Raw genomic sequence first — 288,358 nt, forward strand, 5'->3', positions numbered from 1 at the left:
CAGAAGCCTCTTTAGAGTTTTGCCAAGGCAGAATTTGACCTTGTTAAATCAAACTCAGGAGCCACATCTGTTGAGATACATAAACCAGTTCATTTTAGAGCAAGAGGGGCGCATATCAGCCGAACAGCTTGTGCAACATGTCGCTCAGTATAGGGAAAGGCAATGACAAATAACAGTCATTTTGAGCACCTCTGTGCCAAGTGTCATCGCAGCCTTAACTTTGTATTGTGTTTTTTCTTTCTGATCTGGAGGATAATGAATTCCAAGAGGGAACCAAAGGTAGTCCAAGTCCCAGTGGATTGGATACCGCGGGCGTGAGATGAGTAGGTAAGGGGTTGATCAAGCAGTGGTCGTCCAGTAAGGAATTTTTATGTTTTGTTTCATGCCATAGTTTTAAGGGGTACTAGATCACATTCAAGGTTTCTAATAGTAAGGAAATATGCCATAGGTGCCAACCCAAACAAGTTAACGAGCTAGTTAAAGGTCGAACCGGGGACCGGGTCTTTCCGAAGAGGGGAATAATGTAGCAGCACCACCATTTAGGATAGGGAAAGTTAGTTTTGTGTTAGTTACAGCCAGGTGAGGGCCGGATTGCAGTGAGTTACGCATACCAACAGTTGTGAAGTAGAATAGAGGCCACAGGGCCGTCAAATTGCTGAAAGAGTATACGTAGCGGTTTTGCATGTCGCAAATCACAGGCAGAAGGGGCCCACTGGCCAACCTAGCGTGTTATGAGTACATGATGCGAAGAGATTCATTCAAGTGTGGCGGCTCTCCTGGACAGCGGGGCATGTCACACGAGCACAGCACCTCATAGCAACAGATGGAGCGCCAGCGTTCCAGTCCACAGCAGGTCGCTGGTTCGACCCTCCGAGGCCGACGCAGGGTCCGTAGCCAGGCAGCGGCAGGCCACGCCATGGCTCACTACCACGGGCAGTCGTCCTGGCTTCCAACACACGCCGGAGTCATCCCGAGGCGAGGGTCGCAGGTTCGGACGCCGGATTGCATGCGCTTCTTGTCACCACGATCTCAGCCACGCCGGCGAGAAGCGCGCAGCTGGCCGCCTGTGGCTCACACAGAATTGCGCTGAGTCGGCAGGGACGCCAACCGCTGAGTCAACTGCCGGCATTCTGACGACGATGCAACTCCGCTGACATACAAGGCCGACGCACAGTGCACGTACAGGTTGCTGAGGCAGCCCTTCCGCGCCAATCCGTTCAGCAGACAGCGAAGTGGTGTCCTCAGTATTGCAGGACTCTGTGATACAGCGGAACACAGCACTGTAGTTGGAAACAATAAATCATTTGGAAAGCTTGGACGAGTCTTCATACGGTGCCTTCTACCTCTTCCCACTCCATTTGGTCATCCTGATACATTCGGTGGCAGAATTCCCACTACATGCTCCTAGGCATATCTTCCACACTCGTTTTCCACATTTCAAGTCGGACACCCAGTTTTTCACTGTTGCATAAGACAGAGCACTGTTCTTAAGTGTATTCAACATGTCCTCCACAATTTCCTCCTGCGTCATTCCCTTCAAATTAAGATATTCAATCACAGTACAGTTCTTGTTTCTTTGATAGTCACCATTTTGCTTAAACTATGGTATACAACGCATCCTAGTGCCAAAACTAACGAAGCTGGAACTTGCATACCCACAATAAAAGTAGGTGGTGTTTGTGTGAGACATTACGGTAACTATCTCAGGCTAGAAACTTTTTGACCACCCCTTGTATATATATTTCACATTTCAATAATTGTACTTTAGTGACATTATCTTCCTTACATGTACATTAATGAAATCTGTGCTTTACATATATCACTGCAAACATCAGGAACTATTTAAGGCACAAGGTTTTTGTAAATTTCTCCATTTGCAGTGTGTAAATGCTATCTATTCTTTAGGCTATGTCGCTTGTCAGTAATTACCATTCAAAAAATGGAAACTCCAGGCAGGAATATCATCAATGTAAGAAAAGATAGATTGCTACTTACCACAAACAAGACACATCAAGTTGCAGACAGGCATAATCAAAAGACACTAATATAAAACTTCAGCCCACAGCCTTAATCAGTAAAAGAGAAACATACAACACACAAACACATACAAGCAAACACACCTCATACACACGACCGCAAACTTCAGCATCTCGGACTGAAATGCAGTCCGGCGTGAGATGCCAGGGTTGGCAGTCGTGTGTGCATGAGGTGTGCCCGTTTGTGTGTGAAAATGGTGCATGTCTATCTTTTACTGATGAAGACTGTGGCCAAAAGCTTTATGTGTCTTAATTGTGCATGTCAGTAATTAATGTTCTACTTTTAAATTTTCTCCTCAGCTCTAACAAGAAGCCAGCTTGAAGTGTCAACTAAAGTACTTGCAAGATAATAAAATAATTCTAAGGAAGGATGGAGCTGCAGTTCAGTGAAGCGCTGCACACCTGCATAGAAATTTGGACATCTATTAATACATTTTTCTTTTCCTGTTACATTTTGCTTGCTGAATCAAGAACAACACACCCACCATGCAAAATAGTCCTATGTCAATCTCAGAGTTTTATACCAGAACCGTAACCAGAATTCTATTGAGTCACACCTGTATGGCACTCAGTGAAAAAACATATAAGCTTACTTTACTGTGTTCTCTCCTGGTCCCTTCAGTGTATACAACTAGTCACAGATACAAGCAAACAACAGTGAATTGTCAGCACATGCTCATACATCCATATTTGCTTTCATACAATCTGGGATAAATGACACTTAAGAAGATCCATCTGACAAAGAGCAATGTTGTAATTAACGACAGATGCAGTGGGCATCAGAATGACTCGATGGCTCCATTCTGGACTTGACTGGAATGGATGGGATGACTAATGGGAACGTAATAAGTACCCCCGACACACTGGTACACAGTTAATAGCACTCTATTATTATGTTCTATTATTTACATTTTTAATACCATCAAATATTTTACCTTTTAAGTCAGATAACCTAACTCTGTCTACATCCACCTTATGCATCACCATATGGAAATTAATGCTATCTGTTCTTCGTTCTTCCATTTTCTGCTTCAGATGTTGAGGGTTTCTTTCCAGAACTGTCTCTCCTGCCCTCTGAAGCTGTTTTACTATGGTCCAATATCTCCTGCACTTTGCTCTGAAAACGATAAAACCATAAAAAAGTAGAGGCTTTCTGGCAGCACTCAGTCATTTATTATGATGCTATAGTACCAAAATGATGTGCAGCGGCTGCCTTTCAAGTTTTTTCAAAAACAACGAAAGAAAAACACCTTTTTGTAAAAATCATTTTACTGTCTCTCAAAACAGTTGCCTTTAAATTTATTCAATTCTGCACATATTTGAACCAATTCTGAAAAAAAAAAATTTCCACTCCAGTATTGGCACAAAATTGCTGTCCGAGTATTTTTTGTTTGACACAAGGGAACAAAACGGAATTATTTGGCAATAAATCAAGTGAATGTGGACAATGAGCCATTAATTTGATGGATTTTGCTCCAGTAGATAACTTATGTGATGTGTAAGAACTGACATTGAGTGATGAAGAATGATGTGATGTTTTCAGTTGTTTTTTACGCGATTCCATCAATGATTTGTGCCAAAGAAATTGTTGTGTACCATTCAGCATTAGCTGTTCTTCAATCCTTTTTTAGCAAAGGTTACAATGTGCTGAGTGTAACCAAAATTGAAAGCAAAATGCTTCCAGGACCCTCTTTTGGTTTTGGTTCACCTGAGGACACCCAAACAGATGACCACTTCTTTGTTTCCGATTCTTACAAATACAACCAGTTTTCGTCTCCTGCTATAATGTTATAAACAGATTTTGTTTTCCTCAGTTGAATTTCCTAAAGCATTTCTCACACAAAGTGACACAAGCCTGTTTTCAGACTTTGGCCAAATTGTGTGAAAGCCAGTGGGAACAGATCTTATTCACAGCTACTAAATGTTGACGCAAAATCAAATGTGCTACAGTCTCTAATATGCCTAAGGATGGCTCTACCTCATGGAAAGCCAATGCGGACCGCCTTCAATCGTGTTGCACACAGCACACATGTTTTTTGAAACAACTGATTTTGGTCAGCCTTCGAGAAATAAACCGGTAACAGAAGCACGGCCACAACCAGATTCTGCAAAGCAGTTGTGAGTAGTCTTTTCTGGAAGTGTCTCATTAGCAAAGGTGAACAAATCTATTTGAGGTACTGTTATCGAGTTAGACTTTCACGCAAATCTTAAGTCATTCGACGAAACCACTCAGATATAATCCATTTCCTGAGCACTGTTTCTTTAAACACTCCCTGCAGACAATATAGTTGGCCAGTTTCTGAACTGCAAATGTTTTAACTACACCAAAATGTTAATTTTCGAACAGTAGTAATGTTAAATCTCAATAGCACCATTCAGTGGCCAATTGCAGAAACTTAAACGGGTACGGAGACCCGGCAGGATGCCATTGGATTCTTGACATTTTCGACCTATGAGAGACCTTACAGTTCCTGTTGTCCAGAGACCAGACAGTCTGGATATATTTAGCAACTAATGAGAACAAAGAAGAGCTGACCTCTCTGAGGACATCCACACTTAAGCTGGTATCAGTGACAATGAGGCAGTTGTAGAGGCAATGCTTACAGAAGTAGAAAGGGCAACCCAAACAGATAGAAACATTTACATGCTCAGAAAAATTGTATTAAAAAAAGAAGACATTGTATTAGTACCTCTCTCTCTCTCTCTCTCTCTCTCTCTCTCTCTCTCTCTCTCTCTCTCTCTCTGTCTCTCGACCGACACACACGCACGCACACACACACACACACACACACACACACAAACACACACACACACACACACACACACACACACACACACTGTTCTAACACTTAGGCAACAAAACACATTTTCAAACATTAAAACAAATGAAGAAAATAGCATATTGGCCTCCCAATAAAATTGAGCATATTTTGCATTTGGCTGGATAACCAAACATCTCACAGAACCTTCAAGGGCCTAGAGATTTTTACACTTCCACGCCAACACATATATTCTTTAATTATCTCTCTCACTATTAACAAGACTGAATTTAGGATGAACTGTGCTATTCACCACCTTAATGACAGGCTACAACAATGCTTTCATGGCACCATACAGCATAATTATTTCTACATATACACACTAATTACCAGTGCCCCTGCAGAATATGAACTAAATGCTTAGTGAGAGGAAGTCTTCCTCAAAAGTAATCCTTTTGAGATGGAGCGCTGCGGAGACACATTAGACATTTGAAATGCTGGCAATGACAATACAGACAACACACTCTTGTCAGTATATGCAAGGAAGTGTGCACACCGTAACTGTCCATCCCATCTTGCTGACATTTCAGTGAACATTAACATTCACAAATTTAATTGAAAGCAACTGGAAAATGTTTAGTTGGGAGTGCAGAACCTGCATACAGGTAAATGATGGCAGGTTAAGCACTTCAGTCGTGTGCCTAGCAGTAATCCCATCTCCCATTTCCAATCTACCACTTAGCAGATAAATGAAAGTGAGCGTCTTAAATTCTATAATTAAGGACGACTACAATTTCAACCCTATCGAGCTTCAGCCCAGACTTGCACTTACCGTTACCGTATGAAACTAATCCACACTCGAATGTTTGAAAAAGAACTATTACATGAAACTTCTTGGGAGATTCAAACTGTGTTTTAAAAATCAACATAAGCAATTTCAACTGAAAAAAAAAGAAAAAAAAGAAAAAAAAAAGTTTATTTTGTGCAGCTAACATTTGTGGAGTTACAATGCCCACTCCAGTCAAATTCTCAAAAATTATTAAAACCATGTGCTGAACTAGGACTCAAACCAGGGACCTTTGCTTTTTGTGGACAAGTGCTCTACCAACTGAGCTATCAGAGAATGACACACAACCAGTCACCAGAGCCTTTCTTTCGCCAGTACATCTTCTACCTTTAAAACTTCACAGACATCCTCCTGTGAAAATTGTAGCACTAGCACTCCTGAAAAAACTGATATTGTGGAGACACAGCTCGGTCAAGAACAGAGGGATCATTCCAAAAACAAATTTGGGGTGTGTGCTGATAGTTTGAAAAGCAGGATGCAAGCTACTGGCCAAAGTAAGGCAGTGAGGATAGGTCACAAGTCATGGTCGGGTAGCTCAGTTTGTAGAGCACTTGCCTGCGACAGACAATGGTCCCGAATTTGCGTCACAGCTTGCAAACAATTTTAATCTGACACAAAGTTCCATATCAGTGCACACTCCACTGCTTCATGAAAACTTCATTCTAAGAACTACAAGCAATAGAATCCATTACACAGTAACTTGTCACAGACTAGCTGATCAGGCCAGGAGAGCCACTGAGTGTAAACATGTCTGCTCTCTGACTGTTATAACTGAAGACTACAGTTCACAATGTGATACTAAAAATTGCAAATATAAGAAAAAATAATTGGAAAACAAAACTGATTGAATTATGTGCCCTTCCCAAAACAAAAATTAGTAAAATAGTGGTGTAACTTCTCAGCATGCTGCACAGTGCACATATGTGTGGGTTTAATAATGCCCAACTAGAAATGTGATCCACAAGTGGCAAACTGGTAGCCAGTGGCTGCAAGTGTACACCACAGAACTCATCAATCTAGCTACAATTAGACATGTGCGAGCTGGTGGAAGTCAGTAAAATAACAATTTGCATATTTTCACTCACTGACATCCTATGGGATAATTTCTGGGGCAACTTCTCACTTAATCAAAAAGTATTCATCGCATTAAGAAAGTAATTAGAATTATGTTCGCCCATGTACATCTTGCAGGCATCTCACTAAGAAGCTGGGAATATTAATCAGTGCCTCACATTACATCTGTTCCCCTGTAAAAAAATTTGTCAACAATACAGCTGTGTTTGAGAGTAACACAGAGATTCACAAGTACAATGGTGGAAGGGAAAATGATCTGCATTACCCTTTAATGAAAAGGACTTTGGCACAGAAAGAAGTAGAAATCTGTGGAAATTGTACATGCCCCACAGATAATAGCAGTATTTTTCAAATGCAGATTAAAGATATTCCTCCTTAATAACTCCTCCTACACCACGGGCAAATTCTTGAATATAAATCATGTCAATTTCACAGAAAAACCTGCTGATGGCCAGAATACAGCCATTTATTTTTTTGTGTTCTTTGCTTGTCCTGTTAATACATTCCACATCTCTATGTTTATTGTTGAGAGGGTACCGAATGCAGCTGCATTAATTCCAGGAAGTGTCTCATAGGCATTAGACAAGCAAAATTTTCTGTACCCTCATTGTCTATACATGAGCAAGCATATGTACACCAAATTTTATTATAATTTTAATAATAATTAAATGAGAGGTGAGTAATCAAGAAAAGTATTTTTATAGGTAGATAATAACCTGTATAAGTTCAGATATTTGTTTTGTATTTTTATTATTTTCTGAGGTATTTTTCAGGTGACGTGTTGCACAGAGCTACCGACATCACAGTGTGTCAAGCAGGATCTCAGAGTACTCCATTCCTACATAATTCCATGTATGTGCTAGACAACAATGCTAATGAACAAGAAATAATCAACTTTTAATGTGAGAAACTGATTGAACACAATGTTTGTACTCACACATATGTCACAAAAGTTCATCAACATTTATTATACCCACGGATTTCACTACTGAAAATGTTGAAAGGCACAAAGCTGCATCAACCAGAGGACTAAAATAAGAGGAGTTGTCATTCAACGTTGGTAGACATTACCAAGTTGCTGGTTTTGAAAATTATGAAAGAAGATCAGGAATATTGAAAAGCAAATACTCATTCTTCTTTTGACTCTTATGTTCAGAACTGCCACCATTGTGAGTATAATCTAACCAACCAACCAACTGTACTTTCATGAGTCTGCATGTAATGTATTCAAGTGCATGTAGTTGGGTTAGAAGATACAGTGAAACCCCTGCTTTTACACTTTTCAAACTTCAAAAAAATGGTGTAAACCGCTGGAAAAAGTAAAATGTGGGAAATAACATTTTAAGCTGTAAAAGTTACGTATAGGATACCCACTTGCACTTTATGTGTGATATATGTACATAACAGGCATCAAAAGACTTGTCAGGGACTTTTTCACTATCTAATGAAAGATTATTACCTAATAAAAACCACTGATGTAACTGAAACTGATAACTGTCTGTGAAGTAAGAACATTTGACTCAATTTCATGTCACAATCAATGTTTTTGAAGGCCTGTACATGTCATTCTTTATTTAAATAATGAAATACTGCACTAGTTACATGTTTTTTCATGCTTACCATGACACGTTTTGAGAATTTTTTCTCGTTGTCAAGTGCAAATATGTATTTTGTATGGTGTCTGAATGTGTGTTATTCTGTGTCTCTTGCACTGCAGTTGTCGTTTTGAGGTTATGAGATACTGTGCCTCATCAGTTATGTAGGAAACCACACACACACACGCAAACTATCACTCTCATTGTTTGTTTGTGTAACATCACAAAAAAGTACATACATAAATACTGCACTTGACAACGAGAATAAATTCTCAATACACGTTTTGCTCAGCATGGATACAATACATAACCGTCGCTGTGTATACATTAAAACATTTGAGCAACGCAAAGTGAATGACTGCGTCAACTAGCGCTCCAAGTGGCCAAAAGCCAAAACACGCTAAATATGGTTCGAAAAAGCTGTCCCAATGATCACAACAATCACAAAGCTGCATTTGCGCAGTAGAAACAGTTTGAGAATGGTTGTGATTGGTCACGATATCTTCAATCGAATAAACCCAGTTACTCCATCAGCCACCACACCATTAGAGTTTGGCAACGGCGGGAGATACGGCACGAATTGAGACAACTTTTACTCATTTACCAGTTCAAATCCGCTGAGTAGAAGAGTGCCCTGGTGTCAAGAAACTTAAACACTTAATATTTGTAAACACTACTGGACAGCCAACATCATGCCAGCATCATATTTTGTCCACAAACATGTTTTCATATGGCGTAAATTGCTGGAAAGTTAAAAATATGTTGACGCAAAATCAAATTAACATCGTGGGCATAGGAAATTTGATGGGACCGATAAGAAATGTCGTAAACAGCAGGAAAACATTAATTCCGGAAACGTAAAAGCAGGGTTATACTGTATTAAGATTATAATTCAGTTTGCTGGTATAGAACTACCACCATTTTCTTTCCTTTTAAATGGACAACCTGATGACTTGCTGGAAATCAGAATCAGAAACGACACCTGAAAGTGTGATCCTCTAGGAGGAAAGGTACAACAGGAGAACTCTATAATCATGTGTGTACTGAAGACGCCAAAACCTGGGGGGGGGGGCATGTTTAATACAACCACTTAATGTGCTCCAGGACTATCACAAATACAGAATCATGACTACCCCACAAGTGTACACAAATTTATCAACTTTCACATTTGGTGAAGTATCTCTCATTCTTTTTATTATCACACAAATATTCTATCTAATTAGACTGTGGTCTAATTGTTTCCACTTTTCTTTTAATCATCAGTCTTCTGATTAATTCAATGGCGGGCTGCATTCCTCTCCTACATACTCAATTATGTGCTGGACGTATTCCAAATTCAGTCTTCCTCTACAGTTTTTGCCCTTTTCAGCTCCCTCTAGTACCGAATTCCTCTCCTACATACTCAATTATGTGCTGGATGTATTCCAAATTCAGTCTTCCTCTACAGTTTTTATCCTTTACAGCTCCCTCTAGTACAGAAGTGATTCCCTAACGTCTTAACAGATGTCCTATCATCCTGTCCTTTCTCCTTGTCAGTGTTTTCCATATTTCCCTTTCCTCTCCAATTCTGCACAGAATCTCCTCATTCTTCACCTTATCAACATTCATCTGTAGCATGACATCTCAAATGCTTCAATTCTCTTCTTTTCTGGTTTTACAGCAGTCCGTGTTTCATTACCATACAGCACTGCACTCCAAACGTACAATCGCAGAAATTTCATCCTCAAATTAAGGCCTATGTTTGATACTAGTAGACTTTTCTTGGCTAGTCTGCTTTTGATCTCCTCCTTGCTCCATCCATCATTGGTTATTTTGCTGATTAAGTAGCAGAATTCCTTAACTTCATCTACTTCATGACCGTCAATCCTGATATTCTCATATCTGCAACTTCTCATTACTTTCATCTTTCTTCGATTTACTCTCAATCCACATTCTGCATTCATTAAACTGTTCATTCCATTCAGCAGATCATGTAATTCTTCTTGAAACTTCTTGACTTTTGCTCAGGGTAGCAATGTCATCAGTGAATTGTATCCTCTCACCTTGAATTTTAATCCACCCCAGAACCTTTCTTTTATCTCATCATTGCTTCTTCAATGTACAGATTGAACAGTAAGGGCGAAAGACTACATCCCTGTCTTACACCCTTTTCCATCTGAGCACTTTGTTCTTGATCTTCCACTCTTATTGTTCCCTTTTGTGTGTATTGTGTATTACAGTCTTTCCTTACAAGTTCCGCCTATTTTTCTCAGAATTTCGAACAGCTTACACCATTTTTCATTGTCAAACACTTTTTCCAGGCTGAAAATTCCTATGAATGTGTCTTGATTGTCCTTTAGTCTTGCTTCCATTATCAAGCACAATGTCAGAATTGCCCCTCTAGTGCCTTTATCTTTCTTAAAGCCAACCTGGTCATCTCAACACGTCCTCAATTTTCTTTTCCATTCTTCGTACATTATTATTGTCAGTTGCTTGAACACATGAGCTGTTAGGCTGCATGTGCAATAATTCTCCCACTTTTCAGCACTTGCAGTCTTTGGAATAGGTGAATGATATTTTTCCAAAAGTCCCATGGTATGTTGCCGGACTCATACATTCTACACAACATGAATAGTCATTTTGTTGAAACTCCTCCCAATGATTTTAGAAATTTTGATGAAATGTTGTCTATCCCTTCTGCCTTATTTGGTCTTAAGTCCTACAAAACTCTACTAAATTTTGAGTCTAATCCTGGATGCCTATCTCTTATAAATCTTCTTCTTCTAACATATCAGACAAATCTTCCCCTTCATATAGGTTTCAGTGTACTCTTTCCACCTCTCTCCTCTGCATTTTACAGTGGAACTCCCATTGCAACCTCAATGTTACCACCCTTGCATTTAATTTCACTGAAGGTTGTTTTGACTTTCCTATATGCTGAGTCAGTCCTTCCAACAATAATTTCTCTTTCAATTTCTTCACATTTTTCATGCAGCCATTTCTACTTAGCTTTCCTGCATTTCCTATGTATTTCATTCCTCAGCTACTTTTATTTCTGTATTCCTGAATTTCCCTGAAGATTTTTGTACTTTCCTCCTTCATCGAACAACTGAAGTATACCTTCTGTTGCCCACAGTTTCTTCACAGTTAACTTCTTTGTACCTATGTTTTTCCTTCCAACTTCTGTGACTGCCCTTTTTAGCATTGTCCATTCCTTTTCAACAGTATTGCCTACTGTGCTATTGCTTATTGCTATGTCTATTGCCTTAGTGAACTTCAAACTTTTCTCGTCATTCCTTAGTACTTCTGTATCTCATCTTTTTGCATATTGATTCTTTATGCCTAATCATTCAAACTTCAGCCTACTATTCATCCCTACTACATTGTGATCTGAATCTGTATCTACTCCTTGGTACGCATTACAAACCAGTATCTGATTTCGGAAAGTCTGTCTGACCATGATGTAATCTAACTGAACTCTTTCTGTATCACCTGGCCTTTTCCAAGTATACTTCCTTGTGATGATTATTGTTCCGTGGGGTTGAGTACACCACAAAACAATCATTGTCATCCTGCGTGATCATCAGCACCTGTACAAAGTCCCAATTTCTACACAGTCCATTCTTTCCCACAATCCAATCTAGTCACTCTCACAAACGATGATGACGATGATGATGATGATGATGATGACAACACAAACACCCAGTCCCCGGGCAGAGAAAATCCCGAACCCGGCCAGGAATTAAACCCGGGACTCCATGATCCAGAGGCAGCAACGCTAGCCCCTAGGCCACAAGCTGTGCACTATACTTCCTCTTCTAGTGATTCTTGAACAGAGTATTCGCTATTACTAGCCGAAATTTATTACAGAACTCAATCAGCCTTTCTCCTCTCTCATTCCTTGTCCCAAGCCCAACTCCCCAATAATCGTTTCTTCTACTCCTTCCCCTAGCATTCCAGTCCCCCAATGACTATTAGATTTTCATCTCCCTTTACATACTGTATTACCCTTCCAATATTCTCATATACTTTCTCTCATCTCTTCAGCTTGTGACGTCGGCTTGTATACCTGAACTATTGTTGTCGGTGTTGGTTTGGTGTCAATTCTGACAAGAACAATCCTATCACTGAACTGTTCAGGGTAAAACACTCTCTGCCCCACTTTCCTATTCATAACAAATTCTACTGCAGTTATACAATTTTCTGCTACTGCTGATATTGCACTATACTCATCTGACTATCCTTGTCTCCATTCCATTTTACTTCACTGCCCCTACTCTATCTAGATTGAGCCTTTTCATTTCTCTTCTCAGGTTTTCTAGCTTCCCTAACACATTCAAGCTTCTAACATTCCACACTCCGACTTGTAGAACGTCATCCTTTCATTGGTTATTCAATGTTTTTCTCATGGTCACCCCCTAGGCAGTCTCTTCTGGGAGGCTATTTCGGAATCTTTTGTCAATGGAGAGATCATCATGACACTTTTTTCAATTACAGGCCACATGTCCTGTGGATACATGTTGTGTGTTTCTAATGAAGTGGTTTCCATTGCCTTCTGCATCCCCATACCATTGATCATTGCTGTTTCTTCCACCTTCAGGGGCAGTTTCCCACTCCAAGGACAAGAGAGTGCCCTGAACCTCTGCCTGCCCCTCTGCCCTCCTTGTCAAGGCTTGGCAGAATGAGGGTGACTTCTGTCTGAAGTCTCCGGCCACCAATGCTGATTATTAATCAAAATTTAAATGGTGACAGGTTTCAAACCTGTGACCGAATATGTTTTGATTACAAGTAAGACGTTTTGATTACAAGTCACAGACACTATCCCTTGACCACTTAAAATTTGTTAATTCAGGAGACAACAGGATCTGAAGACATTATAAAGACGGTACAATACAAAAATGTGTACTTCAAAATTGAAACCTAAAGAGAGAGAGAGAGAGAGAGAGAGAGGGAGAGAGAGAGAGGGAAGAAAAAAAAAAAAAAAAAAGAAAGTTAACACTGTAGACCCATTTTTCACAATCTCAAAAAGTGATTAGTTTAGCTTAAATGCCTGTAATTGAAAATCTATTAGTTAATTACAATACAATTTCAAGCAAATGACCACTGTTGCGCCTTGTAATATTTCAAAATTCTGTTGTGATAATACTGAAGTCCAAACCTTACCAAAGACAGTGATGTTCTTAGACTTCCTATACTTCGATTTTTAAAGGAAGTATCCAAAGCTTAAACTTTTGTTAAATTTGTTAAATAAATTATAAATGGCAACTCTCTTAGAAGATGGAGAATTTTATTGAATATGAAGGCTGGATAGTATAATGACATCAAAAAGTAGTGCCTTTTATCAATGGGTAAGTGAAGTAAATGATCCTCAACATCAGGGCTGGTTACTTTTATACTATATTTATTTTGTATCCTTAATTATTACAGCATTCTGTGCATGAATGTGTAACAGAACACTGAATTACTATTACAGTTCACGTATTTAGAAACTGTGTTAGTGTTTAGTATATAAGATTTATAAAGCCATGTTTTTCTCTCTCTCTCTCTCTCTCTCTTTCTCTCTCTCTCCCCCATTACACTCTCTACAATTTCAAACCCAAATGCACTTTCACTTGTGGTGTCTGGAATTTCCACACAGGAAATCTCCAGTTAGTTTTTGTAAAACTCTCCTGTGTTCCAGCACTGCCAAAATACATAATGTACCCTGATGAATGCCACTTGGAGAGGTTGCCAAAATGTTGGCTCAACATTTTCCAACATTTTGTAGTCTACAGATCGACACAATTTTATGGAAAGTGATTACAGCCAGAAAATATTATAAATATAAAGCCCCTAATAATGCCAAATACTTGCAGAATAAGTGGAGCACAACACTTAACATTGGTCCCTTCTACAAAAGAAAAGATGTTTGAAACAGTCACTTACATAAAATATAGGTACTTACAAAAATATTTCTGTACAGGTATACGGCCGTCATGTCAGTGTTTTCGGAATGGCCTTCTTTCATTTTAGAAGAGTGGGCTGACCTGCACATAGAACAAGAAAGCAAATGACTTACTTTCACTGAAACTGAAGTTCTATTTCTTCTTAAATTAAGGTGTAATGTATGCTGTGGACAGAGATGTAAAGAAATGTAACTAGTCGTTATTCTGGTATTTTGGCAGATTGGTTCACGAGAAGTATATGAAAACAACAATAAAGTTGGCCCAGATGGATCACTACGTTGGTTCACTATATAAATGATACACTAGTAACGGCTGGCAAATTATGTACATATCAATTCAATAAGCTATAATAATCTAAGGATATGGAAGGGGAGCAGTAGTTAAGAAGGGAATGAGATAGGGTACAACCCTGCCTCTGATGCTATTCCACCTCTACACTGAAGGAGGTCTGAAGGAAAGCAAGAAGAATTTAGTAAAAAGATTTATAGTTCAGACAAATTGTTATATTAAGAAATGAGACAAACTCATAGATAAATTTTGTATTTTGGCAGTAAAATATACTGATGATGGTCGAAGGATATAAAAGACAGACTGGAAAAAGGAAGAAAGACATTTCCGAAAAACATAAATTTGTTAACATTGAAGATAAATATGTTAGGAAATCTTTTCTGCGGGTATTTGTCTGGAATGCAACCTTGTACAGAAGTGAAAAGTGGACAATAAACAGTTCTGACAAGTGACTACAAGTTTTTGAAATGCAGTGCTGCAGAAGAATGCGCAAGATCAGATGTGTAGATCGAGTAACCAATGAGGTGGTACTGGATCAAATTCAGGAAAAAAGGAATTTACGGCACAACTTTATTAAAAGAAGGGATTGGTTGATATTACACATCCGGACGTGTAAAGGAGGAAACCGGGGAGGGAGGGGGGTAAAAATTGTAGGGGGAGAGACGATTACACCACCACCACCACCACCACCACCACCACCGACAAACTACATACTACTCAATCATATCATTGCAATTCACCATTATTTTGGAACTACATGGTGATATTACAGTAAACAAATACAATGCTGACTAAGGAAAACACATCGCACTGTCAATGCTTTAAAGTCAATTGTACACACACTACCAATGCCAATTACGCACTGACTGAAGATAAGCTCCCGCTCCCAGGTGCAATAATATTGTGGACAATTAATAACAAAAATATTGAAAAATCTTGGGTAGTGTACAAACAATACTATAGCAAAGATTTAGTACTTTGTGTAACAGGATGTGTGCTTTTTGCAGCAGTGGCATAGTTTCTGAAAAATAAACACAACTTTTGGATGTTGCGGAGATTGTACTGCAGGCAAATGAGTCAAATGCAGTTAAAGTTTATACAAACGTTCTTCAAAGGACAAGATAGTGATTATGACTTGTCACTAGTTTTTCTTCTACCACAGTGACGTTTGCCAAAACTCAAACAATGCCACAGCGTAGAATTTATACCAGATATGTTTTATTTTCTCAGAAAACTAAAGATGTGTGTTTTTCAAATATGTTTGGATTTACACAAATAATGAGTAGCAAACAGCACTTTTAAGTGAAAAAAAAAAATTGTAGTTTGCAAGAGTAGAACTTACACTATGCGATCAAAAGTATCCAGACACCTAGCTGAAAATGACTTACAAGTTCGTGGCAGCCTCCATCAGTAATGCTGGAATTCAATATGGTGTTGGCCCACTGTTAGCCTTGATGACAGCTTCCGTTCTCACAGGCATATGTTCAATCAGGTGCTGGATGGTTTCTTGGGCAATGGCAGCCCATTCTTCATGGAGTGCTGCACTGAGCAGAGGCCTGGTACAAAGTCGGCATTCCACAACATCCCAAAGGTGTTCTACAGGATTCACGTCAGGACTCTGTCCAGGCCAGTCCATTACAGGGATGTTATTGATGCGTAACCACTACACCACAGGCTGTGTATTACGAACATGTGCTCGATCACGTTGAAAGATGCAATCGCCATCCTTGAATTGCTCTTCAGCAGTGGGAAGCGAGAAGGTGCTTAAAACATCAATGTAGGCCTGTGCTGTGATAGTGCCAAACAAAACAACAAAGGGTGCAAGCTCCCTCCATGAAAAACATGACCACACCATAACATCATCGCCTCCGACTTTTAGTGTTGGCACTACACACGCTGGCAGATGACGTTCACCGGGCATACGCCATACCCACATCCTGCCATCACATCGCCACATTGTGTACCATGATTCGTCACTCCACACAACATCTCCACTGTTCAACTGTCAAATGTTTATGCTCCTCAGACCAAGCGAGGCGTCATTTGGCATGTACTGGTGTGATGTGTGGCTTATGAGCAGCCACTCGACCGTGAAATCGAAGTTTTCTCACCTCCTGCCTAACTGTCATAGTACTTGAAGTGGATCCTGATGCAGTTTGTAATTTCTGTGTGATGGTCTGACAGATGTCTGGCTATTTCACATTACGACCGACTTCAACTGTCGGCAGTCTCTGTCAGTCAACAGACGAGATCGGCCTGTACGCTTCTGTGCTGTACGTGTCCCTTCACGTTTCCACTTCACTATCACATCGGAAACAATGGACATAGGGATGTTTAGGAGTGTGGAAATTTTGCATACAGATGTGTGACACAAGTGACACCCTATCACCCGACCATGTTTGAAGTCTGTGAGTTCTGCAGAGTGCCCCATTCTGCTCTCTCACGACTACCAAGGTCACTGATATGGAGTACCTGGCAGTAGGTGGCAGCACAACTCACCTAATATGAAAAACATATGTTTTTTGTGGTGCCCGAATACTTTTGATCAAATGGTGTAGATTCTGAGTGCTACACACTCAATCGTTTTCTTTTAGAAGTTTACCTGATTTTGCCCTACAATGATTAAACTTATATGTATGGGGTGTTCAAAAAGTCTCTCTGCAGTGCCATATGATTGTTAGCCGCAGTGAATATACCGAAATGAAACTCAGTGAAATACAAATCATTAATTTATTGAATATTCATTTTTACTTACAAATTTTCACATTAAATGTTGAAAGTGTCCCCCTGTTGTTGAATACAAAACTCTATTCGTCTTATCATGTTTCCAAACACAAGCTTTAATAATTCTTCTGTAACAGAAGCAGTGAAAGTGGATATTGCAGTTTCAAATTCATCGATGGATTTTGACGGTTTTTATAGTCGGTTGCTTTCGCTGATGAAAAAGTTGGGTGGTGTTAGGTCAGGCGATCGTGGAGGCAAAAATCCCTGTGAAATTATGCGATCACCAGAAACATCAGTAAGCAGTGACATTGAAACACGAGCAGTATGTGTGGTTGCAACAAAAACAAAACAAATGAACAAAGAAACGAAACTTAAACGTTCACGTCAACACTAACAACACACACCAACGACACTACCGATGCTGGCTGAGATAAATGGAACAGTGGAATGTTGGGGGAGTCCACTTGAAGGGAAGTAACCCAGGCGCACGAACAATCATATGGCACTGCGGAGAGACTTTTTTGAACACCCTGTACAAAGGTTTACATATTGTTTTTATTTAAACAGCAAAATACAATCTGAGGAAAAAAGGGCACTATGAAGGAATTATCCAAATGGGACAGAAATCGATAGATGTGATGTACATGTACAGACAAACACACGATTACGATTTCAGAAAATTTTATGATTTATTCAAGAGAAAGAGCTTCAAAAACTGAGAAAGTCAATACTGCACTGGCACATCTTTGGCCCTTACGAAAGCAGCTATTCTGCTTGGCAGTGATTGATAGACTTGCTGTATGTCGTTCCTGAGGGATACTGTGCCAAATTCTGTCCAAGTGGCATGTTAGATAGTCAAAATCCTGTGCCGGTTGGAGGGACCTGTCCATATTGCTCCAAATGATCTCAATTGGGGAGAGCGGCCTTGTTGGTCAAGGTATGGTTTGGCAGTTTCTAGAATAAGTTAAAGATACAGATTACTTCGACCAACACATTTCTTATTCTTCATACTAGGCATTTTGTAGAATTACACCCCTTTCCCCTCAGGTGGATTTATGTCATTTAATAAGACCTGGAGGATTTGTATGTGAGATTGATTGTACTGAATTTGTGGCACTATCTTTCAGTGTTGTATCTCACATAAACAGGACTGGGAAAAAAGAATCCTGAGACCACAGATTTCTCAGAAGTCACCTTATTAATTGACATAAATTCAGTTGATGAGAGGTTATAGTTATCCGAAACAAATGTGTAGTGGGCAAAACAAGAAATGCGACTGCTTACAGTAATTTGTACTTTCAATTTATAATCATATGGAGGCCACAGCATACCGTATTTACTCGAATCTAAGCCGCACTTTTTTTCCGGTTTTTGTATTCCAAAAAACCGCCTGCGGCTTAGAATCGAGTGCAAAGTAAGCGGAAGTTCTGAAAAATGTTGGTAGGTGCCGCCACAATTAACTTCTGCCGTTGAACATATGTAGCGCTACACAGGCACGCTTTGCAGGCACAAAGATAAATACTGGTGCCAAAACCTCTGCATCAGTAAATAAATTTTAAAAAAAGTGTAAGAAGAGCTTTTTTCTCCGCCCCGAGTTTCGACCATTGCATTTTCATACATTATCCAACGAAGTAAATACAAATTCCGTGTTGTTCATCTTCGAATGTAGCAGCATTTCAATGTACTATGAAAATCCGACTGGCAAGACTATTTGGGATGTTTGTCAATATGGCCAACTCTACGTTCTGAATTTTTTCCTACCTGTGAGAAGAGATGGTTGCTAATAGGAACTTTTATGAATTGCAAATCATTCTCTTTAACATAAGAATAATACGAATATAAACATTTTGCCATGTATTCTTTCGTGTTTGCTGCTATCTCATTTAAATCCTGTCTGCCTAATAACCTACGAAACTAGTGTGAGACAGCAGCAAATGCTGAAGAATATACATATTATGTCATGTTTATATTCGTATTATTCTTATGCCTACTTGTGATACAATCAGAAATGAAGCACGGCAATTGACTAGATTTTTAAATCTAAGATGACTCTAATTTCTGTGCAGAATGTAATGTACAAAAGAGACGTGTGCAAAGATTTTCAAAAGCAAGCGCGCACAAAAGCAAGCCATGCCGCGAGCGGCGACAGGTCGTAAACACTTATTATTAGAATGCGACAAACAAAGCATGACACAGTGCAATAATGCATTTTCAGCCAAGAGTGACCTAAACACCTATAACAAAGAGAACGGCACTTATCAGATCAAAGAAAAATAAGCGACCGATTCAAACCAGACGAAGCACGCCTGACACATAGCAATGGCTACCTGGTAAAGCTTAACTGCTAAGCTTACGACTCGAACCAAACTACTGTAGCTGTATCGTCATTTATTCTACCTAAATTGTGTCTCATATTACAATAGACCAACTTTGTTTCGATTTGGAGGTGCGGCCTAAAACTTTTCTCCCCCCCCCCCCCCCTTGAATTTCGAGTCTCAAATTTCAGGTGTGGTTTAGATTTGGGAAAATTTTTTTCCCTTGATTTCGAGTCTCATTTTTCAGGTGCGGCTTAGATTCAAGTAAATACGGTAGCCTTATCATATTTGCTTTCTAGAATTAAAAAAAAAAAAAAAAAAAAAAAAAAAAAAAAAAAAAAAAAAAAAAAAATGGAGAAAAAGAAGGAATCAGAATACAGGTTGTTACACACTCACACTTCGGTCTCACTATCATCGCTCCCAATAGCGAGTGCATCCGAAGAGATTTCCAAGCCCCCCGAGTCAATCCGGAGCGACGGGTCAGGCGACAGCGACACGTTCTGAGGAACGAGGCTAAGGTCGCCAATTGTCAATGACTCGTTGCCCACCTCAGATGCCTCACCGTCTTCCGAGTCTGAAGAGTTCTCCGATACTTCGGCTACATCCTCCAACTTGGGCGCTTTTATGAACTCGTTGTTCTCATACCTGTGGACAACAGTGGCATCACACAACAAAGGCATGCAGTACACGCCAAAAATTTGGCAATTAGATGACAAATATGAAACATAATCTGGTAAACATTGAGCTAATTCGTACAGGGTGAGCTATAGAGGAAATGTGAACAGTAGCATGTCAATCTACGTGGTCACTCTCAAAAAAATTATGTTATCCTAGTGGTACCCATTTTCTTGCATTTTCAACACTGCTGGAAGTTAGTCATATCTAGGGCAAACAGGTATTGGTCAATCAAACCCACCTCTTCTTTAACAACAGCTTTCTACTCTGTTAAGCTTTGGGGTTTGTTGTATAGGAACACTTAGCAAATACCCAAGCAGCGCACAAGTTTGGTGGCATTTGTGGCCACAGCATATGACTGAAATAAGAAATGAGGTGACCAGCAACTGAACAGGACACATTCACTGTGATGAGATGTCACACCGCCATGCTGAAAATACAAACTCCTTGCGTTTCTCTGTCCTCTACACAATTCTGACAAGGAGAATGTATTCAGCATGCATACAAAATGTTTGGACTCTATTGTCACAATTATGCCGGCATCCTCGAGAAAATAAGGCCCAAGTACACTGACAGCAGCTAGGGCACACCACACCTGGGGAGTAGTGATGTGTTTCAAGTACTCCGCAAAGCTGTTCAGGGGCCCAGAAACAGTAGTTCTGTCTGTTAAATAACCCAAACATGCATCTGATTGGTTATCTACACTATTAAACAGCAAACTCACTTCATGGTGTATGGCCCCAGTTTCAGGTTGCTTATCTAATGGATTCCAGGGTCAGCAAAAATGTGATTTCCCGTATTCTACGTAATTATAACCCAAATTTAGAACTTTAAATGGTGTTACATTCCACTCATTAAGAGCTATATTCTTATATTAAAAAGTTTAAGAGGAAGACACATATTACAGTAAGAAACTGTGTGTGTGTGTGTGTGTGTGTGTGTGTGTGTGTGCGTGTGTGTGCGTGTGTGTCTTGAGGTACTGTGACTCAAGGTGCGAAAACTATCCACTATATTCATTCAGTATTTGAGAATAACTTCCAATGAAGTTTAACATGTTTTCAAACCTTTATGAAACTTTTTTTGGCTGACCCCCCCCTCCCCCCAAAAAAAATTGACTATAGGATAAAATTTCAACATTTATTACATTTTCAATTTTGAGACAGTAAAACTTCTGCATGAGGCATAACATTGTAATTTATTACGAACTCTATTCATACCACACTTTGTAGACAGTATGCACAATACCACTGAAAGTACCTGCAAAATTACATCACTGTATGACTCTTAGTTCACAAGATATGACCTCACAAGTATTGAGATGTGTATTGCTTCTGCCCACAGAATTCAAAGAAAAATGTTTTCCTTTCAAGCAACATACACAATACCCATTGCAAAACAAACAAAATAAACTGCATTGCACATGAGAACCAATACAGTTAAAGGAAACATTAGCTTCTAAGTACACTTTTTTCTTTTTTGAAAAAGTATAAAATGAAAGTGTCAGCAATTTTTTTTTCCACACTCTATGCAAATGGCAAGAGGAACAAGAGGAACTAATTTGCAGAATGCCTGTGATAGGGAAAGCAAAATGATATTTGTTACTGTTGTATAACAACAGTCTTTACAGAAGACTACCACTCAAATAAACATACAAGTCACTAATGGTTGGTTGGTTGTTTTGGGGAAGGAGACCAGACAGCGAGGTCATCGGTCTCATCGGATTAGGGAAGGACGGGGAAGGAAGTCGGCCGTGCCCTTTGATAGGAACCATCCCGGCATTTGTCTGGAGCGATTTAGGCAGATTGGCCGGACGCGGGATTGAACCGTCGTCCTCCCGAATGCGAGTCCAGTGTCTAACCACTGCGCCACCTCATTAATGATTAAGGAACACAGGCTCAAAGATTACAAAAATCATAACAGTATCAGCTCGTACATGTCTCACAATTCATTTTCCAATACTACTGCAATTTCAGTTACAAATCATCGAGTGGCATACTGGAATATCAAAGGTGCACATCATATGAACTGTATTAACTACGAAATAGATTTTCAAAACTGAGTGCACGAGACTCTGTTTTTGCATTCTACATCCCCATCTGCTGTAGTCTGCACACCACTGTGAGATGCATGGCAGAGGATATTTCAGATTTATCCCATTCCACTCACTTGTGGAGTGCAGGAGGAATGACTCCATAAATGCCTCTGTCCGTGTGTTGTGTTTAGTCTCGTCTTGTCTTATTGCACCTGTAGCATTAACTGTATGGGGCTGTAGTATATTCCGAGATTCACCACTTAGTACTGTTTGCAAGTAGGCTTCACAGGATAGTTTGTCTTCAGGCATCGGCCAGTTCTTGTTTTTCACTATTCCTGTGAGACACTTCCACTGGTCAAACAAAACTGTGATGATAATGTTTGGTTTTTGGAGCGCTCAACTGCACAGTTATCAGTGCCCGTACAAATTCCCAATCTTTACTCAATCCAATCTAGTCACTTTCATGAATGATGATGAAATGATGAGGATAACACAAACACTCCTTCTTTGTAAACTGCAACACTCCCTGTCAGAGCTATTTGCTCTGCGTCCTGCACACTTTAGCAATATTCCAGGAACGGTCACACAAGTGTTTTGTAAACTGTTCCTTTGCAGACTGACTACATTTCCCTTGTATTCTACCAATGAATCGCTATCTGCCACCTGATTTACTTACGAATGTGCCTATTTTATCATTCCATTTCATACTCCTACAAATTACACCTAATATAGTTGCAAAGGTGACCACTTCCAACTGTGACTCACTGATATTGCAGTCATGGGTTATTACATTTCATGAAGTGCACAAATTTACATTTCTATTCATCAAAGGAAACTGCCACTCTTTGCACCACTTTAAAACCTTATTTAGATATGACTGAATACTCGTGAAGATTTTTTCACACAGTACTGCATTACACGTAACTACTCGCTTTCGTAGCGTGATTAGCCCATTAGCTTGCGAAGGCAGGGAATGGACCAGATCCAGGCCAAATTCACACGGTGGACTGGTTCACTGGCTGGCCTGCATATGGTCTTTAGGGAGGTTCCCATAATTACTTAGGCAAATTATGGGCTGGTCCAAAACTACCATCCCAAAGAGTACAATACAAAAACAGCTGAATATGATAACACACAGAACAAAGATTACACAATTCCTGCTCAGATGGCACATAAGACTTCTCTTGCTCAGGTTACCTGGAGGACTGTGGCATCAGAAGGGCATCTGGCTATAGGATTAAATATTGTAATAAAAACTCACCAAATCCTGAAAATGCAGACTCCATGATAGATGCGACAAACACTAGGAGGAGGAGGAGGAGGAGGAGGAGGAGGAGGAGGAAGAAGAAGAAGAAGACTGTGGTGTAGCTAACTGCACTGTCTGCAAAAAGTTTTTGGTGGCCAGTAATATACACTCCTGGAAATGGAAAAAAGAACACATTGACACCGGTGTGTCAGACCCACCATACTTGCTCCGGACACTGCGAGAGGGCTGTACAAGCAATGATCACACGCACGGCACAGCGGACACACCAGGAACCGCAGTGTTGGCCGTCGAATGGCTTTCTCTTAAAGAGAAAGTGGTTCCCATACAAAACTGCACAGAGCACAAATTGCGAGATGTCTGCCATTTTGAAGTATAAGGCAGGCACATAGTTTCTACTTTGTGCTGTTTTACACAGAGATTTCTTCTGTCTTCAAGAGAGAATAGTAAAATTGGCATAAGTATTCGGCAGTCTGAAGGTAAACTTGTACACAAAACTGTGGGCTTTACAGGCCACCTTGGATAAAATAAATTATGATTTTCCTTCGTGTCATATACAGGGTCTAGTAACAACCAGTAGCCCCACTCTTTCAGGAATTAAACTCTCACTTATAAAACAGCTTCAAACATCCCATTACTTTACAATAGTTAATGTGTTAGACATTTGACGTTAAGCACATAAGTGGGGAAACATTTAGCAAATGTTTCAAATTATACTTAGTTTTTTGGAAGTCGCTAGGTGCTCTCAAATAAAATACAGTTTCAAACTGTAATATAGTCAATACTGTTTACAGTGTTTAATGTCCCTCATGTTGTCACCAGTGGAGAGTGAAATGAGATGTCACGAAGACAATAGATTTGATAAATTGATTACTTTATTCCAGCCCTCGGCCATAATACATCAGGAAAAACTTAGTGAGGCATCCAGCCACCTCTCATGCTGACGCCCAACATTGCTCACAGTGCAAGGAGTGGGGCCGAGTGTGGCGCCACTCGAATGCCACTGTCAGCAAAATCTCTGGCCACGATCGCGATGACAGTGCGACAGCACAGCTGACAATGGCCGTGAACTTCCTCCGGCGAGCGGTCAGCTCCCTCGTTACAGGTTGCCCTGTCTCATGCTCAAACAGCAGACCTGAACTGCATTCTGGGATGTCTCCCCGGGTGTCGCAGGATTGTAGTGTAGGCTGTGATACTGAGACGATAATCATTTAGTACAAGAACTGCTGAGTCTTATATGCTCGAGACTATGTTCATTTAGGGCATAAGGCACGTACTCTAAACACTTCCTTGGTGGCAAATGAGGAAACGCTTCCGTTCTTCTGTTAGCATATTGCAGTGTTGGCTGTCCTTATACCATGCCAAACTGGATCTGCTTCGCAACACCAGTCGGCCATGTTTTGCTTTGCAATGCATAACACTCTCGCACATCTGTGGCTGGCTCTGTTGCAACTCACTTCCGCTCTGGCATATTATTTGACCAAATATGGTCAATATGCTACAACGGCAACATCACTTTTAACGACCTATTGGTTATAACAGCTGAATCTACTAGTCTTGTCTAAATCCAATGAAAATGATATACTGTAAGCTCTCAATCTGCTTTGCAGATTATCTGCTTTGGTGATTAAGTTGCTGAAAATTTTCCTTTTACCTGGAAGTGGACGTCGGTGGAACGCCGGTGTCATATTACGACATGACTGTAGTACACAATGTGTTGCTCAAGCACGTCAAGTGCCAAATTATATTGTTGCGATCGATACTTTAGTCATTCCCCCCCTCTTCTTTTAGGGCTGAACATGGTCTGATGAGCAAAAACATTTTGCACTGACAATACAGCTGAAACTGGAAATAACACACAAACTCTAAGAATGCAGTATTGATTCGCGGAATCCGGCACTGATTTACTACATGTATGAACCGATAATCAGTGATATTTGGAAAAATAAAGACAAAATAATTCAATTTTCTAACAGATCTGACTCATCTATAGGTTTGCCAAAGTGGAAGACTATGAAAACGTCAATGTATGCAGAACTGGATAAAGCTGTGTTGGAATGGTTTCAGCAGAAAAGAGCAGAGGGCACACAAGAATCTGGATCAATATGTGCCAAATAGGCTCAGTTTTTCTTCGAAACCTTGGGGATTGAAGGAGATTTTAATGTATCTTCCGGCTGGCTAACAAGATTTCAACAGCATTACAGTATACGTGAAAGTGTCTTCCAAGGAGAAAGCTCCTTCTGAATTTTGTAGATTTCCAGGAATTTATTGCACCAGAAAATTTAGAGCTAGAGCCAATAAACAACACAGACGAAACTGGGCCATTTTGGAAATGTCTAACGACAAAGACAGAGTGTAGTGCACACGGTTATAAACTGTGTACTGTAAGGGCAAGATAACTCGGTTGTGTTGTGCTAAGGTTACAGGATCATACTCGTATAAAGTTGAGTGTGTTGAAATAGTTAAAGCTAAAAAATGACATTGTTTCAGAGCAAAAGAAATGCACAATTTACCTGTCCATTATTTTCACCAGAAAGGAGCCTGGATGGACCACACAATATTTCAGACATGGCTCCATAACTGCTTTGTGCCATGGAGCATTTAACACTGGAGGGTCAACCTGCAAGGACACTGCGCTACTGGACAGTGCAGCAGTGCATCTGAATGAAGAGGAAATCTGCTACGAAAGCTTACTGATGAGATCAGCAATCTTCAAACATTCTGGAAACAATTGACTGTGCTAGATGCAATTTATGAAGTGTGTGGTGTCACCGCCAGACACCACACTTGCTAGGTGGTAGCCTTTAAATTGGCCGCAGTCCGCTAGTATACGTCGGACCCGCGTCTCGCCACTGTCAGTGATAGCAGACCGAGCGCCGCCACACGGCAGGTCTACAGAGACTTCCTAGCACTCGCCTCAGTCAAACAGCCGACTTTGCTAGCGATGGTTCACTGACAAATTACGCTCTCAATTGCCGAGACCATAGTTAGCATAGCCTTCAGCTACATCATTTGCTACGACCTAGCAAGACGCCATTATCATTTGCTATTTATCTTGTGATGCATGTACCGTCAGACCGATGTTCACCAATTATGGATTAAAGTTAAGTATTCCAGAAGCTACGTACTATTTTTGCTACTATAAATACCTTGTCCTGTTCCCAGACCTCACGCCAGCATGCGTGAGCTTAAACGCGTGCCTCTCGGCTTCCCGTCCTAGTGGATTGGCTGTCTTGCCAGTCCACAACAGTTGGCGACGAGCCCAAATCGCATTCCTACCTATATTGCCCTGATTTACTTGTGTAATGGCTTCGCCACAATCTCCAGATGTACTGTCCAAATTTTATCGCCTGCAGAATCAGCAGACGCAGGCCTTACTGGATGCCCTTGGACAGCTCATCCAGGGTCAACGTGCAATGCAAAACGATGCGGCAGTCGCCACTCCACCGCTACCGCAGCCACAACACTCTGTTGCACCAACTTTTCGTCCTTTTGATGCGGCACTGGAAAGCTGGACGGAGTGGTCACGCCAATTTGGATTCCATCTCGCCGCCTACAGAATTCAAGGTAATGAGCGGCAGCCTTATCTCCTTTCATCCGTCGGCGTCCACACGTACCGTGTGATAGTCAAATTATTTCCTCGACGCGACGTAGCATGACTGTCCTACGACTAAATTTTGTCTGCATTAGATGCATATTTCAAAGAATCAGTCAATGTAGTTGCCAAACGGTATACGTTCTTTCGTACAAAACGTACGGCCGGTCATACTAATAGGGAGTGGGTTGCAACCTTGCAAGGCCTTACTAGGGATTGTGCTTTTGAGTGTCAATGTGGACTCCCTTATTCAGATACTATGGTGCATGATGCAATTGCACAGAACGTTTCTGATGTTCGTATACGGGAACGGATTTTGAAACTAGTCAATCCCTCCCTTCAACAAGTGATGGACATATTGGATTGACAGGACACACTTGACTTTGCTCAGAAATCATTTCAAATTTCACCGGCCGTGTGTCACGTTAACCAGCCCGACGGGCGCGCTGCATGGAACAGTAAACAGCGCTCGCGCCCGTCCGCACAGCTGCCGCCAAGCTCTCCGCCACATGTGCCGCGCAAGCAAGCAGATGCAGTGAAAACATGCCCGCGGTGTGCTACTAGACATTCGCGTGAGAATTGCCCGTCACGCCAAGCTATTTGCTTTTTCTGTAATAAAAAAGGACATGTTCAAAGTGTTTGCCAGAAAAAGCTCAGAACAGACACTCACAACCATTCTAGGCCTTTTGCTTCGCGCCAGAATCGAACCAAGAATACTCAGGCTCGTGAACCTTCGCCCGTGGAAATTCATGCAGTTCATTCCACTCCGCCCAGTGCCACTCTCTCTAACAGTGACCGTGTTCGTCCCACAAATAGTGTGCGTCAACATCGACGGAAATCCCCTCATGTCACAAGTGATTTTGTACCAGTGTCAGTTAATGTTGCACGTGACAGTCGCTCTTGTCGTCAACAGGACAATAAACTTTTTGTAGCTTTGGACATTAACGGCAAAGTGATACCGTTCCAGCTCGATACCGGAGCTGCAGTTTCACTGATCAATCACGACACGTACAAACAGCTGGGCACACCTCCGTTGTGTGCCACAAATGTCAAGTTAAATAGTTATTCAGGACAAGCTATCTCTGTGTTAGGACAGTGCAGCCTTCTTGCAACATACAAGGGACAAACAAAACTTGTGTCATTGTACGTCCTTCGTTCTTCTTCTGCAGTGAAATTGTTTGGTTTCGATTTATTTCAGTTGTTTAACTTGTCTATAGTCAATCAGGTCCTATCAGTGAACCAGACTGGGCCTTCAGACAGTGGTTCTCGTCTATGTGAAGAGTTTGCAGACATTTTTGCACCGGGCCTTGGTTGCGCTAAGAACTATAAAGCACATTTGGAACTGAAAGTAAACGCGCAACCGAAATTTTTCAGAGCGCGCAATGTTCCCCACGCATTGTGTGATGAGGTCGCAAAAACATTACACGATTTGGAATCACAAGGTGTGATTGAACGCGTGCAGGCTTCTCTCTGGGCATCACCCTTAGTAATTTTGCCAAAACCTTCCGGAAAATTGAGACTGTGTGGACTTCAAAGCTACCGTGAATCCACAACTAGTGATTGCAACATTTCCTTTACCCCCGCCTGGAAGATCTTTTTGACAAACTGTGCCCAGGTAAATATTTTTCGAAGTTGGACCTAGCAGATACGTACTTGCAAATACCGGTGGACGAAGAATCCCAGCGCATTTTGGTGGTTAACACGCATCTTGGTTTGTATCGATTCAAAAGACTGCCATTCGGGTGTGCATCCGCCCCTGCATTGTTTCAGCAATATCTGCAAACTGTTTGTGTGTCGGTCCCTACTGCAGCAAACTATCTGGACGATATTGTGATCTCCGGAAAGACGGAAGAAGAACATTTAGCCAATCTCAGAACATTATTTCAGGTCTTGCGACAAAATGGTCTTCGCTTGCGGAAAGACAAATGTGTGTTTTTTGCTCGTGACTTACACTACCTGCCCAAGGCATACATCCCAGTCCCGAGCATCTCCGTGCCATACAAGACTTGCCTTCGCCGCAGAATTTGAAGCAGCTACAGAGTGTGCTGGGAAAAATCAATTATTATCATCGCTATGTGCGCCACGCATCTTCCATTTCAGCTCCGCTTCATCGCTTACGCCGTAAAGGTGTTCCGTTCGTCTGGACGACGGAATGCGCCTTTCGCCAGTTGAAATCGGCGTTGCTTTCCAATACTTGCCTTACGCCATTCGATCCATAGAAACCCCTTTTGTTGATGGTGGATGCATCGGATTTCGGGATCGGTGCTGTGCTTGCGCACAAAGATGGATCGCATGATCGCCCTATTGCCTTTGCGTCCAAATTGCTCTCGTCTGCGCAAAGAAATTATTCACAGATCGAGAAAGAAGCATTGGCTCTCGTATTTGGTGTTACTAAATTTCATGATTTCTTGTATGGTCGTCACTTTACCATCATCACAGACCACAAACCTTTGACATCGCTTTTTCGTCCGAACAAGCCTGTACCTCCACGTACAGCGCAGAAATTCATTCGCTGGTCTATTTTCCTCTCGCAGTACCGCTACGATATCTTGTATCGGTCCCCTGCTAAGAACGGAAACGCCGATGCGTTGTCCCGTTTGCCTGTTGCTGAGGACAGAGCATTCGATTCCTCCGAACTTGCTTGTATGTTCATTGATGCGGAAACCGATGACGTGGTCGAATCGTTTCCGATTGATTTTCGTCGTGTAGCTACAGCCACAGCTGCTGACCCTGTCCTTGCTACCATTCTGCGTTTTGTTGCTACGCAATGGCCTTTGTCGAAGTCGCGGATCGAGGATCCGTTGGTTTGCCGATTTTTTGCTCACAAGGAGAGACTTTTTGTATGACGTGGTGTTTTGCTGTTGCGTTCAGATAATGATCAGTCCAGGGTCGTGGTACCACGTTCGTTACAGTCCTCTGTCTTACAGCTTCTCCACCAAGGACGTTGGGGTATAGTGCGAACGAAACAACTTGCTCGTCAGCACTGTACTTGGTTCGGAATCGATGCTGCGATTACGAATATGTGCTCTTCTTGCATGGTGATTACGAATATGTGCTCTTCTTGCATGGCGTGTGCCGAACAACAATCCGCACCACCGCGGAAATTCTTTGCATGGCCAAAAGCCACTTCCCCTTGGCAACGCTTGCACATCGATTTTGCTGGTCCATTCTGGAATGCTCGATGGTTGGTTGTGGTAGATTCATTCAGTAATTTTCCTTATGTTGTCAGGATGTCTTCCATGACGTCATCTGCCACCATCCAAGCGTTATCTGCTATCTTTTGCATTGAAGGTCTTCCACAGACTATTGTTTCCGACAATGGCCCACAATTCATGTCCGCAGAATTTCAGTCATTCTGCAAGGCCAATGGTATTCAACATCTGACGTCCGCACCGTTTTCGCCACAGTCAAACGGTGCCGCTGAACGATTGGTCCGGACTTTCAAGTCCCAGATGTTGAAGTTGAAAGAGTCGCATTCTCGGGAGGACGCGTTATTGCTCTTTTTGTCCTCTTATCGCTCTCAGCCCCGAGATGGTCGCTCGCCGGCTGAGTTGCTCCACGGTCGTCCTCATCGAACCTTGATGTCTTTGCTACATCCGCCGCATCAGGTTCCTGTGCAGCGGCAGACACCTGCTGTTGCTCCGGGCAACGTTGTCTACTATCGTAACCATCAAGGATCACAGCGTTGGCTCGAAGGGGCATTCTTCGCTGCCTCGGCCGTGCTATGTATTTGGTGTTGGGGGCCTCTGGTGAGGTGCGTCGGCATCTCAATCAGCTGCGCCTCTGTCTGTCTGCGTCACGGGTTCTGCCGCTCCCCGTCTGCTTTCAGCGACGGTGCCGTCCGGTCGGCGCCCTGGGTACCCATCTACTGGCTCGCCTCAGCCCCAGGTGTTACCGACGCTGCCTTCCATTTTGCCCCATGGCGACACACCGCCGCCGCCGCCTGTTCTCCCGCCGGCGACGCCCGCAGTGGACGCGTCGCTGCAACCGCCGGGCACCTCCCTGGGTCACGCGCTGCCGATCGCTTCCCGTGACCAGCTGTCCTCCACCATGGAACTCTTTCCCGCTCCGGACCATAGGACGTCTTTGCCCGTCGGGTGCCCCGACCCGATGGAGGTCGACCCTTCGGCCCCTCCTGTCTCTCTACGGGCGCATACACCGCATGTTGGCGTGCACTCTGGAGTAGGTTTTCAGGCGTTTCCTAGCTCCCCTCGGACCGAATGGCAGAGTGCGGGTGGCACAGCCTCGCCTGTTGTTAGGCTCCCCACCTCGTCGCATACGTCAACATGGGGTCCTCCCCACGGCGGGCTGAAGCCTTATAACACAACCGCACGCCGATTTGCGGGGGAGGAATGTGGTGTCACCGCCAGACACCACACTTGCTAGGTGGTAGCCTCTAAATCGGCCGCAGTCCGCTAGTATACGTCGGACCCGCGTGTCGCCACTGTCAGTGATTGCAGACCGAGCGCCGCCACACGGCAGGTCTAGAGAGACTTCCTAGCACTTGCCCCAGTTGTACAGCCGACTTTGCTAGCGATGGTTCACTGACAAATTACGCTCTCAATTGCCGAGACGATAGTTAGCATAGCCTTCAGCTACGTCATTTGCTACGACCTAGCAAGGCGCCATTATCATTTGCTATTTATCTTGTGATGCATGCACCGTCAGACCGATGTTCACCAATTATGGATTAAAGTTAAGTATTCCAGAAGCTACGCACTATTCTTGCTACTATAAATACCTTGTCCTGTTCCCAGACCTCACGCCAGCCTGCGTGAGCTTAAACGCGTGCCTCTCGGCTTCCCGTCCTAGTGGATTGGCTGTCTTGCCAGTCCACAACAAAGTGTCTCAGACAAAGCAATCAACCAGGATTGAACAATCAACCACGACCAAGTCATAGAAAAACACTAATCTCAAACTTGATAGAATCAGTTATTCTGGCGACAAATAAGACAGCTCATTAGCAACGTTAGCTGTTGTTTTGGAAAGTATTCCAGGGTGCGAAACTTTTAATGAAAAGAATATTTCTGAATGGTTTGATATGGCATGCACTGAGCCGGGTCATCGGAGCTCAAGTGTTGGCGCTATTGCTCAGAGAATACAAGGGAAATCCAAGAAGGTGAATGAGAGTGGAAGATAACAACATTCCTTTAATTCCAAAAATAATAATCGGTCATGCATCAGCATTTCAATGGGCCGAAGAGTTTCTGGACTACTTGGAACAGCAAGAAGATGCTTCCCTTTCTGACAAGTTGGTGTTGTGTAAAATTCCTAGTGCAATAAGTAAAAGACAAGCTACCTCTCTTGGACAGAAATCAATGTGAAATTGACTTGCACTTTATTCTTTGTAAGTAATGTTTAATGTCTAATGTTCTTAGTGTTCTCTCTCATGCATGTGCATTTACTCCATAATATTGTGTTAAGCGATTTAAAAATCTTGCAAGTGACTCACCTTGAGAATGGCTGAAATGTTGGCAAGCAAAATTTTGGAACAAGAACCCAAAATTTTGGAACAAGAACCCAAAATTTTGAAACAAGAACCCAAAATTTTGAAACAAGAACCCAAAATTTTGAAACAAGAACTACTATTATCCCAGATGCTAATCCAAAAATTGCAGAACATTTAGGAATGTCTGAAAGTGGCGAAATTGTATTTATGGGGTTCTGAAGGGAAACTTTGTCAGTTGGATACCAACTGCCAATGTAATGTGGGCACAGAACAGAGAACATACAGAAAGGAAAGCTGAGGGCGGCCCCTTTGTATTTGTATGAAGCCAAGCAATGCATCTCACGCCATACTGAAACCAAGTAAATGCAAAACAATAGCTGCTTACTACTATGGCTTGAAACGGACGTCCTTAAGAAAAGAACTAATCCAACAGACTAAATGAAAACTTTTATGGAAGGAAACACTAAAGAGACAAAGTGTGACACACCTTTAGTTAAACATTTATCACATGAATTTTGAAATTACTTTATGTTCTCATATAAAAGCTGTGGACTGCCACTGCTTTTAGCTTCAGATAGCAATGTAGCTACATTTTTTGCACAAATATCGGTTCTTGCCTTACAGCAATTTTATTTTACTCCATTAACTTTTCATTTCTGGGACTGTGAACTAATAAATCAAATTCACTTCCAACAGAAACAGCTGTTATTGAACACTCTGCAGGAGTTTCAGGGTATGCATCAGTCCTCGAATTTTCATTCATGTTTTCAATCAGAAACTGATGCATGGGCATTACTTTAAATGAAGGTGACTGAAACTTAATTTACACAAATGTTTTGAATTAGGCCCAGATCATTAAGTTCACTACCATTTTACATAATATGAAGCACATTCGTTTAATAAATGATGACAGATAAAGGTCATAAAGAAACTTATGTACAACTTTGTCCTAAATATGAGATGTGTTCAGCTTTTCTATTATGTAAGTGTTGGTGTAGAACGTCGTCGTCTTCATCGTTTTCTTCCAGCAATAAGTAGTACAATAAATCATCATCACCAGTTTGAGAAACATGCTTCTACTTCCAGGAACTGGTCATGACTTCCAGTAAATATGACCCAAGTAAGTGCAAGTCGTCAACTGTAAAATAATGAAAGCATCTAATTTTATATAAGACGTTCTTGTGGACAGCATACAATCACTTCTTGGAAAGAAACTTCCTGGCAGCTTAAAACTGTGTGCCGGACCGAGATTCAAACTCGGGACCCGGGTTCAAGTCTCGGTCCGGCACACAGTTTTAACCTACCAGGAAGTTTCGTATCAGCGCACACTCCGCTGCAGAGCGAAAATCTCATTCTGGCTTCCTGGAAAGTTATATGCAACCGCAAATTTTTGTTTGCCTTTCCTTTTCATACCCGTTATTAACATATTAATGAATAGAATGCATTAAACATTATTTCTATTTATTCTGCAGTGTAAGATAAGTAAAAACTGAAAATAGGAAAGATAAAATAGTGTTCACCATTGGACTCAAAGCCAAAACCCAAACCCTTGATTTATTATACCACACTCTTCCCATATGCCACACAAAGGTTACAAGTTGTACTACCATACATGCCTCATCCGTTACCTCAGCTGTGTCAGAAATGCTATTTTCTTTTAAGTGCCCAGCCATATGGAGTTCCCATTTCTTTCCCTTTTATTTCTTGCCAAGCCTTGCATATAACATAAATTTGAACAAAATCAATGATGACGAGTAAGTGCGGTTCCCCTGTGTGCTAAAGGCTACTTGTGTGTGGTGCACTCAGGCAGCCCACTCAAATAAAATGCTTTTAACTTCTCTTTTCTCCACAATGACTGAGGTTGGCTTTCCTTCCAGCTATAAAAACAGTTACGATATGTTACCTACATTTAGTATACAGCAATGTGCAGCTAAAATGAACCAAACGTAAAGCAGCCAGCAACCGCAGTTTTCACTGCAAACCCTTCAAATTTCATGCTACAGAGTACTTGGATATTAAGTATTACAGTAACTATGATCCATAATGAAAGAATAGACACTTCATCATCAAGTTATGACATGAAACTACAAGACATAAAAGAAAGCAGTTTTATGCGCCAATTATTTTCTTCAAGATCAAATGACAGGTATATACAGTAGCCAAGAAGACAAGCAAATGTGAAAGACATAGTTTTTATTTTTTTAAAAGCAAAGGAGAACCTCTACAGGAGTTTATGTAGCTTCGTTTACACAGTGTTTTCTACAGTTTAATGAGGTTCTACTATTCACAGCAAGAAATCGAAGAACTCATTTTTCTCACGTACTGCTATCAGCCACTTTGGGGAATCGCTCATTGCTCTCCTGTCTAGTCTTTTCTCTTACTACCACTCATTACAAGTTTTTAACTATTACAGTACGTCAAACAAATGTTCACATGTGCTAACAGCTAACATATCAATTAAGAAAACAAACAAAATGTATCAATTTGCTTTTGGCTTTAAACACAGCTGTTTACACAGTTTCGATGTGGCAGACTTCATGGATGCACCCTAAATTTTGTTGCATGAATTTCACTCGAGTTTCTATCCTGTATACTTTATTCTGTGATCTAGGTCTGTCACTAGAAACCACAGCAGCAATGTACTGTCTGAAAAGAGCTAGAAAAGGCTGAGAGTGTTGGTCAGAGACAAGGGCATCATCAGGAGTGTCCTACACATACAAATGATTTGAAAGGTGCGGTGAGCAGCAATCTGTGGCTGTTTCCAGATGATACTGTGGTGTACGGGAAGGTATCACTGTCGAGGGACTGCAGGGGGGATATGAGATGACTTACACTCCACTCACCAAAACAAGAGACGGCCCGAATACACACAAAGGTGAGAGACCATAGTGGTGCTATGGGGGAGGTGAACAACACAACAGGTGTTCGTCATTGTGACCACGCCTGTTGCAGGTGTAAGCTCATTAGTGTGTGTTGACACAAAACGGTGATTTTAGAATCTGATTGTAATATTCATCTTTTAAGATGTTCGAAAAACCAGTTGTTGATTATTAACATAAGTACCTGTGTGATCACACACAGCATTCACTGTTTCTGTGCCCATCCAATAGCAGCACATACAGGTAAGCCATTACTTCATCCACAGGAGAGTGAACGAGGTCAACATGTCAGCTTTGAGTCCACTCAGGAAGTGACCAGAAAAGAAATAATTAAGTTATTCAGAGAAACACGTCGTTCTTAGCTTGTATAAACTGGAGCTATTGCACGCAAAGTAGTCAATGACTGATATAGTTCTGAGAACAGCTGCATCTACAGGCGTTGGTCGTTCTTCACTGTATCGTGTGGTGAGTGAGTACTGGGCTATGCACTCTCTGAACTCTCCTAAGAAAGAAAAACCATGACAGAAGCTTTCAGAAAGCGTTGATAACTTTCAACAGAAATACGCTCATTCAATGAATTTATTTCACATCTAAAAATATTACTTCTGAAGATGGTATGTTGTTGAAAGAACTATTACATATCATTAAAAAGCACAGAGTAGTGATCAATGAACATGTAATGGGTAAAAAGGCTAAGAATGAAGGGAAAGCTGTTCTTCAGATTCCTCCACACCACTGCGAATTGAATGATAACGAATTAGTTACGCCCATAATCAAAGGCTGTGTTGCAGAAAAGAAAAAAAAACATACAAAATATAATACAGGCTTTCTCACAAGCTACACACATTTCACTGTCATGTCAGTCTGGTGGCCAAGTGCATAGCGTGCAAGGATGCAAGGATTTCCGACACAGCTAGGTACCATGTGAAAACTGAATGCTTTCACTGGAACAGGTACTGGTCAGTCACATAAAAGTATTTTGCTTCATCCCAGCTCTCGAGAATCGGCTATAGAGCAAATTTCTAGTAGATACAATGAATGACAGCTTGATCTAGATGTATTAGTAGTGTGCTGCTAGATGCAGTCACGTCACTTGAATACGAGGGTTGGAACTTTAGTGGCAATTATTTATTTACAGCTCGTACAAAATAGATACGTGATTCAAAGTTTTGCTGACCTTCAAAATTGTCACCAGCATTGTGTATAACCCGTTGCCAGCGATGTGGAAGTCATAGGATACTCTTAGCAGTGCCAGCTGTGTTGACAGTTCGAGTGGTGCAGTTTAATGCCTGACAAATTTGTAGCAGTTCTGAAGCGAATGCTGTGAAATGTTTCCTTCAGTTTAGAAATAGAGTTGAACTCACGAGGGCTTAAGTCAAGGGAATGCAGTAGGTGGTATAGCACTTAGCAGCCCCATCAGCCAAATAAATCAGTAAAAGCTTGCACTGTACGTACCTGAGGTTTGTCCTGCATATAAGCTGGTCATAGGTTGTGTTCCAAAAATGAACAGCATAGAGACAGAAGTGATAACACTCTCTGCAGGACGTGACCATAATTTTGCAGGACAATACTCAAGCACGTACAGTGCAAGCTGTTACTGATTTGTTTGACTGATGGGGCTGCTGAGTGCTATACCACCTACTACACTCCCCTCACTTAAGCCCTCGTGAGTTCAATTCGATTTCTAAACTGAAGGAATCACTTCACGGCATTCGCTTCAGAACTGCTACAAATTCGTTGGGCATTAGACCGCACCACTCGAACTGTCAACACAACTGGTACTGCTTAGAGCATCCTACGACTTCCACATTGCTGACAACGGGTTATACATAATTCTGGTGACTACTTTGAAGGTCAGTAAAACTTTGGAACACGTGTCTATTTTGTATGAGCTGTAAATAAATAGTTGCCACTATTAGAGTTCCAACCCTCGTATCTAGGTGTAATGTTGCAAAGCAGTATGAAATGGAACAAACTCGTAAGGACTGCAGTAGGGAAGGTAACTAGCAGATTTCGGTTTACTGGGAGAATTTTAAGAAAGTGTAGCTATCTATAAAGGAGACCACAAATAGGACATTAGCGCAATCCATTCTTGAGTACTGCTCAAGTATTTGGGATCCCCTCCAGGTTGAATTAAAGGAAGACATCAAAGCAATTTGCAGGTGGGCTGCTAAACTTGTTACTGGTAGGTCAATCCAAGAGCGAGTATTATGGACATACTTCCCGAATTCAAATGAGAATCCCTGAAGGGATTTTCACGAAACACTATCGAGGAAATTCAGAGAATCGGCATTTGAGGCTGACTGCAGAATGATTTTACTGCCACCAACATACATTTGGCATAAAGACCATGAAGGTAGAAGAAATTAGGGCTCACGCAGAGGCACATAGACAGTTGTTTCTCCCTCGCTCTCTAAGCAACTGGAACAAGAAAGGAAATGGCTAGTAATGGTACACGGTACACTACCCTGTGCAAGTGGATTGTGGAGTAAGAGTGTAGACGTGGAAGCAGCCAAGAGCCAAGCTCCCGCAGGAAATTTGATTACTGTTTTGTGATATAAAAGTACCACTGCTGATTCATTCCACTCCTTAAGGTCAAACAGAACATAGTGACAGATACTATGAAATCTGAAACCCAAAATCAAAATGAAGAGCAGAGGCAAATTTTTCAAATATGTCATTTAGCTTTACGATAATGACCACCCTCATACTGCTGAGAAAGGAACAAACTACACCTTCTGGAGCGCCCAGCATACAGCCCCGGCCTAGCTCCAAGTGAGTGTCACCATTCCAGTCTGACAAAGGAGCAACTGCATGAATCCGAGCTTCAGTCAGATGACGAGATTGTGGTGCAAAGTTTCTGCTGGGTCAGCATTCAGAAGCTCGTCAGATGGAATGAGACGTAATGGAACAGACCGAGATTTGCCACTCTAACACCACCACACACACAACCAATACACTTCAGGATACATAATTTCTTTACATAAACATATATGCACGATCATGATGTAGTCACCACTATTTAAGGCAAGTAACATATTACTTGTTTTTTTTTTTTATAACGAAATCTTACATACTGTAGTATTAACTGTTAAAAATATTCATCTTACAAAATTTGACATAAGGAAGTTCTGCCTTTAATGAAACAATTTGTTTAAAAGATGTCTTTGTTCTCTGCTAAACTGAATGTTACATGTGAAATTATTTATATTCATCTGTTTTTATGTGAATTTACATATATTATTAATTGTAATAACACCTAAAATTTACTGCACTGTCAAGATGATATATAAATGACTGTGGCTGTGACCACACAGGCAGACTCAGTTTAATTGGAACAGTACTGCACAAATGCTGAAAGGGCACTTAGAAAAACATCATCAAATTGTTAATGAATGACTTTTCATATTGTGCGTTTCGGGATACCCCTTCATCAGTATCAGATACACCAAGTTGTACAGATGACCAGAACTTTTATGTTACATACATAGCTGCCAGAGGCATTTGTGCAGTACAGTTCCAATTATATAATCTGATGACACTTTTCCTGTACAGCTTCTAGTCACATCACCTGTCTCACTTTTGTTGTGTCTCAGTTTTTGTCTCTCTCAATTGTCATATTTTGTATTGCATTGTGATGTCAAAGACTGTATGTAGATTTATCAGCAAAATGGAACCCACGACTGTAAAAAATTCTGAATTCATCAGTTACACTGGGAAGGAATAAATTAGAGGGTATATACCACCACTGGGCCTGCTTATTCAGCATGGAAGATAAGTATTTTTGTTTTGATGGTATCCAATTAATTTGGGGTGTGTAGTGATGTGTATTGGGTTCATGTACTGTGAAATCACCTGCCAAATGGCACTAAAATTTATATTTTTGCAAAAGTCTGTTAATTATAAGATAAAAAAATGGATATTTATGTTAGAGTGCTCACAGAGGACAAGGGAGATTAAGTAGAGAAATTATGTTACTGGCAAGGTTGTTTTTCGAAATAACAACTACTTTCTAGAGAATAGTGTTTATTAATTTTGACTTGCCCTCTTATACGCGCAAGGATCGAGAGAAGTTCTGTTTCCAAGTTACAGACGTTTATTGTACAATACACAAGTTACAGAAGCTGTTCAAAACAAGTCACTAGCTGCATTTAATGAACGATTTACACACAACCCCTGACACAAAGTGCTCACCGTTTTCCCAAAGCACAAACTTCAGATTTTTATGACACACAATTCTCAGACATTAATAACAAATCAGCAAATGAAAGATGAAAAGAACTAAGCATTCCAAACAGCTCGGGGCTCAGTAGATGGACTACCATGAGTGGAGTCCGCATTTACCACCGTTCCAAAATAAGATAACTCCAGTGGCCCAGGATCACACATCAACCTGTCTCTGCCAGTGAGGGAAGGAACCATCATAAACATGGGGAAAGAATTCAGAGTTTTCACGAAACCAACACCATTAAAGCTGTACAGTTGTCAGACCCAATGGCATCTTATCCGACACGCAGCATCTGACTGACACAGACGTCTTTTGTGCAGTGAAGCTTCCTCCACCATATCCAGGTGCCACTTTCTTGCAAACTGCAATTCCCATTGTGACACCTCATATTCTCAACATTGTTCTTGTTACAGATGATGTACAATTCAGTGTCTAGAGTATATGTTCAATTAAACTTTCACAAACGTTCAATTATTTATGCTCTATGACCTATATAAACTACCATCTATGTTCAGTGAGGCAAGATCTATAAAACTTATAAATAACAAATAATCTGTGCTGTACGACTGATAATTGTCATCTATGAGCTCCATAATATGAGTTTGTTGTGGTCTTCAGTCCAAAGACTGATTTGATGCAGCTCTCCATGCCACTCTATCCTGTGCAAGCCTCTTCATCTGCGAATAACTGCAGCAACCTCCATTCTTCTGAATCTGCTTACTGTATTCATCTCCTGATCTCCCTCTACAATTTTCACCCCACACACTTCCCTCCAATACCACATTGGTGATCCCTCGATGGCTCAGAATGTGTTCCATCAACCGATCCTTTCTTTTGGTCAAGTTGTGCCACAAATTTCTTGTTTCCCCAATTCTATTCAGTACATCCTCATTAGTTACATAATCGGCCCATCTAATCTTCAGCGTGTTTCTGTAGTACCACATTTCAAAAGCTTCTATTCTCTTTTTATCTAAACTGTTTATTGCCCACACTTCAGTCCCATACATGTCTACCTTCTAGACAGACACCATCAGGAAAGACTTCCTAACACTCAAATCTATACTCGCTGTTAACACATTCCTCTTCTTAAGAAATGCTTTTCTTGTTATTACCATTTATATCTTCCCTACTTCCCCCCATGAACCATGGACCTTGCCGTTGGAGGGGAAGCTTGCGTGCCTCAGCGATACAGATAGCCGTACCGTAGGTGCAACCACAACGGAGGGCTATCTGTTGAGAGGCCAGACAAACGTGTGGTTCCTGAAGAGGGGCAGCAGCCTTTTCAGTAGTTGCAGGGGGAACAGTCTGGATGATTGACTGATCTGGCCTTGTTACACTAACCAAAACGGCCTTGCTGTGCTGGTACTCCGAACGGCTGAAAGCAAGGGGAAACTACAGCCGTAATTTTTCCCGAGGGTATGCAGCATTACTGTATGGTGAAATGATGATGACGTCCTCTTGGGTAAAATATTCCGGAGGTAAAATAGTCCCCCATTCAGATCTCCGGGCGGAGACTAATCAAGAGGACTTCGTTACCAGGAGAAAGAAAACTAGCATTCTACGGATTGGAGCATGGAATGTCAGATCCCTTAATCGGGCAGGTAGGTTAGAAAATTTAAAAAGGGAAATGGATAGGTTAAAGTTAGATATAGTGGGAATTAGTGAAGTTGGGTGGCAGGAGGAACAAGACTTTTGGTCAGGTGAATACAGGGTTATAAATACAAAATCAAATAGGGGTAATGCAGGAGTAGGTTTAATAATGAATAAAAAAATTAGAATGCGGGTAAGCTACTACAAACACCATAGTGAACACATTATTATGGCCAAGATAGACACGAAGCCCATGCCTGCTACAGTAGTACAATTTTATATGCCAACTAGCTCTGCAGATGATGCAAGAAATTGATGAAATGTATGATGAGATAAAAGAAATTATTCAAGTAGTGAAGGGAGACGAAAATTTAATAGTCATGGGTGACTGGAATTCAAGAGTAGGAAATGGGAGAGAAGGAAACATAGTAGGTGAATAGGGATTGGGGGTAAGAAATGAAAGAGGAAGCCGTCTGGTAGAATTTTGTACAGGGCATAACTTAACCATAGCTAACACTTGGTTCAAGAATCATGAGAGAAGGTTGTATACATGGAAGAACCCTGGAGATACTAGAAGGTATCAGATAGATTATATAATGGTAAGACAGAGATCTAGGAACCAGGTTTTAAATTATAAGACATTTCCAGGGGCAGATGTGAACTCTGACCACAATCTATTGGTTATGAACTATAGATTAAAACTGAAGAAACTGCAAAAAGGTGGAATGGGACCTGGATAAACTGACTAAACCAGAGGTTGTACAGAGTTTCAGGGAGAGCATAAGAGAACAATTGACAGGAATGGGGGAAAGAAATACAGTAGAAGAAGAATGGGTAGCTCTGAGGGATGAAGTAGTGAAGGCAGCAGAGGATCAAGTAGGTAAAAAGACAAGGGCTAGTAGAAACCCTTGGGTAACAGAAGAAATATTGAATTTAATTGATGAAAGGAGAAAATATAAAAATGCAGTAAATGAAGCAGGCAAAAAGGAATACAAACGTCTCAAAAATGAGATCGACAGGTAGTGCAAAATGGATGAGCAAGGATGGATAGAGAACAAATGTAAGGATGTAGAGGCTTATCTCACAAGGGCTAGATAGATACTGCCTACAGGAAAATTAAAGAGACCTTTGGAGAAAAGAGAGCCACTTGTATGAATATCAAGAGCTCAGATGGAAACCCAGTTCTAAACAAAGAAGGGCAAGCAGAAAGGTGGAAGGAGTATACAGAGAGTCTATATAAGGGCGATGTACTTGAGGACAATATTATGGAAATGGAAGAGGATGTAGATGAAGATGAAATGCGAGATACGATACTGTGTGAAGAGTTTTACAGAGCACTGAAAGACCTGAGTCGAAACAAGGCCCCGGGAGTAGACAACATTCCATTAGAACTACTGACGGCCTTGGGAGAGCCACTCCTGACAAAACTCTTCCTTCTGGTGAGCAAGATACATGAGACAGGTTACATACCCTCAGACTTAAAGAAGAATATAATAATTCCAATCATAAAGAAAGCAGGTGTTGACAGATGTGAAAATTACCGAACTATCAGTTTAATAAACACAGCTGCAAAATACTAACGTGAATTCTTTACAGACGAATGGAAAAACTGGTAAAAGCTGACCTTGGGGAAGATCAGTTTGGATTCCGAAGAAATGTTGAAACACGTGAGGCAATACTGACCTTACGACTTATCTTAGAAGAAAGATTAAGGAAAGGCAAACCTACATTTCTAGCGTTTGTAGACTTAGAGAAAGCTTCTGACAATGTTGACTGGAATACTCTCTTTCAAATTCTGAAGGTGGCAGGGGTAAAATACAGGGAGCGAAAGGCTATTTACATTTGACCAGAAAGCAGATGGCAGTTATAAGTGTCGAGGGACACGAAAGGGAAGCAGTGGTTGGGAAGGGAGTGAGACGGGGTTGTAGGCTCTCCCCGATGCTATTCAATCTGTATATTGAACAAGCAGTAAAGGAAACAAAAGAAAAATTCGGAGTAGGTATTAAAATCCAGGGAGAAGAAATAAAAACTTGTCAGAGACAGCAAAGGACTTGGAAGAGCAGTTGAACGGAATGGACAGTGTCTTGAAAGGAGGGTATAAGATGAACATCAACAAAAGCAAAATGAGGATAATGGAATATAGTCGAATTAAGTCGGGTGATGCTGCGGGAATTAGATTAGGAAATGAGACACTTAAAGTAGAAAAGGAGTTTTGCTATTTGGGGAGCAAAATAACTGATGATGGTCGAAGTAGAGAGGATATAAAATGTAGACTGGCAATGGCAAGGAAAGCATTTCTGAAGAAGAGAAATTTGTTAACGTCGAGTATAGATTTAAGTGTCAGGAAGTCGTTTCTGAAAGTATTTGTATGGAGTGTAGATGTATGGAAGTGAAACATGGATGATAAATAGTTTGGACAAGAAGAGAATAGAAGCTTTTGAAATGTGGTGCTACAGAAGAATGCTGAAGATTAGATGGGTAGATCACGTAACTAATGAGGAGGTATTGAATAGGATTGGGGAGAAGAGGAGTTTGTGGCACAACTTGACAAGAAGAAGGGACCGGTTGGTAGGACATGTTCTGAGGCATCAAGGGATCACAAATTTAGCATTGGAGTGCAGCGTGGAGGGTAAAAATCGTAGAGGAAGAACAGGAGATCAATACACGAAGCAGATTCAGAAGGATGTAGGCTGCAGTAGGTACTGGGAGATGAAGAAGCTTGCACAGGATAGAGTAGCATGGAGAGCTGCATCAAACCAGTCTCAGGACTGAAGACCACAACAACAACAACAACAACAACTTCAAACATCATCAGTTATTTTGCTCCTCAAATAGCAAAGCTCATGTACTACATGAAGAATCTCATATCCTAATCTGAGTACCTTAGCACCACTTTATTTAATTTAACGACATTCTATTATCCTTGTTTTGTGTTTGTGTTCACCTTACATCCCACTTTCAAGACACTGTCCATTCCAATCAACTGCTCTTCCAAATCCTTTGCTGTCTCTGACAGAATTACAATGCCATCAACAAACCCCCGAGTTTTTACTTCATCTCCATGAACTTAAATTCGTGTTCCAAACTTTTATTTGGTTTCCTTACTGCTCGTTCAACGTACATATTGAACAACATTGAAGATCGGCTACAACCCTGTCTCACTCTTCTCAACCACTACTTCTCTTTCATGGCCCTCAACTCTTGTAAGTACAAGTTATAAATAATCTTTCGCTTCCTGTATTTTACCCCTGCTGCCTTCCGAATTTCAAAGAGAATATTCCAGTCAACACTGTCGAAAGCTTTCTCTAAGTCTACAAATGCTATAAATGTATGTTTGCCTTTCCTTAATATATCTTCTTAGATAAATCATAGGGTCAGTAGTGCCTCGCATGTTCCGACATTTCTCTGGAATCTGAACTGATCTTCCCTGAGGTCTATCAGTTTTTCCAATCCTCTTTAAAGAATTCGTGTTAGTATTTTGCAACCATGACTAATTAAACTGATAATTTAGTAATTTTCACTCCTGTCAGCAACTGCTTTCTTTGGAATGGGAATTACTACATTCTTATTGAAGTCTGCTGATATTTCCCTCGTCTCATATGTCTTGCACACCACATGGAAGAGTTTTGTCATTGCTGGCTCTCCCAAGGCTGTCTGCTCCTGGGGCCTTGTTTTGATTTACATCTTTTAGAGCTTTTTCAAATTCTTCTCGTGGCATCATATCTCCCCTCTCATCTTCTCAACATCCACTTCCCTTTTTATAATACTGCTTTCAAGGTCATCTCCCTTGTACAGACCTCTATACAATCCATCCACTTTTCAGCTTTTCCTTCTTTGCTTAGGACTGGTTTACCATCTAAACTCTTGATATTGCTACAGCTGCTTCTCTTTTTCCCAAAGACCTCCTAATTTTCCTGTAGGCTGTATTTGTCTTTCCCCTACTGAAATATGATTCTAAATCCTTAAATTTCTCCTCTAACCATTCCTACTTAGCAGTTTTGCTCTTCCTGTAAACTTAATCTTTTAAACATTTGTATTCCCTTTTGCCTGCTTCATTTGCCGCACTTTTAAATTTTCCCCTTTCAACAATTAAATTCAATATCTTTTGTTATCCAAGGGTTTCTGCTGGGTCTTGTCATTTTATCTACATGACCCTCTGGTGGCTATACTACTCCATCTCTTAAAGCTTCACTTTCAGCTTCTGTTCTAGTCAACTTTTGCCCAATGCTCCCTATGAATCTCTCAACAACCTCTGGTTCTTTCAACTTTTCCAGGGCCCATAATCAATAAATTTTGGTTGAGTCCACCTCTGCCCTGGAAATGTATTAGAATTTAACACTTGGTTCCTAAATCTCTGTCTAACCATTATATAACCAATCTGAAACCTTCCAGTGTCTCCAGGTCTCTTCCATGTCTACAATCTCCTTTTATGATTATTAAACAAAGTGTTAAGAGATGATTACACTGTGCTCTGTGCAAAATTCTACCTGCCAGCTTCCTCTTTCATTCCTTCCTCCCACCCCCCATTCACCTATTTCTCCTACTTTTCCTTTTCCAACGATTGGATTACAGTCTCCCCAATACAAATTTTCATCTGCTTTAACTATCTGAATAAGTTCTTTTATCTCATCATTCATTTCTGCAATCTCTCCATCATCTGCGGAGCTAGTTCGCATGTAAACTTTTACTATTGTGGTAGAGTTGCCTTCATGTCTATCTTGGCTACGATAATGTGCCCATGCTCACTATGCTGTTCACAGTAGCTTACCCACCACATTCCTATTTTCTTATTTATTATCAAACCCACTTCTCCATTACCCATATACCCATATTTGATTTATTATTTACAAACCTGTATTCACATGACCAGAAGTCCTGTTCTTCCTGCCTCCAAACTTCACTAGTTCTCTTCTCACCATACCTAATTTCAACCTCCCAGTTTCCTTTTCAAATTTTCTAACCCACCTACCTGATTAAGGCAGCTAACATTCCAAGCTCTGATCCAAAGAACGCCAGTTTTGTTTTCCTGATGAAGGCATCCTCCTGAGTAGTCCCCGCCCACCCGGAGATCCAAATGGAGGACTCTTTTACCTCTGGAATATTTCACCCAAGACAATGCCATCATCATATAACCATATGGTAGAGCTGCATGTCCTTGGGAAAAATTACGGCTGTAGTTTACTCTTGCTTTCAGTCATTCACAGTATCAGCACAGCAAGGCCATTTTGGCTGATGCTACAAGGCCAGATCAATCATCCAGACTCTTGATCCTGAAACTACTGAAAAGGCTTCTGCTCCTCAGCAGGAACCACGTTTTTCTGCTATTTCAACAGATACCCCTCCATTACGGTTGTACCTGTAGTGTGGCTGTCTGTATCGCTGAGGAACACAAGCCACCACACCAAGGGTTCATGGGGTGGGTACAATCATTACAATACAAGATCTATCATCTATATTGTGCTATTATATATCATTCCAGTAGAATCAAGTGTAACTCCAGCTGACAAATGGTGACTGATCATTCAAGTGTACAGCAATTTAATATCAAGCTTTATGGACGGTTTATTGTTTTACAAAGACATACTCTCCTGAGGGGCGGGGGCAGCAGGAGGGGGGGAGGGGGGCTGTGTAGCTTTCTACAGTCATAATCTCAGTTGAGAGTATTGTGTCATGCCAGCGAATAAATACACACTACTAAGAGAGTTCTTCAACAAGAGAAAACCAATATTTGAAAGCTAAAAGCTATCTACACTTCACAATAGCTGGACAAAGGAGTATACACTGAGCATAAATAAGAAATGAATAGATAAGAAATGTTTTTTTAACCATTCAGTGGTAGTGCCATTCAAAGTTTCACGAGCACGTGCCTTGCGGCTTTTACACAGCAATTAGTAATTCATTTTTAACCTTAGGAAAAATAAACTTTTTATAATCACTAGTTGCATTTGAATGGAGAAAACATAACTTCACATGGCTCTATAAAAACAATATTTTATTTATTTCTTGCCTTCACAATTGTCTATTGCTGTCACAGTAATTAATGTTGTTGTTGTTGTTGTGGTCTTCAGTCCTGAGACTGGTTTGATGCAGCTCTCCATGCTACTCTATCCTGTGCAAGCTTTTTCATCTCCCAGTACCTACTGCAACCTACATCCTTCTGAATCTGCTTAGTGTATTCATCTCTTGGTCTCCCTCTACGATTTTTACCCTCCACGCTGCCCTCCAATACTAAATTGGTGATCCCTTGATGCCTCAGAACATGTCCTACCATCCGATCCCTTCTTCTGGTCAAGTTGTGCCACAAACTTCTCTTCTCCCCAATCCTATTCAATACTTCCTCATTAGTTATGTGATCTACCCATCTAACCTTCAGCATTCTTCTGTAGCACCACATTTCGAAAGCTTCTATTCTCTTCTTGTCCAAACTATTTATCGTCCATGTTTCACTTCCATACATGGCTACACTCCATACGAATACTTTCAGAAATGACTTCCTGACACTTAAATCAATACAGTATGTTAACAAATTTCTCTTCTTCAGAAACGCTTTCCTTCCCATTGCCAGCCTACATTTTATATCCTCTCTACTTCGACCATCATCAGTTATTTTGCTCCCCAAATAGCAAAACTCCTTTACTACTTTAAGTGCCTCATTTCCTAATCTAATTCCCTCAGCATCACCCGACTTAATTAGACTACATTCCATTATCCTTGTTTTGCTTTTGTTGATGTTCATCTTATATCCTCCTTTCAAGACACTGTCCATTCCACTCAACTGCTCTTCCAAGTCCTTTGCTGTCTCTGACAGAATTACAATGTCATCGGCGAACCTCAAAGTTTTTATTTCTTCTCCATGAATTTTAATACCTACTCCTAATTTTTCTTTTGCTTCCTTTACTGCTTGCTCAATATACAGATTGAACAACATCGGGGAGAGGCTACAACCCTGTCTTACTCCCTTCCCAACCACTGCTTCCCTTTCATGCTCCTCGACTCTTATAACTGCCATCTGGTTTCTGTACAAATTGTAAATAGCCTTTCGCTCCCTGTATTTTACCCCTGCCACCTTTAGAATTTGAAAGAGAGTATTCCAGTCAACATTGTCAGAAGCTTTCTCTAAGTCTACAAATGCTAGAAACGTAGGTTTGCCTTTCCTTAATCTTTCTTCTAAGATAAGTCGTAATGCAGCATTGCCTCACGTGTTCCAGGGTTTCTACGGAATCCAAACTGATCTTCCCCGAGGTTGGCTTCTACTAGTTTTTCCATTCGTCTGTAAAGAATTCGCGGTAGTATTTTGCAGCTGTGTTTATTAAACTGATAGTTCGGTAATTTTCACATCTGTCAACACCTGCTTTCTTTGGGATTGGAATTATTATATTCTTCTTGAAGTCTGAGGGTATTTCGCCTGTTTCATACATCTTGCTCACCAGATGGTAGAGTTTTGTCAGGACTGGCTCTCCCACGGCCGTCAGTAGTTCCAATGGAATATTGTCTACTCCGGGGGCCTTGTTGACTCAGGTCTTTCAGTGCTCTGTCAAACTCTTCACGCAGTATCATATCTCCCATTTCATCTTCATCTACATCCTCTTCCATTTCCATAATATTGTCCTCAAGTACATCGCCCTTGTATAGACCCTCTATATACTCCTTCCACCTTTCTGCTTTCCCTTCTTTGCTTAGAACTGGGTTTCCATCTGAGCTCTTGATATTCATACAAGTCGTTCTCTTATCTCCAAAGGTCTCTTTAATTTTCATGTAGGCGGTATCTATCTTACCCCTAGTGAGATAGGCCTCTACATCCTTACATTTGTCCTCTAGCCATCCCTGCTTAGCCATTTTGCACTTCCTGTCGATCTCATTTTTGAGACGTTTGTATTCCTTTTTGTCTGTTTCACTTACTGCATTTTTATATTTTCTCCTTTCATCAATTAAATTCAATATTTCTTCTGTGACCCAAGGATTTCTACTAGCCCTCGTCCTTTTTACCTACTTGATCCTCTGCTGCCTTCACTACTTCATCCCTCAAAGCTACCCATTCTTCTTCTACTGTATTTATTTCCCCCATTCCTGTCAATTGCTCCCTTATGCTCTCCCTGAATCTCTGTACAACCTCTGGTTCTTTTAGTATATCCAGGTCCCATCTCCTTAAATTCCCACCTTTTTGCAGTTTCTTCAGTTTTAATCTACAGGTCATAACCAATAGATTGTGGTCAGAGTTCACATCTGCCCCTGGAAATGTCTTACAATTTAAAACCTGGTTCCTAAATCTCTGTCTTACCATTATATAATCTATCTGATACCTTTTAGTATCTCCTGGGTTCTTCCATGTATACAACCTTCTTTCATGATTCTTAAACCAAGTGTTAGTTATGATTATGTTGTGCTCTGTGCAAAATTCTACAAGGCGGCTTCCTCTTTCATTTCTGTCCCCCAATCTATATTCACCTACTATGTTTCCTTCTCTCCCTTTTCCTTCTACTGAATTCCAGTCACCCATGACTATTAAATTTTCGTCTCCCTTCACAATCTCAATAATTTCTTTTATTTCATCATACATTTCTTCAATTTCTTCGTCATCTGCAGAGCTTGTTGGCATATAAACTTGTACTACTGTAGTAGGTGTGGGCTCCGTATCTATCTTGGCCACAATAATGCGTTCACTATGCTGTTTGTAGTAGCTTACCCGCATTCCTATTTTCCTATTCATTATTAAACCTACTCCTGCATTACCCCTATTTGATTTTGTGTTTATAACCCTGTAGTCACCTGACCAGAAGTCTTTTTCCTCCTGCCACCGAACTTCACTAACTCCCACTATATCTAACTTCAACCTATCCATTTCCCTTTTTAAATTTTCTAACCTACCTGCCCGATTAAGGGATCTGACATTCCACGCTCCGATCCGTAGAACACCAGTTTTCTTTCTCCTGATAACGACATCCTCTTGAGTAGTCCCCACCCGGAGATCCGAATGGGGGACTATTTTACGTCCGGAATATTTTACCCAAGAGGACGCCATCATCATGTAATCATACAGTAAAGCTGCATGCCCTCGGGAAAAGTTACGGCTGTAGTTTCCCCTTGCTTTCAGCCGTTCGCAGTACCAGCACAGCAAGGCCGGTTTGGTTATTGTTACAAGACCAGATCAGTCAATCATCCAGACTGTTGCCCTTGCAACTACTGAAAAGACTGCTGCCCCTCTTCAGGAACCACACGTTTGTCTGGCCTCTCAACAGATACCCCTCCGTTGTGGTTGCACCTACGGTACGGCTATCTGTATCGCTGAGGCACGCAAGCCTCCCCACCAACGGCAAGGTCCATGGTTCATGGGGGGGGACAGTAATTAATAAGGTGCTAATATTCTTTGTTCCCTTCACTTTTTTAAAGTTGTATCACTTAACTGCACTGATTGGTGTGAAAAGAAAGTAACACGAGAACACATTATGAAATGGAGCACTCGTCAACTCCCACTCCTCTTTGTGACTGAATAAGTTAGTCAACTTCCATCTGCAGCTCCTTTCACAATGCACACACTTGGTGTCTGTGGCACTATGTTTCTTGCATACATTTTTCTTACATTTAACACATTCTGTTTTTGATCTGTTGTTTTTATGCCTGCCGCATATGTAACAAATTCCAGATTTTGCTGGTTCCTTGGTCTGCTTTTCTTCATGGCTGTACTTGGCCAAGAAGATGTGCACATCCTTGGGAAGTTTTTGATGGTTCAAATGGCTCTGAGCACTATGGGACTTAACATCTGAGGTCATCAGTCCCCTAGAACTTAGAACTACTTAAACCTAACTAACCTAAGGACATCACACACATCCATGCCCGAGGCAGGATTCGAACCTGCGACCGTAGCGGTCTCGCGGTTCCAGACTGTAGCGCACAGAACCGCACGGCCACTTCGGCCGGCGGGAAGTGTTTGATGTAACATTTCTTGATTTGAATGTTCTTCCATCAGGCTAACAGCAAGATGTTTAAAAAAAAATCCATATTCTCTTTTATTATCAGGATTGTTGAATTTGAAAATAATGTCTTCATTTATCCCAGCAGTATCTAGATGTCCGTAGAAAAGAGTGCCATTGGCCATCGTCGCATAATTCTGGAAATGCTGTAGGATGAGAACATCTGATCTACAGCACCTACTACTCCTTTGGTAGCATTGTACTCCACTCTCGATTTCGTAGTCTCTTGATCTATTATATTTGTGCTGTGAATTGCCGAAAAAAAAAAAAAGAAAAAAAATCACAGCTTTGTTCTTTTTAGAAATAACCGAGGCAAAAAAAAATTCTGGAGGAATTTCCTTCTCCCCCCCCCCCCTCTCCATGGTTTCCAAGAAAGTCAATTCTTTGCGGAGGAGATTTTCAGCCAGAGGGTAGCTATTGCAGTAATTGCCAGTCGAAAGATATCTGTTTTCTCAACTAGTGTCACTAATCTTCGTACAATGTTATCAGACTTGTTAGAGTCCTGGCATCTGCTTGCCACAGCAAATTTCAAAGTTCATGGTAAAAAAATGTTTTGGCATCATACCAGGCACGAACCTTGATCCCATATTTTGCAGCCTTGTTATGGATATACTATACGAATCTGCAGCATCCTCTGAAATGATGCAACATCTTGTCAACAGTTACAAACTCGCTAACATTGTACTGAACAAGACAATTGACAAATTCTTGATGGAAGTCCCTAATAGGTGCTAGTTTCTCTCTTTGTTTTCTCTCATTCCAGGTACCCAAGTCGTCAAGCCTATGAGCTCAAAACAGAAACCTAAAGTGTTTATAGCTGAAGAGAGCTTGTAAAATAATTGTTCTTGTGGCATCTGAATCCCACAGTTCACAGCAATTTGTGTCTCCTTTCTTTATACCTATTAGATATAATGCACCTAAAAGAGCCTGTATCTCTGGTTTTGTGGTGTCTGTAGTCTCGTTCTCTTGGATATTGAACCTCAGCTCTTTTACTATACTGGATGCATTATTTTGTATTTTCCACAATGTTGACAATCATCCCATAGTAATAAATAAATAAAATGTGTCAATTTCTTTTTCCATAATTATACCACTTGTTTTGGACCTGGCAAAACCTTTAGTATGTTCTTGCCCTTGGCTTTAGAAAAAGAAGAAGGAACTGGTTCACTTATCCAAATAGTTTCTTCATCTTTTCTTATTTAAAAAATGGTCATCATATGTTTATTGTCTCCCCTCTTCAATTATGTGGTCATATTTCGTGTGTGTGTGTGTGTGTGTGTGTGTGTGTGTGTGTGTGTGTGTGTGTGTGTGTGTGTGTGTGTGGCTTGCAGGTCCCCTTACACACATTAGAAGAAACAAATATGCAAAAAATTATAGAAATGTGATCATACATGCTAAGACAACAGGAAAGAATGAAAGATGCTATAAAGAAGACTAAAACACAAGTAAAATGACAAAGGAGGAAGGCACAGGAAAATGTCACAGGCTGACCACTTACATAAAATATGGGCAAGCCAGTCACTCTGAACATACTAAAACCATCTCCCCCAAATCTTGGTAAGAACATTAGACAATTCACAAAACTTTAAACCTCTAACCACATTTATTTGTTCATTACCTAAAATAGACTGCATATATGTCGGCAAATCAGCTGCGCTCCACTGATTGGAAAATAAAACACAGTCCAATAAAATGTGGTGCACAGTGACCTGCATGCCACAAGCACCACACATTTGAGGGTCCTCTTGCCGGAGCAGAAAGCCACGATTCATACGGCTGTGGCCTATGCAAAGACAAGTGAGGAGGATCTCGTCCCATCGACGTGTCTGGAAGGAGGTACGCCACAGCTGAGTTGTGGGTTTTACTGCACGGAGATTATTGCCAGTCACTTCAAGCCATCCATTCTCCCACTGACACAAGACTCTGGACTTCAACAGCAAGGTCATAGCATGGAGGGGGCTGGCACACTGAAATACCTTAGGATCAACTCACACCACCTTGGCTGCTAGAACCGTCCTTCTGTTCCCCACAATTTCCGTATGTCCTTGTACCCAGCAGAAAAAAATCTCTGTCCCCAGTCATTGTGTTTGGAGGAGGGCACCCTGGATAGTCTGGACTATGTTATCTGCTGGGTACAAACATTGGAGAGAGTGAAGGGCACTCAAAGAATCAGAAAAACAAGAAATTTAGCACTGGAAGAACATCTTGTTTTTCCGAAGCCCCAAAGATCAAATATAATTCTGCCAGGAGGACATTAAAGGCTTCAGGCATTCGGAACTTGAGAACAGGACCTGGGGAAACAACAGGGCTACTAACAGAAACTCCCCGTTTCGACCCATCTGTAAAAACAGCTACATAGTTGTGGTACTTTTTCAAGTAAGACAGTTTCATTCTGTGTAAAGGTAATTATTTAAAATTCTTTTTTAAAATACATAACTGCTTTTCTTGAAAGTACTTTGAGAATATTTTTTAGCAGGAAACGGACAAAAAAAGTTTACTAAGCTTCTTTTTGAGCTTATGTAATATGCCTTGTTTACAAAATTTCTAAATGTTTGTTAATCTGTAATTAAAAATTGTCAACGTTAAAATTATAATTAATATGGAAGATATTTGTGAGCTCTTAATATAGATAATTTGCCTTTTCATTAAGAACATCCTTTTTAGCATATCTATCTATATCCGAATCCCGCTCCAGCTACTGCCGGGTCTGGGTGCTCACGAGTCCTCTCCATTTGGCTCGGTCCTCCCACCACTTTTCTTCCTCCACTTGCTGCCATGTCACACCTCTCCTTTCAACAGATATTCTCACTCCCATTTTCCACCGGGTTCTTGGGCGCCCTCTAGGTCTTTTCCCATCCATCTTTAGTACTTCCATAATTTTGGGGAGTCTCTGCCCTCTTAACATGCCCATACCATCTTAATCTCTTTCTTTCAATTTCTTCTCTCATACTTTCTTGTTTGAGGTCCTTTAGCATATAGCTTTTTAATATGAGCAGAAATGGCATTTTTAACTACAGGTTTGAAAAACTTTGGGTCTTTCTTACAATTCGCGAAATTAATATAGGCTTTCATATAATTAGGGAACAGGCCACTTTTTTCACGTTGCTTATTAAAGTGAACAGCCATACTTGTACGTAACAGTTTCATCTTTATATCCTAATTTTTAGACGCAGCCTTGGATGCTTGGGCAGGCAGAAATCTTAAAGCTTTAAACATGGCTGTGAGGTCAGCGACCATTTACAAAGTAAAATTAAGTCTTTTGATCTGGTTTTGGCACAATTATGAGTGCCTTCATCAGAAGTGAAACATTCAAACTGGTCTATAAGGTAAGTACTAAAATTATGGGAAACATTTTTTATATAAGAGTAGTACTAACTAACACTACAAGAAAGAAACAGTACTTACAGGTGACACAAAGTAAATATCAAGCGATAAAGCTTCAGTCACAAAATTTGTTAAAAAAGAATACATGGGAGGTAAGCCATTATGGGCTGCTCACGCGTCAAGCCACAGGTAGCAACAGACTGACGCGCCCGCGTTAGCAACTCTCTTGGCGTGTGTGAGCAGCCCTTGGTGGCCTGCCTCCCATGCATTCTTTTTTAAAAAATTTTGAGACAGAGATTTATCGCTTGGTATTTATTTTATAAGTGAGAGGTAAGTACTGTTTCTTTCTTGTACTGTTAGTAAGTACTTAAAATTATATTAAAAAATTTCCCATAATTTTTTTACTTTTGTTATACGCCTGATTGAATGTTTCACTTCTGTTGAAGGCACTCATAGTAGTGCCAAAACCATGTCAAAAGACTTTTGTTTGCAACCAACGGCTGTTATTGCTTTAATTTTACTTTGTAAACAGTTGCTGACCATGCAGCCATAATTAAAGCTTTAGGATTTCTGCCTGCCCAGGCATCCAAGGCTGCCTCTAAATATAAGGATATTAAGAAGAAACTGCTAAGTACAAGTATGGCCATTCAATTTAATAAGCAAGGTGAAAAAAGTAGCCTATTCCCTAATTATATGAAAACCTATTTAATTTCGCAAATTGTAAGAAAGACCCCAAGTTTTTCAAACCTGCAGTTAAAAATGTCATTTCTGCTCATATTAAAAAGCTATATGCTAAAAAGGATGTTCTTAATGAAGAGGCATATTATCTATAATTAGAACTCACATATATCTTCTGTATTAACTATAATGTTACCATTGATGATTTTTGGGTACATATTAACAAACATTTAGAAATTTTGTAAACAAGGCATACTGCGTGAAAAAAAATGCTAGGTAAACTTTGTTTGTCTGTTTTCTGCTGACAAATATTCTCAAATTACTTTCAAGAAAAGCTGTTACGTATTTTATAAAAGAATTTTACACAGAATGAAACAGCCTTACTTGAAAAAGGCGTAAAGTACAATGTTATGTCCAACTTGGCAGACAAAAATGTAATAGAAAAGACGCTTGTCGATCTAAAAATTGGTCTTGACCGTAAAAACATGGATAATTAATATCAAAATACAATTGCCTTTGTAAAAACATAGCCTGTGTTCAAAATGTTACGCATAATGATAGTAAGTTACTTAAATCTATTAATAATAAACTTAAAGAAGCTGATGCTTAAATAACTAAGTCTGACAGAGGTTGCTCTTTGGTTATTGCCCACAATTCTGAACATGTTTCTAAAATTTCAATTTTTTTTAACGAAAATAATATTTCAGAACTGTACAGGTATCCAACTCCTGAATTACAAAAAGAAGTCAGGTCAGCTATCAACAATGCAAAATTTTTACTCAAACCTTTTCCAAGGACATGCTTATCAACATGAACCCTCAGCCCCCAAAACTTCATTCACAATTCAAAATTCACAAACCTAACCATCCAAAACACCCAATTTCTAATGGTATGAATAACGTGTGCCATGATTTAGCCAAATCTCTGCATAAAACTCTGAAAAAATTATTCATCTTTGAGAACAATTATTGCACCCCCAATAGTCATGCCTTAGTCCATAAAATGAAAGTTTTACAATCCAATCCAGATACCAAGTTGTTTTCCCTAGACATCAAAAATCTTCATACATACATTAATAATAAACTTAAAGAAGATGATGCTTAAATAACTAAGTCTGACAGAGTGTTTGTTTGTGTGTCTATCGACCTGCCAGCACTTTCGTTTGGTAAGTCACATCATCTTTGTTTTTAGATATTTTCTTCCCACGTGGAATGTTTTCCTCTATTATATTCATACATACATTCCCGTACAAGAAACACTTAGGATCGCAGAAAAGAAATTTACATCATTTCAAAAAGAACTCTCACAGAAACAAATCACTGACTTTAAGAATCTGATCATACTCATAGTCAAATACAACTATTTTGAATTTAATGAAAATTGTATGAGCAATCCGACAGTCTCGTTATGGGAAATCCGTTAGCTGGTATCCTTGCAGACATTTTCATTAACTCTCTAGAAGAAAAGTTTTTCAACTGGTTGTCAGCTACAGCACTAGGCATCTCCACTATTTCAGATATCCTGATGATATTTTAGTTCTCTACAAAGGACCTGCTGATGGCACTGACCATATTTTCTATCTCTTTAATGAACTTCACGAGAAAACATTCTTTACCTGTGAACTCTAAAACGAGGCCCGTCAGTTAAACTTTCTTAACTTGACCCTTACTGCCTACAGGAAAATTAAAGAGACCTTTGGAGAAAAGAGAACAACTTGTATGAATATCAAGAGCTCAGATGGAAACCCAGTTCTATGCAAAGAAGGGAAAGCAGAAAGGTGGAAGGTGTATATAGAGGGTCTATACAACGGCGATGTACTTGAGGACAATATTATGGAAACAGAAGAGGATGTAGATGAAGATGGAATGGGAGATACGATACTGCGTGAAGAGTTTGACAGAACAATGAAAGACACGAGTCGAAACAAGGCCTCGGGAGTAGACAACATTCCATTAGAACTACTGACGGCCTTGGGAGAGCCACTCCTGACAAAACTCTACCATCTGGTTAGCAAGATGTATGAGACAGGTGAAATACCCTCATACTTCAAGAAGAATATAATAATTCCAATCCCAAAGAAAGCAGGTGCTGACAGATGTGAAAATTACCGAACAATCAGTTTAATAAGTCACAGCTGCAAAATACTACCGCGAATTCTTTACAGACGAATGGAAAACTGGTAAAAGCTGACCTCAGGAAAGATCAGTTTGGATTCCGTAGAAATATTGAAACACGTGAGGCAATACTGACCCTACGATTTATCTTAGAAGCTAGATTAAGGAAAGGCAAACCTACATTTCTAGCATTTGTAGACTTAGAGAAAGCTTTTGGCAATGTTGACTGGAATACTCTCTTTCAAATTCTGAAGGTGGCAGGGGTAAAATACAGGGAGAGAAAGGCTATTTACAATTTGTACGGAAACCAGATGGCAGTTATAAGAGTCGAGGAGCATGAAAGGGAAGCAGTGGTTGGGGAGGGAGTGAGACAGGGTTGTAGCCTATCCCCGATGTTATTCAATCTGTATATTGAGCAAGTAGTGAAGGAAACAAAAGAAAAATTCAGAGTAGGTATTAAAATCCATGGAGAAGAAATAAAAACTTTGAGGTTCACCGATGACATTGTAATTCCGTCAGAGACAGCAAAGGACTTCGAAGAGCAGTTGAACGGAATGGACAGTGTCATGAAAGGAGGGTACAAGATGAACATCAACAAAAGCAAAACGAGGATAATGAAATGTAGTCGAATTAAGTCAGGTGATGCTGAGGGAATTAGATTAGGAAATGAGACACTTAAAGTAGTAAAGGAGTTTTGCTATTTGGGGAGTAAAATAACTGATGATGGCTGAAGTAGAGAGGATATAAAATGTAGACTGGCAATGGCAAGGAAGGCAAGAGAAATTTGTTAACATCGAGTATAGATTTAAGTGTCAGGAAGTCGTTTCTGAAAGTATTTGTATGGAGTGTAGCCATGAATGGAAGTGAAACGTGGACGATAAATAGTTTGGACAAGAAGAGAATAGAAGCTTTCAAAATGTGGTGCTACAGAAGAATGCTGAAGATTAGATGGGTAGATCACATAACTAATGAGAAGGTATTGAGTAGGATTGGGGAGAAGAGAAGTTTGTGGCACAACTTGACTAGAAGAAGGGATCGGTTAGTATGACATGTTCTGAGGCATCAAGGGATCACAAATTTAGTATTTGAGGGCAGCGTGGAGGGTAAAAATCGTAAAGGGAGACCAAGAGATGAATACAGTAAGCAGATTCAGAAGGATGTAGGATGCAGTAGGTACTGGGAGATGAAGACGCTTGCACAGGATAGAGTAGCATGGAGAGCTGCATCAAACCAGTCTCAGGACTGAAGACCACCACACCAACAACAACAACTTGACCCTTACAGACAAGAAAATAAAATCTCATTCAATATTTTTTGTACAGAAAAATACACCAATCAGATCGTACTTGCATGTTCCATGCATCCACACTCTCATAAAAATGCTTTCTTTCACTCTGCTATTCATAGCGCTACTTCTATTCCACTCTCAAGAGAAAAATTCAATGAAGAAATTAATTTAATCAAAACAATAGCAGTTAATAATGAATATGAACCTGGCACAGTAGATGACATCCTTAGAACGAAAACTGTTAAAATAGTTACTACTCTCAGCACTTCCATCACTGAATCCAACCTAAAAAAGTTTTTTTCTATTCCTTTCTTGAGGCCAACCTCCTATCAGATTCAACGCCTTCTTCGTAATAAAAACAATTGTAATGCCGTCTTTTCAACCAATAATAGTTGGAAAAAAAATTTATTCATAATTTAAAATTGACTCGTTCCCCTTTGGAAAACTGGCTTTCGTTAGATTTTCTGCGACATCTGCTCTTCTTACTGCATAGGACAAACAGGACTTGTCTTTACAAGTCTTTTAAGAAAAAATGGCACTACTGCCCAAAATTCGTCTTTTGCCAACCACCTTTTGATTACAGGTTACATGCCTAAAGGTGTTCACGACATCAACATTTTGCACACTGAGAAGAATGGGCATAGATTAAATATTCTTGAAGAATTAGAAATTTTTGAACATCTTTCTCAAAACGATGGCTTCATTCCTAAGAAGCAGCTATAATTACGTAATAAAAACGTCTTTTACGGTATAAAGTCATTACTTGATATTTGATTTTGTGTTTCTTCACGCAGTTACCGAAATGTTGTTTTTTATCAAGTGGAGTCATACTTTTTGTCTATTAAATGGTTTATATTGGTTGCTTTTCATGTCATATTGTTTTTCTACATGCTCTTATTCAGCCCCTTTCTAATTTTATAATGGCATTTTCAATCTTTAAACTGTATTTCTAAGCTCTAATGTATAACAAAATGTTAACCTGTCTGCTGCTGTCAAACAAAATATTGCCATTTACTTCATGTACATCATAATATTTGTCTGTCTATATATTGGATGTTAAGTATCCAGTTTGTATTTGTGGCTACTAGATGGCTATTTTGGTGTAATGTTCTCCTGCACACAGTTGTTAACGCGGGCACCTCAGTCTTTTGCTAGCTATGGCATGACGTGCGAGTAGCCCATAGTAGTTTGCCTCCCATGTGTTATTTCATAAAAGATTTTGTGACTAAGGCTTTAGCGCTTGATATTTAGTTTATACGTGACATGTAAGTACTATTTCTTTCCTGCACTGTTAGTTTTCCGCCTTTAAACAGCACTTCTAAACTCTTACAGAGACAAAAAGTTACTATGTATGCTGCTGTCAAATAAAACATTGCGTTTTACTTCATGTACTAAATAATGTTCATCATGAAACTTCCTGGCAGATTAAAACTGTGAGCCCGACCGAGACTCGAACTCGGGACCTTTGCCTTTCGCGGGCAAGTGCTCTACCAACTGAGCTACCGAAGCTGCAACACTGGAGGAGTAACAGAAAACAGCAAAAAAGTCCACAAATAAGGAACACTGTACAGGACTCCTTACTGTATACGTGCTACTGTTTATGGCTATGGCAAAGAGGGTAACATTTGAAACACTGCCCTGAGGGACACCATTCTCCTGTTCACAACGAGCTGCAGAGTCACCAACTAGGGTCCTAAAAAACCATTGAAACAGGGAAGATCCTATGAAGATGGGGAGGTGACCATGAAATCCCCAAGGATGCAGTTGTACAATAATACAGTTTCTCAAAGTAGTATCAAAGCCTTTCTGATATCGAAGAATATACCCACACAGTGATGGGTATGTAGGAAAGACTGCTGAACAGCCGCCTCTAGTACGGTCAGGTTGTCGATGGAGGGCCGAAATCTCCCCAATCCACAATTAGAGTGGCTAAGGCGTTGCCTGGTCTCTAACAGCCAGGCTAGACGACAGTTAACCATTCACTCCAGTCTTTCCTACACAGCTCGTTAAGGTGACATTCCTGTAACTACTGGGAGATGTGTACTCCTTTCCTGGTTTTAGGAGAAGTACCAGAATTGTCTCCCTCCATGAATTGCCTGTCTGCCAGATAAGATTAAAACATTTTAAGAGGATTTCCTTTCACAATATTGGCAAATGTCGAAGCATGCGGTACCAGAGTTGGTCGTGACCATATGTAGAGTCACGAGTATCAGACAGAGACGTTTCGAGCTCCCACATAGAGAGTTATAGGCCTCAAAACTGTTGGATCTGAAGTCCAACTTGCCCCTCTCTACAGCTGCACGGTAGCGAAAAAATGCTGGATCCTGACTTGCATCGGCTGTAGTTTTTGCAAAATGGTCAGCCAGCATCTGAACGGTGGCTCTGGGTGCTATTTGGAGACACCCCTTTTTCAGTACTGCTGCTATCAATAATCGACTATGTTTATTGGAAATCCTCCAGATGGCTTCCTGCACTTTTGTAGAACAAGTGGAACGGTTGATGGAGTCCAGGAACGTTTCCCACAACCTTTTTTCGCTCTCCATAATGACGAGTCAAGCCTCGGCACTCAACTCGAAAGGCTGTGAGGTTGTCTGCTGTCGAGAGCCATTTAAACTGTTGAAGGGCCGCATGCCTCTCCCAGGCGGCTGAACGGCACTTATCTGTTCACCAAGGTGCAAGTCACCCCCTAAGATGACCTAAAGACTGTGGTATGGATAGGTCAGTGGCATGACGGATCACACGTATGATGTGATCCACCTATTCCAGGATGCTGTCACGGTGTTCAAACACAGCCAACTGGCTGAACAGCACCCCGTTAGTCCTGCTGATCATCCATTTTGGTGGCTTCTGTTCCAGCAATCCTCCATCCGGTACGTGGATCCACTGTGGGAAGTGGTCACTGGAATGAAAGTAATCAGTTGCTTCCCACTGTGCTTAGTGTGCGCGGCCTGGAGAGCAAGACAGTTCGATGCCTGAAGATGACCCAGGAGTAGCTGAGAAATGCATGGGACATGTTGACAGTGCACAGCTCCTGAGACATCATGATGTTCTCCAACACTTGACCCCTGGGGCAAGTCAAGTGCAAGTCCCATAATACATTGCAGGCATTGAAATCAACCAGTAGGAGAAATGGGTAGGAAAGTTGTTCAATTAGGCTTGCGAGAGCCTCAGAGTGCATTGTTTCCTGTGAAGGCAAGTGCATAGAGCAGATAGTGATCATCGGACTTGCATGAACTGCAATGGCCACTGCTTCTAGATCAGTAACTAAGGGGAGAGCAGAGGAGTAGTGTGTGTTATTGACAAACACAGCAACATCTCCCTCAGCTCATTCCCCAATCAGGTCATTCTCACGGTGGAGGGTATAGCACGATAGCACAGGGGCATCATTAGCTTTGAAATGTGTTTCCTGTAAACACAAGCACAGGGGCTGTGCTTGCACCAAGAGTTTCAGTTCCTCCACAAGAGTCCTGAACCCATTCATGTTCCGCTGTAGTATGGGAGCCATTTATCATGGTGTTTGGACTTTCACCCTGTCTTTCCGCCTTTCCACTGGGGTGGGGAGCCGACAATGATTGGAGTTTCAGCTTTGGGGAAAGATGGTTGCCCCGGGCAGACTTCGCAGTCCGTAGGCTCTGAAGCAGAAGCAGCAGAGCCATCAAGTTGAATTACATTGTCTCGGTCTGACAGTCTATCACCTGTTTTTCACTGCGGTTCGAGTCCGTTTGCTTTCTTGACCTGGAAGGGCTTTCTGGGGACTACAACAGTGGCAGAGGCAGAGCTGGACTTTTACAAGACTCTGCCTTTTGAGGTACCACAAGCTCTGCAGTGGTGGTAACCGTGGCTTCCACTTGCGTTCTCGGAGGGGCTATGAGCTCTGAAACTACTTGACAAGTACAGTGACACATGCAGGTACTAGTGCTGACGCTAGCAATCTCCATTTGTGAAGAAGTGTTGGCTGTCAAACTATGCTTTTTAAGGGGAATACAAAAGATGTGAATGTGGAAGGCTGCTTGGCCTTATAGATGTTCTTGGCTTCTCCGTATGGGATGCATTTCAAAATCTTAATCTCCTGTATCTTTCGCTCTTCAAGGGAGACACTGCAATCCCTACTCCAGACAGGGTGATCCCCAGAGCAATTTACACACTCTGGAGGGGAGGAGCAGCCAATGCCATCAAGGCATTGGCTACATTTGCCACAGGTGTGTGACCAAAATACTGACATTTAAAACAGTGCAGTGGGTTAGGGACATACGGCCGTACGCTTAGATGAAGAAAACCTGTCTTGATATGCTCTGGGAGTTTCATGTAATTGAAGGAGTCAGATTTCACCAGATTCCCATCCACTCTTTTCAGCATATTCAGCAGATTGCTGATCCTTCTTGAGCCCACTCATCTTTCAATTTCTCCTTATGTATGTCTACCAGATCTCTACACAACACAACACGTTTGGTATAGCTCAAGGTATTGCGGAGCTCCATTTCGACGGCATATTCTACAAGGCCTTTATCTTTCCGGAGGCATATTGATTGTTGGGAGCTAGCAGTTTCAACCAACAGCATATCATTACACAATCGCTTGACGGATTTCATTGAACCAGTAATGCACTCCAAACCTCCTTGAGCATAAAAAGGCGAAACTTTTTCCAAACTGCCCTCTTTCTGTTTCACAATTATAAACACATTCTGACCTGCAGCATGCATTCCGTTACTATTCGTGCACAAATTCTGTGTAGCCCCCATGTCTGGAAGAGTGGCTACATGACCCCTCTTATTTGATTGGGTGTTAGTACCTACCAGCAGCCCACTCTTGCCATTGGGACAATAAGGAGAAATCTCCAAGGGTTCCATTTTTATCCCATGAGTAGCGGGGGAAATAAGGGTCCACTCAGACTGAGACCCACATGGCTGAGTAAGCATTATACAACTGAGGTGCGGCAGGGTCCCCCCAGGTTGTCCGTTAACGACTGTGACAAGTCAACTGCTATGCATCTCATCTGTGCGCAGCACACCTTGAGATTTACAGTTTCTTTCTTTCTTTTAATAGAAGTTTATTCCGTTATCATGACCTGGGTGTTCATGCCACGATTCCCATTCCCTGTCACACACATTGTTCCACTGCCACGGTGATCGGTGAAGCATGCATACAGTTTATGGTGACCAAACAGCGGTGCTTTCCAGTCCCGAGCTCAGGAATCCCAGGAGCAAATGAATGATCAGCTCCTACAGACTGTTTCCTCTGTTGATTGTTCGGAGTTACTGCTGTGGTTTTCTTTTTCAATAACTTCCTCTTCTAACTGTGATTCACATGATCTAATAATTCTTCTGACAATTTCTGTAATATTGTCTCCTAGTCTTTAGGACATAAAATTTGAGAGTGCCTGTGAAATGTCTTCTTTTTCCCCCATTTCCATACTTTTATGAGACCAAATGATACAAATGTTTAGAACAGTAAGATATTGTTGCAAGACAATATCAAAGATTTTAAAAAGTAACACAAGTTGTATATGGGAACTTTAATTCAATTCAAATATTCATTACATACTAAAATAATAGAAAGATTGCCTTGGGAAGTGAGAAAAACGTAAGTATAGAAAGTACTTACATTACAAGGTGCATAGCAGCAAACACACTGTAAACACAATATCCACTTTCCAAACAATAGCGACCAAATTGCTTTTAGCGTGAATTGCGCAAATGTAGTAAGTGGTGACAGCTGTAATGAATGACAAATATGTATTTGGACATGCCTCCAACTATAACTCTATCTGTGACACTAACAGAAAACTAAATCTTGCGGCTAACTGATGCAGACGTGCCCAAAGGGTTAGTGAAAATTATTTCAACAGTGAAAACGGCTATATCTGATACTCTGAAAGAAACTGAGACAGCAAGGATAAAGTAGAAATGCTCTGAGTACTGCCTTCTAAATACAGTTTGATATGTTTGTAGACATTTATTTACAGGAGCAACTAAAACAATGACATTTCAAAATGTTTGTACGACTTGTTTCCTATTCTCTGTAATCAGTAGTGTCGAGAAATTATCGTACACTTCTGTCGAAAACAGAGACTGTGAATTTTTCTTCAATCATTACTAAAGTCTGCACTCATTGCTCGTCAGAACCTCAGTCACAGCTCATGCGATCCCAAGGCTGGTGTGTAAATGCGATCCCATGGCTGGTGTGTAAATAAAAGTGCCCACTCGTGACAGTCGAGAGTCAACGCAGGCAGAATACAGTGGCAGTAGCCACGGCTGCCTCGCCCCCACTCACCTCAACACAGCACTCCGCATGGCTGCGACAAGGCCAGCCACCTCCACCTGCCTCGAGCGGTCACCACATTCCTCCTCTGCCTCGTCACTGCCGGTGCCCGCCTCCCCGGAGGGATGTCTCGTTTTCGATCCAGACTCCTCAACCCTGAAAACAAATTGCCCTAGCAGATTGTACGAATTTTCAGATACTGAGGAGAAAATATTCTGCATAGTGTACTACAATTTCATAGCCGACCATCGATTATTAGAGCAAAGTTAATCGACCGCTAGTGACACTCGCTGACCCTAGCCTAAACTGATATAACAAAATTCCATTTCTTCACACATAAGATATGTTTACAAAATAGCACTACTTTGATGATTCCAAAGGCGCTATATAATCCTGAATTGTACAGAGGGGTCCAGAAAAATGTAGACACTCTCCGATAGTTAATATCTTTGGAACAAAATGACATAGTGTTGCTATTTTGCATGGTGGCAAAGTATATTATTTTCTCAACAGATTTTGGCAAGTGTTTTCCAGCAGATGATAGTGCAGCACCGAATGAAGTAAAGATCGCCATTCGAGCAATGCAAGACCGTACTGAAGTGGTAGTGGAAGTATGAAAACATGTTGGAGGTACAACAACACTGGCAGAATGTGCACAGAACCCAGGCACAACATGTGCAACAATTTATCATATTCGGGATAAATGTGAAGCTGACGGTGCCGCGCAGGATGTGGGTAAGGAAAGGTCTGGCCGACCAAAAACATCAACAAGTTAAGATTCCAGCACTGCTGTTTGGCAACATTTTAATAAGCCACCTCAAAAATCTGTGAAGCAGGGTGCACATGAAAGCGGGCTAAGCCATTCAAGCGTACAACCATTTCCGACGGCCGCCAAACTGGGAAGTGTACATTCCGAGATCGCTGCTTATGAATGACGACGACAGGGATTGAAGGACGGAGTACTGCGAGTGGTTTGAAGGCACGCTTCGTGAGGATGAAAGTTTGCAGGGATGGTTATCTGATCAGTTTCTTATTTATTTAAATGATATGCCCTATAGTATTACAGGTAATTGCAAAATATTTCTGTTTGCTAATGACATTAGCTCGGTAGTAAAGGACGTCGTGAGCAACATTAGCTCTTCGTTTATTTTCATTCGCTTATGTCGTATGGTATTACATAACTCTTCCCATTCTAAATGGATATTTTTGGCTCAGAAACGGGAAATAAGTGGTGTGAGTTCATGAACCCCTTGTCAACCCCTGTTCACTAGCCTGGGTATTTTGACACTGGCCTCTTAATATAGATATTCTTTACTATCATTTCTTGTTACCAATATTACCTTATTCCCAAGAATAAGTAGCTTTTACCCAGTTAATACTCGGCAGAAATCCAACATTGGGATCGGACTTCCTTAATCCTTTAAATGCTCTGGATGTGTTAACACGTGTGCCTTTGTACCTGTCCCTGTGCGCTCTGAACGTGTTTATGCACGCCACCAGTCCTTCTACCTGGTACTCGTTCATCTCTGCCTTTTGTGCCTCTTGAAAACACGATATCTTGAAAGTGCCTCACCTGCATATGCTCACTTAATCATTGTCCACGTTTCACTACGGGTTTTCCCGAGCTTAACGCAGAACTTAATGTTCACTCTTTGCTCACCATAAGCACCCATCATGTCACAGTAATTGATGTGTCAAGAAACCAAACAATGAGTTGCTAAGCACAGCCGTGCAACCTAGTGAGTTTGCACAGCCAAGGTCATTTCAAGGCTGCAGGTAATATAACATTTGTTCCTTTATAGCATTGCAAACTCACAAAAAAAAACAACCTGTCCTGAAATTTTGCTGACATAAGGAGTACTTTTGTTATTTGAGCCTTCAAGTTCATTTAATTTCATCTGATGCTACGCTTTTGCTGTCCTAATTTTTCTGAACAAGATACCTTTCACTATCTGAATAAGCCACTAATAATGAAATTGAGTAAATTAGAGAAATTACAAACATGAGAATTTAACATGCAACCCAGGAATCCACCACATAAGAACACACAAATAGAAAAGCTTTAAAGTTAAACACACTGACTTCTACCTTTAATACTTTTCTAATAGTCTAAAATAAATTAAAACTACCATTGGGCTCAATTGGTTGACCCCATAAGTAAATTTGAATCTTACATAATCATGAAGTGAAATGTAATTACTGATGATGTTACTTATTCACATGCCTGTTTTTATACACCCCTTACTGAGTAGTCATTTGGCTGCTAGAATTCAATCTGTTAATACCTGTGTGTCAGTGTCCACTCTTAGGTGTAAAAAATTCATGCTTAGCTGTCACCCGGGTAGTATCTCCACAATGGAACTTAGATTAGCATCTAAGTATAAAAGTTGGCATCTAGTTAGCAGCCAGCATTAAGAAAGAGTGGCTATGAGTCACATGATATAAAGTCAGCATTCTCCAAGCAAAGGAAACGTGAAAATATTGAACAATCATATGATGATCAACTGGTTGATATGATGATCAACTGGTTGCATTCCTTCCCTTCTGCAGTGCTACATTCAGCAAAACAGGCAGAGTCCTGGGAAGATGACGTATCAGATCTATTGTTTGACCTCCTAAGAAGTCTCAGACTCAAGATTCCTGGGATTTATAACATCACTTGTAAGTGTGGATACAATTACATGAATCAGTCCATTTGCACCATTTCCGACTGCCGTGCAGAACTTGAATGGCATATTAAAAGTTGAGAACTGGAGAGATCTGCTGTTACTGAACAGAGCCCCACAAACAAACATAAAATATTGTTCAGGCTCCCACATAATTCGATTCTGTAATTAAAGGGGCCATGGAAATAAGAAAGTGTGAGACAACCTCGAATCTTGACAACAGGTGTAATCTTAGTGGTGCACAAAAGCAAGCTCTCGATGCAGAGAAGAGCCAGCAACATGCGTCGCAATTTTTATGCTACGGCAGGAGTGATGGAACCACCACTCTGGACAGTGACATCATCTGCGACAGCACGATGTAATTATCAAGCAATCAGAAGCTCTCTCTCTGCTATGTGTCACCACAGTAGTAGTTTTGACAGTCAGTTACTCCTGACTCAGGCAATGGAGGCAATCCTCAAAAGGGCAAGGTTCTATCCTGAATTTACGAGTTTTCATCCTGAATTGACATGGCAGGTTGAGTATACTTTAGACAATCTGTAGTGTTATATCAAAACAATTTAACCAAAACAAATATTGTGATACTTGTCAGTCAGAGCTAGTTCGTGAAAGTGCCCTGAAAAGCTGCTGTCACTGCCAAAAATTGTGAAGTGTGTATGTGCTAGCTTGTACTTTGTAAAATATAAACTAGCTTAATAACATTATAAGTATAGATGGAGACGTAGAAACCTCTCTCATTGTGCTGACCTGCAGACAGTACTGTTGGCATATTCCGCATACTTTCGGTCACTTCTGTCCTATGGCATTGCGGCTAACACCAAACAACTATTTATTTTACACAAGTGTGCAGTAAGAATATTCTGCGCATAAGGAAACCAAACACCTTGCCAAAGCCTCTTCAGGGGCCTAAGAACTCCTGCACTTACATGATAATAAATTTTTGTGATTAATAATAAGAGACAATTTGGAACCAACTCAGCAATTCACAACCGCAACACTACAAGTACGAACAATTTTTGTACAGGCCATACCTCGTTCTCTAATATTAAGAGTGGAGTTTTATATTCTGGTGCAAAAGTCTGTAACACTCTGCCAGTGGACCCCTAAACACTTAAAAACAAAATAAAAGAATAATGTAGTCATAATATTTGGAATCAAAAATGCGAAATTTCTCCAAATTCCATGTTTTATATAAAACAAAAATAAGCTCTGCCAGTATATAGGCAGCTGTTAGTGACTGGTTAGCTATTTGGATTGCACGTCACATCATAGTCAAAACCTCTTGCTACAATCTGGAATGAGGGAGTTTTACAATTATAGTACAATTTCTCAGTGAAAAACACAACACAATGACCAGTTACTAGATTCTAAACTATACATATATTTTTTTGGAAAGCTGGCTTTTTTCCAAATTTTTTTTTAAATCTGTATGAAATAATTCAGAAGTAATTTGCATAATTATGAGTGCGAGGAGGTTAGCACTAGTCATAATTTGTTGTCAGTATACTTTTCAGAAGTGGCTATCAGGGGTTATCTTTATTTGTTTCAGATATTTTTTATTCCACGTGGGAAAAATATATCTAAAAACAAAGATGATGTAACTTACCAAACGAAAGTGTTGGTATGTTGATAGAAACACTAACACACACACACACACACACACACACACACACACAGACACAAGCAGACACGTGTAAAGGCAAAGAGTGATATGTATATCTCTGATAGTGGGCTGGAATCATTTAAAGACCTCCTGGGCAACAGTAACGGAGCTTGCAATTTAGACAACTATTTTCAATGTTGTGGAAAGGTCCACAGTTTTCATGCCAGAAACGAAAGTATTCACAGTACGGGATCCAAGGATGGTTTTCTGCCAACTAGCAGGCTGAATGAGGGGTGAAGAAATATGGGTCCATTCTTACAAAACACATCACCTTGACAATCATCAGCCCTCATAAAGAACAAACATGAGAAACAAATTTTTTGTTGTTAAATGCATCAATTGGTCACAAAAAGATATTAATTGCTCTATTGATGTATATAATCCAGTATAAATTTTACTACCTACTCCTTTCCAAATTTTATTTAAATATGGCATGTCTTTCCATACACCTTTGATCCTTATTTTTCCTTACTGCAGAGTTTATGTATACGAGGCTGAGTACATGCACATTACTTGGCATACAGCTAGTATAAATACACACTAGCTTTGCACTCACACGCACAACAAACACAAACTTAAATAATCTGACTAGTGTTGCTGTATGCCGCATGTGCGTCTGACATATTCTCAGACTTTTGAAGGCTACAGAATGACTATCACTTGCACATAAATAATTACTTTCAGTTCTGACATTTGCCTTTAGCCTGTTATTTATTGATTTCTTTATCTGTAGTCAGATACCTCATTCAAGACATAAATTCAGATGTCCCTGGACCAAAAGTTGTTCAATTGTATGAACAGAAAGAACATGGATACTGCACAACTGACTTCATTTGTTGTAATACCTTATATTACTATTCACCAACATCACCATTACTACTATTATTATTATCATCATTATTATTAAATGATGTGGTATTCGTGTACTGAGCTTATTGGTGTCTGCAACTTCAACAGCCTTGGGCAATATTCTGCCAGCTGGCTCCAATAACGTCAACAGGCCTTTGTCCCATAAGTCTGGCGGTCCTCCTTGTGGTCTGTCTCTCGGATTCCATTCCAGCACAGTCTTCATCTATCAGTCATTATTCTTCCGGCAACACGCCAACCCACTGCCATTTCACAGTACCGTATTTACTCGAATCTAAGCCGCACCTGAAAAATGAGACTCGAAATCAAGGAAAAAAAAAAATTTCCCGAATCTAAGCCGCACCTGAAATTTGAGACTCGAAATTCAAGGGAAGAGAAAAGTTTTAGGCCGCACCTCCACATCGAAACAAAGTTGGTCCACAGTAATATGAGAAACAATTTAGGTCGAATGAATGACGATACAGCTACAGTAGTTTGGTTCGAGTCGTAAGCTTAGCAGTTAAGCTTTACCAGGTAGCCATTATGCGTCATTCGCTCCGTCCGTATTCATACGGGTTCCCTACCTTTTTCACGTGCTTCGTCTGGTTTGAATTGATTGCTTATTTTTCTTTGATCTGATAAGTGCCATTCTCTTTGTTATAGGTGTTTACGTCACTCCAAGCTGAAAATGCATTACTGTACTGTGTCATCCATTGTTTGTCTTATTCTGATATTGGGTGTTTACGACCTGTCGCCGCTCGCGGCATAGCTTGCTTTTGTGCACACTACCGCCGTTTACAATTTAAAAAAAAAAAGAGAGAGGAATTCTCTCATTAGTGAAACAATGGCAAGAGAACGCTATTTGTTGTTACTTACACTGCTGCTTTCTTTGATAATGATCAACAAGAACCAAATAATAGACTGCATATGATAGAAGATTTTCTGAACAAGAGTTTAGTGAAAATTTTTCGCCGTTTGACAATCTTTGCAGGCGCCTCTTTAGTATATTACATTCTGCACAGAAATTAGTCATCTTAGATTTAAAAATCTAGTCAATTGCCATGCTTCATTTCTGACTATATCACTATTAGGCATAAGAATAACACGAATATAAACGTGACATAATATGTATAGTCTTCCGCATTTGCTGTTGTCTCACTCTAGTTTCGTAGTTTATTAGGCAGACAGGATTTAAATGAGACAGCAGCAAACACAAAGGAATACATGGAAAAATGTTTATATTCGGATTATTCTTATGGTAAAGAGAATACTGCATGTGAGTCACAATTCATAAAAGTTCCTATTAGCAACCATCTCTTCTCACAGGTGGGAAAAAATTCAGAACATAGAATTGGCCATATTGACAAACATCCCAAACAGTCTTGCCAGTCGGATTTTCGTAGTACATTGAAATGCTGCTACATTCGAAGATGAAGAATACGGAATTTGCATTTACTTCGTTGGATAACGTATGAAAATGCAGTGGTCGAAACTCGGGGCGGAGAAAAAAAGCTCGACTTCCTCCTTTTTTAAAATTTATTTACTTACGCAGAGTTTTTGGCGCCAGTATTTATTTTTGTGCCTGCAAAGCGTGCCTGTGTAGTGCTACATATATTTGACGGCAGAAGTTAGTTGTGGCGGCACCTACCAACATTTTTCAGTACTTCCGCTTACTTTGCACTCGATTCTAAGCCGCAGGCGGTTTTTTGGATTACAAAAACCGGAAAAAAAGTGTGGCTTAGATTCGAGTAAATACGGTACCTATTATATCCAGGATGTATTTGATGTCAGTAATGTATCTGATGCCTTCTGTCCTCCTTTTTGTCCTTTCTTGTGATCCCAACCTTTCCATGCTTCATGGTGTATTTGTGAAGTCTCCAGACCTAGCAGCTGAAAGTCAACATGGGGAGGACATTCTGGACACAAACGATTTTTTCAGTTTTACTACCAAGTTTCACTTGAAGATACTTGAATGTCTTCCAAATGCTTGCCAGCATAGATCAATGTGTCGAAACATTTCAGATATTATGTCTCCAGTCGTATTTATGAGCTGGCCGGCATAGATGTAGTCGCTGGAAGTGTACAGTAGTGTATTTCTAAACTGTACATTTCTTACTATTCTCCACTTATTAGGCATAGCTTCTGTCTAGGAAAGGTCTAGTTCAGTCCAGCTGCCTCACATTCCGAGGCGAGATGCAATACCGACATCTGTAGTTCTTCAAAACTGTTTGCCAAGTGCCCAATGTCTACTGTTAAATCTCAGGTTGTTAATTATCTTCCTACTGAATAAAATTCATTTTTCTTTCCAGTTTAATTTCATCACAGCCATTTCCAGTATGACAGAACAGATTAGGAAAGATGAACTCACCTTATTTTACTCCTCTTTGATTGGAAAGTCCCAAGTAGGTTCTCTGACATTAATGAAAGATGTAGGTTTTGTATATGTGCTACAGGGCTTTACCATAAGCCACCTCTAACCCCTCACTCAGCTATGGCTTACACAACAACTCGATAGCTAATTCAGTCCAAGGCCTTTACAAAATTCACTAAATCTACCATAGAGGCATCCAGTATTTGTTTAATTTCTGCAGAAAAAACTATGTTGAAGTTTGCCAAATCTGCTATGGAAACTAGCTTGCTCAAGTATTATACGTCTATTATTGAATTAAAGCCCCCCCCCCCCTTCCCAAAATCATATTGTTCTGTCTGTTTGTGAAGATAACTCTCAAGAACTACTGTGGGGTTTTTTTATACAATTTTCACTAGCACAGACTAAATCATGACGAAGGTTTGTGTATATCATTTATTCTCATTATGGCAGGCAAGTTGTCTGGCTGTAGATACTTAATGCTACACTTGCAAAGCTGCCGGCATTGGTAGTTATTATTATTATTATTATCAGGTTGAGGCATAAGTTCATAGCATTTTTGTTTCGCATGTTTATATTCCAGTTGCTATGGTTTTATTTATTGACCGAATTAATGTTGCTATCTGAGTTTACATACATTTTGTCATTTCGACCAAATAAGTGAAGCTGTGGACGCTATTTTATAGAGTGCCAAATGAAGAAATCAGAATATTTCACACATATTCTTTTGTTTGAGTTCAACAAGGGATGACAGCAGTGGAAACAGCCAGAAACATTTGCACTGTGTATGGGGATAATGCCATTGGATAAAGCATGGGAAGAAAATGCTATTCTCATTTTGAGAAGGATCATTTTGACATCAGTGACTCTCCACATTCAGAAAGACCTTCAAGGTTTGACAAAGATTGTTTAAACGCATTAATTCACAATTATCCACACCAGTGCACTCGATAAATGGAAAATGTGATGAACTGTGATCACTGCAGCATCATGTGACATTTGCATGCAATGGGGAATGTTCAAAAACTGGGTGTACGGGTACCGAATGCTCTAAGTCAAAATCATAAAAATCAGTGGGTGGCCGTATGTTCATCTCTGCTTGCTCGTCATCATTTGGGTTGTGAACAACATCAACCATTCCTATCCCATATTGTCACTGGTGGTGAGAAATGGTTGAGCCCAAACAAAGTAGCAACTCCCCGTACAAAGACCTGCACGCTTCCAGAAAAGATAACGTTATGCTTCTGGTGGAACAGTGATGGTGTTGCACTACAAACTGCTTCCCTGAGATGTAACCATCACTGCTCACATTTATTGTCAACAACTGAGACATCTTGCACATGCAATCTGAGAACGATGACCAAGAACACTGTGAAAAGTGATGCTATGCCACAGTAATGCCCGTCCACATTCCTCTTGACTGACGAAAAACGCTATACAGGAGTTGGGTTGGGAAGTCATTCCGTAGCCACCTTATTCACCTGATGTCGCACCCTCAGATTTTCACCTTTTCTGCTCTCCATCGAACAAGCTTCAAAGATCTTCTTTTCTGGATGGGAATGCACTCTGAACGTGACTTAACGAGTTCTTTGCCTCAAAAACACATGAATCAAAAGCTGCAGAATCAGACAGTTAACCCAGTGTTAGCAAACTGTTGCAAGTAGTCATAGAGAATATATTATAAGACTAAAGTCTTTGTATAAACACAGCAGATACACAAAGACCCATGGAAAAGCACTACAAACTTATGCACCAACTCTATATATTACATGGGCGTGCACAAATAATTCAATTCAAGCTCATATTCTGTTTATACGGTTTCTGTAGTAGGGCTACCAACTAACGACACCCTCCACACCAACACTCGTTGTACCTGGCAGCGATGCTCCGCACGGCCCCTATAAGCCTCCACACAGCACCAGGATTTGCTGCCTTGCCAGAGTCCTTGCCTCCCCAGGTGGCACCTGAGCCTACCCTCGCTCTGACCTCTGTTGTCTCCAACCTGCAAGAGACATCTCTCGTCAGCTGTATACTGTCTTTATCATTTTTTATTTTACACAAACAGTCACACAACCATTTCTCAGTCTCGTGGCCGTGTTCCACAGACTTCCGGTAAGTAAAAAAAACAAGGAGGCAAAGGATTATTGCAGAACATATAAACTCAGTCAAGTAACTATCTATTTCTTGATAAATAAGAATATAGTTATACCTAAAGACACATGGTGCAACTGATGATTTAATATTCCCCACACATTGTCAATAATACTAATTGCTACGGATAAAATCACCTGAGAATGATAAACATTAATCACAAATAAGAAGTAAACTACCAAAGAAAGACAGCATGAATGACAACTGTACATGGTTACTTGGCAGCAATTACAGTTTCTGTGATGATTCTTGTCTCCACTTTTTATCTATCACAGTCTGAAGACAGACACTGTCTCGTCCCAATTCCTTACAAAACCGTGAAAAATTCATGTGATTCTTTTGAAAATAATTTTAAAAAATTAAACAACAAAATCGATCAATCACCCGGCACAGTACATAATTTTTACTATACATGTGACTCTCTAATAAATATCAAGAGACATGCACAGCTAAAGCAACCTAATCCACTTGAATCTGCTACTGTATTCAAACGTTGGTCACTCGCTACTTTACCCTCGTACTCCATCCATTACCAAACTGATGATTCCTAGATGCCCGAGGATGTGTCCTATTAATTTATCCGTTCCTTTAGTCAACTTCTGCCATAAATTTCTTTTCTCACTAATTCCCTTTGGCACATCTTCATTCGTCGTCCGATCTACCCATATTATCGTCAGCACCACGCTTCAGAAGCTTTTGTTCTCCCTAGTCTGACGTGCTTACTGTCGGTGTCAAACTTCTGTAGGAGCCTACACTGCAGACAGACACCTGCAGAACAAACTTTCTGATGAAAATTTATATTCCATGTTAGCAAATTTAACTATTTCAGAGTATCTGTGTCTGCATTTAATATCATCTCTACACTGGCCATCATCAGTCATTCTACTGGCCACATAGCAAAAGTCACTGACTACTTTTACTGTGTCATTTCATAATCTAATTGCCTCGGCAATGTCTCGTTTAATTTGACTGCATTCCATTATCTTAAATTTCACACTTCTGTGTATCGTCAAATTGGACTGTACACCATTGCTTCAAAAATCATTTAAATGGGCTTATTTCACATAGTTTTATGATGGCATAATTTTGATTAATAACATGATTAATCAAAACATATTTCCTTGTACCTCCCAGTAATTCAAACACTTTTTAAAACACTAATTACACAGGACCTGCTTTATTGGTGTGAAATTAAAGTAGTGTTCTTTGTTACATTGTTAAATAACAAATTAAATCTTTAAATTAAAATAGCACAAGAATTATTACATAAATTAGACAAAATAAAACACATTTCTATCCAGGAAACATTGTATTTTAAACCACCGCTTCGGTGAGAGTGTGCTCCAAACATTAAAGCAAATGAAGTCTTGACTGACAATGAGCAAAATGGTGTATGTATTCAACTGAATGGAGACTTCACAACAAATGACAAAGTGTGTATGGGATCTCTACCACAAAATGCAAAGATGAATACATTTAAAATTCATGCGATACCCAGTGACAACAGGAAAACATACCTATCACCGATGCAGGTTCCACTCTCGGCCAGATGTCCTGTCCCTTCACTCACAGCACACACTGCTCCACCGAGACCTTCACGTGTCTTGTGCGAGCCTCCGCTCTCAGTCTCAGTCACAGCCACGACCCCACTTTCCAGATGACCTGCCCTGTAACTGCTACCCTCCGTGCCTCCCGTACTGCCCGACTGCGTCCAGGCATCCGTCACAGCCACTGGTACCCGGTCGCCACCGTCACAGCTCGTCTGTGTGCACTTGTCGCAGTGCCTCCTCTGGACCCCGCCACTCCCCACAGGCACCTCGGCGGCAGTCCGGGTGCCACTGTCACAGAAGGCACTCTGCAGTTTCTGGAAGACGTCAAACATCCTCCTCTGCTTGTGAGCCACCTCACCCACATCTGCCGCCAGCTTTAGCAGCAGCTCTGTATGGCGGTTCTGCAGGTGGAACAGTGCCCTTATAAGAGGGTCCGACACTGGGACCCGCGACCCTCCGAGCCCCTCCGCAGTGCGTGCGTTTCCGAAGTCCGTGATGGGCAATCCCGCGGAGCTCCCCCTCTTTGCACGCCTGGGACTGTCGCGCATTTCAGAATTGCCGACTGTGAGGAGTTCTCTCTCCCTCACATTTATTCCAAGATTTTTGCATGGAACTGATCCCAGGTCACTTTCTTTCACCAGTTTGTTTTTCCTCTTCCGTCTGCGTCTTCCCAAACTGAGAGGAGAACCGTCACTTAGGCTGCAGTCTGACGAAATAAAACCTTTGTGTGGCCCTGTAGATTTTTCTCTTTCCTTCTGAAAGTCGAAAGCCTGGGGTACCCGCAGGCCACTTACATCCGAGGCGACGTACCCCGCCCCTCCGAGTGCGACCCGATCGGACGAATCGACGTAGCGAGCGACTCCTCCCTGTTGGTCCGAGTGACCCAGTGGAAAGCTGCCACGCTCCTCCTCCACACCCTGTATCTCTCCTCCAGATGCAGTGACTGTCGCCGAAACGGTACTGTCACACTGGACGCCTGTAATGTCAGGCAAATCCTGTGTGGGACGTCCCGTACAGTCCACAACATCCCCGAGACGCTTATGTGGCACTGCAGCAGTGCCTTCCTGCAGCTCAGCATAGTGCCGATCAGACATCTCAACACGAGTCTGAGAATTTGTCACTTTGCTCCTTTTGAGACCATATTGGTATTTTTTTGCAAACGGGTCTGTGTCAGAATCGAGGAAATTATCGGTGGTACTTTTTCCAAATGACTCACCTCTTTCTCTCATTTCCTGCACTGCAACCGAGTTCTTATACCCGAGTCGATCGGCTTTACGAGTTCCGTCCCCCGTCTTCTGTCCCACACACATATTCCCTGCCCCAACGGGCCCTGAACTGGTCCTTCCTGAAAAATTCTCAGCACTTCGCTCTCCAAACTCCTCGAAATCTGGTCTCCTCTCACTGAAGTCAGCTGATATGCGCTGGTGATCACTTTGCTCAAAGTTGCTGGGATCGACAACTGTATTTGTCTCCACTTTGTATGCCTTTATCCATGAAGGGACAGCTTTCTCTTGTATGCCATAGCGTAAAATATCTTCTGTGTTCGAAGTTTCGTGTGGAGTTTTCATCACTTTGGCAGATGCCTTTGGTGCTTCGAACAGCCCACATCCAAAAACTAGAGATGCGTCTGGCACACATGGCTCGAAGAGGATCTAAAAGAAACAAATGTTTGTAAGTGAACAAGGTACAGTTTATGCTCAACATGACTGAGTTTTTGTATGCTGAGCTGTAAAGACTGTCATAGATAGCAAGGTCACAATGAGGTAACAACATCACCTCTTCTCAATTCTTGTCAGAAAAATCACATTAAAATCTAAACAGAAAAAGGAGTGTAGGTCAAGTGAACAGAAAAGACAAGACAGCTTACATTGCTAGTAACACTCATAGAATTAATGGTGTACTTCTGGAAACTCAGCCCCGTCGTAGTTTCCCTCTTCACAATAGTCCCACTTTGTAAATCCTTGGAAGTAATCAATTGTTTCACATAACTTTTTAGGCATATTCTGACATCAACTTCTTTCCTTTATGCCACAAATTATTATTAACATACTGTTGGTGTTGCAGCAGTTAGCCCTTATGCCTGAAGTCACAAATCCATACATGGAACATTTTGAAGCAAAGGCACTAGAATCTGCACAGTTCAAACCAATGAATCTGTTCTTACATGCATGACATGTTTGTCATGTGACCGCATGGAAAGGAAAACCTTTAAGAGTGTTTGGAATATCTTAACTATATCCATTCTTATATAAAATTTATGACAGAGCTTAGAAAAAAGAGGCTGGCTATCTTTCCTTAATTTGTTGGTTAAGACAAAACTGGGCAAAATCCCTGGGTCACAGTGTACATAGTAAACATGCACACAATTTTTTATATCTCTACACCTCAAGCTGTCACCACTCCTCACAGACAAAATTGATGCTGAAGACTCTGGTCTATGAAGTTCTTTACACTAGCAGACAAGGAGTGGCTTATGAAAGTATTACACACCCTCGAACAGTCTCCCTAAGGGATGCAGACTCATTCAACAGGCTTTGCAGTCAACATCAAGATTGCAAAAGAAAGAGGTTGAGACACACAGAAAAAGAGAACTAAGAATCACTTAACTACCTCGCACTGGCCCAGTATCTGGAGTGACTGGGGACTCCTACAGAAATATGGATTTCAGTGTCTTTCACTATCGTCAACAAAGATAAAAAGTCTTCTTTGTAATGTTAAAGACGCTCTAGGTCTCTGAGAGCCAAGTGTGTACGGCATTCCACACAAATGTCTTACACGGTGCAAGCTATTAGAACAGTTGATGAGAGGTTCGAGGAACGTCACGGATACACCAGACTAAAACAACTGTACAAATCGATGGTTGCCAAGCACTGTCTCAAATACACTCATCACCAGACGAGTATCGTGGTGCAAACACCAAGCTTCTGAGGCAATGTAATTAAGGAGACTACTGAATCAAAGACGTCAGACAAACTAATAAATGGGTATGGATACCTTAATTTTAACAAGGTTTGGGGCTACACACTCAATTCAGTGAGATCTTGCTGGCTATCATCTATCATTTCTACGAAAAGCTGCAAGAATGTGAACTTAACCTAACAGCGCACAGTTTGAAAAACTCGGGAAAGTCAAAAGACACAGTGGGCATCAAGAGTCGACTCACAATCGGGTATGAATAGCGGCATGAGACCAAATACAGTTCATAGTGTGGTTGGAGCGCAGGCAGCAATTACACAAGGCGGCACAATTCGCAGCACCTGAAGAAGACAAGTGGGTCAGTCGTCAAAACATTGGGTATAAAATGGACAGAATTCAGCTGTGCCACCCAGAAGTACACTGCTATTCAGGAAGGCTGAGGAAACCTGTGAGGTCACAAAACACATCAAAAATAACTGGCAGGGAACGGACACACACACACACACACACACACACACACACACACACACACACAGACAGACAAAGAGAGAGAGAGAGAGAGAGAGAGAGAGAAGACAATAATGACTACAAATTGGAAAAAAAGTAGTGTCCTATAAACTTATACCTATGAACTAATACTCGTTGAGATACAGGCCATACTGCTTGTGTGGTGAGCAGTCAGCAATCAGTGGTGTAAGCTATGTTGGCTGGGTTCAACTCTGTTTCTGGCCCTCCGACTATGATATTCTTGTCAGACTTGGCACTTGCAACTGTCTCCAACAAGAGTCATTCCATATGCATCATTTCAAGTTGTGCAGGCCTGAGCAGAAGACCAATGTTGCTGCAGTTAGTGAAAAACGTAGATAGTAATATGGATTCCTACTGTTCCACACAATGATGGAAAACAATACAGCTTTAGAAGCACAGCACAATCCTGCATTGAGACAGTCATGGTGAACATTACAGCCATGAAAAGATGACAAGCTGTGTACCCAGTGTGTGTATACCAACTTCAAAAGGCCGTGCGCATGACAAGTGTTTTCATTTACGTATCCTGACACGTACAGCGTCATCTATTATCAATTTTCACAATATTTTTTTCTTCTTCTTCCATACGTTTTTCCCCTTCTCCGATAATATTCCACTGCAATCTGACGTCATTCTGACCAGTGGTCTTATTTCTAGTGTTTCGAAAGTTTAACTTTAATTATAATCACCCCGTATTATACTTCTCTCTGTGAATGGTACCTTGTTGTTGTTGTGGTCTTCAGTCCTGAGACTGGTTTGATGCATCTCTCCATGCTACTCTATCCTGGGCAAGCTTCTTCATTTCCCAGTACCTACTGCAACCTACATCCTTCTGAATCTGCTTAGTGTATTCATCTCTTGGTCTCCCTCTATGATTTTTACCCTCCAATACTAAATTGGTGATCCCTTGATGCCTCAGAACATGTCCTACCAACCGATCCCTTCTTCTAGTCAAGTTGTGCCACAAACTTCTCTTCTCCCCAATTCTATTCAATACCTCCTCATTAGTTATGTGATCTACCCATCTAATCTTCAGCATTCTTCTGTAGCACCACATTTCGAAAGCTTCTATTCTCTTCTTGTCCAAGCTATTTATCGCCCATGTTTCACTTCCACACATGGCTACTCTCCATACAAATACTTTCAGAAACGACTTCCTGACACTTAAATCTATACTCGATGTTAACAAATTTCTCTTCTTCAGAAACGCTGTCCTTGCCATTGCCAGTCTACATTTTATATCCTCTCTACTTCGACCATCTTCAGTTATTTTGCTCCCCAAATAGCAAAACTCCTTTACTACTTTAAGCGTCTCATTTCCTAATCTAATTCCCTCAGCATCATCCGACTTAATTCGACTACATTCCATTATCCTCGTTTTGCTTTTGTTGATGTTCATCTTATACCCTCCTTTCAAGACACTGTCCATTCCTTTCAGCTGCTCACCCAGGTCCTTTGCTGTCTCTGACAGAATTACAATGTCATCGGCGAACCTCGAAGTTTTCACTTCTTCTCCATGGGTTTTAATACCTACTCCAAATTTTTCTTCTGTTTCCTTTACTGCTTGCTCAGTATACAGATTGAACAACATCGGGGAGAGGCTACAACCCTGTCTCACTTCCTTCCCAACCACTGCTTCCCTTTCACACCCCTCGACTCTTATAACTGCCATCTGGTTTCTGTACAAATTGTAAATTGCCTTTTGCTCCCTGTATTTTACCCCTGCCACCTTCAGAATTTGAAAGAGAGTATTCCAGTCAACACTGTCAAAAGCTTTCTCTAAGTCTACAAATGCTAGAAACGTAGGTTTGCCTTTCTTTAATCTTTATTCTTAGATAAGTCGTAGGGTAATTATTGCCTCACGTGTTCCAACATTTCTACAGAATCCAAACTGATCTTCCCCGAGGTCGGCTTCTACCAGTTTTTCCATTCATCTGTAAAGAATACGAGTTAGTGTTTTGCAGCTGTGACTCATTAAATTGATAGTTCGGCAATTTTCACATCTGTCAACACCTGCTTTCTTTATGATTGGAATTATTATATTCTTCTTGAAGTCTGAGGGTATTTCGCCTGTCTCATACATCTTGCTCAACAGATGGTAGAGTTTTGTCAGGAGTGGCTCTCCCAAGGCTGTCAGTAGTTACAATGGAATGTTGTCTACTCCCGGGGCTTTGTTTCGACTCAGGTCTTTCAGTGTTCTGTCAAACTCTTCACGCAGTATCGTATCTCCCATTTCATCTTCATCTACATCCTCTTCCATTTCCATAATATTGTCCTCAAGAACATTGCCCTTGTATAGACCCTCTATATACTCCTTCCACCTTTCTGCTTTCCCTTCTTTGTTTAGAACTGGGTTTCCATCTGAGCTCTTGATATTCATACAAGTGGTTCTCTTTTCTCCAAAGGTCTCTTTAATTTTCCTATAGGCAGCATCTATCTTACCCCCAGTGAGATCAGCCTCTACATCCATACATTTGTCCTCTAGCCATCCCTGCTTAGCCATTTTGCACTTCCTGTCGATCTCATTTTTGAGACGTTTGTATTCATTTACTGCATTTTTATATTTTCTCCTTTCATCAATTAAATTCAATATTTCTTCTGTTACCCAAGGATTTCTACTAGCCCTCGTCTTTTTACCTACTTGATCCTCTGCTGCCTTCACTACTTCATCCGTCAGAGCTACCCATTCTTCTACTACCGTATTTCTTTCCCCCATTCCTGTCAATTGTTCTCCTATGCTCTTCCTGAAACTCTGTACAACCTCTGGTTTAGTCAGTTTATCCAGGTCCCATCTCCTTAAATTCCCACCTTTTTGCAGTTTCTTCAGTTTTAATCTACAGTTCATAACTAACAGATTGTGGTCAGAGTCCACATCTGCCTCTGGAAATGTCTTACAATTTAAAACCTGGTTTCTAAATCTCTGTCTTACCATTATATAATCTATCTGAAACCTGTCAGTATCTCCAGGCTTCTTCCATGTATACAACCTTTTTTCATGATTCTTGAACCAAGTGTTAGCTATGATTAAGTTGTGCTCTGTGCAAAATTCTACCAGGCGGCTTCCTCTTTCATTTCTTACCCCCCATCCATAGTCACCTACTACGTTTCCTTCTCTCCCTTTTCCTACTACCGAATTCCAGTCACCCATGACTATTAAACTTTTGTCACCCTTCACTATCTGAATAAGTTCTTTTATTTCATCATACATTTCATCAATTTCTTCACCATCTGCAGAGCTAGTTGGCACATAAACTTGTACTACTGTAGTAGGCATGGGCTTCGTGTCTATCTTGGCCACAATAACGCTTTCACTATGCTGTTTGTAGTAGCTTACCCGCATTCTTATTTTTTTATTCATTATTAAACCTACTCCTGCATTACCCCTATTTGATTTTGTATTTATAACCCTGTATTCACCTGACCAAAAGTCTTGTTCCTCCCACCACCGAACTTCACTAATTCCCACTATATCTAACTTTAACCTATGCATTCCCCTTTTTAAATTTTCTAACCTACCTGCCCGATTAAGGGATCTGACATTCCACGCTCCAATCCGTAGAACGCTAGTTTTCTTTCTCCTGATAACGAAGTCCTCTTGATTAGTCTCCGCCCGGAGATCCGAATGGGGGACTATTTTACCTCCGGAATGTTTTACCCAAAAGGATGCCATCATCATTTCACCATACAGTAAAGTTGCATGCCCTCGGGAAAAATTACGGCTGTAGTTTCCCCTTGCTTTCAACTGTTCACAGTACCAGCACAGCAAGGCTGTTTTGGTTAGTGTTACAAGGCCAGATCAATCACCAAGACTGTTGCCCCTGCAACTACTGAAAAGGCTGCTGCCCCTCTTCAGGAACCATACGTTTGTCTGGCCTCTCAACAGATACCCCTCCATTGCAGTTGCTCTTACGGTACGGCTATCTGTATCGCTGAGGCACGCAAGCCTCCCCACCAACGGCAATGTCCATGGTACCTTATCTGTAAATAAAATACGAGCTTTGAAGTGTACATCTTGTAAGGTGGCATGACGGCATTTTAGTCCGAGAGCTCGTGCACGCTGCAAGTGATATGGAGAGAGTGATTGCTCATGCAAGTGTGATCCCAGAAGACCATTGTCAATGCCTTTGGCAGCTTCAGTTCCATGCACATTTGTTTTGAGATGTAAAATGCTCTTCCAATAACTTACATCAATAATGAGATATCCACTATGTGGATGTTCGTCATCTTTTGATGAATTAAAATTTTTTCTACTTAGCTTATTCTTTCACTGGTCTCATTCCCTTTTCTCTGGGGTATTAGTTTTTCAATTAGTTTCATCAGTACAAAGAAATTGTACATCTTCCTCTGGGGGACTCTATGTTCAAGTTATAAAAAACATCTCTCTTTAACTCATGTGTCTTTTGAAACCACTCTTTAACAATGAAGCATAACAAATCTCTTCATTACAATTCAATTTCCAAGACTTTCTGCCTTTGTTTTACAACAATTAAAATATAATGTCTTCTTACACTAAGACACAACTTCTCCTTAAGACAACTAAAATGTGTCTGCTCTCTCTCTTCCCACATCGCGCAAGCAGGCTAAACAGAGATACCGTAATAATGTACATGTAGACCAAAGAGTTTAATCATTTGCAAAGATATTCAACAAAAGTGTTTATATCGTTCTTAAATAAATTGACACGAAAATATTACAAAAGTTTGCATAAACATGTATGCAGTTGACTTTACTCAAATAGGCATATTTATATCTTTGTTAATGTAACTGCACAGATGTTAAATTTGTGCCCAGTGTAACAGTAGTTCATAAGCTATAAAGATTGATTTTTTTACAAAGTTTTTTTTTTTTTTTTTTTTTTTTTTTTTTTTTTAATTTTTAATCCCCCCCCCTCCACATACACAAAGTTACTGATACACACCAGTATCAGAGATTTCATACTAAGTATTAGGCTCAATTACATGACAGGATTCAGTCTTCTATTTGTCACAGTATCCCCTCCCGCATATCTGGTGTATTAACTGTGTGACGTCTGTCATGATCCTTAGTCCTCGTGGCATGCTGTTCCATGTCTGGGAGTTGCCGAAATAACTTGCAGAAAACTTTTTTTCACCCAGAATGTGATGCTAAGGATCTTGTTCAGTGTACGTAATACCCGCCTGGTGAATACACCGTCAGCTAAACTGTAGCAGCACAAGATCCTCAGCATCACATTCTTACTGAAAAAAGTTTTCTGCAAGTTATTTCAGAAACTCCCAATCATGGAACGATATACCACGAGGACTAAGGATCGTGACAGACATAACACAGTTCATACACCAGATACGCAGGAGGGGATACTGTGACGAACAGAAGATTGAAACCTGTCTTGTAATCGAGCCTAATAAGTAGTATGAAATCTCTGATACTGGTGCGTACCAGTAACTTTGTGTGTGTGAAAAAAAATAAAAAAAATTAGAAAAAGAAAATAGAAACTTTGATTTTTATACAATCTTTATGTGAACTACCATTTCACTAGACACAAATTTAACATCTGTGCAGTTACATTAACAAAGATACAAATATGCCCATTTTAGTAAAGTCAACCGCATACATGTTGATGCTACCTTTTGTAATGTTTACGTGTCAATTTATGTAAGAACAATTTAAACACCTTTGTTGAATATCTTTGCAAATGACTAAACTCTTCAGCCTACATGTACATTATTACGGTATCTCTGTCTGGCCTGCTCATGCAATGTGGGAAGAGACAGAACAGTGACATTTTAGTTGTCTTAAGATAAGTTGTGTCTTAGCGTGTGAGAAGACATTATATTTTAATTGTTGTAAAACAAAGGCAGAAAGTCTTGGAAACTGAATTGTAATGAAGAGACATGTTATACTTCACTGTTAAAGAGTTGTTTCAAAAGACACACGAGTTAAAGTGAAATGATCTTTATAACTTGTACATACAGTCTCCCAGATGAAGTAGTACAATTTCTTTGTACTGATGAAACTCATTGAAAAATTGATATCCTGGAGAAAAGTGAATGAGATTAGTAAAAGACTAAGCTAAGAAGCAAAATTCTAAACTCATCAAAGTGGGTACGCCTTTCAACTTCACTCAAAAATGACGAACACCCACATAGTGGATATGTCATTATCGATGTAAGTTATTGGAAGAGCATTTTACACCTCGAAACAAATGTCAAATGTGCAGGGAACTGTAACAGTGGTCTTGTGGGGTCACACTTGCATGAGCAATCACTCTTTCCGTTCCACTTGCAGCGTGCACGAGTTCTCGGGCTACAATACCCTCATGCTACATTAGAAGAGCTACACTTCAAAACTCTCATTTTATTTACAGATAAGGTACCACTCACATAGAGAAGTATAATACAGGGTGATTGTAATTAAAGTTAAACTTTCAAAACACTGCACACATAACACCGTTGGTCAGAATGACGTCAAATTGCAACACAATATTATTGGAGAAGGGGGAAAATGTATGGCAGAAAAAAATAAATAATGTGAAAATTGATCAATAGATGGCACTGTATGTATCAGAATATGTAAATGAAAACACCTGTCATGCGCACGACCCATTGAAGTTGGTATAAACACACCAGGTACATGGCTTTTCCTCCTTTCGCGCCTGCAATGTTCGCCATGACTGTCTCAATGCAGGATTTTGCTCTGCTTGTAAAGCTGTATTACACAAATGATGACTGTGCATACCTTGTTCTGCAGAAGTTCCAGACACTGAAGGATTTGAAGAAAGGCGTTGGTCCGATGACTACCATGGGTCTGGAGAAAATTATTCGGAAATTCAAAAAGACAGGTTCTTTTGGTGTGAAACCGGGTAGATGGAGAAAACGAATTAATCTGACGTCAGTGGAAGCAGTGGCCACAGCAATGCAGGAGGAGACAAGTAGTGATGTGCAAACATGTAGTGCACAGAGAATTGCCTGAACATTGGACATACCTGTGAGCATGGCGCGTAAAATCCTACAAAACATCCTTCTTTGCGATCCATTAAAAATTACCCATGTGCACAAGTTGCTTCCTATTGACCTGTCAGCAAGACAGACCTTTGCTTCAGAATTTCTTGCTCGCATGGAGGTAGACAATGATTGGCCGTGAAAGATTTTGTGGGCAGACGAAGCCCACTTTCATCTAACAGGATATGTCAATACACAGAATTGTCGAATATGGGCAACAGAAAATCCATAGGCAAATCAACCAGTACCACTTCATCCTGAAAAGGTCACTGTGTGGTGCGGGTTTATGGCATCATTTATCATAGGGCCATATTATTTCGAAGAGATGTGTTTCCGGTCCTGTTACCTGTACCGTCACTGGTAAATGCTACGAGTGTCTTTCGCACAACCACGTCATTCCAGCTCTCCAACAGCATGGATGTGTGGATGGGATCATTTTAAGCAAGATGGTTCACCTCTGCACATTGCAAATCCAGTTAAGCTGCTGCTCAACCGCCATTTCAGAAATGCTAGAATTATCAGCCATCATTTCCCTACAGGCTGGCCATCCCAATCACCTGATCTTAATCCGTGTGACTTCTGGCTGTGGAGCTATCTGAAAGATGTTGTGTTCAATGTTCTGATTGAAGACTTAGTTGCATTGAAGGCACGCATTGCGCAACACATTCTGAACGTGACCCTGGAAACACTTCGATCAGTTATGGAACATGCTGTTTTTCGATTTCAACTTGTTACAGAAAACAGTGGACAGCATACTGAACATGTTTTGTTAAAGTCACACGGAAATTAATAATCCGATTTGATTTTGATTGCGGTTTTAGCCTCAGGACGGTTAAAAACTGATCTGAGTGATGCTTTTTATGAGGTTTTTGGCCTCCGGAAAATTAAAAACCGATTTTTACCATCCAATATGATATGACCTTGCCGTGGTGGCTGGGCTTATGTAACTAGCAGTATTACATCTGTACACCCATGCACACTGAGTAGTACAGTTTGTTTAACGTCAAAGTCACACCTTCGGCATTCTTGTACGATTCATTTATCATACTTTGCCAGACATATTAACAGCTGCCCTTTATCGCCAAACTGCAATAATAAATTACCCACAGCATTCTCACCAAAAGATGACGGACAGGATTTAAGCACTACAGGGCACCGCTGCACATTCTATGCCACGTGCAAAAGTACCTATCGTCGACATTTGGTAAGCAACAGATTGGTAGAGGTTCAACTGCCTTCAATCCTTTGAATTTCCAGCTGTGCGGACATTTAACATTTTGAGAACTGGGCACCTTTGGCGTCATTCAACAAACTCGTACTGTGCTTTTTCAAAGCCTTTTTAGAATTTTGTTTAGTAGATTCTACTGCGAAAAAATTATGTCAGGTTATTGCATTTGAAAGAAGATCTTTTCTCTGAGATACTGCAAAGAAACATAAGACCTACACAGTGATCATTTTTTATACTGAAATAAAAATAATGTGTTGTTTTAATAAAACAAAACATTTTTTTCATCTTTTCTTTCCTTATTGCAGACAGAATTAGAAACTGGTGGTACTAAAAATAAATCTTTTTGAAAATATAGTTTTTATTGAAAACTGCTTAGCATTAAAACTTTTGAAGGATTTTGGAAAGCAAAGTCCTACCTCACGTACTTCTCAACAGAACCTGGTACATTTTCTTGTCACTTTTCCAGATCATGCCTCGATTCATTCTGCACAAACGTAACATCTTCTCTGGGGCCTCTGTGACATTTCTGTAACCAGCTTCAGTATAAGAAAATATCTTCCATTGAGTCTGTTTACAAGTGAACTACCTTGTGGGAAAGCCTCCTTTGTGTATCAAAGCCACTTCAATTTAGTAATGAATTCAAGATGATGTCTACTAATAGGCAAATGAAGTTACAATTGTTATCATGAAAATGTGAAAAAAGCTTTATTCCACCACTTTATTTACTTCATCTCAAAAGGGTAGCAGCCCATTAGCTGGTCACTGCATTGTTTTTATTACAATGCAAAATACAGATTTTCTGTTATTCCTAATGTTGCTACCAGCTTTTGGACAACTGGACTGTTACCTAGCCCTTTTCCGTTTTCCAGTAGTGTACTATAAGATCATTTTGAAAATAAATACAAAGCTTTTAGCAGACTACAATTGATGCATTTTTCAATACATGTAATATCATGAGACACGGCGCGTTGCAACACGATGAACGTAAAAGCTGCAAAGCAAGTGATACACAATGTCTGGATTCCTCACCACTCAACACAAGTGACAGGTGCTGCCATCTATGTTTTTTCATTATAGTGCAGGCATCATAGGGTACCTTTATACACCCGACAGATGCAACACAAAATTTGGAATATATTAACAGAGCTGAGAAACAGCCAGCGGAGATATGTTGCTCGTCTTTTTCAAGCAAAATCTATGCGATGTACAAGCTACGTTGCTCTTCTTCAAAGTGTTAAAGATATTGGTGTATTCTGCAGCCATCAACAATGTGCACATGTGTAACACCAAATCTGAGCATGTGTCTACACAAATTTGTGACTCTGTGAGGAGGAGAGCTGAAGGGTGTGTGACAACAAATGGAAACCACAAGGAATGTTGGAAGTACAGGTGCCTGTCGTACGACAGCCTGGGGTGTAACTCGATTAATCTACATATACAACTATACTCTGCAAACCACTGCGAAGTGCATGGCAGGGGGTATGTTCCATAATAACAGTAATCAGGGTTTCTTTCTGTTCCACTTACGTATGAAGCACAGGAATAATTATAATTTTAATGTCTTTGTGCAGACTGTAATTGTTCTAATCTTATCCCCACAAGCCCTGTGTGAGCAATACACATTGCTAAGATCATTGTTTAAAACCAGTTCTTGAAACTTCGTTAGTAGACTTTCTTGGGTATTTTACGTCTATCTTCAAGGGTCTGCCAGTTCAGTTCCTTCAGTAGCTCTGTGACTCTATCCCACATGTCAAACAAACCTGTGACCATTCGTGTTGCCCTTCTGCGTATATATTCAACATTCCCATTTAGTCCTATTGGTAAGGGTTTCACACACGTCAGCAATATTCCAGAACTGGTTGTACGAGTGATTTGTAAGCAGTCTCCTTTGTAGACTGACTGCACTTCCCCAGTATTCTACCAATAAACCGAAATCTACTTCCTGTTTCACCCACGACTGATCCTATGTGATTATTTCATTTCATATCCCTACAGAGTGTCACACCCAGGTATTTGTACGAGTTGGCCGATTGCAGTAGTGACTCACTGACATAATAGTCATAGAATATTACATTTTTTTCACTATACGAAGTGTATAACTTTACATTTTTGAACATTTAAAGCAAGTCTCTATTGGTCCCTCATGGACAGGGGACATCAGCTGGTTAAGCAATTGTCAATATCAATGAAATACTCCAACAGCTGTGTAACTAAGATGATGATTTTTTTTAATTTAATTTTATTTTTTTTTATTTTGACAACAACCAGTTTCAGCATTCCACTATGCCATCTTCAAAGCCATCATCTTTAAAGCAAGTTGCCAACCTTTGCAGTACTTTGACATCTTATCAAGATCTGACTGATGTTTATTCAGTATCTTTCATGTAGCACTCCATTATAGAGAACTGCAAATATGCGACATGAACAGCAACGGTCCCCACACACCACCCTGGAGCATACCCAAAGTTATTTCTACATCTGACGATGACTCTACAACCAAGATAACAACCTGCATCCTATGTACCAAAAGTCTTCAATCCAGTCACAAATTTCACTTGATATCCTATATAATCGTACTTTTGACAATAAAAGTAGATGTGGTACTGAGTCAAATGCTTTTCAGAAATTAAGAGATACTGCATTACCTGCCTGCCTTGATCCAAAGCTTTCAGAATGTCATGTAACAGAAGTGTGACATGGGTTTCATGTGATCTGTGTGTGTTGCAGTCACGTTGATGGCAAAATTTTTGCTGTTTTGACTAGCAGTGCCCCCTGTAAAAATATGAGACGCTTTCTCCAATCAACCTGTACACAAATCAGAACAGATGAGATGGGCCGGTGCAGGACGACAGATGCTGAGAGGCGACCTTGGAGACTGCACTGGGTGAAGAAACCGGAAGGTGGTACTCACGACGGGCTGACCCCTCCACATAGTATGAGATTGGCTGGGCTACTGGTTACCCATATTTCAGGATCCTTATTGTTCTCTGGGTCCACAACCAGTTACACAATATCCAGAAGCTTTGTCCATCAGCAGTCTTTTTAAGCTGATCACTGCGCCATTTTAAGTGGAGTTCCATTTGATATGCCTACAAACTGTTACATCTAGGTATTCGAACAAGTTTACTGACTGAAATTGTGACTTGCTGGTATTTTAGTTGCAGTATACTATGTTTTTGCAAGTTATGAACTGCACAGTTTTACATTTCTGAACATTTAAAGCAAGATGCAAATCTTAGCTCCAATTTGAAACCTTATCAAGATATGACTGAATATGTCTGCGCCTATTTTTCAGATAGATAACTACATTGCCTGCAACAAGTGCGAGGTTATTAATTTTGTCTGCAAGGTCATTTATACACAATATGGATAGTAAGGATCCTTAAACATTTTGATGGGGCATACCTCAAGTTACATCTATATCTGTGGGCAAATCTATATCTACAACCATGTGCTCCATCCTCTCTACCGAAAAATCCTCAATACAGTTGATTAGTGACTACACAGAACATTATTTACAGATTTAATCTATTAGGTTATCTTTAATACACCAGAGACTCTGCTGTCACACACCTCTGCTTGTAAGTTTTTGGACAGACTTCTCATTAACTTGATGCCCAATCTTCTTTTGCCAGGTTCATTAGTCTGTACGGTAAATTAAGTAACTGGTTCTTCTTCAACTTGAAATGTTTGTGAAGGAAAATGGTGGCCACATGAGTGATATCATTTTCAAGTGATAGGCATTTTAAATTGCAAGCATTGTGAATCCATGCTGTATTTATTTTATATCTTTGTGAATAAATTTGTATCACTAGCAGAGGTTTCAAAACTGCCTGTTTCCCTGCCACGTCTGTTACACGAGATGCAAGGATGTCATAACAGACAACTAGGTCTATTAGCTGAAAACATGATGATGATGTACATCTGTTTGACCCTCAACAAAAAATAAAGTAATGTACTGTATCTAAACAGACAGATAGATCCATTATTGTATGACTGCATGATTACCGAGCAATTACACCCATTAAATACCTAAGAGAATGCGGATGGAGGAATACAAGTGAAATGACCACACAAAACTAACTGCAGGTAAGGCAGATGTCAGAATGAGATTCACTGGATGAATCCTCAGGATGTATGGGCCACCCAGAAGTGAAGTGCCTTACAAAACCTTCCTTCCACCAATACCCGAATACTGCTCATCTGTCTGTGATCCTTACACCTAAAATTGATAGTAAACAGAGAAGATGCAAAGAAGTGCATTTTTAGATTACACATATGCTCAACAAACTCCAGTAGTGGGGGCTGCAAGAGTGGTGCTGAATTTCACGGTGAGGTTTACAGATAAAGTTCTGAGGTTTGTATTGCTCATTCTGTAAATACATACTATACAAGACCATGTTGTCCACATTGCACAATTTAAGAATATTTGTTTGTTTTTGGATGGAGTAGACTATCTTTTACATAATTCTAAGTTCTGTGAGAATGAAAAATTATTTAAACGAAAATTCATTTCCCAACATAAGTAACCCTGTCCTTTTTCCGATTCAAAGCCACCTTCCTCGACGAGGGTGTGCGACATTACGATAATGCTGCCTCTCTCCACTCGAAGAAGTTACAAAATGTTTATTTCAATTTCTGACGGTTTGAGTTAGTCAATTAAGATGAGTTCGATTAAGAACAGTGATTGCAAATCATCAATAGCATGGTTTATTACCACAATTATTAATAATTTCAAACATTTTTTAAGATACTTGGCTTTAGTGCTATTGTGCATGTCACCGTACAACACTGATCATTTTACAATTCTCAAAGCAAACAAAATGCGGTACGAATAACAAAAGAAAATCAGCAAATACACCCGAGCAATGTCAGTGAGCACATTGTCTGAACTCAACTCAACTTATTCCCACTCACTATCACATAAATAATGCAGTGTGAATAATTACAGTGAATTCTTTCTTACGAAAGGGCATGTCTCACGTGAACACAGTTAGCAAGCACGTGCGACCCATGCTGACAAGAGCATCATCTCAATCCCACTGCTAAGCTCGGACTAACTGTTGCACCATGCCAAGCACTCGTGCCCAGCAACAAAAATCACACTCATAGTCAGCAGGAAGTGATTATTGTGGAATTCTTACCTCAGCTAAACAAGAGGTAGCTGGAACACACACTCTGCGATGAAGTAGATCGATACATTTATGAACAAACGTTACAAACAATGGCAAATACCTTGATGTGTGAGAATCTAAGATCGTCAAACCCCCGTTGCACTGAAGCCCTCATTCAAACCTTGTCCCCCAAAACCAAATGACAAGTAGCAACACCTACACTTTAAAAGTTATCACCATATCCACATCAAATGCCCCCCCCCCCCCCTCCCGACAGACTGGCAAGCTGTCCCACAACTACCCCTACAGGCATTATTCACAAACTAATGCCCTCCTGTCAGAAGCACCCTCATCACCTAGGATCTGATATGCCTCCACTGAACATACCACACACTCTCGGACTGAGCCCTGAAATTGGATACCCTCCCTTTTGTCTCCCACCTACTCCACCCAGTGTTGGCATCCATCGCTCTGGTCGCCTCTGTAACTTAACAGTCAGACTCTACAACAATGTCACATGATTATCCACACCTTGATGTTGCTACCCCGCAATATTGTCCTGTCCCAAACACCTGTTGTTAACTGTATGATTAGTTATGATAAAATGACTGGAAACATCACATTGGTGGTTAAAAAATTATTGTAGCTTGAATATTATTAAAGTATGCCAAGGCAATGGCACACTGAGAATCCACAATGTTCTTGGTACAATTTGTTACAATTGTCAGTTAATAACACACCTATGTTTAACACTTTCAGAAGTGCTCGTATAGCACAATGGGTAGCGTCACAGAATTCTCAGGTGTATGTCATTGTGTCACTGGTCTGCGCCTCCTTGGAGACAATTTTTTTTTTTTACTGACAGTGGCGTTTCTTAGCAGGTTCTGATACTTTCTTGTTAAATTAATAAAAGTATGTTCTCCAATATCCCATGTCATGCACTTTCTGGGAAGTCAGTTTGTTTGCTTGTTTGGTTTTAGCTACAGAACAGCATGCACTACTTACACGTTCTTGTTTTAAGTGTATTCCACATATTGTAGTAGTGATTCTTGCTGAAGAAACAGTGATCAAGTACGAATGGCCTTAGGATTTTACTAAACAGTAAGAATAACAAAATCATTTTTATCTTACATGGTGAATTATTGTAAATTTGCATCACACTACTTGTAATGGAACTTTTGTACGCCACTGTTATTACTGACTGAACATGGTACATTCCTTTTTGCCTTACAACATTTTCATGGATATTAAAGTTTTTATTTATATAATGGAAGGAAACATTCCACATGGGAAAAATTATATTAAAAACAAAGATGAGGTGACTTACCGAACAAAAGCGCTGGCAGGTCGATAGACACACAAACAAACACAAACATACACACAAAATTCAAGCTTTCGCAACAAACTGTTGCCTCATCAGGAAAGAGGTAAATAACTTACACTTACCTCTTTCCTGATGAGGCAACAGTTTGTTGCGAAAGCTTGAATTTTGTGTGTATGTTTGTGTTTGTTTGTGTGTCTATCGACCTGCCAGCGCTTTTGTTCGGTAAGTCACCTCATCTTTATATAAAGTTTTTATTTATGTATACTACAGACAAAACATGACTAGCCTATGGACAAGGGAGTAACTGTCCATTTTAACAGAGCTAACATAGCAAATCTATGCTCATCCCTTTAATAATCAATATGACGTGCGAGCGAGACGCAGCCAACAACAGCCACTGGAGCGCACTGCAATCGCATATACCACATCGAGGAACACATGCCATACGCACAAGTTACATTGTTTCTGAGTTTTCAGCAGCACGCTGAACTCGGAACACTCAGTGTTGACATTCGAAACCACAGTCTGTGTGTAACAGTTTTAAACGCTACTCCACTGGTAAGTATGGGACAATAATGATCCAAACTAATATCTCCATAAAGAGATATAAAAAATTAATAATTAAAAAAATATTACGACTTACTTACACTTGGAAACCTTGTCGGCTCTGGCACTTCTCTCGGAAGCAGTTTGTCATCCATATTAGTGCCTGTAAGGAAAGGGACACATTAGAGACAAAGGCCAGTAATTTTAATTACAATTCTAGAAACTGAATCAGTGCCAGGTAGGACATACAATTCTCCTGCACTTGTGTATGCATGCACCTCTCCCCCACAAATAAACAGTTCAATAACCGAGCGAGTTGCCTCATTTGGCACTATCAGTATATGCAGTAAAAATATACTGATACTTACTTAGAATATTGTAAAAAGTAAATTAAGAACTACAAAAAATGAAAACCATGACTAAAAGAACTTCAATGATCCTGGTCTCACCTTGAAATAAAACAACAATCTTATCCCACCAGTTTTAAGATATGAATGTGCAATGCAGAGATTAACAATTCCAGAACTGGCCTATGATGAATACTGACTTATTTAACTGCCTCTCACTATGGCTATCATAAACAGCTTTCCACAGATAAATCAATACGAGGCCTCAAAAGTGAAGAGCTGGCAGAGCTAAGCAAGAAAAATTAGGCTGTTGGTGCATACTGTGGCTCTCACAAAGCCTTGCAACTGGGGGAGGGAGGGGTGGGGGGTGGGGGCAGAACGGGAGGAGGGGGAGTGGTGGTGCAATACAGCTGAACAAAAGGATTTATTCCAAAAGCTAGCATGTTTTCCTTCATTTTTGGTTTGTCTGTCAATGACTCAAGGCCGTTGTTCTTCAGTGAGTTGTCTCCCTTACCCCTACAGAGATAAAATATTCTTAATATCTGCAGCCATTTTTTCTCAGTTGCTACTTCAGTTATGCTTCATTATACACGCTGTTACAAAAAGGCACGGCCAAACTTTCAGGAAACATTCCTCACACACAAAGAAAGAAAATATGTTATGTGGACATGTGTCCGGAAATGCTTACTTTCCATGTTACAGCTCATTTTATTACTTCTCTTTAAATCTCATTAATCATGGAATGGAAACACACAGCAAGAGAACGTACCAGCGTGACTTCAAACACTTTGTTACAGGAAATGTTCAAAATGTCCTCCGTTAGCGAGGATACGTGCATCCACCCTCCGTCGCACGGAAACCCTGATGTGCTGATGCAGCCCTCAAGAATGGCGTATTGTATCACAGCCGTCCACAATACGAGCACGAAGAGTCTCTACATTTGGTACCGAGGTTGCGTAGACAAGAGCTTTCAAATGCCCCCATAAATGAAAGTCAAGAGGGTTGAGGTCAGGAGAGCGTGGAGGCCACGGAATTGGTCCGCCTCTACCAATCCGTCGGTCACCGAATCTGTTGTTGAGAAGCGTACGAACACTTTAACTGAAATGTGCAGGAGCTCCATCGTGCACGAACCACAATTTGTGTCGTACTTGTAAAGGCACATGTTCTAGCAGCACAGGTAGAGTATCCCGTATGAAATCATGATAACGTGCTCCATTGAGCGTAGGTGGGAGAAGAAACTAAAATGAGCTCTAACATGGAAATTAAGCATTTCCGGACACAAGTCCACATAACATCTTTTCTTTATTTGTGTGTGAGGAATGTTTCCTGAAAGTCTGGCCGTACCTTTTTGTAACACCCTGTATACATATGAAAAATCACTCTTTTGCAACTGAATGTTTTATTTGTGTGTACTAAATAAGTAAGAGCATTTTCAGTGTGCCAAAGTATATATTATGGGCAGTGCAGTGTTTAAATGCAACCTAAAAATGGAAGAAATCTCTACTATGTGCACCTAGTACATGCAAAAGAATGTATGGATATGTGACAAGGACATAAAAATGAATACCATCGAGGACGCCCAGCATGAATAGGCAAAATATGTTTGATACATCTAAATAAGAATGATTTTTTTCTTGTCTACAAGATAAAGCACATGGAAATAAAATTTGTCAAAGTAAAATTTGCCAAACCCTGAAAAAGTGGACCCAATACTAGGCAGGCTAAATATTACAGGAAAGAAAAAAGAACACAGATAAACTAATTAAGCAGCTCAGTTCAAAGCGTTTCATCATTAGAAGCATCTCTCATCTCTCACTGTGTTGTTCTGAAGACAAGAGGGTTTTCTCATTTTCCCACTGTCACTACCTGTTGTCTTGTGGACTTACTATATACACTGGGGGAGTGCACCTACAGTAATTAAGCAAAATGTTTGTACAACAGCAAGTAGTATAACTACTGAATAAATTAGATAACTGTACATCTTACACAAGGCTTGACACTCAATTCCCAACACGTTTACTCCCAAACGGTTGTTGTTGCTGACAATAAAAATCAGATTTAGCTGAAATGTTTCTTACACAGTCACAATAAAGACACGACAACAATTTTCATCTAGACTTTGCCTGGTTGTGTACTCTGATGGAAGATATACAACAAATTCCAATCCAACATAAAGCAAGAAATTGCAAATCCCTGCCAATTCAAAAGAAAATTAAAAACATACCTCATTAACTACTCTTTCAACTATCTGAAGATCTAGGTTCAGTGATATGTTAGCCATATAGTAAATATTAGTGTTTGTGATAAAGCTGTATGACAAGTAATAATGTACTATAAATAACACTCAGTATTTATGGATGTAAAAATATTTTCTTTGAAAAATGCTTTGTAATAAAATGAATAGTAAGTTGCCGAAAGCCAAAGCTACATATTAAAAATTAGGAAGTAGCAGCTTCTTCCAAAATAGCAGCTTTCTTTCCAGTGCCTTGGATTAAAGTCAGGTGGAATTAATATGAACAGTGTTTAGTATAGGGATAGTTTATTGTTAGCAAAGTATACACATTAAGTTTCTTTGACTCACCTCCATTTTGGTAAAATTTACCGGTATGCCTCGACATGTTTCTGCCCTGAAGATTCTCTTTCTCGACAAGATCTGCAGAATGTGACCAACCAATGCAAACTTTTCATTTCGGATGCACCAGAAGCTTAGTTTCGAAAACCATATTTAGTTCAGTGAAAGCACAATAGAATATGTTCACTATTCCATTTACTTCTTTCACTGTCCAACTTTCATTAACTACAAAACATCACAGACAGAAAGTGTGACTTCATTTTGAATTTGTACCGCTAACTTCTCAATGTGTGGATCACACATTATTCCTGTCCCATTATTATTGACAAGCTTGGCGTGGTATTTATAAACCCAAAGAAATTTGTAAGTAACAAATGTCTGGGTGTAGATTGTGTACATCTAAATAGGCTATTCTCAGTGACTGAGTAAAATGTTTTTCGACATTTGCAAAATCACCAATTATCAGGGAAACTGACAGTGTGTGGAACGGATGTTAAAAACAAAAGAATCAACTGCAAATAAAAAATGTAGATATATTGGAAAATATGATTTACTTAAAAGCATTCAAAACAGTGATAAACATTTTCTAATGCATTCAAATATAAATGGTATAGCCTTAGATTTGTTGTAACCCAAGTTATTCTAAAACTGATGAACTTCCAAGTTTTACTTTCAGAATGTTCAAATTTAAAAATTGTATGTTTAAACAAACATTGGCTGACAAAGGCAGTACAGAAATTCTAAACAAAATTGAACATTTTACACTTGTCAGTAGTTTTTGTGGAGGTAAAAGGTCTCATGGGGGCTGCTGCATGCTTCTAAATGACTCAATAAATTTTAAAGACAGTGAGTTCGATTGTTTGAATGAGGAAGGTAATTTTGAAAGTTGTGCTGTGGAACGAATTGGTTTAAATACTGTATCTCTTTACAGAATTCCTGGAAATGCTGTAACAAAATTCTTTTTATCTAAATTTCAATGTCTATTAGAAAGACTTCCGAAAACCAGAAAGAAAAAAAAAATGTAATTGCAGCCAACTTTAATATAAATGTATTAAATAATAATAATGACATTGTAAATCTTTGTCACTTAATTCAGAAACATGCTTTTAATTTAAATTTCACTTAAAGTACTAGAAGAAATAGCCACTTTGAAACACATATTATCAGTTTCCAAAAATAGGAAAACCAAACCGTGTGAAAACATGTTTTGAAAGGAAAGAGAATGTAAATATATTTCCTAAAAAACTATAAACAGGCTTCTAGATAATAGTGTGTCAAGTGAAAAAAATTTCAAAACATTCCTAAATGGTTTCCTAGATTTTTCAACTAAACTTTCTCCCTCAAGCCTGGCAACAAAGAGTGGCCAACAAAATAAACTGGATTACACAAGGAATAAAAGTTTCTAGTGCCAGGAAAAGACAACTTCACAATGAGTTAAAACATGACAAAAATTCTTACTAAAGAGATATAAGAATACATTCAAAAAAGTTGTACAGGCAGCAAGAAAATTGGATAACAACCTGTTTATTAGTAAACATGAAAATAAATCAAGGGCTATTTCAGATGTTCTCAAATCTGTTAAAACATTCAAAAGAATTATCCCAAAAGATGTAGAAGATGCTGCAGTGCCTTTAAAAAACAAGAAATCAGCTGGGTGGGATGAAATTCCAACCACTGCAGTCAAGGCTGTTTATAACATCATTTCTTATCCATTGGCTGAAATTATTAATCAGACATTTGAGGTAGGATATTTCCCAGATGTGTTAAAATATGCTGAAATAAGACCATTGTTCAAGAAAGGTTCAACAGATGACATGGGAAACTGCTGCACTATTTCCCTGATGCCAGTTTCTGCTAAGGTGATAGAAAGGATTATTGCAAAACATCTTGAAAACTTTCTTATATAAAATGACGTTATACTTAAAAATCAATTTGGATTTCTAAAAGGAAAAAATACAATAAACACTATCAGGGAATTCACTGAAAAGACAAGCTCTGCTTTAGACAAGGGTAAAAAGGTCACAGGTATTTTTTGTGATTTGACCAAAGGTTTTGACTCTGTCAGTTACTTGCTACTTCTACACAAGTTAGAGAGAGATGGGACCGTGGACAGGGCATTACAGTGGTTCAAATCTTATTGGTCAGAAAAAAAACCAGGGACTTATGCTAAATTCAAACAGGAAAATATCATTCTCGGACTGGGTTAGGTTAGGTTAGTGTTGTTTAACGTCCCGTCGACAACGAGGTCATTAGAGACGGAGCGCTAGCTCGGGTTAGGGAAGGATGGGGAAGGAAATCGGCCGTGCCCTTTGAAAGGAACCATCCCAGCATTTGCCTGAAACGATTTAGGGAAATCACGGAAAACCTAAATCAGGATGGCTGGAGACGGGATTGAACAGTCGTCCTCCCGAATGCAAGTCCAGTGTGCTAACTACTGCGCCACCTCACTCGGTCTCGGACTGGAAAAAGATTTGTACAGTGGTCTCAAAGGCCTTAATTTTTGGGCCTTATCTTTTTCTGCTGTACATAAATGATTTACCTTTAAGCGTTGATGTTCACTCCGGTTTATTCACAGATGATATCTCAGTTTTAATTGAAAATAACAATTTTGAACAAATTCACGATACTGGGGATAAAATAATGGGAAACCTAGACCGATGGTTTCAGTAAAATGGATTAAAACTTAAGTCACAAAAACACAATCAGTGCAGTTCAGTGCTAAAACATCATCAGCATCTCCCATGAAAATAGTGCACGGCAATCAGGAAATGACTGAAGCAAGTTATGTAAAATTTCTAGGTCCAAATCTTGACAAAAATTTAAACTGGATAGCACATGCAGACTTCTTAGCAAACAAACTAAACAGCCTACCTAATGCGATGAACATTTTATCTGGTTCCACCCTTATGGATACCAGGAACATAGTCTACCACAGCAACTTTAAGAGTACGGATATAATTCGATACGGAACAATTTTCTGAGGAACTCTGCGAACAGCCCAAGATTAATTACACTTCAAAAGAGAATTATAAGAAACATGGGTTTAGTTCAAAAAAGAACATTGTATCACCCATTATTTAAAAAATTAAAAATATTCAACATTCCTTCTCTGTACATATACGAAATTTTTATTTTCATACATAAAAATCAAAACTCACTTGACAATTTTCATTTTAACCACAATTACAGTACTTGTCACAGACACAGTATCACCCTTCCCTCTCATAATTTAAAACTTTACACTCAAAGACCACTGTACATGGGCTTAAAAATTTACAATAAACTAAATAACACAAATCTGTTAAATATGGAGTTGGACCCACTAAAAAAATTGTTATTTAATACACTAATGGAAAAATGTTGTTATTCAATCGAAGAATTAATGCAGGACACTTTGGCAATTTGAAAATAAAAGAAACAATAAAGATTACGTATTGTATAATAAACTGTTAATATATTGTATTTATTGTATTGCAAGCTGCAAAATGACCATAAGTGTTATATATGTTCTTGTTAAAATGTTCATGTCTGAAAATTCAGAAATGTCTGCTTAAATATGATAATTATTATTATCTTTTTTTTAAGTAATTTGATGCGCCTCCAGTACAAAAATCTTTGATTTGTCACTACATTCTACATGTTTTCACATTTACAACAGAGGCAGAGAGTAGAATGTCACAGCTGGCAAAGAAATGGAAGCACCTACCAGCTGTCATGTGAGCAACAAATGGTATGCGGTGTCACCTATGGCAGTGACAGATGTAAACAAATTTAATGCAAACCCTTGACACTACACACACACACACACACACACACACACACACACACACACACACACACACACAGACAGAGGTTTTCAAGTATTAAAAAACCTACCAAAGCACATTAAATGTCGGGTCGATAAGGTGATTGAGTTTAAACTGATTTAAAGAAGTTTCTGTTGGGCAACTCCTTATACTCCACTGAAGATATTTGTCACAGAAAATACCGAATACAATATTTTTGATCATTCGAGAATTGGAATTGCAAAACTACAGTCATTTCTAATATAATGTCTTAACAAAATTTGGATTTAATTTAGATAATACATGCACCTTTGACTTCTTTCCACAGCTCTGAGACAGACACCTCTCTACAGGATCTGTGGTCTATGAGTAACACAAAGGATTACTCCGAAAGAGAATATAAGTGTGTTCTACTCCAGCAACCCACCCGAGATCAAAGTGCCTGAGATCTCTTGTCCCAACTCTGCTGAGCACAACTCTCACTCAGGCAGCCACTACAGGGATCAAAGGCTTCACAGCCAACATATTCCACTTAGGGCCTACAGTAGTAGCAGAAGTGCTGTCCAATCCTGAGCAGATCCATGTATCCTCATACCAGGAATTCTAAGACAGTCAGCACATTTTTTTAGACACATCTGGACACCTTAAAAGTGCAACTAGCCTATATTGTAATATCATTTACAAACATTGCACAAAAAAAATGCATAATGGCTTGAGTATGATAGTGCTCTGCCTCAAAACATTGGCTCTGATGACAGACAGGTCTGTCATATGGCCTGGGGTTTACGTTAGTTGGAAAATAACAGTCAGGTGGAAATATAAATAAATGCAGGCTGCCACTAGACAGAGTCCCCAACTTTCTTCTTTCTGGACTAATTCCTACTGATAAGTTACACAGATGAGAGAACCATGAAATTCTTTAGCCCAATACAATTTAAAAATGGGCAATGGCCATGGCACCAATATATTTTAATTCTCGATAACAAACCGTTTCTCCTTGATAACTCCTGCTACTGTGTAAAACTCTCTCTGCCAACATAACTTGTAAAGGGTGGTGGCTAGGAGTTAATAACTCAATCTCAATATATTAAAAAAAGACAAAAACAGCTCCACAAATTTTCAGCATATAGCCATCTTTAAAAATTAAGTTATGGTCCGCTTGTAAAATTAATCGTTCCACATCATTATGATTTATGGTACAAAGGAACCATGGAGCAGGAACCCAGCAAGCAAACAAATAACATGCATATATATTATAAAATAAACTTAAAATGCACATACACTTTTTGGCAGTACGGGTAGTTTTGGAGCAAACACCTATTTATGACTCCTTAGCAACAAATATCTCCTTGGTGTCATTTGGGAGGAGTGCTACGAGTAAGATTCAAATAACGGCAAAATTAAAGAGACTTTTCGTCCCATCTCACGTCGTTTTAACTAAGAAGAACAACACTGCAACATGCACCGAAAAACTTGTCAAATACTCAACAAGAAGAGTTCCCGAAATTTTCATTAATTGTTGTATAATATTATATACATGTAAACACAATTATCGAGCGCTGGGATAACTTTCCTGTCCGTACAGCTTAAAACAAAAGGAAAGAATATTTGCATCATTAAACAAATAACCCCCTGCACTCGAAGAGCTCGTGTGTATAACAAAGTAGTTACCAAAATTAATTTGGCAACATCACTACTTATTCTCTCAACATAAAAAATATGCAGCAATTTGAAATTATTACTGTCTTCCAACAGCTTCAAACAGTTATGGATATGCGAAATTTCATAGTTCCTCATTCTTACCTGGGGCTTCTTATAAATTTCAATAAAATTCCAACACTTATATATCTTCAGCGCACTTCTGAAACGATAGACGGATGTCGAACAACTGCACGTTACGTAACAATATATGTTCTTGCAGCACACCGATTACTTTATTATGATAACGAAAAACTTGTTCTATTACTGTTATTAAAGAGAGGTACGGTATTATTTGTTTTAATAACCAAATCCAATTCAAACACTTAAATTAACGCGCCAAACATGTTAACACTCCACAGTACACCACCATTCCATTGCCAACAAAGAAGCGTCTGAAAATGAAAAGTCCGTAAAATATTTTCAGTGTACACAATCACGTAATGATTATTATACAAAATAGTAGCTAGAGAAACTTATATCGGAGAAATTTAATTCATATGGAGAAAGACATTCACACATATGTCCCACCTAGTTAAAAATAATAATAACTTATCGTCATTATATTATAACATCAATTGATATTAACCGGATATAAAACTAGTTTATCACCTCAAACATCCAGAGTCCTAATTATTATTAGACGCCAATGTGGAAAATTCCATTTTATAGCGTCTCTGAAACTTTTTAATGTTTTGGTGTTGGCAGTTTACTATCATGCGAAACTGCCACTAGTTCAGTACTCATTTGTTTTTTGGCCGCAGCTGGAGTTGTCCACACTACTTTTAGGAACTAAATAAAGCTTTCGATTTAAACTTCGACTCTCGCCTATGTGATGAAAAACGGTGGAGACATTAGTTTGCAATTTATTATTACTATTAATGTTTATGATACACGATGTAAATAACATAATATTTTCCGAGAGTTTTGTTTTAGCTTTTCTTTGTTAATGCTGTTAATTTTCTGCATTAATGTTTTAATGGCTGTATTATAAAGTACTTCGCTTCTGGCACCCATCAACTTTATTGTTTCAATTTTATCCCTGCTGATACTTTCGTGAATGTTAGACTGCCTATTTAACATGGTTCGCTCCATTCTTTTAAAGAGTGTATGAAACGACGATCTACAATGAACGAGAGAGGTTAGAGAACTTGCATGTCTGTAAATCAGAAGCAATATATGCACGACAAAGGTAGTTTATTGTAAGCGTGTGAGAAGTGTTATAAATTTTTTGTAATAATGGCTTTGTTCTTTCACCAATTGGCCCCTACACTGGAAAGTTGTGAAGAGTTGAATTGGTTTCAGTATTAAATAATATTGGTTACTAATAAAGTCTCAAGTGTATTTCCTAAGCAGCCATAACGTACGATTCTAATTAATGGACAGATATGCAAGATTTATTTTGAAAATGTATCGTTTGGAATTACAGAAAAATGGTGGATAATGTAAAATGCGGGCTTTTGATGGCGAAGAAAACATCTGAGAATGCTTTATTCAAGGAAAATTAGATAAATCTTTAGCAAAAATATATGTTTTTTACGTACATTATTCAGCATAAATTCTTCGTTGAACTTCATGTAATGAGTCTGTAGTGTGTTATTTATTATACAACATGGGAAAAATACATAAATTATATGTAAATTACAGTCGCACGACTTAAATGTAGCTACCGATGTCTCCATAATTTTCTACCAGTGACAAACGACATACAAGATAGGCATGACAACACAATGTAGCAAGTATTGCCAGTTATTAACAATAAAGTGTACTTTGCACTCTGATGATTGTTTCATGACACTTAGGAAACAAAGTACACGTGCCCTTTTGGAACCACTTTCCAGTGTGGAGATTCTTTATGACGATCTATAACATCCAAAGAGTGAAATATTATCTACATCAATACTCAGCAAACCACTGTGAGATTGATGTGAGAGGGTATGCCCCATTATACCAATTACAAGGGTTTCTTCCAGTTCCATTCACATCTGAAGCACAGGAAGAATGATTGACTGAATGCCTCTATGCGTGCAGTAATTATTCTAACCTTATCTTCATGACATCTGTGTGAGCAATATGTAGGGGGTATAGGATATTCCTAGAGCAGTCATTTCAAACTAGTTATTGAAACAGTGTTAATAGACGTGGAATAGTTTACTTCAATCTTCAAGAGTCTTCCAGTTCAGTTCCTTCAGTACCTCTGTGACACACACCCATGGATTAAACAAATGCGTGATCATTCATGCTGCCTTCTCTGTATATGTTCAATAAACCCCCGTTAGGCCTATGTGGTATGGATCCCACACACTTGAGCATATTCTGGAACTGGCTGCATGAGTGATTTGTGAGTAATCTCCTTTGTAGATACACTTCACTTCCCCAGTATTCTTCCAATAAACTCTAGTATACCACTTGCTTTGCCCATGACTGAACCGATGTGATCATGCCATTTTATAATCTAAATATGCTAAAGAGTAGACTGAAGCAATTATTAATAGAGAAGTGTTGTTACTCTATAGAGGACTTTTAAGTTGTAGTGCCATCTTGGAAAACAGTGTATATAGACAATGTCCCCGATCTATCAGTGGTATAAAAGAATGTAATTATACACTGTATAATGTGTACTGTACTATCATAAATATAAGCTAAATTGTGTTACACTATAGAGGAGTCTACTTGTAGTGCCCTTTTGAAAAATAATGTGTACAGACATGTGTCTGATCCATATGTTGTTATGAAAGAATGTAAATATTTTACTGTATATGTGTAATGTAGTCTCAATTTCCCTGACAATGTCCAAAAACTTTTTGTTGTACGGACAGAATGTACCGAGTGAGGTGGCACTGTTATTAGCACACTGGACTCGCATTTGCGAGGATGGTGGTTCAAATTAGCATACAGCTATCCTGCTGTAGATTTACCTCATTTCCCCAAGTCACTTTAAACAAATGCCAGTATGGTTCCTTTGAAGGGGTGCAGGCGACTTCCTTCTCTAATCCTATAGGACCAAAGGCCTTGCTGTTTGGTCCACTCCCCCAAATCAACCAGGTATTTGTATGAGTTGGCTGCTTCCAACAGTGACTCATGGATATTATAGTCATAGGATATTAATTTTTTGAAGTGCAATGTCTTACATTGCTGAATATTTAAAGCAAGTTGCCAATCTCTGCACCACTTTGAAATCTTATCAAGATCTGACTGAATATTTATGCAGCTTCTTTTAGATAGTTCTTCATTATAGATAGGTGCACCATCTGTAAAACGTCTGCTGTCAGTATTAATGTCGTCTGCAAGGTCATTGATGTACAACATGAACAGCAATGGACCCAACACACTTTCCTGAGGTATACCTGAAGTTACTGCTACATCTGACCATGACTCTCCAACGAAGATAACATGTTGTGTCATCCCTACCAAAAAGTCATCAACCCAGTCACAAATTTCACTTGATACCCTTATGATCATAATGTTGACAATACGTGTGTGCATGGTACTGAGACAAATGTTTTTTGGAAATCAACTAATACAGGCTTTCAATATTTCGTGAGAAAAGTGCAAGTTGTGTTTCACATGATTGATGTTTCCAAAATTCATACTGGTTGGCATTTAGGGGGTCATTCTGTTCAAGATAATTCATTATGTTTGAGCTCAGAATATGTGCTAAGATTCTGCAACAAATTGATGTCAAGGATATTGGATGGCAGTTTTGTGGATCATTTCTTCTACCCTTGTTGTAAATGAGTGTGATCTGTGTCTTTTTCCAAGAATTGGGCACTGTTTTTTGTTCAAGGGGTCTATGATAGGTTAAGTAAGAAGAGGGTCTAACACAGTCACAAATTCAGTATAGAATCTGACAAATATTTTCAGGCCCAAGAGCTTTGTTCAGCTTTAATGATTTCAACTGTTTCTCAATACCATTGATACTGATACTTATTTCATTCATCTTTTGAGAGGTACAAGGATTAAATTGGGGCAGTTCTGGGTTTTCTGTTGTAAAGCAACATTTGAAAACAGAGTTACACATTTCAGCTTTTGCTTTCTACCCTCAGCTTCAGTTCCTGTCTCATTCACAAGGTACTGGACACTAGTCTTGGTGCCACTAACAGCATTTACATACAACCAGAATTCCTTTTAGTTCTGTGAAAGATCACCTGACAATATACTGCTATGGTACTCATTGAAAGAAACAGACATTGCTCTCTCAACAGCCAGCACTGGGTGTTTAAGAGCTTCAAGAAGAATGTTCGATAAGAGTCATCAGCTCTGGCCAGTGATGTACTGTTAATGGCTGCTGTCATGCCGCCTTTTGGTGTATGAATTCACACTTTTGCTGTTTGTTGGCAAAGCCAACTAATTTGGAAAAAAAGAAAAAGAACTGGTATTGGTGACACACTGATCTGTAGCTCGTGAGCAGGTGTTAATGAATGTGATAATAAAAATATGTGGCTGCGGTAACCGATTGATCTATAGCTGTGTCCAATATGTCAGTTGGGTTGGAAGATGAAAATTTGGTTGTGCATTGGCAAAGACAGTGATTGTGACACTAAAAAATCCTGATTGTAGTTTTTGAAAAAATGCCAATAACATCATGTTCTAGTCACCACATTGTTTATGGTGTTCATCGCATGCTTCTTATGTCACAGGTAAAAGGCAACGGACGACTCATCAAACATTCCTCTACATCTGTTTAAGAAACAGTTACTGCAACGATTTCACTACTTCTAACACAGTAAATCATGTGGACAGGTTTGTTACATATCTGACATGTCAAGATGTATATCTTAACATAGAGACATTGGGTCTCATGCTTGTGCCACATTCACAGTGTTTAGAGAGTGAAGGTATTAAGAGCATCTTCATTTATGGTACACTCTGCTTGGTGACTTGCTCGTGCAAACTTAAATGATAAAGTAAGATGAAGCATTTATGGCAACAAAAGAGGCTTACACAACCTTGTAGTACAGTATGAGAGCAAATGAACAAGGACTCCCTACTGACTGGTTCTCTCAGGTAATCTCCATACTTACAGGGTCTAGAGTTGAGTTCTTGAACACAAAATTCCTAAAGCAGTCAACAACCCCTCCCCCATCCCATCCCAAAAAAGACAATTTTGCAGATTTCTGAGTGCTGTTAAGCACAAAAAATACCTCCTCACGTGTATTAGTATCACAGTTTTTAATGCACACAAATAAACAATGAGAATAATTTGTAGAGTTGGCAGATGACTGCCACGCAGAGGCATCTGGACCAGGAAAAGTGTCTGATCATGCGGGCTGAGGTTTCCCACAGTTTCCTCAAGTGAGTTGGAGCAAACACCGAGACCACTCCCAAGCACAGCACATGGCAATTCTCCTTGTGCATTCAGAGTTTGCATTATGTCTCTAATGACTTCATTCTCTCCAAGGTGTTAAACCATAATCTACTTTCCTTCTTTGAGTAAAATTTGATTTCAAAGCACATCAGCAAGCTTAATTTATTTAACATAAGCAGCAAATGATAAAAATCAGTTTCAAATAATGCCAACAGCATCCTTTTCTAGGGACAGAGTCATGTTGTTCTCCTGGTTAACAAAATTGCCAATTTTTAATGACACTTACAAAATCTCTGAATTTTAGATTTCCAAGACTATTAGCACTGTGGAAAAACTCAAAAGTAGAGGATTTCTTTGCTGTCTTCACTGTTATAAGAGATCAAAGGCCGCAGGATCAATGTACAGGTAGTGAATGGGGGCATATTTTCACTGTGAAGTATAAACAATGATACAAATTGCCAGTGTTCTGAAGAAAAGGGAAAGTTGTAAAAATGGATCTTACATAAACCAGTGAACAGACGTAGGTAGCAACTCAAAGCAAAGGTGAAATAATGTTGCTACATGTCTGTGGAATTCTGATGTTTTCCTCCATCAGGTCCGGTCCAGAACAGTGTTACAGTAAGGAAACTCACTCAAATAACAAGTGGGAACTCCTTTAGGGGCACATGAATGATGCCCGGTACATCCTCACAAGCCCCCTGTGCAGGGAGGACTGAACAGAAACTAGACAATGTCTCCACAAAACACAGTTTGAGGTCAGGCTGTCATCAGGAGCAGCAATACTGTGGAGCTCCCAGCATGGTGACATGGAACCGTGCAGTCTACACTAAACATAGAAAATTAAACTCTGAGAGAATGGGACAATAATCATCTTGAGGGCATTAAATGAGGAAAGAATAAAAACAGTTGCACAGATTACTTCTAGGTCCAAGGCAGTGGGTGTACTATAAAAGATGACTCACTGAAACAGTCCAGCACCATGTTGAACGGATACATTTCTAATGGTACAAATATTACAATATGTACACATTCTTAATAACTTACCTGCAGTTTCACAGTTCAGTTGCACTATCATAAATTGGTTACAAAGAAAACAAATTTATTAGGTTAGGTTTGAATGATGATAACTCAGACTGACTGTTGAAAGAATGCTGATTTTGAGGTAAATATTGTGAAAGATGCAACATCAATGTAGGTACTTGAGATTGAAATGTATAGTGCACTTCAAATTAAGCAGGTGACGCTGAAGGAATAGTGAGAACTGACTGAAAATCTGTTACAGTTTGATGCCCCAACATTATGTCCTCAAAACCCCATCATGAGAGAGCACATTTAGCCATGTAGGTTGAGTCAGGTTATAGGTAGTCAGGCATACATCCACTGGAGGATTCTTCCACAAGGGTACCACAACCAAAGATTCAGTATCAGTCTTACATCACATGTGTTACTTACTGAAATTAACAGGAAACATAAAAATGAGGAGAGAAGAAATAGGACAGAGGACATCAGCCCACTGAAAGCTAATGAAAGTGAAATAGAGCCTCCTGAAATAGCAGACACCTTCAACATATATATTGTAACTGTAACAGATAAAATAAGACCACATATAACAGACGGAGAGAATACAGAGGGAAAAATTCTACCATTGCATTCATTACATTGCCACAGAGGTTTCAAACACAATAAACCAATTAAAAGCCAAACATTTTTCTGTCTTAGGTGGTGTTACACCATTTCTCATAAAGGAATGCAGGAAAGTTTACCAAAAGACTCAACATCTTTATTGAATGCTACAATAGAGAAAAGCATTTTTTCAGAATCAGTAAAATCAAGTAATTTAAGGAAATCAACAGAGGTGACTTAAGAAAATGCAGGCCAATATCATTTATTATCACTTCTACAAAACACTCTGAATTGATAACAAAGAATAGAATTGCCGGGCCTTAGTTCTGAGCTCCCTTGACAGCAATAGAATTTGTGTGGGATATTGAAGGACCTGTCAAAGGTGCCTGACTGCATGAATCATTATGACCTAATGGACGACACCTTATTACCATGGGAGTCAAAGGAAATGCTGTTATGTTATGCAGTTACACATGGTGAACAGAAAGTAATGCACATACATCAATCATACTAATGGGGAAAATATAATCAGTTACTTATCTTAGCAACAAACTGTGAAACATCTTGTGATGCTCTTGCTCTCAGCTAGCTGGAGTCCACAAGGAAAGAAGCAATAAATAAATAAACTAACAAAATTGAAAATTAATAAATGATCTCGGCCATCACGTCATTACTTTCAGATAATGAAGCTAAACTCTGGCTTCAGAAATAACACAAAACTGCAAGCCTGCAAAGGAATCTTCTCAGAACATATAAATACATACTATTTCATGGGTATTGGCAAACCAGGCTTGGATGAAGTGTATACAGGAAACAATAGTCTCCAACTTCTGCACACTGGTCAAGAAGCCATCTCAGCAGCTAAGGGATAATGGCAAGTATGACTTGTTCCACGATACAGTTTAACATCACAGTTCCTTACAAAAATACTACTTACCCAGATTACCTAAATTATTATGACAGTTTCCGAACAATATACTGATTGCTGCAATTAACCTCTTAACTTTAGAAATTGGTTGGTTGGTTGGTTTGGGGAAGGAGACCAGACAGCGTGGTCATTGGTCAACTTTCGAAATGTCAACAAATCTGTCTGCAGAGCATTTATTAACAACTGCGATTTTGGTTTATCGTAGTGTTCTCAAGTGAACAGTTGTAATGACCATTTCAACTTTAAAAAACATTCTTTCCTAAAAAAAACAGAATATTATTTAAAAAATTATAACACTTCACCACTTTGAAGTACTTATACCACGAATGTAATTAATAAGCACCTAACTATTTAGTGTAACAACGAAAATAATCAATTATTGATAACGTAATGTAAACGGATGGATAAAAAAATCTACTCACCAACTGGCTACAGGGGAAAAGTCACACAAAAGGGTTCAACTTTTACAAGCTTTCGGAGCCTGTGGCTCCATCTTCTTGCAGAAGAGTTGAAAGTGAAGGAAGAGGGGTGAAGGATGAGGACTGCAGAGGTTTAGGGGAAGGGGTGCAGTTCAGAAAATAACCCCGGGCCAGGGGAGACCTACCGGACAGGATGAGAAGGAAATACTCTCCCCCTACCACCCCTCCCAAATGATACCAAGCAGAAATTTGTTGATTAGGAATCATAAATAGGTATTTCCTCCAAAACTACCTGTACTGCCAAGAAATTTTTGCTAATAACTAAAACAGATGTGTATTTTAAGTTGATTTTATAATACACTACTGGCCATTAAAAATGCTACACCATGAAGATGACGTGCTACAGGTGTGAAATTTAACCGAGAGGAAGAAGATGCTGTGATATACAAATGATTAGCTTTTAAGAGCATTCACACAAGGTTGGCGCTGGTGGCAACACCTACAACGTGCTGACACGAGGAAAGTTTCCAACCGATTCCTCATACACAAACAGCAGTTGACTGGTGTTGCTTGGTGAAACGTTGTTGTGATGTCTCGTGCTAGGAGGAGAAGTGTGTAGCATCACATTTCCGACTTTGATAAAGGTCAAATTGTAGCCTATCACGATTTTGGTTTATCGTATCACGACATTGCTGCTCGTGTTGGTCGAGATCCGATGACTGTCAGCAGAATATGGAATCGGTGGGTTCAGGAAGGTAATACGGAATGCCGTGCTGGATCCTGACGACCTCGTATTACTAGCAGTCCAGATGACAGGTATCTTAACCGCATGGCTGTAACGGATTGTACAGCCACGTCTTGATCTCGAGTCAACAAATGGAAACATTTGCAAGACAACAACCATCTGCACGAACAGTTTGACGACTTCTGAAGCAGCACGGACTATCAGCTTGGAGACCGTGGCTGCTCTTACCCTTGACGCTGCATCACAGACAGGAGAGCCTGCGATGGTGTACTCCACAACTAACCTTGGTGCATGAATGGCAAAACGTAATTTTTTTGGATGAATCCAGGTTCTGTTTACAGCATTGTGATGGTCACATCCGTGTTTGGCGGCATCTTGGTGAACGCACATTGAAAGCGTGTAATCGTCTTCGCCATACTGGCGTATCACCCAGCGTGATGGTATGGGGTGCCATTGTTCACACGTCTTGGTCACCTTTTGTTTGCATTGACGGCACTTTGAACAGTGGACGTTAAATTTTGATGTGTTACGACACATGGCTCTACCCTTCATTCGATCCCTGCGAAACCCTACATTTCGGCAGGATAATGCACGACCGCATGTTGGAGGTCCTGTTCGCGCCTTTCTGGGTTCAGAAAATGTTCGACTGCTGCCCTGGCCAGCATATTCTCCAGATCTCTCACCAATTGAAAATGTCTGGTCAATGGTAGCCGAGCAACTGGCTCATCACAATACACCACTCAATACTCTTGATGAACTGTGGTATCATGTTGAAGCTGCACGGGCAGCTGTACCTGTACACACCATCCAAGCTCTGTTTGACTCAATGCCCAGGCGCATCATGGCCATTATTATGGCCAGAGGTGGTTGTTCTGGGTAGTGATTTCTGAGGATCTATGCACCCAAATTGTGCAAAAATGTAATCACATGTCAGTTCTAGTATAATATATTTGTCCAATCAGTACCCGTTTATCATCTGCATTTCTTCTTGGTGTAGCAGTTTTTATGGCCAGTAGTGTATATATGCAAATTATTTGTTTGTTGGGTTCTTGTTCCATGGATCATTTGCACTCCCTCAGGCCTGGATGCCTGCAGAGATACAGTTGGGAAGTGTGTCATACAGGTGTTTTATCCTCTCCTGAGGCATCATGACACACAAATATGGGAAACAGTACTCATTATCACGGATACTGGCACTGGGGTGGAGTTGATGTCCAAGCTGGTCCCATACATGTTCTTTCACAAACAGATCTCGGGATTTTGCTGTCCACAGAAGTACCTCAACATCGAGAAAACAGGTTACAGAGGCATGTGCCATGTGTGGGTGAACATATCCTGTTGATAAATGGCACTACTATACTGTTACATGAGAGATGACACATGTGGATGCAGGATGTCTGTTGTGCCATCAGAGTTCTGTCAGTCACTACTAGCCTCGGCCTGAAGTCAGAACCGATGGCTTCCCACTATATCATTCGAAGTGTAACACTGCTGTGGCTCAGCTAAATGCTGTGGCTCTCCTAAGCATTGGAGGAATGGGTTCTGTCTAGGTCCCACCATACTCAGCAATGGTGGTCACCCCTTTTAGTGCAAAACCAATTTTCATCACACGATGTGGCTGGGAGGTTTGGAGTGAAAGGGACTAAATTGCTAGACCATCACTCCTTTCATCAGTTAAGTGTTAAACAAGGTGAAATGCAAATCCTGGGAAGCGTTCGTGGAACTAGCTCAAAAAATAAATACATAAAAATAAAAATATAAAAGCCCAGAGAAAAACAGCATGGACAATTCATTAAATGATCAGTTAATACAAGGCATTAAAACCGAGAAATGAGAAATAATAAGGAGAAAAGAAAGGTGGGAAGGGTAAAGGCCAGCCTGGGCCACCAAGCAAGAACTCCCAGGGGACCTTGGGCGGAGAAGCAGGAGAGGGTTACCCCACCAATCCCTCAGGCAATCAATGAGGCCAAAAAGCCCCATCTTACAGGGATGAATAGAAACCACCTTCGCAGGGCAAATCGTAACACCAGGTCAGCTGCTTTGGTGTCATTTGCTAACACCAAAGCTAGTGTGTCAGGAAGATTAAGAGGCCATCTCAAAACAGCCAAATTAGGGCAGTCAATAAGTAAGTGGAATGTACCCACAGGTCAGCTAAGTGTGGCCAATGCGAAGTTAACAGAGGACGGTGGATTCCCTGCGAGAAGCGTGCAGGGGAAGACTGCCACATAGTCGTGACTTCTTAAGTGTCCTCAGTTTGTTTGGGGGGACCAAGGCAGACTATTCTGAGTTCCAGACTTTCAACAATTGATGGCATATAAATAAACAAAGGTCTGGTTCTGGGACTCTCTTTTTCCCGAAATCCTAACATGAATGGGAGTCCAAGTGAAAATGACTGACCATCCAGCTTGATGGAGGTCAGAGGTGACATGCTGGACAGCCATAAACAGTGGATGAGGAGAGTACCACTGGTCTATTAGCTGAAGGCTACTAAGGGAGTCACTGCAGATTAGGATACTTTTACCAGTTCAAGAACAAACATGGCTAAGGACTAGTTTAATGGCCATCAATTCATCAGTGAAGACACTGCAGCTGTTTGGCTGTGAGTGGAGTTCACTGCACCATGCATGTGTGTATGCAAAGCTTGTTCGCCCATCAGGTGTTGAGCCATTGGTGACTATCACTTCTGAACCTGGATACATCTCAAGGACAGCCAGGAACAGTTGGTGAAAAATCATGGGGTCAGCAGAATCTTTTGGACCAAAGGAGACTCTGAGACAAATTTTAGTTTGAGGCACAAGCTGTGGGGCAGATGCGGTGTCTCCCAGACTGCAGGTGACAGTGGAGGAAGTTCCAGTTCAAACAGAGACACTGGAGGCATGCAGCAGTTGTAAACTCAGTTCTCCTTGTTGTGGGAGGTGGAGGTTCTTTCCAGGGAAAAGGACTCAGTAGCTGAGATGTTAGGGGAAGCTGCAAATACATATAGTGTAATTCAGCAGCTGTTGTTGGCACCTGATGGGGAATGGAGGAACTCCAGCCTCGACTTATAAGCTGTCCCCAGGGCTAGTTTGGAAGGCTCGTGTCACAAGTCAGACTGCACAGTGACGAATGGGATCCAGTATTGGCAATGCTGAGGGTGATCCTGAATTATGTGCAAGACTGTAAGACTCCTACAGTCGAGACGGGACAGATTCGGGGCTTTGTAGAGCTGCAAAAGGATAGAGGTGTTGCTAGGACTTCCAATTAAGTTGCATGGGGAAGCCACATCAGCCAGTGATCAAAGACCAGTCCCAAAAAGCAATGCATCTCAGTTAGGCAGAGATCTGGGTGTGGGTGGACAGTGACAGGAGAGCATGACACAAGTCTTGGCAGTTGACCTATAAATGGTGCTCAGCAATACCCATACTAGAGGAGCAACAATAAAAAACAAAAATCATCAGTATATACAGCATATAAGGAGGGCAATACCAAAGATCACACAGACACTGCTAGAGCACTGATGGCCACCAGAAAGAGGGGGAGCTCAGGACAGAGGCCTGTATGACCCGTTTTCTTGGATATGGGGGGATACTGACTGAAGCACCTTCTGGAACCCAGAATGTACGTGACAACCACTTCTTGAGAAAAATTGAGAGTGGACCCTGGAGACACCACTCATGTAATGTAGTAAGGATGTGGTGATGCCATGTCATGTTATAAGCCTTCTGTAGGTCAAAAAAGACAGCAATGAGATACTGGTCACCTGCAAAGCCCATCTGGATAGTGATCTCCATAGGAACCAAATCGGCAGTGGGATGGCCTTTGCAAAAACTGCCCTGAGATCAACCAAAAGGCCCCAAGACTCACTGGGCTAACACAGCCATTTGCTCACCATTCATTCGAGGAACTTACAAAGAACGCCGGTAAGTCTCACTGGACAGTAAATATCCATTGTTAGGGGATTCTTACCCAGTTTCTCGTCACTGAGATGGGAACTCCTAATTGTTCCAGATCCAATTAATTGGACAGAATGGTTGCTATTGGTGTGAATGATATTCTGAGATAGTGTGAGGTAGTGAGCAGTGAATGCTGATTCGCAGTTCTTCGAGGGTAGTGCGGAGTTGAGTAACATTGGCTTCGTTCTTGCATTGTGTGGGCAGAGGGCTTTTAGGATCTGATCTTCATTGGAGTCAGACGTCCTTGAGACATAGTCGCACTTTTTTGGCAGAACTTAGAATTCTCGGACAGCGTTTGAGGCCAGGATTTGAAACAGAGTTGCTGCACAGCAGTAGTCAGTGCCTACATCATCAGAACACTGCATACCAATGACATGCTGCAGATTTCAGGACTGGTAAAGTATTTTGCTGCTCTGGCATTGTAGGACCTATCAATTTTATACTGAAGTCCTCAACAACACGTGCGCCTGATTTGATACAAGTCCACCTTGCTTGTTTCTCCATGTGATCCCATTTGAGCTCTCACTACTAATCACGATACCGCAACATAGTCGGGGAAGTAATATTTGATTCATTAGGACCTCTAGTCATTTTTGTCAATCTATTACATCACAGAGAGTAGGGGCCCTTTGTTCTCAAGCCAACTCTTATTCTCATAATAGTTCAGTATGACCTAACCTTTAGCGTACAGTTTGTATTGACAATCAAGTACCTTTGTGTTCTGATTTATAATAAATCACATTGTAATATTTAATCCACATACCATTTCATAGATAGATGTAGAAACCCATTTCCTGTCATCCGTTATGATAAAATTCCCATTTTCTTTACTGAGTAGATAATGATTTTTATTAAATTATTGTGAGTGTACACTTCTTACTTTACAAACTAGCAGGGTGCACTATCAGTTCCTTTCTTTACTGTTGTGCACATAATAGATTAGGTGGTAGGTAAGGAGGGGGTTGAGTGTGTGTCCAATTGTGATGCAAAATTCACCAGAATTAAAGAGGTACAAACTCTTCTTCACCCCCGCATGTCACAGAGGGAGAGGGAGATTTGATGAGGACAGAGTCTCTGCAGGGGATAAGCTGGGTGATGGCGGCACTGGGGATGTATTTATGGATTTCGAGGGTTTTGGAGGGGTCGATACAAAGGAAACACTGGTTGCACTATGTGGTGAAATCGTCAAGGTGTGCTTGGACGGTGCGTTGGGACCGTTAAAGGTTAAGATAGAGAGCCAGGAAGGCGATGTCATCAGCATATTGGAGGAGGTGGACAAGTTGGGCTGGCTTGGGTATATCTGCGGTGTAAGTTAGGAGTTTAAAGAGAATACTGGAATGCCATATGCAGTTTTTTAAAAATTTTTCGTTATTGTAATTTCAGTCCCTTGCCCCATATGGGCAGGAGAGGGCTGGCAGAGATACAGTCCACTGCTCTTCAGCCAAATGGCTTTACAATAAATGAAGACTCTTGCGTAAGAAGGGGGAGAAAAAGGGGGACATAAAAAAACACAGTAAATGGAGATGATGGGAAGTAAAATATACACTAATACAGGGACGTGTACTGGGGGAGAGTTAAAAAGCCAACATAAATTTAAAAGAACATAGGTGGAAATTCAAAGTGCACTTAAAAAACTCTGGAGGCAAACACAAGTTAAAAGTCGGCCACATGATTAAAATCACTTAGTGTATATAAATACAAAGATGAGGTGACTTACCGAACAAAAACGCTGGCAGGTCGATAGACCACAAACAAACACAAACATACACACAAAATTCAAGCTTTCGCAACAAATTGTTGCCTCATCAGGAAAGAGGGAAGGAGAGGGGAAGACGAAAGGAAGTGGGTTTTAAAGGAGAGGGTAAGGAGTCATTCCAATCCCGGGAGCGGAAAGACTTACCTTAGGGGGAAAAAAGGACAGGTATACACTCGCACACACGCACATATCCATCCACACATACAGACACAAGCAGACATATTTAAAGACAAAGAGTTTGGGCCAAACTCTTTGTCTTTAAATATGTCTGCTTGTGTCTGTATGTGTGGATGGATATGTGCGTGTGTGCGAGTGTATACCTGTCCTTTTTTCCCCCTAAGGTAAGTCTTTCCGCTCCCGGGATTGGAATGACTCCTTACCCTCTCCTTTAAAACCCACTTCCTTTCGTCTTCCCCTCTCCTTCCCTCTTTCCTGATGAGGCAACAATTTGTTGCGAAAGCTTGAATTTTGTGTGTATGTTTGTGTTTGTTTGTGGTCTATCGACCTGCCAGCGTTTTTGTTCGGTAAGTCACCTCATCTTTGTATTTATATATATATTATATTTATATATAATTTTTCCCACGTGGAATGTTTCCTTCCATTATATTGAAATCACTTAGTGTAGAACACATAAAGAACGATGGAGCACTTATGAAGAATAAAAACCGCTGGTAGAGACTGCCGAGGGACTAGAACCTGGAGAGGAGGGAAGAAGAGGGGAGGAATGTGTGGGGGGGCTGGGGCGGGGGCAGGAGGAAGAGGAAGAAAAGGGTGGGCAGGAGGTGCACCAAGAGGCAGGAGATGGGTGGTGTGGCAAATGAAGAGGGAAGATAATGCAGGAGGGAGCACAGAGACACAGAACGGGATGGAGGGGAGGGCATGGGAGAGGGAGGTGGTGGGGGAGGTGGAAAACTGCTCAGGGGAAGGGGAAGGGGGGGAGAGGGAGCCCTGAGGAATAGGGGAGGAAGGTTGGGCTAGAGTTGGTAGGTGGGGTAGATGTCAGTTCAAAGCTCATCATCTGGAAGGGGTAGGTGCTCAAAGTTGCATTCGGGTAGGAGATGGAGGGTGTGAAGATGAAGAGAGGGCGGGGCACAATAGTAAAGGTGCAGCAACAGGCTGGGGATGGAGAGGAAGGGGGACACCAGGGGTTGGGGGGCATCGAGTTGGCAAACGACATACAGGATGCGGATGTGTTCAAGGAAAAGGAGAAGTTGTGGGAAGGTGGTGAGGTCATAGAGTATTTGTGTGGGTGACAGAAGGTGGATATGGAAGGTGAGGAGGAGGAGACAGAGGAGAGGGGAAAGGATGGAGCCTTGTTGCACGCCAGGAGACGGATAGAAAGTATGGGAGTTGGAATTGTGGATAGTGACATAAGAGGGATGACGGGAGGAGAAGGAAGCAATGAAATGGACGAAATTGATGGGGAGATCATAGGTCTGGAGTTTGAAGGGGAGCCTAAGATGCCAGACACGGTCGTAAGTGTTCTGGAGGTCAATGAAAACAAAGATAGCAAAGTGGCGGGAGTAATGTTGGGTAGATGGGTAAGGTTAAGGAGCTGGATGAGCGTGGTGATGTGTGCGGTGATGGGAGTGTTGATGTCAGAGGGGATAATTGGTCCAAATACTGGAAACTAGGGGCAAGTGGCAGGACAGAGGTATGAGTGCTGTCAAGGGTGGAGGTGAGAGGGATTAATCAAAATGGGAATCGTCAAGAATGTAGAAGACCTTGGATAGGTGGGAAGCTAAATGGTTAGCTTTACTGAGGTTGTCAGGGAAGAGGTGGATGGACTTTGGAGAGGCAGGTGGGTGGGAGGCTGCAGGGGTCCATGGGCAGAGGAGAGGGTGAAAAGGACGGGGAGGTGGTCACTGCCAATAGGATCGAGAACATCCACCATGCTATGACCAAAGAGGTTGGGGGAAGTGAGGATAACATCCAGGGTAGGGTTACTTTCAGGACGCGTGTGTTGTGGGAGAGGAAGGAGAGCACCAGGAAGGATGGCAAGGTACTGATGGCACTGCTAAAGGGTGGCAGGGTCACGGCTGTGGATGTTGAGGTCAGTAGTGATCACATAGGTGGAGAAGGTACGGTCAACTTGGGAAATGAAGTCGTAGGGGAGAGGAGCTGCGGGATGAACATAGATAGTGGCACAGGTGATTGTGAGGGAGGGAAAAAAGAGGATGAGAAGTTCTTCAGTCAGGTCATTGAGGAGGGGATGTGGCCGGGAAGGGAAATACTTGAGGTGGCCAATAGCGACCCTGCCTCACGCGAGGCGTAGGGGATTGTCAGTGCAATGAAGTAGATAAGGAGAGGTGTGGACAACATGGTGAGGTTGGAGGACGGTTTCATTAAGGATGAAGGAGTCTACCTGGTGCTGGGATAGGGTACGCATGAAGAGGTATTTGTTGGCAGGGAGGGAGTGGATGTTTAGGTGGAGGAGACGATACAGTTGACATCCCAGGAGGTGGGAGTGGAGAAGGAAGTGGGACGAGGAGAGAGGGGCTTAAACGATGGTGTCTAGGTGGGTGAAGGCAAAGTGGGCCTGGTTGTGGCAGTAGGTGGCACAGGTATTTAAATGGAAAACAGAGCAGGCGGAAAGGGAAATCTGCTGGAGGGTGTGGGGGTGTTGGAAGGGGTGGAAGTTCTGCAGGACAATGGTCAGGAACCATACGATGTCTTCAGCCGTAAGGGGAGGACAGAGGGAATTGTTGGGTGGGTGTGCTGGTCAGTGGGGTGAATAGGAACAGTGAGCTCAGGGTTGGTTGGAGAGGATTTGGTTTTGCATTTGGGGGAGTAGGTGGGGTGGGGTTCATTGCAGGTGTTGCAGACAGGGAGAGAGGCGAGATTAGGACACTGTTTTAGGAAGTGGGAGGCTTCACAATGGGGGCAGGTGGGAGGCTTCTTGCAGTCTTGGGTGAGGTTGTTGTTGTACAGGAGATGGCACTCGCAGCAGTAGGATTGATGAGAGGAATGGGACTGGTCAACAGGGTGGCAGCGGTTGAAAATCAGGGCTCCCTTTACGAGGAGGTGATTGATGGAATAGGCGGACTCAGTAAAGATATGCATGAGGAAGGAAGGGCCAGAGGAGTTGGAAATATGGCGGGCCGATCGTATTGCCAGGCCAGGATGGGCATTCAGCTCTGCCAACACCTCCGCCTCAGTGATCACAGGGCTGAGTTTGGTGATCATGGTGGTGAGGGTTGGCGGTTGACGAGGGGGTTGGAGCTGATGAGAGGAGGGGAGCCAAGATGATACGGGGAAGGCGCCAGAGGAGATGAGTATGGAAAGAGGGAGAGGAGTACTTGATGAGAACAGAGTCTATGCCACGTGTAAGTTGGGTAATGGGGCACTGGGGATGTATTTTCGGATTTCAAGAGTGAGGGTGCGGTTATCTAGGAATTTCGGATCAGGGTTGGCAACGATGAAAGTGTACAGGGCTGGGGCTGGGGAAATGGGTGAAGGGTTAGTATCCATGGCGGGATCTGAGGGAAGTGGGGCAGGCAGTGTTCTTTTGGAGGAGGGGTTAGAGATGATGTCGCCATTAGGGCGCTTGGGAGTTTTATTGTTGGTGTGGCCTGGGAGGAGGGGTGAGGGACTGAGTGGATGAGGAGGTGGTGGGAGGCAGGCCACTCTTGGGAGGCGGCGGCACTGGGAATGGAAGTGGGGCTCTCTGTGTTGGCAACTGTGGCGTGGCAGGCATTGCCTCAGGCAGGTGAAGTAGGAAGAGTTATAGTGGGGCAGGTGGGAAGGGGGGAAAAGTCATCTTGTCGGGCGATTGTAGATGGGAGGCCAAAAGAAGGGACAGAAGCAGGAACAGGAATAGGAGCAGGGGAAGAAGTAGGGGAAGGAGCAACATAGAGGTGGGAATACAGGGTTGAGGAGGAGATGGAAGGGGAGGAGACTGTGAGGAGGGGAGGTGGAGTAGATGGGTTAAGCTCAGAGGAAGCACTCCATGAGGGCACAGTGAGTGAAAGGGAAGGGGAGGTGGAGATGACGGTGGTAGTTAGGGCGTCAATTATTGAATGTGGTGTCCACTGGTGACAGGAGTTGCCGAAGAGGGAAAGGAACTAAAGAAGGGGCTGACGGCAGTGAGCACTGGGAAGTGGCAAACACCGGGGGGGGGGGGGGTGTAGCATTGGCGGCAGTGGCTGCAGCGATGAGCAACGGCCGGTGATGCAGGCGGCGAGCATCAGGCAGCAGCAGCGAGCACCAGGTGGCGGTGGTGACAGCAGGCACTGGAAGGCGCTGCACTGGAAAGCACTGGATAGCATCGGTGACAACAGGCACTGGGTAGTGGTGGCAATATTGGGCACTGGATGGCAGCGGCGATGGCAGGCACTGGGTGGCGGTGGCGACAGCGAGCACCAGGCGGCGACGGCGATGGTGGTGGCAAGCACTGGGATGCAGTGAGCACCGGGAGGTGATCTTGGCGATGACCAGGTGGTGGTGGCGGTGGTGGTGGCAGTGGCGAGCACCAGGCGGTGAGCAGCAGCAACGGTGAGCAGACGAACAAAGGGATGACAATGGCAGGCAGACAGACAGATGGCAACGGCTGTGGGCTCTTCCAAAGTGACGATTACACCCTGAGTGTAGCCCAGGCAACATAATTCTTCGACTTGGACCTGAGGGGATCCACCCCTCGAATCTGGGCCATTCAGAGTTGAAAGGAAATGTGATAAGTAGTCGTATATATAGAAGACTCTATCACAAACATTGCTACTGCAAAGTATCATCGTCGTAAATAATTGGAAGATATATGTGTTTATAGCAGCAGACAAAAATAGTGGGAGCAAAGGAGGTGTTTATTACTTCCAACTGATTGCAAACTGAAATCGAATTGTTTAGTGTGAAGCCCCAGAACCAACAGATGGCAGCCTGACATGCTGGCTGAGGAAGTGTGGTGGCTCTCTCCTTCTCTTTGCTTACAGCACTTGGCAATTGGTAGTACCAGAATATTTGTAGCCACACGAGTCTTATAGTTTGCTGATTTAAAAATCGGAGCTTTGATGTATTTTGGTAAATTTCGTGTTCGCTAAACCAAAAGTGATGTGCTTTTGACACTATGTTCCTCAGCTCTCCTGAAGTGATAGATGCTGTAAGTAACAGTCTGCCCAACAGAAATACGGATTCTTGAGGATCGATCCCCTCGAGTCCGAGTGAGAAGATTATGCTGCCAGGACTTCACTCGTGGGGGAATCACGCATTTGGAAGAGCCCCTGCCCTGGTTGCTGCCGCTGTCTGTGTGCTGGCAGTTCCTGCTGCCCCCGCCATCCGTCTGTCAACCGCCACCACCCGGTGATTGCCGCCGACACCGGAACTGCGCCCCAGCCGAGGATACTGGGCTACCACTTTTGCCATTGTTGCCCAGCCGCTGTCTCGAGGGATTTGCTGGACCACCTTCACTGCCTGCTAGAGTCATCACAGACCCCCCCCCCCCCCCCCTTGTCACCCTTTTCACCACTGCCGCTGCTCCTGCCACCATTGCTGCAGTCCGTCGCCACCACCACTGTCCTTGCTGCCACTGCTGTTTCTCGTCCATACTGCCATTGCCGTCAGCACCTTCACCATATTCACCCCTCACTAGCAGACCACAACCATGTCTCAAACTCCATCATTTTCACCTCCCCCTAAGCAACTCCAACCACCATGACATGGAACCCATCCACAGACTCCATCACCGTCCTCCCTTCCCTCTGTCCCCCCCCCCCCCCCCCCCCACGACTCTCCCTCACCTTTAGCTGTCACCCCATCGCCAACTTCAGACTTCCCACCACTCACTGCATCACCTATGACAGGTTCCCAGCCTACACGGATTACCACCCACAGTGCCACAGTCTCTGCGACGCCTGTGCCATCGACCCCTGCATCATCTGCCGTCAGTGAGGACTTGTCCCCCGCCACCTTCCCCTGCAACTGATCCCTCAGCCCTCTTCCTACCCTGTCCTGTCCAAGAAACCTACTAAATGCCCTAATGTTGACCCTCTAGCCACCCTATCCACAAAGAGACCCCTGATCACTGGGACCCACCCACCCCCATGAGCGCGACTCTGGCCCCACCCCTGACAAACCTTTCCTTCCACACCATCGTCCTCTGCAATATTGATCCTCAATTCATCGACACCCACACCCACACCCTCACCCTTGCAATCTGTAAATACTTCCCAAATGCCCCCATCTCCATTCTCATGCCTTGAAAACACTCGATTCTTATTAAATCCCTCAATGCTTCCTTCCACACCAATCTCCTCTCCAAAATCCCATGTATCCAATTTGGCCCATGAGCAACCCTTACCCCCTGCCACACCCAGTTGTCTCCCGTCAGCCTCAAATTCCCCAACATCCACTGACCTTCACCGCCATAATCATGAAGCTTAGCCCCGTGATCATGGAGGCTGAGGGGTTGGCAGAACTAACTTCCCATCCCGACATTGAAATCCACTCAGCCTGTCACATCTTTCATGATCCCAGTCAGACTTACCTTATGCACCTATTTACAGAATCCTCCTCTATTGACCGCCTCCTTACAGAGGGAGCCCTCATCTACAATGTATGTCACAAAGTTGACCCTTCTCATTCCCTCTCCAATCCTACCTCTGCTAACACTGCCTTAAGTACAATGACCGTGTCGCTGCTGCCTGCAAAATCCCCTCTCCCTGTCCCCACTGCAAAGATTCCCACTACTCGAAGAACTCCAACCTCCCCTCTCTCCCCTCCTGTAACACCTGTAATGAACCCCATCCTACCTACACCTCTAAATGTAAAGTAAAACCTCCTCCCGTCATCTCAGAGCTCACCATCCCTGTCTGCCCCGTCGATGACCCCATCCACCCCAACAACTCGCTCCGCCCTCCTCCTACTGCAGAAGACATCATCCGCTTTGTCACCATTGTCTCCCAAAACATCCATGCCTTCCAGCGCCCCCACACCCTTTCCCAAATCACCCTCGCTGCCATTCTGTCTTCCACCTCACCACCTATGGCACCTACTCTCACAACCAGTCCCACTTCACCATCACCTCTCTGACTACCCTCATCTAAATCTCCCCTACCATTGCGTGACAACATTACAGTATCGTTTACCATAATATCCGCCACCTGACCACACATAAGCTCCTCTTCCTCCACACCCTCAATCGACGCAATGTGCATCACTTCATCCTAAATGAAACCTTCCTCACCTCAAGCACTTCCCTGTTTGGCTCCAAACTCTTCTCAGCTGAGTATCTCACCCACCATTACCGTCACATTTGCCACCATCTACATTCGCCCTCATACCACCATCCCATATAATATCCTGGCCCACAATGACTACACCTTCTCCACCTGTGTGATTGTCGCAGACCTCAATGTCTACAGTCGTGCTCCTGCTGAACCCCAGCAGTGGCATTGGTTTATCACCACCCTCCATGCAGACTAGGTTCCCCACCCCCAACACCCCCCTCCTCTACCTCCTGTACACAGTAGATATGCCCCAACCCACCACTCCAGTCCACCTCATGCATATGCCGATAACACCGCCTTCCTTGCCCTCCCTTCTACCCTGCAATGGAATGAATGCCTTCTCCAGAATCACCTTGACCTTTTTGTCACATGGTGTAACCAGTGGGTCCTCAGAATCAATTCTTCCAAGACCCAGGCAATCATCGTAGATTGTACCACTAGCTCCTTCTGGCTCCTTCATTTTTCTCTTAGCATCTGCGCCCATCTTGTTTGCCTCTCCCCCACACTCACCTACCATGGACTCACCATTGACCATCACCTCACCTTGATCCCTCATCTCTGCTTTATCCAATCCAGAGCCCACAATCGTCTCCATCTCCTTAAACTCCTCTCTGGCCAGACGTTGGGGTTGCCTCTCTCTACCATTTTACACACCTACAAATCCTTGTTCTGGCCCATTCTCTGTTATGCCAGTCCCACCTGGATATCTGCGCCCCCCCCCCCCCAAATTTTATATGTCCCTCCGGATCCTTGAGTGCCATGCAGTCCATTTTGCCTTTCGTATATACCTCCTTTACCCCAGTAGATCGTCTATGACCTGACACCTATCTCCAATCAGTTCCTTTTCCTCCTGCATATCTGAGTCCTCTAAACCTCTGGCCGACTTGATCCCCCCACCCCCCTCCCCCACCTCCCTCACTGCTCCTCTCCTTTCTGATGCCTGCTCGCTGGCTTGCCTTCACTGTTGTGTCCCTCTTACCCTCCACCTCTACACCCTTCATCTACTTTCCCAAGGTGGCTTGTCAACCTTGCCTCCCAGATGATGCCATCTCTCCCTCCATTTATCCCTGTCAACTCTGATCCTCACTTCCTCATCCCTCCCTCTGTCCTTTTCCCGAGCTCCCACTCCCCCCTTCTATCCTGTTTATTTTCTCCCACCCACTCTCTTTTTGATTCCTTTTCTCGCCCCTCAAACCCTTTTGCTTTTCCCTCCACTGCCTTCCCCACTCCTTTTCGCCTTCACCTGCCCCCATTTTTTCTGCGTCCTCTTCCTCCATCGGCTCCCCCCTTTTGCCTTTCCTTTCCTCTCCCCCTTTACCCACTCTGCTGGTTGCCTGCCCCCCCCCCCCCCACTCCACCATCTGCTTTCTTGTCTACTTCATAGTGCGGTGTTTCAGTGATGTGACAGCATTGTGCATCCTGTTTTTACGTGTTGTGAACAGACCCCATCCTGTCACTGGGTGTGTTTTTGCGAACAGAAACCAAACTGTCGCCATGTTTCTTTAATTGTGCCTGTCTAATTACTATGTATATTAATCAGCATTGCCGACCCTTTGGTTTTTTATTTTATTTTTATTTTAAGTTACGCAACTTTACGCCCTATTACGGTTTTAACCCGTCACCGTTTTAGCTCCTGGTTATATCGTTTATTCTTCACTCATTATGTTTTTAAACTATTTTGTAGGCTGCAGAGCGGCATATTACGCTGCTGTCGGCCCGCCTCCCCCTCTGAGGGGAATCAAATCTTGATAAAAACAGGAATTTGGGGAACAGAGAAAAGAAGCCACATCACATACAGTATTTTAGCTTTAACTAATATGCAATGAATCGTCACATTTGATCGCGAAAACTTGTTGGAATGATACTAAAATGTAAGGTATATTACTGAACCAACAAAACAGACTTTCTCTATCTATAGTAAGATATCTAGTTCAAGCAATACGCTTTCATTATTTGTTTACTTGCGTGCGTTGTATTGTTACACGACACGTGGAATTGTAACAAGACATGAAAGCTATAACAGATATGCAAATATAATACGAACAATATAAACGATTTTGTTAATTTCTCGGCATTTTATAGCTGTTTTTATGCTACAGTAAAATGTGTCAAATGCAAATAGTAGTACAACACGGGTGTAAAATGTTCATAAAACTTATCAAAATGCATCACATCTCCCATTTTAAACAAGCAATGTTTAAGACTGGTGTGGCTACAAATATGCGGTAACTGCTGATTGCTGAATGCAGTTAGCAAAGCGAGTGAGAGACCCGCAACACTTTGTCACTCAGCGTATTTGGGTGCCATCTGTCGGTAACATCTAGCAACACTGCGGTTCGGAGCTTCACTTCAAACGATGTGAATTCTTCATATTTCATTTCAGTTTGCAATTATAGGTTCTGCAGGCAGATGATGCATGTAATAAAGAAGTCCCTCGCTGTAATTGTTGTTATTCTGCTGCTATAAATACATGTATATTCCAATTAATTATGAAGTGAATACTTCCTACCTAGCGATATTTGTGGTACAATGTTCTACATATTCAATCACTTTTGGTTACAGGTCATCATATTACGCAGTTAATATTAAGACGTATTCAATTTTTGCAAGGCATGTCTGATGATGATCATGCTTATAATTTAATAAACGTAATACATACGATCGTCATATCGTTATAATCGTAATTTTAAGGTTGTCGACGCTTGATGTTCAGTTGTTAGGTACATGTGCTAGCTCACAGACTAAATTCAGTTTCAACGACACAATCAGCATGAAGTTCGGTTTACCTACGTTCTTCAATGGGCTTTAGTTTAAATTAATGGAACAAGTGTGAAAGTATTGATAGTGCGATATTGAGAATCATATCGCAAATTACCAAACAGTACTATAGGAGCTCAAATTTTGAATACGGGTTCTAACCACGTTGTTGCGCCTTCACAAGTATCTGAACTACATTCACTGTAAGTCACTTGATTTATCGATAATTCATAATGCCAGTGACAGCAAAACTGGAAAAGTTGCCACAGCGTCTTTACATCGTCTTTGTCAGAAGTGAGGTTAGTTTCTATGTTCGTAAATGAATCTGGGGGCATCGTTTGTGCAAAGTGTGAAACCTCCCCCCACTCAAGTGCTTCCATTACCAGAGGTATTAGCAGTTGTATAATGTGAATTATATTGCTAGTAATTAGTAGCAATATAAAATTTTAATAATCCTCGTGATTTTGTCAGGCGCGACTACTGGATGCTCTATGTACCCATCCACATTTAGAAGAGATAGTCATGAAGATTCAAAATGACTCTTGAAGAATTCGCACAGTAAAGGAGCCATAGTTGATTATAAAGTGTGCAAAATGAGTATTGGTACAGTGCGTAACTGAAGTTATTATGTGATTAGAAAGGAATGATAAATAGATGTGAACCATACTGAGACTGAATAACGAAAATTCCATTCACATTCCATTCCCCCACATTTTCTGCCACGTATTTAATGATAACGACTTGCTAGAGTGTCATACCGATCCGTTTATCCTTGAATGTTGATTGTGATGACGGACTGACCTGTAGCGTAGCCCAATCTCTAGGTTAGGACAGAAGGTTGCGTGTTTTCAGATTGATAATGTGCACGTCAAAACATTGGAAAGCACTGATCTTACAGATACAAGTCGAAATTGGGAATATTAGTAATGCAATATTTTAAAATACAGACAAAGGTATAGCTGTGTATTGTACCGTTGGAAATAATATCAGTCTTGTGAATACAGCTGTTTAATGTTTGGTAAAAGTTACCTAGTAGACACCAGATTGAATTTTTTGTAGTTTATTTACTATATATGCGTGTAATATGCATCAAAATACTCATCAGAGACTTAGCCATTATCTGGTTTTAAAATCACCATGCAATTTTAACTTCTTTTTCTTTTATTGAGTTTCGATTCCCTCTCGAAGGGGTTGGGCTGGCAGCAGCTTCGTATTTTTATTTATTTATTTATCTCTTGTTCCGGTGATCCATGTTGTGACACTATCACAGGATATGGAACGTGTCAATTTTACAAGCTTTTGGCCAGAATTTATGGTAATACATAAAACAAAACAAAAAGCAGTAAACAGTAACTTAGGTCCCAATAAAAAAGTACATTTTAGAGATAGATAAAGATTACAAGACAATAAGTGTTACAGAGAAATAAATAGTGCAAAATACGTGTTTACAATAAAAATATTCCGTTTTACAAATACAAATTTGGGCATACATTTGCAATTTACAATACAAGAAATGTTAAAACTGTAGTTCAGGAACTCTCCTTATGTATAAAATGATCCTTGCAATAGGAACTGCCTTCAGGTTTTTTTAAATAGGAGATCATCATCTACCAAACACTTAATTCTTGAAGGGAGGGCATTAAAAATCTTACAGCCACTGAAATGGACTCCTTTCTGCACCATACTTAGATTTGGCTGTTCATAGTGGATATCATGTTTCCTTCTAGTATTGTGATTGTGATATGTACTATTCAGCTTAAAGATGGATTTTTCTTGCCTTATGAAGCACATCAACGAGAATATATATTGCGCAGTGGATGTAAGTATTTCAAGCTTCTTAAAAAGGTGCCTGCATGTGGCTCTAGGATGGACTCCACACATCATGCTTATGGCTCTTTTTTGTACACATAGCACTTTTTTAGCCAGTGGTTGATTTCCCCAAAATTTAATTCCATATGCCGTATTTGCATGAGAGTAACCATAATACGCTGACTTCATGGTTTCCATATTTCTATAAGAAGAAACAATGCGCAATGCGTATGTTGCTGAACTTAGTCTTTTGCACAGATCCACGATGTGGTTTGACCAATTCAGTTTGCTATCAATATGCAAGCCTAGGTATTTTGAGGAATCTACCCTGGTTATTGTCTGCTCACCTATCTTTACAAACATTTCCTCATCTTTGGATGTTTTGTGGAACTGAATGTAGTTTGTTTTACAGTAATTTAAAATAAGACCATTAATGTTGAACCAGTTCACCGTTTCATTTAAAGCCTTATTTGCCGTTACCTCAAGTTTATCTACTGAATTATCAATAAGTAGTGTAGTGTCATCCGCGAAAATGGTGAATCTACAATATTCCGTAGAGAGAAGAAGATCATTTGGGACACCATCTTGACTATCTACTACAACTTTTTGTTTCCTGTTTGACAGATATGAGTTGAGCCATTTCCCTGCTGCACCACTTATACCGAGATGTGCAGCTTTTTGTGAAAGAATTTGGTGATTTACACAGTCAAATGCTTTTGTTAGGTCACAAAATATGCCAATCACTTTGTTTTTTGTTGATAGATTCCAAGAGTTTGCCAGTAAATGCAAATATTGCATCTACCACTGACAAACCTTTCTGAAAGCCAAACTGACTTTTGCTGAAGCTATTTTGTTCACTGAGATGCTTAACTCTCCTGGCATGCATTAGTTTCTCTAAAACATTTGAAAAGCTTGTCAGTAGTGATATTGGCCTATAGTTAGCAGTATCCATCTTATCCCCCTTCTTATACAGCGGTTATACAACTGCATACTTAAGCCTCTTAGGAACTATTCCTTGCTTAAGTGACGCGTCAAAAATGTGGCAGAGGACTTTACTTACATGGCTGGAGCGGTATGCCGCTCTTCAGCCTACAGAACTTTTAAAACATAATAATAAGTAATAAAAGCAGGCAATAAAAATGGTGGCTTTTAAATTGTAAAATGGCGGAAAGTTGCGGAAGTTAAAATATAAAACACTGCGCTAAAAAGTTGGCATGGAAATGACACACCACAGCATAGGTTTGAGGGGGGGGGGGGTGAGGGGGAAAGAGGGGAGGTGTGGAAAAAGCAAAGTAAGAGAGAGGAGCCAATGGATGAAGAGGACTCATAAGGGGGGGGGGGGGGGCAGGGTGGACAAGAGAGGGTGTGGGGAAAGGCATAGAACGGAAAGCAAAAGTACTCAGGGGAGAGAAGGGACTCAAAAGAGTGTAGCCGGGAAAGAGGGAAAAACAGGATGGGCTGGGAGAGGGAAGGGGAGCCTGGGAAATAGACAGCAGTAGGGAGGGGGAGGTGAGGATCAAAGTTGAAAGGAGGGATAAATGGAGGGAGAGAGGGCATCATTTGGGAGTGGGAGTTGATGGAAGCCACCTTGGGAAAGGAGATGAAGGGTGTAGAGGTGCAGGGTAGGTGGGGCACAATGATGAAGGCACGGCTGTAGGTGTGGGTTCAAAAGGAGAGGGACATCCAGGGAATGGGGGGATCAAGTCTGTGGGAGGTGTACAAGATGCAGATATGTTCGAGGAAGAAGAGCACATGGAAAGGAACCAGGTCATATAGGATCCCCATGGGGTGTGGGAGGTGTATACGGAAGGCTACCACAACCTTTATTTGGCTTTCACATTACTCAGCTGCCCCAATTCTCAACTGAGTATAAAATTTTTCTCAGAGAAAATCAGCTTCTTCGTTCATTTTTTCGACCATAGGCACGTAATACACCCATATTGAGAAACACAATAACAAACAAAGTACGGATGGAGGATAACAGATCGCATACGGCATCTAATGTTAACTGCTGATTTTAGTTGCTACTTGCGACTTCTACTTGCAATTGTCACTGAAATCGCAACTAGACAAGAGGTTGAGAGAAATCTTGAGGGTCAGACTCCCTCATTTCCACACCCCAGGATTACGCCACAGCCACTGCCACCCACTGCTCGCTGTTGCTGCCCGGTGCTCACCACCACCGCCCTGGTGTGGCTCTGCCCCACACCAGTTCCTGCCCTCGCCGCCGTCCTTGTTGCCCTCATCATTCAACTGCTGCCCAGAGTAAGTCACTGGACCACCGGCACTGCCTGCAGAGGGCTGCTGCCCCACCCTGGTGGAGTTCTGCTGCCCCCCACGTCGTCGAGGGCTATCTCGTCACTGCTGCTACTGCCACTATTGCCGAGTTCTTCGCCGACGCCACCGTTTCTCGTTGCTTCTGCTGTGACCACTGCTGTCGCCGTTACCACTGTCACCATCTTCATCCCCCATTTGCTCACCACCACCATGGCCCTCCCTACCACCTCCATCATTTTCACCTCCTCTTCCACTGCTTCCGACCACCATCACACGGAGTTCTTCAGCTGATCCCATCACCATTACCCCTGCCCTCCCTGTTCATCCTACTCCTGTGCAGTTTACACCCATCACTTCCCCGACTCTCGCTCACCTGTAGCTGCCACCCCATCGTCATCTCCGGACTTCCCACCACTCTCTGCGCCACCTTCATCAGGCTCCCAGCCAGCACAAATCTCAGTATGCCGTGCCACAATCTCTGCCACACCCACATCCCCACCCTCTCCGTCACCTGACACTTAGGGAGGAACTTTCCACCGACACCTAACCCTCAAACCCACCCCACAGTGTCCTTCTCAACCTGTCCTATCCAAGAAACCTACCAAATGCCCTAATATTGACCCTGCCCCCACCCTATCCACAAAGAAAACCACTGATCCCCGTGACCCACCCATCCCCGTGGACACAACCCCATCCCTCACTCCTACACCTCCTTTGCCCCACTCCTGCATCCTCTCAAATCCTGACCCTCAACTCCCTGACACCTGCAGGCTCACCCTTGTCATCTGTTAATACCCCCCCAATGCCCCTATCTCCCTTCCCATTCTTCGCAAGGACTCCACCCCCATGCATCCTTCCACATTGATTTCCTCTCACAAATCCTATGCGTCTAGTTTGGCCCATGAGCCACCCTTACTGCCTACCACACCCTCTCCTCTCCCCAACAGCTTCAGCCTCCCCGATATCTGCCGACCTTCACCTCTGTGATCATGAAGCTTAGCCCCGTGGTCATGGAGGCTGAGGTGTTGGTGGAACTCAATTCCCACACTGACTTTGAAATATGCTTGGCCTGTCGCACCTTTAATGATGCCGAGGCGACATGCCTTATAATAATCTTCACTGAATCCTTCTTTTCCATTGACCGTCTCCTTACAGAGGGAGCCCTCATCTTTAACAGATGCCTTAAAGTTGACCCCTCCTGTTTCCCCCTTTAATCCTACCACTGCCAATGATGTCTTAAATATAATGTGCATGTCATTGCCGATTGTAAGAGCCCCCAACCTGTCCCCATTCCAAAGATTCACACTTCCTCAAAAACTTCCCCCACCTTGCCACTTCCCCCTCTTGTAATACGAGTACCTGTAACAAATCACATTCTACCTACTCATATAAATGTAAAGCAGAGCCTCCTCCCAACACCCCAGACCTCACCATCCCCGTCCATCCACTAGGTCATCACATCCATCCCAACAACTCCCTCTGCCGTCCTCCTACTGCAGAGGACATCATCCACTTTATCACCACAGTCCTACAAAATACACCCTTTCCAATGCCCCCACGCCATTTCCCAAACCGCCCTCGCTGCCTGTTCTATCTTTCATCTCCCCATCTATGCCACCTACTCCCACAAACAGGCCCACTTCTCCTTCACCTCCCTCACCACCCTCTTCTAAATCTCCCCCACAGTGGCACAACAACATTACAGTATCATTTACGAGAATACTCCTGCACACCCTAAATCAACACCGTGTGGATGCCTTCACACTCAATGAAACTTTCCTCCAACCTCGCGTTTCCATCTCCACAGACCAACTTGTAGTAGGGTTGCCACCTTAAACACCTCCCTCTTTGGCTCAACCTCTTCTCAACAATCTCTCTGAGAATCTCACCCTCAGCCTCTTCTCCCCACCCTTACCATCACATGTGACACCATCTACATCTGCCCTTGCACCCGCTTCCCGTACGATTTCCTGGCCCACATCTAACGCACCTTCTTCACATATGAGATTGCTGCAGACGTCAGTATCCACAGCTGTCCTCCTGCTGACCTCCAGTGGTGGCATTGGTTTATCACCAGCCTCCAGGGAGACCAGGTTTCCCCCACACAACACACCTGACCTGAATCCAATACCACTCCTCACACGATTTTGGCGTCTCCCAACCTCCTCGGGCAATCACCGCCGAAAGCCTTGACATCATTGGTAGCGACCACACATCCATCCTTCTCAGCATCTTTGACGGTCGCTATCCCCGCCACTTTCCTCATCCTGATGTTCCTCCTAAACTTGTCCATGATTACTCCCACGCCAACCGGAATGCCTAACGATACTCGATATACACCCAGGCCAAATGCCCAACCCTACCCTCCAATGCCGTAGCTGCCCATATCGATACAAAAGCCGTACACCATCACCACCCAGCCATCGCCCGCATACCGTCCTTCTCATTCGTGTATCCTGTCAACTATACTAATCCGTCTTCCACACCCATGACTAAGACACACTCACTCACCACCGGCAATCACAATGACACGTCAGGAACGAGCTTAGTCCAAAGGAATGTTGAGCCTGGAGACAGACATGCACACAACTCAATGCTACTCTCCCAATAATCTCTTCAAAGTACTGGTCTGCTTTCCACTGCCTTTCTGGAAACTGTCCTATCACACAATACCCTCTCCTCATTGAAGACCGTCGCTTTCCTGGTAACCTCAGTAAGGCCAACAACTTTGCCTCCCATCTATCCAAAGACTTCCAGATGATCCCCAATTTGCTTATTCCCTCCTCCCCAACGTCATCAAATGTATGGCTTCCAGTACTTAGGCCACAGACTGCCATTGGAGCTCAACACTCCCCTCAGTGCACAGAACATCATCCTCACACTCTGCAGTAAACGTAACACTGTTCCCAGCCATGACCGCATTACCTACTGTCACCTCAAACATTGCCCTCCCTCCTTTCTTGCAGTCCTTGTGTGGCTTTCGACCTTCCTTCTCTGCCAACAACCAACCCCTATGCCTCACCCATCTCCTCTCCCTCCAGCTTAACTCCTGCTGCTCTATCATTTTTGTCTCCCTAGACATGGAAAAGGCCTACAATCACGTATGGTATCCCTCGCTCCTACTGTTCAACGATCCAAATGCCTTCTCGCAAATCACCTTGATCTTTTTGCCACATGGTGCAACCAGTGGCTCCTGAAAAGCAATCCTTCCAAGGACAAGGCAATCATCGTAGCTCGTATCATCCACTCCTTCCATCTCCTTGATTTTTCCCTTACCATCTGCTCCCGTCCTGTTCATCTCTTCCCCCATGCTCACCTACCTCGGACTCACCATTTACCATCACCTTACCTGGACCATTCATCTGCGCTCTATCCAATCCGAAGTCCACAACTGCCTCCGTCTTCTTAAACTCGTCTCCGACCATCCTCCACAACTACAAACCCTTGATCCTTTCCATCATCTGCTTCACTAGTCTCGCCTGGATTTCCGCCATCCCCCCCCCCCCTCCTCCCGAAATTCCTTGAGAGCCACACACTCCACCTCACCTTCCACATAGACCTCCAATGCCACACACAGATCCTCTATGACCTGATTCTTTTCCTTCATCTGCTCCTTTTCCTCAAATATATCCATGTCCTCTACACCTCCCCCCATTCCCTGGTTGCACCTCTCCTCTCCAACCCCCATCCATTGCCATGCCTTCACCATCGTGTCCCACCTCTACACCATTCATCTCCTTTCACAGGGTGGCTTTCGACAGCTCCCTCTCCCAGATAATGCCCCCTCTTCCTCCATTTATCCCTCTTATCAACTATGATCCTCACCTCCCCGTCCCTACTTTTGTTCTTTCCCCAGGCTCCCTCTTGCCCCCTCCTACCATCCTGTTTTTCCCACTTCCCCACCTACCCTCCCTTTCACACTCTTCCCTCCGCTGAATACTTTTGCATTCCCCTTCTCTGCCTTTACCCACTGACTCTCGCGTCTGCCCTGGCCTCTGTTATGACTCCTTTCTCTCCGATGGTTCTTTCCCTCCCTTTGGTTTTTCCTCTCCTCCACTCTTTTTTCCCCTTATATATCTGGGTACCCCCCCCCCCCCCCCCCCACACACACACATTTGTTTTAGGCTGTGGTGTGTCATCTCCATGCCAACTTTTTACAGAAACCATACTGTCGCTGTGTGTGATTTTTTTATCTCTTGCGAACAGAAACCAGACTCTCGCCGTGTTTCTTAATTGTCTGTCTACTATTGTACCTGTCTGCTTACGTGTGTTATACTTAGCATCGCCAACTCTTGTTTCATATTTGAACTTCTACAATTTTCCGCCATTTTACACTTTAGAAGTCACCATTCTTATCACCTGCTTTTATTACTTATTATCTTATTATTATCTTTTAAAAATTCTGTAGGCTGAACAGCGGAATACTAAACTACTGCCAGCCTGCCTACTTCATGTGGAATTGAAACTCAATAAAGGAAAAAAAAAGACAGAGAGAGAGAGTTTGAGACTAAGAAGTACGAAAGTCAGCCAACAGATGCCACACGGCGCTGAATGCTAATGAGACACCCACTAAACCCACAGGGCAGAACAGGTGATTAGGATTGTGGAAAGGGCGAAATAAGGTGTCGATAGAGTTCACTCAAAATTGTAATTTATTGTAATTTAATAGCACCATTAAACCAAAACAGCACTTAGCCGAATCTTTAGAACTATGAGTTTCAAAAGGGTAATTATTTCATGGCTGAGGGCCTCCAAACAAGAAATCTTAAAAGTCAATAAAATGAAAATGCAGTTAAAATAGCAAATGAAATAATTAAAATATATATGGTATCACAGTAAAGCTGGAAAGCTTCAAGGCAAAAGTAGATACAACAAACATATGCAAGGTGCAATACAAGTGGGTAAGAGCCACAATTAAATTTGAAATTTTTAAAATATATTACCATAATCCTTTAAGGCAGAAAAGGCCGCAATGTTTTTGCTTAAAGTGTAATCTCAAGAATAATGGTTTAAATGGCTTAAAGCCCACAATTGGTTTTCAAAATTCAAAAATACATTAAGTCCAGTAAAAACAAGAATTTTTGAATCATTGGCTATGAAAGATTGTAAATGGACAGTTAATCACTGGTGAGAAGGACAATAAAGAAAACGGCACTGAGAAGCCTCCAGGGAGGTCGGTCTGCCCTTGTTCACTTAGGTGAGACAGGTGGTGAGCCCAACTACACTTGATCCGATGGAACTCAACCAGGGGACAGCCTCGGACTGACCGACACAACGAATTCCTAGCCACCAATCAGTACATGAGAACTCAAACACAAAAGGTTACGAATGTGATTATCCACAATGAAATATGTATTAGCTGTCAAAACTACACACCATGTTGGACAGCAACAACAGATGAGGAAAGGACACTGCCTGAAATTATGTTAGTGGCCAGGACAGGTAACCGGAACACTAAGGGCCACAAGGCAGAAAATTTTGCTGGTACACTTGAATTTGAAATACGGTAATGTAGTTAACTTCACCCAAAAGGAACACTGTGTGAATTTACGTCAGTGGACAGGGCAAGTAACCAGAATACTAATGGCCACAAGGCAGTAAATTCTGGTGGTGCCCTCGAATTGTAGTCAACCAATATACTTAATTGGACCACATGGTGACTAAATTTCACCAATAGAAACTCTTGGTGTTGCTCACAGGGAAACCTCCCCAACAGCGAACCACCGAAATGAACCACACAACATGAATGGATGTGGCTTGGATAGTTGAAACCCCCACTCAACTTTGACATCCTCGGTCAGTGAACCACGAAGCTTGTAGCGATGGGACAGCTCCACACACACTTCGACACTGCTCAGGGATGCGCAGCAGATCCAACCGATTGCACCACTCGGAGATAACTTCCCTAGTCCTCAGCAACCGACCGACTCCTCTCAGAATGCCGACAACATCTAAAATAGTTGTCAGTGGAAATAACGCCAACTACACACACAACCTGACAAACACTTGCACGAAGACCTGAACGATACCCAACAGTAAGTAAGCACACACGATGACAAATCGGGAGTCAAAGCGCACACACACACACAGCTGACTCACGAACAATCGGCGAGCCAAAACGCGTCGTCTGTTAGGATGACTGACCGACGATCCACCGAGACCATGGCCTGGCTCAAGTGATGCGAGGCAGCAGTGGTCAGGCAAGCCGTGTCAACGCAGACCTCACCTCTGCTCCAACCCTACTGCACCAGTGCCACATCGCAACTCTCAACTGACAGGTCCGAACTGCGCTCCAGACACGGTCCAACTGACTGCTGGCCTGAACTCGCGACCGGAACTCACTCACGACAGACAACGCCCGGGAAGTAATAGCAGTCGAGCAAAGATACTACAAGACGGGATATATGGAAATGTGCTGCTAGTGCCAGTCACGGTCAGCAAAGCAGCAACTTAGTGACAGTAGTAATTTAAATTAATGTAGTGAGGTGGAAGTACATTATCTCGCTACTTGCGACTTATGCTAGCTACTTGTCTCTGGAATCACAACTAGAGAAGAGGTTCACAGGACATGGTTACTGTGAAGGAATGCTTTTCCTGGTGATAGACACGCACACAACTCAACGCCACACTCCCAATAAATTCTTCCAAGTTATTGGTCTGCTTTCCAAAGCCTTTTCTGGAAACCATCCTACCCTGCAAAACCCTCTCCTCCTCGATGACCGGCCCTTCCCAGACAACTTCAGTAAGGCCAACCACTTCACCTTCCACCTATCCAAAGTCTTTTCCATTCCAGATGATCCACAATTTGATTATTCCCTCTTCCCCGACGTTGTCAAATGTCTGGATACCACCGCTCCTCCCCTTGCTCCTAACTTCCAGTACTTGGGCCACACACCACCATGAGAACTTAAGACTCCCATCAGTACACAGGACATCAGCCTCACACTCTGCACTAAATGCAACACTGCTCCCACCCGTGACCACATTTCCTGCCGCCATCTCAAACACTTCCCTCCCTCCTTTCTTGCAGCCCTTACCACCCTCTATAACGTAATTTTTGCCAATGTAATCCTTGCCACCAGCTTCTTCTTTGTCCTGTGGTAAACCTGCCATATCCTGATGTTCCCCAAACCTAACAAGCCTCTGTCTGATGCATCTCCCTATTGCCCTATATGTCTCACTTCAGTGTTCAGCAAGCTCTTAGAATACATCCTTACCTGGCACATCCATCACCACCTCCACTGACACCACCTCCTCCCCAACACCCAATGTGGCTTTCGACCTTCCTTCTCTGCCAACAATCAACTCCTATACCTCACCCATCTCCTCTCCCTCCAACTTAAGTCCAGCCGCTCCACCATTTTTGTCACCCTTGATGTGGAAAAGGCGTACGACCGCATATGGCATCCCAGTGTCCAGTTGAAACTCCAGATTTACGCTCTTCCTATCACCTATGTCCGTCTGATGGCCTCCTTCCTCTCCACCACCCCTCCTATGTCAGCGTTCGTTACACCGATTCCTGCATCTTCTAGCCCTCTTTGGGTTGCCCCGGACTCTGTCCCCTACCCTCTCCTCTACCTCCTGTACACAGCAGATATGCCCCAAACCCCTCCCTCCAGTCCACTTCCTGCAGTATGCTGATAACAACGCCTCCCTTGCCCTCGCCCCTACCCTTCTACGGAACCAATGCCTTCTCCAGAATCACCTTGACCTGTTTGCCACATGGTGTAACCAGTGGCTCCTCAAAAACAATCCTTCCACGACCCAGGCAATCATCGTAAGTTGTACCACTCCCTCCTTCCGGCTCCTTGATTTTTCCCTTAGCATCTGTGCCCATCCTGTCTGCCTCTCCCCCATCCTCACCTACCTTAGACTTAACATTGTCCGTCACCTTACCTGGACCCCTCATCTCCGCCCTATCAAACCCAAAGCCCACAACCACCTCCGTCTCCTAAAACTCTTCTCTGGCTGGACGTAAGGGTTGAACCTCTCTACCATCCTCCACACCTATATATCCTTGATCCATCCCATCCTCTGCTATGCCAGTCCCGCCTGGATCTCCGCCGCCCCAAATTCTATAAATCCCTCCAGATTCTCTAGCACCTTGCACTTCGCCCTCCCTTCTGTATACGCCTCCCATCCCCCATGTGGAAATTCTATGACCTGATTCCTTTCCCCCATCTGCTCCTTTTCCTTGAATATATCAGAGTCCTATACACCATCTGCAGACTTGATGCCCCCATCCCCTGGTTGCTCCTCTCCTCTCCACCCCCGCCCTCTGCTGCGCCTTCACCATTGTGCCCCCCCCCCCCCCCCCAACCACTACCTCTACACACTTCATCTCCTTTCCCAAGGAGCCTTCTGTCAACTCTCCCTCTCTGAAGATGCCCTTTCTCCCTCCATTTATTCCTCCTATCAACTTTGATCCTCACCTCCCCCTTCCTACCTCTGTCTTTTTCCTAGGCTTCTTCTGGCCCCAACCCTCTTCATGTTTTCATTCTTCCTGCATACTCTGTCATTGACTCCTTTCTCCCCTGAGTACTTTTGCATCTCCCTCCTCTGCCTTTACACACTCCCTCTCATGTCCACCCTGCCCTCCCTTATGAGTCCTCACCCTTCATCGGCCCCTCAACCCCACTGTTAGTGTATTCCTCACCTCCTCCCTTTTTCCCCCTCATCTGTTCATGTCTCCCCCCCCCCCCCTCCCCTGAACCATTCTGCCCTAGGCTGTGGTGTGTCATCTCCATGCCATCTTTTTAGTGCAGTGTTTTAAGTGAGTGTTAAAGTGTTCTGTGTCTTTTCTGAAGTGTAGTGAACAGAAACCATACTGTTGCTAGGTGTGAGTTTTTATCTGTTGTGAACAGAGACCATACTGTTGCCGTATTTCTTAATTGTCTGTCTACTATTGCACCTGTCTGTTTACTGAATGTTTTACTTTGCATTGCCAACTCTTGTTTTATATTTTAAATTCCACAATTTCCCACCTTTTTACAATTTAAGAGTCACCATTTTTAATGACTTCTTTTACTGTTTATTATCTTCTTAATATGTTTTTAAAACTTCTGTAGCCTGAAGAGTGGTGCACTAAGCTACTAAGAGCCCTTCGAAGAAGAACAAGAAGAAGAATCAGAAGAAGAAGAAGTAGAAGAACATGAAAAAAAGAGGTTCACAGGAAGAAGTACAAAATTCAGCAAGATGGCACATAGCTTGAATGTTAAAGGCTACTCGCAACTCCTAGTTACGGCTCAAATTGCAGCCAGATTGTATAAAGTTGTTATTGTGACATGTCTAACTTCTCAGTCACTGTGATTTATAATAGATACACAATTTCTTGCCCACCGCCAATAAATATTTAATTGGTAGCTGAATCTAACTGTTCATGTATATCACTAACAAATACCAAGAGACTAAGTGTGTTATCTCTGTGTATTTATTTTAAATTTTTTGTACTCTCTGTGGATTCATTTTTAAGTGCTCTTACTACATCTCCGAATAGTGGCAGTGAGGATTTTCCTCGGTCGAATGACCATACAATCTGCTTGGCTTTGTGTCATGCCTGAATACAATAAATTCCAACTATAGCCACAATTATATCTGCAACTCCAGTTTGCGCCCTAATCCTATGTGTATTTTCCTGTATACCCACAGAAACTTCCAACACACATTTTCAGCATTGCTGTTGGAAGATACCTCAGCTTTTGAATAGTTTTCATTCTGAAATGAAGTACACGGGAAACCTTGTTACTAAAACTCAAAGCTGGTAAACCTCATATTTCCAAACTTCCCCTTTTGGACAGTTAGGAAGTTCAATGTTACAAACCCCACTGAGTTTACAGAAAAGTAGCCTAGACTATTTTTACTCTTCTGTTTATTTACTTCCCTGACCACCCAAATATTGTCTTCAATGTCCATAAATATAAAAACTCATTATAGCTTCTATGATATTTATCAATTTGTTGCTTGTGAATTTCTTTAGTCTTGTTGTATATTGAATCTTATGCGTAGTTTCAGACTTAATTTTTCATGGTATTTCATATCTCCATGAATTGGCCAAATCTCCTTGTGGAGAATGATGAAGTACATTTTATTAGTAACTGAGGTAGAGTCTGTGCAGGATAAAGTGTCCAATGTGCAGTGACCAGTTTTTCACCTTCTGGCTGGCAGGCGATGATACCATCAAGACGTACGTGCTGCAGTATTTCTTAAGATGATTTTACAGAAACTATTTGGTAAAAAAAATTGATTTCTGCATTACTTAGTCAGTCTCATGATGATATGCACACCATTTCTTTAATGGTCATAGTTATTGTGATATTTACACAGAAGTAATACATGGCGTAAAATTCCAAAAAGTTTGCAATGACAAACAGGGGTTGACATAATTTTGTGTTTGGGACATATTACATAATATGTTACTGCATATGAAATTTATCAAAGATACTGAATTTTTCATTAGACTTGGGTGAAGGTCTATCCAGCACCAATCTCGAGAAAATGTAGCACTCTCATTTGTGATCATATTGCACCAGCGATAAAGCCAGAGTGAAATATCCAAAATATTCTTCACATTTCATAAACAGGAGGAACATAGGGCTGGACAGCGATGCTAGAGGGTGGCAGCAGCTGCTGCACAATTGTAGTATGCAGCGTCGAAGACAGAGGGCAGGGAAAGCTACAGAGCAGGCTGCGTGCAGACTCCTGAGAGTACGAAAGTTATAAGAGTGCATTTTATTTTGTTTCTTTCCTTTCAAGTACACAAAATAAAAAAAAGAAAATGTTCACATTGAAGGCTAGTATCATCTGAATCAAAAGCATTACTATATTGGAAAAAATTTCTCTGATACTAGTTAATGCAGGCCCTATGTAGGTTAAATCTGGGATTGTATGAATGTATGGTGTGTTTTCTGACGTGTCCGAAAGAGCAGAAACCTTGCTTACCAAAAAATGTTTTTGTTGGAGTGAAGACACTGAAGTGAGGGGTCAGTGATGCTGTTATTGCTTTTAATGATGGCAACACTGGTAGGGTGAGAGTGCTACAGCATATGGGAATTAATCCTGGAGCAAACCGCATCAAAGAACTTAAGCAGAAGGTCAAGGTTCACATTGATAAAGCAGAGTATGCAGTACAGTTGGCCACTAAGAAGTCCAGAAAGCAGAAAAGAAGAAAACACTTGGAAAAAGATCAGGCTGCTTCTGAGTGACTAAAAATAAAAAATTAAGCATATATTAAGTGAGTTACAGTCTTTTGAAACTTCAGAAGCCAAGCCTGAAAACTTCCATTTTCTGTTGCGTTTTTCTCTAAGTCTCAGAAACCACTTCGAGTAGAGTACTCAAATTTTCAGTGAGTAATTTCATACATATCCTGAGTCTACTGAACTGAAAGGAGAACATAATGTTATGTATAATTAAAATTATTTTTAATCTACTAAAAAGTACACAAAATTGTAATTGTGTGATTAAAAAATTGTATTTCCAAAAGCAGTGGCTGAAATGCAATTATTTTAGTTCAGTAGACTCAGAACATACAGTATAATGTACTGTAAAACTTTCATGTCAATGGCTACAGTGCTGCCTGAAATACAGGGAAGCCGAGTCTCTAAATTTGGCGTTGTTGGGATAGTGCGTTCCAACTCCCATTAACGTTCTAAGTATCAAATAAAGGAACAGAGTAAAAAAAATTGCAGTATTAACTTCTGTTTTGTTTCAAAGTGTAGCCACTCACCCAGGCTTACTAAATGGCTGTATCGATGTCACCCATTATTTGTTCAACTATTGTAATACTTGCACAATTACAATTGGACATAGTCTCATAACAGCTACAGTTGCCACAGTGCCTGTTGCTTTGGACATGCACGGATGTCCAGAGAAACCCTACATCATAATTTGGAATAACGCAGGCACTGCAATATCGTATATATCCACCACCAACAACAACTTACTTAGAAGTCAAATGTCTCGCCTGTACGGGAATATATATAAATGATGTACAAGTGCATGTTGTAGACACACTGTTGACAAAACATATGGAAGTTTGGGTCTGGTTGTGAGTCATGCTCTGATAGCCTAATGGTTAGGCGACCGCTCACGGTAGATGGGAAATCTGGGTTTGAGTCCCAGTCTGCCACAAATTTTAATAGTTGTCATTCCATTATACATTTGATTTTTGTCCACATTCACAGCTCTAAATTTATTTTATGTATTGACTACCACCAAGTTATTAGTTAGGACGAATGATTATGGATGAAAGGTGTGTATAGGCAACACATAACATCATGTTGCAGAGTGTGTTCCACGACATGACAGTCGTGACCTAGGTGCCTGTTTCACCACACGTACCATTTGGAATCTTACCCCAAAACACCAGTTTCTTGGAACCTCACAGGTAGGAACTGGCATAACAACATGGCCTTGACTCTTGTCACCACCTGGCCTCAATTTACGTTAATTTCTTTGGCCTCAGGATTTTTTCACAGTAACTATTACTTTCTTCACTCCCTTTTGGTTTCCAACATCTTTCATTTTCTGACCCGTCTATTTTTTGACATCCCCCTCCCACCTCTTCCACAAACAATGCACTTAGCATGCTTCTCTTATTAACTCATGCACAATGTTTTAGCAGTAATCTCTGTCTTGTATATTATCTTTCACCTTTAAACTCTCGGGTTTTAAAATCTTGCCTGCTACTGTCCCCAACAATCAATCTTTTGTTCTCACCAAGTCTGGCAAACCTGCCCTGACCCGGGGACCTGTGTGACTTTTCCAAATTCTACCCTTTCCCATAAACCTCACCAGTACTGTTCCCTCACCCTTCTTCCTTCACCTTCAACCCTTTTACGAGAAGAAGGAGGTACTGGCCCTGAAAGCTAGAAAATTGTAATACCTTTTATAAATGTGTTCTCTTGCTGCATCCTGTTGAGTGGATTTTTTTTACCTATCCAGTTAGCTTTTATGAATAAAGTTATGTGACAAGCATTCCATTTTATTGATGACAAATACTGAAAGAAAAAATTATTTTTCATTCTGCATTATAGTGCTTTTGAATCTTTTTATTTGTGTTTGCGTCATTCTCTTACTTGTTCAGCAATATGTTGACAGAACAGCATACAATATGCTTGTGCAAAAAGCTTATACAATTGTTCACATTTCATTTGACACGGTCTACAGGCTGTGCTGCACCAGGATGCGTCTTTCATTATCTTGTTACAGAAAAGGAATGAGTGTGAGCTACACATTCAGCATCAGTGGGAGAATAACGTCAGTCACCCAGTCAGTGGCACCTATAAATTTGCATTTAGCTCTCTTGATATAATTATATTTTACCAGACAATAGATAACACTCACATTAAAATAGACAATCCACCAAACATAACAGACATGGAAAACTTCTGGAGCAACATATGGTCAAACCCAGTACAACATAACAGACACACACAGTAGATACAAGCAGAAACAGACTCATACAAGATGATACCACAAATGCCTGAAGTGATAATTTTTCAACATTAAGTCACCCGAGCAATTAATTCTATGCACAATTGGAAAGCCCCTGGAAATGATAAAATAGCAAATTTCTAGCTAAAGAAGTTCACCTCAACACATTCACATCTAACTAAATTATTTAACAATTACATTGCAGTCCCATACACAGTCCCTGATACACTTACACAAGGAATAATTTATCTGAAACCTAAAGATCAAGCAGACACAGCAAACCCAGCAAAATATCGCCCCATAACATGCCTACCAACAATATACAAAATATTAACTTCAGTCATTACACAGAAATTAGTGACACATACAACACAGAACAAAATTATAAATGAAGAACAAAAATGCTGCAGCAAAGGAGCATGAGGATGTAAAGAGCAACTGATAATAGATGCAGAGGTGACATATCAAGCTAAAACTAAACAAAGGTCGCTACACTAAACATACATTGATTACCAAAAAGCTTTTGATAGTGTACTCCACTCATGGTTACTACCGATATTGTAAATATACAAAGTAGATCCTTAAATTAATACAGTTCCTAAACATAGTAATGAAAAATGGGAAAACCACACTTAATATCCAAACAAATTCAAAAAATATCACATCACAGCCAATACAGATTAAGCGTGGAATATACCAAGGAGACTCATTAAGTCCTTTCTGGTTCTGCCTTGCCCTGAACCCACTATCCAACATACTAAATAATACAAATTATGGATATAATATTACTGGAACATACCCACACAAAATAATACTTTTGCTATACATGGATGATCTAAAACTACTGGCAGCAACAACTCAACCAATTACTAAAGATAACAGAAGTATTCAGCAATGATATAAATATGACTTTTGGAACAGACAAATGTAAGAAAAATAGCATAGTCAAGGGAAAACACACTAAACAAGAAGATTACATATTGGATAACCACAGCGACTGCATAGAAGCGATGGAAAAAATGGATGCCTATAAATGTGTAAAACAGATTTTGTAACAGGAATTTCTTTAGCTGAAATTTAAGCTTCATTGTGGATAGGGCCATAACTTTACTGGGCAGTGCATTGAGTAACTTTAAACCTTAATATTGTGGACCCTTTTCATAGAGTGCTGTTCTGTGGCTGCTGATGTAAATTTTTTTATTCATTTCTCATATTGTACTGATGCAAATTGGAACAAATGTTGGGCTGCAGTCTTTTAACAAGTAATATGGCTTTTAGAATGTATATGTTTACTACAGTTAGTACACCGGTTTTTGGAAACAAGCCACAGCATGATTGCTTATATTTTGCTCCGCAGATGATTCTTATAGCCATTTTCTGAAGTAGCAATAGGTTTTATTTTATTTTATTTTATTTAGTCCTTCAAATCCTATTTGTATAGAATATATACAAGGATATTGGACATGGTTAGGTATTTACAAGATAAAATACAGTTTGTATTGCAATCCTAAGGACTAGATATTGAAGTAATTTAGCACAGATTCATAAATACAACAAACATTACAGGCAACATGCAAAGTAGAATATTAATAATGCATCTTTATTTTTGTTGTTTGGCTTTTATATATTCTGTCAGACTGTAAAAGCAATGATCAATTAAATATGCCTTTACTTCAGCCTTAAAACTACAGAGTTTGCCTATTGATTTAATATGTTTAGGTAGATTATTGAAAATCCTTATCCCAGTGTGTAGTGTGCCTTTTTGGCACAATGATGTTCTCACCTGTTTCACATGAAGGTCAGATTTTTGCCTTGTATTGTGTGCATGTATATCTTCATTTTTTAATAAGATATCTGGGTGTCTGTCGATATGTTGTTTGATGAAAACTGATGTTTCATAGAAAAAAATGCAAGGAAGAGGAAGAACTGCAAGTTTTTTGAATATAGGTCGGCACGATTTCGTATTGTTTACCCCTTCAATAATTCTTAGTATTCTCTTTTGCATCTTGAAAAGTTTAATATTTGTTGTTGTATTGCCCCAGAAGATTATGCCATATTTAATTACAGAATGCACATAGGAGTAGTATACATTTAACAGGCTGGCTTTGCTGCAACATGTTTTTAAGATCCATATCATGTAACAGGTTTTGCTTAGTTTTCTTTGCAAATATTCAATATGTACCGCCCATTTTGTGTTGTTCTGGAGCCAGAGTCCCAGAAATTTAGTGCTGTCAACACTTTCAAGAACTCTGTCCCTAAGTTCTATTTCTATGTTTGGGTGGTGTCTTCCTTTTACATTATAGAAATTCAGTGTTACTGTCTTTTCTTTGTTTATAATTAGCTTGTTGTAGCTGAACCACTGTTCTACACTGTTCATTGTTTGGATAGCGGAGTCTTTAAGTTTTTGTTCTGTTTTACCACTAATAAGGAAGCTTGTATCATCTGCAAATTGGAGGGTAGTTTGGCAATACTTGTTGTACATAAGATCATTGACATAGAGGAGAAACAGAATGGGTCCTAATACTGATCCTTGAGGGACACCATATTTCACATTTTCATATCCTGAATAGTAGTAGCTGATTTTGTTATGGTCAGTATATTGCACTTCAACCACCTGTTTGCGACCACATAGGTATATCTTGAGCCAGTCATTGGATATACCTCTAATTCCTAACTGGTCAAGCTTCTGCAGTAGGGCACTATGTCAATGACGTCAAAAGCTTTAGATAAATCAAGACATATGCCTGTCACAAACTCACCTGCATCCAGTTTAGTATAGATTTCATTAAGAAATTCAAATATTGCACTTTCAGTTGAATAGCCTTCCCTGAAGCTATGCTGTGAAGGAGAGAGAATCTTATTTTTATTTAGGAAATCAGACAATCTCTTATAAAAAACTTTTTCTAAAATTTTAGAAAATACAGGCAGTAGGGCTATTGGTCTATAATTTGAAACACATTCTGGATTTCCTTTTTTGAACAGTTGTTTCAGCTTTGCTGTTTTTAAGCATGAAGGGAAGGTTCCTGATGCCAGTGAGCTGTTGCACAAATGTGTCAAGGGTTCAGCTAAGGCAAGACAGCATTTTTTAATAATTGCATCTGGTATTCCATCAATTCCACATGAGTAGCCTGTTTTCAAGGTTTTTATAACTGATAAAATTTCTTCAGAGTTTGTGGGTGAAAGGAACAAAGATGTAGACACATTTCTTACACTATTTAGATTTGCTTAGGTTGTTGCTCTGCATATTCTATTCCATGATGTAGGTGAGAGGAAAATAGGGCATGAAATGCAGTCTTTAGGAAAACAGTGTCTCTGAAGAACTTGCTAATTATATTAATTGTAAATGTAATCTTAGACAACTTATATGCTAGAGTGTCAACATGTGTGTTCCAATTTAGATTGCTTTGAATTGTTAAATCAAAGAATTTTACACTAAAGAATTTTTTTACTAATTCATTGCCTATGTATATTTTACTTTCATTATTAAAACTACTGTTGTTAATCTCCATGAGTCATGCTTTGCTACTGCTTACATTTAAGTGGTTTTCATTGAAGTACTGTGCAATATCATTTGTCACGTTATTACACTGGGTCTCTAGTTCATTAAATGATTTCTTTTTACACACAATGGATGTATCATCTGCATACAGAACAATTTTGGAATTCTGAGAGCAATATCTTATGTCATTTACATAAATTAAAAACAAATGAGGACCTAATACTGAGGCCTGTGAACACCACTTTCAGCTTTAAGTAGTACAAACTGTTTTTGGTTACTCATGTAAGATTTTATTAGGTTATGAGTAGTGCCTCTGATTCCAATATTCCACACTTTTCTAACAGTATTGTGGCAGTCACACAGTTGAAAGCTTTCTCCAGGCAGAGGTATACACCTGCAACATGTTACTTGTTCTCGGTGCTGCTTGTTATCTCTTCAATTAATTGAGCAGGTACTCTGCTGGTTGATTTACATATTAAGAAACCATTTTTATTTTCAAACATTGGGTAGTGCAATGGGAGAGAGCTTATAATTCTGGTGTATATGACTTTTTCAACTATTCTGGAAAAGACTGGAAGTGTTGTGGTGGGTATGTAGTTCTGAATTTTGAGTATGTCCCCGTTTTTAAAGATTGGTGCTACATGAGCTATTTCTGGTCTGTCTGGGAAGGTGCCTGATTCTATTACATTATTTACTGCTACAGACAGAGGTACAGACACACTTTGTCTGCACACATTTAATACATTAATACTGAGGCCACAATGCCTGTGAAACAGGAAGATTTTAGAGAGCTAATGATGTTAATTATTTCTTTGCAGTTCATGGGGGTTAAATGTATGTTATGCTGAGAAGGACTGCCTTTAAAATTATACTGCATGTTATTATGTTTGTCATTGATAGCTTCTCCTACTGAAGAAGTATATTCATTGAATATGTTAGCAATTTCAAGTTCATCTTTTGCTACCATCCCATTGTGGTCAATATTAAAGTCTATGCAGCTTTTGCCCTGCCTGTTATAAAATAGTTACTCGCTCCCAAGACACCAGTAGTAACACTGTGTGAAGCCTGAAGCTTGTTTGCAACATAGCTGCTCCTGGTCTGTATCAATAAATCTTTATAGTATTCTTGATAAGTTTTGAAAACCTCCTTTAGCTTGAAAGATAGTCTGTTATTCAACATTGCACTATGGAATAATTCTAATTTTTCCCTTGCTTCAAAGACATCATTATTTATCCAGATACTTCTATTTATATTTTTAGTTTGTTCAACTTTCTTAGCGGCAACTTTCTTAGATCTATTGCAGCAAATTCTGTGATTCCTTTTGCACAGAATGTACAGGGTGACACAGAAAAATGGGCACATTTCCACATTCCAATAAAACAAGAAGTGATGAAGGAAAGAAATCGCATTCATAGTAATTGAAACCTCACAACTTTGCCATTTACGAAACATTGATCGCATTTACCATTTCTTTTTTTTTTTTTTTATTATATCCTTTAGATGGCATCATTCTGTATGAAAACATTCGTGAAATCTGCCATTGAGATTACTCATTGACCACTGCAATATCACAGCTGGGATGCTGTGAATTGCATCCCAAATACTCTGTTTTAACTCATCCAGGGTTCTTAATCGAGTCGTGTAGACTTTACTCTTGAGGTAGCCTCACAAGAAAAAAATCACAAAAGGGTAAATCTGGCCATCTAGGTGGCCAGGGAATGTTACCAAATTGTGAGATCACACAGTTGTCAAACAATTCTCGCACATATGCCATTGATTGGGGTGCAGTGTGTGATGTCGCTCCGTCCTGTCGAAATCAGGCTTCTTGAACATTTGGAAAGTAGTTCAGTGCTGGTATAAGGAAAGTTTGTGATATTCCACGTAATGGTAATGAAATCAGGGGCCAGATAAACCACCAAAACATGCATTATTGACTGTTGACATTCCCTGTTGGCTTCCTGAGGTGGAACATCATCATCCATGGAGTCACTACCATTGACAATGTTACTCATTTCAGGTAATTCTAGACGAGTAAGATTTACTCTAAACTTTTTACTTGTCTTCTTTTCTCATGCAGTTTGCTCCAGTTCTTCAGGTCTAGGGTTCTGATACTTGACACTGACATTTTCACATTTTAGGTTCTCATGGTTCCAGTTTATGTAAATAATTATGAAAAATGACTGCACAGAATTTTGTTTCTTTTTGGAATTTATTTGTTTCCCAATTTACTATATCGCACTGTCTTTTGAATTTTAACATTAACAAAGCTGAAATTAAGTTGTTGCTCCAAAATACAGAAACACGTCTGATCACATTAGAGGCATGCCCACTACTACCTCCTCACTCTGCAGTAATAACAATATTCCAAATGGTTTATAAATTTTCTTGACGAATGAATTTCTATAAATTTATATATATGAATCCAGAAGTAAACGTAATAAACAGTACCAAATTGCATAATTAACAATAGAAATTTTAACTGTGCCAAATATTTCACAATTTCAAATGTTTCTAAAAAAATAATTTTAACTCTAAACAAAGAGGTAGTACATATTGATTGTAACAATGAACAGAATTTTGCATGGAGAAAACTCAACATTCTCAGAAATAAAGTAGGGCTGCTCTACTGTTTTTTTTGACAGATGGTACACTGAGGTTAGAATATGGCTTACTTTTGTGTGATCAACAAAATCTTTCCAAGCTTGTTATGTAAACTGTGAACTATTATCAGATAAAATTGTTTTAGGAATACCCAACTGATGAAAACATGTGTTTTCAAACTGAGAGATTATTTGCTCACTGGTAGCTTTCTTAAGAGGAAATGGCTGCATGAACTTTGAAAATACATCAACCGCCACAAAGACATAACAAAATCCATTTTTAGATTTAGACAAACGTCCATAAATGCCCACAGACATGAGATCTAGGTTATTATAAGACAGTATGTTTTCCATTTGACCTCTACTTGTTTGGCCACTTACCTTCACTCTCTGACATCTGTCACAGCTGGCAATCTACTTCTTGACTCTCCTTCACATAATACAAAAATAGATGTTTTTCTGAATCTTTTGTGTATATGCTGGCCGCGGTGGTCTAGCGGTTCTAGGTGCTCAGTGCTCAGGTATAAGTAGTTCTAAGTTCTAGGGGACTGATGACCACAGATGTTAAGTCCCATAGTGCTCAGAGCCATTTGAGCCATTTTTTTGTGTATATTTGGTTGATCCACAATGACCAAAACTCTCATGTGCATAAGTAATTAAAGTATCAATGAACTGTTATGGCCAACATAGTTTCCAGACATCTGAGTCAGTTGTATGTCTCCTGAATAAAATACCCTTGTGTCCCTTATAATATTGTTCCATGTTTTCTCCTCCTTTCTTACCCAACATGCTCTTAACCAATTTCCAATTTTGATCATGATTTTGATACCTGCGGATGTCATTGCAAATTTTCAGGATCTTTTTTTCCTCTTTCACACCTCTCAAGCACATAATTTTAAATTCTTTCTCTCCTCCTCCAAAATTGTTAGATAATTTACTCCCTAAAGGTAGCCTAGACAAAGCATCAGCAACTACATTGTCTGTGCCCTTAATGTATCTGATTTTATAATTGAACTGCTGTAAAAATAAGGCCCAATTAGTAATTCTGTTATGGTTCAGCTTACACACCTGGAGACAACATAATGCTTTGTGATCAGTATAGATGATGATTTTGTGACCTAGTAGATAATTTTTAAACTTGTTGAACACCCAATGTACCAATGTACACCAAAAAGTTCTTTCTTATTTACAGTGCATGTCTTTTCATTCTTATGCAATACTCTACTATCAAATGCAAGCTCTGTGTTCACTAAAACCATCAACTTCAACATCCTGAAATAAATGAGCACCCAAATCAACATCACTGTTGTCTGTCATAATACGAAAAGGAAGAGAGAAATCTGGTCTGAACAATATCTGACTTTGACACAACTTGAAATCTGGAGGTCATGTCCAAACCACTCACGTATTTTACATAATCAAATTTCTGTACCAGCTCATCCATGTTCTCAGGATGGTCATTATCTCTGATAGGGAACTTATTAAGATGTCTAAAATCCAAAACAATTCCCACTCTACCATTTCTGTTACTTATCACAACTACAGGATTAATGTAAACACTCCTACTTCTCTCAATTACCCACCATGTTTCCATTTTCTGAATTTCTAACTCAACATCTATCCTTTTTGAAAATAGTACATTATATAGCTTGAGAAAGAAAAATTGATGATCTCTAAGGTAAAGCATGCACCGATAGCCTTTCACTTTCCCTGGTATATCATCAGCACATTTCTAAACTCCAATAACAGACTCCAAAGTTGTTCCTTTTGTTGATCATTAAGAATTGTAGCTTCCCTTACTTTAGAATCTACTACACTTTCAAAATCCTGAGCTTCAATCATCAGTCATCATCATCAAACACATTGAACTCACCTTGGTTCACAATGTTTTGCCAACAGTTAAAACATTTACCACAGTTTAAAATACAGATATTAGTTTTCACATAAGTATTACTTTTAGGTTCCAAAATAAACAATTCTTTAGCATTCCCTCCAAAAAAGGCTCAACTCTCACTATCCAATCCATACCAAGAATTATATTTTTTTCCAGACTAGGGATCACTAAGCATCCATGTTCAAAGATTTTGTCTGCTATACTAAAAGTTAAAACTACCTAAGATTTTACCAGTTTGCTTTGCTTAACTGTATCTCCTCTTACCATTACACCTACAATAGTTGTTTCCACAAAATTCTTACTATACTTGATCTCGTCTTTAATTTGTTCAGATATACCACAAATCGGACTACCTGTATCATTCCAAAAGTTACTTTCCCACTGATCAATCTTAACTTTAATGTAAGGACACCCAAAATCTGAATCATCTTCTCTGTTGTCATACACATCATGCGAAAGGTCATTTTGAATTTTATCAAATGGTATGTCACACTGCTTTCACAGGGTTTTATCAACTTAACAGGTATCATAGCATTACTTTGGTTGCTCATGTTGTCATCTGTATTATTTCTAGAGATTGTATTTGATTATTCGTTGTTGAATAAATATTATTGTTATTATTATTATTTGCCTTATCTGTATTGTCAACGTCATTCACAAATAACTCAGAAACTTCATTATTCTTAAATTCCGCAAATACCTGATACTCATCATCATTATCATCATCATCATCATATTCCTCCAAAATTGGTTCAGTAACAATGTCACTAACAATAAAAGTCTCATCTCCATCAGAGTCATGTACCTCACCTACATTCATTTGCAGTAAGCCACCAGCGTCAGACGTAACCTCAGTTACTTCACACCTCTCATTCACATGTACATAAAAACACCACTTAGTTCAGATGCAGTACAGTCATCACCTGATTTACATACATCAATAACATCATTAGTACGTACTACATCAAAATTCTCACTACTCTCACATTCTGGTTTGTGATTAGTACCTAGATCACCATAATTCCAAAACTTTTGATCAAAACATAAATGAGAAATCTGATATTCCTTCTGTTCAATTTCAGATACATGTGCCACATTATTAACACTGTTATTATTGTCTAATCGCAAGTGTAACTTCGTGATCCTTTGCTTTTTGTGTTCGCTCACTCCAGAATTGTGGATCTTCATTGAGGCAAACTTCTGTTTTCTGAGTAGTTACTTCTATGATTGTTTCCTATTAAAAACCCCATGATTATGCCCAATATTTGCATTCTGCTGATGCTCAAAATTTCTCTCCCTATTGACACTTTAATCCTGATAGAAGTTACCATTATCTCTGTTTCTGTGATTACTGACATTGTGTTTTCTATAACTCCGATTATTGTGGTACATACTTCTTTCTACTGCTCGGTCCAGCCTGTCAACATATTGTAAAAATTGTTCAAGACAATCATCAGTTCCCTGTACTAAATTCCAAGGCAACCTCCCTGGTAATCTGCTTTTAAGTGCATCAATCAAGGGCATTTTGTTAAAGGGTTTGTCAAGGTGTGTTAATTTTTTAAGTTGGTTCTTCCAAAACTCTTTTTAATTACTGTCCCTATTCCTATAATTAGGACCATTCAAAATTCACTTTTGGTTCTCCCCTGTCCAGCTTCTGACCAAATTTTATTTAAAAAACTTTTCTTGAATCTTTGATATTTTCCCCACTGACTTAAATTTAAATTTACCCATGACAGAGTTTCGCAATCAAGATGTCTTTTAACTAATTTAATTTCTTGATTGTAATTCATGCCCGATGCAAAAGTATCTCTACAGTGATGCAGAAAATCCACTGGATTTAATAGTCTGATGGAAAACCATTGTTTGCACACAGATTTTGGATAATATAACTTTCCTGAACTGTTGAAATTTTTTGATCTAAAACAGTTACATTAGTTTGCATATTTTTTTCAACATTTAAAATTATTTGGTTTAAATTGGCAATGTTTTGTTCCATCTTTTGCACTACACCCTTCTTTCCACTTTGCCAACATCAACATTCTTTGATTGTCTCGCTGACTCAACTATCAATTCATTCTCCAAAACCATAAATTTATTTTCTGAAACATCATCTTTTTCATTCATACTTTGTAACCCCTCTGACAACTCATTTTTTAGCAGTGAAACTGCATTACTTGGTTGGTCCATTTGGTCTTGTACTTCGTCTAATGTACTATTATCTGTCTTCATTTCCTCAATTTTTGCTAAAATTAACTGTAGAATGTCAGTTATTACAGTTTCTTTGCTATCTGCGATTTCACTCTGCTCAAACATTTCCTGACTGGATCCTACAGCTTTCACTTCTGCCTCAGTCCTACCCTCAAGTCTCTTCATTTTGTTAACAAACACACAAGTCCACAAACAAATTAACTTCACAAATAGTTTGTACTTATCTTTCCTTTTCGATGTCCCTTTTTGTAGTTGCAAAGTCTGCTTTATTTGATCTGGTATGTCATTGTTGTGAGTACATTGTCGCTATTGATGTGATTTGCTTTGTTGGGCAGCCCTTGGTCTTCTTTCTTTGTGTCTTTGGAAGTTCATTCATACATAAATTGTATATGCAATAAAATACTTTCTTTTCTGCAACAGAGAAAACTTCATTAATAGTCAACTGATCTCAGTTGACACTGCCACTTATAATCTCCCTGTCCCAAAATTTTTTGTTGTCATTACTATTGTCAACTGTAAAGTATTGTTTTTCCAAAAATTACAAGATCATTAATATATACAATAAACTCTTTACTTACCTACCTTTCTCACTCAGTTGGTTCCAGTTCTTCATGTCGCAGGGCTCTGATTCTTGAAGCTGAAATTTTTCCAATTGACGTAAATAAATTTGAAAAAATTGCATGCACAGAATTTTTGTTTCTTTTTTTACATTTGTTTGTTTCATATTTTACTATACCACACTGTCTTTTGAATTTTCACGTAAATAAAACCGAAATTACATTGTTCTTACAAAATACAAAAAAAACATGCAATCACATCAGAGGCGTGCTTACTACTACCTCCTCTCTCTGCGGCAATAACAAAATTTTCTTGACAAATGAATTTCTATTATTTTGTAAGTGAATCCAGAATTAAACATACTAAACAGTACCAAAATGTGTAATTAATAATAGAAATTTTAAGTATGCCAAATATTTCGTTATTTCAAACGTTTCGGGTGAGGGGGGGGGGGAGACCTGTAATACATAGCTAGGACATGCAACAACGAAAATAAAGTAATTCAATTTATAGTTTTTAACTTGAAATATAGCATATTGTATATAAAATTATATGAAATTTTTCAGATACATGATTGAGATAATATTGACCTGTCCAAAATTCGAAAATATTTCTGGAATCAACTACTTCTGTTGAGGAAAAGTAACGCCAAAGGAGGTTGCTGCTCTACAACTTGCACAGGTGGTGTAGCCTCCTAATGAGATCCCCTTCCGTGAATGCTAGAAGTAGTTCCTCTACAAATTAAGAGGAACCTGTGGTATCAACATGATGGCTGTCCAGCCAATAGTGCACAAAGTACTACAGCATGTCATCATGAACTGTTTCCAAATCATTGGATTGGTCACAGAGGATCTGCACCTTGGCTGGCCTATTCAATGGATTTGATGCCTATAATTCTTTTTTTCTGTGGGGAAAGTTGAAAGACACACTCTGCCAGGTCATACCAACTACATTCAATGATATGCAGTGACATTTGGACATCTCTGCCAAAATGCTAGGTTGTGTGCAGCTGTCACTCCATACCATACTGGAAGCATGTATTGCTCCTACTGATTGTCATTTTGAGTATGACCTGTGATGGTTAATTGTCTCGTTACTGGTCAGAATTGACAGGCACTTGTGTTCTCTTTAGTGTGTGCTGCCACAGGTATTATGCAAGTGTTGGTATGAGGACTTTTCAAAATACTGGTGCTGGTAATGTTGTCTCATGTGAGTACAAGGCAGTTCCACATCCTCCACAGTGATTCTCTCGACATCTCTTTCCAGGCCTGGTAACAACGCTGAACACGAACAACACTAATGCAGTTAGTGGCTCTTCTGTCTGTCACAGATAATTACAATTGTAATCTTTTGTGTACCTAATGATGGCATGTACACACAGAAAGTTGCATCGACATCAGACCATGTCTTCCAAGTTCTTCACTTTTTTTTTTGTTAGGTGGATGCTAAATGTACTATGCATTCTGAGACAATATTTTGGTTTTACATATTTGTTAGTTGTCTTTGCCAACTCACAACCAGATTATTACATTCCAATCCAGCCTGCAGTTCAACTGTGCTATATTTCAGTCTGTTACCACAACCTTCTGAGAACCTCCCAGAAATGATCAGTACCCAATAAACAATAACCTGCTAGTGATGGGATTGAACTGGCAACCCCCACCACTGCAGCCAGTGACACTAACTGGTACGCCACACTGCATGTGCTGTAGCTCGTGGAAATAATTACAACAGTCATATTGCATTGTCTTTCATAATACATTTCATCATTTGCTACAGTGGTGCAGTCAATTAACATACGGATAACCCGCACTTACATTTAAACAAATACAACAAAATCCCACTAATATTTCAACATTAATTTTGTATTCGTCATCAGTAAATCAGAGAGACTTTAGAAACTTCACAATCAGTATAACATTGCAGGCTTTCAAGGGGAAAAAATGATGATGTGGTGGCCCTCAACTACATACCCTCCGACACAGAGTTGAAATATTAAATCTTTTGGCTGGTTTCATTGTCTAGTGGCTTTAATACATAGTAGACACATTACAAGCCAAATACTGCAGAGTCTACTGTATACAATATGAATATACACATAAATATAAATATTTATAAGCATGGTGCTACCGTTTTTTTCGTTAACTGTGGAGTACATATGGCCTGACGGGATCGATAGTAATCGGGCACTTTGACGTCCAATAACTTGTGTACTATTCAAGGTACATGCCTGTAATTCATACCTATTTAGGTTTACAGTATTAGCTTTCTAAAGACTTGTCGATTGACAAAATTGGATGAATCATTTAGATTTTGGAAATTCATTGCTGGGTGTTACTTGTGTAATTTACAGTCAGATAATAAAATTTAATCTAACATCGATTTTGAAAATCTGATCACACCATCAGAATCGTTGTGCAAATAGTGGTAATGTACATGTTTCTCTTTGTGGTACCATGATTCCTCTGGCTATTATTAATTTCTCCCCGAGCTTTGGAATGCCTCCCGTAATGGTTTCACAATGGTTGGCACTTCCGGCATACACATCTCCTTCATTGACACAAAGCACCGTCCTCAACACTGCGTCAACGTGGAATTCCCAGCCACGCGGTCTGCCTGGACCACGTGCCGGGGCTGCCCCTGTCGCTACAGCAAATGTCCGGCACCGTGCGGCAACCCGGGGCCCGCCGAGAGGCCCCTGCGTGGCCACGCCAACTGCGAACTTAGAATATTTTCAGGGCGCCAGAGCTTGCCCGTTACCTCACAACATTGTTGCAATAGCGAGATCAATGTTATGAGTATTACTGTAATTTATAACTCCAATATTGCCTTAGAATGTTAGTGGAATAGAACCATGAAAAAGTGGATCACAGAGTCCTCAAGAAGTACTGATTCAAAAATCAGGGAGAGTGTTGTCCCTTGGAAAACTTTTCAGAATTTTATGCCTAGCCAGCCTTGTAATAAAAATTTATTATATTTTCTTATTCTCTTTTTGAATGATGGCATTCACTGTTTGTGTGTTGCTGTCTTTTTCTGATATGATTACTCTGGAAAATTTTTCCAAATTTGAAAAAGTATTCCAAGGTACAACGAGGTCATGCACTTGGGATAGAATCGTCTATTGAAGTTTAAAAGTATTGCACTTGAGAAAATCTAATCAATGCTCTGTTAATAGTCTGCGCTATTATTCTACTACAGTCATAATTATAATGAACGTGGTATCTGAAGCTATACGAGTCTTGATCTTTCTTAATGCTAGAGCAGCGCTCGAGCAGTGTCACCTGCTGTCAAGCAGTGGTTTAGATATCTGAGCTGTGTTGTCACACAGTCGGTTTGAAGCTTGTTGTGAGTACAGTTCTGCAGAATGCCTTTCATCAATTGAACAGAGAATTTGTATTGTATGGATGCAAATCATTTAAAATGTTGAATGGGAAGAAGTTCTCATTAAACTATACAGAGACAGCTGCTTCCACAAAAAGAGTAGTGCAGAAATTGATCTTCAAATTTAGAGCAATAGTTTCAGCTGCTAATACCAAATACAACCATGTAAAGAAAGTTTATTCACTGGAAAATATTGAATATGTTCACGAGACTAGAGTAAGAACTTCACGGATGTCCACTAGACCTCTATTCTCCCTACTATATGTCACGTGAACATAAGGCCATAACATGTGGAAGCTATTACATACGCGAACATACTAAGTAAGAGTGATGCAAGTATTAAAACCTGTGGATTATGCACAACAACACTATTGCTGATGGTTACTCACACAAGTTGCTGAAGGATATCTGGATAAAGAAAATTACTTCAACTCACACAAAGCACGGTTTCATCTTAGTGGGTTTTTGAACTCTCAAGACACACACTATTGCTCAACAGACAATCTCATAGAACTCTCTGAGATGTCTTTGCACAATCTGAAAGTAAGCTGCTGTTAGCAGTTTCAGGCCGACAGGTTTTAGATCTCATTTTCTTCAACACCACCATGAACTCTCAATCTATGTAACAGAACTGTTGCAACCATTCATGCCGCAGCTGATGGAGGAAGAACGGATGTATGCGGTTTTCCAGCAAGATGGCACTATGATGTGTACGTCACGGTTTTCAGTGTCATACGTTCGTGAAGCTTTCAAGAAGACTATACAGTTTATGCTGGTTTATGGTCTCACGCTTCTCCTGATATGTGTACCTGTGATTTTTATCTGTGAGGTAACTGAAAGGGCAAAGTCTACAGTAATGACCTGTTGAAATTGGAGAGTTGAAGACAAACATTTCCATTGCGATATCGGAAATCACACCAAATGAATTTGACTTGTGTCTGTATGAGACCAGTTGTTTTTTGTGCCATAAAACAAAACAAAACAAAACAAATACCAAATGAATAGACAAAAGTTGCCGGAAACATGAGACATGCTTAGTTGTGTCTCTGAGTTTATGGTGAATATTTTCAGGACCTTCTGTGCACTTCTGACCTTCTCCATGTTCATTAAACTGTTTTTCATAATAATAATTTACTTCTTTGTACTTAACAATAAATGAGTGACTTGTCTGTAGGTTGTTTATAAGAAGTAGGGCCTCTTGTTTTGGTCAGCCTGTATTATAGGAGACCATTTACAAGCTAAATATTTGAAATAGAAGGTACCAAAAAGTAACGCAAGTCTGTATTTTCGAGGTGGCTAAAATTGTTAATACGTTAAAGGTACTCAATTTGTATCACATGTTCCACTGTAGAGGAACTACTTCCATTTCATGGTACAAGATGGTGCTTGACTGACGAAATATAGTTTAACCAGCTATACCTTCAACAGTGTGTCTCAAAATGAATATCACGGTTTTGAAACTTTGTAAAATTTATTACATTCAGCATCCAGTTAAATGTAATACTATAAATGAAAGAGCAATTGAAACAGTTTTGTTTGTATACTCATATGTATACATGGGCACTATCTGCTGCAGGCTCCATAAGAAAGCACAAGCAGCAAAGGTGGCCTCTAGTGAAGGGAGAACTTTCTGTGTTTAACAGTGTTCAAGGGCTGAATCTGTTGTTACAGTGCAGCTTGCATTTCATGTTACACTGTGTGATCAAAAGTATCCTGAAAACATACATTTTTCACATTAGGTGCATCGCGCTGCCACCCACTGCCAGGTACTCCATATCAGCGATCTCAGTAGTCATTAGACATTGTGACAGAACAGATGGGGCGCTCCAAGGAACTCGTGGACTTCGAATGTGGTAACGTGATTGAGTGTCACTTGTGTCATACGTCTGTACCCGAGATGTCAACACTCCTAAACATCCCTAGGTCCACAGTTTCTGATGTGATAGCGAAGTGGAAATGTGAAGGGGCATGTACAGCACAAAAGCAAACAGCCCAACCTTGTCTGTTGACTGACAGAGACCACCGATGATTGAAGAGGGTCATAATGTGTAATAGGGAGACATCTATCCAGACAATCACACAGGAATTTCAGACTGCATCAGGATTTGCTGCAAGTACTATGATAGTTAGGCAGGTGGTGAGAAAAATTAGATTTCATGGTCTTGCGGCTGCTCATAAGCCACACATCACACCGGTAAATGCCAAACGATGCCTCGATTGGTGTAAGGAGCATAAACATTGGACAATTGAACAGTGGAAAAATTCTTTGGAGTGATGTATCACAGTACACAATGTGGGGATCTGATGGGAGGGAGTGGGTATGGTGAATGCCCGGTGAACATCATCTGCTAGTGTGTGTAGTGCCAAAAGTAAAATACATAGGTGGTGGTGTTGTGGTGTGGTCGAGTTTTTGATATAGGGGCTTGCACCCCTCGTTTTGCATGACACTATCACAGCACAGGGCTACACTCATGTTTTAAGCACCTTCTTGATTCCCGCTGTCGAAGAGCGGTTTGGTGACGGCGATTGTATCTTTCAACACTGTCGAGCACCTGGTCATAATGCACGGTCTGTGGTTGAGTGGTTACATGATAATAACATCCCTGTAATGGACTGGCCTGCAGGGTCCTGACTTGAATCCTATAGAACAGCTTTGGGATGTTTTGGAACACTGACTTTGTGCCATGTCTCACAGACCGACATCTGTACCTCTCCTCAATGCAGCACTCTGTGAAAAATCGGCTGGCGTAGATGGCATTAGTTTGAAGACAGCAAATGTCTTTGCAAAGTGAAAGATATGAGACAATGAAGAGTAAGTGCAAAACATTTTGAATGAGTGAGAGAGACTTCCATGCATAGCCCCAAAAAGTCAGTTTGGAAGGCTAGTGTGGAATCAGCAATTCCAATTAAGTCAGTGTGGAAACTTTTAACAAGATACTTACATTTATAGCCTTATCATTTGCAGTTGTTTCAAGCTGTATAATTCTCAGACTGGGGTTTATGTGCAAACTTTGCAAATGAAATGTCATCGCAGGAAGGTGAGGATTTTCTTGGTAGAAATTTGAACTCACAGAAGGTGTGCATCTGGTGGGGTCAGTTGTATGTGCACAAGATGGTGCAGCACCATCAAGACTCCCTTAAATTGAATGTGACTCTTGCCAGGACAGTAACTCTTGAGAGAACAGTAATTCTGGTTAGGACAGTTACATATATAGCTTTGTACATTCTCCATTTGTTGATACTTGTGTTGTGGTTACTTCTTAGAACACATGGTTTACATAAAATTGTTAAGGGTTTTGCTAGCATAAGCAAAAATACTCAGTCACTGATTTCATAATTACAAAGGTTGACTCCAGTGGATAGAGGTTCCTGAAAAATGGATTGAATCTGTCGGACTACAGTTCATAGAATTTAATTATAAGTTATGCTGTGAAGGTAGATACTCACAAATGTGTGTCTCAGCAGACAGTAGCATCTCTATCAGAGAGTTTTTGAAGAAAAAACTGGAGAATGAAATTTGGCCAGAATTGTATGTGTCTGATAATATAAATGATAAATATAATATTTTACCAGGTACATACTTAAAAGATATAGAAGACAGCCTACTGAGTAAAACAAAGATAATAAAGAAAAAGTGAAGGGATGAGTCACAGTTGATTAAGGGTTTACTACTGTCCTGCAAAAAACTAAAACATCTTTATGGTATTAGCACAGATCCACACAGGCCTGACCATTTAATACTATAAAGGTTATAAGAAGATAAAATAAGAAACTAAAAGCTGCAAAAATGTGGGAAACCAGATTACTATCATCGAACAACGTCAGGAGTAGGTGAAATATAATTAACCCTCACACTGCACACTTGTTTGAATTACCCTGCACCTCACACTGGGGTCCACTGGACCCCAGTAAAATGTTAGAATAGAATAGAATCTTTATTTGCCATTCAGTATTTTTTCCATACAATTGGCATCGTCATTGTGTTCAATACATTTTTTAAAAATTATGATAATTATTATTGTACATAATTGTGCCTGTACAGGGCAAGCAGATACGCATTCTAAAGTGATATTGATAATACAACAATTATGTATTCACAATAGTAATTATAATATATCATAACAGTTAAATATACAATAGTATCAAGATATATTTATGGTACATCTTACGTATCCATGTAAAAAGTCTTAGTTTGTACATTACTGTCACAAACATATAGGTATAATTCATGTGGCAGTTTTTTGTTTCATGTAGCATATCTCTTTTGTGTCACTGTTTAGAAACTCATCATGTGAGTAATGTGGCGTACATTTGAGCCACACTTGTATTGTTTGCTTAAAGTTATTCATCGGTAGTTCGCTCATAGCCTTTGAGAGTTTGTTATAAAATTTCAAGCTAAGGTGTTTATGGCTCTTTTGTGTTAATGTCAGCCTTGTGTATGGTAGGTCCATGTTACTATTATTTCGGGTATTATGAACATGCACTTCAGATCTTAAATTAAAGTTCTTTATGTTCTCTTTAGCATATATTAAACAATTATAAATGTATACAATAGGTAGTGTCATTATCTTTAATTCTTTAAAATGATTTTTGAAACTTTGTATTGGTGCTAGTTCTAAAATGCACCTAACTGCTTTCTTCTGCCACTTGAAGATGGTACTTGAACCCACTGAGTTACCCCAAAGGAATACCCCATATTGCAGTTGTGAATGGAACAGAGCAAAGTATGTGGAGATTAGCAGATTTTTACTGATAACATGTCTCAGCTTGTGTAATAGAAAGAGAGTTCGAGCAAGTTTGCAACATAGATAATTTGTGTGTCTGTCCCGTGTAAGTTTTTGATCTGTATGTAAACCTAGTAACTTGACATTTTTTGTATTCTGTTCAATTGGTTTCAGGGTGAAGTAAATTTCTTCAGTTTTCAATGTGTTTATTGATTAAAGGTTGACTCTGCACCAGTCACTGCTCATTTCAACTACTACTTTGTTGTATTCTATGACTTCTTGCAGATGTTCTCCATCTGTTACTAGTGTCATGTCATTAGCATACAGTACATTGTTGCATCGCACATGATTTGAGAAGTCATCGATGTAAACAATGAACAGGAAAGAGGCAAGCACTCAGCCTTGTGGAATTCCTCTCTTTACTTTCATGGGTGTTGACTTTTGATAGTTTCTTTGTACCCTGTTGCTTAAGTATGACTGAAAAAAAATGTAGTGGTTTATCTACAATACCATAATGATCTAGTTTTTTATCATTATTTCATGTGTGACTGAGTTGAAGACTTTTGTTAAATCTAACAGTGTAGCACAAGTGAGTTTCTTGTTTTCATATCCTTCATATACATTACTAAGGAGGGATTCAACTGCTTTGGTTGTCTATAGTTCAGATTGAAAGCCAAACTGGTTCTTACTCAATAATTTATTACTTTCAAAATAATTGTAAATTTGGATATGTTTGCAGGTTCCTATTACTTTTGATATAATGGGAACTATTGATATAGGTCTATAATTGTTTGGCATTTTTCTGTCACCTTTCTTATAGATTGGGAGTGTAAGTGTCATTTTCAGACATTCATCTAGTCTGCATATCGTATACCATGCATTCAAAGCTCATTAATATATATATTGGACTGTCTTATGTATATGGGACATTGTAAATGATTATGTAGTTACTTTTAGTGATTTTTTTATTATTACAACAATGAGTAACACAAGATGTCTATAAATTGTTCGTAGTATTATTGATAAATAATATTTTGTATTTCTTTATGGTTAACTTTCTCATAAATGAATCTCTATAATGCAACAGAGTGACTTACCTGACTTTATTTAGTTAGTTGCCTTTTACAATCCTGGCAACATTTTTGTTTTCCTGTCCCTTTTCTTTGAAAGTACTGAACATCTCAGTTTGCTGGACAGAGGTTCTGGTTTGTCTGGTGCCACAGTATCTATTCTCAGTATTTCTTCTAGAGTTCTCTTCACATTCCTTCATTGTTTAGGAATATTCAATGTATCAGTTAAGTTCCATGCCAATTCATGCAGAAATTTCCTTCGTGGCTTCTTTACGTCAGTGCTGGAAAGGGTAAAGAGAATCGTGCCATTTCTCCCACTTTGATTGAGAATGACACAGGAAACCCTCATAGGCCATCTTCTTGTTGCATGTGCAGTGGTGTAAGTTTTGCATAGCTGATCAAAAGTGTCAGTACCACCTTTTGTTTTATTGTATGAAATTATCATTTCAGGTTTTCCTGTTGTTTTGTCGATGTTGTTTGAGTAGAGCATGGTAGACAGCAACAGTACAACTTTATTCTTCCTTGGGACATATGACAGTAGCATCTTATTCACATCAGAGGCAAATTGAGTATTTCTTACATTTTGAAAAAAAATGAGTGATTGTGATATTTCAGGTTCATTTTTTCTTACAGTTCCCAACATTGTCAAACCAAAGTTTTCAATCATTGTGTGATTAAGAGGAACTGACAAAAACCAGTTGTCAACAGATAGGTTCCTATTAGTGTTATGAATCGGTTCTGATAACTGGGACAGCTTCATTTTTTTCTGTTACTTCCTTGACAATGCAGGGAATAGCATTTAGTATGTACTAAGACATGCAATCATTAAACATCAAAATCTTAATTCCTTATTTGTCTGGTTTCAAAGACATGTTTATACTGAATGGATATCTGTCACATAAGCCCATTGGCTACTCATCTGTTATGCAGTAATAAAAAGGGGTTTATAGGGACTTTCAGTTGTCAATAAATTTAGTCCAGATGTCCCAAATGGGTGAAAGTGCTTGTGTAAGTGACAAACTTGTCCAGTATTTCATCTATAACCACTAATAACTACCATGCTTCAATTGGACTAGAAATAGACCTTGTTTGACCCTTTGGTCTTGTGAAATGAGTAACTAAATTTCTGAATTTAATTCTTCCTGTCTTGGATGGTACAGGTGAAGACCACTTAAAGCCATTCTTACCTAGAAGGATGGAAGGATGTTTGCATTGGAAGAACTACCATAGATATCATCATCATCTTCTCCACCCTCTTCTGTACCTAATAGTTCCTGTATTTCAACGAAATCAGGATCTTCAGCAGAATCTAGGCCTCCAAATGGATTGTTTTCCCGGTCCAGCTCATCCATAAGTGTATTATGTATATCGTCATCTGTTATGAGTCGATTACTCATTGTCACTGAAAAATAAATGATAATATAGGGCAACACTGAAAGGAAACAGTTATAAGTTATGCACAATATACATTTCAGTATTGTATATTTACCAAGTTGTTATCTTCAGTATGCATAAAAGAGCTACACAAAATGCGCACTGGGGTAATCATGACCCTACGGACGTTCAACAATCTTTACAGCTTTACGCTACTGCAACAACAATGCAAATGTTTGAGTTAACATCGCATATGTGTAGGCAGTGTTACCAACTTAATATACACTATGTTTCGATAAACTGTTGCCAACATACTCTTTGTAATACACAATAAATATTACGCTATGCTCCAGAGGATCCCAGTGTGCAGTGTGAGGGTTAACAAAGAAATGGGAAATTTGTCAGACACCAATAGCACACAACTAAAGCTAAAAGTAATCAACAGATTATCATAAGGTCTCATGGCTGTTACTAGCATTGTCAATAAATATTTTATGAACATATGACAGATTTAGACAACACGACAAAACTGATCCCCTGCAGGAACTAAAGCACTCCTCAGTGAACTCGTGATCTCTATCTTACAACAGATCAAGTCACAGTAAAAACAACAAAGAAATTACATAATTAAACATCCACTGACTTAAATGGACTCTAATTTAAAAATTTAATGTTAACAACAATTGAAATGGCCAAAGAAATTTGCCACATAGTTTATTCATCTCTGACAAAAGGCAGTTTTCCAGATAGAATGATAATAGCCATAGACATACCACTATACAAAAATGGAGATCCAATGTGCTGTGTCAACTGCAAACCATTTTTCTCATTTTCTCAAAGTTCCTGAGAAAATAAAGTACTTCATATTTATTCCATATTTTGAAGAGGAAAAGATTGGTGTCATAAATAACAGACGATTTGGACTGCACAAAGGAAAATCAATAGTTTCAGCATATTTGAATGAGTAAATATCTTTCACGGGTATTAGATCAATGGCAAAATCCTTATGGTATATTTTGTGACTACTGTGTGACTTATCGAAAGCTTTTGACCTAGTTGATCATTACATTTCAATAAGGTGACTTCATTAGTATGGGGTTGGAAGAGCAGCTCTTAGTACAATTAAGACGTACCTGCAAAATAGAAAACAGTAGAAACACAACTAGAACAATAACAATAATTACTTGGATTTTGACAAATTAGTCATTCTGTACCACAAGGCAGCATATTAGGATACCCAATGTTTCTGAGATAAATTTGCAGAGATAAACATACTTAGCTTTTAATACTGAAAGTGACATAATTCTTTCTGCAGGCATTACCACTAGCATAACCAGTGCTACAAATTTAGTTGATGCCATAACATAAAGCAAAATGATATTTGACTCAATCACTGAATGGCTTGGAATCAATAGATTTACTCTCAGTAGAGAGAAAACTAAAACAATACTGTTTGGGAACAACAGAAGAACACTACAGGAGTAATCTCAGTAACAGGTATGAATAGTACACATATGCTTCAAAAAGCACAATTCTTACGCCTCACCACGGATAACAGTTCACTGTGGAAAGACCGAATTGGTATCACAACACAAATGGAGTTCAGCTATATTTGTTCTCGAGAACATTAAAAAGCTAGTAACAGATGGTGCTATGTGAATGCTGTATTTTTCATATCTTGGTGCCATCATGACGTATGGAATTGAAATATGAGGTCAGTCAAGTGATGCAAAAGAAATATTCAAACTGAAAAATGTAACCATTAGAACAACGACTAATGCAAGATGATCAAACAGCTGTAGGCCAGTTAAAAAAATTAAAATTTTAACTTTCTGCAATATTTATGTACTCAAAATACTATTGTTTCCAGAGGAACATAAAAACAAGTTCAATAAAAGTGAAGTTGTACATAACCATTCTAGCAGAAACTGTATAAATTTAAGGGTTCTTTCACATAACATGGCTTTGCTTCAAAAGAAGCCAATAAAACTGTACAGTTCATTTCATGTTCCCAATACCAGCTTGGGAGCAATGTGTAAGCAAAATAAAACTGTTGCTTGTAAGAATACCTTTCTATTTTGTCAATGAATACATACCATATGCAAAAAAAAAAAAAAAATTGGAAATTGGCACACACTGTAGTATGAAACAGAACAGCTATGGCGTCACTGCTTCTTTAAGTTTTGTTACCAGCAGTTTCTGTCACATTAATTAATAGAACAGCTAATAGCAAGTCAACAACAATCCTAAGGATCACCAAATGTGGGCAATATCAGTAATGCTACACTTTGGAAAATGGGACCATGATGTAAAGCTATAGAATATATTCCTTATACCTCAAGTGACAGTGTTTATTTTATTTCTTTATTGTGTGGCATACATTAGTATTCTTAAACAATTTAATTACAAATTGACAAACATTGAATATCATCGTCAGCCTCCTCTGTTGCAGCAAGGAAGTCAATGAAGGTTCCCTTGTGAGCTCGAACTGGCCATTCTTCCACTATGTGCTGGGTTGTTGTATTCACATATCTATTTTCATTGTGAATGAGACTACTCTGCAACAAAATTAATATGTTATGTAATAACATTTTATTTTACAATTTATTCAGCATTATTTAATGTACAAAATTTATTGTAATTCTTTAATTTTCTGTTTTTCACTGTTGTGTTGTTGTAGCAAAGTGTACATAAGACCCTTGAGGAATCACTGTTGTACTCCCAATTTTGCTTGAAGTATCGATGTGGCATCCATGCCATTCAGTTTAGTAAATGAATTCTAAAAGGCACACATTGTGCCAACTTTGAACAGTTTACCTGGAAATAAGTAAGACAGAAACTCAAGACTGTGTGTGGCATGAATTAATTTGGGCATTACTATCTACTTGTCAGTATTTGTAACACCAGAACTTCTGTTTATTCTTGTTTTCTACAGCAACAGGCAAGATCAACTCTTTGAAGCAGATGACACATGTTAAGTACTAGATCCCAACCAAAAAAAATTCACTTTCTATTCAAATGGTACATTTCTCAGTATGGGTTCTTTGACAAAAGTCTATCTACTTGTCCCCTCCACAGCACCTAGAAGTACACTCCTGGAAATTGAAATAAGAACACTGTGAATTCATTGTCCCAGGAAGGGGAAACTTTATTGACACATTCCTGGGGTCAGATACATCACATGATCACACTGCCAGAACCACAGGCACATAGACACAGGCAACAGAGCATGCACAATGTCGGCACTAGTACAGTGTATATCCACCTTTCGCAGCAATGCAGGCTGTTATTCTCCCATGGAGACGATCGTAGAGATGCTGGATGTAGTCCTGTGGAACGGCTTGCCATGCCATTTCCACCTGGCGCCTCAGTTGGACCAGCGTTCGTGCTGGACGTGCAGACTGCGTGAGACGACGCTTCATCCAGTCCCAAACATGCTCAATGGGGGACAGATCCGGAGATCTTGCTGGCTAGGGTAGTTGACGTACACCTTCTAGAGCACGTTGGGTGGCACGGGATACATGCGGACGTGCATTGTCCTGTTGGAACAGCAAGTTCCCTTGCCGGTCTAGGAATGGTAGAACGATGGGCTCGATGACGGTTTGGATGTACCGTGCACTATTCAGTGTCCCCTCGACGATCACCAGTGGTGTACGGCCAGTGTAGGAGATCGCTCCCCACACCATGATGCCGGGTGTTGGCCCTGTGTGCCTCGGTCGTATGCAGTCCTGATTGTGGCGCTCACCTGCACGGCGCCAAACACGCATACGACCATCATTGGCACCAAGGCAGAAGCAACTCTCATCGCTGAAGACGACACGTCTCCATTCGTCCCTCCATTCACGCCTGTAGCGACACCACTGGAGGCGGGCTGCATGATGTTGGGGCGTGAGCGGAAGACGGCCCAATGGTGTGCGGGACCGTAGCCCAGCTTCATGGAGATGGTTGCGAATGGTCCTCGCCGATACCCCAGGAGCAACAGTGTCCCTAATTTGCTGGGAAGTGGCGGTGCGGTCCCCTACGGCACTGCGTAGGATCCTACGGTCTTGGTGTGCATCCGTGCGTCACTGCGGTCCGGTCCCAGGTCGACGGGCACGTGCACCTTCCGCCGACCACTGGCGACAACATCGATGTACTGTGGAGACCTCACGCCCCGCGTGTTGAGCAATTCGGCGATACGTCCACCCGGACTCCCACATACCCACTATACGCCCTCGCTCAAAGTCCGTCAACTGCACATACAGTTCACGTCCACACTGTCGCGGCATGCTACCAGTGTTAAAGACTGCGCTGGAGCTCTGTATGCCATGGCAAACTGGCTGACACTGACGGCGGCGGTGCACAAATGCTGCGCAGCTAGCGCCATTCGACGGCCAACACCGCGGTTGCTGGTGTGTCCGCTGTGCCGTGCGTGTGATCATTGCTTGTACAGCCCTCTCGCAGTGTCCGGAGCAAGTATGGTGGGTCTGACACACCGGTGTCAATGTGTTCTTTTTTCCATTTCCAGGAGTGTATATAACATGAGTTGTGAAACACACACTATAGAGACTATTTACCTTATCTATTGAGGCTACTCTTTCTAAATACCCAATAATGCCAAAAATGACAACAGTTTTTTTTCCTTCAGTAGGCGTGAATTTTTCACTGATAAAAGCTCTCACACAGTCATTTTTATTATTCAATACTTATATTGACCACCTGAGAGTGGTTTTAACACTTTAACATCAGCTCCTGCTCAGTATACTTCAGAGTATATTGTTCCATGTAAAGGCGATACTGTGTAACACACAGCAACTCCTGCTGGGTCTTGGTGATGGGCAGACATGCAGACGACCAATACAACATCACCATGTGAATGAATACTTCAGCGAAGAAAGATGATAGCAATCGTCTGCTCAAGTGCATTCAGGGCAGTAGTTTGATTAATGTCGAGAACAAGCTGAGGTGGTCCAGAGGCAGCATGACTATACCAAATCAAGTGCCCAGGCACCAACCACATCACACAACATTTCGAGGCCTTTTTGGGAGTTTGTGTGATCATGGGTCCTTTCAGACAGATTAACATACAGGGAGGCAGTGGAATGTGTGTACAGCAGATTGGGATGTCTGGGTTCTACGGGATACTGAGACAAACCGTAATACAAGCTCCAGGCAAGTGGCCCACCAACACAATTTAAATCAAAGTACAATTATGTGTATCCTGCATGACAACTGCTATTATCCTTAACACCTGCAGTGAGTGCAAGGATTGTCTACAGTGGATTTCCCTCTATGGGAAGGATTTGGTTGATGGTTGTTGCATCAGATCACCAAAATTATGAGATTTCCTTGAGCAGTCCTCTTTACTGAAGTAGCAGCCTTTAAAAGAAGTGGCATCATTAATTAATCTACATAGTCACCATGTGTGGCCTACAGAAAATTCTCGGTGAATTGTTGAAGTGGTTCAACAGCAATGGTTCTATCTCTGTATTTTGTTTTAACTGGCCTAACACAGTAGCAGATACAGTACCCCATAATTTTGAACCTTTGTCTTAGCGAGATATGTCTACCTCTCAAGGCAATTGACTAAAATTTTTGAATCCAATTGGCATTCTGAGCTGTGTTCCCCTGCTTGCAGAAAAATAAGGAATCAATTATTGGTTTGCCTTTTTGCATCTACACAATACTATACATACTTGCAAAAACGTGGACCCATCATTAACTCATTATTGTATGTACTGTAGTGTGTAATTTTAATATTTAATTCCCACATGTAGAGAGTGTGATGTGTTTTTCCTTATGATTATGTTGCAGACTGTGGGTATATATTCATTTGATTCTTATGATATTGCCACCAAGTAAACATCCTTGTTTGCATTGTCCCTGTCAGTCTACACCCACTCATCATTTCACTCGTCTATGTCTCTTTGTTAATGTGTTGACACATCAGCTTTTACCTTTTGACTCATGCAAATCTCTGTCTGCCTTTTATATTTTGCAAAACATTCATTTGCCACTTCCTCTGTGACAATATTTTAATTAATCAACAAATCAGCCTTTTGTATTTTAACTTATGCAACGGCCACTGTGACAGAGAGGTTCTAGGCGCTTCAGTCTGGAACCACGTGACTGCTACAGTCACAGGTTCAAATTCTGCCTCAGGCATGGAAGTGTGTGATGTCCTTAGGTTAGTTAGGTTCAAGTAGTTCCAAGTTCTAGGGGACAGATGACCTCAGATGTGAAGTCCCATAGTGGTCAGAGCCATTTCAACCATTAGTCTTTTCACTTCCATTTTGTCTTTTTGACAACCTCCAAGTGTAATTTTATAGTATGTTTTAAAATTTTTACCCTCATATGGCTGAAGAGTGGCGACTTGTATCCACTGACAGGACATGCTCCACCCATATGGGGCTAGGGGTATGAAATGACAATAGAGAAAGAAAAATGGTACTGACGTGCACCAACTGACTAGAGGTCTCTAGCACTAGTTCATTTGTTGTTGCTACTTTGTAATGCTTTGCGTCCATATCTGTACATCCATGTAGTTTGCTTGTGTCATTGAGACAGTCTTTTGTGTGTGTATTCATCGTCATCATCATTATCATCTCCTTGACCCCACAGTGGACACACCACCCTCTCCTCTGCTCCCACTTCACTATGTGGAGCACTTTCTCTGGCCCACCACGTTATTTCCACACTCCCCTTCTAATAGTCTCACCCCACCCATAGTCACTTCCTTTGCCTACCCTGCCCTTCCTATCCCTTCCCACAACCTCTTCCACATCATCTACCACATCATTTACCTATCCCCCATTTCCAACTTTTCCCAAACCAAGCACTTCCTCAGCAACTCCAGCCAAACTAATAACTAGTCAAGCTACTGTTGCAATGCCTGAAACCACATTACAATCAACAAGTAACCAAATCACCTCGACCCTTCTCCAAGGACCTGCACAACGTCAAATCCCACCTTTTCCAATTCCCCAACCCCCACCCCAACACACAACCACCAGAAACCCATAGAAGTACTCTAAAGCAGACCCCATTTCCAGTACCGTACTCAAAAAGCCACAAACAACTCCTGACCCTATCAAACACAGCGCACCCCACCCACTGTTCACCTTCTGTCATAGCTGTTTCCACTTTCATTCTCTCCCTTGCTGACCCCAAATTCCTAAATGCAGAATCCATCACTCTAGAAGTAAGGAAATACGTCTCTCACATTTCCATCACTCAAATCATCCCCCACAAAGATTCTGACCACATCAAATCCACAAACGCAAACTTCCATTCCAACCACCTCTACAAAATCCCATGCACTACCTTCGGCATCATGCCTCCCTCACTCCATTCAGTACCACATCTAAACAACTCCAGCCTCCTCACCGTCCCCCTGCTTTCACTGCCATAACAACAATGATTGGCCCCGAGATCACGACAGAGGAGGTGGCTGCAAAATAAGTTCCAGTCCTGCTTTAGAAATATGTACCTGTTATGACTCACAAAGAGACGTCTACACTGGTGGGATTGACTTTTTGAACCTTCTATATGGGGGTGTAGCCCTCATTTGCAAGTAATTGATGAAAATATGCTGGAATTTTATGTGATGCTCAACAGCATTGAAAGAGAAGTATTGTGTAGACTTGCTCTATGGTGTAATGTGCTGAAGGTCACAGGCTGAAATCTCGTTGCGTGCTTCAATTTTTTTTATTTTTAATTTTTATTTTTTTATTTTATTTTTTTTTTCTTTTTATTTTTTTTTCTAACAAGCATCACGTTACATTCTAGTTTTTAATTTTTTTTAATCTTTTTTTTTCCTTAACTCACAAACAAAAACCTACCAAGGTGAATTGCTGCAGGATGTGATAGCTGGGATCTTACCTTACATCACCCTATAGATGGTTTCATAAAGTGAATCCCACCACTGTGGACCGCTCCTTGTCAGGTTCCACATTCCTTATGCAGGTCTTCACAGAGTCTGTGAGGAGAGATCCCTGATGTACAATGGCCGGTATTAAGTTGAACCTTCCAAATCCCTTCCACAGTGCTACCACTGCCAAAAATTTCACATTTACAATGACAATTCATTCCTGAACGTAAAGATCCTCCCACCCATTCTCACTCTAAAGTCTCTCACTTCCTCAAACAATGTTCCAACCTCGCCTCCCCTCCCACCTGCAATTACGTCTACCCTACTTACTCTAAGTGCAAGACCATCTCCCCAATCAACAAACCAGATTTAATAGTACCTGCCTTGTTTAGATTAGATTTACTTTCATTCCAATTGCTCCATAGTGAGGAGGTCCTCTAGGGTGTAGAACATGTCAGAAAAACAATAATACATGACAAATATTTACAACTGAAAGAAATAAGCTATTTTACCTTGTGTGTGTGTGTGTTTGTGTGTGTGTGTGTGTGTGTGTGTGTGTGTGTGTGTACACACAAATCTGTTGGTTCTACTAAGAAATTCATCAATGGAGTAGAAGGAGTTGGCCACCAATAAATCCTTTCGGCCTCTCTTAAACTGAGTTTCATTGGTTGTTAACCTTTTTACGGCTGCTGGCAAGTTATTGAAAATGTGTGTTCCTGAATAATGCACATCTTTTTGTACAAATCCTAGTGAAGGTTATTCTTATTTCTAGTACTGATTCCATGAAATTGAGCTGTGATATATTTTTAATGACAAATTTCATTAAGGAATAAATATATTGGGAAGCACTAGTTCGTATCCCTAGTTCCTTAAGCAGGCTTCTGCAGGATGTTCTTGAGTTCACACCACACATAACTCTTATGCACGTTTTTGTGCCCGGAAAACTTTAGCTTAGCTTGATGAATTACCCCACAAAATAATCCCATATGACATTATGGAATGAAAGTAAACATAGTATTCCAGATTTTTCATTTGTGTATCGCCCATGTCTGACACAATTCGCATTGCAAATGAGATTTGTTAAGATGCTTCAGCAGTTCTGTGGTGTGGTCCTCCCAGTTGAATTTATTATCAAACTGTAATCCCAAGAATTTAACACTGTCCACTTCTTCTATCTGCTTGTCATCGTATGTTAGGCATATACTCGTGGGACACCCCTTACAAGTTCCGAACTGCATTTAGTGTGTTTTTTCAAAGTTAATTGACATTAATTGGTTAGGAACCAGTGATTAATGTCCACAAATATTTTATTAGCTGATCTTTCTAAGACTACACTTGATTTGCTATGTATTGCAATGTTTTGCATCATTGGCAAACAAAACAAGCTTGGCATCTGATTATGTTACTGATGAAAGATCATTGATATACACAAGAAAATGTAAGGGCCCTAAAATGGAACCTTGTCCCATTGATCATTCAATCCATCCCAATACCTCACTTTGACCAACTCCCACTGGCGAAAATATCAGATTCCTCTCCGTCGCCCGCCAAAATATTCACTCCTTCCAATGACTGCATACCATGAAACAAATTTCCCCAGCTGCCCACTTCATCTTCCATCTCAGTACCCAAGCTGCCTACTCCCAAAACCAAGTCCACTTTGTCTTTACTTGTCTTGACACCTCATTTAAACCTCTCCACCCCCTCACCCACACAACCCTCTCCCCAGATTTTCATCATGGGGTGACAGCAATACAGCATCCTATACCACAACATTCGCACCCTACCCACTGCAAACTCCTTGTAATGCATACCCTCTGCCAACACAATGCTGATACCTTCCCCCATAATGAGATGTCTCTCCCTGTATCCTTCTCTGTGCAGATAGTCCGCAGCTCGTGGTCTTGCGGTGGCGTTCTCGCTTCCTGCGCACGGGGTCCCGGGTTTGATTCCCGACGGGGTCAGAGATTTTCGGTGACTCGTGATGACTGGGTGTTGTGTGTTCATCATCATTTCATCATCATCGACTCGCAAGTCGCCAAAGTGGCATCGACTAAAAAGGACTTGCAATACGGGGGCCGACCGTCTCCGCATGGGGCCTCCCAGCCAACGATGCCATACGATCATTTCATTTTTGCACAGATAGTCCCCTTCTCTTGGCCAGAGGTGGAGTTGCAATCAGCCACCACAAGAACATCTCCATTTTCTTATGCTTAGCCCCTTCTTCAAAGCCCTGACTGTCAACTGTGCTACTATCTATGTCTGGTCTAATAATCCCCTGCCCTAGAATTTCCTCACCCATGTTATCCACACCATCAACTATATCATTGCTGCTGGCCTAAAAATCCATAATAGATGACCAGCATAAATCCAGCAGTGATGTCTGTTTACATACTTCCTCCAAGGTGGCATTGTCCCCATCCCACAGCACACCTGGCCTGAAAGCAACACCACCCTAGACATTTTCCTAGCACCTCCCAACCACCTACCTGTACTCCTAACCATCTCCTATGCACAACCTCATCCCTGTGCACACCATCACCAGCTCCATACGAGAGTTATCCAAGACTACTCTAGCACCAACTGGAATGTGTACTGGGAATCCGCAGACATCCAGTTAGGAAGCCATCCCCTCATCTTCCAGCAACCTCACGATATCCCTGATGCCACACTCTTCCTGCAGTAGACTTCGTCAGACACTGTATTCACACACATTCCTACAGAGTCCATATATCCTCACCATCCCACACTCCCCCCACAAACCCCACTCTTCCTCTGAGAATCCGATCACATGTACTATTTCTTCCTGCAAACTTGCGACAGGGATACACAACATGCCGCCGGCAAATTCGGTGACACGTGAGGAATTTGGGATTCTGGGACTGGCACCAGACATGCATCAGACTCAACACTCTCCATAAACTCTTCCAAGTACTGAAAAGCATTCCATTGACTCATGAGTAATGACCTGCTCCTCCACAACCATCATCCCTTACCTGACAGCTGGAGCAAAATAGACCACATCTCATCCCATCTCTCCGACATCATCTCCATCCCCGATGACCCTTGTTTTTATTACTCCGTTTTCTACTATCCATGAACATACTAATACTGCTGCCCCACTCTTCGCTCCCAGCACTTGGACTATATACCACAAACAGAATAAACACACCTATCATAACACATGACATAGAAAAAGTACTTTGCAGAAAAAACACCACATTCCCTGTTGCTGACCACATCATGTATCAGCACCAAAAAGACTGTCCCCTATCCTTTCTAGTTACCCTTGCAACCTTTTGTACCACTATTCTCTCGACAGGTTACTATCCTGAACCTCCAAACTCCTACTTTTCCACTAACTCCCTTCTGATACCTCCCTGCTACCACCCCATCAGCCTCACCTCAATGATTAGCAAGGTCTTCAAATCTGTCCTCTCCCAACACATCCATCAACACTTGAAGCAACTCCACCTGTGACATTTGCCTGCTTTATATCTTCGTTGATAGTCGTCAGTGTTGACATACTGCATTTTTATACTGTCTGAGAAATGGAGATTCAACAATGATTATTGTAAACGATGTAGCTTGCAGTTGCACAGTTGCTTTTCACAGTTCTTTACTTTCATTGTTCACAACCCCACAATATTACACAGTTATATGGCCAGTTCCCTAGTGGTAAACTTTGTGTAAGCCTCATTAAGGCCGTTGCAGCATCCCTGAATATGGAAGTTAATAGGAATATAAAAAAAGGGAGGAAGGTTTATCTGTTTAGCAAGAGTAATAGAAGGCAGATTTCAGACTACCTAACAGATCAAAACGAAAATTTCTGTTCCGACACTGACAATGTTGAGTGTTTATGGAAAAAGTTCAAGGCAATCGTAAAATGTGTTTTAGACAGGTACGTGCCGAGTAAAACTGTGAGGGACGGGAAAAACCCACCGTGGTACAACAACAAAGTTAGGAAACTACTGCGAAAGCAAAGAGAGCTCCACTCCAAGTTTAAACGCAGCCAAAACCTCTCAGACAAACAGAAGCTAAACGATGTCAAAGTTAGCGTAAGGAGGGCTATGCGTGAAGCGTTCATTGAATTCGAAAGTAAAATTCTATGTACCGACTTGACAGAAAATCCTAGGAAGTTCTGGTCTTACGTTAAATCAGTAAGTGGCTCGAAACAGCATATCCAGACACTACGGGATGATGATGGCATTGAAACAGAGGATGACACGCGTAAAGCTGAAATACTAAACACCTTTTTCCAAAGCTGTTTCACAGAGGAAGACCGCACTGCAGTTCCTTCTCTAAATCCTCGCACAAACGAAAAAATGGCTGACATCAGAATAAGTGTCCAAGGAATAGAAAAGCAACTGGAATCACTCAATAGAGGAAAGTCCACTGGACCTGACGGGATACCAATTCGATTCTACACAGAGTACGCGAAAGAACTTGCCCCCCTTCTAACAGCCGTGTACCGCAAGTCTCTAGAGGAACGGAGGGTTCCAAATGATTGGAAAAGAGCACAGATAGTCCCAGTCTTCAAGAAGGGTCGTCGAGCAGATGCGCAAAACTATAGACCTATATCTCTTACGTCGATCTCTTGTAGAATTTTAGAACATGTTTTTTGCTCGTGTATCATGTCATTTCTGGAAACCCAGAATCTACTATGTAGGAATCAACATGGATTCCGGAAACAGCGATCGTGTGAGACCCAACTCGCCTTATTTGTTCATGAGACCCAGAAAATATTAGATACAGGCTCCCAGGTAGATGCTATTTTTCTTGACTTCCGGAAGGCGTTCGATACAGTTCCGCACTGTCGCCTGATAAACAAAGTAAGAGCCTACAGAATATCAGACCAGCTGTGTGGCTGGATTGAAGAGTTTTTAGCAAACAGAACACAGCATGTTGTTATCAATGGAGAGACGTCTACAGACGTTAAAGTAACCTCTGTCGTGCCACAGGGGAGTGTTATGGGACCATTGCTTTTCACAATATATATAAATGACTTAGTAGATAGTGTCGGAAGTCCCATGCGGCTTTTCGCGGATGATGCTGTAGTATACAGAGAAGTTGCTGCATTAGAAAATTGTAGCGAAATACAGGAAGATCTGCAGCGGATAGGCACTTGGTGCAGGGAGTGGCAACTGACCCTTAACATAGACAAATGTAATGTATTGCGAATACATAGAAAGAAGGATCCTTTATTGTATGATTATATGATAGCGGAACAAACACTGGTAGCAGTTACTTCTGTAAAATATCTGGGAGTATGCGTACGGAACGATTTGAAGTGGAATGATCATATAAAACTAATTGTTGGTAAGGCGGGTACCAGGTTGAGATTCATTGGGAGAGTGCTTAGAAAATGTAGTCCATCAACAAAGGAGGTGGCTTACAAAACACTCGTTCGACCTATACTTGAGTATTGCTCATCAGTGTGGGATCCGTACCAGGTCGGGTTGACGGAGGAGATAGAGAAGATCCAAAGAAGAGCGGCGCGTTTCGTCACTGGGTTATTTGGTAACCGTGATAGCGTTACGGAGATGTTTAATAAACTCAAGTGGCAGACTCTGCAAGAGAGGCGCTCTGCATCGCGGTGTAGCTTGCTCGCCAGGTTTCGAGAGGGTGCGTTTCTGGATGAGGTATCGAATACATTGCTTCCCCCTACTTATACTTCCCGAGGAGATCACGAATGTAAAATTAGAGAGATTAGAGCGCGCACGGAGGCTTTCAGACAGTCGTTCTTCCCGCGAACCATACGCAACTGGAACAGGAAAGGGAGGTAATGACAGTGGCACGTAACGTGCCCTCCGCCACACACCGTTGGGTGGCTTGCGGAGTATCAATGTAGATGTAGATGTAGATTAATAGTTTGCAGGCAAATGTCAGCATACTGCTACAACAGGTTACCATTGAACATCTATCAGGGGTAAAAACCTAACCACACAATTCTTGCAGAATAATGAGGTATGTGTGACACTAATGAACAGACACTGTCATTGTTTTAAAGTACGATCTATTTGTGTTACACTTATTTCACAGTTAAATTGACGCATTGTTGAAGATCTAATCAATACAGGTTTTTTCATCTGAAAATTGGCCATGGATTAACTGTCTCAGGACCAAAAATAGGGCCTCTGTATATCCTCACAATAATAAGTACTGAAATTGTAATTAAAACATAACTCATTCAATTAACTGTGTTTATAGAAAAATTCCTTCTTTTTAACAGTTTCTGCTACTACGAGGGTTAGCCTGAATTATTTGTTTAAATGATGAAATTAATAGGTATAGTTATACAGACAATACTTTTGACAAACCTGGTAATTATTTTAGAATTATTTACGGGCTGGCTTTGGTAACATGTTTTTGAATAGAGCCAAATAAATACTTTAAGAATGTAGTGGTTCTTCTTCCAAATGTTTATAATGAGTACAGAATTTGTATTTGTTTATAAGTCAACAGTAGAATCTAAGTCACAGAACAGTTACTGATTTCACCCTATAACAAAGGAAAGTGATGGTCAAAATAAATTAGGAAATTGGACACACATAAAACTGAGCACAAAAATATTCTTGGTGCTATATTTCTTAAGAGTGAGGACCAAACTTTCTCTTTTATGAAAATGCAGGTTATACTCATGTATGTTGACAATAATTAGTCAAAAATGAATATAAGGAGGCAGATGGCTAAACAAGAAAGGAAGTAAAGAGATCCCAGCTTGCTTCATCACGTTATCCCCTCATTAGATTGACCAGATAGATATTACAAGGAGCTAACTGGGCAGTTCAATGACCACAGCTGGCCTCAAAAAGTGGGTTTAACCATCTACACACAAAAGAATATTACATCAGAAATCTTCTTATAATTTTTTTTTCAAATTTCTACTTGTATGAACTGGCCATATTTTTCTGAAACAGGGAGGTCTGGCATGGGATTCTGTCATCCCTCATGAGGTCAAATGATGAACCAGTCAAAGAAAGAAGTATATCTGGGCTCAACTACTGGCAATAATGGCAAGAGGGATTGGCGACAAGCCGATCACACATCCCACAATTATAGATCACTCCTTGTATTGCGTTGCAGACAGTTGACCATTCAGGCTAGGCCTAAGGCTGAATGCCTGAGCTGAGTTTATGTTTGTGAAGAACATGTGTGTTAATTATTTACACTGAATCTGAAGATAAATATATCCCACCTCCGACAGTAGTGTCAAATGAGAGACATGCGAAACTGTCACTAGTTAAGTACTCATTTGTTTTTTGGCCGCAGTTGGAGTTGTCCACACTACTTTTAGCAACTAAATAAAGCTTTCGATTTTAACTTCTACTCTCACCTACCTGTTGAAAAACTGTGGAGGTGTTAGTTTGCAATTTATTATTACTATTATTATTTATGATACACATGCTTGGGCCACACGATGTAAATAAGATAATATTTTGCGAGAGATTTGTTTTAGCTTTTCTTTGCTTAATGCTGTTAATTTTCTGCATTAATGTTTTTCTTGCTGTTTTATAAAGTACTTCACTTCTGACACCCATCAACTCTATTGTTTCAATTTTAGCCCTGCTGATACTTGCATAAAGGTTAGACCGCCTAGTTAACATGGTTTGCTCCATTCTTTTAAAAAGTGTATGAAACGACAATCTACAACGAATGAGAGAGGTTAGAGAACTTGCACATCTGTAAATCGGAAGCAATATATGCAGGACAAAGGTAGTTTATTGTAAGCGTGCGAGAAGTGCTATAAAATTTTTGTAATAATGGCTATGTTCTTTCACCAATTGGCCCCTACACTGGAAAGTTGTGAAGAGTTGAATTGGTTTCAGTATTAAATAAATAATATTGGTTACTAATAAAGTCTCAAGTGTATTTCCTAAGCAGCCATAACGTACAATTCTAATTAATGGACAGATATGCAAAATTTAGTCTGAAAATTTATCGTTTGGATTACAGAAAAATGTTGGATAATGCAAAATGCACTAATTAATGGACAGATATGCAAGATTTAGTCTGAAAATGTATCATTTGGAATTACAGAAAAATGTTGGATAATGCAAAATGCGGCCTTTTGATGGGAAGAAAACATCTGAGAATGCTTTATTCAAGGAAAATTAGATAAATCCTTAGCAAAAATTATTCAGCATAAATACTTCATTGAACTTCATGTAATAAGTCTGTAGTTTGTTATTTATTATACAACATGGGAAAAATATATCAATTATTTGTAAATTACAGTCGCACATCTTAAATGTAGCTACCGATCCCTCCATAATTTCTACCAGTGACAAACGACATACAAGCTAGGCATGAAAATTATTTTAGCCTACATCGCAACACAATGTAGCAAGTGTTGCCAGTTATTAACTATCAAGTGTACTTTGCACTCTTATGATCTTATCTTTCCAAGACTAGAAGAACAATGTAGGATTGTTTCATGACACTTAGGAAACAAAGTACACATGCCCTTTTGGAACCACTTTCCAGTGTGGAGATTCTTTATGATGAATGATAACATCCAAATAGTGAAGTATTATCTACATCAATACTCAGCAAACCACTGTGAGATTCATGTGAGAGGTTATGTCCCATTATACCAATTACAAGGGTTTCTTCCAGTTCCATTCACATCTGAAGCACAGGAAGAATAATTGATTGAATGCCTCTATGTTGTTGTTGTTGTGGTCTTCAGTCCTGAGACTGGTTTGATGCAGCTCTCCATGCTACTCTATCCTGTGCAAGCTTCTTCATCTCCCAGTACCTACTGCAACCTACATCCTTCTGAATCTGCTTAGTGTATTCATCTCTTGGTCTCCCTCTACGATTTTTACCCTCCACGCTGCCCTCCAATGCTAAATTTGTGATCCCTTGATGCCTCAAAACATGTCCTACCAACCGATCCCTTCTTCTAGTCAAGTTGTGCCACAAACTTCTCTTCTCCCCAATCCTATTCAATACCTCCTCATTAGTTATGTGATCTACCCACCTTATCTTCAGCAAGTGTACTTTGCCTCTATGCGTGCAGTAATTATTCTAACTTTATCTTCATGACATCTGTGTGAGGAATACGTAGGGGGTATAGGATATTCCTAGAGCAGTCATTTAAAACTAGTTATTGAAACATTGTTAATAGACTTCAATCTTCAAGAGTCTTCCAGTTCAGTTCCTTCAGTATCTCTGTGACACACACCCATGGATTAAACAAATGCGTGATCATTCATGCTGCTTTCTCTGTATACGTTCAATAAACCCTCGGTAGGCCTATGTGGTACGGGTCCCACACACTTGAGCATGTTCTGGAACTGGCTGCATGAGTGATTTGTGAGCAATCTCCTTTGTAGATAGACTGTACTTCCCCAGTATTCTTCCAATAAACTCTAGTATACCACCTGCTTCGTCCATGACTGAACCGATGTGATCATGCCATTTTATAATCTAAATATGCTAAAGAGTAGACTGAAGCAATTATTAATAGAGAAGTGTTGTTACTCTATAGAGGACTTTAAATTGTAGTGCCATCTTGGAAAACAGTGTATATAGACAATGTCTCCGATCTATCAGGGGTATGAAAGAATGTAATTATACACTGTATAATGTGTACTGTACTATCATAAATATAAGCTAAATTGTGTTACACTATAGAGGAATCTACTTGTAGTGCCCTTTTGAAAAATATTGTGTACAGACATGTGTCTGATCCATATGTTGTTATGAAAGAATGTAAATATTTTACTGTGTATATGTAATGTAGTCTAAATTTCCCTGACAATGTCTGAAAACTTTTTGTTATATGGACAGAAGATAAATAAATAAATATCCCTACAAAGTGTATTTGTACTGAGTGAGGTGGCGCAGTGATTAGCACACTGGACTCGCATTTGGGAGGATGGTGGTTCAAATTAGCATACAGCTATCCTGCTATAGATTTTACCTCATTCCCCCAAGTCACTATAGAGAAATGCTGGTATGGTTCCTTTGAAAGGGCACAGGCGACTTCCTTCTCTAATCCTATAGGACCAAAGGCCTTGCTGTTTGGTCCACTCCCCCAAATCAACCAGGTATTTGTATGAGTTGGCTGCTTCCAACAGTGACTCATGGATATTATAGTCATAGGATATTAATTTTTTGAAGTGCAACGTCTTACATTGCTGAACATTTAAAGCAAGTTGCCAATCTCTGCACCACTTTGAAATCTTATCAAGATCTGACTGAATATTTATGCAGCTTCTTTCAGATAGTTCTTCATTATAGATAGGTGCACCATCTGTAAAACGTCTGCTGTCAGTACTAATGTCGTCTGCAAGGTCATTGATGTACAACATGAACAGCAATGGACCCAACACACTTTCCTGAGGTATACCTGAAGTTACTGCTACATCTGACCATGACTCTCCAACGAAGATAACATGTTGTGTCATCCCTACCAAAAAGTCATCAACCCAGTCACAAATTTCACTTGATACCCTTATGATCATACTGTTGACAATAAGCGTGTGCATGGTACTGAGTCAAATGTTTTTTGGAAATCAACTAATACAGGCTTTCAATATTTCGTGAGAAAAGTGCAAGCTGGATTTCACATGATTGATGTTTCCAAAATTCATACTGGTTTGCATTTAGGGGGTCATTCTGTTCAAGATAATTCATTATGTTTGAGCTCAGAATATGTGCTAAGATTCTGCAACAAATTGATGTCAAGGATATTGGATGGCAGTTTCGTGGATCATTTCTTCTACCCTTATTGTAAATGAGTGTGATCTGTGTCTTTTTCCAAGAATTGGGCACTGTTTTTTGTTCAAGGGGTCTGTGAAAGGTTGTAGTAAGAAGAGGGTCTAACACAGTCACAAATTCAGTATAGAATCTGACAGAAATACTTTCAGGCCCTAGAGCTTTGTTCAGCTTTAATGATTTCAACTGTTTCTCAATACCATTGATACTGATACTTATTTCATTCATCTTTTGAGTGGTACAAGGATTAAACTGGGGCAGTTCTGGGTTTTCTCTTGTAAAGCAACATTTGAAAACAGAGTTACACATTTCAGCTTTTGCTTTCTACCCTCAGCTTCAGTTCCTGTCTCATTCACTAGGTACTGGACACTAGTCTTGGTGCCACTAACAGCATTTACATACAACCAGAATTCCTTTTAGTTCTGTGAAAGATCACCTGACAATATACTGCTATGGTACTCATTGAAAGAAACAGACATTGCTCTCTCAACAGCCAGCACTGGGTGTTTAAGAGCATCAAGAAGAATGTTCGATATGAGTCATCAGCTCTGGCCAGTGATGTACTGTTAATGGCTGCTGTCATGCCGCCTTTTGGTGTATGAATTCACACTTTTGCTGTTTGTTGGCAAAGCCAACTAATTTGGAAAAAAAGAAAAAGAACTGGTATTGGTGACACACTGATCTGTAGCTTGTGAGCAGGTGAAGTTAATGAATGTGATAATAAAAATATGTGGCTATGGTGACAGATTGATCTATAGCTGTGTCCAATGTGTCAGTTGGGTTTGGGTTGGAAGGTGAAAATTTGGTTGTGCATTGGCAAAGACAGTGAATGTGACAATAAAAAATCCTGAATGTAGTTTTTGAAAAAATTGCCAATAACATCATGTTATAGTCACCACATTGTTTATGGTGTTCATCACATGCTTCTTATATCACAGGTCAAAGGCGATGACTCATCAAACATTCCTCTACATCTGTTTAAGAAACAGTTACTGCAACAATTTCACTACCTCTAACACAGTAAATCATGTGGACAGGTTTGTTAGGTATCTGACATGTCAAGATGTATATCTTAACATAGAGACATTGGGTCTCATGCTTGTGCCACATTCACAGTGTTTAGAGAGTGAAGGTATTAAGAGCATCTTCATTTATGGTACACTCTGCTTGGTGACTTGCTCGTGCAAACTTAAATGATAAAGTAAGATGAAGCATTTATGGCAACAAAAGAGGCTTACACAACCTTGTAGTACAGTATGAGAGCAACTGGACAAGGACTCCCTACTGACTGGTTCTCTCAGGGAATCTCCATACTTACAGGGTCTAGAGTTGAGTTCTTGAACACAAAATTCCTAAAGCAGTCAACAACCCCTCCCCCATCCCATCCCAAAAAAGACAATTTTGCAGATTTCTGAGTGCTGTTAAGTACAAAAAATACCTCCTCACATGTATTAGTATCACAGTTTTTAATGCACACAAATAAACAATGAGAATAATTTGTAGAGTTGGCAGACAACTGCCACGCAGAGGCATCTGGACCAGAAAAAGTGTCTGATCATGCGGGCTGAGGTTTCCCACAGTTTCCTCAAGTGAGTTGGAGCAAACACCAAGACCACTCGCAAGTACAGCACATGGAAATTCTCCTTGTGCAGAAAGTTTGCATTATGTCTCTAATGACTTCATTCTCTCCAAGGTGTTAAACCATAATCTTCTTTCCTTCTTTGAGTAAAATTTGATTTCAGCGCACAACAGCAAGCTTAATTTATTAAACATAAACAGCAAATGATACAAATCAGTTTGAAATAATGCCAACTGCATCCTTTTCTAGGGACAGAGTCATGTTGTTCTACTGGTTAACAAAATTGCCCATTTTTAATGACACTTACAAAATCTCTGAATTTTAGATTTCCAAGACTATTAGCACTTTGGATAAACTCAAAACTAGAGGATTTCTTTGCTGTCTCCACTGTTGTAAGAGATCAAAAGCCACAGGATCAATGTACTGGTAGTGACTGGGGGCATAGTTTCACTGTGAAGTCTAAACAATGATACAAATTGTCAGTGTTCTGAAAAAAAGGGAAAGTTGTAAAAATGGATCTTACATCAACCAGTTAACAGACGTAGGTAGCAACTCAAAGCAAAGGTGAAATAATGTTGCTACATGTCTGTGGAATTCTGATGCTTTCCTCCATCAGGTCCAGTCCAGAACAGTGTTACAGTAAGGAAACTCACTCAAGTAACAAGTGGGAACTCCTTGAGGGGCACATGAATGATGCCCGGTACATCCTCACAAGCTCCCTGTGCAGGGAGGACTGAACAGAAACTAGACAATGTCTCCACAAATCACAGTTTGAGGTCAGGCTGTCATCAGGAGCAGCAATACTGTGGAGCTCCCAGCATGGTGACATGGAACCGTGCAGTCTACACTAAACATAGAAAATTAAACTCTGAGAGAATGGGACAATAATCATCTTGAGGGCATTAAATGAGGAAAGAATAAAAACAGTTGCACAGATTACTTCTAGGTCCAAGACAGTAGGTGTACTATAAAAGGTGACTCACTGAAACAGTCCAGCACCATGTTGAACGAATACATTTCTAATGGTACAAATATTACAATATGTACACATTCTTAATTAACTTACCTGCAGTTTCACAGTTCAGTTGCGCTATCATAAATTGGTTACAAAGAAAACAAATTTGTTAGGTTAGGTTCGAATGACGATAACTCAGACTGACTGTTGAAAGAATGCAGATTTTGAGGTAAATATTGTGAAAGATGCAACACCAATGTAGGTACTTGAGATTGAAATGAATAGTGCACTTCAAATTAAGCATGTGACACTGAAGGAATAGTGAGAACTGACTGAAAATCTGTTACAGTTTGATGCCCCACACATTATGTCCTCCGAACCCCATCATGAGAGAGCACATTTAAGCATGTAGGTTGAGTCAGGTTATAGGTAGTCAGGCATACATCCACTGGAGGATTCTTCCACAAGGGTACCACAACCAAAGATTCAGTATCAGTCTTACATCACATGTGTTACTTACTGAAATTAACAGAAACATAAAAATGAGGTGAGAAGAAATAGGACAGAGGACATCGGCCCACTGAAAGGTAATGAAAGTGAAATAGAGCCTCCTGAAATAGCAGACACCTTCAACATATATATTGTAACTGTAACAGATAAAATAAGACCACATATAACAGACGGAGAGAATACAGAGGCAAAAATTCTACCATTGCATTCATTACATTGACACAGAGGTTTCAAACACAATAAACCAACTAAAAGCCAAACATTTTTCTGTCTTAGGTGGTGTTACAACATTTCTCATAAAGGAATGCAGGAAAGTTTACCAAAAGACTCAACATCTTTATTGAATGCTACGATAGAGAATAGCATTTTTTCAGAATCAGTAAAATCAAGTCATTTAATAAAATCAACAGAGGTGACTTAAGAAAATGCAGGCCAATATCATTTACTATCACTTCTACAAAACACTCTGAATTGATAACGAAGAATAGAATTGCCAGGCCTTAGTTCTGAGCCCCCTTGACAGCAATAGAATTTGTGTGGGATATTGAAGGACCTGTCAAAGGTGCCTGACTGCATGAATCATTATGTCCTAATGGAAGACACCTTATTACCATGGGAGTCAAAGGAAATGCTGTTATGTTATGCAGTTACACATGGTGAATAGAAAGTAATGCACATACATCAAACATACTAATGGGGAAAATATAATGAGTTACTTATCTTAGCAACAAACTGTGAAACATCTTGTGATGCCCTTACTCTCAGCTAGCTGGAGTCCACAAGGAAAGAAGCAATAAATAAAGAAACTAATGAAATTGAAAATTAATAAATGATCTCGGCCATCACGTCATTACTTTCAGATAATGAAGCTAAACTCTGGCTTCAGAAACAACACAAAACTGCAAGCCTGCAAAGGAATCTTCTCAAAACATATAAATACATACTATTTCATGGGTATTGGCAAACCAGACTTGGATGAAGTGTATACAGGAAACAATAGTCTCCAACTTCTGCACACTGGTCAAGAAGCCATCTCAGCAGCTAAGGGATAATGGCAAGTATGACTTGTTCCACAATACAGTTTAACATCACACTTCCTTACGGAAATACTACTTACCCAGATTACCTAAATTATTGTCACAGTTTCCGAACAATATACTGATTGCTGCAATTAACCTCTTAACTTTAGAAATTGGTTGGTCGGTTTGTTTGGGGAAGGAGACCAGACAGCGTGGTCATCGGTCAACTTTAGAAATGTCAACAATTCTGTCTGCATAGCATTTGATTTAACAACTGCGATTTTGGTTTATCGTAGTGTTCTCAAGTGAACAGTTGTAATGACCATTTCAACTTTAAAAAACATTTTTTCCTAAAAAAAAACAGAATATTATTTAAAAAATTATAACACTTCACCACTTTGAAGTACTTCTATTGCAAATGTAATTAAAAAGCACCTAACTATTTAGATCTGTAGGACAGGTAGTTGGCTGTGCAAAGACAGTAGCACTTGGCCTCATCTAAACCAAAAAATTGTAATACAGGATACTACTCTTAGAGTGACTAAAACACTCATGGAGTCATTTGATGGAGGTTGAAACAAGGATAGCAGATCAATCAATGTGATCGATTGCTTGGAACTGCTCTCTGTAGGAGAGGAGATAATCACAACAAACTGCAGTCCAGCAGCACCCAGCATGGAACTGCTTTGGGCATGCAGTCCAGCCTATTATAGTGAGTTATGCAAACTCGTGGAGGAACTGTAAATGGCATCCGTCATAAGTGCAGCTCAAGAGCTCTTCTCTCTGACACTTCGTGCTGCCATTATTAGAGCACGCCTTCATCCTCCGGCACCTCTTCTGCATTGGAATCCCCATTTCTGCATCACTGCTGAGCAGTGCCATGCTGTCTCCTCAGCCAGCCGCTAACAGCTTCGTCCATCTCGGTGGCATTCCAAGGGTTGTGTCGTCCTCAGCTGATCCAGAGCTGTCCACCAGCTGTGCTGCCGCCTTACTTTCACTGCACTGAACAGGTAGGCGGCACACACCTCTGAGTCCTCTGGTGTTGGGGGGATGTTTTGTGACTGACAATTGCCTCCCTCAGGCTTATTCCTGCTGCTCAGGCCCATTTACTCCACACCGACCTCCCTGTAGCATCAGTTCTCGTCCAGCAGTCACTGGCTGTTCCCAGCACCTGCACGATTAATCAGATCTGGAACAATTAGGAGTTCCCATTTCAGTGACGAGAAACTGGGTAAGAATCCCCTAACAGCGGACATTTACTGTCCAGTGAGACTTACTGGCGTTCTTTCTAAGTTCCTTGAATGAATGGTGAGCAAATGGCTGTGTTAGCCCATTGAGTCTTGGGGCCTTTTGGTTGATCTCAGGGCAGTTTTCGCAAAGGCCATCCCACTGCTGATTTGGTTCCTATGGAGATCACTATCCAGATGGGCATTGCAGGTGACCAGTATCTCATTGCTGTCTTTGTTGACCTACAGAAGGCTTATAACATGACATGGCATCACCACATCCTTACTACGTTACATGAGTGGTGTCTCCAGGGTCCACTCTCAATTTTTCTCAAGAACTTGTTGTCACGTACATTCTGGGTTCCAGAAGGTGCTTCAGTCAGTATCCCCCCATATCCAAGAAAACAGGGTCATACAGGACTCTGTCCTGAGCTCCCCCTCTTTCTGGTGGCCATCAGTGCTCTAGCAGTGGCTGTGGGATCTTTGGTATTGCCCTCCTTATATGCTGTATGTACTGATGTTTTTTGTTTTTTATTGTTGCTGCTCTAGTATGGGTATTGCTGTCAAGACTTGTGTCATGCTCTCCTGTCACTGTCCACCCACACCCAGATCCGTGCCTGGTTCTGAGAAACATTAGATTGGTGGCCCACACCACTAGTCGACTAGTTGCACTCCCGCCAGCAGGCGCCCCTTTCTCCACGCCAGGAACCACCCCCTCGCTCCACAGATGAGTGCGGCAATGTGGCAATGTCCGTGTGTTGAGTGTTTCATTGCATGAAGGATGTTTTGGTCAACTGGTTTCCCCCCCACCCGCTCAGACAAGAGTGTCAACACAGTAAAATTCATGCCCCTAGTGAAAGCATTGATTTTTTTCCCTTCATTTCAGAGACTAAAAACTGGAAATACAAGGTCAGCTACATGTATATTCGTTTGTTTTACAGCTTCCAGTCTTCTTTTTTATATATATATATATATGCATGTCCATATTCAAGATATCCTGGTTCTCTATCATTAAGTTAGTTTAGAACAAGCTCTTTTTGTGATGCACACTACGTTACACAATTTTTGATCAAACAGGTATACTTACAAAATTTCTGTCTTTTTTTTTGTACACTGTATCTCTCTGTCTCACTTGCATTTATGCCTGTCAGGTGTCACTACGTGTGCAAATTTCATGTGTATGTGCCAGTAGTTACAAAATGCCACAGTTACACGAGAATATTTTTGTTTGTTATGTGTGTGTGTGAGTGGGATATCTGCAGTTACAATTCTGGTTAGTGGTGAATGGACCATCATCACTCAGTCAATCACCATGCAAAATTATCATCCTTTCTGTTCAGGGAAACAGTGTAAGTGAGGTTAAATGTTTCAGCCATGAAGGATAGAAATATTGTTTGTCTTTTTGGCCTCATGCAGAAGTGTGTTTGAGTTAGGCACCAGTAGCTAATTCCTAAATATTTCCTTAATGAGGAGCTTGCAGATCCAGTAGGTCAACATTTTACTGCAGCTTCAAACTTGGCCTTTTGCCATGTGTTCAACATTTGTATGACTGTGTGAGTATGTCTATGAATAACAATGGGTTCCCTGAGGGTGAATCTGTGTTGGGTGTGACTTATTCATCAATGTGAGTAAGATGTTGGTAAAGTCATAAGAAAAATTCCACCTTTAATTTTTTCATCAATTTCCATTTTCATTGCCAATTTGTTGTGACATTTTGGAAACTGTTTGGACAGATTCTTTTTGAGTGATCAACACACTACCTCTGTCAAATGAGGCAACCACTACTAAAAACAATGTAAAGTGACCAGAGGGTAATGAGAGGTTCCATGCCCTTCTTGCATGTCGCCTCTCATTTTCATCAATTTTATTAATATTTTAGGGCATTTGCATGGAGGTAACAGGCCGAATAAAGTTATTCTAATGAGAGTATTTGTACTGAGAGCTCAAAGTTTTTTTCACTTGATTGCTATGCATGTTGGGAACTGTATATGGTCTTGCTTTTAGTTTCCTCTGTTACTTCCCTGGATGGCCCGTTGCGAGGCGAGGAGTGGAGGACGTGGCACACTGCATTTCCAGTGAGAGATTGCACTTCCACAAATACTGCGAGGGTAATACATCAATGGGTTTGACTACCTGGTGGGACGACTGACCTCGGTCGCGTTTCACCTGTTGTATGCAGGGCAAAACGACACGAGTGCCTTCCGAGTGTTGCCACAGTTTAAGGGTTTACCATTCCAGGACATTTGGAATGAAGACTGCTCGTGCTGACTGACTGCATTGTCCTCATGATTCTGAGAATACTTGTGGACTGTGCCCTGCTGGGTGCAACTGTCTGGCATTGGATCGCTGGTGGTCTACGCATGTTGTTTTCATAGCCGGTCAAATGGCAAGTTCAGGGCCCTGAGCTAAATAGCAGGGGCATGATTGGTCAACTTAAACTGAGGCCAGGTGATGTCATAAAGCCCTGTTCGAAATTGGACGGAATGGTTGCTATTGGTGTGAATGATATTCTGAGATAGTGTGAGATGCTTCGCTCTTGCATTGTGTGGGCAGAGGGCTTTTAGGATCTGATCTTCTTTGGAGTCAGATGGCCTTGCGACATAGTCACACATTTTTGGCAGAACTTAGAATTCTCGGACAGCGTTTGAGGCCAGGATTTGAAACAGAGTTGCTGCACAGCAGAAGTCAGTGCCTACATCATCAGAACACTGCATACCAATGACATGCTGCAGATTTCAGGACTGGTAAAGTATTTTGCTGCTCTGGCATTGTAGGACCTATCAATTTTATACTGAAGTCCTCAACAGCACGTGCGCCTGATTTGCTACAAGTCCACCTTGCTTGTTTCCCCATGTGATCCCATTTGAGCTCTCACTACTAATCGCGATACTGCAACATAGTCGGGGAAGTAATATTTGATTCATTAGGACCTCTAGTCATTATTGTCAATATATTACATCACAGAGAGTAGGGGCCCTTTGTTCTCGAGCCAACTGTTATTCTCATAATAGTTCAGTATGACCTAACCTTTAGCATACAGTTTGTATTGACAATCAAGTACCTTTGTGTTCTGATTTATAATAAATCACATTATAATAGTTAATCCACATACCATTTCATAGATGGATGTAGAAACCCATTTCTTGTCACCCGTTATGATAAAATTCCCATTTCCTTTACTGAGTAGATAATTATTTTTATTAAATTATTGTGAGTGTACACTTCTTACTTTACCAACTAGCAGGGTCCACTATCAGTTCCTTTTTTTACTGTTGTGCACATAATCGATTAGGTGGTAGGTAAGGAGGGGGTTGAGTGTGTGTCCAGTTCTGATGCAAAATTCGCTAGAATTAAAGAGGTACAAACTCTTCTTCACCCCGGCATGTCACAGAGGGAGAGGGAGATTTGATGAGGACAGAGTCTCTGCAGGGGATAAGCTGGTTGATAGTGGCACTGGGGATGTATTTATGGATTTTGAGGGTTTTGGAGGGGTCGATACAAAGGAAACACTGGTTGCACTACGTTGTGAAATCGTCAAGGTGCGCTTGGACGGTGCGTTGGGACCGTTAAAGGTTAAGATAGAGAGCCAGGAAGGCGATGTCATCAGCATATTGGAGGAGGTGGACAAGTTGGGCTGGCTTGGGTATATCTGCGGTGTAAGTTAGGAGTTTAAAGAGAATACTGGAATGCAATATGCAGTTTTTTTAAAATTTTTCTTTATTGTAATTTCAGTCCCTTGCCCCATATGGGCAGGAGAGGGCTGGCAGTGGTACAGTCCACTGCTCTTCAGCCAAATGGCTTTACAATAAATGAAGACTCTTGCGTAAGAAGGGGGAGAAAAAGGGGGACATAAAAAAACACAGTAAATGGAGATGATGGGAAGTAAAATATACACTAATACAGGGACGTGTACTGGGGGAGAGTTAAAAAGCCAACATAAATTTAAAAGAACATAGGTGGAAATTCAAAGTGCACTTAAAAAACTCTGGAGGCAAACACAAGTTAAAAGTCGGCCACATGATTAAAGTCACTTAGTGTAGAACACATAAAGAACGATGGAGCACTTATGAAGAATAAAAACCGCTGGTAGAGACTGCCGAGGGACTAGAACCTGGAGAGGAGGGAAGAAGAGGGGAGGAATGTGTGGGGGGGCTGGGGCGGGGGCAGGAGGAAGAGGAAGAAAAGGGTGGGCAGGAGGTGCACCAAGAGGCAGGAGATGGGTGGTGTGGCAAATGAAGAGGGAAGATAATGCAGGAGGGAGCACAGAGACACAGAACGGGATGGAGGGGAGGGCATGGGAGAGGGAGGTGGTGGGGGAGGTGGAAAACTGCTCAGGGGAAGGGGAAGGGGGGGAGAGGGAGCCCTGAGGAATAGGGGAGGAAGGTTGGGCTAGAGTTGGTAGGTGGGGTAGATGTCAGTTCAAAGCTCATTATCTGGGTGGGGTAGGTGCTCGAAGTTGCATTGGGGTAGGAGATGGAGGGTGTGAAGATGAAGAGAGGGCGGGGCACAATAGTAAAGGTGCAGCAACAGTCTGGGGATGGAGAGGAAGGGGGACACTAGGGGGTGGGGGGGTATCGAGTTGGCAAACGATATACAGCATGCGGATGTGTTCAAGGAAAAGGAGAAGGTGTGGGAAGGTGGTGAGGTCATAGAGTGTGTGTGTGGGTGACAGAAGGTGGATATGGAAGGCGAGAAGGAGGAGACAGAGGAGAGGGGAAAGGATGGAGCCTTGGGGCACGCCAGCAGAGGGATAGAAAGTATGAGAGTTAGAATTGTGGATAGTGACTTAAGAGGGATGATGGGAGGAGAAGGAGGCAATGAAATGGACGAAATTGATGGGGAGATCATAGGTCTGGAGTTTGGAGGGGAGCCTAAGATGCCAGACACAGTCGTAAGCGTTCTGGAGGTCAATGAAAACATAGATAGCAAAGTGGCGGGAGTAACGTTGGGTTGATGGGTAAGGTTAAGGTGCTGGATGAGTGTGGTGATGCGTGCAGTAATGGGAGTGTTGATGTCAGAGTGGGTAATTGATCCAAATACTGGAAACTAGGGGTAAGTGGCAGGACAGAGATATGAGTGCTGTCAAGGATGGTGTGGAGAGGGATTAATCAAAATGGGGATCGTCAAGAATGTAGAAGACCTTGGATAGGTGGGAAGCTAAATGGTTAACTTTACTGAGGTTGTGAGGGAAGAGGTGGATGGACTTTGGAGGGGCAGGTGCACGGGAGGCTGCAGGGGTCCATGGGCAGAGGAGAGGGTGAGAAGGATGGGGAGGTGGTCACTGCCAATAGGATCGAGGACATCCACCATGCTATGACCAAAGAGGTTGGGGAAAGCGGGGATAACATCCAGGGTAGGGTTACTTTCAGGATGTGTGTGTTGTGGGAGAGGAACGAGATCACCAGGAAGGATGGCAAGGTACTGATGCCACTGCTAAAGGGTGGCAGGGTAATGGCTGTGGATGTTGAGGTCAGTAGGGATCACATAGGTGGAGAAGGTACGGTCAACTTGGGAAATGAAGTTGCAGGGGAGAGGAGCTGCGGGATGAACATAGATAGTGGCACAGGTGATTGTGAGGGAGGGAAAAAGATGATGAGAAGGTCTTCAGCCAGGTCATTGAGGAGGGGATGTGGATGGGAAGGGAAATGCTTGAGGTGGTCAATAGCGACCCTGCCTCAGGTGAGGGGTAGGAGATTGTCAGTGCAATGAAGGAGATAGGGAGAGGTGTAGACAACATGGTGAGGTTGGAGGAAGGTTTCATTAAGGATGAAGGAGTCGACCTGTTGCTGGGATAGGGTATGCATGAAGAGGCATTTGTTGGCAGGGAGGGAGTGGATGTTTAGGTAGAGGAGACGATACAGTTGGCATCCCAGGAGGTGGGAGTGGGGAAGGAAGTGGGATGAGGAGAGAGGGGCTTAAACGATGGTGTCTAAGTGGGTGAAGGTAAAGTCGGCCTGGTTGTGGCAGTAGGTGGTACAGGTATTTAAGTGGAAAACAGAGCAGGCGGAAAGGGAAATCTGCTGGAGGGCGTGGGGGTGTTGAAAGGGGTGGAAGTTCTGCAGGACAATGGTCAGGAACCATATGATGTCTGCAGCCATATGGGGAGGACAGAGGGAATTGTTGGGTGGGTGAGCTGGCCAGTGGGGTGAATGGGGACAGTGGGTGGAAGTTCTGCAGGACAATGGTCAGGAACCATATGATGTCTGCAGCCATAAGGGGAGGACAGAGGGAATTGTTGGGTGGGTGTGCTGGTCATTGGGGTGAATGGGGCAGTGAGCTCAGGGTTGGTTGGAGAGGATTTGGCTTTACATTTGGAGGAGCAGGTGGGGTGGGGTTCATTGCAGGTGTTGCAGACAGGGAGTGAGGCGAGATTAGGGCACTGTTTAAGGAAGCGGGAGGCTTTACAATGGGGGCAGGTGGGAGGCTTCTTACAGTTTTGGGTAAGGTTGTTGTTGTACAGGAGACGGAACTCGCAGCAGTAGGATTGATGAGAGGAATGGGACTGGTCAACAGGGTGGCAGCAGTTGAAAATCAGGGCTCCCTGTACGAGGAGGTAATTGATGGAGGAGGCGGACTCAGTAAAGATATGCATGAGAAAGGAAGGGCCAGAGGAGTTGGAAATATGGCGGGCCGAGCTGATTTCCAGGCCAGGATGAGCATTCAGCTCCGCCAACACCTCCACCTCCGTGATCACAGGGCTGAGTTTGGTGATGACGGTGGTGAGGGTTGGCGGACAATGAGGGGTTGGAGCTGACGAGGAGAGGAGGATGTAAGGAGAGGGATGAGAGATGCATGAGGAGCCAAGATGATACGGGGAAGGCGCCAGAGGAGATGAGTATGCAGAGAGGGAGAGGAGTACTTGATGAGAACAGAATCTATGCCAGGGGTAAGTTGGGTAATGGGGCATTGGGGATGTATTTTCGGATTTCAAGAGTGAGGGTGCGGACATCTAGGAATTTTGGATCAGGGTTGGCAACGATGAAAGTGTACAGGGTTGGGGCTGGGGAAATGGGTGAAGGGGTAGTATCCATGGCGGGATCAGAGGGAAGTGGGGCAGGTAGTGTTATTTTCGAGGAGGGGTTAGAGATGATGTCGCCATTAGGGCGCTTGGGAGTTTTTTTGTGGGTGTGGCCTGGAAGGAGGGGTGAGGGAGTGAGTGGGTGAGGAGATGGTGGGAGGCAGGCCCCTCTTGGGAGGTGGCGGCGCTAGGAATGGAAGTGGGGCTCTCTGTGTTGGCAACTGTGGCATGGCAGGCATTGCCTCAGGTGGGTGAAGTAGGAAGAGTTGTAGTGGGGCAGGTGGGAAGGGGGGAAAAGTTATCTTGTCGGGCGATTGTAGTTGGGGGGCCAAGAGAAGGGACAGGAGCAGGAACAGGAATAGGAGCAGGGTAAGAAGTAGGGGGAGGAGCAACATAGCAGTGGGAATACAGAGATGAGGAGGAGGTTTGATTGTATTTTTGGTGGGAAATGTTATTGTATTATTTATATGTATCTTCGTGTTTGTTGCCATGTGTATGTAGTAACGCCATAGACACACTTAAAATAACTATTTCCGGCGTATTGATGACGGGTGGAATCAGACACTTCTGTATCAAATAGTCTTTCAAACACACTGTAAACCGTGCTTTATCTGAAACCAAGTTTTTAATGGTTGCTGACTTGCTGGCAGTTTATTGAAAATGCATGTTCCTGAATATTGGACCCCATTTGGACCAAGGTAAGTGATTTTAGGTCTTTATGTAGATTGCTGTTCCCATTTCTAGTACTGATATTATGTATTAAGCTATTGGTTGGAAATACTTGTAACAAATTTCATTAAGGAATAAATATACTAGGAAGCAGTAGTTAGAATACAAAGTTCCTTGAACAGGTTTCTACATGACGTTCTTGAATTGATATCACAAACGATTTTTATTACATACGAAAAACTTTTGCTACGTTTGATAAGTTACCACAGAATATGCTCCCTTATGAAATAATACAATGAAAAAATGTGGTATGCCCTTCCCAACTGAATTTATTATCGAGTTGTAGTCCCATAAATGTAACACTGTCAACCTTTTCGATCTGCATGTCTTCATATATTATAAACATGCTGTAGCTGGAGAAATCGTGCAGTTTCCAAATCTGACATAAAACTTGGATTAGCGTACTCACACTTTCCCCAATAGCACTAGCTTTTACAGCACAAGAGTAAACGAATCTGTCACATTACGCATATTTTTTGTTGTATTACAAGGCTGTACACTTTATTATGTGAGCAGCACAAGAAATTAAGCTTCGAATTTAACCTACAGTACTCAGTTTACATATTACTTCATGCTTAAAAACGCACGTTGTTAACATTTTACTTAAACAGTGCTTTGGCGAAGTTCCGCGTACTTTCTGTCGCAGCTGCGAAGATAATATTTGTAGTAGCGACCGATAACCTACAAACATATAATCTGAAACACTAATAATCGTTCTAACATCAACTAAAATGTACCCGGAGTTAATAAGCTGAGGTTATGACACGATTCATATGACATTCCTGCTATTTCACACTACTGGCAGTTATACTGATAACTAAACTGATGGATTCCAACTATGTCGTTATTTAACTGTCGGAGTTATCGGTATTCGCTAGCGAAAAATAACATGGCAGTTACTAATAACCGTTAACGATAACGGTTATCAAAGAATAACTGGAACTGTGATAACGGTTACTCCAGAATAACCGTTCGGCCCACCTCTACTCCGTCATCCCAATCAACATACTAGGATAAACGGATCAGTATTACACTCTAGCAAGTCGTTATCATTAAATACGTGGCAGAAAATGTGGGGGAAGGGAATGTGAATGGAATTTTCGTTATTCAGTCTCAGTATGGTTCACATCTATTTATCATTCCTTTCTAATCACCTAATAACTTCAGTTACGCACTGTACCAATACTCATTTTGCACACTTTATTATCAACTATGGCTCCTTTACGGTGCGAATTCTTCAAGAGTCATTTTGAATCTCCATGACTATCTCTTCTAAATGTGGATGGGTAAATAGAGCATCCAGTAGTCGCGCCTGACAAAATCACGAGGATTATTAAAATTTTATATTGCTACTAATTACTAGCAATATAATTCACATTATACAACTGCTAATACTACTGGTAATGAAAGCACTTGAGTGGGGGGAGGTTTCACACTTTGCACAAACGATGCCCCCAGATTCATTTACAAACATAGAACTAACCTTACTTCTGACAAAGACGATGTAAAGACGCTGTGGCAACTTTTCCAGTTTTGCTGTCACTGGCATTATGAATTATCGATAAATCAAGTGACATACAATGAATGTAGTTCAGATACTTGTGAAGGCGCAACAACGTGGTTAGAACCCGTATTCAAAATATGAGCTCCTATGGTACTGTGTGGTAATTTGCGATATGACTCTCAATATCGCACTATCAATACTTTCACACTTGTTCCATTAATTTAAACTAAAGCCAATTGAAGAACGTAGGTAAACCGAACTTCATGCTGATTGTGTCATTGAAACGAAATTTAGTCTGTGAGCTAGCACACTATACGTTACAAGTTAACATAAAGCGTCAACAACATTAACATTACATTTATTTAACTTGTAGGCATGATCATCATCAGCCATGCCTTGCAAAAATTGTAATTTGTCATGAATGCTAATCCCTACATCATAGAATGAATGAATATGTAGAACATAGTACCACAAATATTGCTAGGTATGAAGTTTTCACTTCATGATTAATTGGAATATACATGCATTTATAGCAGCAAAATAAAAACAATTACAGCGAGGGACTTCTTTATTACATGCATCATCTGCCTGCAGTACCTATAATTGCAAACTGAAATGAAATATGAAGAATTTACATCGTTCGGAGTGAAGCTCCGAACCGCAGTGTTGCTAGATGTTACCGACAGATGGCACCCTAATACGCTGGCTGAGAAATTGTGGCGGCTCTCTCATTCGCTTTGCTAACTCCACTCAGCAATCGGCAGTTACCGAATATTTGTAGCCACACCAGTCTTATAAATTGCTTGTTTAAAATGGGAGATGTGATGCATTTTGATAAGTTTTATGAACATTTTACACTCGTGTTGTACTACTATTTGCATTTGACATATTTTACTGTAGTATAAAAACAGCTGCGTCATGCACTCCGCCTCGCCTTCCGTATCCGCCTCCCGTCCCCCACGCGGATCCTCTATGATCTCATTCCTTTCCCCCATCTGCTCCTCTTCCTCGAACATATCCGCATCCTCTACACCTCCCGCCGTCTTGAACCCCTCACCCCCTGGTTGCTCCACTCCTCTCCCATCCTTGCCCCCTGCCACGTCTTCACCGTTGTGTCCCCCCTACCCTCCATCTCTACACCCTCCATCTCCTTTCCCAAGGTGGCTTCCGTCAGCTCCCCCTCCCGGATGATGCCCTCTCTCCCTCCATTTATCCTTCCTATCAACTCTGATCCTCCCTCCCCCTCCTTTCCTCTGTCCTTTCCCTGGGCTCCCTCTTCCCCCCCCCCCCTTCCGTCCTGTTTCCTCCCCACTACGGCTCTCCCTACCTCCCTTCTCCCCCCCCAGTCCTTTTGTATTCCCCTCCTCTACCTACCCCCCTCCCTGTCGCGTCTGCCCCCTACCCCTCTTATGGGTCCTCATCCTCCATCAGCTCCTTTCCCGGTTCCCCCCCCCCCCCCCCCTTCGCTTTTACTCTCCTTTCCCCCCTTTTGTTTTCCCATCTCCTGTCCAGTTTCCCCCCACCTGCTCTCGACTGTGGTGTCACCTTTACCGACTTTTTCGTGCTGTGTTCTAGTGCCTATTCAGTGTTGTGTTGCGAACAGAAACCATGCTGTCGCTGGGTGTGAATTTTATATACTTTGCGAACAGAATCCAGACTGTCGCCGTGTTTTTTTAACTGTCTATTGTTTTCCCTGTCTGCTCCGTATGTATTTTTATTCGCTTCATCATCCCTCTGTTGCTTGTTTTAATTTCCCCATTTTCTTTTCACCTTGTTACTCACTAAGTCCCCGATTTTATCGCCTGTTTTTTATTATTATTTATTCTCCTGCTCTTTGTCAGAAAATCTGTGCAGAGCGGCGTCCTAAGCTGCTGCCAGCCCGCCCCCTTTGGGGGGAATTGAAATTCAATAAAGAAAGAAAGAAAAAAAAAAAAAAAAAAAAAAAAAAAAAAAAAAAAAAAAAAACCAGCTATAAAATGCCGAAAATTACGCTTTTCAGCATTATTAAACAATCACATTCTTTCTCAATTATAAAGCATAGTTAATCAATTTTTGAAAGGCATGGAGTTGACCATGCCCACAATTTACATGAACGTAGCAGATACTATCTCAACTCCGTTCCCTCTCTCCCTCCATTTATCCTTCCTATCAACTCTGATCCTCAATCCCCCTCCTTTCCTCTGTCCTTTCCCTGGGCTCCCTCTTCCCCCCTCCCTTCCGTCCTGTTTTCTCCCCACTCAACCTCTCCCTACCTCCCTTCTCCCCCCCAGTCCTTTTGTCTTCCCCTCCTCTGCCTACCCCACTCCCTGTCGCGTCTGCCCCCCACCCCTCTTATGGGTCCTCATCCTCCTTCAGCTCCTTTCCCGGCTCCCCCCTTCGCTTTTCCTCTCCTTTCCCCCCTTTTTTGTTTTCCCCTCTTCTGTCCAGTTTCCCCCCACCTGCTCTCGACTGTGGTGTCACATTTGCCCACTTTTTAGTGCAGTGTTCCAGTGACTATTCAGTGTTGTTTGTCTTTCTCGTGTTGCGAACAGAAACCATGCTGTCGCTAGGTGTGAATTTTATGTCCTTTGCGAACAGAATCCAGACTGTCGCCGTGTTTTTTTTAATTGTCTATTATTTTCCCTGTCTGCTTCGTATGTATTTTTCTTAGCATCATCATCCCTCTGTTGTTGTTTTAAGTTCCACGATTTCTTTTCGCCTTGTTACTCTCTAAGTCTCCGATTTTATCGCCTGTTTTTTTTATTATTTGTTCTCTTGATCTTAGTCACAAAATCTGTCGGCGGAAGAGCGGCATACTAAGCTGCTGCCAGCCCGCCCCCTTCGGGGGGAGTTGAAATTCAATAAATGAAAAAAAAAAGCCGAAAATTAAAAAAATCGTTTGTATTATTCGTATTACATTTGCATATCTGTTATAGCTTTCATGTCTTGTTACAATTCCACGTGTCCTGTAACAATACAGCGCACGCAAGTAAACAAATAATGAAAGCGTATTGCTTGAACTAGTTATCTCACTATAGATGGAGACAGTCTGTTTTGTTGGTTCAGTAATATGTCTTACATTTTAGTATCATTCCAACAAGTTTTCGCGATCAAATGTGACGATTTATCGCATATTAGTTCAAGCTAAAATACTGTATGTGATGTGGCTTCTTTTCTCTGTTCCCCAAATTCCTGTTTTTATCAAGATTTGATTCCCCTCAGAGGGGGAGGCGGGCCGACAGCAGCGTAATATGCCGCTCTGCAGCCTACAAAATAGTTTAAAAACATAATGAGTGAAGAATAAACGATATAACCAGGAGCTAAAACGGTGACGGGTTAAAACCGTAATAGGGCGTAAAGTTGCGTAACTTAAAATAAAAATAAAATAAAATACCAAAGGGTTGGTGATGCAGATTAAAATACATAGTAATTAGACAGGCACAATTAAAGAAACATGGCGACAGTTTGGTTTCTGTTCGCAAAAACACACCCAGTGACAGGATGGGGTCTGTTCACAATACGTAAAAACAGGATGCACAATGCTGTCACATCACTGAAACACTGCACTATGAAGTAGACAAGAAAGCAGATGGTGGAATGGGAGGGGGGGGGGGGGCAGGCAGACAGCAGAGTGGGTAAAGGGGGAGAGGAGAGGAAAAGCAAAAGGGGGGAGCCGATGGAGGAAGAGGACACAGAAAAAATGGAGGCAGGGCGAAGGCGACAAGGAGTGGGAAAGGCAGTGGAGGGAAAAGCAAAAGGGTTTGAGGGCCGAGAAAAGGAATCAAAAAGAGAGTGGGTGGGAGAGTATAAACAGGATAGAAGGGGGGAGTGGGAGCTCGGGAAAAGGACAGAGGGAGGGATGGGGAAGTGAGGATCAGAGTTGACTGGGAAAATTGGAGGGAGAGAGGGCATCATCTGGGAGGCAAGGTTGACAAGCCACCTTGGGAAAGTAGATGAAGGGTGTAGAGGTGGAGGATAAGAGGGACACAACAGTGAAGGCAAGGCAGCGAGCGGGCACCAGAAAAGAGAGGAGCAGTGAGGGAGGTGGGGGGGGGGGGGGAATCAAGTCGGCCAGAGGTTTAGAGGACTTAGTTATGCTCGAGGAAAAGGAACTGATTGGGGATAGGAATCAGGTCATAGAGGATCTACTGGGGTAAAGGAGGTATATACGAAAGGCAAGGTGGACTGCATGGCACACAAGGATCCGGAGGGACATATAAAATTTGGGGGGGGGGGGGGGCGCAGATATCCAGTTGGGACTGGCATAACAGAGAATGGGCCAGAACAAGGATTTTTAGGTGTGTAAAATGGTAGAGAGAGGAAACCCCAACGTCTGGCCAGAGAGGAGTTTAAGGAGATGGAGACGATTGTGGGCTCTGGATTGGATAAAGCAGAGATGAGGGATCAAGGTGAGGTGATGGTCAACGGTGAGTCCATGGTAGGTGAGTGTGGGGGAGAGGCAAACAAGATGGGCGCAGATGCTAAGAGAAAAATGAAGGAGCCAAAAGGAGCTAGTGGTACAATCTACGATGATTGCCTGGGTCTTAGGAGAATTGATTCTGAGGATACACTGGTTACACCATGTGGCGAAAAGGTCAAGGTGATTCTGGAGAAGGCATTCATTCCATTGCAGGGTAGAAGGGAGGGCAAGGAAGGCGGTGTTATCGGCATATGCACGAGGTGGACTGGAGGGGTGGGTTGGGGCATATCTACTGTGTACAGGAGGTAGAGGAGGGGGGTGTTCGGGGAGGGGAACCTAGTCTGCATGGAGGGTGGTGATAAACCAATGCCACGGCTGTAGACATTGAGGTCTGCGACAATCACACAGGTGGAGAAGGTGTAGTCATTGTTGGCCAGGATATTATATGGGATGGGGGTATGAGGGCGGATGTAGATGGTGGCAAATGTGACGGTAGTGGTGGGTGAGATGCTCAGCTGAGAAGAGTTTGGAGCCAAACAGGGAAGTGCTGGAGGTGAGGAAGGTTTCATTTAGGATGAAGTGATGCACATTGCGCCGATTGAGGGTGTGGAGGAAGAGGAGTTTATGTGTGGTCAGGGGGCAGATATTATGGTAAACAATACTGTAATGTTGTCACGCAATGGTAGGGGAGATTTAGATGAGGGTAGTCAGAGAGGTGATGGTGAAGTGGGACTGGTTGTGAGCGTAGGTGCCATAGGTGGTGAGGTGGAAGACAGAATGGGCAGCGAGGGTGATTTGGGAAAGGGTGTGGGGGCACTGGAAGGCATGGATGTTTTGGGAGACAATGGTGACAAAGCAGATGATGTCTTCTGCAGTAGGAGGAGGTCGGAGCGAGTTGTTGGGGTGGATGGGGTCGTCGACGGGACAGACAGGGATGGTGAGCTCTGAGATGACGGGAGGAGGTTTTACTTTACATTTAGAGGAGTAGGTAGGATGGGGTTCATTACAGGTGTTACAGGAGGGGAGAGAGGGGAGGTTGGAGTTCTTCGAGTAGTGGGAATCTTTGCAGTAGGGACAGGGAGAGGGGATTTTGCAGGCAGCAGCGACATGGTCATTGTACTTGAGGCAGTGTTAGCAGAGGTAGGATTGAAGAGGGAATGGGTAGAGTTCAACTTTGTGACATATATTGTAGATGAGGGCTCCCTCTGTAAGGAGGTGGTCAATAGAGGAGGATTCTGTAAATAGGTGCATAAGGTAAGTCTGACAGGGATCATGAAAAATGTGACAGGCTGAGTGGATTTCAATATCGGGATGGGAAGTTAGTTCTGCCAACACCTCAGCCTCCATGATCACGGGGCTAAGCTTCATGATTATGGTGGTGAAGGTCAGTGGATGTTGGGGAGTTTGAGGCTGATGGGAGACAACTGGGTGTGGCAGGGGGTAAGGGTTGCTCATGGGCCAAATTGGATACATGGGATTTTGGAGAGGAGATTGGTGTGGAAGGAAGCATTGGAGGATTTAATAAGAATCGAGTGTTTTCAAGGAATGAGAATGGAGATGGGGGCATTTGGGAAGTATTTACAGATTGCAAGGGTGAGGGTGTGGGTGTGGGTGTCGAGGAATTGAGGATCAAGATTGCAGAGGACGATAGTGTCGAAGGAAAGGTTTGTCAGGGGTGGGGCCAGAGTCACGTGCATGGGGGTGCGTGGGTCGCAGTGATCAGGGGTTTTCTTTGTGGATAGGGTGGCTACAGGGCCAACATTAGGGCATTTAGTAGGTTTCTTGGACAGGACAGGGTAGGAAGAGGGCTGAGGGATCAGTTGCAGGGGAAGGTGGTGGGAGACAAGTCCTCACTGAGGGCAGATGATGCAGGGATCGATGGCACAGGCGTCGCAGAGACTGTGGCACTGTGGGTGGTAATCCGTGCAGGCTGGGAACCTGTCATAGGTGATGCAGTGAGTGGTGGGAAGTCTGAAGTTGGCGATGGGGCGACAGCTAAAGGTGAGGGAGAGTCGTGGGGGGGTACGGAGGGAAGGGAGGACGGTGATGGAGTCTGTGGATGGGTTCCATGTCATGGTGGTTGGAGTTGCTTAGGGGGAGGTGAAAATGATGGAGTTTGAGACATGGTTGTGGTCTGCTAGTGGGGGGTGAAGATGGTGACGGTGCTGACGGCGATGGCAGCAGGGACGAGAAACAGCAGTGGCAGCAAGGACAGTGGTGATGGCGAAGGACTGCAGCAATGGTGGCAGGAGCAGCGGCAGTGGTGACAACGGTGACAAGGGGGTGGGGGCTGTGATGACTCTAACAGGCAGTGAAGGTTGTCCAGCAAATCCCTCAAGACAGCGGCTGGGCAACAATGGCAAAAGTGGTAGCCCAGTATCCTCGGCTGGGGTGCAGTGCCGGTGTCGGCGGCAATCACCGGGTGGTGGCGGTTGACAGACGGACAGATGGACGGCGGCGGCAGCAGGAACGGCTGGCACACGGACAGTGGCAGCAACCAGGGCAGGGGGCTCTTCCAAATGCGTGATTCCCTCACGAGCGTAGCCCTGGCAGCATAATCTTCTCACTCGGACTCGAGGGGATCGATCCTCAAGAATCCGTATTTCTGTTGGGCAGACTGTTACTTACAGCATCTATCACTTCAGGAGAGCTGAGGAACATAGTGTCAAAAGCACATCACTTTTGGTTTAGCGAACACGAAATTTACCAAAATACATCAAAGCTCCTATTTTTAAATCAGCAAAGTATAAGACTCATATGGCTACAAATATTCTGGTACTACCAATTGCCAAGTGCTGTAAGCAAAGAGAAGGAGAGAGCCACCACACTTCCTCAGCCAGCATGTCAGGCTGCCATCTGTTGGTTCTGGGGCTTCACACTAAACAATTCGATTTCAGTTTGATATCAGTTGGAAATAATAAACACCTCCTTTGCTCTCACTAATTTTTGTCTGCTGCTATAAACGCATATATCTTCCAATTATTTACGACGATGATACTTCGCAGTAGCAATGTTTGTGATAGAGTCTTCTATATATACGACTACTTATCACATTTCCTTTCAACTCCGAATGGCCCAGATTCGAGGGGTGGATCCCCTCAAGTCCAAGTCGAAGAATTATGTTCCCTGGGCTACACTCAGGGTGTAATCGTCACTTTAAAGAGCCCTGAGCCGTTGCCATCTGTCTGTCTGCCTGCCATTGTCATCCCTTTGTTCATCTGCTCACCGTTGCTGCTGCACACCGCCTGGTGCTCGCCACTGCCACCACCACTGCCACCACCACCTGGTCGTCGCCAAGATCACTTCCCGGTGCTCACTGCATCGCAGTGCTTGCCACCACCATCACCGTCGCCGCCTGGTGCTCGCTGTCGCCACTGCCACCCAGTGCCTGCCATCGCCGCTGCCATCCAGTGCCCAACATTGCCACCACTACCCAGTGCCTGTTGTCACCGATGCTATCCAGTGCTTTCCAGTGCTGCGCCTTCCAGTGCCTGCTGTCACCACCGCCACCTGGTGCTCGCTGCTGCCGCCTGATGCTCGCCACCTGCATCACCGGCCGTTGCTCATCGCTGCAGCCACTGCCGCCAATGCTGCCCCCCGGTGTTCGCCACTTCCCAGTGCTCGCTGCCGTCGGCCCCTGCTTTAGTTCCTTTCCCTCTTCGGCAACTCCTGTCACCAGTGGACACCACATTCAATAATTGACGCCCTAACTACCACCGTCATCTCCACCTCCCCTTCCCTTTCACTCACTGTGCCCTGATGGAGTGCTTCCTCTGAGCTTAACCCATCTACTCCACCTCCCCTCCTCACAGTCTCCTCCCCTTCCATCTCCTCCACAACCCTATATTCCCACCTCTATGTTGCTCCTTCCCCTACTTCTTCCCCTGCTCCTATTCCTGTTCCTGCTTCTGTCCCTTCTTTTGGCCTCCCATCTACAATCGCCCGACAAGATGACTTTTCCCCCCTTCCCACCTGCCCCACTATAACTCTTCCTACTTCACCTGCCTGAGGCAATGCCTGCCACGCCACAGTTGCCAACACAGAGAGCCCCACTTCCATTCCCAGTGCCGCCGCCTCCCAAGAGTGGCCTGCCTCCCACCACCTCCTCATCCACTCAGTCCGTAACCCCTCCTCCCAGGCCACACCAACAATAAAACTCACAAGCGCCCTAATGGTGACATCATCTCTAACCCCTCCTCCAAAAGAACACTGCCTGCCTCTTTTCCCTCTGATCCCGCCATGGATACTAACCCTTCACCCATTTCCCCAGGCCCAGCCCTGTACACTTTCATCGATGCCAACCCTGATCTGAAATTCCTAGATGTCCGCACCCTCACTCTTGAAATCCGAAAATACATCTCCAGTGCCCCATTACCCAACTTACCCGTGGCATAGACTCTGTTCTCATCAAGTACTCCTCTCCCTCTTTCCATACTCATCTCCTCTGGCGCCTTCCCCGTATCATCTTGGCTCCCCTCCTCTCCTCATCAGCTCCAACCCCCTCGTCGTCCGCCAACCCTCGCCACCATGATCACCAAACTCACCCTGTGATCACGGAGGCGGAGGTGTTGGCGGAGCTGAATGCCTGGCAATACGATCGGCCCGCCATATTTCCAACTCCTCTGGCCCTTCCTTCCTCATGCATATCATTACTGAGTCCGCCTATTCCATTAATCACCTCCTCATACAGGGAGCCCTGATTTTCAACCGCTGCCACCCCTGTTGACCAGTCCCATTCCTCTCATCAATCCTACTGCTGCAAGTGCCCTCTCCTGTACAACAACAACCTCACCCAAGACTGCAAGAAGCCTCCCACCTGCCCCCATTGTGAAGCCTCCCACTTCCTTAAACAGTGTCCTAACCTCGCCTCTCTCCCTGTCTGCAACAGCTGCAATGAACCCCACCCCACCTACTCCTCCAAATGCAAAGCCAAATCCTCTCCAACCAACCCTGAGCTCACTGTTCCTATTCACCCCACTGACCAGCACACCCACCTAACAATTCCCTCTGTCCTCCCCTTACGGCTGAAGACATCATATGGTTCCCTGACCATTGTCCTGCAGAACTTTTTCCCTCCTCTCCAGCTTCTAGTCCCATAGCAGTCCCTACCAGCGGTTTTTATTCTTCATAAGTGCTCCATCGTTTCCAGTGGTTTTTTTATGTGTTCTACACTAAGTGATTTTAATCATGCGGCCGACTTTTAACCTGTGTTTGCCTCCAGAGGCCCCTACTCTCTGTGATGGTAATAGATTGACAATAATGACTAGTGGTCCTAATGAATCAAATATTACCTCCCCGTCTAGGTTGCAGTATCGCGATTAGTAGTGAGAGCTCAAATGGGATCACATGGAGAAACAAGCAAGGTGGACTTGTATCAAATCAGGCGCACGTGTTGTTTGAGGACTTCAGTATAAAATTTGATAGGTCCTACAATGCCAGAGCAGCAAAATACATTACCAGTCCTGAAATCTGCAGCATGTCATTGGTATGCAGTGTTCTGATGATGTAGGCACTGACTACTGCTGTGCAGCAACTCTGTTTCAAATCCTGGCCTCAAACGCTGTCCGAGAATTCTAAGTTGTGCCGAAAAAGTGTGGCTATGTCGCAAGGCTGTCTGACTCCAATGAAGATCAGATCCTAAAAGCCCGGTGCCCACACAATGCAAGAGTGAAGCCAATGTTACTCAACTCCGCACTACCCTCGAAGAACTGCAAATCACCATTCACTGCTCACTACCTCACACTATCTCAGAAAATCATTCACACCAATAGCAACCATTCTGTCCCAATTAATTGGATCTGGAACAATTAGGAGTTCCCATCTCAGTGACGAGAAACTGGGTAAGAATCCCCTAACAATGGATATTTACTGTCCAGTGAGACTTACCCGGCGTTCTTTGTAAGTTCCTCGAATGAATGGTGAGCAATGGCTGTGTTAGCCCATTGAGTCTTGGGGCCTTTTGGTTGATCTCAGGGCAGTTTTTGCAAAGGCCATCCACTGCCGATTTGGTTCCTATGGAGATCACTATCCAGATGGGCTTTGCAGGTGACCAGTATCTCATTGCTGTCTTTTTTGACCTACAGAAGGCTTATAACATGACATGGCATCACCACATCCCTTACTACATTACATGAGTGGTGGTCTCCAGGGTCCACTCTCAATTTTTCTCAAGAAGTGGTTGTCACGTACATTCTGGGTTCCAGAAGGTGCTTCAGTCAGTATCCCCCCATATCCAAGAAAACAGGCCTCTGTCCTGAGCTCCCCCTCTTTCAGGTGGCCATCAGTGCTCTAGCAGTGGCTGTGGGATCTTTGGTATTGCCCTCCTTATATGCTGCATATACTGATGATTTTTGTTTTTTATTGTTGCTCTTCTAGTATGGGTATTGCTGAGCACCATTTATAGGTCAACTGCCAAGACTTGTGTCATGCTCTCCTGTCACTGTCCACCCACACCCAGATCCATAACTGGTTCTGAGAAACATTAGACTGGTGGCCCACACCACTAGTCGACTAGTTGCACTCCCGCCAGCAGGCGCCCCTTTCTCCACGCCAGGAGCCACCACCTCACTCCACAGATGAGTGCGGCACAATGTGGCAATGTCCGTGTGTTGAGTGTTTCATTGCATGAAGGATGTTTTGGTCAACTGGTTCCCCCCCCCCCCCCCCCCCCCCCCCGCACCCCACCTGCTCAGAAAAGAGTGTCAACACAGTAAAATTCGTGCCCCTAGTGAAAGCATTGATTTTTTTCCTTTATTTAAGAGACTAAAAACTGGAAATACAAGGTCAGCTACATGTACAGTGGTTAGTTTTACAGCTTCCAGTCTTCTTTTTTTATGTATACTTGTCCATGTTCAAGATATCCTGGTTCCCTATCATTATGTCAGTTTAGAACAAATTCTTTTGTCATGCACACTACATTACTTAATTTTTGATCAAACAGGTATACTTACAAAATTTCTGCCTTTTTTTTGTACACTATATCTCTCTGTCTCACTTGCATTGATGCCTGTCAGGTGTGCAAATTTCATGTGTATGTGCCAGTAGTTACAAAATGCCACAGTTACACGAGAATATTTTTGTTTGTTATGTGTGTGTGTGAGCGGGATATCTGCAGTTACAATTCTGGTTAGTGGTGAATGGACCATCATCAGTCAGTCAATCACCGTGCAAAATTATCATCCTTTCTGTTCAGGGAAACAGTGTAAGTGAGGTTAAATGTTTCAGCCATGAAGGATAGAAATATTGTTTGTCTTTTTGGCCTCATGCAGAAGTGTGTTTGAGTTAGGCACCAGTAGCTAATTCCTAAATATTTCCTTAATGAGGAGCTTCCAGATCCAGTAGGTCAACATTTTACTGCAGCTTCAAACTTGGCCTTTTGCCATGTGTTCAACATTTGTATGACTGTGTGAGTATGTCTATGAATAACAATGGGTTCCCTGAGGGTGAATCTGTGTTGGGTGTGACTTGTTCGTCAATGTGAGTAAGATGTTGGTAAAGTCATAAGAAAAATTCCACCTTTAATTTTTTCATCAATTTCCAGTTTCACTGCCAATTTGTTGTGACATTTTGGAAACTGTTTAGACAGATTCTTTTTGAGCGATCAACACACTACCTCTGTCAAATGAGTCAACCACTACTAAAAACAATGTACAGTGACCAGAGGGTAATGAGAGGTTCCATGCCATTTTTGCATGTCGACTCTCATTTTCATCAATTTTATTAATATTTTAGGTCATTGCATGGAGGTAACAGGCCGAATAAAGTTATTCTAATGAGAGTATTTGTACTGAGAGCTCAAAGTTTTTTTCACTTGATTGCTACGCATGTTGGGAACTGTATATGGTCTTGCTTTTAGTTTCCTCTGTTACTTCCCTGGATGGCCCGTTGCGAGGCGAGGAGTGGAGGACGTGGCACACTGCATTTCCAGTGAGAGGCTGCACTTCCACAAATACTGCGAGGGTAATACATCAATGGGCTTGACCACCTGGTGGGATGACTGACCTCAGTCGAGTTTCACCTGTAGTATGCAGGGCAGAATGACATGAGTGCCTTCTGAGTGTTGCCACGGTTTATGGGTTTACCGTTTCAGGACATTTGGAATGAAGACTGCTGGCGCTGACTGACTGCATTGTCCTCATGATTCTGAGAATACTTGTGGACTGTGCCCTGCTGGGGGCAACTGTCTGGCATCGGATCGCTGGTGGTCTACGCATGTTGTTTTCATAGCTGGTCAAAGGGCAATTTCAGTGCCCCGAGCTAAATAGCAGGGGCATGATTGGTCAACTTAAACTGAGGCCAGGTGATGATATAAAGCCCTGCTTGAAATTGGATGGAATGGTTGCTATTGGTGTGAATGATATTCTGAGATAGTGTGAGATAGTGAGCAGTGAATGGTGATTTGCAGTTCTTCGAGGGTAGTGGGGAGTTGAGTAACATTGGCTTCACTCTTGCATTGTGTGGGCACTGGGCTTTTAGGATCTGATCTTCATTGGAGTCAGACAGCCTTGCGACATAGCCACACTTTTTCGGCACAACTTAGAATTCTCGGACAGCGTTTGAGGCCAGAATTTGAAACAGAGTTGCTGCACAGCAGTAGTCAGTGCCTACATCATCAGAACACTGCATACCAATGACATGCTGCAGATTTCAGGACTGGTAAAGTATTTTGCTGCTCTGGCATTGTAGGACCTATCAATTTTATACTGAAGTCCTCAACAACACATGCGCCTGATTTGATACAAGTCCACCTTGCTTGTTTCTCCATGTGATCCCATTTGAGCTCTCACTACTAATCGCGATACTGCAACATAGTCGGGGAAGTAATATTTGATTCATTAGGACCTCTAGTCATTATTGTCAATCTATTACATCACAGAGAGTAGGGGCCCTTTGTTCTCGAGCCAACTCTTATTCTCATAATAGTTCAGTATGACCTAACCTTTAGCGTACAATTTGTATTGACAATCAAGTACCTTTGTGTTCTGATTTATAATAAATCACATTGCAATATTTAATCCACATACCACTTCATAGATAGATGTAGAATCCCATTTTCTGTCATCTGTTATGATAAATTTCCCATTTTCTTTACTGAGTAGATAATGATTTTTATTAAATTATTGTGAGTGTACACTTCTTACTTTACAAACTAGCAGGGTCCACTATCAGTTCCTTTCTTTACTGTTGTGCACATAATCGATTAGGTGGTAGGTAAGGAGGGGGTTGAGTGTGTGTCCAGTTCTGATGCAAAATTCACCAGAATTAAAGAGGTACAAACTCTTCTTCACCCCCGCATGTCACAGAGGGAGAGGGAGATTTGATGAGGACAGAGTCTCTGCAGGGGATAAGCTGGGTGATGGCGGCACTGGGGATGTATTTATGGATTTTGAGGGTTTTGGAGGGGTCGATACAAAGGAAACACTGGTTGCACTATGTGGTGAAATCGTCAAGGTGCGCTTGGATGGTGCGTTGGGACCGTTAAAGGTTAAGATAGAGAGCCAGGAAGGCGATGTCATCAGCATATTGGAGGAGGTGGACAAGTTGGGCTGGCTTGGGTATATCTGCGGTGTAAGTTAGGAGTTTAAAGAGAATACTGGAATGCCATATGCAGTTTTTTAAAAATTTTTCGTTATTGTAATTTCAGTCCCTTGCCCCATATGGGCAGGAGAGGGCTGGCAGTGATACAGTCCACTGCTCTTCTGCCAAATGGCTTTACAATAAATTCGGAAATGAAGACTCGTGCGTAAGAAGGGGGAGAAAAAGGGGGACATAAAAAGCACAGTAAATGGAGATGATGGGAGGTAAAATATACACTAATACAGCGATGTGTACTGGGGGACAGTTAAAAAGCCAACATAAACTTAAAAGAACATAGGTGGAAATTGAAAGTGCACTTAAAAAACTCTGGAGGCAAACACAAGTTAAAAGTCGGCCACATGATTAAAATCACTTAGTGTAGAACACATAAAAAAAAAAAAAACCACTGGAAACGACGGAGCACTTATGAAGAATAAAAACCGCTGGTAGGAACTGCCGAGGGACTAGAAACTGGAGAGGAGGGAAAAAGAGGGGAGGAAGGTGTGGGGGGTGGGGGCTGGGGGGGCAGGAGGAAGAGGAAGAAAAGGGTGGGCAGGAGGTGCACAAAGAGGCAGGAGATGGGTGGTGTGGCAAATGAAGAGGGAAGATAATGCAGGAGGGAGCACAGAGACACAGAAGGGTGTGGGGGGAAGGGCATGTGAGAGGGAGGTGTTGGGGGAGGTGGAAAATTGCTCAGGGGAAGGGGAAGGGGAAGGGGGGGAGAGGGAACCCTGAGGAATAGGGGAGGAAGGTTGGGCTAGAGTTGGTAGGTGGGGTAGATGTCAGTTCAAAGCTCATCATCTGGGAGGGGTAGGTGCTCGAAGTTGCATTCGGGTAGGAGATGAAGGGTGTGAAGATGAAGAGAGGGCGGGGCACAATAGTAAAGGTGCAGCAACAGGCTGGGGATGGAGAGGAAGGGGGACACCTGGGGTTGGGGGGCATCGAGTTGGCAAACGACGTACAGGATGCGGATGTGTTCAAGGAAAAGGAGAAGTTGTGGGAAGGTGGTGAGGTCATAGAGTATGTGTGTGGGTGACAGAAGGTGGATATGGAAGGTGAGGAGGAGGCGACAGAGGAGAGGGGAAAGGATGGAGCCTTGGGGCACGCCAGCAGACGGATAGTGACATAAGAGGGATGACGGGAGGAGAAGGAAGTAATAAAATGGACGAAATTGATGGGGAGGTCATAGGTCTGGAGTTTGAAGGGGAACCTAAGATGCCAGACACGGTCGTAAGTGTTCTGGAGGTCAATGAAAACAAAGATAGCAAAGTGGCGGGAGTAATGTTGGGTAGATGGGTAAGGTTAAGGAGCTGGATAAGCCTGGTGATGTGTGCGGTGATGGGAGTGTTGATGTCAGAGGGGATAATTGATCCAAATAATGGAAACTAGGGGCAAGTGGCAGGACAGAGGTATGAGTGCTGTCAGGGATGGAGGTGAGAGGGATTAATCAAAATGGGAATCATCAAGAATGTAGAAGACCTTGGATAGGTGGGAAGCTAAATTGTTAGCTTTACTGAGGTTGTCAGGGAAGAGGTGGATGGACTTTGGAGAGGCAGGTGGATGGGAGGCTGCAGGGGTCCATGGGCAGAGGAGAGGGTGAGAAGGACAGGGAGGTGGTCACTGCCAATAGGATCGAGAACATCCGCCATGATATGACCAAAGAGGTTGGGGGAAGCGAGGATAACATCCTGGGTAGGGTTACTTTCAGGACGCGTGTGTTGTGGGAGAGGTACGAGATCACCAGGAAGGATGGCAAGGTACTGATGCCACTGCTAAAGGGTGGCAGGGTCACAGCTGTGGATGTTGAGGTCCGTAGTGATCACATAGGTGGAGAAGGTACGGTCAACTTGGGAAATGAAGTCGTAGGGGAGAGGAGCTGCGGGATGAACATAGATAGTGGCACAGGTGATTGTGAGGGAGGGAAAAAAGATGATGAGAAGGTCTTCAGTCAGGTCATTGAGGAGGGGATGTGGCCGGGAAGGGAAATGCTTGAGGTGGCCAATAGCGACCCTGCCTCACGCGAGGCGTAGGGGATTGTCAGTGCAATGAAGTAGATAAGGAGAGGTGTGGACAACATGGTGAGGCTGGAGGACGGTTTCATTAAGGATGAAGGAGTCTACCTGGTGCTGGGATAGGGTACGCATGAAGAGGTATTTGTTGGCAGGGAGGGAGTGGATGTTTAGGTAGAGGAGACGATACAGTTGACATCCCAGGAGGTGGGAGTGGGGAAGGAAGTGGGACGAGGAGAGAGGGGCTTAAACGATGGTGTCTAGGTGGGTGAAGGCAAAGTGGGCCTGCTTGTGGCAGTAGGTGGCAGAGGTATTTAAATGGAAAACAGAGCAGGCGGAAAGGGAAATCTGCTGGAGGGTGTGGGGGTGTTGGAAGGGGTGGAAGTTCTGCAGGACAATGGTGAGGAACCATATGATGTCTTCAGCCATAAGGGGAGGACAGAGGGAATTGTTGGGTGGGTGTGCTGGTCAGTGGGGTGAATAGGAACAGTGAGCTCAGGGTTGGTTGGAGAGGATTTGGTTTTGCATTTGGGGGAGTAGGTGGGGTGGGGTTCATTGCAGGTGTTGCAGACAGGGAGAGAGGTGAGATTAGGACACTGTTTAAGGAAGTGGGAGGCTTTACAATGGGGGCAGGTTGGAGGCTTCTTGCTGTTTTGGGTGAGGTTCTTGTTGTACAGGAGACGGCACTCGCAGCAGTAGGATTGATGAGAGGAATGGGACTGGTCAAAAGGGTGGCAGCAGTCGAAAATCAGGGCTCCCTGTACGAGGAGGTAATTGATGGAGGAGGTGGACTCAGTAATGATATGCATGAGGTATTAAGGGCCAGAGGAGTTGGAAATATGGCGGGACGAGCTGATTTCCATGCCAGGATGGGCATTCAGCTCCGCCAACACCTCCACCTCCGTGATCACAGGGCTGAGTTTGGTGATCATGGTGGTGAGGGTTGGCGGATGACGAGGGGGTTGGAGCTGATGAGGAGAGGAGGGGAGCCAAGATGATATGGGGAAGGCGCCAGAGGAGATGAGTATGGAAAGAGGGAGAGGAGTACTTGATGAGAACAGAGTCTATGCCATGGGTAAGTTGGGTAATGGGGCACTGGGGATGTATTTTCGGATTTCAAGAGTGAGGGTGCGGTTATCTAGGAATTTCGGATCAGGGTTGGCAACGATGAAAGTGTACAGGGCTGGGCCTGGAGAAATGGGTGAAGGGTTAGTATCCATGGCGGGATCTGAGGGAAGTGGGGCAGGCAGTGTTCTTTTGGAGGAGGGGTTAGAGATGATGTCGCCATTAGGGCGCTTGGGAGTTTTATTGTTGGTGTGGCCTGGGAGGAGGGGTGAGGGACTGAGTGGATGAGGAGGTGGTGGGAGGCAGGCCACTCTTGGGAGGCGGCGGCACTGGGAATGGAAGTGGGGCTCTCTGTGTTGGCAACTGTGGCGTGGCAGGCATTGCCTCAGGCAGGTGAAGTAGGAAGAGTTATAGTGGGGCAGGTGGGAAGGGGGGAAAAGTCATCTTGTCGGGCGATTGTAGATGGGAGGCCAAGAGAAGGGACAGGAGCAGGAACAGGAATAGGAGCAGGGGAAGAAGTAGGGGAAGGAGCAACATAGAGATGGGAATACAGGGATGAGGAGGAGATGGAAGGGGAGGAGACTGTGAGGAGGGGAGGTGGAATAGACGGGTTAAGCTCAGAGGAAGCACTCCACGAGGGCACAGTGAGTGCAAGGGAAGGGGAGGTGTTGATGACGGTGGCAGTCAGGGCATCAATTATTGAATGCGGTGTCCACTGGTGACAGGAGTTGCCGAAGAGGGAAAGGAACTAAAGCAGGGGCCGACGGCAGCGAGCACTGGGAAGTGGCGAACACCGGGGGGCAGCATTGGCGGCAGTGGCTGCAGCGATGAGCAATGGGCGGTGATGCACGTGGCGAGCATCAGGCGGCAGCAGCGAGCACCAGGTGGCGGTGGTGACAGCGGGCACTGGGAGGTGCGGTGCTGGAAAGCACTGGATAGCATCGGTGACAACAGGCACTGGGTAGTGGTGGCAATGTTGGGCACTGGATGGCAGCGGCGATGGCAGGCACTGGGTGGTGGTGGCGACAGCGAGCACCAGGTGGCAACGGCGATGGTGGTGGCAAGCACTGGGATGCAGTGAGCACCGGGAGGTGATCTTGGCGACGACCAGGTGGTGGTGGCGGTGGTGGTGGCAGTGGCGAGCACCAGGCGGTGAGCAGCAGCAACGGTGAGCAGACGAACACAGGGATGACAATGGCAGGCAGACAGACAGATGGCAACGGCTGTGGGCTCTTCCAAAGTGACGATTACACCCTGAGTGTAGCCCAGGCAACATAATTCTTCGACTTGGACCTGAGGGGATCCAACCCTTGAATCTGGGCCATTCGGAGTTGAAAGGAAATGTGATAAGTAGTCGTATATATAGAAGACTACCACAAACATTGCTAGCTGTGAAGTATTATCGTCATAAATAATTGTAAGATATATGCGTTTATAGCAGCAGAGAAAAAATAGTTGGAGCAAAGGAGGTGTTTATTACTTCCAACTACTTGCAAACTGAAATCGAATTGTTTAGTGTGAAGCCCCAGAACCAACAGATGGCAGCCTGAGATGCTAGCTGAGGAAGTGTGGTGGCTCTCTCCTTCTCTTTGGTTACAGTACTTGGCAATTGGTAGTACCAGAATATTTGTAGCCACACGAGTCTTATACTTTGCTCATTTGAAAATCGGAGCTGTGATGTATTTTGGAAAATTTCGTGTTCCCTAAACCAAAAGTGATGTGCTTTTGACACTATGTTCCTCATCTCTCCCAAAGTGATAGATGCTGTAAGTAACAGTCTGCCCAACAGAAATACGGATTCTTGAGGATCGATCCCCTCGAGTCCGAGTGAGAAGATTATGCTGCCAGGGCTACACTCGTGGGGGAAAAGCATTTGGAAGAGCCCCTTGCCCCGGCTGCTGCTGTTGTCCGTGTGCTGGCAGTTACTGCTGCCGCCGCCATCCGTCTGTCCGTCTGTCAACCGCCACCACCCGGTGATTGCCGCCAACACCGGCACTGCGCCCCAGCTGAGGATACTGGGCTACAACTTTTGGCATTGTTGTCCAGCCGCTGCCTGGAGGGATTTGCTGGACCACCTTCACTGCCTGTTAGATTATTCATCACTGCCCCCCCCCCCCTTGTCACTCTTGTCACCACGCCGCTGCTCCTGCCACCACTGCTGCAGTCCTTCGCCACCACCACTGTCCTTGTTGCCACTGCTGTTTCTCGTCCCTGCTGCCATCGCCGTCAGCACCGTCACCATCTTCATCCCTATGGCTCAAACTCCATCATTTTCACCTCCCCCTAAGCTGCTCCAACCACCATCACATGGAACTCATCCACAGACTCCATCACTGTCCTCCCCTCCCTCCGTCCCCCCAACTCCTGTGCCGTTTTTGGCTGTCACTTCCCACGACTCTCCCTCACCTTTAGCTGTCGCCCCGTCGCCAGCTTCAGACTTCCCACCACTCACTGCATCACCTATGACAGGTTCCCAGCCAGCACGGATTTCCACCCACAGTACCGCAGCCTCTGCGACGCCTGTGCCATCGACCCCTGCATCACCTGCCCCTCAGTGAGGACTTGCCCCCCGCCACCTTCCCCTGCAACTGATCCCTCAGTTCCCTTCCTACCCTGTCCTGTCTAAGAAACCTACTAAATGCCCTAATGTTGACCCTTTACCCACCCAATCCACAAAGAAAACCCCTGATCACTGCGACCCACGCACCCCCATGTACGCGACTCTGGCCCCACCCCTGACAAACCTTTCCATCCACACTTTTGTCCTCTGCAATCTTGATCCTCAGTTCCTCGACACTCACACCCTCACCCTTGCAATCTGTAAATATTTCCCAAATGCCCCCATCTCCATTCTCATTCCTTGAAAACACTCGATTCTTCCTAAATCCCCCAGTGCTTCCTTCCACACCGATCTCCTCTCCAAAATCCCATGTATCCAATTTGGCCCATGAGCAACCCTTACCCCCTGCCACACCCAGTTGTCTCCCATCAGCCTCAAACTCCCCAACATCCACTGACCTTCACCACCATAATCATGAAGCTTAGCCCCGTGATCATGGAGGCTGAGGTGTTGGCAGAACTAAATTCCCATCCTGACATTGAAATCCACTCAGCCTGTCACAACTTTCATGATCCCTGTCAGACTTACCTTATGCACCTATTTACAGAATTCCCCTCTATTGACCGCCTCCTTACAGAGGGAGCCCTCACCTACAATACATGTCACAAAGTTCACCCCTCCCATTCCCTCTCCAATCCTACCTCTGCTAACGCTGCCTCAACTACAATGACCATGTCGCTCTTGCCTGCAAAATCCCCTCTCCCTGTCCCCACTGCAAAGATTCCCACTACTCGAAGAACTCCAACATCCCCTCTCTCCCCTCCTGTAACACCTGTAATGAACCCCATCCTACATACTCCTCTAAATGTAAAGCAAAACCTCCTCCCGTTATCTCAGAGCTCACCATCCCTGTCTTCCCCATCGACGACCCCATCCACCCCAACAACTCGCTCCGCCCTCCTCCTACTGCAGATGACATCATCCGCTTTGATACCATTGTCTCCCAAAACATCCATGCCTTCCAGCATGATTGTAGCAGGCCTCAATGTCTACAGCCATGCTCTTGCTGAACCCCAGCAGTGGTATTAGTTTATCACCACCCTCCACGCAGACTAGGTTCCCCTCCCCCAACACCCTCCTCCTCAACCTCCTGTACACAGTAGATGTGCCCCAACCCACCCCTCCAGTCCACCTCGTGCATATGCCGATAACACCGCCTTCCTTGCCTTCCCTCCTACCCTGCAATGGAATGAATGCCTTCACCAGAATCACATTGACCTTTTTGCCACATGGTGTAACCAGTGGGTCCTCAGAATCAATTCTTCCAAGACCCAGGCAATCATCGTAGATTGTACCACTAGCTCCTTCTGGCTCCTTGATTTTTCTCTTAGCATTTGTGCCCGTCTTGTTTGCCTCTCTCCCACACTCACCTACCATGGACTCACCATTGACCATCACCTCACCTTGATCCCTCATCTCTGCTTTATCCAATCCAGTGCCCATGACCGCCTCAACCTCCATAAACTCCTCTCCGGCCAGACGTTGGGGTTGCCTCTCTCTACCATTTTACACACTTACAAATCCTCGTTCTGACCCATTCTCTGTTATGTCAGTCCCACCTGGATATCTGCGCCCCCCCCCCCCAAAAAAAATTTATATGTCCCTCCTGATCCTTGAGTGCCATGCAGTCTACCTTGCCTTACGTTTATTCCTCCTTTACCCCAGTAGATCCTCTATGACCTGATTCCTATCCCCAATCTGCTCCTTTTCCTTGAGCATATCTGAGTCCTCTAAACCTCCAGCCGACTCGATGCCCCCCCCCCCTCCTCACCCTCCCTCCCTCCTCCTCTCATTTCTGATGCCCGCTCGCTGCCTTGCCTCCACTGTCGTGTCCCTCTTACCCTCCACCTCTACACCCTTCATCTACTTTCCCAAGGTGGCTTGTCAACCTTGCCTCCCAGATGCTGCCGTCTCTCCCTCCATTTATCCCTGTCAACTCTGATCCTCACTTCCTCATCCCTCCCTCTGTCCTTTTCCCGAGCTCCCACTCCCCCCTTCTATCCTGTTTATTTTCTCCCACCCACTCTCTTTTTGATTCCTTTTCTCGCCCCTCAAACCCTTTTGCTTTTCCCTCCACTGCCTTCCCCACTCCTTTTCGCCTTCACCTGCCCCCATTTTTTCTGTGTCCTCTTCCTCCATCGGCTCCCCCCTTTTGCCTTTCCTCTCCTCTCCCCCTTTACCCACTCTGCTGTCTGCCTGCCCCCCCCCCCCCCCCATTCCACCATCTGCTTTCTTGTCTACTTCATAGTGCGGTGTTTCAGTGATGTGACAGCATTGTGCATCCTGTTTTTACGTGTTGTGAACAGACCCCATCCTGTCACTGGGTGTGTTTTTGCGAACAGACACCAAACTGTCGCCATGTTTCTTTAATTGTGCCTGTCTAATTACTATGTATATTAATCAGCATTGCCGACCCTTTGGTTTTTTATTTTATTTTTATTTTAAGTTACGCAACTTTACGCCCTATTACGGTTTTAACCCGTCACCGTTTTAGCTCCTGGTTATATCGTTTATTCTTCACTCATTATGTTTTTAAACTATTTTGTAGGCTGCAGAGCGGCATATTACGCTGCTGTCGGCCCGCCTCCCCCTCTGAGGGGAATCAAATCTTGATAAAAACAGGAATTTGGGGAACAGAGAAAAGAAGCCACATCACATACAGTATTTTAGCTTTAACTAATATGCAATGAATCGTCACATTTGATCGCGAAAACTTGTTGGAATGATACTAAAATGTAAGGTATATTACTGAACCAACAAAACAGACTTTCTCTATCTATAGTAAGATATCTAGTTCAAGCAATACGCTTTCATTATTTGTTTACTTGCGTGCGTTGTATTGTTACACGACACGTGGAATTGTAACAAGACATGAAAGCTATAACAGATATGCAAATATAATACGAACAATATAAACGATGTTGTTAATTTCTCGGCATTTTATAGCTGTTTCTATACTACAGTAAAATGTGTCAAATACAAATAGTAGTACAACACGAGTGTAAAATGTTCATAAAACTTATCAATGTGCATCACATCTCCCATTTTAAACAAGCAATGTATAAGACTGGTGTGGTTACAAATATTCGGTAACTGCCGATTGCTGAGTGCTGTTAGCAAAGCGAATGAGAGAGCCGCCACAATTTCTCACTCAGCGTATTAGGGTTCCATCTGTCGGTAACACCTAGCAACACTGCGGTTCGGAGCTTCACTCCAAACGATTTAAATTCTTCATATTTCATTTCAGTTTGCAATTATAAGTTCTGCAGGCAGATGATGGATGTAATGAAGAATTCCCTCGCTTTAACTGTTTTCACTCTGTTGCTATAATCACGTGTATATTCCAATTAATTATGAAGTGAATAGTTCATACCTAACAATATTTGTGGTACAATGTTCTACATATTCATTCATTAAATTAGAATTGGGGATCTCCGGCGGTACACCGCAAGGTTACCGCCCTTCGATAGTGCCATTTTCGCGCTAATCGAAGTGCTAGGAGTTTCAGGAGCCAGCCAGCCAGCCAGCCAGCCCGCCCGCCCGCCAGTGGCAGCAGCAGTCCAGCCAGCCAGCAGCAGCAGCAGCAGCAGCAGCAGCAGCCGCCGCCGCAGCCCCCCCCCCCCCCCCCCCCGTCCGCGGCAGCAGCGTCCCTGCCTGTCGCCGTCGCCGTCGCCGTCGCCGTCCGTCGTCTCCCAGTGTGTGTCCTATCCCTTTAGTGCTGTGTTTTTTCTTTCTTCTTCTTGTCATCATGTCCGCCCCCACCACCACCGTCACTACTACCACCACCGCCATCGTGTATACGTCCCCTTCTGCCGCCTCCACCACTATCACTTGGTGTGCCCAGTCCCACCCCCCTCCTTCCATCCCTCCCCTCCTCTCTATCCCTTCGCCCTCGCTCTTTGTCGTCCCCTCTCCCGCATCTTCCTCTCGTTCTGATCCTTTCCCCCCACTCCCCCAGCCTGTCACTGCAGCTCCGGCTAGGGTGGTGGCCCGTCGGGCCACTGCCCACGCCCAGCTCTCCCCGTCGCCACCGCCACCGCCACCGCCACCGCCACCGCCACCGCCACCGCCACCACCGTCATCATCGTCACCATCACCATCACTGCCACATTCGCCTGCACCGTCACAGTCACTATCTCCGGCGCCGACTGCTGCGTCCGTGCCGGGACCTGTCCCTTCCCACCACCTCCCCATCGTTCCCGTCCCTCCTGTCACCACTCGCCCATCTGCCGCTGTCAAACGCCCTAGTGGCGCCTCCACTTCCTCTGCTCCTAAAAAGGCTCCACCCCGCCCCCCGTCCCCACCCCAAAATGCCATGGACGTCTCCCCACCAGGCCCCGCTCCCTCCTCCTCCCCACCCGGTCTCTACAAATATCTCCTGTCCCGTCCCGATCCTTCCTTCCTCGAGGCCCGGAATCTCTCCCTCCTCCTCCGCCAACATTTCCCTGGCGCCCCCATCTCTCTCCTTACTCCCAGACGGGATTCTGTTCTTATCTCCTCCCCCAGCCCAACCCTCCATACTGACATCCTCTCCCGCCTCCCCATCACCCGTTTTGGTCCTCACGCCTCCCTCACCCCTGCTCCCTCCCCATCTCCTACCCGCCAACCCCAACCCCCGCGTCACCCGCCGACCCTCACCGCCGTGATCACTCGGCTTAGCCCGTCAATCACGGAGGAGGAGGTGCTGGCGGAGCTGAAGGCCCATCCCACCCTGGAGGTGCGGGCAGTCCGCCGCATTTTCAACGCGACCGGCCCCACCCGCCTTATGCGGGTTTTCTCTGAGGACGCCCCCTCCATTGACCGTCTCCTGAAGGAGGGTGCCCTCCTCTTCAATCAGCGGTACAAGGTCGACCCCTCCCGTTCCCCCCCTCAATCCCTGCGCTGCCAGAGATGTCTGCGCTACAATGCACATCCAACAGCAGAGTGCCGCGAGGCCCCCACCTGCCCGCATTGTCGGCAAGCGCACTTCCTCCGGCAGTGCCCCAACCTCCAATCCCCTCCCTCCTGTAATACCTGCAGCCTCCCCCACCCCACCTACTCCCAAAAGTGTAAAGCCCGACCCCCTCCCACCACTCCTGAACTCACCGTACCTGTCCGTCCCCTGGACGCCCCCACCCCTCCTGGCAATTCCCTTCGTCCCCCCCCCCCCCACTGCTGAGGAGATCATCAGGTTCCTCACCATTGTCCTTCAAAACGTCCATCCCTTTCAGCGCCCCCACACCTTACAACAGATCTCCCTCGCCGCCCGTTCCGTATTCCACCTTAAAATGTACGCCACCTTTTCCAATAACCAGGCCCATTTCACCTTCTCCCGCCTTGACACCCTCGTCTAAGTCCTTATCATGGCGCGACAGCATCGTATCCTTTTCAACAATATCCGCTCCCTTCCCGCCAACAAGAACCTCTTCCTGCACACCCTTGCTACCCACCGTGTGGATGCCTTCCTCCTCAATGAAACCTTCCTCCAACCCCACCACTCCATCCACACCTCCCCCTATCTCCTCCACCGCTCCGATAATCCCCTCCCAGTTGCGCGTGGCGGAGTTGCCATTGGCCACCACCGCCAGATCCCCGTTCGGCTCCAGCCTCTCCTTCCCGACCCCACCGAACACCTGATCCTTAGTCTCTTCTTCCCCGGCCTTACCATTACCTGTGCCACCATCTATGTCCGCCCCAACGCCCCTCTTCCTTTCGACTTCCTCTCCCACATCGACCGTACCTTCTCCTCCTATGTGATCGCCGCCGACCTCAACATCCATAGTCGCTCCGCTGCCCAGTTACGGCGGTGGCATCGGTTCCTCTCCTCCCTTCAAGGCGACCTCATCCCCATCCCCCAGCACACTCGTCCCGAATCCAACTCCACTCCCGATGTTATCCTCTCCTCCCCCAACCTCCTTGGTCGCATTACGGTGGATGTCCTGGAGCCTATTGGTAGCGACCATCTCCCTGTCCTCCTCACCGTTTCAGACGGCCGTCGCCCCGCCCCGACCCTCGTCATGACCCTCCCCCTAAGTACATCCATGACTATTCCCGTGCCAACTGGAATGCCTACCGGGATACCCTCTCCACTCAGGTCGATAGCCACCCTCTCGCCTACCGCCGTCCCGATGATGTCACCCATGCCGCCTCCTTTCTCCAGCAGACCTTGTCTGAGGCCATGGAGGCCCATGTCCCTACTGTTGCCATCCACCCCCACCGTCCTACCTTACCACCACAGGCCGTCCTCCTCCTCCGTGAATCCCGTCGTCTCTACCGTGCCTTCCTCCGCACGCGTGACCCGGACACCCTACGACGTCACCGGCAACCACAGCGACACATTCGAAATTTGCTCGCGGCCAAGAAACGCCGGGACTGGCGACAGACATGCACCCGTTTAACTGCTACCCTCCCTATAAACTCGTCAAGTTCTGGACCGCCTTCCGTCGCCTTACCGGAACTAAACCCTCCCCCTACTATCCTCTTCTCCACGATGATCACCCCTTCCCTGACGCCCTTAGTAAGGCCAATCACTTTGCCTCCTACCTGTCCGATGTGTTTTCCATCCCTGATGATCCCCAGTTCGATTACTCCCTCTTCCCAGATATCCGCGATCGAACTGACACCTCTGTCCCTCCCCTCGCTCCTGGTTTCCAGTACTTGGACAACATTCCACACACGGACCTTAATGCCCCCATCACCACACAGGATCTCATCAATACACTCCGCACCAAACGCAACACCGCTCCTGGTCACGATCGTGTCACCTACCGTCACCTTCGTGAAGCTCCTGTCTCTTTTCTCTCCACCCTGGCCAGGCTCTACAATGTAGTCCTATCCACCGGTTACTACCCTGACCTGTGGAAAACCTCCCGTATCCTCATGTTCCTCAAACCTGGCAAACCGCCGTCCGCCGTCTCCTCCTACCGTCCCATCAGCCTTACCTCGGTCTTCAGCAAGGTCCTGGAATCTATCCTCACCCGCCACATCCACCAGCATCTCCGCCAGCACCGCCTCCTCCCCGTTACCCAGTGTGGCTTTCGGCCGTCCTTCTCTTCCGACGATCTTCTCCTTCACCTCACTCATCTCCTTTCCGAACAGCTCAATTCCCGTCGCTCCGCAATCTTCCTCTCTCTTGACCTCGAACGAGCTTATGACCGTGTATGGCATTCCGGTCTCCTCTTCAAGCTCCAAACCTTCGCCCTTCCCATTAACTACGTTCGTCTGATCGGTTCCTTTCTCTCCCGCCGTCCTTCCTATGTCACCATCCATAACACCGATTCCTACACCTTTTTCCCCTCCGCCGGTGTGCCCCAAGGCTCCGTCCTCTCCCCCCTTCTGTACTTGTTGTACACGGCGGACATGCCGCCGCCGTCACCCCCCGTCCACCTTCTCCAGTTTGCCGATGACACCGCCTTCCTTGCCCTTGCCCCCACCCTGCGACGCTCCCAACACCTTCTCCAATCCCATCTTGACCGGTTCACCGCTTGGTGCAACCAGTGGTTGCTCAAGGTCAATCCTTCCAAAACCCAGGCGATCATTGTAGGCAAAACCACTCCCTCCTTCCGCCTCCTTGATTTCTATCTCACCGTTTATGGCTGTCCCATCGCTCTCACCCCCACCCTTAAGTACCTTGGCGTCACCCTCGACTGTCGCCTCTCCTGGACTCCCCATCTCCAGACAATCCAAGCCAAGGCACGTTCCCGACTCCGTCTCCTCAAGCTCCTTTCCGGCCGAACGTGGGGTCTGGACCCCTCCACCATCCTCCACACCTATAAGTCCCTCATCCGCCCTATCCTCTGTTACGCCCATCCCGCCTGGATCTCCGCCCCCCCTTCCTTTTATAAATCCCTCCAAATCCTTGAACGCCATGCTCTCCGCCTTGCCTATCGCATCCGTCTCCCTTCCCCCACGCGGATCCTGTATGACCTTATCCCCTTCCCCCACCTCCTCCTCTTCCTCGAAAGGATACGAATCCTATACACCTCTCGTAAACTCGATCCTCCTCACCCGCTCGTCTCCCCGATCCTCTCCCACCCCCGCCCGCTGCCGCGCCTGTACTCCCACGTCCCACCTGGTCTCCATCTCTCCACCCTCCTTACCCTCTCCCAAGGTGGTTTCCGCCAGCTCCCTCTCCCTGATGATGTCCTCGTCCCCTCCATCTACCCCTCCTATCAACTTTGACCCTGCCCCCCCTCCCTCCTGGTCTCCTTTCCCTTCGGCACCCTCCCTCCTTTCTCTTCCCTTCCCTTCTCTTTCCTTTTCCCCCATCCCCTCCCTCCCCCCTCTTCTTCCGGGCTTCCCCTCCCCCTTCCTCTCTCCCCCCTCTTTCCCCTGCCCGTGGCGTCCCTGCTCTCCCCTCTCGCTTTCCCACTCCCCCTCCTCCTCCTCCTCCTCCTCCTCCTCCTCCTCCTCCTCCTCCTCTCTTGGCAGGTCCCCGGACTCGCACACGCCTCGTGAACTTTCGCGCGCCGGAGATCATCGCCCTCGTTTTAGTGTCTGTGCCGTCGTGTCTGTGCCTCAGTGTTTTTCGCCGTCCACGCTCCTTCGTTCACGTGTGTCATCTACCTCGTCAGTGTTTGTGCCCAGTGCCGACGGTTTTTCTTGTTTGTTTCGTCAAGTGTGAACGGCTTCATGTTTTTTAACTATTGTATCTCCTGTTTTTTAAACCGCCATTCTGTTACTTGTCTGTCTCCCTTTCTTCTTTTTTATTGTACTGCTTATGGCTGAAGAGCGGAGTACACTGTTCCGCTGCCAGCCCACCTTGTATGGGGTGTCCAAATTACAATAAAGAAAAAAAAAATTAGAATTGGGGCGGTTATTGCACAAGTTAGTTATAGTTAATTTACATAATTTTTGAAAGGCGTGGTTGTTGATCATGCCCACAATCCGCATGAACGTAGTACTTATTATATCAATTTCGTTATTATTGTAATGTTAATGATTTCAACGCTTGATGCTCAGTTGTTGCGTAAGATTTGCTAGTTCACAGACTAAATTTTGTTTCAACGACACAATCAGCATTAAGTTCGGTTTACCTATGTTCTTCAATTGGCTTTAGTTTCAATTACTGGAACAAGTGTGAAAGTATTGATAGTGTGCGATATTGAGAATCATTTCGCAAATTACCACACAGTACCACAGGAGCTCATATTTTGAATACGGGTTCTAACCACGTTGTAGCGCCTTCACAAGTATCTGAACTACATTCATTGTAAGTAACTTGATTTATCGATAATTCATAATGCCAGTGACAGCAAAACTGGAAAAGTTGCCACATCGTCTTTGTCAGAAGTAAGGTTAGTTTCTATGTTTGTAAATGAATCTGGGGGCATCGTTTGTGCAAAGTGTGAAACGTCCCCCCACTCAAGTGCTTTCATTACCAGTAGTATTAGCAGTTGTATAATGTGAATTATATTGCTAGTAGTTAGTAGCAATATAAAATTTTAATCATTCTCCGAGAATGATTCTCGTGATTTTGTCAGACGCGACTACTGGATGCTCTATGTACCCATCCACATTTAGAAGAGATAGTCATGAAGATTCAAAATGACTCTTGAAGAATTCGCACGGTAAAGGAGCCATAGTTGATTATAAAGTGTGCAAAATGAGTATTGGTACAGTGCGTAACTGAAGTTATTATGTGATTAGAAAGGAATGATAAATAGATGTGAACCATACTGAGACTGAATAACGAAAATTCCATTCACATTCGATTCCCCCACATTTTCTGCCACGTATTTAATGATAACGACTTGCTAGAGTGTCATACCGATCCGTTTATCCTTGAATGTTGATTGTGATGACGGACTGACCTGTAGCGTAGCCCAATCTCTAGGTTAGGACAGAAGGTTGCGTGTTTTCAGATTGATAATGTGCACGTCAAAACATTGGAAAGCACTGATCTTACAGATACAAGTCGAAATTGGTAATATTACTAATGCAATATTTTAAAATACAGACAAAGATATAGCTGTGTATTGTACCATTGGAAATAATATCAGTCTTGTCACTCTTGTGAATACAGCTGTTTAATGTTTGGTAAAAGTTACCTAGTAGACACCAAATTGAATTTTTTGTAGTTTATGTACAATATATGTGTGTAATATGCATCAAAATACTCATCAGAGACTTAGCCATTATCTGGTTTTAAAATCACCGTGCAATTTAAATTCTTTTTCCTTTATTGTGTTTCGATTCCCTCTGGAAGGGGTTGGGCTGGCAGTAGCTCAGTACTTTTATTTATATATCCCTTGTTCCGGTGATGCATGTTGTGACACTATCTCAGGATATGGAACGTGTCAATTTTACAAGCTTTAGGCCAGAATTTATGGTAATACATAAAACAAAACAAAAACAGTAACTTAGGTCCCACTTTAAAAAAAAAATACATTTTAGAGATAGATAGAGATTACAAAACAAAAAAACAGTAACTTAGGTCCCAATACAAAAGTACATTTTAGAGATAGATAAAGATTAGAAAATAATAAGTGTTACAGAGAAATAAACAGTGCATGTTTACAATAAAAATATTCCGTTTTACAAATACAAATTTGGGCATACATTTGCATTTTACAATACAAGAAATATTAAACACTGTAGTTCAGGAACTCTTCTAATGTATAAAATGATCCTTGCATTAGGTACTGCCTTAAGGTTTTTTTTAAATAGGAGATCATCATCTACCAAACATTTAAATCTTGAAGGTAGGGCATTAACAATCTTACAGCCACTGAAATGGACTCCTTTCTGCACCATACTTCGATTTGGCTGTTCATAGTGGATATCATGTTTTCTTTTAGTATTGTGACTGTGATATGCACTATTCAGCTTAAAGATGGATTTTTCTTACCTTATGAAGCACATCAACGAGAATATATATTGCGCAGTGGATGTAAGTATTTCAAGCATCTTAAAAAGATTCCTGCATGTGGCTCTAGGATGGACTCCACACATGATCCTTATGGCTCTTTTTCGTACACAAAGTACTTTTTTAGCCGGTGGCTGATTTCCCCAAAATATAATTCCATATGCCATAATTGCATGAAAGTAACCATAATACGCTGACTTCATGGTTTCCACATTTCTATAAGAAGAAACAATGTGCATGTTGCTGAACTTAGTCTTTTGCACAGATCCACGATGTGGTTTGACCAATTCAGTTTGCTATCAATATGCAAGCCTAGGTATTTTGAGGAATCTACCCTGTTTATTGTCTGCTCACCTATCTTTACAAATATTTCCTCATCTTTGGATGTTTTGTGGAACTGAATGTAGTTTGTTTTACAGCAATTTAAAATAAGACCATTAATGTTGAACCAGTTCACCGTTTCATTTAAAACCTTATTTGCTGTTATGAATTGATCCATTTCCCTGCTGCACCACTTAAACCGAGATGTGCAGCTTTTTGTAAAAGAATGCGGTGATTTACACAGTCAAATGCTTTTATTAGGTCACAAAATATGCCAATCACTTTGTTTTTTGTTGATAGATTCCAAGAATTTGCCAGTAAACGCAAATATTGCATCTACCACTGACAAACCTTTCTGAAATCCAAACTGAGTTTTGCTGAAGCTATTGTGTTCACTGAGATGCAGTTTCTCTAAAACCTTTGAAAAGCTTGTCAGTAGTGATATTGGCCTATAGTTAGCAGTATCCGTCTTATCCCCCTTCTTATACAGCGGTTATACAACTGCATACTTAAGCCTCTTAGGAACTATTCCTTGTTTAAGTGACGCGTCAAAAATGTGGCAGAGGACTTTACTTACATGACTGGAGAAGTATGCTGATGTTCAGCCTACAGAATTTTTAAAACATAATAATAAGTAAAAAAAGCAGGCAATAAAAATGGTGGCTTTTAAATTGTAAACTGGTGGAAAGTTGTGGAAGTTAAAATATAAAACAAACAGTTGGTGATGCTAATTAAGTACACACGGGAAGCAGACAAGTACAACAGTAGACAGACAATTAAGAAACCCGGTGACAGTCTGGTTTCTGTAGGCAAGAGATAAATAAATCACACTCAGTGACAGTATAGTTTCTACTCACAACACTTCAGAAAAGACGTATAACACTTAACACTCACTTAAAACACTGCGCTAAAAAGTTGGCATGGAAATGACACACCACAGCCCAGGTCATCACCTTGGGAAAGGAGATGAAGGGTGTTGAGGTGCAAGGTAGGTGGGACACAATGATGAAGGCACGGCTGTAGGTGCGGGTTCAAAAGGAGAGGAACATCCAGGGAATGGGGGGGATCAAGTCTGTGGGAGGTGTACAGGATGCAGATATGTTCAAGGAAGAAGAGCAGATGGCAAGGAATCAGGTCGTACAGGATCCGCATGGGGTGTGGTAGGTGTATACGGAAGGCTACCACAACCTTTATTCGGCCTTCACATTACTCGGCTGCCCCAATTCTCAACTTCAACCAAAAGGAACACTGTGTGAATTTACGTCAGTGGAAAGGGCAAGTAACCAGAATACTATCGGTCACAAGGCAGAAAATTCCGCTGGTGCTCTCAAATTGTAGTCAACCAATATAGTTAATTGGACCACATGGTGACTAAATTTCACCAATAGAAACACTCAGTGTTGCTCACAGGGAAACCTCCCCAACAGCGAACCACCAAAATGAACCACACAACATGAATCGATGTGGCTTGGATAGTTGAAACCCCTACTCAACTTTAACATCCTCGGTCAGTGAACCACGAAGCTTGTAGCGATGGGACAGCTCCACACATGCTTCGACACTGCTAAGGGATGCGCAGCAGATCCAACCGATTGCACCGCTCGGAGATAACTTCCATAGTCCTCAGCAACCGACCGACTCCTCTCAGAATGCCGACAACATCCAAAATAGACGTCAGTGGAAATAACGCCAACTACACACACAACCTGACAAACACTTGCACGAAGACCTGAACAATACCCAACAGTGAGTAAGCACACATGATGACAAATAGGGAGTCGATGCACACACACACACACAGCTGACTCACGAACAATCGGCGAGCCAAAACGCGTCGTCTGTTAGGATGACTGACCGACGATCCACCGAGACCGTGGCCTGGCTCAAGTGATGCGAGGCAGCAGTGGTCAGGCAAGCCGTGTCAACGCAGACCTCACCTCTGCTCCAACCCTACTGCACCAGTGCCACATCGCAACTCTCAACTGACAGGTCCGAACTGCGCTCCAGACGCGGTCCAACTGACTGGTGGCCTGAACTCGCGACCGGAACTCACTCACGACAGACAACACCCGGGAAGTAATAGCAGTCGAGCAAAGATACTACAAGATGGGATATATGGAAATGTGCTGCTAGTGCCAGTCACGGTCAGGCAAAGCAGCAACTTAGTGACAGTAGTAATTTAAATTATTGTAGTGAGGTGGCAGTACATTAAAAACAGGGTGTAAAATACATGATGGCAGGAACACATCCCACACACGACTCAGTTAACTGCACCGTTTATCCCGCTACTTGCGACTTATGTTTGCTACTTGTCTCTGGAATCGCAACTAGAGAAGAGGTTCACAGGACATGGTTACTGTGAAGGAATGCTTTGCCTGGTGATAGACACACACACAACTCAACGCCACACTCCCAATAAACTCTTCCAAGTTATTGGTCTGCTTTCCAAAGCCTTTTCTGGAAACCATCCTACCCTGCAAAACCCTCTCCTCCTCGATGACCATCCCTTCCCAGACAACTTCAGTAAGGCCTACCACTTCACCTCCCACCTATCCAAAGTCTTTTCCATTCCAGATGATCCACAATTTGATTACTCCCTCTTCCCCGACGTTGTCAAATGTCTGGATACCACCGCTCCTCCCCTTGCTCCTAACTTCCAGTACTTGGGCCACACACCACCATGAGAACTTAAGACTACCATCAGTACACAGGACATCAGCCTCACACTCTGCACTAAACGCAACTCTGCTCCCACCCGTGACCACATTACCTACCGCCATCTCAAACACTTCCCTCCCTCCTTTCTTGCAGCCCTTACCATCCTCTATAACGTAGTCTTTGCCAATGTAATCCTTGCCACCTGCTTCTACTTTGTCCTGTGGAAAACCTGCCATATCCTGATGTTCCCCAAACCTAACAAGCCTATGTCTGATGCCTCTTCCTATTGCCCTATATGTCTCACACCAGTGTTCAGCAAGCTCTTAGAATACATCCTTACCTGGCACATCCATCACCACCTCCACCGACACCACCTCCTCCCCAACACCCAATGTGACTTTCGACCTTCCTTCTCTGCCAACAATCAACTCCTATACCTCACCCATCTCCTCTCCCTCCAACTTAACTCCAGCCGCTTCACCATTTTTGTCTCCCTTGACATGGTAAAGGCGTACAACCGCATATGGCATCCCAGTCTCCTGTTGAAACTCCAGATTTAGCCCTTCCTATCACCTATGTCTGTCTGATTACCTCCTTCCTCTCCACCCCCCCCCCCCCCCCCCCCCTATGTCACCGTTCGTTACACCGATTCCTGCATCTTCTAGCCCTCTGTGGGTTGCCCTGGACTCTGTCCCCTACCCTCTCCTCTACCATCCTCTACCATCCTCCACACCTATATATCCTTGATCCATCCCATCCTCTGCTATGCCAGTCCCGCCTGTATCTCTGCCGCCCCCAAATTCTATAAATCCCTCCAGATCCTCTAGCACCTTGCACTTCGCCCTCCCTTCTGTATACGCCTCCCATCCCCCATGTGGAAATTCTATGACCTGATTCCTTTCCCCCATCTGCTCCTTTTCCATGAATATATCAGTCCTATACACCATCTGCAGACTTGATGCCCCCATCCCCTGGTTGCTCCTCTCCTCTCCACCCCTGCCCTCTGCTGTGCCTTCACCATTGTGCCCCCCCTCCCCCCTCTTCCTCTACACACTTCATCTCCTTTCCCAAGGAGCCTTCTGTCAACTCTCCCTCTCTGAAGATGCCCTTTCTCCCTCTATTTATTCCTCCTATCAACTTTGATCTTCACCTCCCACTTCCTACCTCTTTTTCCTAGGCTTCCTCTGGCCCCACCCTCTTCATGTTTTCCTTCTTCCTGCATACTCTGTCTTTGACTCCCTTCTCTCCCCTGAGTACTTTTGCATCCCCCTCCTCTGCCTTTACCCACTCCCTCTCATGTCCACCCTGCCCTCCCTTATGAGTCCTCACCCTACATCAGCTCCCCCCCCCCTGTTAGTGTATTCCTCAACTCCTCCCTTTTTTTCCCCTCATCTGGGGTGTGTCATCTCCATGCCAACTTTTTAGTGCAGTGTTTTAAGTGAGTGTTAAAGTGTTCTGTGTCTTGTCTGAAGTGTAGTGAACAGAAACCATACTGTTGCTAGGTGTGAGTTTTTATCTGTTGTGAACAGAGACCATACTGTTGCCGTATTTCTTAATTGTCTGTCTATTATTGCACCTGTCTGTTTACTGAATGTTTTACTTTGCATTGCCAACTCTTGTTTTATATTTTAAATTCCACAATTTCCCGCCAATTTACAATTTAAGAGTCACCATTTTTAATGACTTCTTTTATTGTTTATTACCTTCCTACTATGTTTTTAAAACTTCTGTAGCCTGAAGAGTGGTGCACTAAGCTACTAAGAGCCCTTCAAAGATGAACAAGAAGAAGAAGCAGAAGAAGAAGAAGTAGAAGAAGAAGAACATGAAAAAAAAGAAGAGGTTCACAGGAAGAAGTAAAAAATTCAGCAAGATGGCACATAGCTTGAATGTTAAAGGCTACTTGCAACTCCTAGTTGCGACTCAAATTGCAGCCAGATTGTATAAAGTTGTTATTGTGACATGTCTAACTTCTCAATCACTGTGATTTATAATAGATACACAATTTCTTGCCCACTCCCAATAAATATTTAATTGGTGGCTGAATCTAACTGTTCATGTATATCACTAACAAATACTTACAAATTTTTTGTACTCTCTGTGGATTCATTTTTAAGTGCTCTTACTACATCTCTGAATAGTGGCAGCGAGGATTTCCCTCAGTCGAATGACCATACGATCTCCTTGGCTTTGTGTCATGCCTGAATACAATAAATTCCAACTATAGCCGCAATTATATCTGCAACTCCAGTTTGCGCCCTAATCCTATGTGTATTTTCCTGTATACCCACAGAAACTTCCAACACACATTTTCAGCATTGCTGTCGGAAGATAACTCAGCTTTTGAATAGTTTTCATTCTGAATTGAAGTCCACGGGAAACCTCGTTACTAAAAGTCAAGGCTGGTAAACCTCATATTTCCAAACTTCCCCTTTTGGACAGTTAGGAAGTTCAATGTTACAAACCCTACTGAGTTTACAGAAAAGCAGCCTAGGCTATTTTTACTCTTCTGTTTATTTACTTCCCTGACCACCCAAATATTGTCTTCAATGTCCATAAATATAAAAACTCATTATAGCTTCTATGATATTTAACAATTTGTTGCTTGTGAATTTCTTTAGTCTTGTTGTATATTGAATCTTATGCCTAGTTTCAGACATAATTTTTCATATTATTTCATATCTCCATGAATTGGCCAAATCTCCTTGTGGAGAATGATAAAGTCCATTTTATTAGTAACTGAGGTAGAGTCTGTGCAGGATAAAGTGTCCAATGTGCAGTGACCAGTTTTTCACTTTCTGGCTTGCGGGCGATGATACCATCAAGACGTACGTGCTGCAGTATTTCTTAAGACGATTTTACAGAAACTATTTGGTAAAAAAAATTGATTTCTGCATTACTTAGTCAGCCTCATGATGATATGCACACCATTTCTTTAATGGTCATAGTTATTATGATATTTACACGGAAGTAAGACACGGCACAAAATTCCAAAAAGTTTGCAATGACAAACAGGGGTTGATATAATTTTGTGTTCGGGACATATTACATAATATGTTACTGCATATGAAATTTATCGAAGACACTGAATTTTTCATTAGACTTGGTGAAGGTCTATCTGGCACCAATCTCGAGAAAATGTAGCACTCTCACTTGTGATCATATTGCAGCAGCGATAAAACCAGAGTGAAATGTCCAAAACATTCTTCATATTTCATAAACAGGAGGAACATAGGGCTGGACAGTGATACTAGAGGGTGGCAGCAGCTGCTGCACAATTGTAGTACGCAGCGTCGAAGACAGAGGGCAGGGAGAGCTACAGAGCAGACTGCACGCAATCTCCTGAGAGTACGAAAGTTATAAGAGTTCATTTTATTTTGTTTCTTTCCTTTCAAGTACACAAAATAAAAAAAAGAAAATGTTCACATTGAAGGCTAGTATCATCTGAATCAAAAGCATGACTATATTGGAAAAAATTTCTCTGATACTAGTATATGCAGGCCCTATGTAGGTTAAATCTGGGATTGTATGAATGTATGGTGTGCTTTCTGACATGTCCCAAAGAGCAGAAACCTTGCTTACCAAAAAATGTTTTTGTTGGAGTGAAGACACTGAAGTGAGGGGTCAGTGATGCTGTTATTGCTTTTAATGATGGCAACACTGGCAGGGTGAGAGTGCTACAGCATATGGGAATTAATCCTGGAGCAAACCGCATCAAAGAACTTAAACAGAAGGTCAAGGTTCGCATTGATAAAGCAGAGTATGCAGTACAGTTGGCCACTAAGAAGTCCAGAAAGGAGAAAAGAAGAAAACACTTGGATAAAGATCAAGAGGATGATATACAGTATGGTGCGGGCTGCTTCTGAGTGACTAAAAATAAAAAATTAAGCATATATTAAGTGAGTTACAGTCTTTTGAAACTTCAGAAGCCATGCCTGAAAACTTCTATTTTCTGTTGCATTTTTCTCTAAATCTCAGAAACCATCTTGAGTAGAGTACTCAAATTTTCAGTGAGTAATATCATACATATCCTGAGTCTACTGAACTGAAAGGAGAACATAATGTTATGTATAATTAAAATTATTTTTAATCTACTAAACAGTACACAAAATTTTAATTGTGTAATTAAAAAATTGTATTTCCGAAAGCAGTGGCTCAAATGCATTTATTTTAGTTCAGTAGGCTCAGAACATACAGTGTAATGTACTGTAAAACTTTCATGTCAATGGCTACAGTGCTTCCTGAAATACAGGGAAGCTGAGTCTCTAAATTTAGCGTTGTTGGGATAGTGCGTTCCAACTCCCATTAACGTTCTAAGTATCAAATAAAGGAACAGAGTAAAAAAATTGCAGTAATAACTTCTGTTTTGTTTCAAAGTGTAGCCACTCACCCAGGCTTACTAAATGGCTATATCGATGTCACCCATTATTTGTTCAACTATTGTAATACTTGCACAATTGCAATTGGTCATACTCTCATAACAGCTACAGTTGCCACAGTGCCTGTTGCTTTGGACATGCACGGATGTCCAGAGAAACCCTACATTATAATTTGAAATAACGCAGGCACTGCAATATTGTTTTTATCCACCAACAACAACAACTTACTTAGAAGTCAAATGTCTCGCCTGTACGGGAAGATATATAAAGGATGTACAAGTACATGTTGTAGACACACGGTTGACAAAACTTATGAAAGTTTGGGTCTGGCTGTGAGTCATGCTCTGATAGCCTAATGGTTAGGCAACCGCTCACGGCAGATGGGAAATCTGGGTTTGAGTCCCAGTCTGGCACAAATTTTAATAGTTGTCATTCCATTATACATTTGATTTTTGTCCACATTCACAGCTCTAAATTTATTTTATGTATTGACTACCACCAAGTTATTAGTTAGGATGAATGATTATGGATGAAAGGTGTGTATAGGCAACACAGAACATCATGTTGCAGAGTGTGTTCCACGACATGACAGTCGTGACCTAGGTGCCTGTTTCACCACACGTACCATTTGGAATCTTCCCCCAAACACCAGTTTCTTGGAACCTCACTGGTAGGAACTGGCATAACAACATGGCCTTGACTCTTGTCACCCCCCTGGCCTCAATTTACGTTAATTTCTTTGGCCTCAGGATTTTTTCACAGTAACTATTACTTTCTTCACTCCCTTTTGGTTTCCAACATCTTTCATTTTCTGACCTGCTATTTTTTGCCATCCCCCTCCCACCTCTTCCACAAACAATGCACTTAGCCTTTTTCTCTTATTAACTCGTGCACAATGTTTTAGCAGTAATCTCTGTCTTGTATATTATCTTCCACCTTTAATCTCTCGGGTTTTAAAATCTCACCTGCTACTGTCCCCAACAATCAATCTTTTGTTCTCACGAAGTCTGGCAAGCCTGCCCTGACCCGGGGACCTGTGTGACTTTTCCAAATTCTATCCTTTCCCATAAACCTCACCAGTACTTTTCCCTCACCCTTCACCTTCAACCCTTTTACGAGAAGAAGGAGCTACTGGCCCCAAAAGCTAGAAAAATGTAATACCTTTTATAAGTGTGTTCTCTTGCTGCATGCTGTTGAGTGGATTTTTTTTGTCTATCCAGTTAGCTTTTATGAATAAAGTTATATGACAAGCATTCCATTTTATTAATGACAAATACTGAAAGAAAAAATTATTTTTCACTCTGCATTATAGTGCTTTTGAATCTTTTTATTTGTGTTTGTGTCATTCTCTTACTTGTTCAGCAATATGTTGACAGAACAGCATACAATATGCTTGTGCAAAAAGCTTATACAATTGTTCACATTTCATTTGACACGGTCTACAGGCTGTACTGCACCAGGATGCGTCTTTCATTATCTTGTTACAGAAAAGGAATTAGTGTGAGCTACACATTCAGCATCAGTGGGAGAATAACGTCAGTCACCCAGTCAGTGGCACCTATAAATTTGCATTTAGCTCTCTTGATATAATTACATGCACTGTAACCACTGATCCAATGAAACAGATGCCACAAAGTTTCAATAGTTTTTTCATTCACATCTACTTTAAAGCTTGTGGATACTTCATTTCACGAGTTTGGTGTAAGTAACAGCATCATTCAGTCATCCAGGAAATGTTAAATTCTTTATTCCTGTTATGGACCACAATATTTTACTTCAAATAATTAATTTATATTTTTTTGACCACCTACAAGACCCAGAAATGATATGCCAGGGGAATCTTGTTATACAAAGTGCACCAAACTTATAAAGTACTGCAATCAGCAAACAGATTGTGGATAAATAGCACATTCTCATATCAAAGTACAAACAAGTTCAGTCACATTGGGCCATTATATTTAGTTATGGTACAACCAGTTGCAAGAGGTGTTTCTGAACACTGTAAGTGCCACATCTTGTGCCCATGTTGGCAATTTCTTAAATACCAATAATTGTAAACACAAGTGTTTGTAACTGGCTTGGTTTTTTTGAAGTCTGGCAGCTGGGATGTCAGTCTGCCATTGTAGGTGTATCATATTGATGAATAGACTGTCACAGTTTATGGTTGTGTTGGTTTTCATTAGTGTGCATTGACCAATTTAGAATAATAACAACAGTGATAATAATAGTAATAATAAACCCCGTGGAGGCTTGGGAAAAGAATAGGCCTTCGGTATGTTCTGCCAGTCGTAAAAGGCGACGAAAAGAACAAACCACTAATAGGGCTAACCCCCCTTTTAGTGTGATTAGTTGGTTCAGGACAGAACTAATGAAGCCTCGGACAAGCGCTGTCATGGTCGGGGACGACACTTGAACCCTATGCCCGTCCACAATGGTAATGACACTGCTAGCCACTCGGAAAAATGATTTAAATCCAAATAGAGGTGTTTTGCAGGACATGCTTCCTGCAACCACTCTAGAAGGAAAACAAAGACAGAGGATGAGATGACCAGGTGAAGTTAACCGACACCTCACGTTCTGTTATTACCAAGTAACAAACTTAGGAACCAACACTACTGGATACAGATCACAAGTTTACACAACATTTAATACCAGACACCCAGAATTAAAATTTTTAACAGAACAATGACTAGCTGATCAGATTCATGTAATAATAAAAAATAACAGGATAGCCAAGTCAGAATTAGAAAACGACAAACAACAAGTACAAAAAATACTGGAACAAAATAATGTGCAATCAGAAGAAGAAGAAAATACAGTAATGGACTCAAACATCCGAGAGCAAACAAACAAAGAACAACACGCAACAATTTCACAATCAGAGGAAAACAAAATCTTAAGACAGCCACCAGAACAAGCACAAATAGAACACAAAGTGACACACATGTTAGATATAGAAGAAAAATTTCAGTTGACATATATAGAATACAAAGACACAAATACAGACATTTGACCATTCTTGCATAGACCACCAAATAACCCACAAGTCGAAACAGCAATAACAACTATCAACACAATCATACACAACAAAATAAATGAAAATACAACTATGGAAGAGTTACAACTACTGGTTTATGTAGGAGCACTCACTACACTAAATATACACACTAGGCAGAGATCAGAACCAACCAACACACAGAAGAAACCCACAAAACCAGCAGGGCAACACAGGCTACAGATCAGAATAGAAAAACTGAGAAAAGACATCGGACAGCTAACAAAATTTATAAGATATGAAATATCGGACAAAATATGAAAAAGGTTAGGTAAAATCTCACAACAAGAAGCGATAGAGCAATTAGATGAAAATAAGCAGAAATTACTAGCATTGGCCAAACGACTTAGAAGATACAAAAGAAGTGAAAATAGAAGGAAACAAAACCAAACATTCAACACAAACCAAAAGAAATTTTACCAGACAATAGATAACACACATATTAAAATAAACAATCCACCAAACATAACAGACATGGAACACTTCTGGAGCGACATATGGTCAAACCCGGTAGAACATAACAGACACGCACGGTGGATACAAGCAGAAACAGACTCATACAAGATGATACCACAAATGTCTGAAGTGATAATTTTGCTACATAAAGTCACCCGAGCAATTAATTCTATGCACAATTGGAAAGCCCCTGGAAATGATAAAATAGCAAATTTCTGGCTAAAGAAGTTCACCTCAACACATTCACATCTAACTAAACTATTTAACAATTACATTGCAGATCCACACACAGTCCCTGATACACTTACACAAGGAATAACTTATCTGAAACCTGAAGATCAAGTAGACACAGCAAACCCAGCAAAATATCACCCCATAACATGCCTACCAACAATATACAAAATATTAACTTGAGTCATTACACAGAAATTAATGACACATACAACACAGAACAAAATTATAAATGAAGAACAAAAATGCTGCAGCAAAGGAGCACGAGGATGTAAAGAGCAACTGATAATAGATGCAGAGGTGACATATATCAAGCAAAAACTAAACAAAGCTCACTACACTACCCATACATTGATTACCAAAAAGCTTTTGATAGTGTACTCCACTCATGGTTACTACCAATATTGTAAATATACAAAGTAGATCCTAAATTAATACAGTTCCTAAACATAGTAATGAAAAATGGGAAAACCACACTTAATATCCAAACAAATTCAAATAATATCACATCACAGCCAATACAGATTAAGCGTGGAATATACCAAGGAGACTCATTAAGTCCTTTCTGGTTCTGCCTTGCTCTGAACCCACTATCCAACATGTTAAATAATACAAATTATGGATACAATATTACTGGAACATACCCACACAAAATCACACATTTGCTATACGTGGATGACATAAAACTACTGGCAGCAACAAATCAACAACTCAACCAATTACTAAAGATAACAGAAGTATTCAGCAATGATATAAATATGGCTTCTGGAACAGACAAATGTAAGAAAAATAGCATAGTCAAGGGAAAACACACTAAACAAGAAGATTACATATTGGATAACCACAGCAACTGCATAGAAGTGATGGAAAAAACGGATGCCTATAAATATCTAGGATACAGACGAAAATAGGAATAGATAATACAAATATTAAAGAAGAACTAAAAGAAAAATATAGACAAAGACTAACAAAAATACTGAAAACAGAATTGACAGCAAGAAACAAGACAAAAGCTATAAATACTTATGCTATACCAATATTGACCTACTCATTTGGAGTAGTGAAATGGAGTAACACAGACCTAGAAGCACTCAATACACTTACACGATCACAATGCCACAAATATAGAATACATCACATACATTCAGCAACAGATTCACATTAAGCAGAAAGGAAGGAGGAAGGGGATTTATTGACATAAAAAACCTACATTATGAACAGGTAGACAATTTAAGAAAATTCTTTCTAGAACGAGCAGAAACTAGCAAAATACACAAAGCAATCACTCATATAAATACATCGGCTACACCATTGCAATTTCATAACTACTTCTACAACCCTTTAGATAACATAACATCAACAGATACGAAGAAAGTAAATTGGAAAAAGAAAACAATACATGGCAAGCACCCGTATCATTTAACACAGCCACACATCGATCAAGACGCATTCAACACATGGCTAAGAAAAGGCAATATATACAGTGAGACAGAAGGATTCATGATTGCAATACACGATCAAACAATAAACACCAGATATTACAGCAAGCATATTATTAAAGATCCCAATACCACAACAGATAAATGCAGACTTTGCAAACAACAAATAGACACAGTAGATCACATCACAAGCAGATGTACAATACTAGCAAATACAAAATACCCCAGAAGACATGACAATGTAGCAAAAATAATACATCAACAACTTGTCATACAACACAAACTAATAAAACAACATGTTCTCACATACAAGTATGCACCACAAAATGTACTGGAGAATGATGAATACAAATTATACTGGAACAGAACCATTATAACAGATAAAACACCACCACATAACAAACCTGACATCATACTCACCAATAAAAAGAAGAAATTAACCCAACTAATCGCAATATCCGTACCCAATACAACAAATATACAGAAGAAAACAGGAGAAAAAATTGAAAAATACATCCAACTGGCTGAGGACGTCAAAGACATGTGGCATCAGGATAAAGTTGACATTACGCCAATTGTACTATCAACTACAGGAGTCATACCACACAATATCCACCAGTACATCAACGCAATACAGCTACATCCAAAAGTATATATACAACTACAGAAATCTGTAATTATTGATACATGTTCAATTACCCAAAAGTTCCTAAATGCAGTGTTATATATACCTTTCAGTCAAAAGGAAGTCACACGTGATCAAGGTTCATGTCACTTTCCATTTTTAACCAGACATAACGTTCGAGGAAGGAATGAAATAATAATAATAATAATAATACATCTACATATACATGATTACTCTGCTATTCACAATAAAGTGCCTGGCAGAGTGTTCAATGAACCACCTTCAAGCTGTCTCTCTATCGTTCCACTCTCGAACAGTGTGCGGGAAAAACAAGCACTTAAATTTTTCTGTGCGAGCCCTGATTTCTGTTATTTTATCATGATGATCATTTCTCCCTATGTAGGTGGGTGTCAGCAGAATGTTTTCGCAATTGGAGGAGAAAACTGGTGATTGAAATTTCATGAGATGATCCCGTTGCAGAGAAAAACACCTTTGTTTTAATGACTGCCACTCCAGTTCACACATCATGTCTGTGGCACTCTCTCCCCTACTTTGCGATAATACAAAACGAGCTGCCCTTCTTTGTACTTTTTCGATGTCATCCATCAGTCCCACTTATGTGGATCCCACACCACACAGCAGTACTCCAGAATAGGGTGGACAAGCATGGTGTAAGCAGTCTCTTTATAAGACCTGTTGCACCTTCTAAGTGTTCTGCCAATGAATCACAGTCTTTATCTATGTGGTCGTTCCAACTTAGGGTATTTGTAATTGTAATCCCTAAGTATTTTCTTTAATTTGCAGCCTTCAGATTTGTGTGACTTAACGCATAATCTGATCTGACCTGGTTTGTGTACCAAGGGGGATCAGTACCATCACTTATTAATTTATGTAATATATGTCTCTCAATTGCTGTTGATACTATCTCTTTGAAATCATTCCTCAACTTTCGGAATCTTACATGATCAGATCGGAAGGAGTGCAGAATGTCTTTAAAAGGCATGAAGATCATTTTTGTCAGGTTTTTTAAATAGATGGTTGTAGGAGTTACAGTATTCAGCCTAGCAAATACTGTCTTGTGGTCGCTAATCCCTGTATTTGTCACGATACTTGCTGTTTGTTTAGTGTTATTTGTTGCTAAGAAGTCAAGTATGCTTTCTCAACCATTTACACTTCGAGTGGGCTCATGAACTGTTTGTTCAAAATAATTTTCTGAGAAAGCATTCAGTACAATTTCAGATGACGTTATATGCCTGCTGCCGGCTTTAGACGTATAATTTTTCCGGCATATCGAGGGTAGATTAAAGTCACCAACAACTATAACTTTCTGAATGGGGTACCTATTTGAAATGAGACTCAAATTTTCTTTGAACTGTCACGCAACTATATCTTCTGAGTCGGGGGCCGGTAAAATGATCCAATTAATAGTTCAGTCCGATTGTCAAGTATAACCTCTACCCATACAATTTCGCAGGAAATCTTCAATTTCACTATAAGGTCAAACTACTTCTGACAGCAGAAAATACTCCACCACCAATTGTATTTAATCTATCCTTTCTGAACACTGTTAGATTGTTAGAAAAAATTTCTGCTGAACTTAGTTCCGGCTTTAGCCAGTTTTCTGTACCTATAACTATGAGGGTTGGAACTTAAATAGTGGCAATTATTTATTCACAACCAATATACAAAAGAGTTACATGTTTCCACCTGTTACTGTCCTTCAAAGTAGTCACCTGTGTTGTGTAGAACCCATTGCCACCGATGTGGAAGGTGTAGTATACTGTTAGCAGAGCCTGTTCTGTGATGGTGCGAATGGAGCGGTCTACTGCCTTTCGAATCTCTGGAACAATTCTGAAGCAAATGTCAAGAAGTGGTTCCTTCATCTATGGAATCAAATCAAAGTCACAAGGACTTAACTCTGGGGAGTACGGTGGATGGTACAGTACTTCCCAGTCCCATTGACCAAACAGAGCAGCCACAGCATGCGCAGTATGTGCCTGCGCATTGTCTTGGAAAATAATGGGTGGGTTGAACAGAAAGTGATGCTGCTTCTTGTGCAAACCTGGTTGCAGGTGATGCTCCGAAAATGAACAGTAATACTGTGCGTTGAATGCGTTGATGGTCTGCCATGGAGGAATGTAATGCGTTAGGATACCACCATCACAGTCGTACACAAGAATCTCCATAACTTTAGACCGCTCCATACGCACCATCACTGAACAGGCTCTGCCAACGGTATACTACGCCTTCCACTTTGCAGGCAATGGGTTCTACACGACGCTGGTGACTACTTTGAAGGACAGTAACAGGTGCAAACATGAAACTCCTTTGTACCGGTTGTGAATAAATAATTGCCACTATTTAAGTTCCAACCCTTGTCTTTGAGCTCCAGTGCTTTCTATTAGGGCTTACAGATCTGGTTCTTTCCCAACACAGCCCTGCAATTTACAACAAAAATATTGACCATTTCTACAAGTATACTTCATTCAACATCGAGTGATTCATTGCAGGTTACAGTTTTTGATACATAGCACAATAATGCACTCTTTTGAATACAGCATTAATTACCAAAATAAATTGCAAATAAAATGGTTTGCTTAAGACTATTTACATATTTTTTTGAAGCACTTCTTATTCTGCATGGAAGTGTGGTGTGTTTTTAATGTGTAAAACAGATTTTGTAACAGGAATTTCTTTAGCTGAAATTTAAGCTTCATTGTGGATAGGGCCATAACTTTACTGGGCAGTGCATCGAGTAACTTTAAACCTGCATATTGTGGACCCTTTTCATAGAGTGCTGTTCTGTGGCTGCTGATGTAAAATTTTTTATTTATTTCTCATATTGTACTGATGAGAAATAAATAAAAAATTTTACATCATATTGTACTGATCCCCCCCCCATGAACCATGGACCTTGCCGTTGGTGGGGAGGCTTGCGTGCCTCAGCGATACAGATAGCCGTACCGTAGGTGCAACCACAACGGAGGGGTATCTGTTGAGAGGCCGGACAAACGTGTGGTTCCTGAAGAGGGGCAGCAGCCTTTTCAGTAGTTGCAAGGGCAACAGTCCGGATGATTGACTGATCTGGCCTTGTAACAATAACCATAACGGCCTTGCTGTGCTGGTACTGCAAATGGCTGAAAGCAAGGGGAAACTACAGTCGTAATTTTTCCCGAGGGCATGCAGCTTTACTGTATGATTACATGATGATGGCGTCCTCTTGGGTAAAATATTCCGGAGGTAAAATAGTCCCCCATTCGGATCTCCGGGCGGGGACTACTCAAGAGGATGTCATTATCAGGAGAAAGAAAACTGGCGTTCTACGGATCGGAGCGTGGAATGTCAGATCCCTTAATCGGGCAGGTAGGTTAGAAAATTTAAAAAGGGAAATGGATAGGTTAAAGTTAGATATAGTGGGAATTAGTGAAGTTCAGTGGCAGGAGGAACAAGACTTCTGGTCAGGTGACTACAGGGTTATAAACACAAAATCAAATAGGGGTAATGCAGGAGTAGGTTTAATAATGAATAGGAAAATAGGAATGCGGGTAAGCTACTACAAACAGCATAGTGAACGCATTATTGTGGCCAAGATAGATACGAAGCCCACACCTACTACAGTAGTACAAGTTTATATGCCAACTAGCTCTGCAGATGACGAAGAAATTGAAGAAATGTATGATGAAATAAAAGAAATGATTAAGATTGTGAAGGGAGACGAAAATTTAATAGTCATTGGTGACTGGAATTCGAGTGTAGGAAAAGGGAGAGAAGGAAACATAGTAGGTGAATATGGATTGGGGGACAGAAATGAAAGAGGAAGCCGCCTTGTAGAATTTTGCACAGAGCACAACATAATCATAACTAACACTTGGTTTAAGAATCATGAAAGAAGGTTGTATACATGGAAGAACCCTGGAGATACTAAAAGGTATCAGATAGATTATATAATGGTAAGACAGAGATTTAGGAACCAGGTTTTAAATTGTAAGACATTTCCAGGGGCAGATGTGGCCTCTGACCACAATCTATTGGTTATGACCTGTAGATTAAAACTGAAGAAACTGCAAAAAGGTGGGAATTTAAGGAGATGGGACCTGGATAAACTAAAAGAACCAGAGGTTGTACAGAGATTCAGGGAGAGCATAAGGGAGCAATTGACAGGAATGGGGGAAATAAATAAAGTAGAAGAAGAATGGGTAGCTTTGAGGGATGAAGTAGTGGAGGCAGCAGAGGATCAAGTAGGTAAAAAGACGAGGGCTAGTAGAAATCCTTGGGTAACAGAAGAAATATTGAATTTAATTGATGAAAGGAGAAAATATAAAAATGCAGTAAGTGAAACAGGCAAAAAGGAATACAAACGTCTCAAAAATGATATCGACAGGAAGTGCAAAATGGCTAAGCAGGGATGGCTAGAGGACAAATGTAAGGATGTAGAGGCCTATCTCACTAGGGGTAAGATAGATACCGCCTACAGGAAAATTAAAGAGACCTTTGGAGATAAGAGAACGACTTGTATGAATATCAAGAGCTCAGATGGAAACCCAGTTCTAAGCAAAGAAGGGAAAGCAGAAAGGTGGAAGGAGTATATAGAGGGTCTATACAAGGGCGATGTACTTGAGGACAATATTATGGAAATGGAAGAGGATGTAGATCAAGATGAAATGGGAGATACGATACTGCGTGAAGAGTTTGACAGAGCACTGAAAGACCTGAGTCGAAACAAGCCCCCGGAGTAGACAATATTCCATTGGAACTACTGACGGCCGTGGGAGAGCCAGTCCTGACAAAACTCTACCATCTGGTGAGCAAGATGTATGAAACAGGCGAAATACCCTCAGACTTCAAGAAGAATATAATAATTCCAATCCCAAAGAAAGCAGGTGTTGACAGATGTGAAAATTACCGAACTATCAGCTTAATAAGTCACAGCTGCAAAATACTAACACGAATTCTTTACAGACGAATGGAAAAACTAGTAGAAGCCAACCTCGGGGAAGATCAGTTTGGATTCCGTAGAAACACTGGAACACGTGAGACAATACTGACCTTACGACTTATCTTAGAAGAAAGATTAAGGAAAGGCAAACCTACGTTTCTAGCATTTGTAGACTTAGAGAAAGCTTTTGACAATGTTGACTGGAATACTCTCTTTCAAATTCTAAAGGTGGCAGGGGTAAAATACAGGGAGCGAAAGGCTATTTACAATTTGTACAGAAACCAGATGGCAGTCATAAGAGTCGAGGGGCATGAAAGGGAAGCAGTGGTTGGGAAGGGAGTAAGACAGGGTTGTAGCCTCTCCCCGATGTTGTTCAATCTGTATATTGAGCAAGCAGTAAAGGAAACAAAAGAAAAATTCGGAGTGGGTATTAAAATTCATGGAGAAGAAATAAAAACTTTGAGGTTCGCCGATGACATTGTAATTCTGTCAGAGACAGCAAAGTACTTGGAAGAGCAGTTGAATGGAATGGACAGTGTCTTGAAAGGAGGATATAAGATGAACATCAACAAAAGCAAAACAAGGATAATGGAATGTAGTCTAATTAAGTCGGGTGATGCTGAGGGAATTAGATTAGGAAATGAGGCACTTAAAGTAGTAAAGGAGTTTTGCTATTTGGGGAGCAAAATAACTGATGATGGTCGAAGTAGAGAGGATATAAAATGTAGGCTGGCAATGGCGAGGAAAGCGTTTCTGAAGAAGAGAAATTTGTTAACATCCAGTATTGATTTAAGTGTCAGGAAGTCATTTCTGAAAGTATTCGTATGGAGTGTAGCCATGTATGGAAGTGAAACATGGACGATAAATAGTTTGGACAAGAAGAGAATAGAAGCTTTCAAAATGTGGTGCTACAGAAGAATGCTGAAGATTAGATGGGTAGATCACATAACTAATGAGGAAGTATTGAATAGGATTGGGGAGAAGAGAAGTTTGTGGGACAACTTGACCAGAAGAAGGGATTGGTTGGTAGGACATGTTCTGAGGCATCAAGGGATCACCAATTTAGTATTGGAGGGCAGCGTGGAGGGTAAAAATCGTAGGGGGAGACCAAGAGATGAATACACTAAGCAGATTCAGAAGGATGTAGGTCGCAGTAAGTACTGGGAGATGAAAAAGCTTGCACAGGATAGAGTAGCATGGAGAGCTGCATCAAACCAGTCTCAGGACTGAAGACCACAACAACAACATTGTACTGATGCAAATTGGAACAAATGTTGGGCTGCAGTCTTTTAACAAGTAATATGGCTTTTAGAATGTACATGTTTACTATAGTTAGTACACCGGTTTTTGGAAACAAGCCACAGCATGATTGCTTATATTTTGCTCCACAGATGATTCTTATAGCCATTTTCTGAAGTGGCAATAGATTATTTAGATTTGCTTTGGTTGTTGCTCTGCATATTCTATTCAATGATGTAGGTGACAGGAAAATAGGGTACGAAATGCAGTTTTTAGGAAAACAGTGTCTTTGAAGAACTTGCTAATTATATTAATTGTAAATATAATCTTAGACAACTTACATGCTAGAGTGTCGACAAGTGTGTTCCAATTTAGATTGCTTTGAACTGTTAAATCAAAGAATTTTACGCTAAAGTCTTTTTTTACTAATTCATTGCCTATGTATAGTTTACTTTCATTATTAAAACTACTGTTGTTAATCTCCATGAGTCATGCTTTGCTACTGCTTACATTTAAGTGGCTTTCATCAAAGTACTGTACAATATCATTTGTCACGTTATTACACTGGGTCTCTAGTTCATTAAATGATTTCTTTTTACACACAATGGATGTATCATCTGCATACAGAACAATTTTGGAATTCTGAGAGCAATATCTTATGTCATTTACATAAATTAAAAACAAATGATGACCCAATACTGAGCCCTGGGCACTCAATTTCTTATATTAGTTATTTTGGATTTGTGAACACCACTTTCAGCTTTAAGTAGTACAAACTGTTTTTGGTTACTCATCTAAGATTTTATTAGGTCATTAGTAGTGCGTCTGATTCCAATATTCCACACTTTTCTAACAGGATTGTGGCAGTCACACAGTTGAAAGCTTTCTCCAGGTAGAGGTATACACCTGCAACATGTTGCTTGTTCTCAGTGCCACTTGTTATCTCTTCAGTTAATTGAGCAGGTACTCTGCTGGTTGATTTACATATTAAGAAACCATTTTTATTTTCAAACATTGGGTAGTGCATCGGGAGAGAGCTTATAATTCTGGTGTATATGACTTTTTCAACTATTCTGGAAAAGACTGGAAGTGTTGTGGTGGGTATGTAGTTCTGAAGTTTGAGTTTGTCCCCTTTTTTAAAGATTGGTGTTACATGAGCTATTTCTGGTCTGTCTGGGAAGGTGCCTGATTCTATTACATTATTTACTGCTACAGACAGAGGTACAGACACACTTTGTCTGCACACATTTAATACATTAGTACTGAGGCCATAATGCCTGTGAAACGGGAAGATTTTAGAGAGCTAATGATGTCAATTATTTCTTTGCAGTTCATGAGGGTTAAATGTATGTTTTGCTGAGAAGGACTGCCTTTAAAATTATACTGCAGGTTATTATGTTTGTCATTGATAGCTTCCCCCACTGAAGAAGTATATTCATTGAATATGTTAGCAATTTCAAGTTCCATCTTTTGCTACTATCCCATTGTGGTCAATATTAACGTCTATGCAGCTTTTTCCCTGCCTGTTATAAAATAGTTACTCGCTCCCAAGACACCAGTAGTAACACTGTGTGAAGCCTGAAGCTTGTTTGCAACATAGCTGCTCCTGGTCTGTATCAATAAATCTTTATAGTATTCTTGATAAGTTTTGAAAACCTCCTTTAGCTTGTAAGATAGTCTGTTATTCAACATTGCACTATGGAATAATTTTAATTTTTGCCTCGCTTCAAAGACATCATTATTTATCCAGATACTTCTATTTATATTTTTAGTTTGTTCAACTTTCTTAGGGGCAAGGGGGCATGTGGCATCAAAACAATTGTAGAAGTCAGAAGCAAAGCTATCATAGGGAAACCTATTGTTCTAAAAATCATGACATGTGTACTGACATGTGGTTCAGTCTATTGATGTTATCATTATACATAATTCTTTTTCTTGCATATAGTTTCGTTTTAGTGGCAACGGGCATCTCATTTGCCTCCAATTGGAGCTATACTGCATTTTGATCAGAGATGACTAGTTTTAGAACAGCTGCTCTGTAGGTAAGATGGGTTACATTTATCATTATATTATCCAGACATATTTTGTTGCTAATCTCTCTAGTTAACTCAACTCATGGGTAACTCGCATCTAGCTCAATCTATCGAGTAGGAGGTGTAGCTTTTTGGCGTTGGCATTATCTGTTAACAAGTCTGTATTTATATCCCCTTTTATTATAGTATTTATACCATCATTTAATACAAAAAATGTACTGTCTATATATATATCAGCAAGTCAGAAAGATTTTTGAAAAATGTATCCATATGTGCCCCAGGTGGCCTATACACACCGACAGTTGCAGTATTTTCTCTGCCACCCCATTTTAGATTTATTGCAGCAAATTCTGTGATTCCTTTTGCGCAGAATTTACAGGGTGACACAGAAAAATGGGAACATTTCCTCATTCCAATAAAACAAGAAGTGATGAAGGGAAGGAATTGCATTCATAGTAACTGAAAGCTCACAACTTTGCCATTTACGAAACATTGATCGCATTTATCATTTTTTTTTAATTATATCCTTTAGATGGCATCATTCTGTATGAATACATTCGTGAAATCTGCCATTGAGATTACTCATTGACCATTGCAATATCACAGCTGGGATGCTGTGAATTGCATCCTGAATACCCTGTTTTAACTCATCCAGTGTTCTTGATTGAGTAGTGTAGACTTTACTCTTGAGGTAGCCTCACCAGAAAAAATCACAAATGGGTAAATCTGGCCATCTAGGTGGCCATGGAATGTTACCAAATTATGAGATCACACAGTTGCCAAACAATTCTCGCACATATGCCATTGATTGGAATGCAGTGTGTGATGTCGCTCCGTCCTGTCGAAATCAGGCTTCTTGAACATTTGGAAAGTAGTTCTGTGCTGGTATAAGGAAGGTTTGTGATATTCCACGTAATCGTAATGAAATCAGGGGCCAGATAAACCACCAAAACATGCATTATTTGCTGTTGACATTCCCTGTTGGCTTCCTGAGGTGGAACCTCATCATCCATGGAGTCACTACCATTGACAATGTTAGACATTTCAGGTAATTCTAGATGAGTAAGATTTACTCTAAACATTTTACTTGTCTTCTTTTCTCACGCAGTTTGCTCCAGTTCTTCAGGTCTAAGGTTCTGATTCTTGACACTAAAATGTTCACATTTTAGGTTCTCATGGTTCCAGTTTATGTAAATAATTATGAAAAATGACTGCACAGAATTTTGTTTCTTTTTGGAATTTATTTGCTTCACATTTTACTATATCACACTGTCTTTTCAATTTGAACATTAAAAAGCTGAAATTACGTTGTTCCTCCAAAATACAGAAACACGTCTGATCACATTAGAGGCATGCCCACTACAACCTCCTCACTCTGCAGTAATAACAGTATTCCAAATGGTTTATAAATTTTCTTGACAAATGAATTTCTATTAATTTATAAATGAATCCAGAAGTAAACGTAATAAACAGTACCAAATTGCATAATTAACAATAGAAATTTTAACTGTGCCAAATATTTCATAATTTCAAATGTTTCTAAAAAAACAAATTTAACTCTAAACAAAGAGGTAGTACATATTGATTGTAACAATGAACAGAATCTTACATGGAGAAAACTCGACATTCTCAGAAATAAAGTAGGGCTGCTCTACTGTTAAACATGATTTCAAATTGTGAAAAACGTAAACACCTGTTGAAGAATGTTGTTAGCTATTCATAATATCCCTAAAATCACTGGCATAATCTATGCAACTGGTAGGATTCTAACTACAATATTTTCTAAACTGTATACCAGTCTCTCTGGTATTTCTTTCTGCAAGATTTTTTGACAGATGGTACACTGAGGTTAGAATATGGCTTACTTTTGTGTGATCAACAAAATCTTTCCAAGCTTGTGATGTAAACTGTGAACTATTATCAGATAAAATTGCTTTAGGAATACCCAACTGATGAAAACATGTGTTTTCAAACTGAGAGATGATTTGCTTACTGGTAGCTTTCTTAAGAGGAAATGGCTGCATGAACTTTGAAAATACATCAACCGCCACAAAGACATAACAAAATCCATTTTTAGATTTAGACAAACGTCTGTAAATGTCCACAGACATGAGATCTAGGTTATTATAAGGCAGTATGTTTTCCATTTGTCCTCTACTTGTTTGGCTACTTACCTTCACTCTCTGACATCTGTCACAGCTGGCAATCTTCTTCTTGACTCTCCTTCACGTAGTACAAAAATAGATGTTTTTCTGAATCTTTTGTGTATATTTGGTTGTTCCACAATGACCAAAACTCTCATGTGCATAAGTAATTAAAGTATCAATGAACTGTTATGGCCAACATAGTTTCCAAACATCTGAGTCAGTTGTATGTCTCCTGAATAAAATACCCTTGTGTCCCTTATAATATTGTTCCATCTTTTTTCCTCCTTTCTTACCCAACATGCTCTTAACCAATTTCCAATTTTGATCATGATTTTGATACCTCTGGATGTCATTGCAAATTTTCAAGATCTCTTTTTCCTCTTTCACATCCCTCAAGCACTTGATTTTAAATTCTTTCTCTCCTCCTCCAAAGTTGTTAGATAATTTACTCCCTAAAGGTAGCCTAGACAAAGCATCAGCAACTACATTGTCTGTGCCCATAATATATCTGATTTTATAATTGAACTTCTGTAAAAATAAGGCCCAACGAGTAATTCTGTTATGGTACAGCTTACACACCTGGAGACAACATAATGCTTTGTGATCAGTATAGATGATGATTTTGTGACCTAGTAGATAATTTTTAAACTTCTTGAACACCCAATGTACCGATGTACAGCCAAAAGTTCTTTCTCATTTACAGTGCATGTCTTTTCATTCTTATGCAATACTCTACTAGCAAATGCAAGCTCTGTGTTCATTAAAACCATCAACTTCAACATCCTGAAATAAGTGAGCACCCAAATCAACATCACTGTTGTCTGTCATAATACGAAAAGGAAGAGATAAATCTGGTCTGAACAATATCTGACTTTGACACAACTTGAAATCAGGAGGTCATGTCCAAACCACTCATATGGTTCTCAGGATGGTCATTATCTCTGATAGGAAACTTATTAAGATGTCTAAAATCCAAAACCATTCTCACTCTACCATTTCTGTTACTTAACACAACTACAGGATTATTGTAAACATTCCTACTTCTCTCAATTATCCACCATGTTTTCATTTTCAGAATTTCTAACTCAACATCTATCTTTTTTTAAAATAGTACATTATATGGCTTGAGAAAGAAAAGTTGATAATCTCTAAGGTAAAGCATGCACCGATAGCCTTTCACTTTCCCTGGTATATCATCAGCACATTTCTAAACTCCAATAACAGACTCCAAAGTTGTTCCTATTGTTGATCATTAAGAATTGTAGCTTCCCTTACTTTAGAATCTACTACACTTTCAAAATCCTGAGCTTCAATCATTAGTCATCATCATCAAACACATTTAACTCACCTTGGTTCACAATGTTTTGCCAACAGTTAAAACATTTACCACAGTTGAAAATACAGATATTAGTTTTCACATAAGTATTACTTTTAGGTTCCAAAATAAACAATTCTTTAGCATTCCCTCCAAAAAGAGCCTCAACTTTCACTATCCAATCCATACCAAGAATTATATTTTTTTCCATACTAGGGATCACTAAGCATCCATGTTCAAAGATTTTGTCTGCTATACTAAAAGTTAAAACTACCTCAGATTTTACTAGTTTGCTTTGCTTAACTGTATCTCCTCGTACCATTACACCTACAATGGTTGTTTCCACAAAATTCTTACTATACTTGATCTCGTCTTTAAATTGTTCAGATATACCACAAGTCAGACTACCTGTATCATTCCAAAAGTTGGGTCCCACTGATCAATCTTAACTTTAGTGTAAGGACACCCAAAATCTGAATCATCTTCTCTGTTGTCAGACACTTCATGTGAAAGATTATTTTGAATTTTATCAAATGGTATGTCACACCGCTTTCACAGGGTTTTATCAACTTAACAGGTATCATAGCATTACTTTGGTTGCTCATGTTGTCATCTGTATTATTTCCAGGGATTGCATTTGATTATTCGATGTTGAATAAATCTTATTATTATTATTATTATTATTATCATTAAATATTGAACACAACAAAAAGATTCCATGGCACAACTAACATCTCTTGTTACACAAAGAACACAAAAAACATTACTGTCAAAATTACACTTCCTGCTTAGATCTTCTTTCACTTCAGTCCACCAATTTGAATACATATTCTGACTAACCATAGCTAACTTATTCCAGAATACACATTTATCTCTGTTATCATCAGTATGGTGCTAAACTAACTTCAAAAAGTTTCTACCTTTATGCTCTGGGCTCAAAGGTATTCAATGACACTCACTCACAACTCACACATTTGCCTTATCTGTATTGTCAACATCATTCACAAATATCTCAGAAACTTCATTATTCTTAAACTCCGCAAATACCTGATACTCATCATCATCATCTACATCTACATCTACATCTACATCTACATTTATACTCCGCAAGCCACCCAACGGTGTGTGGCGGAGAGCACTTTACATGCCACTGTCATTACCGCCCTTTCCTGTTCCAGTCGCGTATGGTTCGCAGGAAGAACGACTAACTGAAAGCCTCCGTGCATGCTCTAATCTCTCTAATTTTACATTCGTGATCTCCTTGGGAGGTATAAGTAGGGGGAAGCAATATATTCGATACCTCATCCAGATACGCACCCTCTCGAAACCTGGCGAGCAAGCTACACCGCGATGCAGAGTGCCTCTCTTGCAGAGTCTGCCACTTGAGTTTGTTAAACATCTCCGTAATGCTATCACGGTTACCAAATAACCCTGTGACGAAACACGCCGCTCTCCTTTGGATCTTCTCTATCTCCTCCGTCAACCCGATCTGGTACGGATCCCACACTGATGCGCAATACTCAAGTATAGGTCGAACGAGTGTTTTGTAAGCCACCTCATTTGTTGATGGACTACATTTTCTAAGGACTCTCCCAATGAATCTCAACCTGGTACCCACCTTACCAACAATTAATTTTATATGATCATTCCACTTCAAATCGTTCTGCACGCATACTCCCAGATATTTTACAGAAGTAACTGCTACCAGTGTTTGTTCTGCTATCATATAATCATACAACAAAGGATCCTTCTTTCTATGTATTCACAATACATTACATTTGTCTATGTTAAGGGTCAGTTGCCACTCCCTGCACCAAGTGCCTATCCACTGCAGATCTTCCTGCATTTCGCTACAGTTTTATAATGCTGCAACTTCTCTGTATATTACAGCATCATCCACGAAAAGCCGCATGGAACTTCCGACACTATCTACTAGGTCATTTATATATATTGTGAAAAGCAATGGTCCCAAAACACTCCCCTGTGGCACGCCATAGGTTACTTAAACATCTGTAGACATCTCTCCATTGATACCAACATGCTGTGTTCTGTTTGCTAAAAACTCTTCAATCCAGCTACACAGCTGGTCTGATATTCCGCAGGCTCTTACTTTGTTTATCAGGCGACAGTGTGGAACTGTATCAAACGCCTTCCGGAAGTCAAGGAAAATAGCATCTACCTGGGAGCCTGTATCTAGTATTTTCTGGGTCTCATGAACAAATAAAGTGAGTTGGGTCTCACACGATCGCTGTTTCCGGAATCCATGTTGATTCCTACATAGTAGATTCTGGGTTTCCAAAAACGACAATATACTCGAGCAAAAAACATGTTCTAAAATTCTACAACAGATCGACGTCAGAGATATAGGTCTATAGTTTTGCGCCTCTGCTCGATGACCCTTCTTGAAGACTGGGACTACCTGTGCTCTTTTCCAATCATTTGGAACCTTCCGTTCCTCTAGAGACTTGCGGTACACGGCTGTTAGAAGGGGGGCAAGTTCTTTCGCGTACTCTGTGTAGAATCGAATTGGTATCCCGTCAGGTCCAGTGGACTTTCCTCTGTTGAGTGATTCCAGTTGCTTTTCTATACCTTGGTCACTTATTTTGATGTCAGCCATTTTTTCGTTTGTGCGAGGATTTAGAGAAGGAACTGCAGTGCGGTCTTCCTCTGTGAAACAGCTTTGGAAAAAGGTGTTTAGTATTTCAGCTTTACACGTGTCATCCTCTGTTTCAATGCCTTCATCATCCCGGAGTGTCTGGATATGCTGTTTTGATCCACTTACTGATTTAACGTAAGACCAGAACTTCCTAGGATTTTCTGTCAAATTGGTACATAGAATTTTACTTTCGAATTCACTGAATGCTTCACGCATAGCCCTCCTTACGCTAACTTTGACATCGTTCAGCTTCTGTTTGTCTGAGAGGTTTTGGCTGCGTTTAAACTTTGAGTGAAGCTCTCTTTGCTTTCGCAGTACCACGGTGGGTTTTTCCTGTCCCTCACAGTTTTACTCGGCATGTACCTGTCTAAAATGCATTTTACGATTGCCTTTAACTTTTTCCATAAACACTCAACATTGTCAGTGTCAGAACAGAAATTTTCGTTTTGATCTGTTAGGTAGTCTGAAATCTGCCTTCTATTACTCTTGCTAAACAGATCAACCTTCCTCCCTTTTTTTATATTCCTATTTACTTCCATATTCAGGGATGCTGCAACGGCCTTATGATCACTGATTCCCTGTTCTGCGCTTACAGAGTCGAAAAGTTCGGGTCTGTTTGTTATCAGTAGGTCCAAGATGTTGTCTCCATGAGTTGGTTCTCTGTTTAATTGCTCGAGGTAATTTTCAGATAGTGCACTCAGTATAATGTCACTCGATGCTCTGTCCCTACCACCCGTCCTAAACATCTGAGTGTCCCAGTCTATATCTGGTAAATTGAAATCTCCACCTAAGACTATAACATGCTGAGAAAATTTATGTGAAATGTATTCCAAATTTTCTCTCAGTTGTTCTGCCACTAATGCTGCTGAGTCGGGAGGTCGGTAAAAGGAGCCAATTATTAACCTAGCTCGGTTGTTGAGTGTAACCTCCACCCATAATAATTCACAGGAACTATCCACTTCTACTTCACTACAGGATAAACTACTACTAACAGCGACGAACACTCCACCACCGGTTGCATGCAATCTATCCTTTCTAAACACCGTCTGTACCTTTGTAAAAATTTCAGCACAATTTATCTCTGGCTTCTGCCAGCTTTCGTTACCTATAACGATTTCAGCTTCGGTGCTTTCTATCAGCACTTGAAGTTATGGTACTTTACCAATGAAGCTTCAACAGTTTACAATTACAATACCAATTGCTGCTTGGTCCCCACATGTCCTGACTGTGCCCCGCACCCGTTGAGGCTGTTGCCCATTCTGTACTTGCCCAAGGCCATCTAACCTAAAAAACCGCCCAGCCCACGCCACACAACCCCTGCTACCCGTGTAGCCGCTTGTTGCGTGTAGCCGCTTGTTGCATGTAGAGTATCATCATCATATTCCTCCAAAATTGGTTCAGTAACAATGTCACTAACAATAAAAGTCTCATCTCCATCAGAGTCATGTACCTCACCTACATTCATTTGCAGCCACCAATCACATGTACATAAAAAACACCACATAGTTCAGATGCAGTACTGTCATCACCTGATTTACGTACATCAATAACATCATTAGCACGTACTACATCAAAATTCTCACTACTCTCACATTTTGGTTTGTGATTAGTACCTAGATCACCATAATTCAACATAGTATTCCAAAACTTTTGATCAAAACATAAATGAGAAATCTGATATTCCTTCTGTTCAATTTCAGATACATGTGCCCTATTATTAACACTGTTATTAGTGTCTAATCACAAGTGTAACTTTGTGATCCTTTGCTTTTTGTGTTTGCTCGCTCCAGAATTGTGGATCTTCATTGAGGCGAACTGCTGTTTCCTGAGTAGTCACTTCTATGATTGTTTCCTATTAAAAATCTCATGATTATCCCCATTATTTGCATTCTGCTGAAGCTCAAAATTTCTCTCCCTATTGACACTTTAATCCTGATAGAAGTTACCGTTATCTCTGTTTCTGTGATTACAGACATTGAGTTTTCTATAACTCTGATTATTGTGGTACATACTTCTTTCTACTGCTCTGTCCAGCCTGTCAACATATTGTAAATATTGTTCAAGACAATCATCAGTTCCATGTACTAAATTCCAAGGCAACCTCCCTGGAAATCTGCTTTTAAGTGCATTAATCAAGGGCATTTTGTTAAAGGGTTTGTCAAGGTGTGTTAATTTTTTAAGTTTGTTCTTCCAAAACTCTTTTATGTACTGTCCCTATTCCTATAATTAGGACCATTCAAAATTCACTTTTGGTTCTCCCCTGTCCAGCTTCTGACCAAGATTCATTTAAAAAACTTTTCTTGAATCTTTGATATTTTCCCCACTGACTTAAATTTAAATTTACCCATGATAGAGTTTCACCATCAAGACGTCTTTTAATCATTGTTTGCACACAGATTTTGGATAATATAACTTTCCTGAACTGTTGAAATGTTTTGATCTAAAACAGTTACATTAGTTTCCATATTGTTTTCTACATTTAAATTTTTTTGGTTTAAATTGGCAATGTTTTGTTCCATCTTTTCTGCTACACCCTTCTTTCCACTTTGCCAACATCAACATTCTTTGATTGTCTTGCTGACTCAACTATCAATTCATTCTCCAAAAGGATAAATTTATTTTCTGAAACATCAACTTTTTCATTCATACTTTGTAGCCCCTCTGACAACTCATTTTTTAGCAGTACTTTGTCTAATGTACTATTATCTGTCTTCATTTCCTCAATTTTTGCTAAAATTAAATGTAGAATGTCAGCTATTACAGTTTCTTTACTATCTGCGATTTCACTCGGCTCAGACATTTCCTGACTGGATCCTACAGCTTTCACTTCTGCCTCAGTCCTACCCTCATCTCTTTTGATTTTGTTAACAAACACACAAGTCCACAAACAAATAAACTTCACAAATAGTTTGTACTTATCTTTCCTTTTCGATGTCCCTTTTTGTAGTTGCAAAGTCTGCTTTATTCGATCTGGTATGTCATTGTTGTTAGTACATCGTCACTATTGATGTGATTTGCTTTGTTGGGCAGCCCTCAGTCTTCTTTCTTTGTGTCTTTGGAAATTCATTCATACATAAATTGTAAACGCAATAAAGTACTTTCTTTTCTGCAACAGACAAAACTTCATTAATAGTCAACTGATCTCAGTTGACACTGCCACTTATAATCTCCCTTTCCCAAAATTTTTTGTTGTCATTACTATTGTCAACAGTAAAGATTTTTTTTCAAAAATTACAAGAGCATTAATATATACAATAAACTCTTTTTTACTTATCTTCTTCTCTCACTCAGTTGGCTCCAGTTCTTCATATTGCAGGAGTCTGATTCTTGAAGCTGAAATATTTCCAATTGACGTAAATAAATTTGAAAAAATTCCATGCACAGAATTTTTGTTTCTTTTTTTACATTTATTTGCTTCATATTTTACTATACCACACTGTCTTTTGAATTTTCATATTAATAAAGCCGAAATTACATTGTTCTTACAAAATACAAAAAAACATGCAATCAATTGAGAGGCATGCTTACTACTACCTCCTCTCTCTGCGGTAATAACTAAATTTTCTTGACAAATGAATTTCTATTATTTTGTAAGTGAATCTAGAATTAAACATACTAAACAGTACCAAAATGTGTAATTAATAATAAAAATTTTAAGTATGCCAAATATTTCGTAATTTCAGTAAAATGTTAGAATAGAATAGAATCTTTATTTACCTTTCAGTATTTTTTCCATACAGTTGGCATTGCCAGTGTGTTCAATACATTTTTTTAAAAATTACAATAATTATTATTGTACATAATTGTGCCTGTGCAGGACAAGCAGATACGCATTCTAAAGTGATATTGATAATACAACAATTATGCATTCACAATAGTAATAATATTATATCACAACAGTTAAATATACAATAGTATCAAGATATATTTATGGTACATCTTACGAATCCATGTAAAAAGTCTTAGTTGGTGCATTACTGTCACAAACATATAGGTATAATTCATGTGGCAGTTTTTTGTTTCATATTGCATATCTCTTTTGTGTCACTGTTTAAAAACTCATCATGTGAGTAATATGGCGTACATTTGACCCACACTTGTATTGTTTGCTTAAAGTTTTTCATTGGTAGTTCGCTCACAGCCTTTGAGAGTTTGTTATAAAATTTCAAGCTAAGGTGTTTATGGCTCTTTTGTGTTAATGTCAGCCTTGTGTGTGGTAGGCCCACGTTACTATTATTTCGATTATTATGAACATGCACTTCAGATCTTAAATTAAAGTTCTTTATGTTCTCTTTAGCATATATTAAACAATTATAAATGTATATACTAGGTAGTGTCATTATCTTTAATTTTTTTTAAATGATTTTTGGAACTTTGTATTGGTGCTAGTTCTAAAATGCACCTAACTGCTTTCTTCTGCCACTTGAAGATGGTACTTGAACCCACTGAGTTACCCCAAAGGAATATCCCATATTGCAGTTGTGAATGGAAAAAAGCAAAGTATGTGGAGATTAGCAGATTTTTACTGATAACGTGTCTCAGCTTGTGTAATAGAAAGAGAGTTTGAGCAGGTTTGCCACATAGATAATTTGTGTGTCTGTCACATGTAAGTTTTTGATCTATATGTAAACCTAGTAGCTTGACATTTTTTGTATTCTGTTCAATTGGTTTCAGGGTGAAGTAAATTTCTTCAGTTTTCAATGTGTTATAACCTTTAATGCACTAATAAACTGCGTGGATACACAAACGTAGAAACAATCGTGGGTTTCGTGCTACCAACTCCGTAGCTGTCACTCCACTGCCATGCCGTAACATGCGGCCGGCGCCGTTCATAGCCAGGTGGCGCTCCCGCGCTCAGCCGAGCTGCGGAGCGCCTCTATCGCCGTGTTTGCGTACTGACGTAGCGGCACTTTTAAATCTCGTGGCACCGTCACAACACTTTTCCCCCCTGGAAAAAAAAAGACACTCACTTCCTTGGAGACACGGACAGTGCGGAGACATCGATGGCCTCTTGGGAGACCCCGAGAAGATCCCGCGGAGAAACACGAGAATATGGTCGAAAATGTCCAGGACGGAAGCTTGTGCGTGGAACGTGCCTCCTGGACGAGATGATGGGTGAAAACTCCGGAGCAGCATCCATAGGTGTCGTGGACCTGGGGGTGTGCTCCAGCGAGATGGGTCCCGGAGAAGGCGGCGTCGCGACTGGGGCCGGTTCCGGCGTACTCAGAAGCGGCAGCGACGTTGGCTGCAGCGACACGCACGGGAGACCGGCAGCAGCGACAGGACTGGCGTCTCGGGCTGGTGGAGGCGAAAGAAGGGGCGGTGGCACCGGCGTGGCCACCACTCGTGGGCGCATCTGGTCGTAATGATGAACAACCGTGCCGTCGTCCGTACGTATTTCACAAAGCCGGCGGCCGCGAAGAGCCTTGACCACCCCTGGAATCCATTTAGGGCGAGATCCATACCCCCGTGCCTACATGTCGGCGCCTACCGAGTATTATTCCGCACTAGGGGACACAGGACTAGGCCTGACAGGGTGAAGCAGGTGCAGTAGAGTGCGCGGTTGGCGGCCATGCAAGAGTTCAGCAGGGCTGCGATCACCCAGAGGCGTGAAGCGATAAGAACTCAGAAATTGCAACAGAGCGTCATCGGTAGAAAAATCAGTAAGGAATTTTTTCATCTGGCTTTTGAAAGTGCGGACAAGGCGCTCGACCTCCCCATTCGATTGGGGATGGAAAGGCGGTGCTGTAACATGATGAATCCCTTGTCCAGTACAAAAATCACGGAAGGCCTGTGAAGAGAACTGAGGGCCGTTGTCCGTGACGATCGTGGAGGGAAGACCTTCTAGCGCAAAGATTTTGGACAAAGCCAGCGTCGTCGCCGCAGTGGTGGGCGACGGACATCGAACCACAAACGGAAACTTCGAGAAGGCGTCAATCAACAGGAGCCAATAAGTGCCTAGGAAGGGGCCGGCAAAGTCAGCGTGCACCCGTTCCCATGGCTGCGCTGGATCAGGCCACGGAGAGGGCATTGTATGGGGCGCAGCCAGTTGTTGAGCACACTGACCACACGCAGCGACCATATGGGAGATGTCCGAATCGATACCGGGCCAATAAACATGCCGGCGGGCCAGGGACTTAGTCCGAGAAATCCCCCAATGACCCTCATGCAATAGTTTGAGAACATCTTTGCGAAGAGAAGCTGGCACCACGACCCGTGGAGATGCGCCATCCGTGGCCAGAAGAACAACACCCTCACGAACAGACAGACGAAGGCGCAAGGCATGGTAGTTGCGAAGGGGATCCGATGCCCGGCCCTTGGTCCTGTCCGGCCAACCCTGTTGAACAAAACCGATCACCCGACGCAGGACCGGGTCCCGCGCAGTAGCCGACGCGACCTGCGAACCTGTAAGCGGAAAACCCTCAACCGCACGACGTTCTTCCTCATCAATGTGGAAACAGAGCAGTTCATCGCGATCGAAAACCGGGTCGGGGCCCATCGGCAAACGCAACAACGCGTTGGCGTGCTGGGCCGTGGGGCGATAGTGAATCTCATAGTGAAAACGAGACAGGTATAAGGCCCAACGTTGCAGGCGGTGAGCCGCCTTATCCGGAAGCGACGCCGAAGGGCTGAACAGAGAGACCAGCGGCTTGTGGTCGGTGATGAGGTGAAACTTAGAACCATACAAAAAAACGCTGAACTTTTTTAGCGCATAAATGATAGCGAGCGCCTCCTTTTCGATTTGAGAGTAACGCCGTTGGGCATCGTTGAGGGTCTTTGAAGCATAGGCGATGGGTCGTTCCGACCCATCCTCATACCGATGGGCGAGAACAGCCCCTAGGCCATACTGTGACGCGTCAGTCGCCAGAACCAAGTGCTGACCCGGACGGAAGGTGGCAAGACAAGGCGCCGACTGCAAATGAGCCTTCAGGCGAACAAAAGCCTGCTCACACTCGTCGGACCAACAGAAAGGAACGTTTTTGCGTAACAGCTGATGCAGAGGATGAGCCACCGCCGCCGCGGATGGAATGAATTTGTGATAATAAGCAATCTTGCCTAGAAACGCCTGAAGTTCTTTGACCGTAGACGGCCGGGGGAGAGCGGTGATGGCCGCAATGTGCTGACGTAGAGGACGTATACCTTCATGGGACAGGTGGAAACCAAGATACACAATGGAGGGTTGGAAGAACTGTGACTTGTCCAGATTGCACTTCAACCCAGCCGAATGCAGAACCCGAAATAATGAACGCAAATTGCCAAGGTGCTCCTCAGTGGAGGCCCCCGTGACAACAATGTCATCCAGGTAGTTGATACAGCCAGGAACGGAAGCCGTGAGCTGTTCCAAAAACCGCTGAAAAATGGCCGGCGCGCTAGCGACACCAAATGGTAACCGCTGGTACTGATACAACCCACAAGGAGTGTTGATGACGAGAAATTCCTTGGAAGACGCATCAAATGGCAACTGATGGTACGCCTCCGATAAGTCAAGTTTGGAAAAGAACTGGCCCCCAGCGAGCTTGGTAAATAACTCCTCAGGACGGGGAAGAGGATAAGTGTCAATGAGGCTCTGAGCGTTGACAGTGGCTTTAAAATCGCCACACAATCGCAGACTCCCATTGGGTTTAGAAACCACCACGATTGGCGATGCCCATTCGCTGGAGGTAACAGGAAGGAGAATCCCTGAAGCTGTTAACCTGTCTATCTCAGCCTTGACAGGTGCACGCAGCGCCATTGGAATAGGGCGTGCCCGGAAAAACTTAGGGCGAGCTGTAGGTTTAAGAGTAATGTGGGCTTCAAAATCCTTGGCACGACCCAGACCAGCAGAGAACACGGACGAGAATTCAGAACACAATCCATCCAGCTGTTGATACGGAATATCCTCAGATATGAGGTGCACATCATCATCAATGGAGAACCCAAACAACTGGAAAGCATCATAACCGAACAGATTTTCAGTGCCCGCATGATCCACCACATAAAATGTGAGGGGCCGAACAACAGACTTGTAAGCAGTGGAAGCATCAAACTGGCCAACGATAGGAATTTTCTGTTTATTATAAGTTCTCAGATTTCGCGTAACTGGAGACAAGGGAGGAGAGCCCAACTCCAAATACGTGCGAGAATTAATGAGAGTTACTGCAGAGCCAGTGTCCACTTGCATGCAAATGTCTTTATCCAGAACACAAACAGTAACAAACAACTTATTTGTTTGAGAAAGCACACAGTTAACATCCATGTCCGATGCCTCGTCATCGGCGACAGGAACGTGAGGGGACTGACACACAGAAGCAATGTGGCCTTTTTTCCTATATGAATTACACGTGGCCCAACGTTTTGGGCACGCGGCCCTGTCATGCTGTACGAAACAACGTGGACAAGAAGGAAGGGCGGAACGAACCTGTTTCTGTGGTTGCTGTTTTCGCTGCGAGCGTTTCGGCCCAACGTGACGTTGTGTACGCGAGTGAACCGCCGCCACATCTTCGTTCTCCTGTGAAACAGGCAAATTGTCCGTGTCGAAAGTTGACTGTACAGCGCCTACATCACACCACGCGTCTATTTGCGCGCCAGCAGCGTGAGACACTTCAAAGGATTGAGCGATGCTTAGAACTTCCGACAACGACGGGTTTGGCAGTTGTAGGGCACGTTGCCGAACTTCTTTATCAGGAGCAAGCCATAGAATAGCATCCCTAACCATTGAATCAGCATAAGACTCATGATGAGTGTCCGTGACAAACTGACATTTCCTACTCAGACCGTGTAGTTCCGCCGCCCAAGCCCGGTAAGATTGATGGGGCTGTTTACGACACCGGTAGAACGCCACGCGGGCGGCAACGACGTGGGTGTTTTTTCGGTAATAGTTAGACAATAAGTCACACATTTCTTGGAAGGACAGAGAGGCAGGTTCCCGCAGAGGGGCTAACTGAGATAGCAGCTGATAGATCCGTGGGGAAATCCAAGATAGAAATAACGACTTACACATCGGGGCATCGACAATGCCGAAAGCCAAGAAGTGTTGCCGCAAACGCTTCTCATAATCCTCCCAGTCCTCAGCGGCCTCGTCGTAAGGAGGGAACGGAGGCGGAGAAGAGGACGACAGACGATGAGTAAGCGACGTCGACAACGCCTGAATAGCAGCCGTCAGCTGTGTTTGTTGTTCAATGAGCGCTTGCATAAGCTGTTCCATGTCTGCCCAGACACGAACGCGCAATACTCCAACGCTGGAAAAAAAATATCCCATCCTCGTCGCCAAAAAGTGTTATAACCTTTAATGCACTAATAAACTGCGTGGATACACAAACGTAGAAACAATCGTGGGTTTCGTGCTACCAACTCCGTAGCTGTCACTCCACTGCCGTGCCGTGACATGCGGCCGGCGCCGTTCATAGCCAGGTGGCGCTCCCGCACTCAGCCGAGCTGCGGAGCGCCTCTATCGCCGTGTTTGCGTACTGACGTAGCGGCACTTTTAAATCTTGTGGCACCGTCACAACACAATGTGTATATTGATTAAAGGTTGACTCTGCACCAGTCACTGCTCATTTCAGTTACTACTTTGTTGTATTCTATGACATCTTGCAGATGTTCTCCATCTCTTACTAGTGTCATGTCATTAGCATACAGTACGTTGTTGCATGGCATATGATTTGAGAAGTCATTGATGTAAACAATGAACAGGAAAGAGGCAAGCACTCAGCCTTGTGGAATTCCTCTCTTTACTTTCATGGGTGTTGACTTTTGATAGTTTCTTTTTACTAATTGTACCCTGTTGCTTAAGTATGATTGAAAAAAATGTAATGGTTTATCTACAATACCATAATGTTATAGTTTCTTATCATTATTTCAAATTTCCTTCGTGGCTTCTTTATGTCAGTGCTGGAAAGGGTAAAGAGAATCGTGGCATTTCTCCCACTTTGATTGAGAATGTCACAGAAGACCAGGCCATCTTCTTGTTGCATGTGCAGTGGTGTAAGTTTGCATAGCTGATCAAAAGTGTCAGTACCACTTTTTGTTTTATTGTATGAAATTATCATTTCAGGTTTTCCTGTTGTTTTTTCGATGTTGTTTGAGTAGAGCATGGTAGACAGCAACAGTACAACTTTATTCTTCCTTGGGACATATGACAGTAGCATGTTATTCACATCAGAGGCAAATTGAGTATTTCTTACATTTTGAAAACATAAGAATGATTGTGGTATTTCAGATTCATTTTTTCTTACAGTTCCCAACATTGTCAAACCAAAGTTTTCAATCATTGTGTGATAAAGAGGAACTGACAAAAACCAGTTGTCAACAGATAGTTTCCTATTAGTGTTATGATTGGTTCTGACAACTGGGACAGCATCATTTTTTTTTCTGTTACTTCCTTTCCAATGCATTGAATAGCATTTAGTATGTACTAAGACATGCAATCATTAAACATCAAAATCTTAATTCCTTATTTGTCTGGTTTCAAAAACATGTTTATACTGAATGGATATCTGTCATGGAAGCCCATTGGCTACCCATCTGTTGTGCAGTAATCGAAAGGGATTTATAGGGACTTTCAGTTGTCAATAAATTTAGTCCAGATGTCCCAAATGGGTGAAAGTGCTTGTGTAAGTGAAAATCTTATCCAGTATTTCATCTATAACCACTAATAACTACCATGCTTCAATTGGACTAGAAATAGACCTTGTTTGACCCTTTGGTCTTGGGAAATGAGCAACTATTTTTCTGGATTTATTCTTCCTGTCTTAGATGGTACAGGTGAAGACCACTTAAAGCCATTCTTACCTAGAAGGATGGAAGGATGTTTGCATTGGAAGAACTACCATAGATATCATCTCCTCCACCCTCTTCTGTACCTAATAGTTCCTGTACTTTGACAAAATCTCGATCTTCATCAGAATCTAGGCCTCCAAATGGATTGTTTCCCTGGTCCAGCTCGTCCATAAGTGTATTATGTACATCGTCATCTGTTATGAGTTGTTTACTCATTGTCACTGAAAAAAAAACAAATAATATATGGCAACACTGAAAGGAAGCAGTTATAAGTTATGCACAATATACTTTTCAATATTGTATATTTACCAAGTTGTTATTTTAGGTATGCATAAATGAGCTACACAAAATGCGCACTGGGGTAATCATGACCCTACGGACGTTCAAAAATCTTTACAGCTTTCACTACTGCAACAACAATGCAAATGATTGAGTTAACATTGCATACATGTAGGTAGTGTTACCAACTATGTTTCGATAAACTGTTGCCAACACACACTTTGTAATACACAATAAAAATTATGCTAGGGTCCAGAGGATCCCAGTGTGCAGTGTGAGTAGAAACACAATTAGAACAATAACAATATTAACTTGGATTTTGACAAATTAGCCATTCTGTGCCACAAGGCAGCATATTAGGATACCCAATGTTTCTGAGATAAATGTGCAGAGATAAACATACTTAGCTTTTAATACTGAAAGTGACATAATTCTTTCTGCAGGCATTACCACTAGCATAACTTGCGCTACAAATTTAGTTGATGCCGTAACATAAAGCAAAATGATATTTGACTCAATCACTCAATGGCTTGGAATCAATAGACTTATTCTCAGTGGAGAGGAAACTAAAACAATACTCTTTGGGAACAACAGAAGAAGACTACAGGAGTAATCTCAGTAACAAGTATGAATAGTATGAATATGCTTCGAAAAGCACAATTCTTAGGCCTCACCATGGATAACAGTTCACTGTGGAAAGGCCGAATTGGTATCACAACACAAATGGAGTTCAGCTATACTTGTTCTCGAGAACATTAAAAAGCTGGTAACAGATGGTGCTATGTGAATGCTGTATTTTTCATATCTTGATGCCATAATGACATATGCAATTGAAATATCAGGTCAGTCAAGTGATGCAAAAGGAATATTCAAACTGAAAAATGTAACCATTAGAACAACGACTAATGCAAGATGATCAAACAGCTCTAGGCCACAGTTTAAAAAATTAAAATTTTAACTTTCTGCAATATTTATGTACTCAAAATACTATTGTTTCCAGAGGAACATAAAAACAAGTTCAATAAAAGTGAAGTTGTACATAACCATTCTAGCAAAAACTGTATAAATTTAAGGGTTCTTTCACATAACATGGCTTAGCTTCAAAAGAAGCCAATAAAAGTGTACAGTTAATTTCATGTTCCCAATACCAGCTTGGGAGCAATGTGTAAGCAAAAATAAAACTGTTGCTTGTAAGAATACCTTTCTATTTGGCAATGAATACATACCATATGCAAAAAAAAAATTGGAAATTGGCACACAGTGTAGTATGAAACATAACAGCTATGCCGTTACTGCTTCTTTCAGTTATGTTGCCAGCAGTTTCTGTCACATTAATTAATAGAACAGCTAATAGCAAGTCTACAACAATCCTAAGGATCGCCAAATGTGGGCAATATCAGTAATGCTACACTTTGGAAAATGTGACCATGATGTAAAGCTATAGAATATAATCCTTATACCTCAAGTGACAGTGTTTATTTTATTTCTTTATTGTGTGGCATACATTAGTATTCTTAAACAATTTAATTACAAATTGACAAACATTGAATATCATTGATAGCCTCCTATGTTGCAGCAAGGAAGTCAATGAAGGTTCCCTTGTGAGCTCAAACTGGCCATTCTTCCACTATGCGCTGGGTTGTTGTATTCACATATCTATTTTCATTGTGAATGAGACTACTCTGTAACAAAATTAATATGTTATGTAATGACATTTTATTTTACAATTTATTCAGCATCATTTAATGTACAAAATTTAATGTAATTCTTTAATTTTCTGTTTTTCACTGTTGTGTTATTGTAGCAAAGTGTACATAAGACCCTTGAGGAATCACTGTTGTACTCCCAATTTTGCTTGAAGTATCGATGTGGCATCCATGCCATTCAGTTTAGTAAATGAATTCTAAAAGGCACACATTGTGCCAACTTTGTACAGTTTACCTGGAAATAAGTAAGACAGGAACTCAAGACTGTGTGTGGCATGAATTAATTTGGGCATTACTACCTACTTGTTAGTATTTGTAACACCAGAACTTCTGTTTATTCTTGTTTTCTACAGCAACAGGCAAGATCAACTCTTTGAAGCAGATGACACATGTTAAGTACTTGATCCCAGCCAAAGAACTTTTTTCAGGAGAACTTCCCAGATAAAACTAAAATGTGCGTTTGAGATGGGCAGTAAATTCAAGATACATTCTTATGTATTTCGAATTGAAATAAAATGTGTGTAAATAGACTGCACAGTAGATAAAAATATCTAATTATGTATGAAGCTATAGTGTTTAAAGTCATTTCCATGATAATTAACTAGAATATGTGATTGTTGTTGTGTAAAACTGACATATGAAATATGTACATGGATCTGATCCATATATGTATATCCAAAGCAGCTAAATAAATATACACAAATGGTTTATAGTTTCATTTTTCCTACATTGTATGGATGACACAAATTTTAACCGTCACAACTGGAATTCTTATGTCTGTTTCCAGATAATTCCTGAAATACAATCAGTTTCTCTGTAACAGTGGAGTGATGTAGCCTTCATATGTTATTCATAGGCCTGAAAAAGTAAGGGTGCAGATGATCTCACCATTTAGCTCCATAAAACACCAGTCACATCACATTGAAAGTTAAGTTAGTACCTGAAAATTTACTTACTATCCAAACGGTACATTTCTCAGTATGGGCTCTTTGACATAAGTCTATCTACTTGTACCCTATACAGCACCTAGAATTATATAACATGAGTTGTGAAACACACACTATAGGGCCTATTTACCTTAGCTATTGAGGCTTTTCTTTCTAAATACCCAATAATGCCAAAAACGACAACAGTTTTTTTTTCCTTCACTAGCCCTGAATTTTTCACCCATAAACGCTCTCACACAGTCAATTTCATTGTTCAATACTTATATTGACCACCTGAGAGTGGTTTTAACACTTTAACGTCAGCTCCTGCTCAGTATACTTCGGAGTATATTGTTCCATGTAAAGGCGGTACTGTGTGACACACAGCAACTCCTGCTGGGTCTTGGTGATGGGCAGACATGCAGACAACAAAATACATAACCATGTGAAAGAATACTTCACCGAAGAAAGATGATAGCAATCATCTGCTCAAACGCATTCAGGGCAGTAGTTTGATTTATGTCAAGAACAATCTGAGGTGGTCCAGAGGCAGCAGGACTATACCAAATCAAGTGCCTGGGCACCAACGACATCACACAACATTTCAAGGCCTTTTTGGGAGTTTGTGTGATCATGGGTCCTTTCAGACAGATTAACATACAGGGAGGCAGTGGAATGTGCGTACAGCAGATTGGGATGACTGGGTTCTACGGGATACTGAGACAAACCGTAATACAAGCTCCAGGCAAGTGGCCCACCAACACCGTTTAAACCAAAGTACAATTATGTGTATCCTGCATGACAACTGCTGTTATCCCTAACACCTGCAGTGAGTGCAAGGATTGTCAACAGTGGATTTCCCTCTATGGGAAGGATTTGGTTGATGGTTGTTGCATAAGATCACCACAATTATGGGATTTCCTTGAGCAGTCCTCTTTACTGAAGTAGCAGCCTTTACCAGAAGTGGCATCATTAATTAATCTACATAGTCACCATGTGTGGGCTACAGAAAATTCTCGGTGAATTGTTGAAGTTGTTCAACAGCAATGATTGAGAATCATCACTGGGGAAGGGATTCTTGGTGACCACATTCTTGGACCAGTTTCTATTTCTCAATGCCTCAACAGAGGAATGTACCTGGACTTTCTCAAAAAAGTCTGGCTGGGCTACTCGAGAATGTGCCTTTAGCTATATGACAGGTTCTGTTTCCGCACTACAGTTTGCCAACATCTACACAGCATCTTCCTCACACACTGAATGGGACACGGAGGCCTCATAGTGTTGCCTACTAGATCACTGGACTTAAACCTCCTGGATTTTTACCACTGGGGGTATATGCTGCACCAGTTCCTGTCGTGCAGACCTTTCAACAGCATGTTCACGACGCTTGCAACATGATTTGAAGAGAGCCCAGAACATGCGAAAGAGTGTGGCAGGATACAGTGTGGCATGTGGATTCACCCACTGCACCCCTTGGAGGCCATTTTGAACACCCATTGAGATGTGGATGTTGTCCAATACTGTGATCCAGAAGGAAATCTTGTCATTACAGGCACACCGTACATTGTAGGACACATGTTGATAGAAACTTTTTTCCTCCAGTTGCAGTCAGGAATCTGTCCATGCAGTTTGTCAGTTTTATTATTGTCCATCCTGTATACTGCAGAAATACGTGACAGCACGGCCTACGGTACCGATCTTCTACTACAGCGGTCATCGAACTTTACTGCTTGAGAGCCAGTGTAGGTACTGTGGGGCAATCATCAGTGCCTGCATGTGTACCAGTCTTATTATTAATTGGTACCCTACAAAAATTAGTAGGTTATGAGCTCCCAGTAGACTTGCTGCAGCAGAGGCTCGATAAGTTGGGGGCTGGCAGCTTACTGTTGAAAGTCAGCACCGTTCGGAAAAGTTTGTATCTACTGTTCTTTGTTTCAGAATGTGCTTGACAAAGAATTATTGCATTGATTGTGTGTTGGATAATTAATTGATTAATAATGGTAATTGTTATATTTAAATGCAGTATGCAATATGAGAGAAGATCACACATGTTTACTGAATTATTTGAATTAATTTTCTTTCTTCTCACTGCATTGCATTGCATTGCAAAGGGCTTCATTTACTTTCATATTCGTGGTTACAGTTATGTACACATTTACAAATCCATGTTTCTTACATTTGAAATTTATACCATAGCAACTCATTGGTATGAGCTGCACACATCCTTGAGCTTTGAGTACTGGATGGCAACAAAACATTCTCCATCTCTCATCTTCCCCTGAGGTAAGAGACCGACTTTACTAAGCTCGTGCTCGAATTTACAAACATTAATTAAAATTAAGCACATCTTAAAATAACACATACTCTCTCTTTAAGTATTTTTATTTTTTGCAGTGAGAAAACTGCACTGTTAATTACATATTATCACTAGTTGACGTTGTAGGATTTGGCTGTTAACTGCTATACACATACTATTATAAAATACGACTGAGAACCACAGGCCACATTAATACTTATTCAGGCCACATGCCGCTTGCAGGCCGCAGTTTGAGGAACACTGCTGTACAATAATGTATTCTCCTCTTTTCAGGATTATATTATAGACTGTTCAAGCATTCTGGAAAACAATACCCGATGGTTATATGAACAATATCTTTTCAATGTGTACAAGGTGTTCCAAACTTCACCAATTCTTTGAAACATTACTCATTTATCCTTCAAAAGTTTTGATAATCATCTGGCTCTGCTAAGATTTTTGGTATGGCTGTGTGTAGAATGCCTTCCAAGTTATTTTTTTGCCCATCACCACTTCCTCTTGTTTGTTCTTTTTGCAGCATGTAGTGGCTGCACTTACAATACATGGGAGTTCTACACCATCAAGTGCTGACATGTTTGTTATGTAGAGAGTTCTAAATGACACATTGTCAGTCATAAATATTGCACAATAATATTTTTCCATTCTTGTCCTCATGTCTTTAGAAAGTGTTATGTAATGGAAATGGCTTCATCACTTTTTGTTCTTTATGTATGTATGCTCAGTGCAGACTGCTGCTTTGTATGTGTATTGTAAAATCTAAATCAGTTTTCACTTGTAAATATCTGACATTATACCAGAAAATCATCAGTGATACCAAGGAAGCCTTGGTAAATGAGAAACTGATATGGCAGAAAGTTTGTACTTACTGTAGTGTGACTGAGTTTCAATCATACATGTCTCTGACAACATATAGACCACACTGATGCTACTTAGCCACCTCTTTGTGGATGTGGAAGCACAGAAGAAGTAAACACCCGTTCTTTGGATGCGACAATCGAGGACGACAATCCGATAGGTTTATTCGGTGTCTGGTGGCATTAACATTTCTCTTCTAACACCTGTGCCAATGCTCCTGGTGACAAGAGACTACTGGCTACACAAGGAACTCTTTCTTTTCCCAGATGCACATAATATTTAATAACTGACACCATATATTGATACATGCAAACAGATGAATCGGGGTTGAACTGAGATAGAAGAATGTTTTTTTCATCATTGTATATACGCGTATACTCAAACTGAAATTTACAGTATACCCGCAATTGTAAATGTGTACTGAATGTACAGCTATCAGAGGATGAATACATAAATACGTATATCTGAATTTGTATGCTAATTTATACAAGTTAATACAGTTAACTATAACTGACTCACCTCAGACCTATGTAGCAAGAATATTGATAGTACTTCTATCATTAATTTAAATCAATGAGTTACTAGTTTTGTACTTTGTACCTCCCATTATGGTTCTATCTCTGTATTTTGTTTTAACTGGCCTAACACAGTAGCAGATACAGTACCCCATAATTTTGAACCTTTGTCTTAGTGAGATATGTCTACCTCTCAAGGCAATTGACTAATGTTTTGAATCCAACCTAATTAAGCCAGATAGAAAGACACTAAGAAATTAAAGATTAAAAACTAAGTAGATAGCTGTAAAAAAAGAGAACTAAAAGGCAATAAATGAAAATAGAATTTGAGCTTTTTTGTGGAAGAACACTCTGAGGAAAAAGTATCCAAGATGAGGTGTTGGAAGTTTATGAAACTGTGTCATCCTCCACTCCCCCCCCCCCTCCCCCCTCTCCCACCATACCATCGCATGCTATGTGTCAGTGTCGAAATTTTCTTCCCGAGAAACATCAATCTTGATGCATCACCCCATTCTGTTGCAGGCGTGTGCAAATGCCGCTAACTGAAACACTTTGTGCAATGTTATCACATTCCATTCCATCCAATTTTGCCACATAGGAATTGATCTTTCATGCGCAGACAATGTGGCTCCGCCCAGAATGGCAGTCATGTGATTGACATGATCTGGCGACATCTCCCAGCAACAGCACAAACTGGTGTCACTGTTTTCTAACATTTCCATGAAATAGAGCTACATGTATAGCTAGTGTTTAGTCCTGTAAATTGGAATGCAGCATTTAGGAAGTAATTAACAGCAATTCTGTGAACACTTCTGTTACTATATCTGTCATTTGATATAGTGTATGTACTACGATACTGGAATTCTGAGCTCTGTTCCCCTTCTTGCAGAAAAATAATAAGGAATCAATGATTGGTTTGCCTTTTTGCAACTACACAACAATTTGTATACTTGCAAAAAGGTGGACACATCATTAAATCATTATTGTATGTACTGCGGTGTGTAATTGTAATATTTCATTCCCACATGTAGAGAGTGTGATGTGGTTTTCTTTATGATTGTGTTGCAGACTGTGGGTATATATTCATTTGATTCATACGATATTGCCACCAAGTAAACATCCTCTTTTGCATTGTCCCTGTCAGTCTACACCCATTCATCATTTCGCTCATCTATGTCTCTATGTTAAACTCTTTGCCTTTACAAATGTCTGCTTGTGTCTGTGTATATGCAGATGGATATGTGTGTGTGTGTGCGAGTGTATACCTGTCCTTTTTTCCCCCTAAGGTAAGTCTTTCCGCTCCCGGGATTGGAATGACTCCTTACCCTCTCCCTTAAAACCCAAATCCTTTCATCTTTCCCTCTCCTTCCCTCTTTCCTGATGAGGCAACCGTTGGTTGCGAAAGCTTGAATTTTGTGTGTATGTTTGTGTGTCTGTCAACCTGCCAGCGCTTTTGTTGGGTAAGTCTCATCATCTTTCTTTTTAGATATATCTCTATGTTAATCTGTTGACACATCAGCTTTTACCTTTTAACTTATACAACTCTCTGTCTGCCTTTTATATTTTGCAAAACATTCATTTGCCACTTCCTCTGTGACAATATTTTAATTAATCAACAAATCAGCCTTTTGTATTTTAACTTATGCAACTACCCGTCTTTCAGTGCCGGCCATTGTGACAGAGAGGTTCTAGGCGCTACAGTCAGGAACCATGTGACTGCTACAGTCACAGGTTCGAATCCTACCTCAGGCATGGAAGTGTGTGATGTCCTTAGGTTAGTTAGGTTCTAGTAGTTCCAAGTTCTAGGGGACTGATGACCTCAGATGTGAAGTCCCATAGTGGTCAGAGCCATTTCAACCATTAGTCTTTTCACTTTCATTTTGTCTTTTTGACAACCTCCAAGTGTAATTTTATAGTATGTTTTAAAATTTTTACCCTCATATGGCTGAAGAGTGCCGACTTGTATCCACTGACAGGACATGCTCCACCCATATGGGGCTAGGGGTATGAAATGACAATAGAGAAAGAAAAATAGTACTGACGTGCACCAACTACTAGAAGTGTCTAGCACTAGTTCAGTTGTTGCTACTTTATGATGCTTTGCTTCCATATCTGTTCATCCATGTAGTTTGCTTGTGTCATTGAGATAGTCTTTTGTGTGTCTATTCATCATCATCATCATTATTATCTCCTTGTCACCATCACAGCCTCCACCTCTGCTGTAGTCGTCTGCCGCCTCCTATTAGTCACCATCACCATCATCGCCACCGTCACACTGTACCTGCCATCTCTGTCTTTGTCCCTGTCACTGCCACCCTCATCTGCTGTCATCACATCTCACCAGATGTCAGTGCCATCTTCCCCACCATACCGGCGATACTTCACTGCTGATATTAATCATCTACCTTCCGTCCCCTGTTTCATTTGACCCCACAGTGGACACACCACCCTCTCCTCTGCTCCCACTTTCTATGTGGAGCACTTTCTCTGGCCGACCACGTTATGTCCACACACCCCTTCTAATAGTCTCACCCCACCCATAGTCACTTCCTTTGCCTACCCTGCCCTTCCTATCCCTTCCCACAACCTCTTCCACATCGTCTACCACATCATTTACCTAACCCCCATTTCCAACTTTTCCCAAACCAAGCACCTCCTCAGCAACTCGAGCCAAACTAATAACTAGTCAAGCTACCGTTGCAATGCCTGAAACCACATTACAACCAACAAGTAACCAAATCTCCTCGAGCCTTCTGCAAGGACCTGCACCACGTCACATCCCACCTTTTCCAATTCCCCAAGCCCCACCCCAACACACAACCTGCTGTCAACCTGCCAGCGCTTTTGTTGGGTAAGTCTCATCATCTTTCTTTTTAGATATATCTCTATGTTAATCTGTTGACACATCAGCTTTTACCTTTTAACTTATACAACTCTCTGTCTGCCTTTTATATTTTGCAAAACATTCATTTGCCACTTCCTCTGTGACAATATTTTAATTAATCAACAAATCAGCCTTTTGTATTTTAACTTATGCAACTACCCGTCTTTCAGTGCCGGCCATTGTGACAGAGAGGTTCTAGGCGCTACAGTCAGGAACCATGTGACTGCTACAGTCACAGGTTCGAATCCTACCTCAGGCATGGAAGTGTGTGATGTCCTTAGGTTAGTTAGGTTCTAGTAGTTCCAAGTTCTAGGGGACTGATGACCTCAGATGTGAAGTCCCATAGTGGTCAGAGCCATTTCAACCATTAGTCTTTTCACTTTCATTTTGTCTTTTTGACAACCTCCAAGTGTAATTTTATAGTATGTTTTAAAATTTTTACCCTCATATGGCTGAAGAGTGCCGACTTGTATCCACTGACAGGACATGCTCCACCCATATGGGGCTAGGGGTATGAAATGACAATAGAGAAAGAAAAATAGTACTGACGTGCACCAACTACTAGAAATGTCTAGCACTAGTTCAGTTGTTGCTACTTTATGATGCTTTGCTTCCATATCTGTTCATCCATGTAGTTTGCTTGTGTCATTGAGATAGTCTTTTGTGTGTCTATTCATCATCATCATCATTATTATCTCCTTGTCACCATCACAGCCTCCACCTCTGCTGTAGTCGTCTGCCGCCTCCTATTAGTCACCATCACCATCATCGCCACCGTCACACTGTACCTGCCATCTCTGTCTTTGTCCCTGTCACTGCCACCCTCATCTGCTGTCATCACATCTCACCAGATGTCAGTGCCATCTTCCCCACCATACCGGCGATACTTCACTGCTGATATTAATCATCTACCTTCCGTCCCCTGTTTCATTTGACCCCACAGTGGACACACCACCCTCTCCTCTGCTCCCACTTTCTATGTGGAGCACTTTCTCTGGCCGACCACGTTATGTCCACACACCCCTTCTAATAGTCTCACCCCACCCATAGTCACTTCCTTTGCCTACCCTGCCCTTCCTATCCCTTCCCACAACCTCTTCCACATCGTCTACCACATCATTTACCTAACCCCCATTTCCAACTTTTCCCAAACCAAGCACCTCCTCAGCAACTCGAGCCAAACTAATAACTAGTCAAGCTACCGTTGCAATGCCTGAAACCACATTACAACCAACAAGTAACCAAATCTCCTCGAGCCTTCTGCAAGGACCTGCACCACGTCACATCCCACCTTTTCCAATTCCCCAAGCCCCACCCCAACACACAACCACCAGAAACCTATAGAAGTACCCTAAAGCAGACCCCATTTCCAGTACCGTACTCAAAAAACCACAAACAACTCCTGACCCTATCAAACACAGCCCACCCCACCCGCCATTCACCTTCTGTCATAGCTGTTTCCACTTTCATTCTCTCCCTTGCTGACCCCAAATTCCTAAATGCCGAATCCATCACTCTAGAAGTAAGGAAAACATCTCTCACATTTCCATCACTCAAATCATCCCCCCACAAAGATTCTGACCACATCAAATCCACAAACCCCAACTTCCATTCCAACCACCTCTTCAAAATCCCACGCACTACCTTTGGCATCATGCCTCCCTCACTCCATTCAGTATCACATCTAACCAACTCCAGCCTCCTCACCGCCCCCCCGCTTTCGCTGCCATAACAACAATGATTGACCCGAGATCATGACAGAGGAGGTGGCTGCAAAATCGGTTCCAGTCCTGCTTTAGAAATATGTAGCTGTTATGACTCACAAAGAGACATCTAGATGTCTACACTGGTGGGATTGCCTTTTTGAAACCTTCTATATGGGGGTGTAGCCCTCATTTGCAAGTAATTGATGAAAATATGCTGGAATTTTATGTGATACTCAACAGCATTGAAAGAGAAGTATTGTGTAGACTTGCTCTTTAACTCACAAACAAAAACCTACCAAGGTGAATGGCTGCAGGATGTGATAGCTGGCATCTTAACTTACATCACCTTATAGATGGTTTCATAAAGTGAATCCCACCACTGTGGACCGCTCCTTGTCAGGTTCCACATTCCTTATGCAGGTCTCGTCAGGGAGAGATCCCTGATGTACAATGGCCGGTATTAAGTTGAGCCTTCCAAATCCCTACCACAGTCCTACCACTGCCAAAAATGTCGCATTTACAATGACAATTCATTCCTCAACGTAAAAATCCTCCCACCTACCCTCACTCTAAAGTCTCTCACTTCCTCATACAATGTTCCAACCTCGCCTCCCCTCCCACCTGCATTTACGTCTAATCTATTTACTCTAAGTGCAAGACCAACTCCGCAATTGACAAACCAGATTTAATAGTACCTGCCTTGTTTAGATTAGATTTACTTTCATTCCAATTGCTCCATAGTGAGGAGGTCCTCTAGGATGTAGAACATGTCAGAAAAACAATAATAGATGACAAATATTTACAACTGAAACAAATAAGCTACTGTACCTTCCACAGGTACCAAGTGGAATGATCTTCATTTTTTAAAATGAACACTATATGAAAGAATCATTTTACAAACACTGTTGGTTATACTGAGAAATTCATCAATGGAGTAGAAGGAGTTGGCCACCAATAAATCCTTTAGGGTTCTCTTAAATTGAATTTCATTGGTTGTTAAACTTTTTATGGCTGCTGGCAAGTTATTGTGATGGTTATTCTTTTTTCTAGTACTGATTTCATGAAATTGAGCTGTTGGTTTGAAACAGTGATATATTTTTAATGACAAATTTCATTAAGGAATAAATATATTGGGTAGCAGTAGTTGGTATCCCTAGTTCTTTAAGCAGGCTTCTGCAGGATGTTCTTGAGTTCACAAAACACATAACTCTTATGCATGTTTTTGTGAATGGAAAACTTTAGCTTGGCTTGATGAATTACCCCAAGAAATAATCCCATATGACATTATGGAATGAAAGTAAACATAGTATGCCAGATTTCTCATTTGTATATCACCCATATCTGACACAATTCGCATTGCAAATAGAGATTTGTTAAGATGCTTCAGCAGTTCTGTGGTGTGCTCCTCCCAGCTGAATTTATTATCAAACTGTAATCCCAAGAATTTAACACTGTCCACTTCTTCTATCTGCTTGTCATCGTATGTTAGGCATATACTCGTGGGACACCCCTTACAAGTTCCGAACTGCATTTAGTGTGTTTTTTCAAAGTTAATTGACATTAATTGGTTAGGAACCAGTGATTAATGTCCACAAATATTTTATTAGCCGAACTTTCTAAGACTACACTTGATTTGCTATTTATTGCAATGTTTTGTATCAGTGGCAAACAAAACGAGCTTGGCATCTGATTATGTTACTGATGAAAGGTCATTGATATTCACAAGAAAATGTAAGGGCCCTAAAATGGAACCTTGTCCCATTGATCATTCAGTCCATCCCAATACCTCACTCTGACCAACTCCCACTGGCGAAAATATCAGATTCCTCTCCGTCGCCCTCCAAAATATTCACTCCTTCCAATGACTGCATACCATGAAACAAATTTCCCCAGCTGCCCACTCCATCTTCCATCTCCGTACCCAAGCTGCCTGCTCCCAAAACCAAGTCCACTTTGTCTTTACTTGTCTTAACACCTCATTTAAACCTCTCCAAACCCTCACCCACACAAACCTCTCCCCAGATTTTCATCTTGGTGTGACAGCAATACAGCATCCTAAACCACAACATTCGCATGATGTGTTCATCATCATTTCATCATCATCAACTCGCAAGTCGCTGAAGTGGTGTCAGCTAAAAAGGACTTGCAATACAGTGGCCGACCATTCCCGCATGTGGCCCCCCGGCCAACAATGCCATACGATCATTTCATTTTTGCACAGATAGTCCCCTTCTCTTGGTCAGAGGTGGAGTTGCAATCAGCCACCACAAGAACATCTCCATTTGCTTATGCTTAGCCCCTTCTTCAAAGCCCTGACTGTCAACTGTGCTACATTCTATGTCTGGCCTAATAACCCCTGCCCTACAATTTCCTCACCCATGTTATCCACACCATCACCTATATCATTACTACTGACCTAATAATCCATAATAGATGTCCAGCATAAATCCAGCAGTGATGTCAGTTTACATACTTCCTCCAAGGTGGCATTGTCCCCATGTCACAGCACACCTGGCCTGAAAGCAACACCACCCTAGACATTTTCCTAGCACCTCCCAACCACCTACCTGTACTCCTAACCATCTCCTATGCACAACCTCATCCCCACGCACACCATCACCAGCTCCATACGAGAATTATCCAAGACTACTCTAGCACCAACTGGAATGTGTACTGGGAATCCGCAGACATCCAGTTAGGAAGCCATCCCCTTATCTTCCAGCAACCTCACGATATCCCTGATGCCACATTCCTCCTGCAGTAGACTTTGTCAGACACTGTATTCACACACATTCCTAGAGAGTCCATATATACTCACCATCCCACACTCCCCCCACAAACCCCACTCTTCCTCTGAGAATCTGATTACATGTACTATTTCTTCCTGCAAACTTGCCTCCGGCAAATTCAATGACACGTGAGGAATTTGGGATTCTGGGACTGGCACCAGACATACATCAGACTCAACACTCTCCATAAACTCTTCCAAGTACTGGAAAGCATTCCATTCACTCATGGGTAATGACCTGCTCCTCCACAACCATCATCCCTTACCTGACAGCTGGAGCAAAATAGACCACATCTCATCCCATCTCTCCGACATCATCTCCATCCCCGATGACCCTTGTTTTTATTACTCCCTGTTTTCTACTATCCATGAACATACTAATACTGCTGCCCCACTCTTGGCTCCCAGCACTTGGACTATATACCACAAACAGAGTAAACACACCTATCATAACACATGACATAGAAAAGTACTTTGCAGAAAAAGCACCACAATCCCTGTTGCTGACCACATCATGTATCGACACCAAAAAGACTGGCCCCTATCCTTTCTAGTTACCCTTGCAACCCTTTGTACCACTATCCTCTCCACAGGTTACTATCCTGAACCTCCAAACTCCTACTTTTCCACTAGCCCCTTCTGATACCTCCCTGCCACCACCCCATCAGCCTCACCTCAATGATTGGCAAGGTCTTCGAATCTGTCCTCTCCCAACACATCCATCAACACTTGAACCTACTCCACCAGTGACATTTGCCTGCTTTATATCCTCGTTGATAGTCGTCAGTGTTGATGTACTGCATTTTTATACTGTCTGAGAAATGGAGGGTTGGAGGTTCAACGATGATTATTGTAAACGACGTAGCCTGCAGTTGCACAGTTCCTTTTCACAGTTCTTTACTTTCATTGTTCACAACCCCAAAATATTACACAGTTATATGGCCAGTTCCCTAGTGGTAAACTTTGGGTAAGCCTCATTAATAGTTTGCAGACAAAAGTCAGCATACTGCTACAATATGTCTGCATACCGTTGAACATCTATCAGCAGTAAAAACCTAACCACACAATTCTTGCAGAATAATGAGGGAGGTATGTGTGACACTAATGAACATACACTGTCATTGTTTTAACATACAATCTATTTGTGTTACACTTATTTCACAGTTAAGTTGATGCATTGTTGAAGATCTAATCAATACAGGTATTTTCATCTGAAAATTGGCCATGGACTAACTGTCTCAGGACCAGAAATAGGGCCTCTGTATATACTCACAATAATAAGTACTGAAATTATAATTAAAACATAACTAATTCAATTAACTGAGTTTATAGAAAAATTCCTTCTTTTTAACAGTTTCTGCTACTACGAGGGTTAGCCTGAATTATTTGTTTAAATGATGAAATTAATAGGTATAGTTATACAGACAATACTTTTTACAAACCTGGTAATTATTTTAGAATTAATTAAGGGCTGGCTTTTGTAACATGTTTTTAATAGAGCCAAATAAGTACTTTAAGAATGTAGTGGTACTTCGTCCAAATGTTTATAATGAGCACAGAATTTGTATTTGTTTATAAGTCAACAGTAGAATCTAAGTCACAGAACAATTACTGATTTCAACCTATAACAAAGGATAGTGATGGTAAAAATAAATTAGGAAATTGGACACACATAAAACTGAGCACAAAATTATTCTTGGTGCTATATTTCTTAAGAGTGAGGGCCAAACTTTCTCTTTTATGAAAATGCAGGTTATACTCATGTATGTTGACAATAATTAGTCAAAAATTAATTTAAGGAGGCAGATGGCTGAACAAGAAAGGACGTAAAGAGATCCCAGCTTGCTTCATCACATTAACCCCTCATTAGATTGACCAGATAGATATTACAAGGAGCTAACTGGGCAGTTCAATGACCACAGATGGCCTCAGAAAGTGGGTTTAACCATCTACACACAAAAGAATATTACATCAGAAATCATCTTATAAAAATTACAATACGTAAGTTTTTCAAATTTCTACTTATATGAACTGGCCATATGAAAAACCCCATACAAAATATTTACATACAGTGTATTATACAATGGCACAAAATATCCATTAGTTATATTTTAAATAAAGACTACATACACATTTTCATCATAAGTGATGTCCTTTTTAAATGAAAAAAGATTACATTCTAAGATACATATCACTTTATACAAATCCAGTCATACTTCAAACAACAAATGCTCATGGGTTGCAAAAAGTTAAATTGCACTGCACATTGCAGTTAATTTTTAGACAGAAAATTTCACTTGTTCAATCTTTAGTATTTCACAAAAGCACTTTCACTCTTTTAATGTGTGTTTTTTTTTTTTTTTTTTTTTTTTTTTTTCCCACCAAGTAGTTCACACCTTCTACAGGTCCAAGTGGCAGTTATTAAGGAAATGCACTGCTATCAGCTTCCTTGGAGGTGGCTCTTCTCAGCCACAGTACACGAAAAAGTAAGACCAAATACCCTATTTTAGTATGCTCACTTTTACTTCTAATTAAGTATAAGGAAAAACTGTTTCACACTAATGGTAAATAATGGTCATTACTTTATAAATAAATACATTACATAGTTCTCACACCATCAAAATAATTAGCACTAAAATGGACTGTAGTACAAAAGGTGAGGACTAGTAAAAATTTTAAAATCAAGTACACATTACACTGCAAAATGTTACTCTAGGTCATAACTCTGTCTGTAATTGGCTAAACTTGAAAACTTTGGGTGTCTTTCCCATTTGAAATTCAGTTAAACGCCAAGTCCTCGTTTGACATTCACTTCACTTATGGACTCCTATCACCTCCCAGAATGAGATTTTCACTCTGCAGTGGAATATGTGATGATATGAAACTTCCTGGCAGATTAAAACTGTGTGCCAGACCGAGATACGAACTCGGGACCTTTGCCTTTCGCAGGCAAGTGCTCTACCACTGAGCCACCCAGCATGACTCACGCCCTGTCCTTACAGTTTTACTTCTGCCAGTACCTCGTCTCCTACCTTCCAAAGTTTACAGAAGCTCTCCTACGAATCTTGCAGAACTAGCACACCTGAAAGAAAGGATATTGCGGTGACATGGCTTAGCCTTAGCCTGGGGGATGTTTTCAGAATGAGATTATCACTCTGCAGTGGAGTGTGCACGGATATGAATCTTTCTGGCAGATTAAAACTGTGTGCCGGACCAAGACTCACACTGGGGACCGAGTTTGAGTCTCGGTCTGGCACACGGTTTTAATCTGCCAGGATGTTTCCTATTACCTTCATCTCCAAAATATTTACATTACCTCCAGCTAAAACTAAAGAAAAGCAGTAGTGTAGATTTACTAATCATTACATTATGAAAAAAATAGTCCCCATCACATAACTTAACTACTATTCAATTCAACATTAAGGGAATAGAAGTTGTACCAAATCATTGCCCTACTTCTCCACTCAACTCTGAGTATTACTCTCACTCAAACAGAAAATTAAATCCTCTCAAAATGTTACCAAATAGTTGGCCTTTCAGGATATTCACATCATTCTAGCACCATAGTAATCAGTTAACCAACAAAATTACTTTTCTTCATTCCAATATTACCCCTTTAAGCTCATAATTCCTCAGAACACAAGTACAAGTTTTCAGATAACCTATAGACCCGATAATGCTAAGCACTCATTCCCAGCTGCAGTGTCATGAGTTTCACAATATATGTAGTACTCAATGTTTCCTAGTTCAAAATTAGATTGTCAGTATAGCTACACACATTTGTTTTTATACAGTTATCTTTTTCATTAATCAATCATGTCTGTCAGCTCCATTATTTTACTGTGGAAATATTATCTACTAAACATCCAACAGAAAGTGCACGATAGACTGAGAGTACTAATTGGCCAAACATGGAGATTGCACCCCTCCAGTGTCCTTCACGCATACAAATCCCTCGTCCAACGCATCCTTTTCCAAGCAAATCTTACACAGTTATTTGCTTCCTCCGAGTTCTGTAAGTACCTTCAGATCCTCGAACTCCATGCCCTCCACCTTGCTCCTGCGTGTTTGTTCCTTCTCTGACATGGATCCCTTACCAACTCATCAAATTCCCACCTCTCCTCACTCACACAGATCACCTCTGAACAAACTACACCATCTGAAAACTTTACTCAAATAATCCTTTAGTTTCCCATACACTTTCCAACCATAGTGTGCTGATGCACCTCCACCAACACCTCCCACCAACCCTACCCTCCTCCACATACTTCCCCAAGGTAACTTCAACTGTCTTCCCCTCCCAAATCATTAACTGTGTCCAGATAGTTACCCCTCCTACCAACTTTAAATCCACCCTACCCATTCCACATCATCAAGGCCTCCTTTCCTCCCTTCCTCATATTTTCCCTACCCCCTTTTTTCCCCTTCCACCCATCCTCACCAAGCCCCTTTACCTCATCAAATTTTAGCCTCAGTAGAACCTCCTCCACTTGAAACTGTCTTGTATCTCAACAGCCACCCCTACCTCTCAGTACATCTGCACCAGTCCTCTATTCATACACTGTCTCTATTCTACCCTCTTCAACATTCAACCTTTCCCCTTCACCAACAGGCTAAGAAACCCAGAGCAGGTCCCACCAGCTTTAGCGCCTCTGAATTTATTCTTTTTAGCATCTGTGTTGTGTGTCAGGGTTTTCTTAAAAAATGTTTTAATTGTAATCTTACTGTGATTCTGATTTTCACCCTTTATTACAACTGTTTTTAACTAAAACCAAAGGAAGTTTATCTCTTATATACATTAACTTCCATTTCATTTTGGCCTTTAAAAAGTTTTAAACTCATTCCAAATATCTAATGTTATTGTTTATTATCATATCATCTTATTTAAATTTTATTGTCAACTGGTTGAGGTGCAAGTTGATTGTACCACTGACAGCCCAACACCACCCATTTGCAGTGAGGGGCAATGAAATAAAAGGTATAGCCTGAAAAATTTGTTGCTAAAAAATTAATAATTATTGAGTAGTTGGAACATATGATACTTCCTATTAAATGAATAAGGCCCTTACCTGTTACTTTGTGAGGGAGTAAAGAGCAATTTGTATGTGATTGTTGCAGTTACGTACTGATGTACTGTTGATGTGGTGCTGGTTTTGTCCACAAAAAGTGGGGAATATTTCATATTGTGAGGTAAAATGTGTGCGTGTCCCCTTGTCTGCATAGGCTTTCCTCTTGTCCTCACCTTTGCTTCTTACCTCTGTCACCTACAGTGCAGCAGTCTCATGTTTAATAGAGAATATGTGTAAATGTATTGCCAAATGGATAGCATCACTGCCTTCAGCAGAAAAGGACTTTCTCACATTTTTCTGGGACAGGGAGGTCTGGAAGGGATACTGTCATCCCTCATGAGGTCAAATGATGAACCAGTCAAAGAAAGAAGTATATCAGGGTTCAACTACTGGCAATAATGGCAACAGGGATTGGCGACAAGCCGATCACACATCCCACAATTATAGATCACTCCTTGTATTGTGTTGCAGACATTTGACCATTCAGGCTAGGCCTAAGACTGAATGCCTGAGCTGAGTTTATGTTTGTGAAGAACATGTGTGTTAATTATTTACACTGTATCTGAAGATAAATATACCCCACCTCTGACAGTAGTGTCAAATGAGAGACATGCGAAACTGTCACTAGTTCAGTACTCATTAGGTTTTTGGCCACAGTCTGAGAATGCTTTATTCAAGGAAAATTAGATAAATCCTTAGCAAAAATATGTTTTTTACGTATACATTATTCAGTATAAATTCTT

At 41.6% G+C, this 288,358-nt stretch overlaps 1 protein-coding gene and 1 long non-coding RNA gene across 5 annotated transcripts; one reads left to right on the forward strand and one right to left on the reverse strand.

Moving 5' to 3' along the window:
• Positions 1-2,816: 2,816 nt before the first annotated feature.
• Positions 2,817-103,553, reverse strand: LOC124720114. 4 transcript variants are annotated; one of them, XM_047245410.1, is made up of 8 exons: positions 103,524-103,553; positions 94,883-94,944; positions 76,116-77,800; positions 74,321-74,449; positions 64,917-65,060; positions 19,959-20,207; positions 14,235-14,316; positions 2,817-3,153 (listed from the first exon to the last, which is right to left on the reverse strand). In XM_047245410.1, exons 1-8 carry the CDS (start codon positions 103,528-103,530, stop codon positions 3,037-3,039), a joined length of 2,475 nt encoding a protein of 824 aa, XP_047101366.1. In that variant the 5' UTR covers positions 103,531-103,553; the 3' UTR covers positions 2,817-3,036. The 4 variants fall into 4 exon arrangements, with proteins under 4 accessions (XP_047101366.1, XP_047101367.1, XP_047101369.1 ...); XM_047245411.1 differs by lacking the exon at positions 103,524-103,553 and adding an exon at positions 103,289-103,514; XM_047245413.1 differs by lacking the exon at positions 103,524-103,553 and adding an exon at positions 103,289-103,514 and having other exon boundaries at positions 94,879-94,944.
• Positions 103,554-128,119: 24,566 nt separating this feature from the next.
• On the forward strand, positions 128,120-141,322 carry LOC124720366. Its single transcript, XR_007006137.1, has 3 exons — positions 128,120-128,256; positions 128,340-128,426; positions 141,023-141,322. It is a non-coding gene; the product is annotated as an uncharacterized LOC124720366 (long non-coding RNA).
• Positions 141,323-288,358: the final 147,036 nt, after the last annotated feature.

The sequence above is a fragment of the Schistocerca piceifrons genome, chromosome 11, assembly GCF_021461385.2.
Source record: "Schistocerca piceifrons isolate TAMUIC-IGC-003096 chromosome 11, iqSchPice1.1, whole genome shotgun sequence".
Taxonomy (NCBI): domain Eukaryota; kingdom Metazoa; phylum Arthropoda; class Insecta; order Orthoptera; family Acrididae; genus Schistocerca; species Schistocerca piceifrons.

Bases quoted from the DNA above. Each gene is read 5' to 3' on its own strand.
- LOC124720114 (XM_047245410.1), bottom strand. The intron at 77,801-94,882 runs GTAAGTAAGTCG...TGTTTCTTTTAG, and splicing joins AGCCGACAAGGTTTCCAAGT to ATCCTCTTCGAGCCATGTGT. The intron at 65,061-74,320 runs GTACAACGAGTG...ATTTGTTTTCAG, and splicing joins GTGCGGAGCATCGCTGCCAG to GGTTGAGGAGTCTGGATCGA.